General features: G+C 45.2%; 3 protein-coding genes and 1 pseudogene across 26 annotated transcripts; 1 reads left to right on the forward strand and 3 right to left on the reverse strand.

Moving 5' to 3' along the window:
- The first annotated feature begins 5586 nt into the window (after positions 1 to 5586).
- On the forward strand, positions 5587 to 216627 carry LOC142439393 (protocadherin gamma-A10). 24 transcript variants are annotated; one of them, XM_075541727.1, is made up of 4 exons: positions 5618 to 12099; positions 192186 to 192244; positions 204325 to 204413; positions 214610 to 216627. In XM_075541727.1, exons 1-4 carry the CDS (start codon positions 9685 to 9687, stop codon positions 214834 to 214836), a joined length of 2790 nt encoding a protein of 929 aa, XP_075397842.1. In that variant the 5' UTR covers positions 5618 to 9684; the 3' UTR covers positions 214837 to 216627. The 24 variants fall into 24 exon arrangements, with proteins under 24 accessions (XP_075397848.1, XP_075397842.1, XP_075397840.1 ...); XM_075541725.1 differs by lacking the exon at positions 5618 to 12099 and adding an exon at positions 16681 to 19428; XM_075541719.1 differs by lacking the exon at positions 5618 to 12099 and adding an exon at positions 24329 to 26948.
- LOC142438866 (large ribosomal subunit protein eL15-like) lies at positions 164408 to 166123 on the reverse strand (annotated as a pseudogene).
- A 2009-nt stretch (positions 216628 to 218636) lies between the features above and the next one.
- LOC142439398 (protein diaphanous homolog 1-like) lies at positions 218637 to 229766 on the reverse strand. The gene is made up of 4 exons (XM_075541736.1): positions 229584 to 229766; positions 229333 to 229468; positions 227405 to 227491; positions 218637 to 220539 (listed from the first exon to the last, which is right to left on the reverse strand). The coding sequence occupies exons 1-4, from the start codon at positions 229704 to 229706 to the stop codon at positions 220382 to 220384; spliced, it is 504 nt and encodes a 167-aa protein (XP_075397851.1). The 5' UTR covers positions 229707 to 229766; the 3' UTR covers positions 218637 to 220381.
- A 446-nt stretch (positions 229767 to 230212) lies between these two features.
- LOC142439397 (protein diaphanous homolog 1-like) lies at positions 230213 to 236943 on the reverse strand. Its single transcript, XM_075541735.1, has 6 exons — positions 236849 to 236943; positions 232240 to 232334; positions 231814 to 231915; positions 231363 to 231602; positions 231147 to 231276; positions 230213 to 230409 (listed from the first exon to the last, which is right to left on the reverse strand). Exons 2-6 carry the CDS (start codon positions 232309 to 232311, stop codon positions 230228 to 230230), a joined length of 726 nt encoding a protein of 241 aa, XP_075397850.1. The 5' UTR covers positions 232312 to 232334; positions 236849 to 236943; the 3' UTR covers positions 230213 to 230227.
- Positions 236944 to 288358: the final 51415 nt, after the last annotated feature.

Here is a 288358-nt window from a genome sequence, read left to right on the forward strand (position 1 = left end):
TCAATCATCATGAAGCTTGGGAAATGAAGCATGTATCAACAGTGAACATGTCCTCTTTCATGTAGACTGTGTTAATGTACCTTAGGAGGAAATTTAAGTGGCCTGGAACAAGATTAGTTTGTATTGTAATTCTGAAAATGAATTCACACCCTTCTGGATAGCTGTATTATTCTTCTCTGTTTCAGAAGTCTTGAAGATACCTCAGCTTTAATTTCCAGGATATCTCCTCTTTTTTCTGAAAGATTTTTTTCAATGTACTTGCCCTTCACTAACATGCTGACTTCTGCATAGTGCTTTATTTAACCATATGTTATGTCATAAATATACATAAAAATAATCCAAATATTATTTTGCATTTTAATTCACTATGATGCTCAAATATGCTTGGCACTGAAAATAGCGTTATATAAATTCTATCAAAGTCTGATTTTCCAAGATTATGAAGTATTTTGGTTAGTAAACCTGTCATTGGAAGAGTATGTGAGGTGATCAAAAGGATTACCCGAGTTTCCCTAAGGGCCATGCGTGGTCCCTTCGATCCCGAAGCACAGTGTTCTACTTTTGAGTGTAACTCACCCTTTAAATACTACACTTGGGTGTAAAATTATATTGACGTTAAAACTAAGGTCTCAGTCACAGCACCATCACCTTGATTCTCACGGATAAATCCTTTCTTTAATCCACTAGGCACACAGGAAACCACAGACTGAATTGATGAAAGAATTGCCCTCCTGTGGGTATTCTGTAAAATATCTGCCAGGATGCCAAAGACTTTGGAAGAGCAAGAAATTCACCAATGTGGTTTCAAATTCTCCAAAGCCTTCCTATGGAGCCTGTAAATAAAGACTCTTATGATAAAGGAGTGTGACAATCAGGCTACTGCTAATACTGTGTAAACTTTCCAGTCCCTTTGGAGGCAAAAATATAGGTGATGGGAAAAGTCCTACTTATATTTTAGTGGTAAAAAATTACAGAATGAGAAATAGCAAACATCACTTCTCCCTAATCTGAAAATGCAACTCAATTACTCTTTTTAAAAAATCATTTTATTGGAGGCTTATACAACTCATCACAATCCATACACCCATCCATTGTGTCAAGCACATTTGTAACTTGGTTGCTCTCATCATTCTCAAAACATTTGCTTTCTGCTTGAGCCCTTGGTATCAGCTCTTCATTTTTTCCCCTCCATCACAAATGCTTGATAATTTATTTTTAAATTTTTCATGTCTTACATTGTCAGATGCCTCCCTTCACCCACTTTTCTGTTGCTCATCCCCCAGGGAGGGGGGTATGTGTAGATACTTTATCCATTCCCCCCTTCTACCCCACCTTCCCCTTACCTTCCAGATATCATCACTCTGATTATTGGTCCTGAGAGGTTTATTTGTCCTGGATTCCCTGTGTTTCCAGCTCTTATCTGTACTAGTGTACATCCTCTGGTCTAGCCAGATTTGTAAGTTAGAATTGGGATCATGATAGTGGGGACGGAGGAAGCATTAAAGAACTAGAGGAGAGTTGTATGTTTCATCGGTGCTATACTGCACCCTGACTGGCTCATCATCTCCCTGAGACCCTTCTGTAAGGGGATGTCCAGTTGCCTACAGATGGGCTTTGGGTCTCCACTCCATGCTCCCCTCATTCACAATGATATGAATTTTTGTTCTGGTTCTTTGATTCCCGATACCTGATCCTACCCACACCTCATGATCGCACAGGCTGATGTGCTTCTTCCATGTGGTCTTTGTTGCTTCTCAGCTAGATAACTGCTTGTTTATCTTCAAGCCTTTAAGACCCCAGACACTATATCTTTTGATAGTCAGGCACCATCAGCTTTCTTTCTTCACCACATTTGCTTATGTACCCTCTTTGTCTTCAGCATCAATTACTCTTTTATCACCATATTTTTAAAAATCGGTTTACCTAAAAATGTGTACAACAGTTTTTTGTACCAAGTAGGAAGCTTCCCTTAGGAGTAATAAAATGAAATAAAAGAAACTACAGTCCCTCACTCACTGCCATCGAGTCGATTCCAACTCATAGTGACCCTATAGGACAAGGTGGAGCTGCCCCTGTGAGCTTGCAGGACTGGAACTCTTGTAGGAGCAGACAGCAGCCTCACCTTTCTCCCAGGGAGCAGCTGGTGGTTTGGGCTCTGACTTTTTGGTTAGCAGCTCAATGCATAACTTGAGGATTCAAATAAATGACAGCCACTATAATGTCTTGAAATTTAGAAGAATCTTTTATTCAGTTATAACCGGACTGCAAGAACCTAAAAACGACTCTTTGATTGCAATTCCGAGTGGACATTTCAGTGAGTCCATAAAGCCAAAAACTCACTTATCATGTATTATGGACTTTCCTATAGAGCAAGCAGGTATGACAAAAGCAGAAAGCAAAATTAATGTTATTATGCTTTAGAGTCAGTGAGCATTACAGGATACAACATTGATTATAATCTCCTGGTTAGCAAAATAAGAATAGTAATGTCCTGGTAACATCAAAAGGAACAATATTAGTAATTACAATGTTCTGATCTCAAGATCAGAACAAAATGTACAAGAACATAAGAGTACTTTCTAAAATCAATCACTAGTGGGACTTTCTGAAATGGGAGGGGTAAGGAGGCAGGTCATTCAGTGGTCAACAAGATGGTGTTACAGTGGCCAGTGCTTAGTCTGTCTCATAACCACTATAGCTCCAGCGCCATCAAGTTCGTTCTGACTCATATCCACCCAGATACAGCAGAAAGGAACGCGATCTTATCTTGTGTCATCCTCACAACTGTTACATGTAAGTCCATTGCTGCAGCCACTGTGTCAATTCAGGTCACTCAGGGTCTTCCTCTGTTTCACTGATCCTCTACCAAGGACTGTGATGTCCTTTTCCAGAAGCTGGTCCTGCCTGAGAGCATTTCCAAAGTACTGAAGATGAAGTGTCATTGTCCTCCATTCTAGGGAGCATTCAGGCCCTATTTCTTTCGAGATAAATTTGTTTCTTCTTTTAGCACTCAAAACCCAAACTCCACTCCCCTTGAGTTGATTCCGATCCACAGCGACGCTGCAGGACAGGGAAGAACTAACCGCCCCTGTGGGCTTTCGGAGACTGTAGCTCTGCTGTGACCACTGTGCGGCCAGGGCTTCTTCAGCAAAACAAAACAAAAAGCACCACCAACAAAAACTGCCTCAAACTCATTGTCTTCCAGTCTCTTCCAGCTCACAGTGACCCTGCAGAGTTTTACTCTGACTAGAACTGCCCGAGGGGGTTCCCCCAGTGTGACTTTACAGGAGTAGAAAGAAAGCGCAGTCTGTCTCCCTCGGAGCACTTGGTGGTTTCAAACTGCTGGACTTACGGATGGCAGCACAAGTAAGCACTACCACAACTCACGTGCAGGCGTTGTTCTCCTGCTGTCCTTATTCCCTGCCCAGCTTTCCTACGCATGTGACGTGATTGAAACCACCCTGGCTTGGCTCAGGCACACTTTAGCTCTCAAGGTGACACCTTTTGCTTTGTAATACTATGAAGGGATCTTTTGCAGGGATCTTTAATACTATAAAAGGATCCCAATGCAATACACCATTTGATTTCTTGACTGCTTCTTCCATAAGAGGTGATTCTGGATCCAAGTGAAATGAAATCCTTGATAATTTCAGTCTTTTCTCTGCCATGGTTTTGTTTAGTTGTCTATTTGTGAGGAGTTTTGCTTTCTTTCCATTGAGCTGTAATTCATACTAAACGCTGTAATTTGAATCTTCATCAGTGCTTCAAGAACTCTTTAAAACAGCATTTGTTCTCTTAAAAATGGAATATAATGGTCGATAGAATTATAATGTGAGCCACAGGTCCACACTACATATGATATTTTAATTTTTCCTACCACCACAATAAAGTGGTGTAAAGAAACAAGTGAAATTAATTTTAGTAATCTGTTTTATTTCATCCTATGTATGTATACCATCTACAATAACATTTGAGCATTTAGTCAATATAAATTTCTTAACAATACATTTCACATCCTCATTTTATACTAAGCCTTGAAAATCTCACATGGATTTTGCACTTTCCGCACGTCTCATTTTGAACTCGCTACATTTCTAGTCTGCACAGTTTGCTTTTCTTGACCCAATTTTGAAGAATCAACACTTATTTCCTTTTATCTATGGCTTCAGTACTGCCCTCATCTGCTTGTAAACTTCCAAAGGCTGGAGACTCTTGTAGTCACAAAGTGACTGCCAACAGTAGCTGGGAATTTCTTTCCTTGTCCATGGCAAGTTAAGAGAGTGACAGTCCCAGCCAAAGTCTTTCTTTCTAAAGGAGCCCTGGTGGTGCTGTGATTAAAATGCTCAGCTGCTAATCAAAAGCTCAGCAGTTCAAACCCATCTGTGTCTCCTTGAGAAACAAACATGGCAATCTCTAAGGATGCACAGCTTTGGAATCCCCATGGGTCAGTCTGAGGAGTTTTCTGTCTTATAGAGTTGCTAGAGCTGGAAAGATTCCACAGAAGTGGTTTTTTCAAAATCATTAACCATTCATGGCTCAATCATAGTCACCAGGGAATATGCTAAGTCTTTGATTCTCAAAGTGGAAAGGGATACATTTGATACTGTCATTTTTCTTAGTCACAACCTCTGGGGGCAAGTAGTAAGTAGAGAGACTTGAAATACAATCTACAATGTCCAAAATAGCCCCCCCACAATGAAGAATTATCTAGTTCAAAATGCCAGTAGTACCAAGTTGAGAAACTTTGCCCTAAGCTGGTTATATTACACCTGTACCCCTAAACCAAGCACTGCCAAATATTTATCAAGATCAAATGCAGCTATAAATAGATTCAACTTCCCCCTAGAGAAGTGGGGAGTGGGGTGTGGAAACCTAAACAACAACCAAAAGTGGGGGAGGGGAATGGAGTGGGCCACCAATCATTCAGGAACTGATTTTCTATTATAAAGCATTTATGTGCCAACTGTGGGTAGATATCCTTTTAATACAAAAACTCATTTTATCCGTCATTATATAATGTAACTACTGGTGATTTAAAATTGTTGTCAACATTCTCTACATTTTTAATATGAAGATTTCTTTTTCTTATATCATCAAATTCATTCGTTACAGAAGTATGTTTAAATGGAAAAGTTGTTGACTAGCATTTTTTTTTAAGCAAAGCAACTTCGGTAGCATAGTGACTTCTTCAAAAAGAAATGTCAGAAGGGAAATTTTGGTAACGATTCCTATTTTAAGCCAATGTGAATTTTAAAATAACAGGACAAAAATGTTTTGTTTCAATTTTCTGGAAAGACCGTTCTATTCACCTTTTGGTGAGGAAGTAACTATTGGCCCCCTTTATTCTAAACCAGTTAATATTCTAAAATAAGATCCGACAAACTCTCACTCGATCACGCACTGCCATCGAGTTCATTTCGATTCATAGCGACCCTGTGTCACGGAGCAGAACTGCCCCTGGGGGGTTCCGAGGGACTGTCGCTCTGTAGAAGACAGCCTCGCCTTTCTCCTGCCCAGGCACACAGGACTTTCAGAAATAGCTGGAATAGCAGGCGGTAGAGAACGAGGGGGACCTCTGGGTGCCGCTGTCGGTCGATCGGTAGCTGAAGCAAAGGGAAGCCTAGCTATCTGGTGCGGCGATCCGGCAAGAAAGGATCTCTGCAAGGTCTCTCCCCCGAATCTGTTCCAGATAGCTCGTTCAGGAACGTCCGGAGGTATCAGGAGTGTCCTGAGCCCCTTTGAAATGCGCGAGAAACCGTGGCGGCCATCTTCAATCTGAGCAGCCGCACCCTGGAGGCGGAGAGCAGGCGCCCGGGTCGTCGGGAAGCACTGCGTGCCTTCGGGCTGTCTTTGTTCTGCTCAGTGAACTCGCAGCCCGGACGCCAGGATATACTGAAGCCCTGCGGCTCAGAGGCGGGGGATCTCGCCTAAGATCTAGAACTCGGTGTCCAGAAACCTAAGGGTGAGTGCTGAGAAAACTTTCCTTACCCCAGGGAAGAGGGCAGGGACAAACGTGAGAACGACAGGCTAAATCCAGCTGCTTATGCAAGAGGAAGTCTCTAGGCCCTTTGCATCGGAAAGCTTCCCTGAAATCCTATCAATGTGTTTTTTATATGTAGATGTTTTCATTCTGAATATAAATTATACATTATGCTTTTTTAATAGGTATTTTGTTTTTGGAAATCCTGAAAAATGTCTTCATAGGTGCAACATTTTTGCTACAATCTGAGATAGGTTGGGACGCTGGCAGCAATTCTCACAAATTTATAAAATTCATTTACCCCTAAGTAAAGGAGATCAAGGCAGTAAGTCATTGAACTTTCTCCCGGAGAAACCATGGACTGAGCAGGAGACCTACCACCCTTAGAAGTGGTAGGGAGAAGTCCAAAGAGCTCAGGGGCTTGGATGGAAATGACAAGTTTGCAGTTGGAAACCACAAGGAGTAGAGCAGAGCCGGCCTGCAGAAGAACCACTCGTCCAACTCCTTTGCATTCTGGGATAGTCTCGCTGACTGAGATGAACTACTTTATGCAGAAGTCCCCTATCCTTTTCACACAATCTTGCAGGACCTATAGAACATATTCACGACCAACGCCCGCACAGTACTTGACTTTGGAGAGGGACAGTTACAGCATGGAGCACAAGAGAAAAGGGAATCTGTTTCGGTATCCTGGTTGAAATGGAGACTGGGAATTACAATGTAGTGGCAGCAACTTTCATCTAGGATGCTAGTCCTAACAGAAGCAAGACCAAGAACTGTGATTGTGATAACCACAGCAACAGGACCAAGAGACCTGCTTCAATAAAGAGGTCAAAATTACAATGGTAATGATCTCTGGAAAACAATTCATCTCCAGGAACTACTATATAATTCTTTGTAAATTATTGACAGATGGAATCCTACACTGGGAGCAAACCCTGAAATATAGTGTCATCATCAAGCTGTCTTTGTCATCGAGCACAAGCATCATCCCATATCAACAATAAGGCTCCCTTTTTCCAGCAGGCCTCTAATGTGTTCCTGGCTGTCAGAAACTCCTGCCTAGTGTCTTCCTGGACACCCCTTCATCTCCTACTTTCTCCGGCCCTTGAGCCAAATCATTCTACCTGTTGATAAGTATAGAATGAGTGATGTTTGTTCAACCTACCATTTGAGCTGACTTGACAAGTTCATGGCCACGGTTCTACAGGGCTCAGAGTCTTCAGGTCATGCCTATGATGATGGTGCTCTACAGTCACACAGCCTAGCAACTGAGTCCAACAGCATGGTCCTCTTAGACAAGACACCATCATGATTTCTGTAGCTTACTTGTCTGGTCGCCTCGATGGACACAACTGTGATCCAACGCATAGCTTCTAACATGCTGCCTCCGAGTTAACCTGGTCTTTCACTCAGGGGATTCTAGAGCACAGGCAAGCCACTGGTAGTTTGCAGTAGCACAACCAACCTCAAATAACCGGAATGGCAGTTTTCCTTGATTTTGACATGATCTTAGTGGTCTCTCCTCACTGTGACTCTGTCCCTCACCCTGCACCTATGACGTCCCTCCAGGTCCTCCAAGGACTGTTTTCTGCCCAGTATCTGTCTCAGGGCTGGGTGAGGAATTACCCTGACTATGTACATTTGAGGAAACTGCCCTATTCTTAATGTCTCCATGAACCTTCAGATATTTCCAACTATTAATTTCTGCAGGTTGGCTAAAGAGATGTCTTTCAACTGGATATTCTCTGTAGTGCCAACAGCGAAGCCTTAACTCTCATGTTGGATTCAAATATATCTCCCTGTGAATTTTAACTATTTTATTTCTGAAGTATCTTCCTTTTATAAATCAGCCTTGCTATTTTGTTGTTGCCATTAGGGTGGGAAGAGTTCTACAAATTAATTGCTACCTCCTTTTTTAAAAAAATTATGTGCTTTATTAGCCTGGACAATTTCTCTGTTGTGAACAGATAGTTTGTGCTTAATCATGTATGCTTCCTGTTAAAGAGCCCTCCCCTTGAAAATTGAGGCAGCATCTTTAAATTTCTATCCCTTGACTCTGTACATATGTCTTTGAGAAGTCAATATAGAAGAATGGAAATTCTCTTTCTGAAAAGGGTTGTGCTATTTCACTGTTTTCTTTGTTCCTATGTTCCTGCTCCTTCTCAGTCTTGGGGTCCCTGGGCTGACTGCCAGTATATGGCTTTGTTTGCTCCTGAAAAGACCAAACTCTGGAGTGCAGAGAGCATTTTTCCTTTACTTTTGAGTAAAGATAAATAAGACATTATATTCACTACATTTCATAATATTAAACTAGGTAAAAGAAGATGACAACATATCCAGCTTCCTAATTTATAAATACTGTTATTTAAGAAAGCAAACTTCTTTGTGGATGATATTAAATGTGATGATAGTACAATACATATTATTCCAATTTTAAAAACTCACTGCCGTCAAGTCAATGCCAACTCACAGTGACCCTGTAGCATAGGGTCTATATCCCTGTGAGTTTCCGAGACTGTAACTCTTTACTGTTGCCCTTGCAGTTAGCAGCCCAACACCTAACCACTACACCATCAAGAATCTGGCCTTTTTCTTTTCAGCTCTGAAAAGAAATGTCACTTCTTCAGTCTCTTAAATGTGAAGTCTAAATTATATGTTCTTATGATTTTTTTCCTGTACAAGTTCAGGGTCCAGTGTGACTTTCATAGCAGATCAGGCACGTTCAAGGTGGTATGGCCATAGGCATAGGCGCTCTGGTGGCATAATGAGTTACAAGTTATGAGTTGCCAGTTCAAACCTACCAACCTCTCCACAGGAGAAAAATTAGGCTTTATGATCCTGAAAAGATTTACAGCCACAGGAACTTACAGGGGCAGTTCTACTCTGCTCTATAAAGTCACTATGAGTCAGAATCAACTCATTGACAAGGAGGTTTTTTTTAATGCTACTTAATTTGAAATATCTTACCTTTGGATAAAATACGGCCTTCAATAGTCCAAGGTTTCAAAAAAAAAATAGTCCAAGGTTTCTGATAAGTACTCAGAACTCAATGAAAAGGATACGGGACGGCCCCATTTAGAGTCTAGCTTACTTTCTAAGACTTTCTTTTTACTTCTTCCTTGCCCCGCCCTTCTTCATCAAAGAGAAACTCTTCTGACTTACACAGCTTTGAAATCTGTCAAGTCGCCAAGCTATCCAAACAGAAGTGGTTGTCTTCTCTTTCTGGTAGTAGAGAGCCCTCTGCTGTTCCTTGAATATCAAAAGAGGAAAGCACATAGCTTCAGAATGCTAGAATTATACTATGCATTGCAATTCCGTGGCATTTAGACACATTTAAGTACATAGACACAGGAGTTTATCCTCCTTACACCTATATTATAGACCGAGTAACAAAGAGCTAATCGGTAGACCGGGTTACGAAGTTTTTCCCTAGGTGTGCAGTAACTGCTTAGGCCTCTGGGCGTCGCTGTTCACCAACCTGGGAGATACACGGAGGCTCACATAAAGAAAAAGAAATCCTGCATCTCTTAGAGCCTTATTTGTTGCCAGATCAGAATCGTTGGTCCTGATTCTGCCCCAGACTCTAGTTCTGGACGACTGGTGCTCTGAATTCTCCTGAAAATTCGGTTGATTTGGGCTCCGAACGGCTGGGAAACTGTGTTGTTGGTAGCGGACTAGCAGAAAATTACCAACCGCCTGCGATGGGAATTCATCTGCCAGGACGCAGCGAGCTGACCCTGCTGTGCCTTTTGTGGGGGCTGCAGTTGGGAGCCAGGGCCGAGAAAATTCGCTACTCGGTGCCTGAAGAGACAGACAAAGGTTCCTTCGTGGGCAACATCGCCAAGGACCTGGGCCTGGAACCCCAAGAGCTGGCGGAGCGCGGAGTCCGCATCGTCTCCAGAGGTAAGACGCCCTTTTTTGCTCTGAACTCGCGAAGGGGCAGCCTGGTCACAGCGGGTAGAATCGACCGCGAGGAGCTCTGCACTCAGAGCGCGCGGTGCCTGGTGAACTTCAACATCCTACTACAGGAAAACATGAAGCTTTTCCCTGTCGAAGTGGAAATCACTGATATTAATGACCATACTCCCCAATTCCAGTTAGCGGAACTGGACGTTAAAATGAATGAAATAACCACTGTAGGCACCAGGATCCCTCTGCCATTTGGGCAAGACCTCGATGTGGGAATGAACTCACTCCAGAGCTACCAGCTCAGCCCCAACCCTCATTTCTCCCTGGATGTGCAACAGGGAGCTGACGGGCCCCTACAGCCAGAGATGGTGCTACAGAGCCCCCTGGATAGGGAAAAAGAGGCTGTCCACCACCTCGTGCTCACTGCCTCCGATGGGGGTGACCCAGTCCGCTCTGGCACCCTTCGAATACGTGTTCAGGTGGTGGATGCCAACGACAATCCTCCAGCGTTTGCTCAGGCTCAATACCACGTAAGTGTCCCTGAGAACGTGCCACTGGGCACTCGGCTGCTCATAGTAAATGCCACAGACCCGGATGAGGGAGTCAACGGGGAGGTAACGTACTCATTTCACAATATAGACCACAAAATGGCCCAAATATTTCAGCTGGATTCTCACACTGGAGAAATAGTAAATACAGAACCATTGGACTTTGAAGAGTATGAAGTATATGCGATGGAAATTCAAGCTCAGGATGGTGCGGGGCTCATGGCCAGAGCCAAGGTGCTGGTCAGAGTTCTAGATGTGAATGATAATGCCCCTGAGATGACCATCACCTCTGTCACCACTGCAATTCCAGAAAACTTTCCTCCAGGGACCATAATTGCTCTTATTAATGTGCATGACCAGGACGGTGGAGACAATGGCCATGCCACGTGTTCCATTTCTGGAAACCCACCCTTCAAGTTAGAAAAGTTAGTGGATAATTACTACCGTCTAGTAACGGAACGAATGCTGGACAGAGAATTCATCTCTGGGTACAACATCACAGTGACAGCAGCGGATGAAGGAACTCCATCTCTTTCAACCAAAACTCGCATTCCACTGCTTGTCACAGATATCAACGACAACCCCCCAGCCTTCCTCCGGGAAGCCTACTTTGCCTACATTCATGAAAACAACCCCCGAGCTGCCTCCATCTTTTCCGTGACTGCCAACGACCCTGACAGCAATGAGAATGCACGAGTCACTTACTCCTTGGCAGAGGACACCATACAGGGGGTGCCTGTGTCCTCCTACTTCTCCATCAATTCTGACACCGGAGTCCTATATGCGCTGCGCTCCTTTGACTTTGAGCAGTTCCAAGAGCTGCAGTTGTGGATAACGGCAAGAGACCATGGGGAGCCATCACTTAGTAGCAACGTGTCACTGAGTCTGTTCGTGCTGGACCAGAATGACAACGCCCCTGAGATCCTGTACCCTGCCGCTCCCACTGATGGTTCCACCGGTGTAGAGCTGGCACCCCGTTCAGCAGAACTCGGCTACCTGGTGACCAAGGTGGTGGCAGTGGACAGAGACTCCGGGCAGAACGCCTGGCTGTCCTACCACTTACTAAAGGCCAGCGAGCCAGGGCTCTTCGCGGTGGGCGTGCACACGGGCGAGGTGCGCACGGCGAGGGCCCTGCAGGACAGGGATGCGCTCAAGCAGAGCCTCGTGGTGGCTGTCCAGGACCACGGCCAACCTCCTCTCTCCGCCACCGTCACGCTCACTGTGGCCGTGGCCGACAGCATCCCCGAAGTCCTGTCCGACCTGGACAGCATCAAGACCCCTGCAGACCCCGATGACTCAGGCATCACGCTGTACCTGGTGGTGACTGTAGCGGTGGTCTCCTGCATCTTCCTGGCCTTTGTCATTGTGCTGACAGCACTCAGGCTTCACCGCTGGCACAAGTCACGCTTGCCCCGGGATAGAAGTCGAGGAATGGCAGCTGTGTCCGCCTCTCACTTTGTGGATGTGGACGGGGTGCGGGCTTTCCTGCAGACCTATTCCCATGAGGTCTCGCTCACCGCAGACTCCCGGAGGAGCCACCTGATCTTCCCGCAGCCCAATTACGTGGACACGCTCATCAGCCAGGACACCTGTGAGGACAAGGATTTTCTGTCAGCACCTCAGTCTTTACTGGAAGACAAGAAGGAAACATTTCCTCAGGTAAACTCTTGATGGGAATTGATATGCCAACTCCGTAATATATATATATCCTAATTTTACTTACTGATTCTCCCTCTTTACTATGATAAAACAAAAAACAACCAAATTCACTGCTCTGGAGTCGATTCCAACTCGGAGCCACTCTGCAGGGCAATATAGAACTGCCCTGTGCGTTTCCAAGACTGTGAGTCCTTGTGAAAGTGGAAAGCCTCATCTTTCTTCCTCAGAGCAGCTGGTGGTCTTAGACCACTGATCTTGCTGCCCCAGGGCATTTCTCTATCTAGCTGTAGATTTCTATTACAAGCCCTGGAAAATCATTGTTCAACCTGGCTGCATGTTTATATTCACATACATTTATAATTGATTTTCCACTGAGAAGTTCCTTGTCGTCAGAATGTGGGTGGGTAGCGTGAAGAGGAGGAGGCATGAAGGTGCTCCCTCCACTGGAGTCAGAGCACTGCGTTAGCAGCAAAGAGAGCTAGCTCCTCAGACCTTCTTGCTTAGCCCTTGCCAAAGGATGCCTGGTGGCGTTGTGGCTTACATGTTGAAAGGTCGGCAGTTCAAACCACCGGTCACCATGAGGGGAAGCGATATAGCTTGCTGCTCTATGAAGATATATCACCTCACAAACCCATAATGACAGTTACATTCTGTCATATACAATCACTGTACATCAAGATGGCCTCATGGCATTGAATCTGATTACTTCTGGCCAAATAATCGTATTGCTCTGGTTTTAACATCCGATTATCTGCCAAGAGTAGGGTTTGACTAGGAAATGTCCTCAATCCTTGCTTGTTTTAAATGCTTATTGTAAATTTCATTACAATTTTTAATTTCCAAGTTATTTAATATGAGTCAAGTACATAATCCTTTGTCACCAAAATGTTACATATTTCCTAAGCTTTTTTTTTTCCTAAGCTTTTATGTGAAATAGAAAGTGGGTGGTGAGGTACATTTTTCTAAGTCCCTTCCTAGAAATTGTCAAAATTGTAGTGCTGATAATTTACATTGATCAACTTATGTCAGGGAGATGCTTATTATATAACTCTGCTCATGCTAAGTTTGTATAACAGTTTTCTAAAAAAGCAGTTGTTCCTTGAGGAAATGGATATATTCATTACGAAATTATAGACAGGGAGGAAAATGAGGATCTGATACCAAGGACTCAAGTAGAAAGCAAATGTTTTGAGAATGATGATATCAACAAATGTACAAATGTGCTTGACACAATGGATGGATGGATGGATGGATGGACGGACGGATGGATTGTGATAAGGGTTGTACGAGCCCCCAATAAAATGATCTTTTTAAAGAAATTATAGACATAGTGTTAAGTGTAATTCTACATACGGAATTTAAATGTATACATACATTTGAGAAGTCTAGATTCATTAAGGAAATATTCATAGGTGGACAAGTTAATTGGCTTTCTCAATTTTTATATCAGCAGTACAGTCAATGATGATTTTACAACATTTTACATTCTAAAGAAAGTGTAAAGAATTTATGTTATTCTGATTTATATTTGAGAATAAAAATACCCACAAAAATTTATGTTACTGAGATTATTGTCAAATTTTCTTGAGTTATTAGGGTCATTAAGTGTCAGAATTGGCCCCATGGCAGTGACTTGGTGTTTGGGGGCTTGACTTTAAGCTTCAATTTAATTTAGATATTATCTGTATGCTATGATCATGTATTTGGGCATATTAGAAGAGTCAAGATAGCCTAAATTAGTATTTTTAGTTGTGCCAATGTTACTGAAATTTATGTACACTGCAAGTTTAAATGGTTGTTGAATATATTAGCTCTTTGTTTAAGCTTACAAAACATTTATGCATGATAAAGCACATATCTAATGTTAAAGTTACTAATAAAGGAAGTAATAAAATGAACAGAAAATGTAATGTGCAACTTGAGAAGTCACTTTAAAACCTCAGATACATTTTACCTGTAACAGAGCCAACTAACAAAATCATGCGCATTTCATTTTAATGTATATGCTAACTCTTCACAAGAGGAGTAAGTTCATGCTTTGACTTGCTCATCTCTGAGATATTATAATGATAGATGAAATACAAAACAAGGAAATCAAAAGAGGACTCCAGCACAAAGTCTAGCACAGACCCAACCATGGGGCCTGAGGTCTGATTCTGCTCTGACTCTCCAAGATGTCTGGACAAGGCAGAAGTGAATCAAGAAACTACCCAGTGGATCCGGGAGGAGCATCATCGATTCACTATATTGTGTAATATCAGAACAAGGGCTCAGCAGACACGTGTATCTGGCACCAGCGCGTGTTATCTGGGAGTCCCATTTATTTGTGTACCATTGCAGAGGCCAGCCCGATCAGTGCAGGACACCAATGGAATAAGCTTCCAGTTGGCTCTGTGAGGAGTAACTGAGTGTAACCCACCCCCTACAAAGTGGAGACAGGATTATTACAACTCATTTGCTTAAAAAATAAATTAAATCTCAGTGACTCTTTTTAATCTTTGGACTGTGAGAAGAACGAGTGGATGAATGTTATTCTCAAAGCAAGTATTTAATATTTTAACAGACTCCCACCAGCTGGCTGACAGTGCTGCCTTTCCTGAAACAGGATTGTATTTTGATAAAACCCTATGGGCACCTAAAAGCCTACCATTTTAGTTTCATCCTATAAAGGAAGCTGATGACCATTAGGCAAACAACAGAAATTGGAGAGACTACCAAATAAGACTTTGCCAAAAGGACATATTTTTTCATCTTTTTTTTTGTGAGATAGTGAGTGAGTGAGAGTGAGTTAGTGAGTGAGTCAGTGAGTGAGTGAGTGAGTGAGTGAGTTAGTGAGAGAGTAAGTGAGAGAGTGAGTGAGTAAGAGAGTGAGTGAGAGAGTGAGTTAGTGAGTGAGTGAAAGAGTGAGTGAGTGAGTGAGAGAGTGAGTGAGTAAGAGTGAGTGCGTTAGTGTGAGTTAGTGAGAAAGTCAGAGAGTGAGAGAGTGAGTGAGATAGAGAGAGTGAGTTAGTGAGTCAGTGAGTGAGTGAGTCAGTGAAAGAATGAGTTAGTGAGAGAGTGAATGAGAGAGTGAGTGATAGAGTGAGAGTGAGTGAGAGAGTGAGTCAGTGAAAGAGTGAGTGAGAGTGAGTAAGTGAGTGTGTGAGTGAGAGTCAGTGAGAGAGTGAGTTAGTGAGTGAGTGAGAATGAGTGCATGAGTGAGAGTCCAAATGGACATTATTTGTGTGCCTCTTTTTAGCCAGTTTGTAATCATGGTACTCTTTTCTGTTTTGTTTTGCTTTTGTAAAATAAAGTTTGCCTTCCATTAAACCATTAAAAAGGGAGGGTGAAAAGAGGTGAACAGATAGAATATATATATATATATGCAAATGTAAAACAACAATAAAAATAATGAACAGAGTAGGTAAAACTTCCCTGGCATATATCAACTTTCTTAAAATTATGGTAATCACACAAAAATAATGAAATAGGTGACATCGATATATAGTTCAAAGGAGCAGGAGAAAAGTGTGAACTTAATTCAGTAACATAGTAACATTTGGGGTAGTAAGGGTAAAGAGTATATGGGAATCACTAACTTTTCAGTAAGTCTGAGCTTATTTCAAATGATAAAAACTGACCTTAATTAGGTAAGCGAAGAAATTAATGTTTGATAACTCTGTATATACATAGCTTTTAGTTGTAGCATATTCTCAACTGTACATGTAGAATCTTTTCAGTTAAATTAAAAATATATTAATGATGCATATCTACATAAAAGTGGGAAAGGAGTAAAATGAATCCCACTATAGTATTTTCATACCCTTAGAAAACAATAAGTGTTTAAAAAATGACTTGGCAACTTCAAACAACTTTGAGTGATTGGCTTTCCATGTGGTGAAAAGGCTCTTCCAGCTTTAGTGTTACCAATAGAACCCCTTTGGGTTTTCTTAATGTTCCTTGATACATCTCTAACCTAAGCATTTGAACTGAAGTTCAAGACTACGCCAACCTCTCTATTGATCCAATGTGACCCTTTGTGATTCAGCTTCAGCCATGTCCTGAGAAAATACATTCTGGTCCCTAAATGTAGGCAGATATATATTTCCCAATCCATATCCCTACCACTGCTTCCCACTTTCACAGCAGTTACAAAGCTCTGCGATATGACTCTGTTGACGTTTCTATGTTCCTCGCTACACTGTAAGCCTCCTGAGGACAGGATTGTGTCCACCACTTTGTATATCCAGCACCAGGCAAAGTGGCAACAAATGTTAGCAATTCAACTAAGCATTTGATCATTCATAAGTAAAACATAGTTTTTGATGCTACGTGTCAACCACCAAGTATACTAATTCAAGACATAAAACCTTATGAAATACTGTCCCTAGTGATTTGGAATTGCTCTTATTCTCTCCAAGGGTAAAATTAGAAGTAGAAGGTGTTTGCAGCTAGGGCTCAGCATTCTTGAGTGTGCAGTACTACTTTCAAAGCAACAAATAACAAAAAGACACTTGTTTACAATGTTTTATTATACCTAGGAAGAGGATCTCTGCCTTGACCAAGAATTTTATACTATCTGAGATCATTGCAATGCTGAGAAATTACTGAAAATCCCAAGCTAGATTAGGCAGGTAACTTGGGTTTGCCTGAGCTGCTGCAGAAATGAGTTAGGCCTCTGAGCGTCGCTGTTGACCATCTATCTAAGGAGTAATAGGCAGCAAAGCGGTCCCGAATTTCCGCCCTCCCAACACAAAGGGCTGCTACTTTGGCCACACAGTCCTTCGGGGCGCAAAGACTCTCCGCTCAGCGGCCTCACTGGGTGTCTGCAGAGGGTGCTCACCGGCCAATGCTGGCCACTTCGGACTCTGGGGAGTGAACGTGGGAATCCTGGCACTTGACCCGGAGAAGAGACTGCAGCACAGGGAAATGGCGGCTCCGCCAAAGTCCCCCCACTGCAGAAGGCTGGTCCTGCTGTGCTTCCTTTGGGCGATCCGGTGCGGGACCGCGGCTGGGCAGATTCGCTATTCTGTGCCAGAAGAGACCGACCAAGGTGCTTTCGTGGGCAACATCGCCAAGGACTTGGGTTTGGAGCCCGTGGCACTGGCGGAGCGGGGAGTCCGCATCGTCTCCAGAGGTAGGGCGCAGCTTTTCGCTCTGAACCCGCGAAAGGGCAGCCTGGTCACTGCGGACAGGATCGACCGCGAGGAGCTCTGCGCCCAGAGCGCGCCCTGTCTCCTGAACTTTAACATCCTTCTAGAGGATAAACTAAATATTTACTCGGTGGAGGTGGAAATAACAGACATCAATGACAACACTCCTCATTTTGGAGTAGATGAATTAGAAATAAAAATCAGTGAAACCACCACACCAGGATTCCGAATTCCTCTTAAGAGTGCTCATGATGCGGACATTGGCAGGAACGGCCTGCAGAAATACGAACTCAGCCCAAATGACCACTTCTCTCTGGAAGTGCGAAGCGCAGCAGACGCGAATAAGCGCCCAGGGCTGGTGCTGCAGCGTGCTCTGGACCGAGAACAAGAGGCAGTCCACCATCTCCTCCTCTTCGCTTATGACGGGGGTGACCCTGTCCGATCCGGCACCTTAAGCATCCGAGTGACAGTCCTGGATGTGAACGACAATGCGCCTGTGTTTACTCAGCCTGAGTACCATGTCAGTGTCCCAGAGAACATGCCTGTCGGCACACGAATACTCACAGTCACCGCCACGGACGCAGATGAGGGGCACAACGCTGAAGTGGCATATTTCCGAGAAAAAAAGCCTGGAGAAGCGTCAGGGATATTTGAGCTGAAGTCGACATCCGGAGATATTATGATCACTAAGAATCTAGATTATGAAGATGCCAAATACCATGAAATTGATATAGAAGCTCAGGATGGTCCAGGCCTTCTGACCAGATCCAAGGTCATGGTCACTGTTCTGGACGTGAATGACAATGCCCCAGAATTTTACATGACTTCTGTTACCAGCTCAGTTCCCGAAGATGCTCCCCCAGGAACTGTCACTGCACTTTTCAACGTGCACGACAAGGACTCTGGGCAGAACGCATTGATCCAATGTTCACTTCCAGAGGACCTGCCTTTCAAGTTAGAGAGGTCGGTGGACAACTACTATCGACTAGTTACAACCAAGCCCCTGGACAGGGAGCAGATTTCCCTTTACAACATCAGCGTGACAGCTAAAGATGAAGGGAACCCGCCTCTGTCCTCCAATGCTCAAGTGTTGCTGCAGGTGACAGACATCAACGACAACCCGCCTGCCTTCCTTCAGACTTCCTATTCTGCCTACATTCCCGAAAACAATCTCAGAGGTGCCTCCGTCTTTTCTGTGATTGCCCATGACCCTGACAGCGGTGACAACGCGCATGTAACCTACTCCTTGGTGGAGCAAACCATCGAGGGGACGCCCCTGTCCTCCTATGTCTCCATCAACGCAGACACAGGAGTCTTATACGCCTTGAGCTCCTTTGACTATGAGCAGTTTCGAGCCCTGCACTTTTGGGTGGCTGCCAGGGACAGCGGGGACCCATCCCTCAGCAGCAATGTGTCGCTAAACCTGTTGGTACTGGACCAGAATGACAATGCTCCTGAGATCCTGTACCCCACGCTCCCCACTGATGGCTCTACTGGTGTGGAACTAGCGCCACGCTCTGCAGAGCCAGGTTACCTGGTGACCAAGGTGGTGGCAGTGGACAGAGACTCCAGGCAGAACGCCTGGCTGTCCTACCGCCTGCTCAAGGCCAGCGAGCCAGGGCTCTTCGCGGTGGGCGTGCACACTGGCGAGGTGCGCACAGCGCGGGCCCTGCAGGACAGGGATGCGCTCAAGCAGAGCCTCGTGGTGGCTGTCCAGGACCACGGCCAACCTCCTCTCTCCGCCACCGTCACGCTCACTGTGGCCGTGGCCGACAGCATCCCCGAAGTCCTGTCCGACCTGGACAGCATCAAGACCCCTGCAGACCCCGATGACTCAGGCATCACGCTGTACCTGGTGGTGGCTGTAGCGGTGGTCTCCTGCATCTTCCTGGCCTTTGTCATTGTGCTGACAGCACTCAGGCTTCACCGCTGGCACAAGTCACGCTTGCCCCGGGATAGAAGTCGAGGAATGGCAGCTGTGTCCGCCTCTCACTTTGTGGATGTGGACGGGGTGCGGGCTTTCCTGCAGACCTATTCCCATGAGGTCTCGCTCACCGCAGACTCCCGGAGGAGCCACCTGATCTTCCCGCAGCCCAATTACGCGGACACGCTCATCAGCCAGGACACCTGTGAGGACAAGGATTTTCTGTCAGCACCTCAGTCTTTACTGGAAGACAAGAAGGAAGCATTTCCTCAGGTAAACTCTTGATGGGAATTGATATGCCAACTCCGTAAAAAATAACGCCTGATTTTACTTACTTGTTTTCATCCTTTACTACATTGTTTTCTATATCCCATACATACCTGTGGATTTCTGTTACAGTCCTAGAAAATCACTGCTCAATCTAGCTGCATGTTTATATTCAGGTATATCTATAAGGGTTCTTACCCTGGAAAGTAGCTTTAACACAAAAGGATGGTGCATACAGGTGCTGAATCCACTGGGGTAAGACCAGGGAATCAGCAGCAAGGAAATCTACCGCTGAGGACTTTCCTGTTCAAAGTTGGCCAGCAGAGTCCTAGGTACAGAATGGCTTCTGAATTGGGCTATTTCCTCAAGGTCAGTAGGGAACCATGCATGAGATCAGGTTCTGTTCCCACAAAAGTTTATAGCCTGGGAAATTGAAAGGGACAATTGTATTCTGCTCTCCAGGTCATTGTAAGTCAGAATTGACCCAAGGGCAATCGATTCAGTGACCTATGGCCAAATCATTTTACTCCTCTTGTTTTACCATCCTATTATCTGCAAAGGATAGGCTTTCACTAGAAAATATCCCAAATTCTTACTTGTTATATATTTTATTTTATACCTTTCATTCCCTCTTTGTCAATTTCATGTTCTTTATTCTCAATGAGTCAATTAGATCAAACTTTGTCACCCTAATGTACATTTTTCCTGAGTTCTTGTGTCAAACAGAAAGTGAGTTATGAATTATGTTTTTATATATCCTTTCCTAGTAAACTTCAAAAATATAGTATTAACAATTCATATTGATCTAATTACTTTATGAAGATGCTTACAGTATAGTATTCATGTTAAGTTTGTATACCAGTCTTCTAAAGGAGTAGTTATTCCTTTAGGAAATACATACATTCAATAAGGAGTTATAGGTAACAGTGCTAAAGAACCCTCTATATAAGGAATTATATATTCATTAAGAAAATATTGATATGTGGACTAGGTGGCAAGCTTCTCTGAATCTTACATCCGCATTATAATCAATGAGGAGTTTATAATTCTTTACATTCTCAGAAAAGGCAAAGAATTTTCCATTGTTTTGATGTATTTAAGGATAAAAAGACCTACCAATATTGATATCCACTAATATTATTTTCAAGTTTCCTAAAGTTATCAATGCCTGATATTTTGCTCTCTAATTTCATGTAATTATCATCTGTTAGTTTTTTGTGATAATCTTTTGGGGATATTTGAACCATAGAAATAGTCTAAAGTAGTCACTTTAGTTGTGCTAATATTATAGATGTCTATGTTCACTGCAAGCCTATATCATTGTTGAATGCATTCGCTTTTTGTTTCATCTTTTAAATATTTTATGCATGATTAAGTTTGTAGCTAATGTTTAATTGATAAAATGAAGTAATAAAATATAACTTGCAACTCGAGACGTGGTTTTATAAGCTATTGGTTGATATACCAATAATAGACCCAGTTAACAAAAATTATGTATATTCCATCATAATTGGCATGTTCATTCTTCCCAAGAAAGAATTATTCCCAGGGCAGTAAGTCCAGGTAAACACGTGAGTCTGGTACCAGCATGTGTTACACAGAAATCTCTTTGATTAGGCAACCATTGCAGATATCAGTCCAACCAGTACTGCTCACCAATGGAATAATCTTACAAGTGGCTGTGGGAGGAGTACTTGAATGTAACCCACCTCTTACAAAATACAGGATTATTACCAACTCCGTTGCTTAAACATGAATGAAATCTCTTTGACTCCTTTTAATCATGTGGAAATGTGAAGGAACCTATTGAATTAATGTTATTCTCAATACACACATTTAATATTTTAGTGGATCCCTCAGTGTTGCCTAAGGGTGTCCTCTTTTCCTGACTGCAGTGTGTATTTGGTAACAAGCGCACGACATGCCTACCTGTGTACTTCAACCCAAAAAGGAAAGTGGTTAGTGTTGGGCAATTAACAGGCATAGGAGAGACTCCCAATCGAGGCCATGCCAAAGGAACACATAACTGGGTACCTTCCCCCTTCTACCAGTTTATAATCATGGTGCTATTTTCTGGATGCTTTAAATAAAGCTTGCCTTTCCAAAAGACAGAGTGTGATGGGAATGAATAAATACATATAAAATTTTTGTAGGAATATTCCATTATCTTTTAGTTCCATTTTCCTATAAACTTCTTGAAGCACTGATGTGTGTGTGTGTGTGTGTGTGTGTGTGTGCTTGCAAGCACAGTTGGAAGGAGGGGCATTAGGACATGTACCAGAGATGGAACAGAAAGTCGTAAGTTAGCATAAGGTCATAGGAGTTTAATCTTAAGATTAAAAGCTTGACATTGCAGATCAAGTGATTGATTCGAATGGTGTAATAGGAAAGAAAAAGTGTCTTAAATCCAAAATACCCAGTAATACCTTTTGGTTAGTAAAAAAGAGGGATGACTGACAAAAATGTTGCATGCCAATTCCTGTGGTTAAGTAGCAAAAGCATTGCCTGTTGCAGACCATGGGAGGGCAATGGACATGCTGAATATCACTGCTGAAGATCGTTGAGATAGCCGGTGCTTTTTTATCTCATATTTATCACAAAATGAAAAAGACAGAAAGAAAGAAATGAGATTAGAGAAAACGGAATACATGCTTAGTAAACTGGAAGATTGTAAAATAAATTCACCCAGAACACAGCATTAAAGCAAAACCACGCTCAATGCCATCCAGTCCATTCAGATTCACAGTGAGCCCATAGGACAGGCTTGGCGAACTGCCCCTGTGGGTTCCTGAGCCTGGAACCATTCCTGGAGTAGAAAGCCTTCTTTCTCCATCAGAGTGTCTGCTGTTTTCTAACTGCTCACCTTCCTGTTAGGAGTCCAATGCAGAACCATTACGCCAGCAGGGCTCCAGATGCAACGTTAGCAAATAGTAAATGCAACAAGTGTAGGACAGGTTAAAAATACTTATTAAAAATTTACCAAAAATATCACAGACAATGGTGAAAATCTAGTATCATGTCTATTAAAAGCAAGGCAAGACAGATGTGATGAAATTGGAACACCTCTTCAATGTTATACTGAAATGCAAATCGCTAAGAAAAGAAAGTAAGAAGTACAAAAATCCAAGGTGTTCGTTGCAGATAATTTTAATTTCTAATGTAGAAATAACCAAAGTATTTTACAGACAATAGTATTAGAATAAGAGCTTCATAACATTGCTTAATGTGAGATCACTGTACTAAAATCAGCAGCTTTTCTATTCACCACTAACACATATAGGAAATAAACAAGAAAAAGTATATCATTTCCAACAACAAGCTATAAAGTAACCTCACAAAAAACCATATTTTAAAATATTTTGGAGAAAAAAATTTAACAATATAAAGTAAATAAGACCTACATATTATAAATATGATGAAACTATGTCAATTCCTTAAAAGTTAATCTATAACTTCAACACAATTCCAACTACAATATTAGTATTTTTCATTAACCCTGGTTCTACTATATACATGGAAAATCAAAAGCATAAGGGCAGTAAACATCATTTTGAAGAAAAATAATTAAGTAGGCAAAATTAACCCTGTAATAATGTGAAGACTTTTCTTCAAGTTATGCTACTTAAACAGTGTATGGCAACTAATAGCAGCAATGGATTATGGTGCCCACAAAGAGTAATTATTATATATGTGTGTGTGTATATATATTTACTATGCATTTCAAAGGAGAGAGGAGAGAAATGGATTGAAATGATGAAAATACATACAGTAAAATGTTAGCATTTGGTAGAGAGTATAGTGGAACAATAGCCTATGGGAATTCTTTGTACTATTTTTGTGACTTTTCTGTAAGTCAGAAATTTATTTCAGAATAGATAAAACCTGATCTCTTCTATGGCAAGGTGTTGAAATTTAATAACACTATGTATGTACACACAGATTTCAGTTACAGTATTTTCTCCTGTGAATATTTGAAATACTTCAAACTCAATTTTGTTGAAAACACATGTATGACACCTATATACACAGAAATAAGCTAGAAAACACTAAACATCATAAAAATAAAAGTTGGAAACTTCAAACACCGTGGGAGTGATTGACTTTCCAGGTGATGGAAAACCTTTCCCTGCTCTGCCTGTAGCCTTTGCCATGCTGCGTCTGATCTCTAAGCACTTGTGTTGACTTTCTAGAATGATACTCCAGCCTCTTTACTGCCCCGGTTCTACTCTTTTGGATTCAGTTTCAGTCCTGTCCTGAGAAAGTTTGTCCAGCCCCCCCGCCCCCCACATCTAAGTGGATGTATTCCCTATCAATCATTGCTCCCAACCCTCAAACCATTAAAATTCTCTGTCATACCATTGGTTGGCTTCCCTATGTTCTTCACCCCCTTTTAAGCCTCCTGAGAGCAGAGACTGTATACCTCGGTTGAATCTCCAACATCATGCAATGTGTCACCCAATAAAGTACTTCCTGTGAAATTTTAAATACAGTTTCAAAGTTAAATGCCAGCCACCAAGCAAAGAAATTCAAGACATATAACCTTGTAAAAGACTCTGGCTGGTGACTTGCTGGTGCTCTAACTGTCTCAAAGGATAAAAGAAAAAGTAGGTGTTCCGAACAAGGGCAACAGTAGTCTTGAGCGTGAGGTAATAATTCCGAAGCAATTACCATCAACGTCACATTCAATCACATCATTTTTCTTAATGCTGAGGAAAGATTCCTGTGTCTAAAAAGATCCCTGCTACTTTTACAACATCTTAGATCCCCGAGATTCTTTAACTGAAAAATCACCAAGCAAAAATAAGCAATACCTTGGGTTTGCCAGAGCTGCTGCAGAAATGAGTTAGGCCTCTGAGCGTCGCTGTTGACCATCTATCTAAGGAGTAATAGGCAGCAAAGCAGTCCCAAATTTCCGCCCTCCCAACACAAAGGGCTGCTACTTTGGCCACACAGTCCTCCGGAGCGCCAAGACTCTGCGCTCTGCGGCCTCACTGGGTGTCTGCAGAGGGTGCTCACCGGCCAATGCTGGCCACTTCGGACACTGGGGAGTGAACGTGGGAATCCTGGCACTTGACCCGGAGAAGAGACTGCAGCACAGGGAAATGGCGGCTCCGCCAAAGTCCCCCCACTGCAGAAGGCTGGTCCTGCTGTGCTTCCTTTGGGCGATCCGGTGCGGGACCGCGGCTGGGCAGATTCGCTATTCTGTGCCAGAAGAGACCGACCAAGGTGCTTTCGTGGGCAACATCGCCAAGGACTTGGGTTTGGAGCTCGTGGCACTGGCGGAGCGGGGAGTCCGCATCGTCTCCAGAGGTAGGGCGCAGCTTTTCGCTCTGAACCCGCGAAAGGGCAGCCTGGTCACTGCGGACAGGATCGACCGCGAGGAGCTCTGTGCCCAGAGCGCGCCCTGTCTCCTGAACTTTAACATCCTTCTAGAGGATAAACTAAACATTTACTCGGTGGAGGTGGAAATAACAGACATCAATGACAACACTCCTCGCTTTGGAGTAGATGAATTGGAAATAAAAATCAGTGAAACCACCACACCAGGATTCCGAATTCCTCTTAAGAGTGCTCATGATGACGACGTTGGCAGGAACAACCTGCAGAAATACGAACTCAGCCCAAATGACCACTTCTCTCTGGAAGTGCGAAGCACAGCAGACGCGAATAAGCACCCAGAGCTGCTGCTGCAGCGTGCTCTGGACCGAGAACAAGAGGCAGTCCACCATCTCCTCCTCTTCGCTTCCGATGGCGGTGACCCTGTTCGAACGGGCACCTTAAGCATCCGAGTGACAGTCCTGGACGCGAACGACAATGCGCCTGTGTTTACTCAGCCTGAGTACCATGTCAGTGTCCCAGAGAACATGCCTGTCGGCACACGAATACTCACGGTCACCGCCACCGACGCAGATGAGGGGCACAACGCTGAAGTGGCATATTTCCGAGAAAAAAAGCCTGGAGAAACGTCAGAGGTATTTGAGCTGAAGTCGACATCTGGAGATATTGTGATCACTAAGAATCTAGATTATGAAGATGTCAAATACCATGATATATACATAGAAGCTCAGGATGGTCCAGGCCTTCTGACCAGAACCAAGGTCATGGTCACTGTTCTAGATGTGAATGACAATGGCCCAGAATTTTACATGACTTCTGTTACCAGCTCAGTTCCCGAAGATGCTCCCCCAGGAACTGTCATTGCACTTTTCAACGTGCACGACAAGGACTCTGGGCAGAACTCATTGATCCAATGTTCACTCCCAGTGGACCTGCCTTTCAAGTTAGAGAGGTCGGTGGACAACTACTATCGACTAGTTACAACCAAGCCCCTGGACAGAGAGCAGATTTCCCTTTACAACATCAGCGTGACAGCTAAAGATGAAGGGAACCCGCCTCTGTCCTCCAATGCTCAAGTGTTGCTGCAGGTGACAGACATCAACGACAACCCGCCTGCCTTCCTTCAGACTTCCTATTCTGCCTACATTCCCGAAAACAATCTCAGAGGTGCCTCCGTCTTTTCTGTGATTGCCCATGACCCTGACAGCGGTGACAACGCGCATGTAACCTACTCCTTGGTGGAGCAAACCATCGAGGGGACGCCCCTGTCCTCCTATGTCTCCATCAACGCAGACACAGGAGTCTTATATGCCTTGAGCTCCTTTGACTATGAGCAGTTTCGAGCCCTGCACTTTTGGGTAGCTGCCAGGGACAGCGGGGACCCATCCCTCAGCAGCAATGTGTCGCTAAACCTGTTGGTACTGGACCAGAATGACAATGCTCCTGAGATCCTGTACCCCACGCTCCCCACTGATGGCTCTACTGGTGTGGAACTAGCGCCGCGCTCTGCAGAGCCAGGTTACCTGGTGACCAAGGTGGTGGCAGTGGACAGAGACTCCGGGCAGAACGCCTGGCTGTCCTACCGCCTGCTCAAGGCCAGCGAGCCAGGGCTCTTCGCGGTGGGCGTGCACACGGGCGAAGTGCGCACGGTGCGGGCCCTGCAGGACAGGGATGTACTCAAGCAGAGCCTAGTGGTGGTGGTCCAGGACCATGGCCAACCTCCTCTGTCGTCCACCGTCACGCTCACTGTGGCCGTAGCCGACAGCATCCCCGAAGTCCTGTCCGACCTGGACAGCATCAAGACCCCTGCAGACCCCGATGACTCAGGCATCACGCTGTACCTGGTGGTGGCTGTAGCGGTGGTCTCCTGCATCTTCCTGGCCTTTGTCATTGTGCTGATGGCACTCCGGGTGTGTCACTGGCACAAGTCTCATTCGATGCCGGCAGCCATTGGTGGTGTGGCGGCTGTGCCTGCTGCACCTTTTGAGGCTGTGGACGGGGTGCGGGCTTTTCTACAGACGTATTCCCATGAGGTCTCCCTCACCGCGGACTCTCGGAATAGTCACCTGATCTTCCCTCAGCCCAACTACGGGGACACGCTGGTCAGCCAGCAGACCTGTGAGAAAAGCGATTTTCTCTCCGCATCTCAATCTCTACTTGAAGGGAACGGAGTAGAAACACTGCCACAGGTAAACTAGCACTTCATGGTATACTGAGACGCTATTTTGCTTAAACAATTAAATCACCCGTTTATGGTACTTAACTAATGCCATTATTTACATCATTCTCTTTTCTTTCTTAGGGTTCTTTGATAATGTAATTTTTTGGAAATGGCCCTGGTTGAATTATTTCTGAATAAGTTGACTCTGAAGGAGAAGGGGTGATCTATATTTCATTGTAGAATAAAAATTACTACAAAGTAGTGAAAGTAATGGTTAGCTTGTCAGAAGAACACTTGCACTACCTCTGGATTCTACCCCTGAGAAATTAATAGTATTCTTTGATCAACAACTTTTTTTTCTTAAAAGCATAAAGGTTGGAATTTATGATTTCTTGTATCTCTTTGTCCTTAAAATTTTAGGACTTCATGTTTTATATTTCAATCTGTTTTATAAATCATCAAATAACTTAGATTGTTAGTACCTTCTTGCTTTAGGGGTTTCCCTTCCATTTATAAATGATGTGTTTTCCTTTCATTTAATTTGCAACCCTTCCTTGTTTTGAAAATGATGGCAATTTAAAAGTATACAATCTTTGCAGGAAAGTTTGTTTCAGGAAGGTTTGCAATGGTTTCTCTTCTTAGTTACAAACCATATGATCTCTAAGTAGGTATGCCTTTCTTGAAAAAGTGGCTGAATTATAATTATTCTCTAATATAGCCTGCTGGCTTCTCTTTGTTACATTTGATTTTTTGCATATCTGGAAATCATATTGCCTTTTTCCTTTAAAATAATGTATCTTTAATAAAACTACACCTAGAGTAGCACGATGGAAGGGATTTGGAGATCCATCAGAAAAGTGCTCATCAAAATCCCCTTCAATCCTCTGCTCAAAGCTTGTCACTCACAAGAGCTGCTAAAAATATTCCTGAACCCTCAGCCAGCTCCTCCACACACACACACAAATTCATTGCCACCGAGTCAATTCCAACTCGTAGCAACCACATAGGACTGAGTAGAAGAACTGCTTCTCTGTGTTTCCAAGATCTCAGCTCTTTACCAGAGTAGAAAGGCTCACTTGCTCTTAAAATCACATCGTTTTTCTTCCCGTATTTATCTTTCTATGTTGTCTTTTAATATGTTGTTTGGTTCCACATTTAAGAACAGAGAGCACACTAATTGACTATGCAGAGACGTATTTCATTTAGATTTGATGTTGATGATGTACTATGTGATCCATCCTAATGTACTATATTGTGTCATTATCAGGGGGTGCTATAATTCTACATTATAGTTAGGAACATTTGATAAGATAACATTTTGAAAGTACTGTATTCCACTGCATGTATCCCAACCAGAAGCCCACTGCCCTTGAGTAGTTGATTCATATTCATAAAAAAGCATATGCCTTCTTTCCAAATCATAGTGACCCCATAGGACAGCATAGAACCACTCCTTGGCTTTCCAAAGATGTAAATCTTGACAGGAGCAGACAGTTTCATATTTCTTTCTCTGAATGGCTGGTGGGTTTGAACCAATGACCTGGAGGTTAGCAGTCCAATGCTTACAGATATAGCCCATTATTATTATTATTATTATATAATTTCTATGAAGCAATAGTTGAACTTATTGTGGAACAACATGTCCTAGGATCTTTGTTTATTAGTAAGATAAATAAAGAAGCTCACACTAGGGAACATTAAAGAGAGTACCTCTTTCATTGTGTAGTAGTAACTCCATCATAAAACAAACAAAACCAAAAAACCCCTATGCACAGGTATGTAATGCACTGTGATGAAAATGACAAATACATTCTACATCAAGTTCTGTGCTTGCAAAGGAAAATAGATCCAGAGAAATGAACTCTGAAACGTAGAATGAAAAAATTGTCTAAACTTGTTTAAAAAAACAATAACAACTCCTTCACACTGAGATACAGTCAATATAAAGCTCTTTCAGTATGTGGAAGGTCCATGACGACTTTCTCTCACATGTAGGGATGGATGATCATCGCTGTATTGCCATTCTTGCTCATCTCCCAGCCTTGTCCTCTTCGAAGGTGCCCTGGGAACGCCTTTTTTAACCTCCAAGGCAGCTTCCCTAGAGTCGTTATTTCACTGCACTATAACTCCTTTCCTACTTTGTACCCTCATAAACTCTGAAGGAAATGTTTGTGGCCATCATAAGCCTTAAATCCCCATGAATTAATTTGACCTCGGTGGCCCTTAATTGTGTGTTTATTTAGTGACTATGTTAAATGACCAATATAGAAGATCACCTGTCACACTCTCAAGGACAACTTCAAAAGAGTAACATGTAAATAAGGTTGATTGTGCGTGGTTCTTACACATGGAACACTTCAAAAGAGTAACTCATTTGAAGTCACGCTCTTTAACATATTAGTTCCTTTATGTGAAATAAACACCAATCCATTATCTCTAACAAAAGGATTTTGAGTAAAAATAAATCTTTAAAAATAACCCCCCAAAAAGAGAAAAGGAAAATAGAAAAAATTAAAAAAATTAAAAATAACCCCCCAAAAAAGTAATTGGGTTTCTCTGAGAGAGTGCAGTAAACGATTGGACCTCTCAGCGTCGCTGTTGACCACGCAAGGAGGAAAATGGAGCTAGAGAGCTGGTCGACCATTTTCTGGCTCCTCAATGCAAAGAAGTAGCAAGTCAGACTCGGAAGATCTGAGACTGCTGCTAAAGTCACTCCAGCTGTATGACCTCTTAAATGGACCTATAAAGCACTTGGTTTCCCAAGGAAATAATATTGGAGTCCGCTGTGGGAAACGGGAACTGAATTCAGAAAAGAAACAAAATGAATCCCCGGAGATGCAGCAAGCGGAGAGGACTGGCCCTGCTGTGCGTACTGCTGGGGACACTGTGTGAAGCCCGAGCCGGGCAGATCCGCTACTCCATTCCAGAGGAGCTGGACAAAGGCTCCTTCGTGGGAAACATCGCCAAGGACCTGGGGCTGGAGCCTGAAGAGCTGACGGAGCGCGGTGTCCGAGTCGTCTCCAGAGGTAAGACGCCCCTTTTCGCTCTGAGTCCGCGGAGCGGCAGCCTGATCACCGCGGGGAGGGTAGACCGGGAGGAGCTCTGCACTCAGAGCTCGCAGTGTCTGGTGAAATTTAACGTCCTGATTGAAGACAAACTGAAAATTTTTGAAGTGGAAATAGAAATTAAAGACGTTAATGATAACGCTCCCGATTTTCTAACAGAGGAATTGGAAATAAAAATTAGTGAACTCACAAGTCCTGGAACCCGGTTTCCACTGAAGACTGCCTTTGACCCAGATGTGGGCCTGAACTCACTGCAGAAGTACCAGCTCAGCCCCAATGACTATTTCTCCCTGGCTGTGAAGAGCGTCTCTGGTGGGGCCAAGTACCCGGAGCTGATCCTGGAGAGAGCCCTGGACCGGGAGGAAGAGAACGTTCACCACCTGGTTCTCTCTGCCTTTGATGGTGGTGACCCTGTGCGCTCTGGCGACATGCGCATTCAAGTGGTCGTTCTGGATGCAAATGACAACCCACCAGAGTTTCCTCAGCCTGAGTACCACGTAAGTGTTCTGGAGAACGTGCCAGTGGGCACAAGGCTGCTCAGGGTGAATGCCACGGACCCTGATGAGGGATTCAATGCTCAAGTGTCCTATACCCTAGATAAAATGCCGGGAAACGCTGCTCAGATTTTCCATCTCGACTCAGTCACTGGGGACCTATCACTATTAAGAAGTCTAGATTATGAAGATGCAATGTTCTATGAAATTAAAATTGAAGCTAAAGATGGACCAGGTCTCCTTTCAAGAGCCAAGGTTCTGGTTACAGTTCTAGATGTGAATGACAACGCCCCAGAAGTCACGGTCACTTCTCTGACAGGCTCAGTCCCAGAAGATGCTGACCCTGGGAGGGAAGTTGCCCTTATCAACGTGCATGACCGAGATTCTGGGCAGAATGGGCAGGTGATGGTTTTTGCCCTTGGAAATCTGCCGTTTGAGTTAGAAAAATCCATAGATCACTACTACCGCTTAGTGACAGCCAGATCCCTGGACCGTGAGCAGGTGTCCGAATATAACCTCACTCTGAGAGCCACTGATGGAGGAGCACCCTCACTGTCCACGGAAGCCCACATTCACCTGCACGTGACGGATGTCAACGACAACCCGCCCACCTTTGCTCATGCTTCCTACGCTGCCTACATTCCTGAAAACAACCCCAGAGGTACCTCCATCTTTTCCTTGACCGCCCAAGACCCTGACAGCGACAACAATGGCCTCATCACTTATACACTGACCGAAGACACCCTACAAGGGGCACCTCTGTCATCCTATGTCTCTATCAACTCGGACTCGGGCATCCTATATGCACTGCGCTCCTTTGACTATGAGCAGTTCCGAGAGCTGCAGTTATGGGTGACAGCCAGCGACAGTGGGGACCCATCCCTCAGCAGCAACGTGTCCCTAAGCTTGTTCGTGCTGGATCAGAACGACAATGTACCTGAGATCCTGTACCCGGCTCTTCCAACCGATGGCTCAACCGGAGTAGAACTAGCACCTCGCTCTGCCGAGCCAGGCTACCTGGTGACCAAGGTGGTGGCGGTGGACCGAGACTCTGGGCAGAACGCCTGGCTGTCCTACCGCCTGCTCAAGGCCAGCGAGCCAGGGCTCTTCACGGTGGGCGTGCACACGGGCGAGGTGCGCACGGCACGGGCCCTGCAGGACAGGGATGCGCTCAAGCAGAGCCTCGTGGTGGCTGTCCAGGACCACGGCCAACCTCCTCTCTCGGCCACCGTCACGCTCACAGTGGCCGTGGCCGACAGCATCCCCGATGTTCTGGCCGACCTAGGCAGTCTGGAGCCCTCCCCCCACTCAGATACCTCCGATCTCACACTCTACCTAGTGGTGGCCGTGGCAGCAGTCTCCTGTGTCTTCCTTGCCTTTGTCATTGTGCTCCTGGCGCTCCGGGTGCGCCGCTGGTACCAGTCTCGCCTGCCGCAAGCCTCTCGTGGTGGGACGGCCAGAGGGCCCACCACGCACTTTGTGGGTGTGGACGGAGTGCAGGCTTTTCTGCAGACGTATTCCCACGAGGTCTCCCTCACCGCGGACTCTCGGAAGAGTCACTTGATCTTCCCGCAGCCCAACTACGCGGACACACTCCTTAGTCAGGAGAGCTGTGAGAAAAGCGAACCCCTCCTGATATCTCAAGAGTTACTTGAAACAAAAGGAGACTCCAGGCTACTGCAGGTGAGTTTATGTTTTTCTTGGGATTATATATAAAGAACAACTATGCCAAATGTTAATGCATATTTACTTGAGAAATAAAGTACCACTAAAGCCGAGGGGTGGTGTAGTGGTTACGCATTGAGCTGCTAACCACAAGGTCAGTGGTTCGATATCACTGGCCACTCAGCAAGAGAAAGAAGGGGCTCCCTGCTCCTGTAGAGTTACTGTCTCCCCACAGGGGCAGTTCTGACCTGTCCTATGGGGTCACTATGAGTTTTCTTTATAGGCAATAGTCCTGTGACCTAAGTAGATTTTTATTTCTCTCTATGGGTTTATAGTAGGATTGCACTTCCTCTTCTATCTGTGACTGATGGGGTTATGTAACAAATTCTGGCCGATACATTGTGAATGGAAGTCAGTGTCACTTCCTGGGGGGTGAGAGTTCTAATTGTCATTGTGAGAAATTTCAGATTTCTAAGTTACTCTTTGAAAGTATGACTGCTGCTTCCATGTGGGCTCTTGAGTAACTCTGATGAGAGAAAACCCTCATAGTGACCAACATTGATCTGCAAAATTGTGACAACTTGGCCCTTTGCATTTGAAATGGCTCTGACGTGAGCTTTGTAACCTCGGTCTGAGCTGCCTGTTCTGACACAAGCTAGTAAAGCACGAAGAGGTTTTAGTCTCCCACAAAGCTATGCTTGACTCTTTCCAAGTTATACCACTTTGTCATCGCAATGACGCAGAGCGTTAGATGAAGAATGGAGAGGTTTGTTCAAATGGATTTACTTGACCTTTATTCTCTATTATATGCAGCTAAACTTCTGTATGTATTGGTTTCGACTTTTGCCTGAAAGTGGACATTTTATTTGCTCAAACTGCTGATATTCCTTCGCATTTGAGAGGGATTAAACAATTGTAGGAAGACGTGTCTCTTGGCCTCTGTAGGAGAGTCCCAAGCCATCCACATCAATAGTGGAATCAGAGTCTTGACTGTGTTCTACAACTTGTTAAAGCCAGAAATTGCTAGCCTATTCTGAACTTCATGAATTTATTTTCACACATGCAGTTACATCCTACCACCATCCAAACTCTGACCAGAATGAATTCCATTCGTTATCAATGAAACAAATTTATCCCTCAATATTAGAAAGTGGTCGTTTGAGAATGTGAGACAATGGGGCCTAAACAAAATCAGAGGTAGGTGTATTCTCCCTCAAGCCTGCCAATATTCCATGGGGTGGGGAGGAGGGCGGGGAATACATGATTTTTGACATGTATTTTTAGGGACAGTATTTATTGTATCAGTTTCTGTACCAGGGGATATTAAATGATTAGTGCAAAAAGAACTTTGATGCACAAAGACTATAAGAAGCCCATAAAAACATAACCTGCAAATGTATCATGAAAATGCACTAATAATGCAAAGTCAGTACAATTTCCATATGCTTATATAGAAAATGGAAGGTCTCAGACATACATTTTAATTTTTAAGTGGTTTTTTTTCCCTGAAGAATGGACCAGAATGTATTTCTGTAGGAAGGGGGGAAACATTTGAAATAAAAAGGAGTAGAAAGCAAATATAAAGGCACAAAATAAAGAAAACATGGTGTGGAATGTCTTGGGAAAAAATAAGTGTGATTTGAGTGGAATATAAGAACAAGTATACATGAAATTGTCAAATAGTAAGATAAATTGAGAAAATTTTGGATTGCATTTGAAGTAAAAGCATCGATTGTTCGGATTACTACAGACCAGTCAAGAATTACAGGTAAGTTCCAAAATGAAGCATTCCAACATTCAATCAAGTCAAACTCATTTTACTCACTAATGGAATAAATTGACTGGAACTGAGAATTGGTATTATAGAGATTATATATGCACCCACATACCACAAAATCGTTTATTTAATAAAAGTGAATATGGCTTGCACAAGATTGCACGTAATAAAAGCATGTGCTGAAATACTAAATCAGTCTAACAAAATGTCAGGGTCTTCTTTACTTAGCTGGGAAGATGGTTTATTTTTATAGAGAAGATCAATACATAAAGTCTAGGGCTTTCACTTATTCTTTTATTGTTATGTGTGTCCTTTAAAAGTATTGCTAAATTGGAAAAAAAAAGTATTGCTAAATTGATAAGATATAGGAGGAGAGGTTCAAAACACTAAATAAATGAGGTTACCCCAATGAATTAGCACAAATGTAAATATGTGAGCCCACTTAAAATGTGGATGAAAAGCTACTAACTTATTTTAATACACCCATACTTCTCATGCCAGTGTTTATAAATTCTGTGAAATCACTGAAAACATTTTTGCCCACAAACTTGGGGGAGAAAGAGGGATGGCTCTGTTTCTTTTGAATTTTTAATGAAATGAGAAAGAATATAAGGTGACGGGAATGTGTATGATATGGTGACAAGCAAGAAGCTATCCAATTTAATGTGAAAATGGTAATACGTGGCTCTTTGTGACAAATAGCTTTTGGGTGGAGGATAAGTACTAGGCAAAAATGCAGTTCTCCAACACCACCTCTGGGCGCCGCTGTTGACCAAAAGAAAGAGAAAGGTTCTCATTCCGGCTGGAATTTCTGAAGGAGTGCTTTTTCCGGTGCTCGGCATTTGAAAGCAGGCCAGTCTTCTAAGCGTCCTCACGCACCCAAAAGCAAGCCCTTAAATCACACACGTCCAAGGTGCTGTGATTCTTTTTATTTGTTTGTATGTTTTAATATCCCTGAGAAACCTTGCAAAGAAGCTTCCTGGAGAGTTCCAGCCATGCGGAGAAACGGCAGAGGAGCTGAACGGAGGAAAAGGCAGGTACTGCTTCCCTTCTTCCTGCTGTCTTTGTTCTGCGGGGCCTTCTCCCAGCAGATCCGCTACACGATTCCGGAGGAGCTGGCCACCGGCTCGCTGGTGGGGCCTCTCGCCACCGATCTGGGGCTCAGCGCCCAGGAGTTGCCGGCCCGAAAACTCCGGGTTAGTGCAGAGGAAGAGTATTTCAACATCAGCGCGGAGAGCGGGGATTTGGTAGTGAGCAGTCGGATAGATCGAGAGGAGATTTGCGGGAAGAAATCGGAATGTGCTCTTGAATTTGAAGCGGTCGCTGACAACCCAATGAACATTTTCCACGTAGTTGTGGCCATCCAGGATATTAACGACAATGCACCACGTTTCACTGCAAAATATATTGATTTGGAGATTTGTGAATCCGCCTTACCTGGGGTAAAATTCTCTCTGGACTCTGCACAAGATGCGGATGTAGAAAGTAATTCGCTGAAGATATATACCATCAACTCCAATCAGTATTTCTCAGTATCGACAAAAGAGAGTCCCGATGGAAGTAAATACCCAGAACTGCTGCTGGAAAAACCTCTGGACAGGGAACTACAGAACTCCCATCAATTGATCCTGACCGCCAAGGACGGCGGGACCCCGTCTCTCACAGGTACCACCCAGGTCAGAATCCAGGTCACTGACGCCAATGATCATGCTCCGGTGTTTAGCCAGGAGGTGTACCGAGTCAGCCTCCAAGAAAATGTGTCCCCGGGCCACCCTGTGCTGCAGGTGACAGCCACCGACCGGGACGAGGGCATTAACGCTGAGATCACATATGCCTTCCACAATGTGCCCACAAGTACCAGCCTTCTCTTCAGACTCAATCCACGAACTGGTGACATCACAACCAACAGCGCTTTGGATTTTGAAAAAACAAGGAGCTACGCACTGGGTGTAGAAGCCAAGGATGGAGGGGTACACACAGCTCGCTGTAATGTTCAGATTGAAATTATTGATGAGAACGACAATGCCCCAGAAGTGACATTCATCTCCTTCTCTAACCAGATCGCCGAGGAAGCAGACCTTGGAACGGTAATAGCCCTCATTAAAGTGCGGGACCAGGATTCTGGACACAATGGCTTAGTGACATGCTATATTCAGAAAGAAGTTCCCTTTAAACTAGAGCCCACCGCCAAGAATTATTATAAGCTGGTGATTGATAGGGCTCTGGACCGGGAGCAGACAGCAGAGTATAATATCACCATCATAGCCACTGACAAAGGACAGCCGCCACTCTCCTCCAACACAAGCGTCACACTGCACATCACTGATGTCAATGACAACGCTCCAGTTTTCCAAGAAGCCTCCTACATAGTCCATGTGGCCGAGAATAACCCGCCCGGCGCCTCTATTGCACAGGTATGCGCGTCTGATTCTGACCTGGGACCCAACGGCCAAGTCTCCTACTCCATAGTGGCCAGCGACCTGGACCCACGGGCGCTGTCTTCCTACGTGTCCGTGGGCGCGCACAGCGGGGTGGTGTTCGCGCAGCGCGCCTTCGACCACGAGCAGCTGCGCGCCTTCCAGCTGACGCTGCAGGCGCGTGACCAGGGCTCGCCCGCGCTCAGCGCCAACGTCAGCCTGCGCGTGCTGGTGGGCGACCGCAATGACAATGCGCCCAGGGTACTGTACCCTGCTCTGGAACCTGATGGCTCCGCACTCTTCGACACCGTCCCGCGCGCCGCGCAGCCTGGCTACCTGGTCACCAAGGTGGTAGCAGTGGATGCAGACTCAGGGCACAATGCCTGGCTGTCCTATCACGTGCTGCAGGCCAGCGAGCCCGGGCTCTTCAGCGTGGGGTTTCGCACGGGAGAGGTGCGCACAACGCGAGCATTAGGTGACAGGGATGCGACCCGCCAGCGGCTGCTGGTCGCTGTGCGAGATGGAGGACAGCCACCTCTGTCGGCCACAGCCACGCTGCTCCTGGTCTTCGCTGACAGCCTGCAGGAGGCGCTGCCGGACCTCAGCGATCGCCCTGAGCCCTCTGACCCCCATGCAGAACTGCAGTTCTATCTGGTCTTGGCTTTGACCTTGGTCTCGGTGCTCTTTCTCCTCGCTGTGACTCTGGCAGTCGCTCTGCGCCTGAGACGCTCTTCCAGTTCCTCCACGGGGGGTTGCTTTCCATCCGGTCTCTGCTCCAAATCTGGACCTGGGGTTCTCCCAAACTACAGCGAAGGAACGCTGCCCTATTCATACAATCTATATGTTGCCAGCCAATCAGCTAAAGCAGAATTCAATTTTCTCAACGTGACCCGGGAAATGGCTCCCCCGCAGGATCTCCTATGTGATGATCCTTCTGCGATTGAGTGTGCCAGCAATGGAGATGCCAAAACCACGTATGACCCTTCTTTTCCCTCTCACGTGAGTTTCTGCAAGCCTACTTAAATTCTCTGTGCTGTATTCCTTCTCGCTGGTGGGTAACAGCTCTGGAAGGGTAATGTTCCTTGTTCTGTGACGGCAGCTAGTAAGGAGTGTGCATTAGACTGGTTCCTTGATTGCTCTGTAGTCCTAGTAGTTACCTACCTACTGCTGCTTCTTTTTCTCTGTCAGCATTTCTGTACCTTCCTGGTAAATCTTGGTAGAGAGAACTTGCTCCTGTTGGCACCACTTTTAATAATAACAGTGCCCTTTCTTAAATAAATAATTAAAAGCCTGGGATGCAGTGCTTAAGTGCCTGGGTGCTAATAAAAAACTGCCTCTATAAAGATTTATAACTTTGGAGACCCTGTGAGACAGATCTACTCTGTTCTAGTCACTATGAGTCAGAATCAACTCAATGGTAAAGGGTTTGTGTGTGTGTGTGTGTGTGTGTGTGTTTGCTTAACTGATGTCTAATACTAGTTTTTACAACTAATGCTATACTTTACTCTTCATAAACACATTGAGTTTGGGGGAGTGTGTGTTTTGTTTTGCTCCAACTTTGGTTGCAAAAGTATTTATTGTTTAACTGTAACTCATATATGTAACATGATAATTAGGTCTCTCAGTACCTCTTTGCCTTAAGATGCATGCCATAGACAAGCAAATTGTAGATTAGAACGATTAACTTTGGGCCAATTTTATCTCCACTTCAGAATCTCAGTCAGAGATGTTCCATCATTTCTCCATTCTCTAATCACCAATTTTTAAATTCTTTCTATTTTTTCCTATTATAATGGGTGTGATGAGCATTTTATATGGTCCTTTCCATATTATTGTTTCTTTATTAAAATGTCTGCAAAATGAGTCAAACCTACAAACATTTTGAGATTTTAAAAATATGTAGAAGCAAATTTATTTTGGAAACACCTAATTTTACCTCCCATTCTACAGGAAAGTGTGGGTCCTTGAAGATTGTGTCAGGCGTATTTGCACTTTCAAAGTCTGGAGATTTTTTTTAATGTACATAGATTTTTTGCATGTGTTTGGTTAAATTTGTGGGCTATTTCTTGATGCTAATAATGATGGATAATGTAAGGACCAGAGAGCCCTGGCGGTATAACAGTTACGCATTGGGCCACTAAGTTCAAGATCAGCAGTTGGAAACCACCAGCCACCCCTCAGGAGAAAGATGAAGCTCTTTACTCCTATTAAGATTTACAATCTTGGAAACCCACTGGGGCAATTCTACTCTGTTCAATCAGGTCGCCATGAATTAGAATCGTCTCAGTGGCAATGGGAATCTAAAGACTTGGCTAGTGTTCTATCTCAAGAGTTCTCAGATGAATAACTTACTCTTGGTACACATATGCTGCAATAAGAAAGCTATGAAACATGAAACCTGCGATGAGAGTTTATGGAGGCTGTTGTTTGTGGCCATCTACTGTGACTCATGGCAACCTAATCTAAAACAGAATGAAACATTGCCAGGTCCTGTGTCATCCTGTCATCTCTATGGTCATTCTTCATAATTAAATCCACTGTAGTGGTCACTGTGTATTCTGAGTTCTTCCAACATGGGGAGCTCATCTTCCACCACTGTACCAAGTAATAGTGTTACAATCCATAGGCTAATTTTTTAAGTAGATCGACAAATATTTCTAGTCCGTCTTAGTTTGGAAGCTCCACTTGCTCTAGGAACTTTCCCATAATGGGTGACCTGTCTGGTATTTGAAATACTGATGGCATAGGTCCACCGTCCTGCAACTTCTCATAGCCTGACAAACTAACAGATGGGTGGTGAGAGGATTCATATGTGGTTACCAAATTATTTCCTTCTAGTGCTATTTCTAAAATCAAACTCAAATAAACTTAGAAATTGTGGTCAAATGATTCCTATTAGATGAAATGGACCTCTGAAATCACTGCTTTTTACTCTACTTCAATCTTTTTGTCTTCTCATCTATAGTGTGTGTGTGTTTATGATCAGTTGCATTTACCCATTTTAGGTACTGTACCTGCCTTTGTACTCATTCAATAAACATCAAAATGCTTGAATGCCTAGTCTATGAAGTGTACTGTTCTAGTAATTAAGCACACAGCTGTGAACTTCTGGGCAGATATAGTTTATGGACAATTCTGCTGTAAACAAAATAAGTGAGCAATATTCTCTCCCAGACATATTATCATACTTGCGGAGCCCATTTGTACCGGGCTAAGACTAGCTCTTGGTCAGTAGAGTTTTTCAAGGGAATTGAAATGTTTCCGTAAGGTACAAAGAGTCAGTGTATGTGAGGAAATTTGTTTCGGTCTAGTTTAGGACTAGACCCACAGCTGCAAGCTCTCTGGCAAGTATTGTCTGTTCACTTAACACTTTTCTCCACTCTCCAAGTCCATCCTTGTTCCTAGGAAGAATGAACATTCATCCCTCTGTATACTACCCAGAGTACACAATACCCGGGTGCTGAAAATGTGGCAAAAATAATGCAAAACACTGGAAAGAAAATGTGGCTTAGCTTTAAAAATCATCATATCGCTTCAAGAGAATAAATAACTTGATAGTACAGAACTTACTGTACAGATAGTCTTGAATCATTCTTATATTTTCCTAGCAAATCAAGCACCAGGAGCTTGACTGGTATTCTTCCAGGAGAAACTGGTTTATGTATGGAAATGGGTATGAAACTAATACTTGAATTTACCAAGAATGGGTTGCAGTAGCAGGTTAGGACTCTGAGTGTCGCTGTTCACCAATCAGGAAGAAGTAAGACCATCAGAAATTTATTTCAAAGCACAAGATTTCGCAACATAAAGCACCGGTTCTGTGGCTTTACGGAAGCTTCCACCTGGACTCCTGCAAGTTCCAACATCCAAAAGCTAAAGCGCTTTATCTTGCATCCCGAAGCTCCGCAGCCCTTCCAGACTCCATAGAGGAGAGGAGGCCCAAGCGCTGCCTGTTCCGCGGCGGGGCCGGCAATGGCGGCTCCACATCGGCCGGGCTGCAGCGGGCTGGCCTGGGTCTGCTTTCTCCTGGCGGCCCTGTGGGAGACCCGGGGCGAGCCGATCCGCTACTCCGTTCCCGAGGAGCTGGACAAAGGCTCTTTTGTGGGCAACATCGCCAAGGACCTGGAGCTGGAGCCCCGGGAGCTGGCGGAGCGCGGGGTCCGCATCGTCTCCAGAGGTAGGACCCAGCTCTTTGCCCTGAACCCGCAAAGCGGCAGCTTGATCACCGCAGGCAGGATCGACCGCGAGGAGCTCTGTGACAGGGCTGCCAAGTGCTTAGCAAGCCTGGAGATCCTCCTGGAGGAGAAAGCGAAGATTTTAGGAATAGAAGTGGAAATCATCGATGTTAATGATAATGCGCCCAGCTTTGAGGCAGAAGAGAGGGAAATAAAAGTTGCTGAAAGTGAAAGTCCTGGGACTAGATTCCCCCTTCCTGAAGCTTTTGATCCGGATGTCGGGGTAAATTCTCTGCAGGGCTACCAGCTAAGTCCGAATGGCCCCTTCTCTCTGGACGTGCAAAGCGGGGCCGATGGGATTAAGTACCCAGAGCTGGTGCTGGAGCATCCTCTGGACCGCGAGGAAGAGCCGGTGCACCACCTGGTGCTCACCGCTTCCGATGGGGGCAACCCGGTTCGCTCTGGCACTGCCAGGATTCACGTGAAAGTCATGGATACCAACGACAATGCCCCTGTATTCACCCAACCAGAGTATCACGTGAGTGTCCGCGAGAATGTACCAGTGGGCACCCGACTGCTCACTGTAAAAGCCACTGATCCAGATGAAGGAGCCAATGGAGAAGTGACATATTCTTTCCGCAAAGTGAGAGGCAAAATATCCCAGCTCTTCCAGTTGAATTCTCTGACTGGGGACATAGCAATAGTGGGATATTTGGATTACGAAGACTCCGGATTCTATAACATAGATGTAGAAGCCCATGATGGACCTGGTCTCCGAGCCAGAAGTAAAGTACTGGTGACAGTGCTGGACATAAATGACAACGCTCCTGAAGTCACCGTGACATCACTCACCAGCTCAATCCAAGAAGCAGCTCTCCCGGGCACAGTGATTGCACTTTTTAATGTGCATGATGGCGACTCGGGAGAGAATGGCCTGGTAACATGTTCAATCCCAGATCACCTGCCATTCACACTTGAAAAGACCTATGGAAATTATTATCGGCTGCTGACACACAGGACTCTAGACAGGGAAGATGTCTCAGAATATAACATCACGGTAATTGCCACTGACCAGGGAACCCCGCCGCTGTCCTCGGAAACTCGCCTCGCGCTGCAAGTGGCAGACATCAATGACAATCCACCCACCTTTGCCCATGCCTCCTACACAGCCTACATTCCCGAAAACAACGCTCGAGGCTCCTCCTTCTTCTCTGTGACTGCCCAGGACCCTGACAGTGGCGAGAATGCTCAAGTCACATATTCCTTGGAGGAGGGCACCCTCCAGGGGACGCCCCTGTCATCCTACATCTCCATCAACTCTGAGACCGGGGTTCTTTATGCCCTGCGTTCCTTCGACTATGAACAGTTTCGGGATTTACAGCTACAGGTGACTGCCAGCGACCATGGGGACCCGCCACTCAGCAGCAACGTGTCATTGAGCCTATTTGTGCTGGACCAGAATGACAATGTGCCTGAGATACTGTACCCAGCTCTTCCCACAGATGGATCCACAGGAGTGGAGCTGGCTCCCCGCTCTGCAGAGCCTGGCTACTTGGTGACCAAGGTGGTGGCAGTGGACAGAGACTCTGGGCAGAATGCCTGGCTGTCCTACCGCCTGGTCAAGGCCAGCGAGCCAGGGCTCTTCGCGGTGGGCGTGCACACTGGCGAGGTGCGCACAGCGCGGGCCCTGCAGGACAGAGACGCGCTCAAGCAGAGCCTGGTGGTGGCGGTCCAGGACCACGGTCAGCCTCCTCTCTCGGCCACCGTCACGCTCACAGTCGCTGTGGCTGACAACATCCCAGAGGTCCTAGCTGACCTGGGCAGCATCAAGACCCCTGTGAACCCAGACGACTCTGGCCTAACTCTGTACCTAGTAATAGCCGTGGCCGCGGTCTCCTGCATCTTCCTCGCCTTCGTCATCGTGCTGCTGGCGCTCAGGCTGCGGCGCTGGCACACCTCACGTGTGCTCCAGGCCTCAGGCGAGCTGGCGGGTGTGTCTGCCTCTCACTTTGTGGGCGTGGACGGGGTGCGAGCTTTCCTACAGACCTACTCGCATGAGGTCTCCCTCACCGCGGATTCTCGGAAGAGTCACTTGATCTTTCCTCAGCCCAACTACGCGGACACGCTCTTAAGTGCAGAGAGCTGTGAGAAAAGCGAACCTCTTGTGATGCCTCAGGACCTCCTTGAAACAAAAGGAGACTCCAGTCAGGTGAGTTGATGTTATCATCCATCTTACTGACACTGAAACAGTCGCAGAGCTGTGATAGACATGCCTTCTGTGGATAAGATACTCATATCAAATGAAGTCGCCTATGTTCAGGGAAGGGACAGGAAACCCTTTAATAATAACAACTTTTATGACACAAAGAAGTTATTTGCTTAGTACTTGTTCTTTATCATCATTATTCCGTGTTAATGTCCACAGCAGTGTCATAATTGTATTCCTCTAAAGCACCTCAGTCTTTAAAAAATATTCTCCTTCAGTCATACACAAACTGTTAAGTTAGAACTGTTGGAAGGCAGTTGTGTAAATATATATTTACAGCATCCTTTCTTATGAAGTTATTCTTGAATCTGGACTGAGTATTTTAATACGCAAGTAATCCATTGTAGTTGAAACTCACATTTCTTTCCTTTAAAGTGTGTTTTCTTTTATGATCACAAAGTGGTAATTTAGGAGTGGTGCAGAAATGTTCAACGTTTAGGTACAGTTGAAACAAGTGTGGTTTCTCCATTAGACGGGAATATTTAAACTACTTTGCTGGTGCTATTTGTAAAATGAAGCATCAATGTGTGATTCCTTTTGTGCTTTTCTGTGATTGCCAAAACATCTTGCTTTGTTTCACTCATATTTATGCAGGTTACAGGAGTGATTTTAATATCAAAACTACATAGTCACTATTGAGACTATTCTTGATGTTTAAGGAAAATAACTTTTTAAAATCTTTCATTTCCTCTTCCCCCTCATAATAACCACTTTAAAATATTAGAAACTTGGATTCTTAAATGACTTATGCCTGTCACTGAAAACTGCTCTTTCAGATAGCTGTCATTGTGTTGTGGGGGAACATATTTTAATTGCAAGAAATATCCGGTACTTTGGTTCCTTGTGCCTCCATTCTGTCCTGTGAATCGCAATAGAATCTATCAATGTCTAGGGACATGCAAGTTAGTGACTTTTGAATACCTAGAAGTTACAGCTATAGATTGTGAAAGAGGCCTCAATTTAATTTAGCAAGGGAGTTTTTCCTTTCTACATTTTTTTCTTCCTGGGATTGTGTGATAAAATAGCCATTGCAATCCATTCCATTCCAGCTATGAGAAACCGCATAGAACAGAGAACAGCCCCCAGAGGAATACCAAGCCTGCACGCTGTCAGGTTTTCTCTCTCAGACAGCTGCCAACTTTTGGGTGAGCAGCCACGTGCTGCTTCACTGCCACACCATCACCACAGCTTCGAGGTTCACTATGTGGAGTAAGTAAGACTGTGTCAAGATATAAAACTGCCTGGCATAGGGAGAGGAACATAGAGGGAAAAGAACACAAATGAATACCGACATATTCCACCTGGAGAGAGATTGTTGGAAACAAAAGGCTCTAAAATATATTTGAGAAATGGTTCAATTTCCTGAAATATTATAAAACATGCACTAATTCTGATATTAGGAATAGTATTCCAGAATCAGAGAGGGGTGTGTTTTTAATGCCTAGAAGAACAATAAATGATTCATGATCTAAAACAACATGAAAATATATTTTGTTTGCATAAGAAATTGGTTTTCTTTAGGAAATAATGTTCCTGGTTAAATAAGTAACTGTATATTATATAATGGACCTTGCTAATGTCAGCCAGATCTTGGATAAAAGCAGAAAATAATAGAAAAATATTCACCCATGTTTTATTGACCAAATAAAGGCATCTCTACTGTGTGAACAATCACAAATTGTGGATAACATTGGGAAGAATAGGAATTCCAATACAGATAAATGCGCTTATACAGAACTTGTACATAGACCAACAAGCAGTTAGTAATTCAAACAGGACAAGGTGCTACTACATGGTTAAAACAGGAAAGATGTGTGTCAAGGCTGTATCCTTTCACCAAACTTATTCAATCTGCATACTGAACAAATAATCCAAGACACTGGTATCAGGATTGGACGAAGGCTCATTAACAAGCTGCCACATACAGATGACACAACATTGCTCGTCATTGATAATGAACAGGACAGGAAGAGCTTACTGATGAAGACTGAAGACTGCAGCTTTCAGTGTAGATTACACCTCAACATATAATAAAAATCCTCACAACTGTGCCACAAGACATCATGATAAATGGAGAAAAGATTGGATGCTGTCAAGGATTTCGTCTTACATGGATCCACAATCAATGTCCATGGAAACAGCAGTCAAGAAATCTAATATTTGCATTGGGTTAATCTGCTGCAAAAGACTGCTTTAAAGTACTAAAAAGGCAAACATGTCATTTTGAAGACTACAGTGAACCTGTCCCAAGTCATACAAATTTCAATTGCCTCGTGGAAGCTGGACAATAAGAAAGACCAGAGAAGGGTTGGTTCATCTGCTCTCCACTGTTGGCAGAATAGGAAAAATACTATGGACTGTGAGAAGATCAAACAAGTCTATCTTGGAAGAAGTACATCCAGAATGCCCCTAACAGTGCTGACGAGACTTCTCGTATACAATGAGCACACAGAACACAGAAGGAACCAGTCCTTGGAGAAGAAAGTAGAGGGTCAGTAAAACAGAGAAAGGTCCTCAACTGGGTATATGGACACAGTGGCCGCCAGGGCTCAGTCATAGGAATGATGGTGAGGATGCCACAGGACCAGGTTGCAGGTGCAGCCACTCTGTGTCAGAACTACCTCAGGAGCATCTAACAACAACGTGACTAGAACACATGAGAACCCTCCTCTGTACTGATAGGAAGTGGTATTCAGATATAGTGGGCTGTGTTGCTGTTGTTTCTTTAGAATGATCTAGTTCCACTTGTGCAAAAAAATTCAGAGGAAGATTCATAACACTTTATTGCACTGTCTTTCTAGAAGGATACCAGAGAAAAGTAACAATGGTTTATCCTGAGAGGTGTGTCATGGAAGGATTAATGAGGAGATCTCATATAATGACTCTTTTGTGCTTTATTGCAATTGGAAAGAAATGAATATGCGGTTGCCTATTTTAACACAAATAAATACTCTTCATGAATCCAATAAGTAAAAAGAGTAGAGGAAATAGTTCTTTGCAAACCAATGGTGTAGTTTCCCGGGGAACCTCTGGGCGTCGCTGTAGGTCAATGGAAGAGAGGAGAAACTGCGACGCATTGCAAACCTCAGCAAGGGTAATTTCCTGTTCAAAGGCACCACACTAAGAAGGCCGGTTCAGATACAGACACAAGAAAACAAAAGCAGGAGAAGTGACCCTACGCTGGATTCGGCCACCCACAGAAGGTTTGTTTATTCCCTCTCCTGACCGAGAGCGGCTCCGCGGAGAAGGAGGGAGAGGATGAGAGAGATCCCGCAGCGGAGCTGGCCGCCGGGCCGGTCGCAGGTACTGATACCTTTCCTACTGTCTTTGTTCGGCGGGGCTCTCCCGGACCAGACCCGCTATTCAATTCCGGAGGAGCTATCCAAGAACTCAGTGGTGGGGAATCTCGCCAAGGATCTGGGGTTCCATGTCCGCGACTTGCCGTCCCGGAAGCTGCGGATTAGCGGGGAGAAGGAGTATTTTAAGGTGAACCCAGAGAGCGGGGACTTACTTGTGAGTGACAGGATAGACCGAGAGGAGATTTGCGGGAAGAAGCCTCTGTGTGTTCTGGATTTTGATGCCGTGGCTGAAAACCCACTAAATATTTTTCATGTAGCAGTAGTTGTGCAGGATATAAATGACAATACTCCACTATTCAAACAGAGTCATACTGATGTCAATATTGGAGAATCTACTCAGCCGGGTACAACATTTCCTCTGGATCCCGCTCTGGATTTTGATGCTGGTCCTAATTCACTGCAAAGATACCACCTTAATGATAATGAGTACTTTGATCTCGCACAAAAACAGACTCCAGATGGTCGCAAGTACCCTGAATTGGTTCTGAAACGTTCTCTGGACAGAGAAGAACAGAATTTCCATCAGTTGGTCCTCACAGCTGTGGACGGGGGAGATCCACCCCAAAGTGGCACCACCCAGGTCCGAATCCAAGTCATTGACGCCAACGACAACCCCCCAGTGTTCAACCAGAATGAGTATAGGGTCAGCCTGCGAGAGGACATGCCCCCAGGCACCTCTGTACTAAGAGTGACAGCCACCGACCTGGACGAGGGCATCAATGGGGAAGTCACCTACTCCTTTCATAAGGTCGACGAACACGTGATGCACTTTTTCAACCTAAATCAGAGAACAGGAGACATCACGACAAAAGATTATTTGGATTTTGAAGTTGCTAATACCTACACTCTGCGTATAGAGGCGAAAGATCCCGGCAATCTAGTGGCCCACTGCAGTATCCAAGTAGACATTCTCGATGAGAATGACTGCGCACCTGAAGTGATCGTGACTTCAGTGTTTACCCCCCTCCCAGAAGACTCACCTCAAGGAACAGTGGTCGCCTTAATGAAAACGAGAGACAGAGACTCTGGAGACAATGGAGACGTTTTCTGCCATGTCCTTGGAAATGACGAGTTTATATTGAAATCTTCCTCGAAGAACTATTACAAATTAATAACGGATGGCGCTCTGGATCGGGAGCAGATCCCAGAGTACAACATCACCATCATAGCCACCGACAGGGGGAAGCCTCCCCTCACCTCCAGTACGTGTATCACCCTGCACATCGCTGACGTCAACGACAACGCCCCAGTGTTCCCCCAGACTTCCTACGTGGTCCACGTGGCTGAGAATAACCCGCCCGGCGCCTCCATTGCACAGGTCAGCGCGTCCGATCCAGACTTGGGGCCCAACGGCCGTGTCTCCTACTCCATCGTGGCCAGCGACCTGGACCCGCGGGCGCTGTCGTCCTACGTGTCCGTGGGCGCGCACAGCGGGGTGGTGTTCGCGCAGCGCGCCTTCGACCACGAGCAGCTGCGCGCCTTCCAGCTGACGCTGCAGGCGCGTGACCAGGGCTCGCCCGCGCTCAGCGCCAACGTCAGCCTGCGCGTGCTGGTGGGCGACCTCAATGACAATGCGCCCAGGGTACTGTACCCCTCACTGGAACCTGATGGCTCCGCACTCTTCGACACCGTCCCGCGCGCCGCGCAGCCTGGCTACCTGGTCACCAAGGTGGTGGCTGTGGACGCAGACTCAGGGCACAATGCCTGGCTGTCCTATCACGTGCTGCAGGCCAGCGAGCCCGGGCTCTTCAGCCTGGGGTTTCGCACGGGGGAGGTGCGCACAGCTCGCGCCTTGGGCGACAGGGATGCGACCCGCCAGCGGCTCTTGGTCGCAGTTCGAGATGGAGGGCAGCCACACCTGTCGGCCACAGCCACGCTGCTCCTGGTCTTCGCTGACACTCTGCAGGAGGCGCTACCGGACCTCAGTGACAGTCCTGCGCCCTCTGACCCCCAGGAGGAGCTGCAGTTTTACTTGGTCATTGCTTTGACTTTGGTCTCGGTGCTCTTCCTTATCGCAGTGACTCTGGCAGTAGCGCTGCGCCTGTGTCGGCGTTCCTCCAGCCCCGCCTCCTGGGGCTGTTTTCAACCAGTGTTCAGCTGCAAGTCTGACCCTGGGGTTCTCCCTAACTATGGGGAGGGCACTCTGCCCCAGTCCTACAATCTGTGTATTGCCTCTCAATCGGCCAAGACAGAATTTAACTTTCTCAGCGTCGCTCCAGAATGGGCTCCCACTCAGGATCTCCTCTGCGAGGATGCCTCCTGGGGATGTAGAACAAGTCATGGCGACCCTGGGGCACCATCTAGCTCAGATGGGATTTCAGAGGTAAGCTTTACTTGTTTCCAGTCTTTTCGCTTGGCGTGCTAATGTTTCTGAATCACTTAACAGGAGTGGGAGATCTCGCCTCACTTTTGTTATCTCGTGGGTCCGATTGGGTCCGTTTTCTAAAATTATCTTTCCTTGTCTAATCAAATCTGAGATGTTGTTTATCATTCTGGGGTGTCAGGTCGGATTTCCAGAATCACAGGTGTTTACTCTATGAGGTCATCCTTTACTTTCTCATCTTCACATTGAGTCTTTCCCTCAGAAGATTTCTCTCTGCTGGGCTCGTCGCTACTCAAATTTTAACGTTTCTTTCTCTTAGACTCATGAGAGCCCTCAGATCACAAGTGTGGGAAAACTGGGAGCCAATGAAAAGAAGAGTTCTGCCTGGTGCCAGATTTGCCACCCATAGGCCAGGAGTAGAACTTGTTCCCACTGCTTTGTAGGCCAGTACTCTTCCTGCCTTCACAATCTGTGTCTCAACAATCTCAGTGTCCGGGTACAATGCAAGTGTACAAGATCTAAGGGAAGTCTGAGGTCTGAAGTATCTGCTAAGGTCACAGTCAATGTGTGAAATAATTTATCGTGCATATTAATGAATTGCTCTTGAAAAATCTTGTATGATTGAGAACATTTTGGCAAGTTCTACAGGCATTGTTTCATAGCAAACCTATAGGACAAAGTAGAACGGACTGGTTTCGTGAATTTCTGAGACCATCGATCTATACAGGGGTAGAAAGCCTCGTTTTTCTCTCTGAAAGTGGCTGATGAGTTAGAACTGTTGACTTGGCAGTGAGCAGTCCAACTGGTAATACACTGTGCCATCAGGGCTTGATGGCACTGAGTTGTTTAAATGTTGTCATGTTGTATACAATCATTACTTAAAATTTTGTTGCCTCTAAAAGTCTCCAGTTATAGATATGGAATATCTTCCTTTTCTCATTTTCCTATGAAAATAGCATTAAGTAAACCATTATTCTCTCATTTTATAACCTTTCAGAAATGTCCATTTTTTTATCATTGGATTTTCCTTTTTCCACCATCATATTGAGACCCAAAGATTAAACACATGTCTCAACATCAAAAGGTCATCCACTGCCTACTTGCTCGTATCAGGGCATGATTTCCTGCATCTGCAATGAAGAAATGCCCTTTTCGTCACAGTCCGTATACTGATGTCTCCTAAGAGTCTATTATTATGAACATCTAACTGAAAGTTCTTGAACAGGGAACTAGGAAGATCTCAATTATGCACGAGGAACCCAACTCAAGCTTTCTTTCTGATGTAGTGCAAGTCCTATCTTTAGGGTAAAAACCTGAAAATATAGCTCAAACACCTTTCAAGTAACAAAATTGCCTCTTTATTCTTTCTACATACTAAAATCAATAGAATATTTACCACACAAAAGCATAGGTCTTTTGCAAATATGCATTGAGGGATGGGTGTATTTCTTTGCCTGTTCTGTGTACAAATGGGCACATTTGCTTAAACGTATTCTAATAAAAGGTAAAATATTTAGGTCTAAAAAGAGAGGAGTGTAACGTCCTATATTAATAATAAAATAATCTCTTTGACAGACTCAATATGGGTGAAAGTCATGTGACCTCAAACTTCTTTATGAAAGTAAAGGAACAAACTGATACTTAAGAATTCCAGGGGATTGTGGAATTCTTTTACTCTCTCAGAATTAGATATCAGCTATCTTTAACAAGGTATTTCATTAAGGATACAACGAATGTTATTGGAAATAAAAATGCAAGTAAAATTTATGGGAAATAACAATTGGTGCAGTAACTGATTCGGACTCTGGGTGTCGCTGTTCACCAAAAGGGGGAAAAGGCTGCCGCAGTCGCAGACGGATTCTCTGCTCCTTCCGCACCGAGCACCCACCGATCAAAAGAGCTACCGAGAAAGCCGTTTACCTGCACCCTACTGGGATAGATCTCCGTCAGAGACTGCATTTCCCCCTTGCTTTCAGAAAATTAAAGAAACAGCGGACAGGAACCAAGAATAAGAGAAAATCGGGCTTTGCTAAGCAATGGTGGATCCACTGCTGCGCTGGGGCTGCAGGGAGGCGCTCCTGCTCTTCCTTCTCCCGGGGTCTCTGTGGGGAGCCGGCACCGGGCAGATCCGCTACTCCATTCCGGAGGAACTGGACAAAGGCTCCTTCGTGGGAAACATCTCCAAGGACCTGGAGCTGGAGCCCCCGGAGCTGGCGGAGCGCGGAGTCCGCATCGTGTCCAGAGGTAAGTCGCAGCTTTTCGCTCTGAGTCCGCGGAGCGGCGCCCTGGTCACGGCGGGGAGGGTAGACCGCGAGGAGCTCTGCGCCCAGAGCGCGCGGTGCCTGGTGAACTTTAACATCCTGGTTGAGAATAAAATGAAAATTTACGGAGTAGAAGTAGAAATTATCGACATTAATGATAATTCCCCGCGCTTCCGTGATGAGGAATTAAAAGTAAAGATCAATGAAAATGCCGCTGTGGGGACGCGGTTCGTGCTTCCCTTCGCACGGGATCCGGACAGGGGTGTGAACGCTCTCCTGAGCTACCGGCTCAACTCAAACAAGCACTTCTCTCTGGACCTGAAAAGCGGAACCGATCAGCAGAAGTACCCGGAGCTGGTGCTGGATAGGCCCCTGGATCGCGAGAAAGAGGCTCTTCACGATCTCCTCCTCACGGCTGTAGATGGCGGAGACCCTGTGCTCTCCGGCACCACGCACATCCGCGTGATGGTCCTCGACGCCAACGATAATGCGCCCCTGTTCACTAGGCCGGAGTACACGGTGAGTGTCCCCGAGGACATTCCTGTGGGCACTCGGCTGCTCACGCTAACCGCCACCGACGCAGACGAGGGAGTGAATGGAAAATTGACCTACTCTTTTCGCAATGAAGACGACACAATTTCAGAAACCTTCCAGCTTGATTCCAGCCGGGGGGAAATCTCAACGCTGAAATCATTGGACTACGAAGTGTCCAGCTTTTACCTTATAGAAGTGGAAGCCCAAGACGGCGGCGCGCTTCTGGCCAGTGCTAAGGTGCTGGTCACAGTACAGGACTTGAATGACAACGCCCCGGAGGTGATCCTCACCTCTCTCTCCACCTCTGTCTCTGAAGACTGTGCCCTCGGAACCGTAATTGCGCTCTTTAGCGTACATGATAGTGATTCTGGAGAGAATGGTGAGGTTGCCTGTTCTATCCCCAGAAACCTACCCTTTACATTGGAAAAGTCCGTTAATAATTACTATCACTTATTGACAACAAACGCCCTGGACAGGGAAGAGACCTCGGATTATAATATCACCATCACAGTTGTTGACCGTGGAACCCCACACTTGTCAACTGAAACTCATATCTCCATTAAAGTGGTAGATATCAACGACAACCCACCCACCTTTCCTCAGGCCTCTTACTCTACTTACATCTTGGAAAACAACTCAAGAGGCGTCTCCATCTTCTCTGTAACCACCCACGACCCGGACAGCGGAGAGAATGCCCGAGTGTCTTACTCCTTGAGCGAGGACACGCTCCAGGGCATGCCTCTGTCCTCCTATGTCTCCATCAATTCGGACACTGGTGTGCTATATGCCCTGTGTTCCTTCGACTATGAGCAGTTTCAAAGCCTGCATCTGTGGGTGACAGCCAGCGACAGTGGGAACCCGCCACTCAGCAGCAACGTTTCCCTGAGTCTGTTCGTGCTGGACCAGAATGATAATGTGCCGGAGATCTTGTATCCCACCCTGCCCACCGATGGCTCTACAGGAGTGGAGCTGGCTCCTCGCACTGCGGAGCCAGGCTACCTGGTGACCAAGGTGGTGGCGGTGGACAGAGACTCAGGACAGAATGCTTGGCTGTCCTACCGCCTGCTCAAGGCCAGTGAGCCCGGGCTCTTCGCGGTGGGCGTGCACACGGGCGAGGTGCGCACCGCACGGGCCATGCTGGACAGAGACGCGCTGAAGCAGAACCTTGTAGTGGTTGTCCAGGACCATGGCCAGCCCCCTCTCTCGGCCACCGTGATGCTCACCGTGGCTGTGGCGGACAGCATTCCGGAAGTCCTAGCTGATTTGGAAAGCATCAAGATGCCCTCCGACCCTGAAGACCCGAGCCTCACACTGTACTTGGTGGTTTCCCTGGCCGCAGTGTCCTGTGTCTTCCTGGCCTTTGTCATTGTGCTGTTGGCACTCAGGCTGAGGCGCTGGCACAAGTCGCGTCTATTGCAAGCTTCAGGCAGCGGGTTGACCGGCATGCCCGCCTCACACTTCGTGGGTGTAGACGGGGTGCGCGCTTTTTTGCAAACTTATTCCCATGAGATCTCTCTCACTGCGGACTCCGGAAAGAGCCACATTATCTTCCCTCAGCCCAACTACGCGGATACTCTCCTTAGTGCAGAGAGTTGTGGGAAAAGCGAGCCGCTTCTTATATCCGATCAGATCAACGGAAACAAAGAAGAACTCGGAGATTGTCAGGTTAGTCTTCTTTTTCATTAGGGATTACTGGAGCATTGTTCTCTCAACAATTCTTCTGTTGCTTTCACGTTCGTTCCGTTAGTTACTGCATACAGTACATTATATCTTTATTAAAACGTTAATTTGAAAGGTGATGTTTTCTCCATTAGCTTTCAAACTATTTGGCGGTATAGTCTTCCGTTTCCAGGATGTCAATGCTTTAGTAATCTAAACCAACACACATATAACCAGTAGCTGTTTTTTGGCTAGATAACATCAGGTTGGTTTCAACTCAGTGGTACAGCCCTGTGCCATCGTCACCCTTGTCACTGTGAAGGACCGCATTATTGAAAGCACTGTGTTAGTGTCTTCTTTTTCACTCACCCCATATGCAGCATGCCGTCCTTCTCCAGAGGCTGGTCCCTGTGGGAACATGTCCAAAGTGCATGGACTAGCTGGACTCCTTCCCAACCAAATGGTTCCTCCTTCTGGCAGTGTGTGGCATGGTAACTATTCTTCACGAGTACCACAATTCAAAGGCATACATTCTTCCTTATTCATTGTCCAGCATTTGCTTGCACTATAAAGGAATGGAAAACATGAATGGATTCTCAAGGTGGCAGCTTTGCTCTTTTAACACTCTAGATTTTCCCAATGCGATGGATCATTTGATTTCCTGACTGTTGTTCCCCTGGGTGTGGGTTGTGGATCTCAGTAAAATGAAATCCTTGTCAACTTCACTCTTCAATTTACCGGGATGTTGTTTGTTGGTTCGGTTGTGAGGACTTTTGTTGTCTTTATGTCCAGGTGTAATCTGTACTTACTGCTAAAGGCTTCTATCTTCACCCATAAGTGCTTCGTGTCCTCTTCACTGACAGCAGGCAAGTTTGTGGCACCTGCACATTGCAGGTTTTCCGTAAGCCTTCCTCCCATCCTGATATCATGCTTTTCTCCATGTACTCTGGGATCTCAGGTTATTTGCTCAGCATATAGATGAAATATGCATGTTGAAAAGATGCGACCCTGACACACACCTTTCCTGATTTTGTCATTGTTAACCTTGGAATGATGACTGCCTTTTGGTCTGTGCATAGTTTTTGCATGTGTACAATTAAATGATCTAGAACTGCCATTCTTTGCAATTTTTTCCATAATGTGTTATGATCCACACAGTTGAATGTCTTTGCAAGGTCAACAAAACACAAGTAAACATCTTTCGAGTTGTTTCTACTTTCAGCTAAGATCCATCTGACATCAGCAACATGATATATATCCCTCATTCTCATCCTTTTCTGAATTCAGGTTGAATTTCTGGCAGTCCCTTGTGGATATACTAATGTAGCCATTTTCAAATTATCTTCATTTACTTGCATATAATATTAATATTATAATTATATTATAATAATATATTGATATTATATATTAATGATGTTTACTTCGTTTACTTGCATTAATGATGTTTACTTCATTTACTTGCATATAATATTAATGATGTTTTTCTATAATCCATCTTATCATTTTAAATTGGGCATTTATAAGGCTCTCTTCCAGCCAGCTGTCCAGTTAACTGTGTACCAAATTTCTAGCTTCAAGAATGCACTGCTTCTAGTGTTGCATCCCTTTAGTGAAGCATCTCAATTGGTATTCCATCAATTATTGGAGCCTTGTTTTTATCAGTGATTTCAGTGCAGTTTTGACTTCTTCCTTCGATTCTTTTAGTTCTTGATTATTTGCTGCCTCTGTAAATCAGTGAATGTCCACCAATTCTTCTTTGATTCAGTGATACTATGTCCTTCCACCTTCTTTTGATACCTCCTGCATCATTCAAATTTTGTGCCTAGAATCCTTCAGTATTTCAAATCAGGCTTTGAATATTCTAATGCAATTCTTTCAGCTTAAGATATGCTGCTTTCCAACTCCAGGCCTCTAGACATTTCGTTGTACTTTATCTGAAATCTCCTGTTGAGCTCTTTTTTCTTCATCATTTCCTTTTCACTTTAGCCACTCTGTGTTCGAGTAACCTCAAGTCTCCTCAGACATTCATTTTTTGTTTTTCTGTCTTTTAATAACCATTTTCTTTGTTATAATGTTCCTGAACCTGCATAGAAGGGGATAACTACCATTGAATCATTAATGTCTCAACACTTGTGCAAGAAAATAATTTACAATGCTTTGCGTAATTCAGGGGGAAAGGACAGAAAATTTCCGTATGATAAACATCAAGAAGATAGATTGAATATATACTGAGAATAATCTTGGTCCCATCATTAAATTTGGAAAGTTTGAGATCAGTCTTATAATTATGGAGCACAAAAAATATTGTTGAGAGAAATCAGTGGGGAGGAGCCTTATAATTGCATCTTATACTATGATGTACTTTATAACTCTGAAAGGTTAGCTACTTCTACATTCATTAAATGTGTAAATATGCAACACCCTTGGAGTTTCTGGTTACCAGGTCACCCTTTCACTTCAGGCTCAATGTCTACTGAAATGTTAGCATTTCTGGAATTGTAGGTAGAGTTCTACCTTGTTACAAAAGTATAAGATTTTATTGGAAAATCATTTACTTTAAAAACAACTTGAAACTTTAAAATTATTTCTGAAGATTATGTCTTACTTAAATGATAGCTTATTTTACTCTAGTTCTGACCTATTGTTCTTAAATGTTACGAGCATGTGTGTGTAATGGAAGTACACTTCATTTTCTACAGCTGCTTTTCTGAAGATGGTCCTTCTTAAACTATATCTCCACCTTTCAAACTTTGTACAACCCGAACACCAGCTGCAAAGCATGAGTAACTAGAGGGTGATTGTAATAGAGCATTTTTAATGAAATATATCTTTATTACTTGACTACATGAAGGTTTTATTGGCATACTTGCATTATCAGACCATTTGATGTATTTTACTCATCTAAGGGGATTTAACTACACTTGCATATACAGATGAACAATCCTGACCAAAACATAAAATGATCAACTTACTGAGTAGCAAATGCATCTAAGAGGTAACAAGAGGAGCTGTATAGCAGATGCTGATATTGTTCATATCATTCACATTCCGTTATTTTAAAATGAAAAGTTACGAATTTGAGGATGTATTCTCAGAGTTACCCTTTTTTTGTAATGAAAAGAATATCTCTTAAACCTCTATAAAATGAGTAAATTTTACATCTGTGTCTGACCAACACAGTCTGAGTGCTACATACTATTTAAATATTTGAGTCTTTGGTTTCACGTGTACTGAATTTAACTTTCCAGTGCTATTTGGAAGGTTCATGCAATTGAACATGTTAGGCATGTTCTGGGATTAAGTCTTGAGTCAGTAGTGTTCTTTATGTTCGATTATGAAAAATACCAATGATTGGCTAGAATCTTGATACAAGGAACACCTTAAGATGCTCTAAAACTATTCTTCTTTAAGGTGAGTTCAACATCATGCACACCTGCTATGTCTTAGAAATAGACTATGTGTAGGTAAACCAGTGTCATATGGACAATTTTTAGCTTGAAAAAAAATTTAACATCAAATCATCTGCCAGAAACATAACAATTTGTATATTTATTGACAAAGGAAGTGTGCCAGTCAGTAAAGGTGGTGGTCCTGAAGCTCCTTGGGGACCACAGAAAAATTAACAATATAAATTAGTTTTCTTGGAATATAGATGAACAGAAAATAAAGATAAGAACTCATACTTCACCACTCAAACCCCAGTCACTCTCCATTATTCAAACCCTTAGGAAGAAACAATACAGTCCAAAGCAATAATAACACAGTGCAGGGGAAAGTATTTTGCTTGTGGGGTAGTTTGTTGATCAGACTCATTCTATTAAAATTAGGCACTTTAAGAAGATGGTTTGAACTTAAGAAAGGAAAACGGTTTCTTGCTTCTTACAACACTTCTATCTATAGCAACATTCCGTCTGCTTAGTTATGATTTTAAAAGGATGCTGAGAAAGATAAGGTGGAGGAAAGTGAGACAGAGGGGAAATGTAAAGCTTTGAGTTTTGTCATTTTGATCATTAAAAAAATAAATGTAGTGGAATATCTGGATACACTTCGAAGTGATATTTCAATAATTTTCTACATCTGCCACCACCAACACTACTTTCATTTGTGTGTTTTCTACTCATTATTCAATTTGTCCATCAATGCTACTAAAGTAGCAGCGGAAATGTTTTGACCACGTAATAAAAATGGAAACTAAAGTCACCCGGATGCCAACATACATCATGAGCAGGGTGGGTGACCGCTCCACTTGGACAACTAAAAACCACTTTGGTTTGAATGGATAAAGCTCAAGTGTAAACAAAGGTCAACCAGACTGAAACTATATAAACGACCACAACGTAATAAATCCTGGTCTAAAGAGGAAACTAAGGAAGTGCCCGCCAGCACACATTCCAATTTGCTCCTGGAGCTGATTTAGAAAAGCGCCGCTTGCAGTTCTGCTGCCTAGGCGCGGAGTGCCGCTGTTGGCTAGCGCTCCGCGAAGTGTCTGCTCCTCCCTCTCTGAGGCCACAGCACCAGCCTAGGGATTTTCCCGGTTCTCAGCGGCCGAATCTCCTCGGAAAACACGTCCGCCAAGACAAAGCAAGTAATCGCGCCTTCTCAGAGAACGGTTGGGACCTTTTAGCCGGCTCCGCTCCGCTTCTGGAAAGCAGAAAGGCAAAGGGGCAGGGAACGGGATGGGAAGCCGATGGGAATCGCGGAGAGGACAGAGAGGTCAGAGTGGGCGGCCACAAACGCCCTTTCTCTTCCTGCTCCCTTTTTTCTGGCCTGCGCTCTCTGCACAGGTCCGCTATGCGGTCCCGGAGGAGCTGGCCCCGGGCTCGCTGGTGGGCAACCTCGCCAAAGACCTGGGCCTAGGCTTGCGGGATTTGCCTACTCGAAACCTGCGAGTTAGTACAGAGAAGAAATTCTTTACCGTGAGCACCGAGAACGGGGACTTACTTGTGAGCCACCGCATAGACAGAGAGCAGATTTGCGGAAAGAAGCCCACGTGTGTCCTGGAGTTTGAAATGATCGCTGAAAAGCCTTTAAACTTTTTTCACATAACGGTGGAGATCCAGGATGTCAATGACAACCCTCCGATCTTTAGCCAAAACACCACTGAGCTGGAAATCAGCGAACTGGCGCTCCCTGGAACCACCTTTGCCCTGGAATCTGCGCAGGACTCGGACGTAGGTGTCAATTCCCTGCAGCAGTACTCTCTCAGCCCTGACCCGCACTTCTCTTTGACTCAGAAGGAGAACCCAGACGGCACTCGGTACCCAGAGCTGGTAGTGAAGGTGCCCCTGGATAGGGAGGAGCAGTGCCGCCATCGGCTGACTCTCACAGCTGTGGACGGGGGTGAGCCATCCAGGAGCAGTACTACCCAGATCAGTGTGGTTGTTGCAGACGCAAATGATAACCCTCCAGTGTTCCTCCAGGACGTGTACAGGGTCAGCGTTCCGGAGAACCTGCCTGCTGGCTCCTCACTGCTGACAGTGACAGCCACTGACCTGGATGAGGGCATCTATGCCCAGGTCACCTACTCCTTCATCAACATTGATAAGGCAGTGAGGCAAGTGTTCAATCTGGACAGTAAGACAGGGGAACTCACCCTTGGTGGAGGGCTGGACTTTGAAGAGAGAGAGAGCTACACACTTGGAGTGGAAGCAAAGGATGGGGGACATCACGCTACTCGCTGTAAAATACAAATAGACGTTTGGGATGAAAACGACAATGCCCCGGAGATAACCCTTGCTTCGGAATCCAAACATATACAAGAAGATGCCAAGCTGGGGACTGTTGTGGCCCTGATCAGAACACATGATCTAGACTCAGGAGTTAATGGGGAGATCCTGTGCCAACTAAAAGGGAATTTCCCATTTAAACTAGTTCAGGATACAAAAAATACGTACAAGCTAGTGACAGATGGAATCCTGGACCGGGAGCAGACAGCAGAGTACAATGTCACCATAGTGGCTACTGACAAGGGCAATCCATCTCTCTCCACCATCATGAGCGTCACCCTGCACATCGCGGATGTCAATGACAACGCTCCAGATTTCCACCAGGCCTCCTACGTGGTCCACGTGGCTGAGAATAACCCTCCTGGAACCTCCATCGCGCAAGTCAGAGCCTCCGATCCTGATCTGGGACCCAATGGCCAAGTCTCCTACGCAATCGTGGCCAGCGACCTGGACCCGCGGGCGCTGTCGTCCTACGTGTCCGTGGGCGCGCACAGCGGGATGGTGTTCGCGCAGCGCGCCTTGGACCACGAGCAGCTGCGCGCCTTCCAGCTGACGCTGCAGGCGCGTGACCAGGGCTCGCCCGCGCTCAGCGCCAACGTCAGCCTGCGCGTGCTGGTGGGCGACCGCAATGACAATGCGCCCAGGGTACTGTACCCCGCTCTGGAACCTGATGGCTCCGCGCTCTTCGACACCGTCCCGCGCGCCGCGCAGCCTGGCTACCTGGTCACCAAGGTGGTGGCCGTGGACGCAGACTCAGGGCACAATGCCTGGCTGTCCTATCACGTGCTGCAGGCCAGCGAGCCCGGGCTCTTCAGCGTGGGGTTTCGCACAGGCGAGGTGCGCACCGCGCGTGCCTTGGGCGACAGGGATGCGACCCGCCAGCGGCTGCTGGTCGCTGTGCGAGATGGAGGACAACCACCTCTGTCGGCCACAGCCACGCTGCACCTGGTCTTCGCAGACAGCCTGCAGGAGGCGCTGCCGGACCTCAGCGATCGCCCTGAGCCCTCTGACCCCCAGGCTGAGCTGCAGTTTTACCTGGTGTTGGCTTTGACCTTGGTTTCAGTGCTTTTCCTCCTTGCTGTGACCCTGGCCATTGCCCTGCACCTGCGTCGCTCCTCCAGCCCCGCAGCGTGGGGCTGTTTTCAGCCAGGTCTCAGCTCCAAATCCGGACCTGGTATTGCGCACAACTACAGCGACGGGACGTTGCCTTATTCCTATAATCTCTGTGCTGCCTCACATTCCTTGAAGACGGAGTTTAAATTCCTCAATATAAATCCGGAAAGTATTCCACCGCAAGACCTTCTATGTGATGAAGCCTCTTGGGTTGAAAACAGCCGCAATGACAATCCCCAAATGACTTCCAATGCAGTCAATGTGCAACAGGTGAGTGTCTTTCAAACCCCTGTGTTTTATAAATAGAGAGGTTTCCATTTATTATACCAGATCAAGAAAAGTATACAGGCAAAATACCAGTATGTTCCGATCTAGGTGTGTTTGTTGATTTCTCTGAGTTTGGGGTGGGGGAGGTTATATAGTTTAGGCTTATCTCTACTGCCATTGTTCTTTCATAAAAAGTAGCCAACATATGATGCTTCTGAATTGCTTGTCAGTTATGAAATTCAATCTGGAAGATTTTAATGCATTAGTACTCTCCTGGTCAGTATCTAGAATTTAAGGTAAAGTTAGACAATTAAGTCATTTACTTAGTTTTAACTGAGAAAAAATGTATTTCATACTTCAGCCCTGAAATATGTATTTCAATGTAGCCTGAAAATCCACTTTATTCCATATTTTTTAAAGTTATACAGATATGACCTAAGTTAGGACAGTACTTTATGTAGATGTCAATAAGCCTAAACCCTCTGCCATTGAGTTGATTCTGATTTACAGCAACCTTCTATACTATAGGATTGTCAAGGTTGTACATCTCTGCGGGAGCAGATGGCCTCATCTTCTCAGGTGGAGATTTGGGTTGGTTTGAAACCCTAACCTTGCGGTTAGCCAGGGCTCTGGATGTCTATTGAAACAGATAATAACACATCAAATGTATGACTCTTGTTGTAACTGACACTGTAGTGGATTATATGCTATATGTAGTGAATTAGGAATATGTATTATAAAATAGGGCAAATGTACATGATAGTGGAGTGTAATGATTCAAGATTTGAGAAAACTATAATAAGAATTGTATTCCAAGACTCTAAGAGACATGGTTACAAAAATGGTTAATAATTTCTAGGGAATATTTTACAGTATTCAAAATGAAATATTTTGTACTTCCAAATGTTTCACACTATTCGGGAGAAAACTATTATGGATGTCATCTATACAGCTTTAGCAGAAACAAAATTCTCAACGAGTTTCACCAACAGTACAGTTTAAAGGGAAAAAAAGTGGTGATGAAGATGTGTAGAAATTGAAGGCCTTGTAAATTGCGAGTGTAATGTAGAATGGTGCAATCTTTGTAGGAAAAAGTTTGGTGGCTTCTCAAAAACAAGTTGAGCAGAATTATAATGTGTCCAGAAATCCCACTACTTGGAATATACCCAAAAGAAGAATTTAAAGCAAAAATTCAAACATATATGTGCATCAATGTTAATTTCAGCATTATTTACAAAAACCAAAGTATAGAAACAACCCAAATAATTAGCATACAAACTGATAAACATGTGATGCAGGATATGCAATGGAATATTATTCAGCCATAAAGAAAAAGACATGCGACAATGTGGATGAATCTTGGAAACTTTATATTGAGTGAAATAAATCAGACACAAAAGAAAAAAGATTGTAAACCCCCCCCCCCCTTAAATGAAATACAAAGAATAGGAGATTGCAAGATCAAAGCGGTTACCAGGGTCTGGAGAGAGAGAGAGAGAGAGAGAGAGAGAGAGAGAGAGAGAGAGAGAAAGCTCTGAAGGGGCACGGAGTGGCTGCGGTAATGGGAAAAGAAGTGTGAAATAGACAGTTGTGAAGGTTGCACGGTATTAATGCAATTCCTGTGACTAAATCGGACGCTTCGGGTGATGGAAATGGCGAATTTTATGTGTGTATGTTTTTAAAGAAAATTTCTAAAACTAGTGCAGTGTGAAGTCAGGACTCTAAGTGTCGCTGTTCACCAACCTGGGAGAGAAAAGCAGTGGGACTTGAGGTCTAACCTGCAAACACAAGCAGATCTGACACAAACGCTCTCCAGCTGCGCAGAAGTTCCAAATGCGAACGCTTCCCTTCTGGACTCTGCTGGTTTCTGGGCCTCTAATCGACCTCTAATGCTGAGAATCCTAAGTGAAGCGCACCTGTCTCCGTTGCATCATCCCAACGAAGTCCCGGAGGAGCCGGTCATGGCGGCTCCGCAGAGGCGCCGCCTGCGCAGCAGCGGGCTGGTCCTCCTCTTTGTGCTCCTGGAGTTGCTGTGGGGAGCCAGGGCCGGGCAGATGCGCTACGCCATTCCGGAGGAGCTGGACAAAGGCTCCTTCGTGGGAAACGTCGCCAAGGACCTGGGGCTGGAACCCCAAGAGCTGGCGGAGCGCGGAGTCCGCCTCATCTCCAGAGGTAAGACGCAGCTTTTTGCTCTGAACCCGCGGAGCGGCGGCCTGGTCACGGCGGGCAGGATCGACCGCGAGGAGCTCTGCGCTCAGCGCGCGCGGTGCCTGGTGAACTTTAACATCCTGGTTGAGGATAAAATGAATCTTTATCCTATAGAAGTGGAAATAATGGATATTAATGACAATACACCTCAATTCTTAAAGGGCGAATTAGAAGTGAAAGTTCTGGAAAACGCACCTCCATCCTCCCGTTTTCCGTTAATGGAAGTCTATGACCTGGATGTGGGAAATAACTCGCTCCAGAGCTTTAAGCTCAGCTCCAATAGTCACTTCTCAGTGGACGTGCAAAGCGATGCTGATGGGCCAAAGTACCCAGAGCTGGTGCTGGAGGAAGCCCTGGACCGGGAGGGAGCAGCCGTTCACCACCTGGTCCTAACTGCTATGGATGGCGGCGATCCTGTGCGCTCAGGTGTGGTGCGAATTCAGGTAACTGTTCTAGATGTGAATGATAATGCCCCGGTGTTTACCAAGCCTGTATACCGGGTCAGTGTTCCTGAAAATCTGCCAGTAGGGACGCCAGTGTTGTCTGTAAATGCCACTGATCAGGATGAAGGCATCCACGCGGAAGTAACGTACTCCTTTGTGAAGATAACTCAAAAGATCTCACAGATTTTCTGCTTGAATGCCTTGACTGGACAAATATCAACTTGTGGTGGTCTAGACTATGAGGACTCGAGCTCGTACGAACTGGATGTTGAAGCACAGGATAGGCCAGGCCTTCGAGACAGGGCGAAAGTCGTCATAACGACCTTGGATGTAAATGACAATGTGCCAGAAGTGGTTGTGACATCGGGAAGCAGGACAGTTGCTGAGAATGCACCCCCGGGAACAGTCATTGCTCTTTTTCAAGTACATGACCGAGATTCTGGACTAAATGGGGTGGTGACATGTTCCATCTCGAGAAGTGTGCCATTCGAGTTGGAAAAATCCATAGACAACTACTATCGCTTAGTAACCAACGCAGTCCTGGACCGAGAGCAGGTGTCCTTATACAACATCACTGTGACAGCCACTGACAGGGGAACGCCGCCCCTCTCCATGGAAACTTCCATCTCCCTAAGTGTGGCAGACACCAATGACAACCCACCCACCTTCTCCCACACGTCCTACTCAGTCTACATCCCTGAGAACAACCCTAGAGGAGCCGCCATCTTCTCAGTGACTGCCCTCGATCCCGACAGCAGTGAGAACGCCCAGGTTACTTACTCGTTAGCTGAGGACACCATACATGAGGCACCGGTGTCCTCCTATGTCTCCATTAACTCTGACACGGGTGTCTTGTATGCACTGCGATCCTTTGACTATGAGCAGTTTCAAAACCTGCAACTTAGAGTGACAGCACGTGACAGTGGCGATCCACCACTCAACAGCAATGCATCCCTGAATCTGTTCATTCTAGACCAGAATGACAATGTGCCCGAAATCCTATATCCCTCCATTCCCACGGATGGATCCACGGGTGTGGAGCTGGCTCCTCGATCTGCAGAGCCTGGCTACCTAGTGACCAAGGTGGTGGCAGTGGACAGAGACTCAGGGCAGAATGCCTGGCTGTCCTACCGCCTGCTTAAGGCCAGCGAGCCAGGGCTCTTTGCGGTGGGCGTGCACACGGGCGAGGTGCGCACAGCACGGGCCATGCTGGATAGAGATGTGCTCAAGCAGAGCCTTGTAGTGGCCGTTCAGGACCATGGCCAGCCCCCTCTTTCAGCCACCGTCACCCTCACTGTGGCTGTGGCTGACAGCATCCCTGACGACTTGGCTGACCTGAGCAGTCGAGAGTCTCCCACCAACGTGGATGAGTCTGGCCTCACGCTGTACCTGGTGGTGGCTGTGGCTGCTGTCTCCTGTGTCTTCCTGGCCTTTGTTATCATGCTGCTGGTGCTCAGGCTACGGCGCTGGCACACAAAGCATCTGCTCCGGGCTTCAGGTGGTGGTTTGTCCAGCCTTCAAGCCTCACACTCTGTGGGCGTGGATGGGGTGCGCGCTTTCCTGCAGACCTATTCCCATGAGGTCTCCCTCACCGCAGACTCCGGAAAGAGCCACATTATCTTCCCTCAGCCCAACTATGCTGACACACTCATTAGTGCAGAGAGTTGTGGGAAAAGCGAGCCTCTTTCGATCCAGGAAGATTCAGCTTTTTGCAAAGAGGAGGATACTTTTATTCAGGTGAGGTCTTTTCATTTTATTTGGTTCATTGAGCATTAAAATATTTAATTATCTTTGATTGATGCTTAGTTTTGTTTGTAGGGAACCCTAGAATTCATTTAACAATCATGCTATTCTGAGGTTTCTCTTTTTAACAACAGAGCTCTCTTAAAGTTTCGTTTCCTTGCATTCCATGGAAAAGAATACTTAATTCATGCCCTACTTTTTCATTACCTTTTACCTGTTGGCAAACGCATTGCACCTTGGATTATTTACATCTTCTTTCTTAGTTTTCTGCCTCTGTGGTGAGATATTTGTGAAATTCTTCCCTTTTCTAATGTGGAACGCATTAATTGGAAATTCTGTAACAGAAGATACAGAGAGCAAGTGTTTTCTGCCATGACAGAGTTCCATGAGAGGCACTTCCAGTGACATGGTTGTAATTATTAGACAGTTGATAAATAAGCATAAGCATCTGATGTGATTTGCTCCCTGCAGTGTCTTCTACAGACCGTGTGCTTGATGGATTTTTAAAGAGAGATTAATTTTTAAATATGCTCAAAATTGTCTACCTACAAGAAATCTATCTAAATTTACAGTGCCAACTGGTATGTGGGGTAAGAAGGAACAATAATATTCAGATAAGAATTCCAATAATTCAGCATTTTAACCCAGATAAAATAATGTTTCCGTCATATATTGTTACATGTCAGTGTGTCTTGCCCCATTCACAACAGAATAAGACATAGACCAGTCCCTTAGATGTCCCCTGATCAGTTGGACATCAAAGTGTTCTGCTACATGGGGTCCCTCCCTGCCCCCACTGGCTGGTTTTGGAAAATAGAGTTCAGACCTGTCTTTCTTTCTTTTTTAAAAACCAAAATGTTAGTGTTTTCATTGTGCATTTTACATTTAAAAAATCAATTTATTGGGGCCTCTTACAGCTCTTGTCACAATCCATTCAACCACCAATTGTGTCAAGCACTTTAATACATATGCTGCCATCATCATTTTCAAAATACTTTCTTTCTACTTGAGCCCTTGGTATCAGCTCCTCGTTTTTCCCCTCCATCCAGCCCCAGACCTTTCTTTCTATTCTACCTTAGTCTGGAAGCTCCACGGAGACTGGTGGCATCAGATCAGCTCATAAGCATCCACTGACAAAGGGGTGGTGGCAGCACACAAGGTGCATTGGTTGGACATCAACCTTGGTCTCCTGCATGGAATGTGAGAATTCTACCATGGAACCACCAGTGCCCCTCCATCACATAGCAATTCATTATTCAAATATTTGAAGGAAAAATGTCATCTAGAACTGTTACTCATTGCATCCCAAAGATGCGAACCTAACTATGGCTTTAGAAATTTTTAAAAATGACCCGGTGCTATCGAGTCAACTCACACTGATAGGGCTTCTGAGGCTGTAGATCTTTACAAGAGCAGATAGTGTCCTCCTCCTCCTCTTCCTCCTCCTTCTCCTTCTCCTCCTGAGAGCAGCTGGTACATGGGAGCCAATGGATTCATGGAGAGCCACCCAATTCTTAAATGATAATGCCACCAGGAGTCCACAACTCACTTGCTGAGGCAAAAAGGACAAATATTTGAATTGCCAATATTGTTTTCACAAGAAATAGTTGCATTATTGGAATTCTACAAAAAAGGTTGATGACTTTGATATTAAGGAAGCCTGGACAATTCTATATTGAATCAATTGTTTACTTTAGAGATTAGATTGCCTCCAACTCTGAGCTGTAGGACGCTATGATCTGATCATATAGTGGGTTGGCCACTTATGCATCTGAATTTGAAATGTATATGTAAGAGAACATATTTCTGATTTCTTGAAAAAACGAGTAAGATTCTTCCTTATAAAATCCAATTTTCATAAAGATAACAGAGTTAATACTCTTAAATAAGCTGCTAATGAATGGTATTATATATTTACTTTTTGGCAATTATTTACATCAATATATACATATATATATACCACCATGTATACATATGTACCACCAGCCATGTTTATGTGACAGTCTTCATTTGCTTCCCATGTCCTTTTGAGTGGTATATATCTCAGCAAACCTTTAGACACAATTATGACCTCGTTCTAGTGGTCTCCCTCATCCAGGTGGTTTGTCTCTGTAGTATTACCCTGTCTTTGTCCCATTTAAGACTTAATAAATATTCTCTTCATTAAAAACATTTCTTCATAAAAAATATTCCATATATGCATATATATGCGCTTCTGTGTGTGTTCAAAAGCTTTCAAAAATTTTGAACTAAAAGATAATTTTGAACATTCCACAAACTTTTAAAAGTCCTCTCATATGTGGTTAATGAATAAATTCCAATAACATATATTTTTTAATCAAATGCTTCAGAACATCAAAAAGAAAATTAACAAATTGTTGGATGATTTTATCATTTGGAAAACTCCTTTCTGATCAAACTTCTAGTTGAAGTGCCATATCAAAGTGGGTATATATGAATCTTGGAAAGAATTATTGGAAAATACCTATATCTTTACTGGGAAGGAAAACTTCTAACAAATAGTTCTTCTATAGAAACATTCACAATGGATAAAAAGAATACTTAACTCAATTCCTTGGAAGGTAAATAGATTTAGTATAAAAATTGTAATGCAAATAAGTAATTAAAAATAGACTTCCCATAAAAATACAATGCAAATAAGTAATTAAAGCTTGGATTCTCAAATAAACACAATTAAAACAAAACAACATAGTCCCTCTAAAACTGTGTATTTCTATTTACATAGTAAACATATGGAATATTTCATTAAACATGCCTTGTGGTCAAGCAGAAATCCTTACTTATGTTTACACTGTGAAACTCTATGGTAGGAACTTTGATTGTTGCCATCAGCGACTGCATTTTATTTCATCAACAGTAGTGGGAAGTGAGTACCTCTGAGGATCTCAAGGAGTTCCTTGTACTGTAATCCACAAGCCACACCCATAGAAGGAGCAAGGAAGAAATCACATGAGCATCGCCTTGGAGAAATCTGTGGCAACAAACCCCTTTTAAATGTTTAAAAGCCAAGATGTCACTTGAGGACCAAGTTGTACCTTACCCAAGCCATGACATTTTCAATCATTTCATATGTATGTGAAAGGTGGCTAATAAATAAGGGAAACTAGGAAAAATTGATGTATTTAAATTATGGTGCTGGCAAAGCATATCAAAAGTACTACGAACTACCAAAGAATGAATAGATTTGTCTTGGAAGAAATACAGTCAGAATACTCCTTAGCAGCAAGCATGGTGAGGCTTCAGCTCACATTATTTGGGCATGTTATCTTCAGGGATCAGTTCCTGTGGAGCAAATTGTGCTTGGTAACATAGTCAGTAAAAAAAAAGAGGAAAAGAAAAAAAGAGGAAGACCTTCAATGAGGTGGATTGATACAGTGGCTTCGACAATGGGCGCACATTGTTGTAAAGATGGTGCAGGATCAGACAGGGTTTGTTCTTTTGTATATTGGGCCACTATGAGTCAGAATCGACTCAACAGCGTCTAACACTATTCTTGGGATCAACTCAATGACACAGGACACAAGGTTCCTCTCAGGACATAATTGCATACATACTCAAAGAATGCCTTAAAATTATTCTAGAGTATGGTAGGATGAAGATTTGCACTATTTAATCAAAAGCAGCAGTTGAGTCAACACCATTTTCACCGAGTCCACAGGCAGTAGGTCCTCTTTGCTAGTCTCTGCCTCCGTACAAAGTTACAAAGTGAGATGCTACTATTGTGGATGAGCTTCTAGCTTCATTCTAATGGCACTTCTTGAGTGCAAACTTTAAGTCACGGCCGACAATGAATCCCTTTTCTGTTCTCATAATACTGTGAAAGAGGATATGTGAATGACAACTTTGATTCTACTGTTATCTACTCTTGGACTATTAATATGATCAGAGATAACACAATTCTTTCTCATTTTCTCACCTTTAAAGTGTTGGACCAAACCAACTCTGAATTTCTACCCAACTGAAATGCGCATCTTAAACAAATGTGCTCTCTGAGTCGTTCATAGTGGTGTCTCCACGTGGTATGTGTTCAATAGTACTATGAACTGATTGAACTGTGCTATACCGCAAGGTGAATGATTTCTGTTGTCATGTGCGTACTTTCTACGGACTTTGCCCTTTTAATGGCAATGTCTGGTTTTCCTGCTTTTGCAGTAAAGTGGGAGGCAGTTTCCAAGAATCATTTCAAACCGCCACTGAAAGTAAAGGTTAAAAAATAATAATCTGGAATTATAAAACACTCATCCATACACACGATTGTATTAATTCACAGTTTCAAAACGGAATGTAAAAGCACCTATCAGAGAGATCTGGAGTGAAGAAATTTTACTAATAAGGGAAATTTTGAAGGACGAAACCGGTTTTTTTGAAAAATCTATATATTTTGCTTCAGTGTGTAGTTACTTAGTAAGGACTCTGAGCGCCGCTGTTCACCAACCTGGAAAAATGGTGCGAGGGATCAGCCCAAACCGAGGCGCTTTTAGACAAATCCTCTGCAGCAGCATAAGGGCCCCGTGTCCTGCAGGGCTCTGGGCTCGCCTTCCGGAAACCGAGGTGTGTATGCGGACCCCCGGCCTCCGGGAGCACTTTCAGACACCGCTCAGGAAGAGCAGCAGACAGCTATGGCGGCTCGGCCGAGGGCCAGAGACTCCAGAGGATTCCTCCGAATCGCCATTCTTCTGGGAACCTTATGGGAAGTCCGGGCAGTACAAATACGCTACTCCGTGTCCGAGGAGACAGACAAAGGCTCCTTTGTGGGGAACATCTCCAAGGACCTGGGGCTGGAGCCCCGAGAGCTGGCGGAGCGCGGAGTCCGCATCGTGTCCAGAGGTAAGTCGCAGCTTTTCGCTCTGAGTCCGCGGAGCGGCGCCCTGGTCACGGCGGGGAGGATCGACCGCGAGGAGCTCTGCGCCCAGAGCGTGCGGTGCCTGGTGAACTTCAACATTCTGATGGGAGATAAAATGAATCTCTACCCGATTGAAGTGGAAATAATGGATGTTAATGACAACGCTCCGAGATTCCTGACAGAAGAGATGAACGTAAAAATCATGGAGAACACTGCTCCTGGGGTGCGCTTTCCGTTAAAAGAGGCCAGAGATCCTGATGTTGGCTCAAACTCCCTGCAGAGCTACCAGCTCAGCCCCAATCATCACTTCTCCCTGGATGTGCAAACGGGGGATGATGGAACCAAGTACCCGGAATTGGTGCTGGAGAGGGCGCTGGACCGGGAGGAAGAGGCGGTTCACCATCTCCTTCTCACGGCCTCTGATGGAGGCAACCCACTCAGATCTGGCACCTCCCGCATCCAAGTGACAGTGGTGGACGTCAATGACCACGCGCCAGTCTTCTCTCTGCCCCAGTACCAAGTGACTGTGCCTGAGAATGTACCTGTGGGCACAACACTGCTCAAGGTAAAAGCTATAGACCTGGATGACGGGATCTATGGGGAAGTGACATATTCTTTTTGGAAAATAACTAAAAAAAATCTACAAGTATTCCAACTGAACTCCCTTACGGGAGAATTGACAACTTTACATGGCCTCGATTATGAGGAATCTGAGTTCTATGAAATGGAAGTTCAGGCTCAGGATGGCCCGGGTAGACTGACAAGGACCAAAGTTCTGATCACACTTTTAGATGTGAATGACAACGTTCCGGAAGTGATGGTAACATCGGTAAGCAGTTCCGTCCCTGAAGACACGCTTCCTGGGACAGTCATCGCTCTTTTCTACCTACAAGACCGAGATTCCGGGAAAAATGGTCAGGTGACCTGCACCATTTCAGAAAATCTGCCTTTTAAATTAGAAAGGTCAATCGATAACTATTATAGATTGGTGACAGCGAAACACCTGGACCGGGAAAGACTCTCTGCATATAACATCACGGTGAAAGCCACAGATGGTGGAGCGCCTCCCCTGTCCACCGAAACTCACATCTCTATACTTGTGACAGACACCAACGACAACCCACCCACCTTCTCCCACACGTCCTATTCAGTCTTCATCTCGGAAAACAACCCTAGGGGAGCCTCTGTCTTCTCAGTGACCGCCCACGATCCCGACAGCGACAAGAACGCCCAAGTTACTTACTCCTTGGCTGAGGATACCCTACAGGGAGCGCCTGTGACCTCCTATGTCTCTATCAACTCTGACACTGGCATCCTGTATGCCCTGCAATCCTTCGACTATGAGCAGTTGCAAAACTTGGAACTTAGAGTGACAGCGCGTGACAGTGGGGACCCACCACTCAGCAGCAACGTATCGATACACCTGTTCATTCTGGACAAGAACGACAACGCGCCTGAGATCCTGTACCCCGCCATCCCCACTGACGATTCCACAGGCATGGAGCTGGCTCCTCGCTCAGCAGAACCCGGATACCTGGTGACCAAGGTGGTGGCGGTGGATCGCGACTCAGGACAGAACGCTTGGTTGTCCTACCGCCTGCTCAAGGCCAGTGAGCCAGGGCTCTTCGCGGTGGGTGTGCACACTGGCGAGGTGCGCACTGCACGGGCCATGCTGGACAGAGACTCGCTCAAGCAGAGCCTGGTAGTCATCGTCCAAGACCATGGCGAGCCCACTCTCTCAGCCACTGTCACCCTCACTGTGGCGGTAGCTGACAGCATTCCTGATGTCCTGGCCGACCTGAGTAATTTAGCATCTCCCATGGACCCAGAAGATTCTGGCCTCACGCTGTACCTGGTGGTGGCTGTGGCTGCTGTGTCCTGTGTGTTCCTCGCCTTTGTCATTGTGCTGCTGGCACTGAGGCTGAGGAGGTGGCACTCAAAGCGTCTGCTCCAAGCTTCAGATGGCCGACTGGCGGGTGTGTCCGCCTCGCACTTTGTGGGCATGGATGGAGTTCAGGCCTTCCTGCAGACCTATTCCCATGAGGTCTCACTAACCGCAGACTCACGGAGGAGCCACCTGATCTTCCCGCAGCCCAACTACGCGGACACGCTCATCAGCCAAGAGAGCTGTGAGAAAAACGATCCCTTGTTAACAGCCATAGATTTTCAGGAATGTAAGGATGAAGCCGCAAATACTCAGGTGAGTTCAGACTTCATTTACTTTTCAAGTCCAAGATAGCGTTATCAGGGGGCTTCCAAAAGTCCATGGAAAAAGAAATAAAAGATGTTGGAATTTTTTCATGAACTTCATGGAGCCTCCTCCTGTTTTGTGCAATTTTCTTATTGTTTTGTAGAACAAGTATCTTCAAGATGAGGGTTATTAAATAGGTAAAACAAGTTAAGTGGTTTGTTTTAGTGGTGAGACTTAAAAATGGAACATAGACTTTAGTCTCATTTGTTTCTCAAAAGCCTATGGACAAGTTTGTCAATGTCATTTGTCAATCTTCACCTTTTTTCTACTTGGTTTTCCAAACGCATGTATTTCACAAATGAGACCGGATGATGAGTTGTTGAGCCTCTTCTTGCACCAGGTCAAGCAAGAGTCTACCACACCTCAGCTTTGTTCTCAGGATTCTCTTTAGATTCCAAATCTGATGCATTTCCCCCCTGTGTGTTGCTTCTACTTTTACCTATCACCCTTTGGTGGCCCTGGAAAACTTGGTTGGTTTCTGACTTGTTTAAAGCACAATAATCTGTTAAAATTGGGGTCCTAAAGGGAAAGTTAGATTGGCCCCTAAAAGATGAAATGCATGTGTCAAACTTGACCAAAAAAGTAAAATATGACATCACATAAAACGTAGCATTAAAATACCATCATTCCAAGTGTTGTAAGTGGTATTCATGAAACTGAGGGTTATATATCCTAACACAGAATTCCAATTTGAAGTGTGTATGTGGGCATGTCAAGAGGGAGATCAGGAATACTGACTTTATGAAACAATCATTTCACACATTCAAATCCTAACTGCAGGATTCATACTTTGTGAGGAAAGTTGTTCTGGTCATTGAAAACAAACTCAAATTTTCAGGTCGACATCTATGAAATGCTTAAAAATGAGTTTAGAAAAAAAGAGAAGTCGTTACTAAACTCAGGGCGATATTGCAAATAAACTGTCCATGGACTAGTTTTCTCCCATGTACCAATGCCTCTGGTAATAGACTATGCAAAAAGTTGACTTTATGTGGCATGGCTAACCATTATACACTAAAAATTTTGAAAGTTGAAGTATTGCTATTGTACACAGGTAGGAAAGAGACCTCATAGGTTAACCAATCTTTGAACTACATCGTTTCCTTTACTTTTAACCCAGGAAAATCGGGTAGTATTATTTCAAATAGATAATTCAAATTATTCTTCAATAAAATATTTTATACTTTAGTATAAAACTGTACATTTTGTTTACAGCGTTACTGGTACTCTGAAAAATTGCAGTAAATCAGCACTAAAGTGCTTAGAAAAATGAGCAACAATTTAAAGAAAAAGAAAACATGGTAAAATATGAATCAAACACCTGGATAATAAAAGTATTCAACATTACTAGACCCAGGTCACTTGTGACAAAATCTGTGCTAAACGAATTAGCTTTATATCCCTAGCGTGTGTTTGAGCAACAGAATGCTTCTATCAACATATAGTAGTTGGTGAAAATGACATGGAAGTTGACATAGAGAACTATGTAAGAAAGAGTCTGGTTTAAATGGTAACTATAAAGACATATAAACCATGTGTGTTCAGCTTCTGGTTAAACTCCAGCAGCAGATGCTGCAGTTCCCGAGCGCGAACTCTGGGCGCCGCTGTTGGCCAAAGTGGAGAGGTCCCAGTCCCCCTTCTTCTTGCGCAGCCGCAGCGCCCTTTCCAGGACAACCCCAGCTCCGACTCGCTAGCGCGGGCATTTCTCCACTTCCTCCTCTGGAAAAGGAGGGTTCCGGACGCTGAGTCTTGGGACTAAAGGCCCATCGGAGCAGCAGACACCTGCCATAGGGACGGAGGTCTCCGGGCTGGTGAGCAAACTGAGCGAGCGGAGGGATGGGCAGAGGCGGCGCCGGGGAGCGGGGCCGGGCTGCGCGGCGGCGAGCGCTCTTTCCCTTGCTGCTGTCTTTGTGGCGCCTGGCGCTCTCCGAGCCCATCCGCTACGCGATTCCTGAGGAAATGCCCCAGGGCTCGGTGGTGGGGAACCTGGCCAAGGACCTGCGGCTCGGCGTCCACGAGTTACCCACCCGAAAACTGCGGGTCAGCTCGGAGAAGCCTTACTTCACTGTGAGCGCGCAGAGCGGAGAGCTGCTTGTGAGCGGCAGGCTGGACAGGGAGCGGATCTGCGGGAAGAAGCCCGCCTGCGCCCTGGAATTTGAGGCTGTTGCTGAACACCCGTTGAACTTTTATCACGTGAGCGTGGAGATCGAGGATATCAATGACCACACGCCAACATTCACGCAAAATGCCTTTGAGCTGCAGATAAGCGAATCCACAAAGCCTGGAGCACGATTTTTCTTAGGATCTGCCCATGATGCAGATATTGGTACCAACTCTCTACAGAATTATCAGCTCAGCCCCAACGACCATTTCTCACTCCTGAATAAAGAGAAAATGGACGGAAGTAAATATCCCGAGCTGATCCTGAAGACACCATTAGATCGGGAAGAGCAGAAATCCTACCACCTGACCTTGACTGCCTTGGATGGAGGGGACCCAGTCCTAAGCAGCACTGCACAGATCCAGGTCCTGGTGACTGACGCCAACGATAACCCCCCAGTGTTCAGCCAAGACGTATATAGGGTGGGCCTTCGTGAAGACGTGTCCCCAGGCACTGCCGTGCTTCAGGTGATGGCCACCGATGAGGATGAGGGCGGCAATGCAGAGATAACGTTCTCCTTCCGGGAAGCAGATCGCATCACTCAGTTTGAGGTGGATTCAAGTACTGGGGTAATTACGACTCGAAATACGTTAGACTTTGAAGAAGTCAAAGACTATTCCATAGTGTTGGAAGCAAGGGATGGAGGAGGATTGATTTCGCAATGTACTGTGGAGATTCAAGTCCTAGATGAAAACGACAACATCCCAGAAGTGATATTCCAGTCTCGACCGGACTTAATTATGGAGAACACCGAGCTGGGAACTGATATCGCTTTGCTCAAAGTTCATGACAAGGATTCTGGAGACAACGGAGAGGTGATTTGTAAATTAGAAGGTGATGTTCCTTTTAAACTACTTACTTCCTCAAGACACACCTACAAATTGGTGACAGATGGAGTTTTAGATCGAGAGCAGACTCCGGAGTACAATGTCACTGTAACAGCTACTGATGGGGGCAATCCACCGCTCTCCACCAGCATAAGCGTCCCTTTGCATATAGGCGACGTCAATGACAACGCTCCTGTGTTCCATCAGGCTTCATACACTGTGCACGTGACTGAGAATAACCCGCCCGGCACCTCCATTGCACAGGTCAGCGCGTCCGATCCCGATCTGGGACCCAATGGCCAAGTCTCCTACTCCATAGTGGCCAGCGACCTAGACCCGCGGGCGCTGTCGTCCTACGTGTCCGTGGGCGCGCACAGCGGGGTGGTGTTCGCGCAGCGCGCCTTCGACCATGAGCAGCTGCGCACCTTTGAACTGACGCTGCAGGCGCGTGACCAGGGCTCTCCCGCACTCAGCGCCAACGTCACCCTGCGCGTGCTGGTGGGTGACCGCAATGACAATGCGCCCAGGGTACTGTACCCCGCGCTGGAACCTGATGGCTCTGCTCTCTTCGACATGGTGCCGCGCTCAGCGCAGCCTGGCTACCTGGTCACCAAGGTGGTGGCGGTGGACGCAGACTCTGGACACAATGCCTGGCTGTCCTATCACGTGCTGCAAGCCAGTGAGCCAGGGCTCTTCAGCGTGGGGTTTCGCACGGGCGAGGTGCGCACAGCTAGAGCCTTGGGCGACAGGGATGCAACCCGGCAGCGACTCTTGGTCGCTGTGCGTGATGGAGGACAGCCACCTCTGTCGGCCACAGCCACGCTGCTCCTGGTCTTCGCTGACAGCCTGCAGGAGGCGTTGCCGGACCTCAGCAATCGCCCTGAGCCCTCTGACTCCCAGGCGGAGCTGCAGTTCTACCTGGTGTTGGCTTTGGCCTTGATCTCTGTCCTCTTCCTCCTTTCGGTCATTCTGGCCATTGCCTTGCGCTTGCGTCGCTCCTCCAGTCCCACTACCTGGGGCTGTTTTCAGCCTGGTTTCTGTTCGAAGTCTGAGCCTGGGGTTCTTCCAAACTACAGCGAGGGAACTTTACCCTATTCCTACAATCTGTGTGTTGCTCAGACGGGAAAGACCGAATTTAATTTCTTTAAAAGCAGCGAGCAGTTGAATTCAGGACAAGACGTACTCTGTGCTGATTCATCTGGAGCTTTATTTCCACTATATAATCCTAATGAGCCGACTTCCCAACCGGTGAGTTTCCTTAAAGCATAAGCTACTTTTCATTGTCCCTATTCACTGGGAGGTATGACGTTTTAAATTTAATGTCTTAAGAAGTTACAATCACTCATTTCACTCTTCAAGTGGTGAGAGGGGAAGTAGGAACAATGAAGTGATGAAAAGGGAATTTTTACCTAATGTGATTTCCTTATCCATTAATATTTAATGAATAGTTTCTCATTCTTTGACATACATAAATAAAATAGTAGGCAATTGTTTAAGTAGACTTCAAAACAGAAGAATTTAGATGAGCTATTTCTCTTCACAGGTTTAACTGTTGTCGTTTCCATTACCATTTTGGTTGTCTGCTTCTTTCATTTTAGTTCCTTATACTTCCTTTTTTGTTAAAAAAATACTCTTAAGATAAGAACTCTTACACTGGGCTGTTGTGTCCATTGACCCCTTCCAAAAAGAATATCCAATGTGCTGTACAAGTGTGTATGTGGGCACTTAGCAGGAGATCTTGGGTAAGCTCATTAAAAGTTCAGAACCATGTTCTATTTGGTTGCAACAGATTTTATTTTCAGGATTGAGATGTAGGAAATGGGCTCCTCCCTCAAAGAAAAGATCATGCTTTTGCCTCTGTTGCTCTCCCCATCCATGCTCCTAATGTGTAATTGTGAAACTGTTTAATTTGAAGACCTACAAATGTAGTTAGAGATCTTCTATTACACAACTATCTCTACTATTTCTGGAGGAGAAATAGAGCTGAAACTCTTCAAGAATTTAGGCAAGCCTACCTTGTGTGTGTGAATGTGAAGGTGACTTGCATTGTTTCAACCTGTTGTTAGCTTTTGCTTAGGAGCTGAGTCAGTTAATAACTTTCCAAACTAAGGAAACACTTTGTGGTGGCCCTTACTCTTTCACTTTTTAGTGATAATTATGTGTTCCTTATGTTTTTGTGATTCTTTGATCAAAGTACTAGGTGAGGTATAATTAACTTTAGACTATTTGCCTACTTTGAGAAGTTCATTAAAGTTCCTTAAAATTTAATCATTTATCATCGATGGTAGAAGAATGGGATGAATATTTGCTTTACAATGCATATTAATTTGTTCTTTTTAGATGTTTTTTTCATTTTCATTTAGAAACATAGTTTATATAAAATAGCGGGACAATGTAATCTCCAGAGACACTTAAGGTTTGAAAGCCTTTTGCTGTGTTGCATTATCACAAAAATAATTTTAAATGTTAATTATTGAGTAATGAAAATAGAAAACAATGACTCTTCACCAAACCTCCTCAAATAATGAATTAATTGAAACCAACTAAAAAATTGAGTCAACCATCTCTGATAAATCTATTTAAGTCTTGTTACATATCCATTTCCAGTGACAACAGCAATTATAATTTGACAAATTTGTAGATATTGAAAAAATACATAACAAGATTTAAACCATATAATAAAGAACATATCATAATTTATAAACTTGAAAGGGACAGCTGTATTTCAAGAACATGAATAATTTAATATCCTGCTAAGCTGTAAATCAACCGTCTAATAATATGTAATACTTTCCTCTCACTTCATCTTATACTCCTTTGCAATTACTTCTGAAATATTACTTCAGGGGGAAATTAAATAAATACAAAACAAAGCATGTAATAAAAAGCAAGTAGCAGTTTCTCAGTAACCGCATAAAGTATTACATAGCTAAATGGGTGTAGTAACAGATTCGGACTCTAAGCGCCGCTGTTCACCTACTTGGAGAGAAATGCTATCAGAGCATCCTCCGGATGTATTGGGGCTCCCAGTTCACAAAGACGCGCAAATCCCACAGAGCAACTCTTGGAATACAGCGAAATTCAGTCCCGAGCTTTGGAGCACTCTGGCTTTTCGTTTCACAGCGAGAGTAAAAAAGGTAAGCAAGACATTGAATGCCTAGTGAAGATTCTGAGAGAATTCCGTAGCGAAAGAAAGAAAAATGGCCGCCCGGAGTAATTGGGGAGAACGCAGCAAGCTGATCCTGCTGTGCGTTTTCCTGGGGACGCTGTGGGAAACCGGGGCCGGGCAGATCCGCTACTCCGTGCCCGAAGAGACAGACAAAGGCTATGTCGTGGGCAACATCTCCAAGGACTTAGGACTCAATTCCCCAGAGCTGGCGGAGCGCGGGGTCCGCATCGTCTCCAGAGGTAGGACCCAGCTCTTTGCTCTGAGCCCGCTAGGCGGCAGCTTGGTCACAGCCGGCAGGATCGACCGCGAGGAGCTCTGCGCTCAGAGCGCGCGCTGCCTGGTCAATATTAACATCCTGGTTGAGGATAGAGGAAAACTTTTTGGAATAGAAATAGAAATAACTGATATCAACGACAATGCCCCGAAATTCCAGGCTGAAAATCTGGAGGTAAAAATTAACGAAATCGCTGCGCCTGGAACACGTTACCCACTCCCAGAAGCTGTGGATCTGGATGTGGGCGCCAACTCCCTCCAGAGCTACCAGCTCAGCCCCAATCGCCACTTCTCCCTGGACTTGCAAACTGGAGACGATGGAGCGATAAGCCCAGAGCTGGTGCTGGAGCGCGCTCTGGACCGTGAGAAAGAGGCAGCTCACCATCTGGTCCTCACCGCCTCTGATGGCGGCGACCCGCGTCGCTCCAGCACTGTGCGCATCCACGTGACGGTGTTGGATACAAATGACAATGCCCCAGTTTTTGCTCAACCGGTTTATCGAGTGAAAGTCCCAGAGGACGTTCCCAGAGGCACCCGGCTACTAACTGTAAGAGCTACCGACCCAGATGAGGGAGATAATGGGAAAATAAAATATAAGTTCCGAAAAATCAATGAAAAACAATCTCTGTTATTCCACCTTAACAAGAATACTGGGGAACTAACAACCGCAAAAAGTCTGGACTATGAAGAATGCGCTTTTTATGAAATGGAAATTCAAGCTGAAGATGTGGGGGCCCTTTTGGGGAGGACCAAAGTGCTAGTTTCTGTGGAGGATGTGAATGACAACAAGCCAGAAGTGACGGTCACATCTCTGTTTAGCCCTGTCTTGGAAAGTTCTCCTCCTGGAGCAGTGATTGCCTTCTTGAATGTGCATGACCGGGACTCAGGAAAGAATGGTCAAGTGATCTGCCATGCACCAGACAGTCTGCCTTTTAAGTTAGAAAAATCCATAGATAATTATTACAGATTGGTGACATGGACATATTTGGATCGAGAAAAAGTCTCCATGTACAACATTTCGGTGATGGCCTCAGACCTTGGCACCCCGGCTCTGTCTACTGAACTTTCCATCACCTTGCACGTGGCAGACACCAACGACAACCCACCTATGTTCCCTCATCCTTCTTACTCCGCCTACATCCCAGAAAACAACCCCAGGGGCGCCTCCGTCTTCTCAGTAACTGCACAGGACCCCGACAGCGAAGAGAACGCCCGGGTCACTTACTCACTGACTGAAGACACCATCCAGGGGGCGCCCATCTCCTCCTACGTCTCCATCAACGCCGACACGGGCGTCATTTACGCGCTCCAATCCTTGGACTATGAGCAGATACGACACCTGCAGCTACTGGTGACTGCCAGCGACAGCGGGGACCCGCCGCTCTGCAGCAATGTTTCACTGAGCCTGTTCGTGCTGGACCAGAACGACAATGCCCCCAAGATCCTGTATCCCGCTTTTCCCACCGATGGCTCTACTGGTGTAGAACTAGCACCTCGCTCCGCAGAACCAGGCTACCTGGTGACCAAGGTGGTGGCGGTGGACAGAGACTCGGGGCAGAACGCCTGGCTGTCCTACCGCCTGCTCAAGGCCAGCGAGCCAGGGCTCTTCGCGGTGGGCGTGCACACGGGCGAGGTGCGCACGGCGCGGACCCTGCAGGACAGAGACGCGCTGAAGCAGAGCCTCTTGGTGGCTGTCCAGGACCACGGTCAGCCTCCTCTCACGGCCACCGTCACGCTCACCATAGCCGTGGCCGACAGCATCCCTGCCGTCTTGGCCGATTTGAGCACTCTTGAATCTCCTGCCAACCTAGAGGACTCTGGCCTCACGCTGTACCTAGTGGTGGCCGTGGCCGCGGTCTCCTGCGTCTTCCTCGCCTTCGTCATCGTGCTGCTGGCGCTCAGGCTGTGGCGCTGGCACAAGGCGCGGCTGTTTCGGGCTACAGGAAGCGAGTTAGCAGGTGTACCCACATCACACTTTGTGGGACTTGATGGGGTACAGGCTTTTCTGCACACCTATTCCCACGAGGTCTCCCTCACGGCAGACTCTGGGAAGAGCCACGTTATCTTCCCTCAGCCCAATTATGCGGACACCCTCATCAGCCAAGAGAGTTGTGAGAAAAACGATCCCTTGTTAACGTCCATAGATTTTCGTGAATGTAAGAACGAAGGAGCTTGTGTTCAGGTGAGTTAGTTCTTTGTTTATTTGTAGAAGAATTGTAGACGGTAGGACATTATGTGATTTCAAAAAAGTAATGTGAAGCTCGAGCTGAGGAGGGGCGGCCGCTCTTATGGCAATCGAAGCTTTGGGTTGATATGTGTTTCAAGCCATCAGACAGATGAAAGAATCTGCTCTGTAAAGAGTGACCATCCAGGAAGCCCACAGGCAGTTCCCCTTGGCCCTGCCCTCAGTCCGTACTGAGTATGGGAAAGTTGAACTCTGACCCCAGTTACTTGATTTCTTTTTATAAACCTTAGACAAGATATTTTTAATCTTTTTATTAGGGGCTCATACAACTCTTATCACAATCCATACATACATCAATTGTTTAAAGCACATTTGTACATTCATTGCCCTCATCATTCTTAAAACATCTGCTCTCCACCCAAGCGCCTGGCATCAGCTCCTCATTTTTTTCTCCCTCCCCGCTTTCCCCTCCCTCATGAACCCTTAATAACTTACAAATTATTATTTTGTTATAACTTGCACTGTCCGATGTCTCCCTTCTCCCACTTTTCTGTTGTCTGTCCCCCAGGAAGGAGGCTATATGTAGATCCTTGTAATGGGTTCCCCCCTTTCCAACCCACCCGCCCAATATCACCACTCACACCACTGGTGCTGAAGGGATTATCTGTCCTGGATTCCCTGTGTTTCCAGTTCCTATCTGTACCACTGTACATCCTCTGGTTTAGCCAGATTTGTAAGGTAGAATTGGGATCATGATAGTGGGGGGGGCGGGGAGGAAGCATTTAGGAACTAGAGGAAAGTTGTATGTTCCATTGTTGCTTCATTGCACCCTGAGTGGCCCATTTCCTCCCAGAGACCCTTCTGTAAGGGGATGTCCAGTGGTCTACAAATGGGCTTTGGGTCTCCACTCCGCACTCCCCACCTCATTCACAGTGATAAGATTTTTTGCTCTGATGATACCTGATCCCTTCGACACCTCATGATCACACAGGCTGATGTGCTTCTTCCATGTTGCCTTTGTTGCTTCTGAGCTAGATGGCCATTTGTTTACCTTCAAGCCTTTAAAACCCCAGATGCTATATCTTTTGATAGCTGGGCACTATCAGCTTTCTTCACCACATTTACTTATGCACCTACTTTGTCTTCAGCAATCATGTCGGGAAGGTGAGAATCATAGAATGCCAATTTAATAGAACAAAGTATTCTTGCACTAAGGGAGTACTTGAATGGAGGCCCAATGTCCATCTGCTGCCTTAATACTAAACCTATAAATATATGCACATAGATCTATTTCCCCGTCCTCATATATGAATATATTTACATATGTACATGCCTTTATTTAGACCTCTATAAATGCCCTTTGCCTCCTAGCTCTTTCCTCTATTTCCTTTGACTTTCCTCTTAGACAAGATATTTTTATTGTGAACACTCAATTCTTTAATACTTTCTCCTTTTTTATTCTTATTATCATTCATTCACTTAAGAAATAGTTACACACCAGGGGAAGCTTGCTCTTATATTCTCCTTTTCATATAAATATTGCCCATATGTTTCCTAAAGGAGGGTTCAGGAAGAATTACTGAGACATCTAACCCTTTGTATTAGCTTCATAGAGTATGCTGCAATTAAAAAAATTATAACTAGCTCACACATGACAACACAACAACACTGCCATCATTTCCAAATCAGAGAAGTAAACCAGAAGTGGCTGGTGGGTTGGAACCACTGACCTTTCCTTAGCAGCCAATGCAAACCCCACTGTTCCACCAGGGTGCCTGGACCTATCATGACACTCTCAAATGGGCCTTCAGTTTTACCCTCTTTACTCAGTCCTTCAAAACTTTACTCATCTTGCCGTGATTTGCAATGTAAATACATTTCAATAGATGGATCCTAGTTAAAAGGAATTGCAACTGGCCCCTAGATGCCCTGTCTGTTTGTCTGTCCCCACTGAGGTCTTGTGTCATGCATGAAGTCAAAAGCTTCACATGGTCATTAGTCTCCCCACAAAAGCAAGACACAAGCAAGTCAGGTCTGAAGTAAAATGTCACTTCAAACTCTTGAAAGTGCCTCTTGCAGACTAGAGACCAGGCTTCCATAGTTCCATTTCAGTGAGCTGCTCTGCCTGTGCAGTCATGCATAGTGTCTCCAGGCTCCTGAAGAGAGTTGTGGAATGCTGGTTTTGAGACCAAAACTTTCATCTGCACAAACTCTAAATAAGCTTATCAATTTTAAATGATTCTATCTGGGTGTCACATCTTCTGCATTCCTTTCTGCATGACTTGAATAAAGATAATCCCCTGGTTGTCCTCAAGTGGAAGTGGAAGACATTACAAATTATTAATGAAAAGGGAATTTCCCAAGGATTGCTCAGAGTTTTGTTCTATCTGGCTTATGTAGTGCTAGTTTTATACTTTCTATAGTGTTTGATGACACAACTATATTACAAACACTTTGCAAGTTCAAAACATGTCAAATTGCCCTAATATAAAGCTCATAGCTTTTCTAAAAAATATTCATGCATTTTAGCGAATGGAGTTACAGAAATTAGGCCAAATCTAATTTTGTTTAGTGGGTTTATGCAAATTAAAGTGTCCTGTGCTCAGTTTCTCCAATTTCAAAGGCATTGCCTAAGTAATTATGATACTGGAGACAGATGAGGCTTTCTACTCCTCGAAAGACGTACCATCTCAGAAACTCACAGGGGAAATGCTATTCTGTCCTATAGGGTCTCCGTAAGTCAGATTCTCCTCGACGGCAGGCAGTGAGCGTCAGTGAATATATTATACAAAACATTTATGACCTAGAAATGTTGTAGGAATAAAATTAATGAAAGGATAAAAATTATTAAAGCATATCATAGCTAATAAAGAGAAATTAATTGGTGAAATAAGGAGATCCTGAAGCTTCTGAGAGCTCATATTGTGTCTTCTTCATTGCTGTATATCCACATATTGCAGTCCTAAAATCCAGGTAAGAGTTCTAAATGGTTGTAGAATAGTGAAATAAATGAACCAGTATTGTGAGATAAAACACAACATAATCATAACTATTTCATAACTTGAGACTATGTGCCTTAAAAGAGTGCTTATAATTTAAGCTGTTTATTATATGCACATAAAACATGTCTTGGTTCAGTAGCCAATGGTTCTATCAAGTTAAACTCCAGCAGCAGATGCTGCAGTTCCCGAGCGCGAACTCTGGGCGCCGCTGTTGGCCAAAGTGGAGAGATCCCAGTCCCCCTTCTTCTTGCGCAGCCGCAGCGCCCTTTCCAGGACAACCCCAGCTCCGACTCGCTAGCGCGGGCATTTCTCCACTTCCTCCTCTGGAAAAGGAGGGTTCCGGACGCTGAGTCTTGGGACTAAAGGCCCATCGGAGCAGCAGACACCTGCCATAGGGACGGAGGTCTCCGGGCTGGTGAGCAAACTGAGCGAGCGGAGGGATGGGCAGAGGCGGCGCCGGGGAGCGGGGCCGGGCTGCGCGGCGGCGAGCGCTCTTTCCCTTGCTGCTGTCTTTGTGGCGCCTGGCGCTCTCCGAGCCCATCCGCTACGCGATTCCTGAGGAAATGCCCCAGGGCTCGGTGGTGGGGAACCTGGCCAAGGACCTGCGGCTCGGCGTCCACGAGTTACCCACCCGAAAACTGCGGGTCAGCTCGGAGAAGCCTTACTTCACTGTGAGCGCGCAGAGCGGAGAGCTGCTTGTGAGCGGCAGGCTGGACAGGGAGCGGATCTGCGGGAAGAAGCCCGCCTGCGCCCTGGAATTTGAGGCTGTTGCTGAACACCCGTTGAACTTTTATCACGTGAGCGTGGAGATCGAGGATATCAATGACCACACGCCAACATTCACGCAAAATGCCTTTGAGCTGCAGATAAGCGAATCTGCTCAGCCAGGTGCGCGATTTATATTAGACGGAGCAGAAGATGAGGACATTGGCTTGAACGCTCTACAGAACTACCAACTCTCTCCCAGCGCTACTTTTTCACTGATGAACAAGGAGAAACAAGATGGCAGTAAAAGTCCTGAATTAGTTTTGGAGAGATCTTTAGACCGGGAACAGCAGAGTTACTATCGTTTAGTCCTGACTGCCTTGGACGGCGGGGATCCCACCCTTAGTGGTACCACTGAGCTCCGGATCCAGGTTAAGGATGCCAACGATAACCCGCCCCTGTTCAGTCAGGACGTATACAGGGTCACCCTTCCGGAAAACGTGCCCCCGGGCACCCTGGTGGTGCAGGTGTCAGCCACCGACCAGGATGAGGGAGTCAACTCGGAAATCACCTATTCCTTCCATAGAGTTGGGCAAGTCTTTGATCTGGATTCAAATAGCGGGGAAATTACCACTCTGCGCACACTAGATTTCGAAAATATCAAAGCCTACTCTATAGTGGTGGAAGGCAGGGATGGCGGCGGACTGGTTGCACAATGTACAGTTGAAATTGACATTCAAGATGAAAATGACAACAGCCCAGAAGTGACAGTTCATTCTTTACTTGAGATGATACTGGAAAATGCGGTGCCAGGAACACTGATTGCTTTGATCAAAACACACGATCAAGATTCCGGAGAAAATGGGGAGGTTAATTGTCGATTGGAGGGTGTAGTCCCTTTTAAGATGATTTCTTCGTCCAAAAATTCGTACAAGTTGGTGACAGACGGTGCCTTGGACCGAGAGCAGACACCAGATTACAACATCACCATCACAGCCACTGACAGAGGCCACCCGTCCCTCTCCTCCAGTACAAGCATCACCCTGCACATCGCGGATGTTAATGACAACGCTCCCGTTTTCCACCAGGCCTCTTACGTGGTTCATGTGGCCGAAAACAACCCTCCTGGCGCTTCCATCTCTCAAGTTAGCGCCTCCGATCCCGATCTGGGACCCAATGGCCAAGTCTCCTATTCCATAGTGGCCAGCAACCTGGACCCGCGGGCGCTGTCGTCCTACGTGTCCGTGGGTGCGCACAGCGGGGTGGTGTTCGCGCAGCGCGCCTTGGACCACGAGCAGCTGCGCACCTTTGAGCTGAAGCTGCAGGCTCGTGACCAGGGCTCGCCCCCGCTCAGCGCCAACGTCACCCTGCACGTGCTGGTGGGCGACCTCAATGACAATGCGCCTAGGGTACTGTACCCCGCGCTGGAACCTGATGGCTCAGTGCTTTTTGACACCATCCCGCGCTCAGCGCAGCCTGGCTACCTGGTCACCAAGGTGGTGGCGGTGGACGCAGACTCAGGGCATAATGCCTGGCTGTCCTATCACGTGCTGCAGGCCAGCGAGCCCGGGCTCTTCAGCGTGGGGTTTCGCACGGGGGAAGTGCGCACAGCTCGCGCCTTGGGCGACAGGGATGCGACCCGCCAGCGACTCTTGGTCGCTGTTCGAGATGGAGGACAGCCACACCTGTCAGCCACAACCACCCTGCACCTGGTCTTCGCTGACAGCCTGCAGGAGGCGCTGCCGGACCTCAGCGATCCACCTGAGCCCTCTGACCCCCAGGCTGAGCTGCAGTTTTACTTGGTGTTGGCTTTGACCTTAGTTTCAGTGCTTTTCCTCCTTGTGGTGACCCTTGCCGTTGCCCTGCGCCTGCGTCGCTCCTCCAGCCCAACAGCCTGGGGCTGTTTTCAGCCTGGATTCTGCTCCAAGTCTGGACCCGTGGTTCCTCCCAACTACAGCGAGGGGACTTTGCCTTATTCCTACAATCTCTATGTTGCGCAGACAGGAAAGGCAGAATTTAATTTCCTGAAATGCAGTGAGCAATTGAATTCAGGACAAGACATCCTTTGCGATGATCCTTCAGGGGCCTTATTTCCGCACTGTAGTTCAAGGGAGTCAACTTCTCATCCTGAGTCTCTAGAGCCGGTGAGTCCCATTTAAGTGTCATCTTATTTTAACCATCCATCCAGGTTTCCATACTTACATGAAAATATATTACATTACTAGATTGAGTCAGGTTTCTTGGGAAAGTTATAGCCAGTCAAAAAGCTGGCATGTCCTTTTTCAAGGGGAACTGAATTGGGAAAATCACTGCTGTGGGTGGGGAAGGCACTTGGTACTAACTGAAAAGTGAGCAGTTGGAACCCACTCCGTGGCCCTGAGCCAGATAGGTCTGGTGGTCTTCTTTTGTTAAGATTTAAAAAAAAAAACAAAACAACCACCTCACTGCCACCAAGTAGTTTCTGACTCATTGTCACCCTATAGGACAAGTTAGTTTCTGAGTTGATAACTCTTCAGAGAGTAGAAAGTCTTGTCTCTCTCCTGCTAAACAGACTGGTTGTTTTGAACTGCTGACTTTTCATTTAGCAGCCCAACAAGTAACCACTACATCACCCCCCAAAAAATCTCTAAACAGTTCCTCCCTGTGACATATATCTAAACCCACTGCTATCCAATCAGTTCTGACTCACAACTATATTAAGGTTGAATATCTTTACTGGAGCACATAGTCTCATTTTTCTCCAGAGAAGCGGGTTTGAACTGAGCAGCTGATAGGTTTGTGGCTCCTAGTTCAAAGCTTACCTAACAGCATCACCAAGCTCCTTTTGTCACACACAGTGTAGACATAAATCGAAATCAACTTGTGGGCAACAGGTGTTTGTGTCCATGTGGCTTAGAAAATAAAAGTATTTTACCATCCTTGGATTACAAAACAGTAAAGATGATGGATGATCTCTTAGCTTCACAGGAAAAAGAATAGACAACTCTTTGTCCTCCCACCCAACCTAATGAAAGTTGGGTTGTCCCAATTGTTGTTCAGCATATATTTAAATTCAATGATATGTAAATGAAAATACCTCTAAATTAGGCAGTAATTTAATTATGCTTCAAAGACTAACAAACTAGTTACTACCATGTATCATTCTTCACTGATTTCACTGTTACAATTTGTATCTCCTTGCGTTTATCCCTTCTGTCTAGTCCTTTATGCATTTCTAAATGATTCCTGGTCTTTTGATGCTCCTGGAACTGTAGCAAGCATGCTGTGTGATAGAGTTCAATGGATTTGTCAAAAGATCCACACTCTTGCATTTGTTTCTTTCAATTTTGGATCTACAGATTAATCTCTATTTAAGTTCTTCATGTTTCCCTGGAAGTAAAGTCATCTTCTTCTTCTATATAATTACCAGAAGAAACTTGATAAGAGAAAAGGAACTAAAAAATAAAAGAAAGGAACTATTCTTCCTTTAAAAATCATTTTATTGAGGTTCATACAACTCTTAGCACAATCCATACATCCATCAACTGTGTGAAGCACATTTGTACATTCCTTGTCCTCATCGTTCTCAAAACATTTGCTCTCCTCTTAAGCCCTTGGCATCAGCTCCTCATTTTCCCCCTGCCTCTCGCTTCCCCTTCCCTCATGAACCCTTGATAATTTATAAACTATCATATTGTCTTATACTGCAAGATGTTTCCCTTCACCCACTTTTCTTTTTGTCCACCCCCCAGGGAGGAGGTTATATGTAGATCTCTGTAATCTACATATTAGATTTCCATCTCACCCTCTCTCTACCCTCCCAATATCACCACTCTCACCATTGGTCCTGAAGGGATCATCATCCTGGATTCCGAAAGGCACTATTCTTACCACTATTTCTTTTGCTTTAAATTCTGACAAATAATCATTCAAAGGAGAAGAGGGAAGAAGCCCTGGATTCCTTTGTCATTCAATCATAATAGTGGTTTCTAATTATTCTGCTGCTTTCAGGAGGGAATGAGAATCCTGTGTTCTTCCACTTTTAAGACAAGAATTGCTAGTTTGGTGTGCGTGCAAAGTTGCCATTCTATAGTATCCGTCTTGTCCTTAGTTTCTCCCAGCAACTACTTCAGTGGCTTCTTTACAAACATTCAAGGAAATTTCTTACAGTAGCTTAAAAAATTAGTGATAATCACCTCCTGTGTTTTCTTCTTTTCCCTAAATTACTCCATAAGTTAAAACTGCACAAGAAAAGAATCTTCCACATCCGGTAGCCAAACTCTGAAGGCAAACAGGGAAAAAAAGTAGCAGGAAAGTGTAATGATTACAAAAATTATCATTTAAAAGCATTGATCCTGTTAAAATTTAGCATTATTACATGTCAATACACATGCATCACTTACCTTACTATTTTCTTAAAGGAAATTTTTCTACACGATTTTACTATAAGGTGTTTCATTGCATAACAAAGACTCAAAAGGAAATACATATCCAGATACACTTGCTTAATAAAGTACATATATGTGGGTGTGTGTATGTTTCAGAAGTACACCTGGAATTCTCCTTAGGATGGTAAGACTTAGCTTCATATAATTTGGCCATGTTATCAGGAAGAATCAGTCCCTGAAGAAATATATCATGCTTGGTAAAACAGAGGGCCAACAGAAAAGAAGACCTTCAAGGAGGATTGACACAGTGGCTGTAAAACGGCCTGAAATAATGACTGTGAAGTTGGCACAGGACCAGGCAATGTCTCATTCTATTGTCTATGGGATTGCTATGAGCCGGAACTGACTCAATGACACTTAACAGCAATATGTAACCTATATAAAATGTACAACCACAAATTTCCCAGAGGATTGGGTACTTAACTACTTCTGAAAGTTGTAAAAATGAATGGAGCTATTGAAGCATCACCAAAAAAATAGAATAATTTTAGAGAGTAGCTAGCAAAATTCTATCGAGAGTTAGAACCAGTTAATGTGATAGTAAGCAAAAGTCTCGTGGTTTAATCATGCATGTACAGAAATTTCCCTAGTTCAACTTCCCCTCGGAGAGCTACAAATGGTCATTGTTTTTGAAATCCGAATGCAATACAGTAACCAATAAGAGAAGCATAAAATCATAATTCAAAAGAGTATTTTCATCGACATCTATAATCAAGTATTGGGTATTCTCGCTGGGTGTAGTAACGGCTAAGGACTCTGAGCGCCGCTGTTCACCTACTCTGAGAATTATCTCAACCGAGGCTTTATCCGGATTTCGGAGCTACAATGACACAACGCCCCGCTGATCCCCAAAACCGGCTCCTCCACGGTTCTAGCAAGCCTCATCTTCTAACTTGGGAACTCGCGCTATTTGTTTTTTCTGCCTGAAGAATAAGATCCCTATACTAGCAAAAGGAGGAAAGGGAAAAAAGGAGTCACGGAGCACAGAAGAATTCTGAGAAAATCCGCAGCAAAGCAACAATGGCCGCTCCCACAGATCGCCCCCACCGCAGAAGTCTGGTCCTGCTGTGCTTTTTCCTGGGGACGCTGTGGGAGTCCAGGGCCAGTCCGATCCGCTACTCAATGCCTGAAGAGACAGACAAAGGCTATGTTGTGGGCAACATCTCCAAGGACCTGGGGCTGGGACTCCGGGAGCTGGCGGAGCGCGGAGTCCGCATCGTCTCCAGAGGTAGGACCCAGCCTTTTGCTCTGAATCCGGGAAGCGGCAGCCTGATCACCGCGGGCAGGATAGACCGCGAGGAGCTCTGCGCTCAGAGCGTGCCATGTTTGGTTAACTTTAAAGTTCTCGTTGAAGACAGAATACAACTTTATGGAATTGAAATAGAAATAACTGATATCAACGATAATGCCCCAAAATTCCAGGCTGAAAATCTGGAGATAAAGATTAGTGAAATCGCTGCTCCTGGAACACGTTACCCACTCCCAGAAGCTGTGGATCTGGATGTGGGCGCCAACTCCCTCCAGAGCTACCAGCTCAGCACCAATAGCCACTTCTCCCTGGACGTGCAAACTGGAGATGATGGTACAATAAAACCAAAGCTGGTGCTGGAGCGCGCTCTGGACCGTGAGAAAGAGGCTGCTCACCACCTGGTCCTCACCGCCTCTGATGGCGGCGACCCGCGTCGTTCCAGCGCTGTGCGCATCCACGTGATGGTGCTGGATACAAATGACAACGCCCCAGTTTTTGCTCAACCAGTTTACCAAGTGAAAGTCCCAGAGGATGTGTCCCGAGACACCCAGCTGCTAAGTGTAAGAGCTACGGACCCGGATGAGGGAACCAATGGACAAGTGACTTATAAATTTTGGAAAATTAATGAAAAGCAATCTCCGTTATTCCACCTTAATGAGAATACTGGGGAAATAGCAACAGCAAGACGTCTGGACTATGAAGAATGTGCTTCCTATGAAATGGAAATCCAAGCTGAAGATGGTGGGGGATTAAAAGGTTGGACCAAAGTGCTCATTTCTGTGGAGGATGTCAATGACAATAAGCCAGAAGTGACCATTACATCTCTGTTTAGCCCTGTGAGGGAAGACACTCCTCCCGGAACCGTGATGGCTCTTTTCAATGCTCATGACAGAGACTCCGGGAAGAATGGCCAAATTGTCTGTTCCATAGAGGAGAATCTGCCATTTAGATTAGAACGTTCAATGGATGATTATTACCGATTATTGACAGCTCAAATTCTTGACCGAGAAAAAGTCTCTGAGTATAACATCACAGTGACAGCGACAGACAGAGGCGCCCCGCCCCTGTCCACAGAAACACGCATCAGCTTGCAAGTCGCTGACGTCAATGACAATCCACCCACCTTCTCTCATGCCTCCTACTCAGTCTATCTTCCGGAGAACAACCCCAGAGGCACTTCCATCTTCGCTGTGACTGCTCATGACCCCGATACGGACAACAATGCCAAGGTTATTTACTCCCTGGCCGAGGACACTATCCAGGGGGCTCCCCTCTCCTCCTACATGTCCATCAACTCTGACACAGGCGTCTTGTATGCACTTCGATCTTTCGACTATGAGCAGTTCCGAGACATGCAGATGTGGGTCACAGCAAGTGACAGTGGGAGCCCTCCACTTAGCAACAATGTATCCCTGCATCTATTTGTACTGGACCAGAATGACAATGTACCTGAGGTCCTGTACCCCGCTTTCCCTACAGATGGATCCACCGGCGTGGAATTAGCACCGCGCTCTGCAGAGCCTGGCTATTTGGTGACCAAGGTGGTGGCAGTAGATAGAGACTCCGGTCAGAACGCGTGGTTGTCCTATCGCCTGCTCAAAGCTACTGAGCCAGGACTCTTCGCGGTGGGCGTGCACACGGGTGAGGTGCGCACGGCGCGGACCATACAGGACAGAGATGCGCTCAAGCAGAACTTGATAGTAGCCGTCCAGGACCATGGCCAGCCACCTCTCTCAGCTACCGTCACGCTCACAGTGGCTGTGGCGGACAGCATCCCCGATGTCTTGGCGGACCTGAGCAGTGGAGAGGTTCCCGCGAACGCAGAGACATCCGGGCTCACACTCTACCTGGTGGTGGCTGTGGCTGTGGTCTCTTGTGTCTTCCTTGCCTTTGTCATCGTGATCCTGGCGCTCAGGCTGAGGCGCTGGCACACGTCGCACCTACTTCAGGCTTCCAGCAGCATGGTGCCAAACTTGCCGGCCTCACACTTTTTGGGCGTGGACGGGGTACAGGCTTTCCTGCAAACCTATTCCCACGAGGTCTCCCTTACCGCGGACTCACGGAAGAGTCACCTGATCTTCCCGCAGCCCAACTACGCGGACACGCTCCTCAGCCAGGAGAGCTGTGAGAAAAGCGAGCCCGTGTGTGTTTCAGATGAGTCCAAGTTCCCTATAGAAGACACCCCTTTGGTTCCAGTAAGTTCTCTTTTGTCCTTTTTCTTCTATGCAAATTGCATTCATTCACTTCAGGTTGGGTAATTTGATTTAAATGTTATTTCTTGTCTTCATTTAAGTTTCCATGAGGCCTAACTTCTGTTCCAGCCCCTACGAGGCATTTATTTATTAGTAATATCACTAATATCGTTTTCCTTTCTCTTTATAAGTGACCGAACCTCAATGGAAGCTCGTTCTCCTGAGCTGTTTGCATTATCTTCCTGGCTGCAGTGATTTGTCACTGCTGTGGGTGCTGTCATCAGTTGCTATGGGCTAAGTTGCAGTGATTGTGTCCAGTGGTTCACTATTACGTCCTAGGATTGACTTTCCGTTCTTAAAGTTCATTATCATCTTCGATGGCCAGTTTGTAAAAATCTTATCTATACACCATTTATACAGCTGATGCACTATTTATAAGCAAATCTGTTTGGTCAAGGTAAATTGTGAACAAAGCAAATGTGTTCTTCTTAGAGAAACAATGATTGAAAACCCCAATTCCCTGCCTTTTCTATGACTGAACAACACCCCTTTGAGGTGTAGACGCTGTCTTCTTTTAAAGACCACTCTTGGATCTGAAGAAGATTCTGACTTCAGGTATCATCCATTTCCAAACCATGGTGAAGCATATTTTTATCATCTTAATGGAGAAAATTGTGACATCCTTCTTTTCATACTCCCCAAAGGCGTTAGGCTCCTCCTGTTCTATTGTGGCGTCCGATTATGTTCCCGGATACTTTGGATCTGACAAATTCCTAATGTCAGATTGTGTGAGAGAGTGTTTGACTCTTCCCCCCAATTATTTATGCTTGCTGAAGAGGGGTTTCTGAAGCCGTGGATGGATAAACCTAAGGCAAAAGAAATTCTGCTTCAAGTATTTTCTCTTTGGGGTTCAATTCTCCAGCCTTGGAGGCTGGAAATAAATTGAATATAGAAAATTACCTAGCAAGGGACTCTCGGGAATGACTTTGGATGTTTTAACGGTGTTTTACTGGCTTTTGGTAAGATAAGAAAAATATATTGTTGATTTTCTTTTAAGCATAAATGGCATCACGAGGCAAGTCAAAGATGGCAATGGGGATGATGGTTTGAAAATATCTTTGAAGTTTTCACAAATCCTATTCTAAAAACGTGATCCACAGTTACATGGACATCGCCTCACATTTCAAATCTGATATTGTCACCAAAGGAAGATTAACATGCCTGAAATCCATAATGATGAGAGAAGTATTTCTGTATTTCTTTGCTAGTAGGAAAAAAGTAAAATAGTCTTTAGGGTCACAGGTTTAACTATGCAATAGAAAAATTGTCATATTAAATTTTTGTTTTAAGAATTAACCTCTAGGACTTGGTATTCATAAATATGAAAATATATTTTAATTTGGGAAAATGTAATAACATATATTGGTGAAGACCTACCTGTTATGTTGGGTAGCTACTATTCTCTGCCTCAGCAATGCCCCTTGTATATAGAAACACAACATACAGTTTATTTGGATGAATGATTTAGTAGGGTGTATAAAGTGCTGAATTCTATGTGTCTTCAACTAGGTGGACTTTATTGTGTATTGGTAACACAAGACATAGTAGGATTAAAGATAACATTACTGCTCTTATTCATGACTCATCTTGTTTAAGATAACTTTAAATTGCAGTGATATGTCTTCAACTTAATGGGGGAGTTCAGTTTATATTAAACACAGATTGACACTGTGTTGGTAATTGTTAAAGCTAGGTAATGGATACATGAGTTGATATCCTGTAGTTTTGTATAAGTTTCAATTTGTCAGCAACATATCTGTTTAAAATGAAAAATATAAATATTATAACACTATGCTGAAACTAAAACTGTGGGTAATTATATAATACATCATCAAAGATCAATATATACATTCTGGAGGTAAGGTGGGTTCTTAACTGAAGACCGAAGCTGTAGTCCCACATTTAGCCTCTGGGCGCCGCTGTCGGCCAGTGCAGAACCAGCGCCTAGCCACGGATCCCTCAGCCTTCGGTCTGGGATTCCCAGCGCAGCCACAGGGAGACGGAAACTAGCTAATATTCCACTGAAGCCAGGCGCTGGGATGCGCAGACCCTGCCCAGCGCACTCGGATCGCCAGCCCCGAGACGGAGTTTCTGCCTGTCCCCGGGCCGAGGGCTCTTCCCGGGACACTGGGGACTGGGATTTCATCGTCATTCCGCAAACGCGGCGGCGAGGAGAGCTGGCAGAGAGCGGAGCGCGGATGGGAGGGAGCCGCGCGCAGAGGCGGCCGGCCGGCCTGAGGCAGGTACTGTTCGCCTTCCTGTTGCCTTTGTTCGGGCCCGCGCTCAGCGAACCGATCCGCTACGCGATTCCCGAGGAGCTGGCCAGGGGCGCGGTGGTGGGGAGCCTGGCCAGAGACCTGGGGCTGAGCGCGCCGGAAGTGGCTTCCCGCAAGCTGCGAGTTAGCTCGGAGAAGCCGCATTTCCAAGTGGACTTGGAGAGCGGGAACTTGCTGGTGAAGGACCGAATCGACCGCGAGCAGATATGCAAAGAGAGAAGACTATGTGAGTTGCAGCTGGAAGCTGTGGTGGAAAATCCTTTAAATATTTTCCATGTCGTTGTGGTGGTTGAGGATATTAATGACCATGCCCCTCAATTCGACCAAAAGGATATACAGTTAGAAATTGTTGAATCTGTATCGGCTGGTGCGCGGATATCCCTTGACCCCGCCACGGACCCGGATATAAACACAAACTCAATTAAAGATTACCACCTAAACCCTAACCCGTTTTTCTCCTTACTGGTTAGAGTTAATTCGGATGGCGGTAAATACCCCGAGTTATCTCTGGAGAAGCCTCTAGACCGAGAAGAGCAGAGGTCTCACCTCTTGATACTGACCGCAGTGGACGGCGGAGATCCGCCCCGCAGTGCCACAGCAAACATAGAAATCTTTGTCAGGGACACAAATGATAATCCCCCGGTGTTCAGTAAAAGCGAATATAGGATCAACCTTAGTGAAAATCTGCCTCCAGGAAGCTCGGTGTTTCAGGTGACAGCCAGCGACCCTGACGAGGGGACCTACGCTGAGATAAAGTACTACTTCCGGAGCACCAGTCAGAGCACAAGGTACATGTTCTCCTTGGATGAGAACACAGGCATGATCACGAATAACCAGTCTTTGGATTTTGAGGATGTAGAAAAATACACCATGGAAGTGGAAGCCAAGGATGGAGGTGGGCTCGCCACTCAGTGTAAAGTAATCATAGACATCCTAGATGAAAACGACAACAGCCCAGAAATCCTCATCACCTCTCTGTCTGATCACATTTTGGAGGATTCGCTTTCCGGGATGGTTGTTGCTCTCTTCAAAACCCGGGACCGAGATTCTGGGGGAAATGGAGAAGTCTCCTGCAGCATAGGTAGAGATGTTCCTTTCAAGATTCATTCTTCCTCTAAAAATTACTACAAGCTGGTGACAGATGGAACCCTGGACCGCGAGCAGACTCCAGAGTATAACATCACGATTACCGCCACTGACAGGGGCCAGCCGCCCCTCTCTTCCAGTACAAGCATCACCCTGTACATCGCAGACGTCAATGACAACGCTCCCGTTTTCCACCAGGCCTCCTACGTGGTCCACGTGGCCGAAAACAACCCTCCTGGCGCTTCCATCACGCAAGTCAGCGCCTCTGATCCCGATCTGGGACCCAACGGCCATGTCTCCTACTCCATAGTGGCCAGCGACCTGGACCCGCGGGCGCTGTCGTCCTACGTGTCCGTGGGCGCGCACAGCGGGGTGGTGTTCGCGCAGCGCGCATTCGACCACGAGCAGCTGCGCGCCTTCCAGCTGACGCTGCAGGCGCGTGACCAGGGCTCGCCTGCGCTCAGCGCCAACGTCAGCCTGCGCGTGCTGGTGGGCGACCGCAATGACAACGCACCCAGGGTACTGTACCCCACTCTGGAACCTGATGGCTCCGCGCTCTTCGACACCGTCCCGCGCGCCGCGCAGCCTGGCTACCTGGTCACCAAGGTGGTGGCGGTGGACGCAGACTCAGGACACAATGCCTGGCTGTCCTATCACGTGCTGCAGGCCAGCGAGCCCGGGCTCTTCAGCGTGGGGTTTCGCACGGGCGAGGTGCGCACGGCTAGAGCCTTGGGTGACAGGGATGCATCCCGACAGCGCCTACTGGTCGCAGTGCGAGATGGAGGACAACCACCCCTGTCGGCCACCGCTACTCTGCTCCTGGTCTTCGCTGACAGCCTGCAGGAGGCGCTGCCGGACCTCAGCGATCCACCTGAGCCCTCTGACCCCCAGGCTGAGCTGCAGTTTTACCTGGTCTTGGCCTTGGCCTTGATCTCTGTGCTCTTCCTCTTTGCGGTGATTCTGGCTGTCGCCCTGCATCTGCGACGCTCCTCCAGCCCTGCCACTAGAGGCTGCTTCCCGGGGGGCTTCTGCTCCAAGTCTGGATCCGTAGTTCCCCCCAACTTCAGCGAGGGGACTTTACCTTATTCCTACAATCTCTATGTTACGCAGGCTGGAAAGACAGAGTTTAATTTCCTAAAATGTAATGAACCCTTGCATCCCACACAAGACATAGTTTGCGGCGATTCTTCTGGGGACTTAATTCCACTTCATGGGGATGATTTGACTTCACATCCTGAGACTCTGGCACAGGTGAGTTTCCTTTTTGTGACAAATCTGCTAATTTCAAATACTCAAAGGGAACATTTCATTTTCATATCTAGAATTCTATTTGTAAAATATATAGCCTGTCATCATCTTGCCTTCTTAACACTTTTTGATGATAATATTTTTAAAGGTTTATTTGTAAAAGGTTTCAACTGCATTGAAGAGATTGGGTCAAATTCTGATTAGCAAAGTAAAGGTACTGGCCCTAGTTTCTGAATTAATAAATCCTGCCTGTTTGACTCCGTCGGTACTTAACATAAATTTTCCATCTCCTATTTAGGATATGGTTTTCTTTTTCATTAAAAGTTCATACAAGGATTAAATATTAGGGAGGCCTTCAAAAACTTCATAGGAAAACTAAATTAAAAGACAATAGAAATCTTCCATGGAACTTTTTGAAGATCCTTCTTCTCAATGCAAATTCTCTTTCAAAGTTTTTTTAGGGGGGCGGTTTGCAAAGAATTTGTAAGGAGTCATTAACCCATTGTCATCAAGTCAATTTAGCATCTTTACATAGGATTTCCAAAGCTTTCAATCTTCACCGGTGTGGATTGTTCAACTTTTTACCAAAGAGTAACTAGTGGGTTTGAAGCATCAACCTTGTGGCTAGCAGTCCAACACTTACCTGGTATTTTCATTTATTTTAATATTTATTCCACATTGTAAACATACAAGGATGGTTTGGTCAGCAGCTCCCAGAACCCTCTGCACCGTATGCAAACTTATCAGTGTAGTCATTTCTCTTGGAAGAAGGATCGAGCTGTGGTTCCTATTGCCAAGATTTCCATGGTCCCCCAAAGAGAACGCTCACTTCTTGAGAGAAAGTTATCTTTTTCAGCTGTAGCAGTTTCTACCTTAGCTTACCATATCCTGCAACTCAAGGTTCTTCATTTCTTGGAGCTCAGATTGCCCTTATTCCCAATCTCTTTTTCTCTATATTGGAAGATTTTCTTCAAGTTTCCAAGGAGGCAAATGAATCACCATTACCTTTTGTTTCAGTCTCTGATTCTTTGCTTTAAAGTCTTTAAGGAAAACAGTTAAAATTTTTGAAGTGTTCATATTTGGAGGCATGATGACAAAGACCTTTCTGGGAAATGCAAATGAGAGATACACAGTCCAAACCCTCATCTCTCTGTGGAAAGAACTGCTGCTGAGTTGACTGACACACATAACCAGAGTCTTGTGGACCACTGTGCTTTGGGCTTGGCTTCGGTACGCACTGCCTAAGAGAAGTTCTTTAGGCTGCCATCAGTACTATGATTACAGCAGATATGACCTAAAACGTTAACTAAAGGAAAACACTTCTACCTCACTTTCATTCCAGTTTTAGAATTCCTTCTCATTGCAATGTAATTGTTCTTATACTCAACTATAAGATTCCTTTTAGTTTATGATTATGCTGTTCAATTCATCTTAATAGCTTAAATTGTATGCCTATACGAAGTGTATTTTAATTCATTAAAACTCCAAAATAATTTTACAAAATGATATTTCAAAGTAGTTTGCCACAATCTTAATGTTAAACAAAATTAGGGAAATTAATTTTAAACTTAAAAAGCTTTAAAATGAATTCTCTTATAAAGGATATATGAATGCTTACCAGATATAACTGGACCACTAAAGTCACAATTAAGTAAAATTATAAAACTTTTCTGAATATAGCTAGCAGCACAAATAAAATATGCATTATTTCCCTTTGAAAAGGGCATGTTTCTATTATATCCTATCAACGTCACTACATATTTAATAGTACTTTCATTCCACCTTATCCTCCAAGAATCCTGAAAATAGTCGTCGATTCACCTATATAAGCACAAGAATCTAATAAATAAGATAAAATAAACTATCCAACAAAAATAGAATAGTGTTTGCTTTCTGTGGCATACGCTCCTATAAAGGGTGCAGTAACTTCTTAGGACTCTGAGCGCCGCTGTTCACCTACTTGGAGAGCGGTTACACGCAGGCTCTGCGTCCGTATTCTGGGAACTCCCACTACACAAAGCCTCACAGTCCCTACAAACCGACTCTGGGGCTACAGGGCAAACTCACTCCAGACTTCACGGCGTGCAGGTTACAGAGACTCCCTACAACCACCGAAAGGAACGGACTGAAACACCCAAGGTGCCCACTGAGCGTATTGAGAGAATTCCGCTGCCAGACAACAATGGCCGCTCAAAGGAGTCGGCGGGAGCGCAGTGAGCTGATGCTGCTTTGTCTTTTCCTTGGCTTGCTGTGGGGAGCCAGGGCCAGGCCGATCCGCTACTCCGTGCCTGAGGAGCTGGACAAAGGCTCCTTTGTGGGGAACATCTCCAAGGACCTGGGGCTGGAGCCCCGAGAGCTGGCGGAGCGCGGAGTCCGCATCGTCTCCAGAGGTAAGTCGCAGCTTTTCGCTCTGAGTCCGCGGAGCGGCAGCCTGGTCACGGCGGGGAGGATCGACCGCGAGGAGCTCTGCGCCCAGAGCGCGCGGTGCCTGGTCACTTTCAACGTCCTAATTGAAGATAGGGTGAAGCTTTTCGGGATAGAAATAGAAGTAACTGACATTAACGATAATGCCCCCAAATTCCAAGCAGAAAATCTCGATGTAAAAATTAATGAAAACGTCCCTCCTGGCATGCGTTTTCCGCTCCCGGAAGCTGTGGATCCGGATGTGGGCGTAAACTCCCTCCAGAGCTACCAGCTCAGCGCGAATAAGCACTTCTCGCTCCAAGTTCAGAGCGGAGCTAACGGCATCAAGCATCCCGAGCTGGTGCTGGAGCGCGCTCTGGATCGGGAGGAAGAGGCGGTGCACCACCTGGTCCTCACGGCCTCTGATGGCGGTGACCCGCGCCGATCTGGCACTGCGCTGATCAGCGTGACTGTCTTCGACGCAAATGACAACGCACCGGTCTTCACTTTGCCTGAATACCGAGTGAGTGTTCCTGAGAACCTGCCAGTGGGCACACGGCTGCTGGCCGTCACCGCCACGGATAAAGACGAAGGAGCCAATGGGGAAGTGACATACTCCTTCCGAAAATTACCTGACGCAGATTTACTGAAATTCCAGCTAAATAAAGTTACTGGGGAAATAAAACTCTCAGAAGATCTAGACTACGAAGAAACCGACATCTATGAAATCGAAATACAAGCGGAAGACGGGGGAGCCTATCTTGCCACAACAAAAGTTCTGATAACAGTCGAAGATGTAAATGACAACAATCCAGAAGTGACCGTCACATCTCTGTTTAGTCCAGTGATGGAGGATTCCCCTTTGGGAACTGTGATAGCCCTTTTGAATGTGCACGATCTAGACTCTGGGCAGAACGGACGGGTCACCTGCTCCATCTCTGGGAATCTACCGTTTAAATTAGAAAAATCCATTGACAACTATTATAGATTGGTGACTAACAGAGCCCTGGACAGGGAACAGGTATCAGCTTACAATATCACTGTAACAGCCACAGATGGGGGAAGTCCAGCGCTATCAACGGAAATTTGCCTCACTCTGCACATAGCAGACATCAATGACAATGCACCTATGTTCTCTTCTGGCTCCTACTCCACCTACATCCCAGAAAACAATCCCAGAGGGGCCTCCATCTTCTCTGTAACTGCACAGGACCCCGACAGCGAGAAGAACGCCCAAATCACTTACTCACTGACTGAAGACACCATCCAGGGGGAGGCCCTGTCCTCCTACATCTCCATCAATTCTGACACTGGTATCCTATATGCACTGCGCTCCTTTGACTATGAGCAGTTTCGAGAGTTGCAGATGCAAGTGACAGCGTGTGACAGTGGGGACCCACCACTCAGCAGCAACGTGTCATTTAGCCTGTTTGTGCTTGACCAGAATGATAACACACCCGAGATCTTATACCCCGCCCTCCCCACTGATGGCTCTACTGGGGTAGAGCTGGCTCCCCGCTCTGCAGAGCCGGGCTACTTGGTGACCAAGGTGGTGGCGGTGGACAGAGACTCGGGGCAGAATGCCTGGCTGTCCTACCGCCTGCTCAAGGCCAGTGAGCCAGGGCTCTTCGCGGTGGGCGTGCACACGGGCGAGGTGCGCACGGCGCGGGCCCTGCAGGACAGAGACGCGCTGAAGCAGAACTTGGTGGTGGCTGTTCAGGACCATGGTCAGCCCCCTCTCTCAGCTACCGTCACGCTCACCTTGGCTGTGGCTGACAGCATCCCTGATGTCCTTGCTGATCTGGGCAAGCTGGAACCCCCTGCAGACCCTGACGCCCCAGGCCTCACGCTGTACCTTGTAGTGGCAGTGGCCACTGTCTCGTGTGTTTTCCTGGCCTTTGTCATTGTGTTGCTGGCTCTGAGGCTGAGGCGCTGGCACAGGAAACGTCTGCTCCAGGCTCCTGGCAATGTGTTGCCTAGTATCCAAGCCTCACACTTTGTGGGTGTGGATGGAGTGCGAGCCTTCTTGCAGACCTATTCTCATGAGGTCTCCCTCACAGCGGATTCTGGGAAGAGCCACATTATCTTCCCTCAGCCCAACTATGCGGACACACTCATCAGCCAAGACAGCTGTGACAAAAGGGATCCTCTGGCTTTGTTAGATGATTCCAGGTTTCCCATAGAAGATACCCCTTTGGTTCCAGTGAGTTCTGCTTTTATTCATGTTTGAATTTATCATTTGTTTTACTTGTAGTTTTGAAGCATGATGGAAAGATTCCATTTTTGAGTTTTCTTCACTTCCCTCAGATTCAAAGGCAAAAATGTCTAAGAGTGCAATGGTGGGTTGTTAAGACTCAAAAACATCTAAGAGGTCAATTACTGGTTAGTAAGGCTAATTTCTTTTACTTTCTGGTAAATAGTCACCCAGTCCCAGTGAAGACCTCATCTTAAGGCTGCTATGATTAGTTTTGCAACACCTTATGTTTTATAATTTTGTTGATTACAAGAGGTGACTTCTAATACAGTCTCAGAAACTCTAAATTAAGTTGCTATGGCAGTGGGTCTGGATATGTACAGGAGTGTCAATCTGTGTCCTTCCTGTGTGGACACCTGCTGAAACTCTAGCTTATATGTTAGGCCTCTTCTGGGCATGCTCTGGTTTTGAAGGCAGAACTGGGTGGAATGGGCAACTAACAAAATTCAACACATTAGCTTTACTGGAGACACAACCGAAGGCCACGGGTCGCTGGCTGCTCTTCCCAAGGAGGACACTACATCTTTGAGGTTACATTTTTCACTGAGTTTGGTATACTTCCCAGGGAGATTTAAACTTTTCATCAGTGTTCTGTTAATAATTCGTAGCAATGTACACTTATCTGTTCAAAACATATCATACTGGTAACACTGCAGGATCTTGTTGTCTGTGAACCTCTAACTTCATGCGGCAGATAGAGCATTTTGAGACAGGTCTGTGGAAAGAAAGCATACTTTCATAACTATTTGCCATTAAGTTGTTTAAATTTCTCTCCATCAGAGCCAAAAGTATACCTCTAACTAAAATAATCCTTTTATTTTGAAAATACTAAGTAAAACTACTTGCCATTGTGGACATTGTAAACAAATGCATTTGATTTATGCAGTACAAGGAAATCTAGATTCTTTAAAAATAATTTTATTGGGGGATCTTACAACTCTTACCACAATCCATCCATTGTGTCAAGCACATTTGTACATGTGTTATCATCATCATTCTCAAAACATTTGCTTTCTACTTGAGCCCTTGGTATCAGCTCCTCATTTCCCCCCTTCCTCCCTGCTTCCCCCTCCCTCATGAACCCTTGATAATTTACAAATTATTATTATTTTGTCATATCTTACACTATCCAATGTCTCCCTTCACCCACTTTTTGTTGTCCATCCCCCAGGAAGGAGGTTATATGTAGATCCGTGTAATCGGTTCCCTCTTTCCACCTCAACCTCCTTCCACCCTCTAGGTATCACCACTCTCACCTCTGGTCCTGAAGGGATCATCTGTACTGTATTCCCCTGTGTTTCCAAAATCTAGATCCGTATAGTGAATACCGGAATGGTTGCCTTATAGCTCCTAAATATATATGGAAAAATTATCACTTTCTAGAAGAAGGTGGGCTTGGGTTGAAGATATTTTTTTTGCTTAAGCACTATCAGCTTCATGGAAAATTAAGCTTGACAGTAACAACAGTGATCCACCCTGGAGGGAAGAACTGGGTAGCAATGGGCACTGGGGCAGCAGTTCAAGTTTGGACTGGTTTTCACTTACTTATCTTAAAAGAAATAATTTTACACATTTAAAATAAATTCTCATTTTAATGGATAAAATATATGACAGTCATGACCATATCTATAAGACGCAAATAATGTAGCACTTGGCAACTTCTATGTAAAGAAAAGGATTTCCTGGACTAGAGATGGAGAGAAAAGACATGCTACAGTCCCATATTCCGCCTCTGGGCGTCGCTGTCGGCCAGTGCAGAGCCAGCGCCTACGCCAAGGATCCCGGTCTGGGATTTTCAGCGGAGCCAGAAACACAGAAGAAAATCAGCTAATGATACACCAAAGCCAAGGGCTCAGCCACGCAGACCCTGCCCAGCGCACTCGGATCGCCAGCCCCGAGACGGAGTTTCTGCCTGTCCCCGGGCCGAAGGCTCTTCCCGGGACACTGGGGACTGGGATTGCATCGTCATTCCGCAAACGCGGCGGCGAGGAGAGCTGGCAGAGAGCGGAGCGCGGATGGGAGGGAGCCGCGCGCAGACGCGGCCGGCCGGCCTGAGGCAGGTACTGTTCGCCTTCCTGTTGCCTTTGTTCGGGCCGGCGCTCAGCGAACCGATCCGCTATGCGATTCCCGAGGAGCTGGCCAGGGGCGCGGTGGTGGGGAGCCTGGCCAGAGACCTGGGGCTGAGCGCGCCGGAAGTGGCTTCCCGCAAGCTGCGAGTTAGCTCGGAGAAGCCGCATTTCCAAGTGGACTTGGAGAGCGGGAACTTGCTGGTGAAGGACCGAATCGACCGCGAGCAGATATGCAAAGAGAGAAGACTATGTGAGTTGCAGCTGGAAGCTGTGGTGGAAAATCCTTTAAATATTTTCCATGTCGTTGTGGTGGTTGAGGATATTAATGACCATGCCCCTCAATTCCGTAAGGACAAAATAGACTTAGAAATCAGTGAATCTACTGGTCTAGGGACGGGAACAATTCTCGAGTCTGCAAAAGATCCCGATATTAATATCAATTCATTGAACAAATACCAGTTAAGTGCGAATGAGTATTTTTCCTTGGTGGTGAAAGACAATCCCGATGGGAGTAAATACCCGGAATTACTCTTGCAGAAGGCCCTGGACCGAGAAAAGCAGAGCGCACACCAGTTGGTCCTGAAGGCCTTGGATGGCGGGGACCCTCCTCGAAGTGGCATCGTGCAGATACAGATCCATGTGGTTGATGCCAATGATAACCCCCCAGTGTTCAGCCAGGCCGTGTACAGGGTCAGCCTTAGCGAAGACGTGCCCCCGGGCACCTCTGTGCTGAGGGTGAAGGCCACTGACCAGGATGAGGGCATCAACGCAGAAGTCACCTACTCCTTACTGGACGTGGCTGACAAAGCCCAACACGTGTTCATTCTGGACTCCACTACGGGAGATCTTATAACCAACCAGTCCTTGGATTTTGAAGAAGTAGAAACCTACACAATGAACGTGGAAGCAAAGGACCGGGGATCTCTTTCCACACAGTGTAAAATAATTATAGAAGTTCTGGACAAAAACGACAACCACCCCGAAATATTTATCACTTCTCTCAGGGACCAAATTTTGGAAAATTCCCCGCCCGGAATGGCAGTAGCCTTCTTCAAAACACGGGACCGGGATTCTGGGGAAAATGGAGAAGTCTTGTGTGATATAGGTAGAGACATTCCCTTCAAAATCCAGTCCTCTTCTAAGAATTACTACAAGATAGTAACTGATGGTGCTCTGGACCGGGAGCAGACCCCAGCGTATAACGTCACCATCACAGCCACTGACAGGGGCATGCCGCCCCAGTTTACCAGCAAAAGCTTCACCCTGCACATCGCAGATGTCAATGACAATGCACCGGCTTTCCCACAGACCGCCTACGTGGTCTATGTGCCAGAAAACAACCCGCCCGGCGCCTCCATAGCACAAGTCGGAGCCTCCGACGCTGACCTGGGACCCAACGGTCTTGTCTCCTACTCGATCTTGGCCAGCGACCTAGACCCGCGGGCGCTGTCGTCCTACGTGTCCGTGGGCGCGCACAGCGGGGTGGTGTTCGCGCAGCGCGCCTTCGACCACGAGCAGCTGCGCGCCTTCCAGCTGACGCTGCAGGCGCGTGACCAGGGCTCGCCCCCGCTCAGCGCCAACGTCAGCCTGCGCGTGCTGGTGGGCGACCTCAATGACAATGCGCCCAGGGTACTGTACCCCGCGCTGGAACCTGATGGCTCTGCTCTCTTTGACATGGTGCCTCGCGCCGCGCAGCCTGGCTACCTGGTCACCAAGGTGGTGGCAGTGGACGCAGACTCAGGACACAATGCCTGGCTGTCCTATCACGTGTTGCAGGCCAGCGAGCCAGGGCTCTTTAGCCTGGGGCTACGCACCGGCGAGGTCCGCATGGCTCGCGCCTTGGGCGACAGGGATGCGACCCGCCAGCGCCTGCTGGTCGCTGTGCGAGATGGAGGACAGCCACCTCTGTCGGCCACAGCCACGCTGCTCCTGGTCTTCGCTGACAGCCTGCAGGAGGCGCTGCCGGACCTCAGCGATCCACCTGAGCCCTCTGACCCCCAGGCTGAGCTGCAGTTTTATCTGGTCGTGGCCTTGGCCGTGATCTCTGTGCTCTTTCTCCTTACTGTGATTCTGGCCATAGCTCTGCGCCTGAGAAGCTCCTCCAGCCCCGCCGCCAGAGGCTGCTTTGGGTCTGCTCTCTGTGCCAAATCTAATTCAGGGGTTCTTCCCAACTACAACGAGGGAACATTGCCCTATGCCTACAATTTATGTGTGCCTGGGGATCAAGCCAACCCAGAGTTTAATTTTCTCACATCTGTTGATCATTGTCCAGCCACTCAAGACAGTCTGAATAAAAATAGCTCCTCGGTGCTTTTGGCTAGCCTTTTAGCACCTAGCCTTGAAGCAAGTAAGACTTTTACACAGGTAAGTAGGTTTCTTTTTTAATTTAATGCTTTTATATTCCTGTATTTTATGGCACTGTTATTTTAAAATTCTAAATACTCTCTTCATAAAGTTCATAAAGTAAATTTCAGCTAAACTAATGAATATTACCATCAAGACTACGGTTTACAATGCTTGAATCTGCTTTTCAAGGGATTTTAAAATAAAATCATTAGTAAAACCTAGACAACATTTTCATGAAATCAAATGACTTTTAATTTTGTGAGGACCGTGCTGTTTCCACATTCATAAATACCATTCCGTTCCGTCGGTACCAAACAGGGAAAATCAATAGGAACCAAATCTAGTCTTCAAATATTCAGTTGCAGTAGTATTTTGAAAACTTTAAAAGGTTGTTTTATAAGTACTCCTCTCATAAGAGCTCTTGATGAACTTTAAAAATCATGTACAAGTCTTCGTTGCTTTCTGTTGTAAGCTTTACAAATACGTGTGATTCTCAGAGGTGAGTAATAATTTCTACACCTTAGTTGGGTTTTTGGAAAACGTTGTAAAAACCAGGTTGGACTCTAGGCGCCGCTGTTCACCAGTCAGGGAATGAATGGGAAATTGGGAGCGGTCGAGTCCCTCCCTCCCCCACCACTGCAGCACAAAGCGGAATGACATGGATACTTACAGATTCTGAAGCTGGAATCTGAACATACTTTCCTGCCTTTTCTAATACAATCTGGGTGCGATCGGCCCGGTGCTTCGTAGCTACACAGACTCAGAAAGAAACCGACGCAAGAAACGGCCTGATATTGGATGTCACCGCCATGGCTGATTGTCTCCAGCGCCTGGACCCCTGCGGGCTGGTCCTGCTGTGCTTTTTCCTGGGGACGCTGAGGGGGTCCGGGGCCGGGCAGATCCGATACTCTGTGGCGGAGGAGACAGACAAAGGCTCCTTCGTGGGAAACATCTCCAAGGACCTAGGGCTGGAGCCCCGGGAGCTGGCGGAGCGCGGCGTTCGCATCGTCTCCAGAGGTAAAACGCAGCTTTTCGCTTTGAATCCTGGAAGCGGCAGCCTAGTGACGGCGGGCAGGATAGACCGCGAGGAGCTCTGTGAGATGGTTTTCGCTTGTCTTTTAAATATAGAGATCCTTGTGGAAGACACCTTGAAGATTTACGGAGTGGAGGTGGAAATCATGGACATCAATGATAACGCGCCCAGCTTCCGGGAAGAGGAAGTAGAGATAAAAGTCAGTGAGCACGCAACTCCAGGATTGCGACTTCCCCTTCCTAATGCTAAGGATCCAGATGTGGGAGTGAACTCCCTCCAGAGTTATCAGCTCAGCCCTAATAGTTACTTTTCCTTGCATGTGCGAGGGGGAAGCGATGGGGCCAAGAATCCAGAGCTAGTGCTGGAGGGGGCTCTGGACCGGGAGAAAGAGGCTGCCCACTTGCTCCGCCTCACTGCCCTAGATGGAGGAGATCCCGTCCGAAAGGGCGCTGTTCCGATTCGGGTGGTGGTGCTGGACGTCAATGACCACTTCCCAAAGTTTACACAGTCCGTGTATCGTGTGAGTGTTCCTGAGAACCTCAGATCCGGAACGCGGGTGCTCGTGGTGAACGCAACTGATCCAGACGAAGGAGTCAATGGGGAAGTGACTTATTCATTCCAGAATATGGAAAGCAAAGCTTCCAAAATCTTCAAGTTAGATTCTCAAACTGGAGAAGTTCTAATACAGGGCTCCCTGGATTATGAGAAATATAAATTCTATGAGATAGAAATTCAAGGCCAAGATGGAGGAGGTCTGCTGACCACCGCCAAGTTGTTGATCAGGGTTTCGGATGTGAATGACAATGCTCCAGAAATAACCGTCACCTCTGCTACTAATTCATTGCTGGAGAACTCTCCGCCAGGTACAGTCGTTGCACTTCTTAATGTGCAAGATCAAGACTCTGAAGAAAATGGTCAGGTTTCCTGTTCCATTCCTGATAATCTGCCTTTCAAATTAGAAAAGACTTATGGAAATTATTTCAAGTTGGTAACCAACAGACCACTGGACAGGGAGCAGGTCCAGAGCTACAATATCACATTGACAGCCACGGACCTGGGAAGGCCACCTTTGTCTACCAAAACTCAGATCTTCCTCCATGTGGCCGATGACAATGATAATCCACCGGTTTTCCTTCACTCCGCTTACTCTGCCTACATTCCTGAAAATAATCCCAGAGGTGCTTCCATCTTCTCCGTGACAGCCCACGACCCAGACAGCAAAGAGAACGCCCAAGTCCTTTACTCTCTGGCAGAGGACACTATCGAGGGGACGCCCCTGTCCTCATACATCTCCATCAATTCCGACACTGGAGTCCTGTACGCTCTGCAATCCTTCGATTATGAGCAATTCCGAGACCTGCGGCTGTGTGTGACAGCACGTGACAACGGGGACCCGCAGCTCAGTAGCAACGTGTCACTGAGCCTGTTTGTGCTGGACCAGAATGACAATGCACCCGAAATCCTGTACCCTGCCCTTCCCACAGATGGCTCCACTGGGGTGGAGCTGGCTCCTCGCTCTGCAGAACCTGGCTACCTGGTGACCAAGGTGGTGGCAGTGGACAGAGACTCTGGGCAGAATGCCTGGCTGTCCTACCGCCTGCTCAAGGCTAGCGAGCCGGGGCTTTTCTCCGTGGGCGTGCACACGGGCGAGGTGCGCACAGCCAGAACCCTGCAGGACAGAGATGCGCTCAAGCAGAGCCTTGTGGTGTTGGTTCAGGACCATGGCCAGCCCCCTCTCTCCGCCACCGTGACACTCACTGTGGCCGTCGCCGACAACATCCCAGATGTCCTGGCTGATCTGAACAGCCTAGAGTCTCCCACCAACCCTGAGGACTCGGGACTCACGCTGTACCTCGTGGTGGCTGTGGCCGCTGTTTCCTGCGTCTTCCTCGCGTTTGTGATCGTGCTGCTGGCGCTCAGGCTGCGACGCTGGCACAGGTCGCGCCTGCTTCGGGCTTCCGGAAGCTGCTTGACAGGCGTGCCAGGCACGCACTTTTTGGGTGTGGATGGTGTGCGGGCCTTCCTGCAGACCTATTCCCATGAGATCTCCCTCACTGCAGACTCGCGGACGAGCCACCTGATCTTCCCGCAGCCCAACTACTCGCACACGCTCATCAGCCAGGAGAGCTATGGGAAAAGCGAACCTCTTTTAATAGCCGATGACTCAGCTACTGGTTTAGGCAAAAGCGATCCCACGAATAATCAGGTGAGATTATTTCCCATTTCCTCAAGTGCTGATATTTTGGCATGCTTTTTTTTTGTTTTCCCTTTTCTTTTCTAATCCTGTTATGAAAACTTTGGCGAGGGAAATATACTCACTTAATACTAATTTAGAGCAATACATGTGAGCTTATGTACTTTTAAATTGATCATATTAATACTTTTCCAGAAAGGATCTGGGAGCCATTTTTAATAGTTTTATTGGCACTTAGTCCATATATCACATGATAGAGTCATTTAAAAATGGATTTTAAAATGGACTCCAAAGGACTAGCTTAGCTATAGTGACATGCTCCATATTGGATTTTAGTATTATTTTTCTACCATCAGTGTGTGCGGCTATTGTAAAACTGATTTTAAATCACCTTTTAATTCCTGTTTCTTGAACTTCACATTGCTTACACTGTGTTTTGAGTTATACAATTAAAACTTAGGTCTATTCTACAAATATCTGCTATTCTAATGTTCCAGTTTGACCCTACTGAATTAAAAACATATTCTTTTTATAAATATAAACCCCATTCATGCATGCACAAAGGCTTATAAAAGAAAATGGAGTTAAAAGATCATGGAACTTTTTACCCTTGAAGATTTATAGTCTGACCTGGAATCAACTTAGTTACAATTAATTTGGGCTTTGTGTGTGTGTGTGTGTGTGTGTGTGTGTGTGTGTGTGTGTGTGTGTACACTAGAGTTTATCTCTATACATAAACATTCTATTTTGATTTTTTTTCTATTTTGATTCTTAATGGCTGATAATATTTTTAGATCTAGTGAACATTTCAGTTTTGTCTGTTTCGTCTTATCAAAAATGGCACATAGACTGATTTTTAATGTAATAACCTCTTTTAGAAAAGGAAATATGTTGTTAGCTGCCACTGAGTCACTTTCAACGTATAGTGACCCTATGAACAGCAGAGCGCAACATGGCCTGGTTCCTCACAATGGTTGCTATGCCTGAGCCCATTGTTGTAACCATTCTGTCCATCCACCTTGTCCAGGGTCTTCCTCTTTTTTGCTGTCCCTCTACTTTACCATGCATGATGTCCTTTTCCAAGGACTGGTCTCTCCTGACAACATGTCCAAAGGACATGAAGCAAAAATCTCACCATCCTTGGCTCTCAGGAGCATTCTGGCTGTACTTCTTCCAAGACAGATTTCCTTGTTCTTTAAGCAGTCCATGGTATTTTCAATATTCTTTAGCACCATGATTCAAACACATCAATACTTATTAGGTCTTCCTTAATCAACATTCAAATTTCACATGCATATGAGGCAATTAAAAATACTTTGACTTGGGTCTGCCTTAGTCCCCAGAAAAAAACCTCCTAGTTTTTCAACACCCTGAAGAGGAAATAGAGAACTCACTAATTTTCTTAAGTCACAGATATCTTTGTAATTACCATTGTGAAATCATTAGGTTGTTCTCCAGAAATAATTGAATTGCTGATCTATGTTATTACCATTCATTTGTGTGCTGTTTGTATGTGTATGTGTTGAGTTTTTTTAATATAGTCAATTCACATCACATATAGAAATAGCTTCTTTGATCCAATGTTTCTCAGAAGTTATTTCCATATGTCAAAGATACTTATATTTTCCAGATTTATTCAAATGGAAAAGTTTGTGAAGATAAGAGGGGATGGGGTTTTGACCTTAAACAGATGGATTTTGCTGGTGTTCTTCTAGCTATTTTTTCTCCCAATATGCCTGGCAGTTGTTAATTTTCCCAGTCTTCATACGCTCATTTTGTATCATATGTTAAGTATAATCAAGTCCTATATTCAGGACCAACCTGTTCCTGAAGCATGATGGTTACCTATTCGTGTTATCTGAGTCCTTTCTAAGGAAGTGAGGGCAGAAGACTTCTCTCAGTTGTTCATTCACAGGAATCATCCTCAAATCAACACAGGACCCTCCCATTCTTCCTAGATATTTGGCCCAACTACTTACATATTCATATTATTTCTCAAGTCTACATTTTTCATTTCAGTAAGTAACTCTGATTGAACTGTCACTTGAGTCTCTAGTGCTTGGGCAAAAGAATGTTAACTATAGGGGAGAAGAGTATTCTAAAACATCTAATTTTGTCTTGAAGCTATGTAGAAAGCGTATTTTGAGCATCTAAGAGAAATAAGTATGTTTATGAAATTTCAAAATGAGAAAATATACTTAAGATATTGTGTGTGAACTGGAATTCAATAGATAAAAAGAATATAAGGTACTTGGCTGGAAGAGAGAGATTCGATTTTATTTTTTTTACATAGCATGTACTAGCTAGGAGCTAGCAACCAAGATCTTGGGGAGAAAAAAAGAAGGGTTGTCTTTGAAACTTGATATTAAGGTTATTTTGGCTTATAGGTCAATATAAACTTCTATTAAGGTATAACACATGAGGTTAAAAATAAAGCACCTTCATATTTCAGGGCATTAAATCCCTATAGTAATCTACTAAGGTATGCCTTATATATATTTTTTAATGATGAAAGTTTAAGGGGCTTATCAGTTGTTGTCCTAACTATCTTGTATAAGTCACTAGGAAGACAATTCTATGACACCAGCCATCCTTACCCTGATCTGCCATATCTAGCTTCTATCTCCTCCAGTTTCCTCTGATAAGAAGAGAGGAAAATTACCCACACATGAGGTTGAGCATAAGACTGGATGACATTTCATGACTGTCAAAATTTCTCCATACCACTTGGTGGGGCTATTTTCCTTTGTGGTATCTGTTCAAAGTCTGGAGAAAGACCTTGCCTGGTTTTTCTAAATTGTACCTTGTCATTGATCAGAAGAAGACAAAGCTGTTTTTGTTAATCATTTTGTTAGGGGCTCGTACAACTCTTATCACAATCCATACATGTATGAATGGTGTAAAGCACATTTGTACATTCATTGCCCTCATCATTCTCAAAATATTTACTCTCCACTTAAGCCCCTGGCATCAGCTCCTCATTTTCCCCGTCCTTCCCTGCTCTCCCCTCTCTCATGAAGTCTTGATAATTTATAAATTAGTATTTTGTCATATCTTGCACTGTCCGAAGTCTCCCTTCACCCACTTTTCTGTTGTCCGTCCCCCAGGGAGGAGGTTATATGTAGATCTTTGTTATCGGTTCCCCATTTCCACCCAACCCTCCCTCCACTCTCCCGGTATCTCCACTCTCACCACTGGTCCTGAAAGGATCATCTGCCCTGGATTCCCTGCGTTTCCAGTTCCAATCTGTACCAAGGTACATCCTCTGGTCTAGCCAGATTTGTAAGGTAGAATTGGGATCATGATAGTGGGAGGGGTGGGCAGGAAGCATTTAGGAACTAGAGGAAAGTTGTATGTTTCTTCATTGCTACACTGCACCCTGCCTGGCTCGTCTTCCCCCTGTGACCCTTCCGTAAGGGGATGTAAGACAAAGTTTTAAGCTGCCGTTACTGATTTTTTTCTCGTTGTTGCCATTGCTGAATTAACGGGCCTTCTATAAGATCTCATCTTTGTGGAGCCTTCTTGGGCAATAAACGTTTGGAAAACGGTGCATTAAAAATTAATAGCCTGCCTAGTTCTCTATACCTTGGTCCAATGTTCTACGAAAACCGAATCTCGTCGAATTTGCAATCGCTCCTGGCTGCAATTTTCTAAATAGACTCTGAGCGCCGCTATTGGCCAACACGCTGTCACAGGTGGAGCCAGATCTACCCGGAAGGTTTTCTGCGCAGTCGCAGAAGCAAGTCGAAAACTAGGGAGCGGATTCTTGCGCTCTCCTCAGCAGATCTGATTCCGGAATGCGTGCTGGGGTGTTCGCAAGTGAGCAGCCTTGATTTGACGGGGTGGTGGAAAGAATCTGAGGCAGCAGAAACCGCGAGGAGAATGGCGGCAAGTCGGGACCAGAGGAACAGGATCCGGCGGCGGCAAGTACTCTTTCTCTTCCTGCTGCCTTTGTTCCGCAGGGCGCTCTCGGAGCAGATCCACTACGCTATTTCCGAAGAAATGGCCAGAGGCTCGGTAGTGGGGAACCTCTCTGAGGATCTGGGGCTGCCAGTACAGGATTTAATGGCCCGAAACCTCAGAGTCAGTGCGGAGAAACAATACTTTACCGTGGACACAGAGCATGGACACATCCTGGTCAGTGGTAGAATAGATCGGGAATCGCTCTGTCCCCAGGAACCTCTGTGTGTCCTGCCCTTAGAAATTGTAGCGGATAATCCCCTAAATGTTTTTCACATAAACGTGGTAATAGAAGATATAAATGACAATCAACCACACTTTCCTCGAGATAGCACTGTTTTACAAATCAATGAATTAGCAACCCCGGGCTCACGGTTTGGCCTGGAATCTGCTATGGATGCAGATGTAGGACACAACTCTCTACAGAGTTACCAGCTCACTGCAAATGAGTATTTCTCTTTGGTGGTGAAAGACAAGACTAACGGCAAAAACACCCCAGAACTGGTGTTGGAGAAGCCCCTGGACCGGGAACAGCAGAGTTCCCATCTCCTGATCCTAACAGCCTTGGATGGGGGCCACCCAGTCCGAACGGGCACCACCCAAATCCGGATTGAGGTCACAGACGCCAACGATAACCCCCCAGTGTTCAGTCAGGACGAATATAGAGCCAGCGTTCCTGAGGGCGTGCCCCCAGGCACCTCCGTGCTCAAAGTGACCGCCACCGACAGGGACAAGGGCATCAACGCTGAGATTACCTACTCTTTTAAAACGCTGCGAGAAGATATCGGAAATATGTTTATCCTAGACCCTCAAAGTGGAGAAATCAAATCCAAAGATCTCCTAGACTTCGAGATCAGAAGTAGCTATACCATGAGCATAGAAGCCAAGGACGGTGGAGGCATGACTACCGAATGTAAAGTTACGGTAGACATTCTAGATGGGAACGACAACGCGCCGCACGTGGTGTTCACTTCTGTAGCCAGTTCCATTCCAGAGGATGCAGAACCTGGGACGGTGATAGCTCTGTTCAAAACGCATGACAAAGATTCTGGGGAAAATGGGGAAATCGTTTGCCTCCTGAAAGAAGACGTTCCTTTTAGAATCGAATCTTCTGCCAGTAATTATTACAAGCTTGTAACAGACGGGGTCCTGGACCGCGAGCAGACTCCGAAGTACAGCATCATCATCACAGCCACCGACAGAGGTCAGCCGCCCCTCTCCTGCAGCACAAGCGTCACCCTGCACGTCTCGGACGTCAACGACAACACCCCAGTGTTCCCCCAGACTTCCTACGTGGTCCATGTGGCTGAGAATAACCCGCCCGGCGCCTCCATAGCACAGGTCAGCGCGTCCGATCCAGACTTGGGGCCCAACGGCCAAGTCTCCTACTCCATCGTGGCCAGCGACCTGGACCCGCGGGCGCTGTCGTCCTACGTGTCCGTGGGCGCGCACAGCGGGGTGGTGTTCGCGCAGCGCGCCTTCGACCACGAGCAGCTGCGCGCCTTCCAGCTGACGCTGCAGGCGCGTGACCAGGGCTCGCCCCCGCTCAGCGCCAACGTCAGCCTGCGCGTGCTGGTGGGCGACCGCAATGACAACACGCCCAGGGTACTGTACCCCGCGCTGGAAGCTGATGTCTCTGCTCTCTTTGACATGGTGCCTCGCGCCGCGCAGCCTGGCTACCTGGTCACCAAGGTGGTGGCAGTGGACGCAGACTCAGGGCACAATGCCTGGCTGTCCTACCACGTGCTGCAGGCCAGCGAGCCCGGGCTCTTCAGCGTGGGGTTTCGCACGGGCGAAGTGCGCACCGCGCGTGCCTTGGGTGACAGGGATGCGACCCGCCAGCGCCTGCTAGTCGCTGTTCGAGATGGAGGACAACCACCTCTGTCGGCCACAGTCACGCTGCTCCTGGTCTTCGCTGACAGCCTGCAGGAGGCGCTGCCAGTCCTCAGCGATCCACCTGAGCCCTCTGACCCCCAGGCTGAGCTGCAGTTTTGCCTGGGTGTCGCCTTGGCCGTGATCTCTGTGCTCTTCCTCTTTGCGGTGATTCTGGCTGTCGCCCTGCATCTGCGACGCTCCTCCAGCACCACCTGGGGCTGTTCTCAGTTTGGTTTCTGTTCTAAGACCGAACTCGGGGTTCCTCCCAATGACAGCGAGGGAACTTTGTCTTATTCCTACAATCTATACCTGGCCTCTGATTCCGGACAAACGAAGTTTAATCTTCACACCATAACACCGGAAATGGTACCTACAGAAGACCTCTGTGATGAAGCTTCTTTGATAGTAAGTGTTACTAAGTAAATTAACAACACGAAGTCTTACTCTATTGGGTCTACTCTTCTAAGTTTCAATAGACGGTCTACTCTTGTAAGTTTCAATAGACGTCTTTCATCTCCAAGGTTTGGGTTTTAAAACTAATCTTATCAATGGCCTTCAAGTGTTTTGATAATTTTAAGATATTTTTATCCACCGGAAACAATCTTCTTTAGTGTGAGAAATGAATATTGCAGGACTGCAGATTTGCACATATTTTTAATTGAAGCAAAAATGTTTTCTCTCCGTGGGCATATCTTCATTGGTATATTATGATCTTGAATTTAGGAATATATGTCTCTAAAAACCACCTAGTGTATGTAGAGGAAAATGCATGAGAAAAGATGACTATTAAGGACATAGCAACTGTTTGATAATAATGTACAGATACACTTGCTAAGTGTTCTTAGAATCCCACTGAGCAGATCAGTTTTAGGCTAGCTCTTTCTGCTAGCTACTTGTAGATTCTCTCCCAACTCTACAGATATCACTTTATGCCTACCATCATCAGACTATAAGTATAGATGCTTACATTCATGACAGCAAAATAACCTGGTGTCCCTTAAGATGATTTTTCCCTCAGTATTTTGCTAGGCTTCCAATTGTCAGCCATTGGAATACGTTTGTTACCCAGGAAGAAATAAGTTTATACTGTTTATTTGTTTGCTGGTTTTCTTTTGCTAAATCATCCTCAACTTCAAAACAAAACAAAACAAAACAAAACATGTATTAGTAGAGTGTTGCAACACTGCTCCTACTTCCAGGCAGCGAAGTTTGAAAAGCTTCCACTTTGCTTTGAAGCTGTTCATGGGTCTTCTTCGCATGACTTCCTGACAGGAGTGGTTCCAGTGACGTGGGATCACACGTTTATCATGTTTAGATTTCCATATTATTGTGAAACTAAAAAATTAAGTGTAAAATGTCAAGAATCAGACTAAATAGTTCCCTCATTAAGGCAAATTTAAGGAAATCTATTTTTAAATTTTGCTTGAAATCATAATTGAGTGAGAAAGTTTAAAGTATTCTATGATGTCGGTTATCAAAGTGGGAAATATGTAGAGGAATGTCCTATAAAAGCTATGTTGGAGTTGGTCTCGAATCAAGAGGGTAAAATTATAAAATTTAACTATAACATCTTCAAATTTGTTTATAAGCTCTTTGGTTAAAAAAAGAAATGAAAATAAAATCAGAATACACCTGAAGCTACAGAATTAATCTCGGGATATTTATCTGTGTGAAAAATGTCTGGGAAATAAAAAGAGGCTCCTCGAAGTTTCAACCAGAACAAATATGGTTCTTTGTTGACTTCACTTCCATTCCTATTTGAAGAACAGTAGGTGGAGCTATTTAAGGAACAAAAAGCAAAACTCTTCCCCATTCAAGATCGTGTAGTAATTGGTTCGGACTCTGAGCGCCGCTGTTCACCAATGAGGGAGAGAAAAGGAGAGCGATCTTGTTCACCGTGCACGCGCCTACGAGGCACACAGAAACTGATCAATCATCTCTGTGACTGAAGCATCTGAGTGGAGGAGAGCTGGTCCTCAGTAGTCCGATTCCAGAACCGAGGTGCTGATCTGGACTTCGGTGACCAAAGGCTGATTTGGAAACAGTCTTTTCGAGGAAAGCGACAATGATTCCTGCGCATCTGCACCAGGGCTGCAAAGGGCTGGTCCTACTGAGAGTCGTCCTGGGGATGCTGTGGGAAACGGAATGCACCCAGATCCGCTATTCGGTTCCGGAGGAGCTGGAGAAAGGCTCCAGCGTGGGTAATATCGTCCAAGACCTGGGCCTGGAGCCCTGGCAGCTGGCGGAACGCGGAGTCCGCATTGTCTCCGGAGGTAGGACGCAACTTTTCGCTTTGAATTCCCGAACCGGCAGATTGGTCACAGCGGGCAGGATAGACCGGGAGGAGCTCTGCATGGGAGTCACCAAGTGTCAATTAAATCTAGAGATACTCCTGGAGGATAAGGTGCAAATATACGGAGTGGAGATAGAAGTGCAGGACGTTAACGACAACGCCCCCTCCTTCCGGGAAGGCGAACTAGAAATAAAGGTGAGTGAAAATGCAGCCACTGGGATGCGATTCCCGCTTCCTCACGCCTGGGATCCGGATATCGGGAAGAATTCTCTCCAGCGCTACGAGCTCAGTCCAAATAATCACTTTTCTCTGGACGTGCAAAGCGGAGCGGATGGGAACAAGTACCCGGAGCTGGTCCTGGAGCGCGCCCTGGACCGCGAGGAGAAGGCGGCTCACCACCTGGTCCTCACGGCTTCCGACGGGGGCGAGCCGGCCCGCAGCGGCACCGCGCGCATCCGAGTTACGGTCCTGGACGCGAACGACAACGCACCAGCGTTTGCTCAGGCCGAATACCGCGTGAGCGTTCCCGAGAATGTGGCTGTGGGCACTCGGCTGCTCCTGGTAAATGCCACCGACCCAGATGAGGGGGTCAATTCGGAAGTGAAGTATTCCTTCCGGTATGTAGATGACAAAGCGGCCCGGGTGTTCAAACTCGATCCTAATTTAGGAACAATTTCCACAAAGGGAGAGCTCAACCACGAGGAATCCGAATTGTACGAGATGGAGGTGCAAGCGATGGATAATGCGGGGTATTCAGCTCGAGCCAAAGTCTTCATCACGGTTCTGGACGTGAATGACAATGCTCCTGAAATACTGGTCACCTCTCTCCTTAGCTCTGTTTTGGAAGACTCTCCCAGAGGGGCACTAATTGCCCTTTTAAATATCAACGACCAAGACTCTGGGGACAACGGCCAGGTGAGGTGTTCCATCCAAGGGAATCTGCCCTTTAAGTTAGAAAAGTCTTACGGAAATTACTACAGTTTAGTGACTGACGCAGTCTTAGATCGGGAACAGGTTCCTAGCTACAACATCACGGTGACCGCCACTGACCGGGGAAGTCCACCTCTGTCCACAGAGACTCACATCTTGCTGACCGTGGCAGACACCAACGACAACCCACCTACCTTCCTTCATTCCTCCTACTCTGCCTATATCCCAGAGAACAACCCCAGAGGCACGTCCATCTTTTCAGTGAGCGCCCAGGACCCCGACTCGGACCAAAACGCCCAGGTCACTTACTCTCTGACTGAGAACATCTTGCAGGGGTCACCACTGTCCTCCTATGTGTCCATCAATTCAGACACCGGAGTCCTGTACGCCCTGCAGTCCTTCGACTACGAGCAGTTCCGAGAGCTACAACTGTGGGTCACAGCACGAGATAGCGGCGACCCTCCTCTCAGCAGAAATGTATCCTTGAACATCTTCATCACAGACCAGAACGACAATGCCCCTGAGATCTTGTACCCCGCCTTCCCCACCGACGGCTCTACCGGAGTAGAACTAGCTCCTCGCTCTGCGGAGCCCGGCTACCTGGTCACCAAGGTGGTGGCGGTGGACAGAGACTCAGGGCAGAACGCCTGGCTGTCCTACCGCCTGCTCAAGGCCAGCGAGCCAGGGCTCTTCGCGGTGGGCGTGCACACGGGCGAGGTGCGCACGGCGCGGGCCCTGCAGGATAGGGATGCGCTCAAGCAGAGCCTCGTGGTGGCTGTCCAGGACCACGGCCAACCTCCTCTCTCAGCCACCATCACTCTCACAGTGGCCGTGGCCGACAGCATCCCCGACGTTCTGGCAGACCTGGGAAGTCTGGAGTCTCCCCCCAATCCAGAGGACTCTGGCCTCACGCTGTACCTGGTGGTGGCTGTGGCTGCTGTCTCCTGCGTCTTCCTGGCCTTTGTCATTGTGCTGATGGCGCTCAGGCTGAGGCGTTGGCATACCTCACGCATGCTGCAGGCTTCTGCAGGAGGATTGACAGGAGTGCCTGGGTCCCACTTTGTAGGCGTCGATGGGGTTCAGGCCTTTCTACAGACTTATTCCCACGAGGTCTGTCTCACAGCCGACTCTCGGAAGAGTCACTTGATCTTTCCGCAGCCAAACTATGCAGACACGCTCATCAGCCAAGAGAGCTGCGAGAAGAGCGAGCCTCTTTTGCCGTCAGGTGATTCAGTGTTTTCTAAAGACAACGCGTTAGTTCAGGTGAGTTTGTGTCAAATATTCTTGCTTGAACTTCCAATGAAATACGAGGTGATTTGTGTATTGTAGACTTCACAAAGTAACATAAATTTCGGTATCAATACGCAATATGTGTACATTTTCTAAAATGTGCACTGGCTAGTATCATGGGGAGAAAAATACCATTTTTTCCCATTTCCTTTATAGATTTTGGGAGTAGAATATCTGTTTTTCCAAGTTAGACATTGTCTTATTTTTTCCTACTTGCCTGCACCAATAAGCTTCATGCGGACTTTGTGGAATACTGAGAATTAAAAATTTGTATTGAGTACATTTGCTTCTGTGGTGGATTTGCCATAATCCCCTCTATGTCAGTTTCCCACAACTTTTATTCCACACATGGAAATTTTTCTGGAAAGTGCGCAGATTGTAAGTGTTAACTGATCATCTTACACTTATTGTAGAATGTTTAACAAAAATCGATTGCTGAAATGTCTTTGGGAAAGAATTGTTGGAACTTGTGAGAAGCCTCAGTTGTTTTGGTCAATTTTGTAAAAGTGTAGGGAGCCATACTAGTCCAAACTGCTCTTTCTTCTCCATTTGTTGCTTATCTACTTAATACCAGGACTTGTCAAAGGAATTGGGAACCATTTAAAGAAGGAAGGATCCTCAAATGGCCCTTAAATGGGGCAGTTACGCCACTTTTATGACGTCTTACTTCTCTGACAGAGAAGACAAAGAAAGAAAATAGAGATTGTGGTTCTATGTGTCTGATAGGAAGTATTTCAGCTTGTTAAAAACTCATAAAGACTTTTTATTGACATTAATTTTCAAGTGGGATTTAGTATGTTGAGTTCTCCATGTGTAGTATGGAGGGGAAGAGGACATGGGTTTTGCAGGCACCATTACACTGTTGATAACACGTGTGCATTTTTCATATGGTGGTCAACTCAAAAATTTAAATGTGCATAGAAATAGAAATTTTCTTGGAAGCTAAGCTAACATGCTCCCGTTATGCTGATTTCTTTACCTCACTTGATTTAAGGACAAATCATTGAGAGGTACGGAAATAAATAGACATGATCCTTAGGACGTATCTCACATATCGGTGATCTCAAAAATACTTTGAGTTGAATAGGTCTCATAATGTCTATTAACAATACGTTCTGAATGAGTGAACAATGTATGTGATCTCAGGATTGCCTGGTAGTCTAAGTTCTCATGTGGATGTTGTATGATAGAATGTCAGGTTTGTAATTAGGTAACTTCTTATATGATCTTTTTTTTAAAAATCATTTTCTTGGGGGCTCATACAACTCTTATCACAATCAATACTTCCATCCATTGTGTCAAGCACATTTGTACATTTGTTGCCTTCATCATTCTCAAAACATTTGCTTTCTACTTGAGCCCTTGATATCAGCTCCTCATTTTCCCCCTCCCTCCCGGCTCCCCCCTCCCTCATGAACCCTTGATAATTTATAAATTATTATTATCTTGTCATATCATACACTGTTTGACATCTCCCTTCACCCACTTTTCTGTTGTCCATCCCCCAAGGAGGAGGTTATATGTAGATCCATCCTTGTAATCGGTTCCCCCTTTCTACTCCACCTTCCCTCCACCCTCCTGGTGTCACCACTGGTCCTGAAGGTATCATCTGTCCTGGATTGCCATGAGTTTCCAGTTCCTATCTGTACCAGTGTACGGTATACCTCTGGTCTAGGCAGATTTGTAAGGTAGAATTGGGGTCATGATAGTGGGTGGGGAGGAAGCATTTAAGAACTACAAGAAAGTTGTATGTTTCATCATTGCTACCCTGCACTCTGACTGGCTCGTCTCCTCCCCTCGACCCTTCTGTAAGGGGGTGTCCAGCTGCTTACAGATGGGCTTTGGGTCTCCACTCTGTACGCACCTTCATTTCCAGTGATATGATATTTTTGTTTTTGATTCTTGTGTGATCTTTGACAAGTTATTTAATTTCTTTGAATTTTGTAAAAACATGGATACAAAGTTCTAATTTGAGCTGTGGTGAGGAGTGGGGGTGACATGTTGAGTCGGTGCTTCATTCTCAGTTAACAGCGGTCATTATTCTCCCTGACAGAAAAAGGAGTCATACTTCCAGCCCCAGCACTTTTGACAATTTCTTGGCAAAAGTAACCTTCTTTGTGTGTTTTTACACGTGGTACAGTGGGGGTGGAAACAAGACTGTGTTTTAAATTTTTTACAAAGGAGAGTTTTAAAATTCTAAGATTCCGGACATATTATTCCTTGACTGAGAAGTCACAGTTTCAGAGCATAAAAGATGACCCAAAGACTGATTTTGGATTAGACAGTTTTATTCATGTTGATTTTTCTGTGGCTGAACCATAAAGTAATCTAAACAAGGATCCTATCAAACTTATTTTTAAGGAGCAGTTTACTCCAAATATGAATGCCAAGATGACTTAACTGGAAAATAGTCCACCGAAACCTGACAGTTGGAGTTACTTGGCTTTAGCCACATGGAAGTTTAAGCTAGCGGCTGTGCAAAACACCAATCTTAGATTTCGAATATCTGTTATGTCAAGCATTTTATTTTTTCCTGAAAGTAACTGGCAAGAGGTTTGGACATTTACATATCTTCTCGTTCCAGTAGGGAAGTTATGCCATCGGCATCTAGGACTTTGCTTGTCTTCCTATGGGCCAAGGATGTATTCACTTCATCTAATCAATTAATAAAACTGCTCAGCAATAGCTTTACAAAGAGAAGGTACAGCCATCCGTTTTTTTTACATCACCAAGAGCTGTAATTCAATCTGTCAAAAGACACTCTCCTCCCACTGTGATTCTAGGAAAGGTATCATGGTCCTTGAAGCAACTGTAATTAGGGATCTTGATGAAATTCTGTAGCTTGATTCATAGACCATTTTTAAATGAATTAAAAGGATAGCGATAGATGAGTTAACTGTTTTCATAGTGATATGTAACAAGGTAAAATTATGATCAGAAATTGAATAATACTGATGAAAAACTATTTCCCTCAAGTTATCATATCAACCATAATTGTGAAGGGATGTTGATTCAACTAATGACTCTATATCTTTGGTAAGATACAGATTTACTTTCTAATGTTACACTTCAAGTATTTTAGGAAATCGTACCTAATAAAAAGTTACTATTTAAGATTCATTCTTAAAATTCTGATGACAAAATATAGCCTATGGGAAATATAACTGAAAAATATAATTTATAGAGGGTGACGTTTCTGGGAAGAAACCTTATGGGAAGAGCTTTGGTTCATGAAAATGTGAAGATGTTGTCACAGGAATCAGAGTCAAAAAATAACTCACCTGCATGCACAAAAGTTGGTACCTCCACAATTTCTCTAAGAGAACTCATACAAAGATCTACTGTGTAGAATATCGTTGAACCCAGTCATCCAGTGATCCTGACTCACAGTGATCATAGAGGACAGAGGACAGCTGCTCCTTTGGATTTCGGAGACTATAAATCTCTTTTTAAAATCATTTTATTGGGAGTTCTTACAGCTCTTATGACAATCCATACATCCATTGTGTCAAGCCCATTTGTAGTTATATTGCCATCATTCTTTTCAAAACATTTTCTTCTACTTGAACCATTGGTATCAGCTCCTCTTTTTTTTCTCGCCCTTCCTCACCCTCCCTCCCTAATGAACTCTTGATAGGTAAAAAATTATTATTATTTGCATATCGTACACTGGCCAATGTCTCCCTTCACCTGTGTTTCTGTTGTTTGTCCCCCTGGGGTGGGGCAGTTGAGACTATAAATCTTATCTGAGCTGTTGACAGCCTCGTCTTTCTCCCTGAAGCAAGGGTCTGGTGGGTTTGCCAACCTTTCAGGTAGAGCCAATTGCTTAACCCAGGATACCACCCGGGACCCTTAATGTCATCTTTCAGGTTCTGAAGCATTTCACACACCTGGAAGATTTTCACACCTTCTAATTTCTCAATAAAACAGTTTAATTGCAGGATTAGAAAGTGGTTTCAGAAAAAAATAAATATAATGAAAAATCAATTTTCTTACTTGTGTTTTCTCTCTACATCAAACCCCTAATAAAAGCCAACCCTTACATACACAAAGCTGAGGTTGGTAAGAGACCCTCAATAAAATGATTAAATAAATAAGTATACACAGCTAAGGAACTGGACATAGTTAAAATTTGAAAATACGTACCTCAGTCCATAATATTCCCACATTGATTATGAGACTTCTTAGAAGCTTCTTCTATATTAGCAGCTGAATATTCAGCCTGAGACACTGTTAGATGAAAAAAAAGTAAAACTCTCCCATTCGTAAAGAAAAAATAACCAATTTTTAGCTTAAAACTACTATTAAGATTCCAGATAAGAAGAGATGATCATTTTAACTTCAAATGCTGGCAACACGAGGGTCTAGATCCCTGGGAAAACTGTGTAATAAGATTGTACTGTTTGGGTTAGGAGTCAGTTCCTATCCATGTATGCGCACAGCACAAAGGACTGCTGGTTCCTGCAGTAGTCTCACAATTGCTGCCATGTTTGAGCCCACGGGTGTGGCCGCTGTGCCAGTCCTCCTCCTTGAGCTTCTTCCTCGTCTGCGCTGATGCTCGCCTTTACTAGACACAGTGTTTTCCTCCAGGGACTGGTTCCTGCTGACCACATGTTCCAAGTGTGTGCGATGAAATTCACTGTGCTTCTAAAGAGCAGGATAGTTGTGCTTCCTCCAAGCCTGCTCTGTTCATTCTTTTGGCATTCCTCAGTATCTTCAATAGACTTGGCCAATCCCGTATTTGGAATGCACCCGTTGTTCTTTGGGGCTCCTGATCCATCACCCAGTTTCTCATCCAAGGGAGATGATTGGAAACACCATGATTTGGGCCAGGCATATCTTTGTCTTTAAAGCATTATCTTTGCTTTTTAACCCTTAAACGAGATCTTATTTTAAAAAGAAAAATCATTTTATTGGGGGCTCTTCTAGCTCTTACATCCCATCCATCAATTGTATCAAGCATATTTGTACGCATGTTGCCATCCTCATTTCCAAAACAGTTAAGAGATATTTTTAAGCACTGTAGTAGTCATTTGACTTCCTGACTGGGGCTGCCATTGGGCATTGATTGTGGATTCAAGTAAAGTGAAACACTTGACTCCTTTAATTCTTTCTTTGTTTATGGAGATCCTGCTGATTGGTGCGGTTGTGAGGATTGTTGTTGTCTTTATGTGGCAGTGTAATCCACAGCGAAGGCTGTAATCTCTGGTCTTCACCCATAAGTGCTACCAGTCCTCTTCAAGTTCAGCAAGCCAGGTTGTGTTATTTGCATATCACATGTTGTTATGAAGTGTTCACCAACCCTGATGCTGTGTTCATCTTCATGTAGTTAAGGTTCTTGCACTGTTTGCTCAGCATACAGATTGAGTGAGTATAGTTAAAAGATACAGCCCTGACACACACCCTTCTTGAGCTGAAACCACTCAGCATTCCTTTGTTTACAAGGCGCTGTAGTGGCCCAGTGGTTATGAATTGGGCTGCTAGCCCCCAAATCAGCAGTGTGAATCCACTAGCCACTCTGGGAGAAAGATAGCTCATAAAGAGGTACAGCTTACCGGGTTGCTCTTAATAGGAATTGACTCAAGGACAGTACGATAGTTTTGGTTGTTCCTTTGCTCTCTTTGAATAATTGCCTCTTGGTCTGTATTCAGATTCCACACGTGTGCAATGAAGTGTTCTGAGATTCCCATTAATTGCAGTGCTAGCCATCGTTTGTGATGAGCCACACTACTGTCGTTCAGCTTTTAGTTCCTCACAACTCTCCAAAACCTCTGCAGTGCTCTGGTTTCTTTAGGTCGCAGTTCTGCCACAGGGGCTCAGTGCACCACTGTCTGGCAAAGCAAAACCACAGATAAGTGAGGAAATCCATCAAGGCTCCTGCTTATTAGCACTCCTCATTAGAGAGAGTGCAGCGCCTAAAGCAGACCCAGAACAATCCTATTTCGACTCTGGATTCTACAATTCTCTACCTGGAAGGGCCATTAGCTCTGCTGCTTCTTGGCTAGAGACTCTGTAGTCTAAGGATAGTCTGAAAAGGGCTGGATAAGATTGCTGTGTTGGGACAGGGAAAGAGATACAAAACAACACTGGACATTTGGGGCTACATGGAACTGAAACTAGTAATTCTGTTTTGTTTTTTCCTTGTGGGTCAGTGGCCAACCAAGTCTGCTCTTCACTTTCCAAGGAGCTGGGGAAAGGCTTCCTGGTAGGAAACCACAGCAATGGTATGATGGGGCCCATGTCAGCAAGCACCCACTTGGAAGTTCCAGGTTAATGTTGAAAAGGGGAACTTCAATCTGAATGAGAAAAGTGGGAATTTGCTTGTGACAGAATGGACTGGAAGCAGATGTGTCCCCAAAACATAGTTTGGACCATTAATTTTAAAATGGTAGTTCAGAATCTTCTAAATCATTTTCACAGGAGCATAGAGTCAGGATGTGAATGATAATATCCATTTCTCATCAATAGAAATTTTATTACGTATTTCTGAGCTGACCCAGCCTGGGGCAAAATTTGCAATAGAACCTGCCCAGGATCCACATGTTGAAACCAGCTCCTTACAAAATTACATTAGCACCAACTCTGTATTTGCCTTCAAAAGAAGAGAGATCAATCAGGGAAAGAAAGATGTTGAACATTTGATAAATCGAGGTAAGCAGATCTCTCATTGCTTAGGCCACTCAGAATCAGCACAGTTGAGACCCTGATCCTGTTACTTGACTCCAGCAACAACTCTCTATTGTTTAACCAATCACTCTGGTGTTCAACTAGGACATATTCAAGATTGGTCCTGGGAAAACATGCCCCTGGGCACCTTCTTAGTGTAGAGGTGTGTGTGTATGTGTGTGTGTGTGTGTGTGTGTGTGTGTGTGTCCCTGATCCAAAAGAAGGCATCACCATGGAGGTTATGCATGTCTTCAAATCCTGTTGTGATGGGCCAAGAGTTGGTTCCCACTCATGCACTAGGATGAAATCCTGTCCAGCCCTGAACCATCTCACAATTGTTATGTTGAGTCCATTGTTGCAGCCACTGCACCAATCCAGGTCATTGAGTGTCTTCTTTGCTGACCCTCTGTTTTAGCAAGCATGATGTCCTTTTCTAGGGACAGGTCTCTCCTGCCAACATGTCCAAAGAACAAGAGATGAAGTCTCCCCTTTCATGATTCTAAGATGCATTATGGCCATACTTCTTCCATGGCAGCTGTTTGTTCTTCAGGCAATCCATGGCACTTTCAATATTTTTGCCAACACCATAATTCAAATGCATCAATTCTTCTTTGTTCTTCCTTATTCCTTGTCTAACTTTCACACAGATATGAGGCAATTGAAAATACTGTGGCTTGAGTCAGGTGCACCTTAGTCTTCAAACTAAACTCAACATTTTTAATGAAGTCTTGTGCAGCACATTTGTCTGATGCAATACTCTGTTTTATTTCTTGACTGCTGCTTCCGTGAGCTTTGTGACTGTAAGTAAGATGAAATCCTTGACAACTTCAGTCCTTTCTCAACTTACCATGATATTATCTATCCAGCTGTGAGGATTTTGGTTTTCATTATATTGGCTTGTAATCCATACTGAAGACCATAGTGTTTGACTACTTATCATCAAGTGCTTCAAGTCTTCTTGACTTTCAGCAGGCAAGGTTCTGTCTTCTACATACAGCAGGTTGTCTATCCATCTTCCTCCAGTCCTGATAATCCATTCATTTTCATACAATGCAGCATCTTGGATTATTTGCTCAGCATACAAATTGAATAAGTATGGTGAAAGGATACAACCTTGATGCACACCTTTCCTGATTTAAAACATTGCAGTGCTCTCTTGTTCTAGTGAAGTGACTGTGTCTTGGCCTATGCACAGATACCATATGAAGACAATGAAGTGTTTTAGATTTCCTACTAATCTCAGCGTTATCCATAGATTGTTATGATCCACACAGTCAAATGCCTTTGCATACTTAATGAAACAGGTATAGGGTGCTCTATTTTCACATTATATTTTTCTCTGCTTCATACTCTTAAGACTAAGTCAACTCGGAGTTGGGTTGCTTATACTTCCACTCTCTGTATTATAGAAATATAGATTGGGAGAGCTCACCCCAAACAAAATAAATAGTGCCCCAAGTCTAGCATGAGTGACTTGTCCTAAGCAATATTATTAACTCCTTAATAGTATTATTAGTAAATATTACTAATGCTATACAAGGCACTGTTCTAGGCACCAAAGATGTTCCAGTGAACGAAGCAGATACATTTCTACCTTAATGGATAACTACACTGAGATATGATTTTTAAAATAAGTCTAACAAATGCTATGAAGAATAAATAAAAGTGTGCTAGGAAAACTTGTATTAGAGAGAACCAACTTAGTTTGAACCTAGTTTAGAGTGAAAGAAAGATCTGGACTCCAAAAGATAACTACCAAGACGTATCAGAGTCAAACTTTCCAAAGACAAGGGAAGAAGCATGAACACAGCTTGGGAAAAATGAAGTTACCTACAAAGACTAAACTCTGATTTTTCTGTAGAAACCATGCAGTCAAGAAGGCAACAGGATGACATACATATAACTCTGAAAGAAAGGGGGGAAATGCTAAACAAGAATTATATACCCAGGAAAATTGTCCCTCAGATACAGTGGCAAAATTCGGACATTTCCAAATCAATAGGAACTAAGAGTTTGTGAAAATAATACTAACTTTATAAGAGATACTAGCAGAAGTTCTTCAGGCACACAGCCGACAATGGAAGACAACAGCCTGAGAACACACACTACATAACCTGGAAACCAACTCAAATATAGATGTTTCTGAAGTAAAATAAAGCCACAAGACTGAAAATAAGGGACCAAAGATAATCAATTTGTAAACTAAGACAATTGCAAAATAAAAAGAGGAAATAAGTAGTGAAGTTACAAAACCTCCAAATGGAGAAGAAATCAAGACAATTTTAAGATAGAACAGACTGTTTAAACTTGGGAAGGAAATACTACATTACAGGGCAACCTCAAAGAAAATGAATAAACTTGGTTATCAAAGAAAAAGAGGAAACTCATAAAAATTTAGTGAGTACTAAAATAATAAAAGGAAGGAAATGCTAAGAAAACCCACAAACAAAATGAACTCAGCATTGAGAATTATGTGGACCAAAGAAACCAGAACCAGCACAAATGAGCACACAGCAAAATGACAGGAATAAGGTCATACCTGATTGAAATTTTTAGCAGCTCTGTTGGTATAGTAGATTGAGTGTTAGACTACTTACTGAAAGATTTATAGATCAAATCTACCAGTCATTCCACGGGAAAAATATAAGGACATCTGTTCCCATAAATATTTACAGTCTCAAAAACAAAAATAATTTTCCTGTTGACTATTAAGATAAGCACGTACAGCTTGAGTGTATAAGCTCACGTTTACAGTCCCACATGGAGGCACAGTGTGTTAAATTAAATGTGAACTTGCTTTCATGGTTTTCATAAGTGGTGTCCACTCAAGTTTTTAATCTGTGCAAATCACTCATCCATATTTTCAGTCTAAAAGGCTGTCCTTACACGTATACTTTTCTTTTCTCGGCAGTATTTGAAATTCTATACCATTAATGATATGATCAGTAGACCACCACTTGCCTGCTAAAAGGACAAGCCAATCTGGCTTGAAAGAAGTACAACCAGAGTGTTCCTTATAGGCTAAAATAATAAGATTTCATCTTACATACTTTGAGCCTACTGTGAGGAGAGACCAATCCTTGGTGAAGGACATCATGGTCAGTAAAGTGGAGAGACAGCAAAAGATGGGTTGGCATAGTGGTTGCAGCAATGGGCTCAGACATAGGAACGGCGGTGAGAATGGAGCGGGCCTTGGCATAGGCTTGCTGTGGGTTGGAACTGACTCAATGGCACCTAACAACAGCACCATTAGAATTCCACTCGTCTGTCACTTTGTCGCACTTTGATGGCTTTTGTTGCCGCGATCCCGGAAGTTATGTCACTGGCGTTTCAAATGCCAGTAGGGTCATCCAAAATGAACAGGCTTCAGCAATTTCCAGACTGAGGACAGACTATGAAGAAGGAATAGACTGTCCACTTCAGAGGAATAGCAACTAAAAACCTTATGGATAGCATTGAAACATTGTCAGCTACTGAAATACATCACGAATAGAAACTGAACCTTGTCGGAGACAGTGCCAGCAGATGAGCCCCGCAGGTGAGAAGACACTCAAAATATGACTGAGGAAAAGTTGCCTTCTCCGAATAGAGTTGACGATAATGACATGGAGGGAGTAAATATTGTGGGAGGGAAGCCTTCAGGACCTTCACACCTGATGGGACGTGGCTCCAAATGAGAAGAAACAGTTGCAGAAGTCAATTAATAATCAGAACCTGGAATGTACCAAGTATGAATCTAGGAAAATTGGAAGTGGTTAAGCCTGAAATTGAATGAACACACAAAGATTGATATTCTAGCTGCTAGTGAGCTGAAATGGACTGGTGTTGGTCACTCAAATCAGAGGAGCATATAAGTTTACTGTACTTGGAACGACTGATTCAAGAAGAATGGAATTGCATTCGTATGCATCAATAGTCTAGGTATTCGTGAACTGAAATGGCCTGGATTGGCAATTTTGAATTAGAAAATCATATGGTTTACTACTGACTACATCTGTGGGAAGAGATGATAGAAAAATGTAACATAAGCAGCTAAAACCAAGTCAGGAGCTGACTGGGGAACATAGCATCAATTGCTCATATGTAAATTCAAGTTGAAGCTGAATAAAATAAAAACAAGTCCATAAAAGCCAAGATACAACCTTGACTATATCCCACCTGAATTTCAAGAACAGCTCAAGAACGGATCTGAAGCATTGAACACTAATGACAGAGACCTGATGAGCTATGGAAGGACATCAAGAACATCATTCGCAAAGAAAGTAAAGTGTCATTAAAAAGACAGGAAAGAAAGAAAAGTTCAAAGTGAATGTCAGAAGAGACTCTGAAACTTTCTCTTTATCACAGAGTAGCTAAGGCAAACAGAAAACATGATGGAATCAAAGAGCTGAATCGAAAATGTAGAAGGGCAGCTCGCGAAGTCAGAGTAAAATATTTTAAAGAAATGTGCAAAGACCTAGAGTTTGAAAACCAAAATGGAAGATTATACGAAACATATCTTAAATTGAATGAACTGAAGAAAAATCTCAAGCGTTGAGTTGCAACATTAAAAGATTCTATGGACAAAATATTGAATGATGCAGGAAACATCAAAAGAAGAAAATACATAGTCACTGTACCAAAAAGAACTACTCGACATTCAACCATTCCAAGAAATGACACACGAATAGGACTCAATGGCACTGAAGGAAGAAGGTCGAGCTGCACAGAAAGCATTAACCAAAGCAAGTTTCCAGGAATTGATGGAACGCCAATGGAAATGTGTCAGCAAACAGATGAAGCACTGGAAGCACTTACTTGTGTATGCCAGGAAATTTGGAAGACAGCTATTTGGTCAGTTGACTGCAAGAGATCCGTATTTGTGTGCATTTCAAAGAAAGGTAACCCAATAGAATGTTCAACTTAGAGAACAATTATCATTGACATCATATACAAGTAAAATGTTGCTGAAGACCATCCAACAATGGTTGTAGCAGTGCACTGACAGAGGGCTGCAGGAGATTCAGGCTGGGTTTAGAAGAGGAGGTAGAACACAGGATATAATTGCTGATGTCAGATAGATCTTGGCTGAAAGCAGAGATACCAGAAAGATGTTTACTTATGTTTGATTGACTATGCCAAGGCATTTGACTGTGTGGATCATAACAAACTATGGATAGCCTTGAGAAGAATGGGAATTCCAGAATTTGAGCAAGGATCAAGAGGCAATTGTGTGACCAGAACAGGTGAAAACTGCATGGTGTTAAATCAGGAAAGGTGTGTGTCAGGTTTGTATCCTCTCACCATACTTATTAAATCTGTATTCCGAGTAAATAATCAAAGGAGATTGATTATAGAAAGAATGTGGCATAGAGATTGAAGGAAGGCTTATTAACAACCTGCAATATGCAGATGACACAACTCTGCTTGCTGAAATGAGGACTTGAAACACTTTTTGAGAGAGATCAAGGATTGCAGCCTTCAGTGTGGATTACAACTCAATGTAAAGACCCAAATCCTCACAACTAGACCAATAGGTAACATTATGATACATGGAGAAAAAACTGAAGTTGTGAAGGATTTTGTCTTGCTTGGATCCAAAATCAATGCTCATGGACTCAGTGGCTGAGATGACAGGATGCATTGCACTGGGTATCTGCTACACAAAACCTTTTTTAAGTGTTGAAAAGCAGGGGGGTTACTTTGAGAACTAGGGCATGCCTGACCCAAGCCAGGATATATTCAGTTGCCTCATATGCATGTGAAAGTTGGATATTCAATTGGGAAGAAGAATCAGTGTGTTTGAATTATGGTGTTGGCAAAGAATATTTCAGTACCATGGACTGCCAAGAGAAGAAACAAATCTGTCTTGGAAGAAATACAGTCAGAGTGCTCCTTTGAGGTAAGGATGGCAACACCTTGTCTCATGTACTTTGGACATGTTGTCAGGAGAAACCAGTCCCTGGAGAAGGACATCATGTTGGGTACAGTGGAGGGACAATGAAAAGAGGAAGGCCCTCGACAAGACGGAGTGACACAGCGGCTGCAACAATGAGCTCGAACATAGGAACAGTTGCGAGGCTGGCGCAGGCCTGGGCAGTGTTCCGTTCTGCTGTGCATGGGGTCTCGATGAGTGGGAACTGGCCCGGTGGCATCTAGCTACAAGAGCATCAATAGAACCAGGGTACTCCCTAAGGAGATGATTTTACCATGTTCCCCAATGGAATAATAACGATGTCTCTAAAGTGGACCAGGGACACATATAAACTGCAGAGATATTAATGGATTTTGAGCTTGCTTATAATCCCAGTCCTGACCAAAGAACAACGAGTTCTTGTGATGTGACCCTACTTGGTACTCGCCCTCATGAAGAGATTGCTGAAGATAAGGGTGTTATGGCCAAGTATGGTAAAGAAATCAGATGATGTCTGGCTATCAGAGAGAGAGAGTGTCTGGGGCCTTAAAAGCTTGCCTTAAAACAAGCAGTTAACAAAGTGAGGTGGCAGATAAGTCCACACAGAAGAACACCAACCTGCTTGATCCAAGGATTGTAAATAGTAAAATCCAAGACTGGAGGAGGGGATGGGATTAGAATTTAAATTCTGAACAACTGGTTTGCAGAAGGCTATAGCTGACAGCGAAAACCCAAAATCCACTTGCAGGGCTCCCACTTGAATTACCTCTCTGACCATGAACCCTCTGACCATTGGCCAGGGGCGTGAGCGCCCTTGCTATCAGACAGAGGCACTGGGCAGTGGACAAATGCAGGTGTCGTTAGTTTAACTTTAACACTTTCTCATTTGTTCACCCCTTTGGCTCATTTACAATTTGTTCTGGTTTTCATTTTTAGCTTTCTTTTCAATTGAGGATTTTCTCTTATTTTATTTTTGTTTCTGGTATTTCTATGAAATCCAGCCTACTGAACCTACAGACTGTAACTGGTGTAATGGCTTCTGGGGATTACGGCAGGGGAGGTCGGGGAGAGTTTGAGAACTCACAATAATGTGCACAAGAATGAAAACATTTCTAAGTGTGGTGATATTTGCACGACTTTAAAAAATACATTTAAACCATTCAATTATAAGATATATGAATTACATGTCAAGAAAACCGACAAGTCTTTTAAAAGGAAAAAGGGGGAAAAAGTGACGAGTTGCTAACAGAAAGATCAGAGATTGAACCCACCACCTGTCCCCAGGGCGGAAAAGGAGACTGTCTGCTTCCATAAGATTAGTCACAGCAGCCCCCAGAGCAGCTCCACGTGGTGCTCGAGGCTTGCTGTGCAGATGCTGCCTGATGGCGACGAGCTATCCCTTCCTGGGCTTGCCACCATTGGGGAATAAGAAGGGCAAGCTGCATCAATCCTTAAGCATTTTACTTTAAGACAACAACAACTTTTTAATCAACTTTACTGAAGTATAATTTGCATACTTTAGTGTACCTTTAAAATGCACCTTAGAAAAAAATAGTTTAATTGTCCTGCATACTGTTTACACTTATGTAAGTATTACAATCAAGATATGGAATATTTTTATAACCTTCAACAATTCCCTCGTGTCTTTTAATAATCCACTCATATTTCTTGCTCTGGGCAACCACTTGTCTTGCTTTCTGTCATGATAGATTAGTTTGCTTCTTCCAGAAAGTTACCTTAAATGGAATTCTATAACATGTACTCTTTTGTAAGAGTCCCTAATAAAAGGATTTTTTTTAAAAACACGTACACTTCTGAGTTTTCCCTCTTCTGCTCAGCATTTTTTAAAGCCCATCTGTGTTTTCCCAGGCATCCCAGTTTCTCCATTTTCATTGCTAAGCTGTATCGCTGCATCTACTCTACTGATGAACACTTGGGTTGTTTCCATTTTAGTGCTGCTCTTAATTAAGTTGCTGTGAACATGCACTTACAAATATTTTTAAAATGGATATGTAAGTATATATATAATTTCTCTTGTATAAGTACGTGAAAACAGAATTGCTGAATTATTATATGCTATGGAAAATATATATTAAACTTTATAAGAAATTGCACAACTATTTTCCAAAGTCCTATTATAACTTTACATTCCAACTATCAATGTATAAATTCATTTGTGCCATGTTTTTACCAGTGCCTCCTATTTTCTGACTTCTTATTTTCAGCCATGCTAGTGAGTGCTTCATAGTATCTCTGACTAATGATATTGAGCATCTCTTCAAATGCTCACTTGCTATTTGTATATACTCTTCTGGAAGTGTCTGTTAAAGTCTTTTGTTGATTTTTTATTGAGATGTTTATTTTCCTAAAATTGAATTATGATAAATTGTTTTGAAAAGTATTCAGAGTACAAGTTCTTTGTACCATATATGTTTAGTGTGTATTTTATCTATTATTTATCATTTTCCTTTTTTAAATCGTATTTTTTGAAAAGCAGAATTTACATTTTATAAATCTGAATATATCAATTTTATTGTTTTATGGTTTATCTTTGTCAAGGTGTACTTGCTTGCATTTGCAAAGCTATGATGATTTCCTTCTGTATTTTTCTAAAATTTTCATACATTTAAACTTTGCTTTGTAACTCACTGGTTTTGAGTTGAGCTTCGTGTGCGGTATGAGATAGGGGGTCCTCTCTACAACCGCAGTAGCCAGTTGTTCCTTTTGTGGGGAGATCATCTTTTCCCTCATTGACTAATCTACACTCTTTTGTCAAAAATCGCTTGGCTAGATATGTGTGAGTCTTTTCTGGATTTCTTGTTCTATTCCATTAAGTTATATGTTTGTGAAGGCTTCAATAAGCTCCTGAAAATGAATGAATAGATCATTAAATTTCTACATGAACTCTTTGAAGTCCTTTCATATATAGCTATTGCATTTATTTGACTACTGTTGGATTATACTAAAGCCTTAACATTAGGTAGTGTATATTCTCCACTTTTGTTCTCCTTTTAAATTACTTTAATTTCCATACAAATTTTAGTATCCTCCTGCCCTTTCTTAAATTAAAAAAAAAGCCTTTTGGATATTGATTAGGATTGTATTGAAGTTCAAATTGGGAATAACTAAGGTTGTTGAATTTTTCAATCCATATTTATGATATATATCTTCACTTATTTAGGTATTTTAAAATTTCTCTAAGTAATGATTTGTGTTTTTAAATGTCAATATCTCTTCATGTTTTAGTATATTTATTTCTTAGTGCTTAATTTTTAAAAATACTTTTATTGGGGGCTCCTACATCTCTTATCACAATTCATACATTCCTCCAGTGTGTCAAGCACATATGCTGCCATCATCATTTTCAAAGCATTCTCTTCCCACTTGAGCCCCTGATATCTGCTCCTCATTTCTTCCCCTTCTCTCCCACACCCGCCCTCCCTCACAAACCCCTTGATAAGTTATAGATTATTTTTTCCATATATTACATCATCCTCCATCGCCCCTCACCCACTTTTCCGTTATTCAGCTTAGTGCTTAATTTTTATACTATTCAAAATGACATCTTTTTAAAAAAAATCATTTTATTAGGGGCTCCATTTGATCTTAGCCAAAAGGCCGAGAAGCGATGTTATTAGGGGCTCATACAATGCTTATCACAATCCATCCATCCATCCACTGGGTCAAGTACATTTGTACATTTGTTGGCATCATCATTCTCAAAATATGTTCTTTCTACTTGAGCCCTTGGTAGCAGCTTCTCATTTTCCCTCCTCCCTCCCACCCTCTCCCTCCCTTATGAATCCTTGATAATGTATGAATTATTATTTCTTCATGTCTTACACTGACCAACGTCTCCCTTCACCCACTTTTCTGTTGCAAAATGACATCTTTAAAATGTTCATTTTATAACTGATAACTGCTGGCATATAACTGCATAGCCAACATGGGTACAGAAGCAAGGGTGGTGAGACTGTCGCATATTATTAGGAGGGACCAGCCCCTGGAGAAGAGCACCATTGTGCTAAGGCAGAGGGTCAGTGAATAAGAGGAGGACTCGCGACAAAATGGATTGACGCCGCAGCTAGAACAATGGGCTCAAACTTGGCAGCAATTTTAAGCTGGCACAGGACTGGGCAGTGTTTAGTTCTGTTGTGCACAGAGTGCTGTGAGTGAGAGCTGACTCAGCAGCATCTAAGAATGACAGACTCCTGGTTGTGTTTGTATATTGACCTTGCATCTTGGGCTTGTGATAAATTGACTTATTAGTTCTACCAGTTGTTCTTATTTTATAGATTCTTAGAGCTTTTTCCATATGCATATGTTTCCTGAAAATAAACAGTTTAATTTCTTCCTTTTCGTCTGTCTTTCTTTTACATGCTATATTGCACAGAGTAGGTAGCAAAGACAATGTTGAATAGAAATAGTGTGAGTGAATATCGTTATATTTTCTGTTCTTTACTGGAGAAAATACTTAGGTTTTCACCATTACGTTTTCATACATACTTCCCAGAGATTGAGGAAATTACTTTTATTTCTACTTTGAGATAATTTTGTCCTGAATGGGTGGCAAATTTGTCAAATGTTTTGATACATCTATTGAGGTATGTTGTTGTTGTTGTTTTTATAGCTATCAAAGTTTATGAGTGGTTACTAGGGTCAGTACACAGAACATGGGGGTGGGGTGGAGGGTAGGCGTGATGGAGAAACTACATGCATCCTGGAATGTTAGCTTGCAAACATCCTTGTAATTGCTGTCAGTAAGGCTTAAGCCTGTAAATAACAACAGGCAAAAGTTGTATGCTAGATATACAGGGGGGCCTCAAAAGTTTGTGGGAAGCTCCCATTATTTTCTAATTTACTTGCCATCACCACTGGGGCTATTTCTTGCTGCGGGTTTCTTTGCTGGCCTGCTCTTCCACCTGCATGACCATGACCAGGGCCTTCTTGAAAGCTTGCATGACTGAGAGATAAATGGGATGCATGGCTACGGTGGGTTCTTCTTTGTTCTCAATTTTCTTCAGGTCGTAGTCTGGCTTCTTGGCCATCTCGGGAGAGCTTAAGTCAGGTTGACCCTTGCTTTGAGCTGAAGACGGTCAAAGAGTCTCGGGGAGGGGGCACCACTGAGCATGCACAAGGGAAGGAGCCTTGAGTTGGGGTGCTGCAGCACAGGGGGCAGAGCCTGAAATCCCTGTCTGATGATGAAGCAGGTTGTGAAGGGTCTTCCCGCTGTGGCTTTTGATTCTACAAGGCTCAGGCCTCTTCTTCGAGTTGGGTGGTTGAGAGGCATTCAGGTGGAAGCCAGGAGAGACGTGATCAGGTGTAGCAGATGGCATCAGATTGAGGTATGTTTTTTTTTTTTTTTTTGCTTTTAGTCTCGTAATAGTGTAAATGGCCTCGATTGATTCTTGAATAGTTAACCACTCTCCCATTTTGATTCTATACCCAACTTTGTCATATTATTTTCATATTGCTAGAGTCCATGTTCTGATATTATGTAAGGGATTTTTGTTTGGAATTATGTCGGGCTTCTTTTGCTTTTTAAAGTAATTGTCTGGCTTTGTTATGCTAGCCTCATAAAATGAATAGGAGTCTGTTTCCTCCTCCTATAGATTCTGACAAACAGAGTCCTGGCGGGGTGGTGGGTTACTCACTGGGCTAACTTACTGGGAAAGTTTAGTGGTTTGAACCCACCAGCAGTTCCATGGGAGCAAGATGAAGTTTCTGCTCCTATACATACTTATATCCCTGAAAGCCCTAGGAAGCAGTGCTACTCTGCCCTATGGGACCACTATGAGTCATAATCAACTTGATGGCAGGCATTTTATAGCTGAAACAATTTGTGTAGGGTTGGCATTAATTCTTAGGTGTTTCATAGAGTTAACCAGTGATGCCTATGTTGGGAAGGTTTACATTATACATTTAATGTCTTTAGCAGCTACAGAACTAGTCGGAGTTTCTGTTTCTCATTACCAGGAATATCACATTTTGCCTGGTAATTTGTGTCTCTCAAGAACTTTATTTCTTTCTTTTGATTTATTGGTATAAAGTTGGTTGTAACTTCTCCTTATTGTTTTAATATCTGTAGGATGTGTGGTGTTGTACTCTATTTCCTCTATGAAGTTGGTAGCTTGTGTGAACTCATAATTTTTAAATGTAGCTATATTATTTTGGTGATTTTTAAAAAGAGCTTTTGTTTTAATTTTCTCCATTGTTTCTCCATTTTGCATTTAATTAACATCCACTCCCATCTTTATTATTTAGGTTTATTTTACTCTTTTCCTAGCTTCTTAAGGTTGCAACTTAGCTAATTGATATTGGATTTCTTTTTATCCCCTAGTAAAATAATTTAAATAGATAATTATTTTGCCCCAAGAACTGCTTATCTGCATTCAACTACCTTTGGTAGTTATATATCCAATATAATTAATCAAAAAAAAAAAAAAGATTTAGTATACACTGAAACAACACTAATGAGGAAAATCCGTAAATAAAATTAACTAAGAATATAAAATTATGTGGGACAACAAAATTAGCAGGACCACACACAAAAATCAACAACAGAGATTAGCATAATGGTTAAGAAAAAAGGAACAATCAGGGTGTCTACAGGAGACACACCTTAGACAAAAAGACAAACTAGACTTTAAAAAAAGGATAGGGATCAGTTATCAGGCATCAAAGAATAACATATCATATCATTGACTGAACACCTCCATGATAGGATCGCTGAGGACAAACGAGTGCATAAGCAAATGTGGTGAAGAAAGCTGATGGTACCCAGCTATCAAAAGAGATAGCGTCTGGGGTCTTAAAGGCTTGAAGGTAAACAAGTGGCCATCTAGCTCAGAAGCAATAAAGTCCACATGGAAGAAGCACACTAGCCTGTGCGATCACGCGGTGTCGAAGGGATCAGGTATAAGGCATCATCAGAACAAAAAACCAATCTTACCATAGTGAATGAATGGGGAAGTGCAGAGCAGAGACCCAAAGCCCATTTGTAGGCCACTGGAGATCCCCTTGCAGAGGGGCCTAGGGGAGAAGATGAGTTGGTCAGGGGGCGATATAGCACTGATGAAGAATACAGCTTTCCTCCAGTTCCTAAATGCTTCCTTGCCCCCAATTATCATGATCCAAATTCTACCTTGCAAGTCTGGATAGAGCAGAGGATGTACACTGGTGCAGATAGGAGCTGGAGGCACAGGGAATCCAGGGCAGATGATCCCTTCAGGACCAGAGGTATGAGTGGTGATACTGGGAGGGTATAAGGAGAAGGGGTTGGAAAGAGGGAACCGATTACAAGGATCTACATGTGACCTCCTCCCTGTGGGAGGGACAACAGAAAAGGGGTAAAGGGAGACATCAGACAGGGCAAGAGATGGCAAAATAATAATCTATAAAATTATCAAGGCTTCATGAGGGAGGGGAGAGCAGGGAGAGAGAGGAAAAAAAGAGGACCTGATGCAAAAGGCTTAAGTGGAGAGCAAATGCTTTGAAAATGATGAGGGCAAAGAATGTACAGATGTGCTTTACACAATTGATGTATGTATGGGTTGTGATAAGAGTTGTTTGAGCCCCTAATAAAATGGTTTTTTAAAGGATAGGAAAAATATATTAAGCTAATGGCAATCATAGAAAAAATAGGAGTGGTAATAGTATTTTCTGATTAAATAGACTTTCAGGCAAAATCCAGCATAAGAAACATACACAAATACAAAGAGCATTATATAATGATGGAAGGACCAATTATAACTATTTTAACTATAGTTAAAATATCTACTCATCCACTGAAAGAAACTCAAAATAGATGAATCAAACTTTACAAAACTAAAGAGAGAAATAGATGACTTCATAAAACTAGTAGGAGATTTTTATTACACCACTTTCCAAAAAGGACAGAACTAGGAAGAAACTCAGCAAAGACACCAAAGAACCAAGCAACCCAGTCAACCAACCTGACCTCAAAGACAGTACATAAGGCCATCCGACAACAACACTATGTATCGTAAAGGCAGTATTCAGAGAGCAATTTGTAGCAATAACTGAACACATCAACCAGGAAGAAAGAACCAAAGTCAATAGCTGAACTCGACATCTCCAACAATTACAAAAAGAACAGCAAAATACTCTTATGCCTACTGGCACCAAAAGAAAAAGAAAGACTAAAGTAGACATAAACGAAAGAGAAAAGCAATGGAACCAACAGGACAAGAAGTTGGTTCTTTGAAAGGATTAACAAAAGACTAGAAGAAGGTGCAAATATGAATATGAAATGGGCAATGCCACAGTAGAACCAACTGAAATAAATAGGATAATAATACAATACCATGAGGATTGTATTCCAACCAATTTGACAACCTAGGAGAAATGGATAAATTTCTTGAAACACATTACCTATTTAACCTGACAGACTAGAGAAGCAATCCTGAATAGATGAATAACAAAAGAAGAGAATATTGCATTACAGTCTCCTACAATTATTGTGGAGTTGTTTATTTCTTCTCTCAGTTCTGTAAGATTTTGATAATGTATTTTGAATCCCTCATGAATTTTATCAAACATTCAGAGAAAAGTTGACACCAATTCTACTCGAACAATTCTAGAGTATAGGAAAGGATGAACCCTCTGAAATTAATTTGATAAAATGAGCATGCCCTTAATACCAAAATCAGGCAGGGACATTACTTTAAATATATATATATATTTACATTATACATTTAAATATATATTTACATTATACATACATATATATATATAAATCCTTCCTGAACAAAAGTGAAAAATTCTCAACAAAATCCTCGCCAATAGATTCCAACACTATATCATGAACAAGTGGAATTCATACCAGGAATGCAATTAGAAATACACTCAATGACATCCATCACATCAATAAAGTAGGAGAATCCCACTCTCATATCAGTTGGTTCAGAAAGGGCATTTGAAAAAATTCAAACCCCATTCCTGATAAAGCACTCAACAAAAGGTGACTTGGAAGGAAATTCTTCAACATAATAAAGGGCATGTAAACAAAACCAATGGTCAACAATACCAGACAAGTATGCCCTTTATCATCACTGCTGTTCAATATTGTGCTGGAAGCCTTAGCTGGAACTATCAGGGAAGAAAGGGATATTAAAGGCACCCAGATTAGCAAAAAGAAGTAAAATTCTTATTTGCAGGTTTTATTATTCTACACATAGAAAATCCCAAAGTTTGGCAAGAAAATTATTGGAACTGAGAGATTTAGCAAAGTGGCACAGTGGCAAGATCAACATGTAAAAATCAGTTGGATCCCTTTATACTAACAAAGAGACCTCTGGAAAGGAGATCATGAAAATGATAACACTTACGATAGCTGCTGGGGGCGGGGGGGGGAGGAATGAAATATTTAGGAGTAAATCTAATCAGAGAAACAGAAGACCTGTACAGAAACTTCCAAAAACGACTACAAGAAACCAAGAGACCTACAAAAGAATGTTTAACATTATGAACATATCAATACTACTCAAAACAATTCCCAGATACAATGCATTCCCAACCTGTATCCCACCATTGTTCATTAAACTGATGGAAAAACAAATCAACAACGAATCAATATTATGTGGAAAGGAAAGAAAGCTGAACAAGTGAAGCCCTAAGAAAGTGTCGGAACAGAGCAGGAGGCTTCTACCTTCCTGATCTCAATGCCCACTGTACAGTCACAGTAGTCAAGACATCCTAGTACTGGTCCAAGGATATGTACTTACACCAATTGAGAACCCAGAGGTAAACCCATCCACCCACAGGCGGCCGATCTTTGACATCAAATGGAGATGAGATAATCTTTATAGCAAATAATACGGGAAAATGGATATCCATGTGTAGAAGAATGAAACAGGACCCATATATCACACCATATGCACAAAAAAAAACAAAACTCAAGATGGTTCAAAGACCTAAATGTAAAAGGTAGGAACTATAAAGATCATCAAAGAAAAAATAGGGATAAACTTTGGACCATAACATAAATATAATCACACATAAAGAAAACTACACAAATAGCAGAAGACAAAATAAATCATTAGAGCCTCTAAACATTTCGCATTTATGTATGTTTAAATATTTCATCCAAAGAATAAAAAGGACCCACAAACTGGGGGGAATTTTTGACACTGCCACATCAAGCATGCAATTAATTTATAAAACTTGTAGAAAACATCAACACCTCAAAAAGAAAAAGACAAATAATCCAATTTTTAAATGGACAGAAGACATGAGCAGACAATGATACTCAGGCAGCCAAAAAATATACCCCATCAATCACTAGAGAGATGCAAATCAAAATGACAATGAGCTATCACCTCTCCCAAACATTAATGACAAAGTTAATAAAGGAAAGAATAAGTGCCGTTGAAGGCCAGGAGAGACTAGAACCCTCAAACACTGCCTTGTGCAACCATTGTGGAAAATGGTATAGAGCTTCCTCAGGTAGTTGGGACTAGAGATACCATGTGACCCAGCAATTCCTGCACTTGGTATGTATCCTAGAGAACTAAGAGCCCTGACATGAATAGATACTTGCAGAGCCATGTTTATCAGAGCAGTATTCCCAATAACAAAAATATGGCAACACCTAAATGACCATCAGTAGAATGGATAAGTCAACTGTGATACATACACACAGTGGAATACTACACAATGTTGAAGAATAACAATGACTGTGAAATATCTCATAACATGGATCACCTTGGAGGACATTAAGCTAAACGAAATTAGTCACCCACAGAAGGACAAATATTATATGAGCCTATGATTGTAAAAAGTCAAGAAAAATTCACATTAAAAGAAACATTATTTTTATGGTTGCCAAGTGTGAGAAGAAAAGGAAGGAAAGAAGTGTGAACTTGGGTGAATGGGAAGGTAAAGTGCAATAAGAAAGAGTACGGCAAAGAAAAAAGTGATAGAGTCGGGAGAAAACACTGGGAGGTTTGCAAGAATTAAAGGCAACAGAAGTTGTTGTAATACTGCAATAATAGTGATCTACAAGTGGATACATGGACAGGCACACAGGATGAGAAGTGTGGAAGGGAGTGGCCTCTCCCAATCCCCCCCCCAAGGAAAACCCCCAAACTCACTGCCACAGAGTCATGGCAACCCCCCCCCCATGGGTTTCCAAGACTATTTATAGGTATAGAAAGCCCAGTCTTTCTCCTGAGGTGGTTTCGAACTGCCCACCACGAGGACCACAGCCCAACTCGTAACCACTATACCACCAGGGCTCCTTTCCCCATCCAAAGGAAAGAAAAATGAGGACAATTTCAAGACATATGATCTCAGATGGCTGATTATTCTAAGGTGGGTGTACCTCACTAGTGTTCTTCTTCTCCTTATAGGCCTGTTTATGTTTAGCTGAAAATTGAGCAATGGAAATGAGTTCATTTCCATATCTGAAGGAGGACTAAAGGTCATCGAGTCTCGGGGGTTCCGTCTGTCTCTAGCTGATCATAAGCCTGGTCCAACTCTAATTTTAAAAACATGATGTGAGCTTTGCTCCACATTTTTCTCCCATTCTGTCACAAACTCAGTGCCATTGAGTTGATGCCAACTCAGAGCGACTCTGTAGGACAGGGCAGAACTGCCCCTATGAGTGTGCCAGATTCTCTTTATGGGCGTAGAAAGCCCTGTCTTCTCTCTCGGAATTACTAGAGGTTTTGAACTTCTGACCTTGTAATTAGCAGCCCAACTCGTAACTACTATGCCACCAGGGCTCCTCCAGTCTGTCTAAAATGACTCCTGTCAGCACACTTGTTCTGTTTGGTCTCAGGTTGGAGGTAGATAATCTCCTGGTGCATTAATCCCCTGGGCTGATTGTTCCCATGCATCTCTGATTTTTATCAGTCTTCTTTCCTTCAGATACAGAGTTGCATAGTAGATGGTCACCCAGGAGCTTAAAAAGAGACAACAACTTTTTACTGTGAATTAGGTGGAGAATTACATTTCAGATGATCATTTTTGTATTCAATCAAATATCCCAATAGCTTGCCCTGTCCTTTGCCCCCCCCCCACTTTGTTTCCCTCTTCTCCCTCTTGTGGAATATTATCATCCCCTCACCAAGTTAACACATGTCCACTCGCTAACCTATTGTTTCCCCTTCCCTTCTTTGCCCTCCCACACCTGTAGCCATCAAAGTCTGTTTCTTTGCATATAAAATGTTTTATCTTGATTTTTCCCTTTATGTTCATGCAATGTTTGTCCGTTTTTGATTGACTGTTTACTCAGCACGATGTCCTCCAAATCCACTCACATCGTGGAGTGTCTCACAGTGTCGCCATGACTCTTTAGCAATGCTCAGTGTCCCACTGTGTGCGTGCAGTGTGGTTAGTGCCGTGCCCCTTTCCACAGTGCTTGTAGGGCTTCAGACCCATCAGGAAGCGTTGTACAGTTCCACTAGCCTAAGCTTTTAAGACTCTAGTCACAAGATGTACAACATTGTCCTTGTGGACACAAAGAATCTGTTTGAGCGCCCAGGCTCAGTGACTCATTCCTTCAAGGTGCTTGGTTATATCTAAGCAGTGTCATAACTTTGCTCAATGGGTGCTCCACCATATTCATAGATGTATTTATAGAAAAAGTAAATGCCCATATGCAATTATACTCAATCAAGCCTATATATATTTGTTGGCATCTTCCCAGTCTCTCTCCCACACCCATGAATCTTGTATTTTTATGCATACTTTCATCCATTATTGCAGGATTTTCAAATACCATTTATTATAAATATCGTCTTGAGACTTAGATTGTGCTTTCCTGTTAGGGTCTTAATGGCTATCGGCTCCCAACAATTTCCATAGGCAGACACCCAGGTTAGTTCAGTACATTGCCTGGTTCATAGTGGTTGGTTAGTTAACAGTTGTTGGATAAAATAAGTAATATATATCTCCGACAATGGACTTGTAATGCAAGGTATCTGAGGGTAAGTAAAATAAAGTACTGCTACAAAATAATAGAAACCTCTATTAAACAGTAATCCCTAAATGTGAAGCTATCGTTTCTCAGCATCTCTTCCATCTAGGCCTATTCACTCTGAAAGCAGTGTTTACATCTCTAACCCTTCCCGGGAGAATTCTGTGTGCTCTTTGGTCTGCAGTGTGTAAAATTTTGGCTTGGGCACCCTTTGCAGACTCAAATCACATTCATTAAAAATATTCTTTGGGTTTGGGGAACAAAACGCAGTCTACAGCTCAGGGCTGTAGGATGGATGGAGTACGGAAGCTCAGACCATCATCTTAGGGCAGCCTTGCTGCTCTCAAAGGGGGAGCAGGTGCATTGTTGTGAGGAAAATAAAATGCCTTGTGACGAAAATCTTTCCTGGCCCTTTCTCACCAAGGCAGTTTTTGTTTTCATAAAATGTCTTCCTAATAAGCCCCAGTGACATCTTTCAAGAAAATATAACAAAATTACCCTTTCAAAATGAAAACAAGCAAACAAAAACAGTTGCCATACTTTCTGAGCCAACCTCTTTGCCTTGAATTGAACTGGCCCGCAGATCCCCTCCGAAGCCGCTATTTTTATTTGACCTTTTTTAAGGGTACCCTATGGAGAGAAGCGTATTGCTGGGAGAACTTGTCTGTAGTCACCCACGGATTGCAGAGACGTGGTTCGTTTGGAACAAACCCACTCGTGTATGAACTGGAGCCTTAGTAACAATACTTTACTCACTCTAGTAGCTAAAAACCTTCTACAATTCAATAATTAGGAAATGAACAATTCCATGTTTAACACATAGAAAAGGAGTTTGCAGTTTACTAAAAGGTAACACATGGCCAATAACCACATGGGAAAATGCTCAGTGTAATTAGCCATCAAGAAAATTCGATTAAAACCATAGTAAGCTATTCTTACACCCATTCAGAATGGCTTCGTGTGGATGCAAAAATGGGGCCTTGAATAATGAAGACTCAAGAAGAATTGATGCCTTTGAATTGGGTTGCTGGAGAACATTGAAGGTATCATGGACGCTAAACGGACAAACAAACCGGTCTTGGAAGAAGCATGGCCAGAGTGCTCCTCAGAGGCAAGGATGGCAAGATTTCGTCTGACATACTTTGGACATGCTGTCAGGAGAGACCAGTCCCTGGAGAAGGACAGCGTGCTTAGTAACATCCGAGGAGCAGCAAAAGAGAGGAAGCCCCCAAGGCGATGGACTGACAGTGGCTGCGACGGTGGACCCAAGCGTAGCAATGATGGGGCTGGTGCAGGACCGGGTAAAGGGTCTCCATGGGCCCTGAGTGCAAGCATCCATCCTGAAAACAACTTACACAAGAATGTTCACATCAGTGTTATTCAGAATCACCCAAACATCCAAATATTTAGTAACAGCAGAATAGATAACCAAAGGAATATATACATATAATGAAATGCTATTCAACAAGAAAAAACAATAAGCTATTGGTACATGTAACAAGACAGCTAAGTCTCAAAAGCATTTTGCTGAGTGAAAGAAGTGTTGCTCAAAACAGGACATATGAAATGATTCTGTTTATATGAATTCCTACAGGGGAAAATTAATGTACCATGAAAAATATAAGAATAACTTGCTTGTTTGCTTAGGAGTTTAAGGCAGGAATGAACTGAGGAGGGATAAAAGGAATTTCTGAGGTGATAGGATGTTTTGTATCTTAACAAGGATTTGGGCTATAAAATTGTATGCCTTTGTCAATGACATCATACGAATGCCGATGTCTGCAACTTACTTTCAAGTGCTTCTAAAACTAGGACAGATTGATAGACGGGATTGATAGAGGTGAAGATATTATGATAAAGCAAGTATGGCAAAAATATTAGAAATATTAGTAGGATGGGTGTATAAATATACATTTAATCATTTCATTGGGGGCTCGTACAGCTCTTAGCACAATCCATCCATCCATCCATTGTGTCAAGCACATTTGTACATTTGTTGCCTTCATCATTCTTAAAACATTTGCTTTCCACTTAAGCCCTTGGTATCAGCTCCTCGTTTGTCCCCTCCCTCCCCCACCCTTCCTCCCTCATGAACCCTTGATAATTTATAAATTATTATTATTATTTTTTATTTTTTTAAATTATTATTATTTTTTCATGTCTTGCATTGTCTGATGTTTCCCTTCACCCACTTTTCTGTTGTCTGTCCCCCTGGGAGGGGGTTATATGTAGATCATTGTGATCGGTTCCCCTCTTCTCCCCCACCTTCCCATTACTCTCCTGGTATTGCTACTGTCAATAATGGTCCTGAGGGGTTTATCTGTCCTGGATTCCCTGTGTTTCCAGCTCTTATCTGTACCAGTGTCCATGCTTTGGTCTAGCCGGATTTGTAAGGTCGAACTGAGGTCATGATAGTGCAAGGGGTGGGGGAGGGGCACTAAAGAACTAGAGGAAATTTGTATGTTTCATCGGTCCTATACTGCACCCTGACTGGCTCATCTCTTCCTTGTGAACCTTCTGTGAGGGGATGTCCAATTATCTATAGATGGACTTTGGGTCTCCACTCAGCTCTCCCCCTCATTCACATTGATATGATTTTTTATTCTGGGTCTTTGATGCCTGATACCTGATCCCATCGACACCTTGTGATCACACAGGCTGGTGTGCTTCTTCCATGTGGGCTTTGTTGCGTCCCAGCTAGTTGGCCACCTGTTTATCTTCAAGCCTTTAAGACCCCAGTTGCTATATCTATTGATAGCTGGACACCATCAGCTTTCTTCACCACACTTGCTTTTGCACCTGCTTTGTCTTCGGCGATCGTGTCAGAAAGGTGAGCATCGCGGAATGGCTATAATGGTAGGGTGGGTATATTGCTGTCCACTGTGCAACAATTTCATTTTCCTCAGTTTGAATTTTTGCATAATAAAATTTGGGGTAGAAAAAATTAATCTTTGTCCCTATGATTTGAAACATCATCTTTACCTTCTAAATTTTCATGCTTCCAGGAGGCTTTGTTTATTTATTTTTCACTTGTATTTTATTTACCATGTGAAGATATTCAACTGTGTACATCAGAATAAGGTATGAGCCAAGAGGTAGCCATTCTGAGCATAACAAGGGAACACTGAGTGGTTTAAAGTCAGGAGAGATGTGTGTCAGATTTTGTATTTTTTCACAACACTTATTCATTCTGTATACTGAACATATAATTCCAGACACTACACTCTATGAAGAAGAACAGTGCATTAGGATTAGAGGAAGACTTATTAACAACCTGACAAAAGCACAAAATACAACCTTACTTGCCGAAAGCAAGGAGGACTTAAAAAAATTGATGATGAAGAACAAACACTGCATCCTTCCTGTAGCCTGCAACCCCGCACGGTGGCCGGGACCAGAATCCGAGGAGGCTCTAAGAATGAAGACAACCACACTCCCTTCTGACTCAAAGTTGTGTGCATGTAGCTATCTGTACACGTATAGACACTTCATTGAAGAAAAATAAATAACTCCATTCTCAAAAGCTACTCTTTTGATGAGAATTGATCATAGCAATACCAACAATATGCAGGGGCAAGATTGAATACATTCTACTCTTTAAATGTAATTTAGGTTCTTGGGGGTGTTTTTTTCTCTCTTTTTTTATATTCGCTGCACTGCATTTATTCATGATTCCCATCTTCTGGGATACATGCACTTGGGGGTGTTTTCATATGGAAAATTTTAGTAAGACTTTTTCAAGTAGTTTCCCAATACATTTAAGCCTGTGGAATAATACGCAATAAGAGAGTACTAATGTGAATAGACTAACCGTGAACAGTAGCTAAGTGGGAGAAAGGGAAATGTCGTTATTTTTTAAATCACTGTCTATAGTTCTAAGATATTTGAGGGGATTTCTTATATTCTAATGATAGATAGAATGGAGATCTTAGAAAACTTATTCTTTTTTCTCAGTTAGATATTTTTGTTTCATAAAGGGTTTATATGATTTTTTAATGTATATGTTTTCTTTTTTAAACATTTTATTAGGGGCTCAAACAACTCTTATCACAATCCATACATACATCAATTGTGTAAAGCACAGCTGTACATTCTTTGCCCTCATCATTTTCAAAGCATTTGCTCTCCACTTAAGCCCTTTGCATCAGGTCCTCTTTTTTTCCCCCTCCCTCCCCACTACCCCACTCCCTCATGAGCCCTTGATAATTTATAAATTATTATGTTGTCATATCTTTCCCTGTCCGACGTCTCCCTTCACCCACTTTTCTTTTGTCCCTCCCACAGGGAGGAGGTCACATGTAGATCCTTGTAATTGGTTCCCTCTTTCCAACCCCTTCTCCTTATACCCTCCCAGTATCACCCCTCACACCCCTGGTCCTGAAAGTATCATCCGCCCTGGATTCCCTGTGCCTCCAGCTCCTATCTGCACCAGCGTACATCCTCTGCTCTATCCAGACTTGCCAGGTAGAATTTGGATCATGGTAGTTGGGGTGGGGGAGGGGAGGAAGCATTTAGGAACTGGAGGAAAGCTGTATTCTTCATCGGAGCTACATCGCACCCTGACCGACTCATCTCCTCCCCTAGACCCCGCTGCAAGGGGATCTCCAGTGGCCAACAAATGGGCTTTGGGTCTCCAATATGCACTTCCCCCTTCATTCACTATGGTAAGATATTTTTTTTTTCTGATGATGCCTTATACCTGATCCCTTCGACACCTCGTGATTGCACAGGCTGGTGTGCTTCTTCCATGTGAGCTTTGTTGCTTCTGGGCTAGATGGCTGCTTGTCTACCTTCAAGCCTCTAAGACCCCAGACACTGTCTCTTTTGATAGCCGGGCACCATCAGCTTTCTTCACCACATTTGCTTCTTCACCCGCTTTGTCTTCTGCAGTTGTGTCGGGAGGGTGAGCATCACAGAATGCCAGTTTAATAGAAGAAAGTATTCTTGCATTGAGGGAGTACTTGAGTAGAGGCCCAATGTCCTTCCGCCACCTTAATACTAAACCTATAAATATAGGCACATTGATCTATTTCTCCATCCTCATATATATATATTTGCATATGTACATGTCTTTGTCTAGACCTCTATAAATGCCCTTTGCCTCCCAGCTCTTTCCTCTATTTCCCTTGACTTTCCTCCTGTCCCACTATCATGCTCCGTCCCCACCTAGGTTTCAGCTATACCTCTTGGTTACATTATCCTTGATCATGCCCTCCCAGGCCTGCCATGCCCTTTTAAAACTCAAGTATGCAAAATATACAATTAACCATCAGGTAAAAAGTCTCCTACCTCAGCCAACTAACCCAAGAACAAGAGAACAGGAAGAGATCTAAAATCGATTGCAAGGGGAGCGCAGAACGCTCGGTGGGGTTTGATCAAGTGCAATGTAGCCGAGAGAATGTACTGAAAGCTGAATGGAAGTGGAACATAATAGTGGGACAGGAGGAAAGTTTAAATGAAATAGAAGAAAGTACTAGAAAGCAGAAGACATTTAGAGAGGTATAAATATAGGCATGCACATACGTAAATACATTAATATATAATGTTAGGGATATAGGTCTATATATATATATTTAAATGTTAACTGTTAAGGTAGCAGATGGGCACTGGGTTTCTACTCAGGTATGCCCTCAATGCAAGAACACTTTATCCTAAGAACCTGGCATCCTGTGATGCTCACCTTCCCTGACACAGTTGCTGAAGACAAAATGGGTGCATGAGCAAATATGGTGAAGAAAGCTAATGGTGCCTGGGTTTGAAAAGCTGTAGCATCTGGGGTCTTAAAGGCTTAAAGTTAAACAAGCGGCCATCTAGCTGGGAAGCAACAAAGCCCCCATAGAAGAAGCACACCAGCCTGTGTGATCACGAGGTATCGACGGGATCAGGTATCAGGCATCAGAAGACCCCAAACAAATAAATGTATCAATGCAAATGATGGGGGTCGGAGTGGAGACCCAAAGCCCATCTGTAGACAGTTGGACATTCCCTCACAGAAGAGTTGCAAGGAAGGGACTAATGAGCCAGCCAGGGCGCAGCCTAGCACCCACGGAACACACAGCATTCCTCTACTCCTTTAATGTTTCCTCCTCCATATCCTGAACATAGTTGTACAGTCCGACCTTACAAATCCGGCTAGACCGGAACATGTACACTGATAAAGATAAGAACTCTCCACACACGGAATCCAGGACAGATAAACCTCTCAGGAACAGTAATGGGAGTAGGGTAGGGGGAAGGTGGGGGGAGAACAGGAAGAAACAGGTTACCGACAACAATGATCGATGTAGTGGGCGAAGAGAGACATCAGACAGTGTAAGATATGAAAATAATAATTTATCATTTATCAGGGATGCTCAAGGGGGATGGAGGGATAAAAGAGGAGCTAATACCAAGGGATCAAGCAGAAAGAAAATGTTTTGAAAATGATAATGGCAACTGATGTATGGATTGTTATAAGAACTGTAAGAGTCCCCAATAAAATGATTTATTGATCAGAAAAATCCTCCTAAATTGGAATATATGTTTGATATCTTGGTTGTTGTTTTTTAATATAATTTCCCCTTAAATGTTACTCTTGAGCAGGATTTCTCTGATATTACTGACCCTCTTGAAATATTAGCTAGTATTTATTGAGAGCTTCCTCTACACCAGATTCATGGGCAAGTGGCCTGTGCAGGTCCCCAGGCTTGTTAATGTAATGCTGTTCTGTCATCATCTTTTTTTTTTTTTTTGTAGTTCGTTCAAGGATCGTTTACTGGCCCTTAGGAGCGTTTTCCAGTCCAGTCTGTTGGGGCACCACGCCCTGGCTCCAAAGTCCACTTTCAGCATTCCCTGGGACCTTGCCACTCCATTCCCTTGCTGTTCCACTGCACTCCCCCAGTGATTTGCCTCGGTGTGGTGGGATCAGGTCAGGTGCAATTCCCACACTGTGTCTCCGGTGCTGTCCCCTGTATCGCCCTTAGTCACTGATTGGCATCATTTCTCATAGTGGGGCCAGCCATGTTGTTCTCTCTGTGGACTGGCTGCTCTACTCAGGAACATCATCCTCACGGCCTGGTGGGCCAGGCTGTGTTCCACTCTCTCCTCCTCCCCCTTCATCTGCTCCCATGTGCTCTGATCAGATATGTCCATCTTCCGGAGCTGCAGAGTCAATGTCGTCCTTTGAAACAAATTCTTTTCGGGGGAGGGGCAGGAATCCACTTAATTTATGGTGCTGGGGCCAGCCTCCCAGATCTGTCATCATCTTGAAAGTATTTTAGAAATATACAATTCTTCTGAGATGACTGAGTATTGAGGTATGTGATATGTGGACTTGTTAACAAGGAGCCCTTCCTTTCCATCTTGCACTGGCCTCATAAATTATGTGACTGGTCCCGGTGCCAACAACTGTGTTTGGCAAGGAAGGGCGCACCTGTATAATCTGATTTATATTTTTGAAAGATTTTCCAGGCTCCTGAGTGTGAAGTGGATTTTAGAGAAAGTAAGAAGACTAGGGAGGAAAATTAACTCGGGTGCTGTTCATGGAGATGAAAGGAAGTTCTGGACTTCAGTTGTATTGGAGGGTAATGCGCACCGGGTTGGTAGTGAGTTGGACGTAGCCATGCAAAAGAAGGCATTGAGGTTGACTCAACTGCGCCTCACATCAACAGCAACAACATCTCTGTCTGATTAAGAGTGGAATAGCTAGAAAACATAAGGAACTTCCACAGGGCAGGAACAAAACAGACATTTCATTAAAGATGCAAATGGTGAATGAGTACATGAAAAGATGCTCAGTGTCATTGTTGTTGGTTAGTACTTTCTGCGGATTGCCGCTTTTTAAATGACCCTCTGCTTGACCAAACGTGATGTTCTTGTCCAGGGACTAGTCTCTCCTGATAAGGAAGCCCTAGTGGTACTGCAGTAGGCTGCTATGTATAAGGTCAGCAGTTTAAACCCACCAGCTGCGTCAGAGAGAAAGATGAGACTTTCTGTTTTCGTGAAGATTACAACCTCAGATAACGCATCGTGGTAGCATTACGCGGTTGCTCGGGATTGAAATCATGGTAGTGGCTTGTTTTTCTGTTCTCTCCTGATAACATGTGAAAAGTGGGTGAGACTAAGACTTGTTGTTGTCCATTTTAAGGAACATTTGACTGTACTTCTTCCGAGACAGGTTTGTTTGTTCTTCTGGTAGCAGACAGTGGTTTCTACATTCTTTGACACCATAATTCAAATACATGAATTCTTCTATAGTCGTCCTTATCCACTGTCCAGCTTTCACATGTATATGAGGTGATTGAAATATCATGGCTTGGGTCAGGCTGTACCTTATTCAAAAAAAAAATGATAGCATTGCTCCCTAACACTTTAAAGAGGTCTCGTGCAGCAGATTTCCCCAATACTATGTGCGTCACCTGGTTTCTTGACTGCTGCTTTCATGAATGTTGGTTGCAGATGCAAGGAAAAGGAAACCCTAGACAAATTCAGTCTTTTCTTTGTTTATCATGATGTTGTCTGTTGGTCCAGTTGTGAGGATTTTTGTTTTCTTTGCACTGAGTTGTAATCCATCAAGAGCGTAGTCACTAATCTTCATCAGCAAGTCCTTCAGAAACTCTTAGCTTTCAGCACGCATGATTGTGTCAGGTGCACCTCGCGGCTTCTTAACGAGGCTTCCTCCAACCCAATGCCATGCTCCCTTTAAATCATCCAACTTCTTGTATTATTTGCTCAGCATACAGACTGAATAATTATAGTGAAGAGATTCAACCCGAATGCACACCTTTCCTGAATTTTAAACTATGCACTCTCCCTTTGTTCTGTTCCAACTGCCTCTTGGCCTCTATACGGATTCTGCCTGAATACAATGAAGTGTGCTCTGGAATCCCCATTCTTTGAAGTGTTATCTATAGTTTATGATTCACACAGTCAAATGTCTTTACAGAGTCGATAAAACACAAGTAAACATCCTTCTGGTGTTCTCTGCTTTCAGCCAAGACCCACCTGGCATCAGCAATGGTATCTCTCATTCCATATCCTCTTCTAAACCTAGCTTGGATTTCTGGCAGCATCCTGTTGATGGCTTATTGATGCAACATTTTAAAAATTATCTTCAACAAAATTTTACTTGCATGGGCTACTAATACTATTTAATAATTTCCTTGTTCTGTCAAGTCACCTTTCTTTAGAATGGGTATAAATAGGGATCTTTTATAGTCCACAGGCAAGGTAGCTGTCTTCCAAATTTCCTAGCAGAGATGAGTGAATTCATTTAGAACTGCATCGGTTTTTTAAAAAAAAGATTTCAGTTGGCATTCCATAAATTCCTGGAAACGTTTCCGTGCAGATTGAATTTCCTTCAACACCATCAGATCTTGATCATATGATATCTCTTGAAGTGGATGAATGTTAACTAATTCTCATTAGTACAGTGATTCTGTGCATTGCTCTTAATACTTAACATATAGATGTATGTGCATCGACCTATATCCCTATCATTATAAATGAATATTTACACACATACATGCCTCTACCTGTACCTGTAAATCTCGAAGTGTTCTTTTTGATGCAACTTTGACACAATTCCTCTTGAATTTGTCATTCTCAGCATAGTAAACCACAAGACTGTACAATTTGAAATGACCAATGCCAGTTTATTTCAGCTCGCTAATGCTTAGGTTATTGATCTTTAAGCATTCCATATAATCTTTGATAACTTTAAATTTTCCTAGATTCACACTGTACATTTCCTGTCTCGTTATTAACAGATGTTTAGTGGATTGTTGTTGTGGTTTTTATGGGCATTTCCCTGGCGATGTTAGGCATTCCTCCTCATATGTCCGTTTGTCCTTTGAGGGGGTTCGTATGTTGCTGTGATGCTGTAGTTCATATAACAGCGGGATCATCCAAGGGGAACAGGTTTCAGTGGAGCATCCACATTAAGAACAAACAAGGAGGAAGGTAACGGTGGTCTCCTTCTGAATAACATGCTACATCCAACTCACTACCAACCCGGTGCGTATTAGCCTCCAATACAACTGAAGTCCAGAACTTCCTTTCATCTCCATGACCAGCCCCCGAGTTAAATTTCCTCCCTAGTCATTTTTTTAAATCATTTTGTTAGGGGCTCATACAACTCTTATCACAATCCATACATACACCAATTGTATAAAGCACATCTGTACATTCATTGCCCTCATCATTCTCAAAACATTTGCTCTATACCTAAGCCCCTGGCATCAGGCCCTAATTTTTTTCCCTCCCTCCCCACTTCCCCCTCCCTCATGAGCCCTTGATAATTTATAAATTATTATTTTGTCGTATCTTGCACTGTCTGACATCTCCCTTCACCCACTTTTCTGTTGTCATTCCCCAGGGAGGGGGTTATATGTAGATCCTTGTAATCAGTTCCCCCTTTCTATCCCACCTTCCCTTCACCCTCCCAGTATTTCCACTCTCAGCAGTGGTCCTGAAGGGTTCATCTGGCCTGGATTCCCTGTGTTTCCAGTTCCTATCTGTACCAGTGTGCATCCTCTGGTCTAGCCAGATTTGCAAGGTAGAAGTTCTCCTTAGTCTTCTTACTGTCTCTAAAATCCATTTCACACTTAGGAGCCTGAAAAATCTTTCAGAAATATAAATCAGAACATGCATGTGTGCCTTTTCTTGCCAAACACAGTTGTTGTTGGCAGCAGGATGTTTGCAGTTATTTCCTCTCATTTCGAGCGGTGCCCTATCAGCAGATGGAAGCATGGGAGGCTTTGCTGTACCCCATCATTAAAGATGACTCTAATTTGAGGAGGCAGTTCTTCCACAATTGCCTGCCAAGCAGAGGGGCTCATCTTCCTGCATTGTATCAAACGGTAAGCCCCATTAGGATATGACACCGGGGGTGGGGTATAATAAGTGTCGGTGAGGAGGTAGAGACATTGGAACCCCCATCTATTGCTGGTACAACCATTGGGGAAAACGCTATCTTGTTTCCTTCCAAAGTTCCATATAAAACTACAATGTGACCCAGCTCTTCTACTGCTAGGTACATACCCAAGAGAATTGAAAACAGGGACTGAAATAGCTATTTGTACACCAGTGTTTACTACAAGTGAAGTTCTGACATATGCTATGGGTTGTGAGAACTGGGCGAACATGCGGAGTGAACTCAGTCCCACAAATATCTGGAGTCGGCAAATAGAGAGGCCAAGGTTTTATCAGTGGTCACTGACGGTGGGATGGGGTGGGAGAAAAGGAATTGCTTTATGGACACCGAGTTTCTGTGAAAATGATGAAAACAATGGTAACCGATAGTGGTGATGTTTGCATCACATGAGGAACATAAATAATGTAAATTGTACACATCAAAGTGGTTCAGATAGCAAAGGCTTTGTTATATATACTTTGCCACAATAAAAAATTGTTCTTAATTAACCATAAAAGAAATTTTAAAAAGAAATTTTTTTATTAGGCCCACTTGGATTTTTTTTTCAGTACCTACCAGTGTTTCATTTATTTAGTGTTATTGTGCTTGCTGTTGGGTGCCATCAAGTCGGCTCGAATCCGCAGCGATGCTGTCTACAACAGCCGGAAACACCATCCAGCCTTGCGCCATGCTCACAATTGATCCTGTGCTTGAGCCCATTGTTTCGGTCACTGTGCCAAACCATCTCCTTGAAAGCCTTTCTCTTAAAGTCAAAGGAAATAGAGGAAAGAACTAGGAGGCAAGGGACATGTATAGAGGTCTAAATACAGGCATGTACATATGTAAATATATTTATATATGACAATAGGGAAATAGATCTATGTGTGTATAGATCTTAATGTTAGGTATTAAGGCAGCAGACAGACATAAAAAGATATAGCATCTGGGGTCTTAAAGGCTTGAAGATAAACAAGCAGTCATCTAGCTGGGAAGCAACAAAGTCCACATGGAAGAAGCACACCAGCCTGTGTAAGCATGAGGTATCGATGGGAGCAGGTATCAGGCATCAAGACCCTGAACAAAAAAATCATATCAATGTGATTGAGGGGAGTGAAGAGTGGATACCCAAAGCCCATCTGTAGGCAATTGGACATCCCCTTACAGAAGGGCCACAAGGAAGAGACGAGCCAGTCAGGGTGCAGTATAGCACCGATGAAACATACAAATTTCCTCTAGTTCTTTAGTGCCCCTCCCCCACCCCTTGCACTACCATGACCTCAGTTCGACCTTACAAATCCGGCTAGACCAAAGCATGGACACTGGTACAGATAAGAGCTGGAAACACAGGGAATCCAAGACATATAAACCCCTCAGGACCAGTAATGAGAGTAGCAAAACCAGGAGGGTAGGGGGAAGGTGGGAAGAGTAAGGGGGAACCGATCACAATGATCGACTTATAACCCCGCCCCCGCCCCAGGGGATGAACAACAGAAAAGTGGGTGAAGGGAGACAGTGGATGATGTAAGATATGAAAATAATAATAATTTGTAATTTATGAAGGGTTCATGAGGGAGGGGAAGAATAGCAAGCTGATACCAAGGGTTCAAGTAGAAAGCAAATGTTTTGAAAATGATGGCAACATATGTACCAATGTGCTTGACACAATGGATGGATGTATAGATTGAAATAAGACTGTAAGAGCTCCAATAAAATGAGAGCCCCCAATAAAATGATTTTTAAAATTTTGACATTTAAACATTTGTTTTGTGTTTTTAATTATTTTATTGGGGACTCGTACAACTCTTATGGCAATCCATACATCAATTGAATAAGGCATGTTTGTCCATATGTTGCCCTATTCTTTTTTTGTTTTTTTCTGTTTAGAAGTTATTTTTAAAAATAATTTTATTGGGGGCTCATACAACTCTTATCACAATCCATACATCCATCCATTGTGTCAAGCACATTGGTACATTTGTTGCCATCATTCTCAAAACATTTGTTTTCTACTTGACCCTTGGTATCAGCTCCTCATTTTCCCCTCCCTCCCCCACCTTTCTTCACTCATGGATCCTTGATAATTTATAAATTATTATTTTGTCATATCTTGCACTGTCCAACATCTCCCTTCACCCACTTTTCTGTTGTCCATCCCCCACAGAAGAGGTTATATGCAAATCCTTGTCATTTGTTCCCTCCTATTCACCCCACCCTCCTGGTATCACCACTCTCACCACTGGTCCTGAAGGGATCATCTGTACTGGATTCCCTGTGTTTCCAGTTCCTATCTGTACCAGTGTACATCCTCTGGTCTAGCCAGATTTGTAAGGTAGAATTGGGATCATGACAGTGGGAGGGAGGAAGCATTTAGGAACTAGAGGAAAGTTGTATTTTTCATCATTGCTACACTGCACCCTGACTGGCTCATCGCCTCCCCACGACCCTTCTGTAAGGAGATGTCCAGTTGCCTACAGATGGGTCTTGGGGACATTTAAACATTTTTACAATGCAGAATACAGTAATATTAATTACAGTCATTATGTTGTAGAAACATTTCAAGTATCCATTTCCTAACTTTTTTTTAAATCCTTAACGAAGGGTTAGCGCTCCATAAACAATAGCTCTGTCTTTCTTCCTCCTTGACACTTCACATAACCATCAATAAACTTGGTCTATTAAAAAAGAAAGAAAAGAAAGCCTTCATCTTTTTCACTGGTCTTCCACTTTAGCAAGCATAATGTCCCTCTCAAGGGACTGGTGTCTCCTAACAATATGTCCAAAGTTTGTAAGATAAAGGTTTGCCATCCTTGCCTCTAAGGAGCACTCTGGCCTTATTTCTTCTGAGACAGATTTGTCTGTCCTTTCCGCAGTCTTTGGTATTTTCAATATTCTTCACAATTCAAGTACATGGACCCTTCTTTGAATTTCCTTATCCACAGTCCAGTTTGCACTTGCATGTGAGGCATTTGAAAATACCATGGCTTGCCTTAGGTGCACCTTAGTGCCCAAAGTAGCATCCTTGCTTTTCTTTTTTTCTTTTTTTTTTAAATATTAAGTGGATTACTTTTTAATTAATCATCTTATCAGGGGGCTCTTACAAATCTTATAACAATACATCATTCAATAGTCTTAAGCCCACTTAAGACTAAATATGTTGCCATCAACATTTCCAAAACGATTTCTTTCTTTTTTTTTAAATCTTTTTATTGGGGCTCATAAGGCTCTTATCACAATCTGTGCATACATCAAATGAGCAAAGCACCCTTATACATTCGTTGCACTCGTCACTCTCATAATTCACCTTCCACTTGGGTTCCTGGAATCAGCTTGGTTTCCCTTTTTTTTCCCCCATCCCCCTCCCTCCCCGATCCTACCCCTGGTCCCTTGATAGTTTATAAATAATTATTATATCTTATCTTACACTCCCCGGCGTCTCCCCTCACCCGCCTCCCCCTTGACAATCTCCCAGAAAGGAGATTACACATAGATCTCCGAGATCGGTTCTCCCTTTCTACATGCCCTTCCCTCCTGGTGTCGCCTCTCCCACCGCTGGTGTTGAAGGGTTCGTCTGTCCTAGATTCCCTGTGCCTCCAGATCCCCACTGCACCGCTGTACATCCTCTGGTACAACCAGGTCCGCAAGGCAAGGTAGGATTGGGGTCATGATGATTGGGAGGGGAGGAAGCGTTCAGGAACTAGAGGAAGGTTTTGAGTTTCATTGTTGTTACACTGAACCCTGTGTGGCCCATCTCCTCCTCACTACCCCTCTGGAAGGGGTGTTCAGCTCTCTACAGGTGGGCATTGGGTCCCCATCATGCACTCCCCCTCTTTCACGGTGATGTGATTCTCACCACCACCCCACCTTTGATGTTGGAGACCTGGTCTCCTCTGTCCTTCATGGTCACCTATGTTGGTGTGCTGCTTCCGTGTGGGCTCGGTTGCTTCTGGGCTAGATGGCCGCTTGTTTGCTTTCAAGCCTTTAAGTCCCCAGACGCTATATCTCTCAGTAGCCGGGCACCATCCGCCTTCTTCACCACACTTGCTTATGCACACTTTCGTCTTCAGCCATTATGTGAGGAAGGTGATCACACAATGATTGTTTTTGTTCCTTTGTATCTGCTACATGGTCCATTCAACACCTTGTGTTCGCTTAGGCCGTGTGCTTCTTCTCTGTGGGCTTTGTTGCTTCTGAGCTAGATGGCCGCTTATTTGCCTTCAAGCCTTTAAGACCCCAGACGCTATATCTTTTTTTGATAGCCGGGCACCATCAGCTTTCTTCACCACATTTGCTTACACACACGGCTGTCTTCAGTGATCATGTCGGGAAGATGGGTATCCTGCAATGGCTGCTTAGCAGGGCGAGGTGCTATTGTATTGGGGGATTATGCATGAGGAGGCCCAATGTCCATCTGCTACCCTACTACTGAACCTATAAATATATGCATATAAATCTATTGCCCCCATAAACATAAATATATTTACATATGTACATGTCTGTATTTAGGCTTCTCTGTATGCACTTTGCCTCCTACTCCTTTCCTCTATTTCCTTTCGCTTTCCTCCCATCCCATTACCATGTTTGGCCTTCATTCTGGATTCAGTAGTTCCTCTCAGTTACCTTGCTCTTGGTCACTCCCTTCCAGTCCTCCCCTCCCCTCCCTCCTCTGGTTTAGAACCATTCGCTGTTTCCTTGTTTCTGTGTTGGGCGACACCTCCTCCCTTGCATCCTTGCTTTTCAATACTCGAGTCTAAAGAGATCTTGTGCAGCAGATTTACCTCATGCAACACGTCTTTTGGTCTCTTCACTGTTGCTTCCATGAGCATTGATTCTAAATCTAAGCAAGAGTAAATCCTTGACAGTCTCAAGAATTTCCTCATTTATCATGATGTTTCTTATTGGTCCAATTGTGAGGATTTTGATCTTCTTTACCAACAGATGCTTCAAGTCTTCTTCACTTTCAGTAAGTCTTCTTCACTTCACTTCTTCACTTATTATTAATAAGCCTTCCTCCAATCCTGATGCCACCTTTTTCTTCTTATAATCCAGTTTCTCTGTTTATCTGCTTAGCATACAGATTAAGTACGGTGAGAGGATACAACCCTAACACACACCAAGACTGACTTTAAACCACATAGTATTCCCTTGTTCTGTTCACACAACTGCCTCTTGATCCATGTATAAATTCTGAATGTGCAAAATAAATTGTTCTAGAATTTCCATTCTTCTCGAGGTTATCCATCGTTTGATCCACACAGTTAAATGCCTTGGTATAATCAATAAAACACAAGTAAACATCTTTCTGTCCCTCTCTGCTTTGAGCCAAGATCTGTCTGGCACCAGCAATGATAGCTCTTGTTCCACATCCTCTTCTGAGTCCAGCCTGGACTCCTGGCAGCTCCTTCTTGATATATTACTGCTATCATTGTTAGAGGATCTGCAGCAAAATTTTATTTGTATGTGATATCAGCGATCTTGTTCTATAGTTTGAGCATTCTGTTGGATCCCCTTTATTTTACTTACTTGACTGTATTTACTAGGGCCCCTGCCCCATATCTCATTTAGTCCAAAATCCAGTCCACTTTTTAATTTCTCCTTTTTATTGTGAATTGGGTAATGATTTACAGAATAGAACTGTTTTTCTTTAAATACTTTTATTGGAAAAATACTTTTATTGGGGGCTCTTACATCTCTTATCACACTCCATACATTCCTTCAGTGTGTCAAGTGCATTTGCACATTTGCTGCCATCATTTTCAAAGCATTCTCTTCCCACTGGAGCCCCTGATATCCATTCCCCATTTCTTCCCCCTCCCTCCCCCACCCACCTTCCTTCACGAACCCTTGATAAGTTATAGATTATTTTTCCATAGGTTACATTGTCCTCCGTCACCTCTCACCCACTTCTCCGTTATTCATCCCCCTGGGAGGGGGTTCTAGATTTATCCTGTGATCAGTTCCCCTTTTCTCCCCCCACCCTCCCCTAATCCTCCTGGTATTTACTCTCCTTGTTGGCCCTGAGGGGTTTATCTATCCTGGATTTCCTGTGTTGCTGGTTCTTATCTGTAGCAGTGTGCATGTTCTGGTCTAACTCGAATTGTAAGGTAGAATTGAGGTCAATTTGTAAGGTAGATCATAGGGTGAAGGAAGCACCAAAGAACTAGAGGAAAGTTGCGTGTTTCATTGGTGCTATACTGCACCCCAACTGGCCCCTTTCCCCCCGTGACCCCTCTGTGAGGGGATGTCCAATTGTCTACAGATGGGCATTGGGTCTCCACTCCATGCTCTCCCCATTCACCTTGGGCATAGTTTTATTCTGGGCCTTAGATGCCTGATACCTGATCTCATTGACACCTCATGATCACACAGGCTGGTGCGTTTCTTCCATATGGGCTTTGTTGCTTCTTGTTTATCTTCAAGCCCTTGAGACCCCCAGACACTATATCTTTTGATAGCTGGACATCATCAGCTTTCTTCACCACAATTGCTTATGTGCCATTTTGATCGTGTCGGGAAGGTGAGCATCATGACTTCCCGATTGTTAGAACAGTGTTCTTGTGTTGAGGGAGTACTTGAGTCAAGGCCCAATGTCCAACTGCAACCTTAATTCTTAACATATAGATATGAGTACATAGCTCTATTCCCCTCTTGTTATGTATAAATTTACATACGTGCATGACATACGTAAATGTCCTTTTCCCCCTGGTTCTTTCCTCTTACTTCCCTCTTGTCCCACCATCATGTAGAACAGCTTTTCAAGCAACAATTCATATACATTTGTTTCATCTCATTGATTGAAGTCCCTACAATGAAACAGACTGAAATACTTCTCTGCATTTTGTTTCCGTTCCTCATTTTTTCACCCCTTCTGAACTTTGTCCTTGGGTAAATGCTGCCCTCTTGGTCCCAAATGGTTGATTATCTCAAATTGTGCATATGTGATTGTTTCTCCTATAGACCTATTGTTTGGCTAAAAATTGAACCTGTCTATTGTTTGGCTAAAAATGGAGGGTGACTAAGGGTCATCTTTTCAGGGTCCCACCAGTCTAGCTAAGCAGTAAGCTGGTCTTTTTGATGATTTGAGTTCCGTTCCACATTGTTCTTCCACTCTCTTTCAGACCTTCTAGCGAGGCCCCTGTCAGATCACTTGGTAAAGATAGTGGGCATCCTCTCCTTCTTAGGATCTCAGGGTCCTGCAGGCTGCTGTTTGGGTGGCCCATTGGGCTAATGGTTGCCACGTGTCTTTGATCTTCCTCATCCTCCTCTATGCCTGGCAGGAGAGACCATTAGTGGCACCTCAGATGGCCATTCATATTCTTTTAAGACCCCAGTCACTACTCACCAGTACAGAACGTAGAACATTGTATTGCTAGGGCAGCTGACCTTGGTGTCCCCTGAGACTATGGTCCTGAGCTCCTAGGCTCAGGGATTCATCTCCTCAAAGTTTACAGTGTTTACAGCTAAGATTTTTCCTTACCTTTTCCTCCTGTGTGTTCCACATTCACAGATGTATTTAGAACAAAGGTAAATACTCAGGTACAAATCCCCTCCGTCAAACGTTTTCACAGGGATATTCCTGCTCTCCTTTCCACTCCCATTCAACCTGTGTTTATTCATGCATCTACTCCACTATTACAGGGCTGTACATGTGACATTACTTTCCTGTTTCCTCTAGCTCTTGCCCTCTCCCAAGGTCTTCCCCTGCTTCCATCACCTTCTGCCAATTACACTCTTACTGTATATTACCGTCTCTGTCAACCAAGCCAACACTTGTCTACTTTCCAGTCAGTATCTTCCCTTCCCTTGCTCCTCCACCCCTAGTAGCTACCAAAGAATGTTTCTTTTAGTGTGAACTTTTTTTTAGTGTTTATAATAGTGACCTCATGCACTATTTAATTTTTGAATTGGAGTCCATTGTATATATGTACCATCATTTGTATATCCACTTGTCCGCTGATGGGCATTTGGGCTGTTCCTTCTTTTACCTTTTGTCATGAGTACTGCAATGAACATGGGCCTGCGATAACCATTAGTATTGTTGTTGCTGCTAGGTGTCATCGAGTTGGTTCCAACTAATAGTGACCCAGTGCACACCAGAGGGAAGCCCCGCTTGGTCCTATGCCCTCCTTGCAATTGCTCTTTTGCTTGACCCCATTGTTGCAACACTGCGTCCACCCATCCCAGTGAGGGCCTTCTCTTCTGCTGCTCCTCTACTTTGTCAAGCATGACGGCCTTCTTCAGGGGCTGGTCTCTCCTGACAGCACGTCCAAAGTATGTGAGATGAACTCTCCCCATCCTTGCCTCTAAGCCATCCTTCTTCCAAGACAGATTTGCCGGTCCTCTAGCAGTCCGTGGCACTTTTCAGCTGTGTGTGTGTCGCATTTCTTATTTCTCTAGTAGAGGATTTGGGGTCATATGTTATTTTTATCCCCAACATTTTGAGGACGTGTCATCCCATTGTCCCCCGTGGGTGCACCGTTTTCATCTCACCAGCAGGGGATAAAGGTTGCAGTCTCCCCACAGCCTCACTAGCATTTGTCATTTTGTGGGGTGTTTTTTTGAGCTATGCTATTAATGTTGGGGTGAGGCCCCACTGGTAGCCTGAAAGAGTCAATTATCTTCCGGAAATGCTTGCCACCAGAAAGACTGGAGATATACAAATGAATATATGCAGTCCTTAATAATGTATTTTATGATACCTGTTTCACTAGCATGAATAAAACTCGCTGCCATCAAGTCATTACTGACTTATAGAGAGCTCCCCCCAGCCCCGTGGGGTTCCAAGGCTGTAACTGTTTGCAGACATAGAAAGCCCAGTCTTTCTCCCAAGTTAGCATGAATATTAAAAATTAAGTGATTATGTGCTAGGCACTATGCATATTTTTCCTTTTAAAGGATTTATTTACACCAATTGTTACACTACTAGTATTTTTAACAAATTAAACAACAGTTTTAAGTAGACATGACTGTCCTTCACGGTTTATTGGGCATGAGGTTTACAAACAGGACTTATATTGGCAGTAACGGGGAATAGGAGAGTGTTGCGCCTTCTCCAAGCGGCGTGGTAGGAACCACCGTCTCGTAGTGGAACGTGTGGCCTCTCCAAGGCCAAGGCTCTTGCGGGCCGCAAATGTCACAACCCCCGCCTCTCTCTGTGCTGTGGACTGGCTTAGGGATCCACTGGGTGTCAGGCTGTCTTCTGATAGCTGTATGGAATGGATCAATGAGGATAACTTCCAAAAAATTGTATGTGGAATCTTCACCGACCCATTAAGGGTTCACAACCCTCAGGGCTCCACGGTGGCGTCCAGCTCGCTCCCTTGGAGACAGGTTGAAGGCTGTGAGTAAACATCAGCTGGTTAACACCCTGATGGATAGGTTCGCCCTAGGTTGCACCCTTGGGCCCCAGACATTTGCGGCCACCATGACGGACTCGAATCCAATAGATCTAGTAGCTGACATAGCTTTGCTTAGTCTTGTAGCATGCCTTGTCAGGCTGCATGGGGTGGGGTGTCGGGTGCAGTGTCCAGAGCTGGCACTGCTGCCAACAGGGGAACCGCAGGAGAAAGGCATCACATCTGAGTGCTTCATCCTCCACAGCTCCTGGAAGTACTTGTAGGCACCCACCCATCTTGACTTACTTCTGGCTGCCACTGGAAGGAACAGCCACTATGAATATTGAACACCCACATAAACCCTGCTGCTTTCCAATCGATCCTGACTCCTGGCAACCTCACAGGACACAGTAGAACCACGTTTCCAAGGCTGTACTTTTTTGCCGAAGCAGACTGCCATGCCTCTCTCTTGTGGTGCTGCTGGTGTTTAGAACCAGCCACCTTCTGAATTAGCAGTGAAGCACTTGTGACACAGCACTGTCACTGTGATTATAGGGGCCATCAAAACAGGCATGCTGCTTGCCCTCTTGGAGATTTTATTTTTAGTGGGAGAAACAGTATTACACTTTTAACCAAAAATCATTATAATCACGTGATGAGTTCAGTGACGGAAAATGTAAGTTGTTTTGTGACAGCGTAACAAAATATCCAGGTTTCCACAGCAAAATGGAGACTCTTATTAAGAATAGCATTTAAATTGAGGCCAATTAATTAGTAGGACTTGGCAAAGTAAAGTAGAACTTCCCATAGATCTAGAATCTGTGTGGAAGAAGATGCTCAGCCTTTTCTCTCTGAGAGTGATGGGTGGGTTTAGTGAGCAACTAAGCATTACCAGGGCTCATCTTAAAGCCAAGGGCCCAAATCAAACCAAACCCACTGCGATTGAGTTTTCTGCAACTCATTGCGACTGTGTAGGAGAAAGGAAGAGAGCTCCCTAAGGGTTCCTAGGCTGAAATCTTTACAGGACCAGACAGCTTCAACTTTCACCTTGAAAGGAAAGGGAAGGAGAGGAGAAGTTTTCCAGCCTTGAGTGGCAATGGTGAAAGATCCAGTGGGCAAAATATTGAGTGATGCAGGAAACATCAAAGAAGATGGAAAGACTACACAGAGTTATCATGCCAAAAAGAACTAGTCAGCATTCCACCATTGCAGGAGGTAGTGTATAATCAAGAACCAATGGTGCTGAAGAGAGAAGTTCAGCTTGTACTGAAAGCATTAGCTAAGAACAAGGCTCCAGGAATTGATGGGATACCAATGGAAATGTTTCAACAGCTGATGACGCCCTGGAAGTACTTACTCATCTATGCCAGGAAATTGGGAAGATAGCTGCTTGGCCAACTGACTGGAAGAGACTGTATTTATACCCACTTCAAAGAATGGTGAGCCAACAGAATATTCAGATTATAATACAATGTCATTAATTTCACATGCAAGTAAAAATTTGCTGAAGATCACCCAACAATGGTTGCGGCAGTACATTGACAGAGAGCTGCTAGAGGTTTAACTCAGATTCAGAAGAGAACGTGGAACAGGGGTTAGCATTGCTGATGTCAGATGGATCTTGACTCAAAGCAGAGAAACAGAAGGATATTTACTTGTGTTATATTGACTCTACCAAGGTATTTGACTGTGTGGATCATAACAAGGGGTAGCTTTCAGAAGAATGGAAATTCCAGAACACTTCATTGTGCTCATGTGGAACTTGTACATGGATCAAGAGGCAGTTGTGTTAACAGAACAGGGGATAGAATCCAGAAAGATGTGCATAGATTTGCTGAGCAAATCATCAGAGAAGCTGGATTAGATGAAGAAACATCAGGATTGGAGGAAGGCTAATTACCAACTTATGATATGCAGATGAAACAGAAGACACAACCTTGCTCGCTGAAAGTGAGGAGGACTTGAAGCATTTACTGATGAAGATCAAAGATTGCAGCCCTCAGTATGGATTACAACTCAATATAAAAAGGACCCAAATCCTCACAACTGGTCCAATCGGTAACATAATGATAAATGGAATAAGGTTGGAGTCGCCAAAGATTTAATCTTGCTTCGGTCCACAATCAATGCTCATGGAAGCAGCAGCCAAGAAATCAAACAATGCATTGCATTGGATAAATCTAATGCACAAGACGTCTTTAGAGTGTTGAAAAGCAGCGAGGTTACTTTGAGGACTAAGGTGCACCTGACTCAAGTCACGATATTTTCCATCACCTCATGAATGTTGGAAATTCAATAAGGAAGACTGAAGATGAACTGCGGTGCTGGAGAAGAATATGAAATACACCATGAGCTGCCAAACAATGAACAAATCTGTCTGGAAGAGGTATGGCCTGAATGCTTCTCAGAGGCAAGGATGGTGAGACTTCATCTCACATACTTTGGACGTGTTGTCAAGAGACCCCAGTCCCTGACACTTGGAGGGACAGTGAAAAAGAGGAAGACCCGCAGTGAGATGGTTTGACACCGTGGCTGCAACAGTGGGCTCAAGCTCAGGGACAATTGTGAGGATGGCGCAGACGGGCAGTGTTTCGTGTTGTTGCCCATGGGGTCGTTAATGCGTACGAACTGACTTGACACCTAACAACAGAAATCTCTATGAGACAGAGTTAACCAAACTCACTACCATCGAGTCCATGCTGACTCACAGCCACCCCCTGTGGGTTTCTGAGACTGTGACTCTATGTGAGTAAGCAAATCACAGCCCATTGCATAGCCAGGATCCCAGCAGCCCTGATGGTGCAGTGGCTGTGTGTTGGGCTGCAATCTGCATGGTTGGCTGTTCAAAACCACCAGCAGCTCTATGGTAGAGACATTGGGTTTCTCCTTCTATAAACAGTTACAATCTTGGAAAACCGCAAGGGGCTCACCCTGAGTCAGTGTTGAATGTCAGTGAACCTGTGCCTGGACAACATCAAGCACGTTTTTCATAAACGTAAATGCAAAACAAAGTGAACAAAATTCTAGTCAATAGGATATAATACCATATAAAAAAATAATACATCATGACCAAGTGGGGTTCATACCAGGTATGCAAGAAAGGTTAACCATTTTTAATCAACACATGTACCATATAAGGATAACTATATGTGAGGGAATAATGAATAGTGACAGTATAACCAATTGTGCAATTCCTTTACCTGTGTGTTCAGAAAAGGGTGCCATGATATGAGTTCGTTAGCTGAATTCAGCCTGTCGAGGGAATTGTATCACCTTGAAATTAGCCACCAATATAGCTGAACTCCGTACCGGAACTGGGGTATCAGAACAGAGTGCTTCCGCTTGGGCATCATTCCCTCACCTCCTTCGTTTTAAGCTTTTATTTTCTCCACATCTTAAGCAGGTTACTTTTACTTGTCATTCTTTAAAGCAAGAACTAGGGTACAGGAATCTTCACTGGTAAAATTCAGAGGGACCAGGGATGTAAATCCAGAGATAAGCTTCAGCTGCAGGCACTGCAAACCTTGAAGAGAGCCTATGGCAGGAACAGGAGACGAGTGGGCTGGGGACATCAGTGGTGAGCAGTGTTACTTACGAGTCAGATGAGGATGCACAAGAACTGAGGACACCATTCCCAGTGGTCTCAATTCCAAATTATTCCTGTGTCCCAGTCCCAAGACTTCTGAGTTTCCTTATTAAACAGTCACACACACACACACACACACACACACACACAACCCCAGCACTCACTGCCATCAAGACGATTCGGACCTACAGCGATCCTGTGGACAGAATGGAGCAGCACCCATGGGCTTCCCATGGGCGACCAGTCGTTATAGGAGCAGGACAACCTTTCTCCCATGGAGCAGGCCTGCTAGGTTTGACCGGCAGAGCTTGCAGTTAGCAGTCGAGGCCCCGCATCACTCAAGCACTTCTGAGAGCTTGTAGCGGAGGGCAGCGCTCCGGACAAAGCCAGACTAGGGTTCCAGTGGTGGGGCTTTCCTCAAATCATTCCCTAGAGGATTCCTGCATTCTCTTTACATGGCATTCGTTTCACTTTAAAAATGGCTGCTTGTGCAATTCTGTCCTTTTTGTATTCTAGATCATGATCCTTTGGGACCACTTTAATTTTGGATAGCATTGTGTGACATTGACACACTGTTGTTAGAGGGTTGCAGACCAAGTAGAATGATGAATTGATAAAACAAATATATTTGAAAGCTAATTTGTGCAAGACAAATGTACCAGATGAGTAAAACAAAGTAAAAAAAACACACACACATGATCATATCGATTGATACGGAAAAGGCATTTAACAAATACAACTTACTTTCCAGATAAAACTCAAAGCAGCACAGGAGAGTAGAAGGGGAACTGCTCAACATAAACCAGGGCAGACCCACGACTGACATTCTTTCCCATGGAGGACGCTGGCGAGCATTCCCCTTTAGAACAGAGACAAGACCAGCATGCGCCTTGTCGCCGCTCTTATTTAACATTGCCCTGGAAATCCTAGCAGCTGCATTGGTCATGAAAAGTGAAATCGTCCCTATTTGCAGATGATATGCTCCTACACAGGGAAAATCCCAAAGATTTGATAAGAAGGACCTAACAGAAGGATTCAGTCACGTGGTAAGGTAAAATCAGTCAGATTCCTCTACACTAACAAAGAGAACTCTGAAAAGGAAATTAGAGGGGGATACCATTTATAAAGGCCATTAAAAAAAGATCAGATACCTAGGAATAAAATTAATGATGGATATAAAATATTTATACTAAGAAAATTACAAAACACTATTAAAAGAAACCTATAGAAATGGAAAAACAAACCATGCTTATGGTTAGGAAGACCTTACAATTTGAAAATGCTACTCAAAATTTCTATAGAAAGAATACATTCCTGATCCAGATTCCATCAATATTTTTTAAAGAGATGGGAAAACAAAACACAACTTAATATGGAAAGTAAAGAGAACCCAGATATGCAGAACACTTCTGAAGAACCAAGCAAGAGCCCCACACGTGTGGTCTCAGAGTCGTGGTTATCAAACCAGCCTGCTCAGAAACAGGGAAAGACACAGAGACCAGGGGACAGGACTGAGAACCCCTGAGGAAATGCTGCCGACAGCTGATCTTTGATAAAGGATTCAAAACCCATTAAATGGGTCGATTAAAGGCCATCTCTTCTACAAATGCTACAGGGAAAACTGGGTGAAAACAAGATAAGATCATAACTCACACCGCAGACAAAATGAATTCAAAATGGACCAAAGGCCTAAATGTAAAACCTGAAATTATAAACATCGTGGAAGAAAAAATAGGAGCAAATTTTGGGGTTCTTAATTTGTGATGTAAATAACCTGTCGACTATAAACTAAAAATTCACAAGCAGCAGGAGACGTACTGAGACTGGGACCTCGTAAAAATGGAGCGCTTCAGCACATCCAAAGCTTCTCCCAAAGAGAACCTACAGAAGCGGGGCAAACTTGGGGCAACAATATATTTGGCAAGGGACCGGTCTCTAAAATGTATAGAACACTTAAACACCTCCACAACAAATAGACAATCCAGTTTTTAAATGGGCAAAGGACATAAACAGACACTTCACCCAGGCAGCCATGCAGATGGTCCAACATGAAGAGATGCTGGCCATCTTGAATTATTTTATATACCCATTGCCCTTGAGTTGGTTTTAACTAATAGCAATCCTAAACAGGGTTCAAGGCTGTAAATCTTTATAGGAACAGATAGCCCCCTCTTTCTTGGACTGGTGACCTGTTCAATTTGACAAGCCCACTAGTGCTCTTTGAGAGATGTAAACCAAATCAGAGTAGGACTAAGAGCAAGTTTCAGAGTCTCATCTGGCAACCACTTAGATTTTTCGTTTTTTCCCTGTTTTTCTAATGACCTTTTGCTTTCTGTGTGTATGACCTTCTCGGTGACCTTCCGCAGCCCCGCAGGTCTTGTCGTGGGTGTTCAGTGCTTCTTCTTGAGATGTTCTTGACCTTCAGGTGGGAGAGGGTCAAGGTCATAGTTTGGCTCTCGTGGACCTGTTTTCATTTTCTTCAGCTGGAACATGAACTTACATGGAAACAATTTATAGGCAGTTTCACAGCCAGCCTTGTGGCCTGGGTTTAGTCGCTGATATTGAGCTCCTCCATCCTTTCTTCTCAGCGATGTAGTCAATTTGATTTCTGTGTATTCCATGTGGAGAAGTCCATGTGTGGAGTCATCTTTTATGTTGTTGAAAGAAGGTATTTTCTCTGAATAAGTTGCGGGTCCAGCAAGTCTTTCATGTATTCTCCAGCTTCATTTCTATCACCAAGACTAAATTTGCCAACTACCGTTTCAAACAAACAAACTGTTTGAAACAGTTTGTACTGTTTCATACAAACAAACAAAAACAAAAAGGAAGGAACTTTGTTCCCTAACTGCTGTTCCTTCCTTTTTGTTTTGTTTGTTTGTTTTGCATTCCAATTGCCAATAATTTGGGGGGGGGTATTAATTCAATCCCTTTAAAAATTTTTAATAAATCATTCTATTGGGTACTCTTACAGTCAATTGCTATTGATTACCATTGCATCTTGATTGCATGTTTGATCAATTTTTGACTGAAGTCATTGGTAGAATTCTTCAATTTCTTCATCATTAGCTTTAGTAATGGTGCATAAATTTGAATAGTATTTGTATTGATTGGATTTCCTTGAAGGCAGATAAATGTAATCCTATCCAGACAGCATTGTACTTCAAAATTGAAAGGACCATGGACTGCTTAAAAGAAAAATAAATCTGTCTTTTTGTTTTAAATAAATCTTTCTTGGAAGAAGACAGACATGGCCAGATGCTCCTTAGAGGCCAGAATGACAAGAGTTTGTCTAACAGTGGACATGGTGTCAGGAGAGACCAGTCCTTGGGGAAGGACATCATGCTTGGTAACGTGGAGGGACAGCGAAACAGAGGCAGACCCTCCAGGAGATAAATCGGCACCGTGGCTGCAACAATGGTCACGAGCATGGGGACAATTGTGAGGATGGAGCAGGACCTGGCAGTGCTTCGTTCTGTTGTGCAGACGGTCACTATGGGTCAGAACTCACTCGGTGGCCCCTAACAACAGCAAATCAAAACAGTGAGCTATCATCTCACCATGGCAGTAATGGCAATGATTTAAAAGTTAAAAATCAACAAATATTAGTAAGAAAGAAGAGATTTGGTACCCTCATACACTACTAGTGGGATTGTAAAACGTACCATCACTGTGGAAAATGATATTACACTTTCTTTGAAAGTTTAAAATAGCGATACTTTATGACCCAGCAATGCCATTACCTGGCATACATCCTAGACAGTGAAAGAAGAGCTCTAATATGAATAGATATACACCCACGCATGTGTGCAGTGAGTGATGTGGCTGCAGCGTTCTTCACAATAGCAAGGCAGTGGAAACCACCCAAGTGTCCACCAGTGGGTGCCAGGATAAACTGTGGTGCCTATATATATTGAAATACTATGTAATGTTTAAAAATGATTTAAATAATATAATAAATCATAGTTAATCTGGGAGCCATCTCACAACATGCATGAATCTGGAAGATACTATGCTGAGTGAAATTTGTTGTTAGGTGCCATCGACTCAATTCCAACCCGTAGCGACTTTTATTATGCACAGCAGAACTAAACGCTGCCCAGTCCTGCGCCATCCTCACAATTGTACCTATATTTGAGCCCATTGTTGCAGCCGCAATGGCAATTAGTCAATCACAAAAGACAAATACTGTATCCTACCACCACTAGCAGTCAAAAGTTTACACGCAGAGAGAAATGTTGTTGGATGATTACCAGGGGTGAGAGAGTTAAGACAGGGAAACCACTAACTAGGTACTCACTGCCATTGAGTCTGTGCTGACGGAGATGACCCTACCGATGGCTTCAGGAGCCAAGAGGAGACACAGCTTAACAACCATTGCCACTGCTCTGGTCAGGATCACAACAGAATGTCCTGGACAGGGTGGCAACAACTCACATCATAAAAATGACCCGATTTACTAGTCTGGTACGCACTGCAGAAGCCCCAAAGATTATGGCCCTTAGAAACACTTCAAGCATGGACCTGACTCACTCTTGGAAATCACCCTTGAGCCAAACAAGAGAGGCGCATCAAGGGAACAATAACACTGTTGAGAAAAGTGCTTCTCAGAGCAATCAACCACCAGAGACCAAAAGAAACGAGATTCCGAAAGCAGGGAGGTGCAAGGAAGATGGGCAGATGGAAAGGAGGGGCCCACGGAAGAGGGGGGGAGTGCTGTCACCCTGATGTGATTGCAACTGATGTTAGAAAAGAAAAAGCTCTTGCATGGAAAACTGTCTGCTCTCCTAACTTTTGCCCAAATAGCAATACAACGTCCAAGTAAGCAAACACTGTGTCGGATAAACCCCAAAATCCACAGGTCAAACCCACAAGCTGCTTTGTGGGAGAGAGAGGAAGCTGTCTGCTTCTGTATTGATTTACAGTCTTAGAAACCACATATAAGATCACTGTGAATCAGAATCTACTCAGTGGCGGTGGGCTTGGGTTTATTAATAAGGAAATGACTGAAAAATTCACAGTCACTTTTCCAAAGCAATTTTGTAAACTAAGTGACAACGAATGGGAGGGAAAAAGATCACCAGGTATTTTGTTAAAATGCAGATTTTGGTCACCAGGTACAGAGTAGGACATTTCTACATTTAAAAAAAGTTCCCCCACCCATGATGCCTATGCCTGTGTTCCTTGCTTACACTTTGAATATTTCTGCATAGAAATATACATATTCTAGAATATATTAAATGTGTTCTTTATGCTATGTCAGCTTTCCTAGTGGTCTGACCCATTGTCAAATGTGAGTGTTTTTAACTGACGATTTTCAGAGATTAAATTAGTGAGCGTTTGGTGGCTTTAGTAAGTGTCCTAAAATCTCGTATCCCTCTCTACCTAGCTAACTGGCCTGTCTATTAACCTACCTGTGTTCCAGGTGTTCAAGTTCTACTTTCACAAAGATTATATCTAATCAAAAGTATGTCCAAGAAAGTATGTAGAAAAAGTATGAGACTCCAAAGCCACATCGAGTGTGTAATAGGATAATTTGCCTCATTAATTGAGGCTGACTCTCTGCGAGGTGCTTTTCCTCATTCACCTAATAGGCTAAGGGGCCTCAGTCCCTGAAAAAGGTGGTTTCTTAGTCAGGGTCATCTAACTTAGCTCTGTTTTATCTGATAGCTAATTTGATGACTTATTATGATAATCAAGGCGATTTGATGACTGTGATCTTCAATACAGAAAGATTGGAGCTTTTATTCTGTGGCTAACGGCGTTCTCGCCTCTAAAGATTTCATGGAGTTTTGCTACCATTATTCTCCTCGTTTTAGAAAAGTCCCAAGTGGTAAATAGCCTGAATTTTCTGGGTACCTTCATGCAACTTCTCCCTGACGTGTCAATGCAGGATCTTGGGGAAAGGATTAATCAAGAAAGGAAAACACTTGCAATGATTCTCTTTGACAAAGAGTAGGAAATGTTCACCTGGCTCATAAAAAAATGAGGGATAAACAACATGCAGTTTTAAAATAAATAAAATCGGAAATATGTATATTTTATTCTAAAGAGTTCAATTAAATCGGACAGTAGTTCCTGGGGAAGAGAGAGAAAAATCCGTAGCCTCGAGTTGTAAAAGCCAAAATTAAAAACGTCCCCACAGCCCTGCTAACTACCTCCTCCAACGTAGAGGCTGGCGGGACCGATTTTACCCAGTTTTTCCAACAACTCAACTGTGTCCACAGTTGTTTGCTACCAGACAACACTGTGTCGTTTTCCAGTCGGTTGGATCCGCTTTCTTGCGATGAAAGCGTTAAAGGGCTTGACGTGGCTTGGAGGGAGACGTGCGGAGCGGCCAGCTCCTCGGCGGGCGCGCAGTTGACTCGCAGGCAAAGGTAACATTCCAATGCACTGCCAAGGCGCTTGGCGGAAAGCTGGAAGGCCGCCAGGGGAAAGTGAAGTTCCTGGCGCTCGCGCGAGTCCCGCTCTCGGAGCCGGCGCTAGCGCATTCTTCGTGCAATTATTGGCTGGGACTGTGTGTGCCGCTGTCGTCCAATGAAGACGCTGGAGATCCGGCCCGGGGCCCGTCCCCTTTCGGAGCCCCGCGAGGAAGCAGAGACGGAACCGCCGGCGAGCAAATCAAAGGCATCCGGCAAGCCATGCCCGACACGGCGCCCGGCGCCCGAGCGCAAACCCGCTGAAAGTTTCTCCGCGAAGCAGCCGGGACGGTCGGGCCCCGCTGCGCGAACTGCCTTCGAGTGAGATGGTCCCGGCGGCCCGGAGCAGCGGACTGGTGAGCCCCGGGAGCGTGCTGGGAGTCTGGGCGCTGCTCGCTGTCTTGCCCCAGGCGTCCGCCGACATTCGCTATGAGATCGCGGAGGAAAGAGCGAGGGGCTTCGCAGTGGGCAACGTGGTCGCGGACCTGGGCCTGGATCCGGGCAGCCTGTCGGTCGGCACGCTCCGGGTGGTGTCCCGGGCCAGCAGGAAATTCTTTGAGGTGAACTGGGAGACGGGGGAGATGTTCGTGAACGACCGTGTGGACCGCGAGGAGCTGTGCGGCACCCTGCCCTCCTGCACTGTGACTCTGGAGTTGATCCTGGAGAGGCCGCTGCAATTGTTCCGAGCGGAAGTGGTGATCCAGGACATCAACGACAACAATCCCTCTTTCCCTACCCGGGAAATGGAATTGGAGATTAGCGAGGCTGTGGCGCTGGGGACGCGCTTCCCTCTCGAGAGCGCGCACGATCCCGATGTGGGAAGCAACTCTTTACAAACCTATGAGCTGAGCCCCAACCAGTACTTCGCGCTGCGCGTGCAGACGCGGGAGGACGGCACCAAGTACGCGGAGCTGGTGCTGGAGCGCGCCCTGGACAGGGAGCGGGAGCCAAAGATCCAGTTGGTGCTGACGGCTTTGGATGGAGGAACCCCGCCCCGCTCCTCCAGTCTTCCCATTCGAATCACTGTTTTGGACGCGAATGACAATGCCCCGGCCTTCAATCAGTCCTTGTACCGGGCGCGGGTCCGGGAAGATGCCACCGCAGGCACGCGCGTGGTGCAAGTCCGAGCGACGGACCTGGATGAAGGGCCCAACGGTGAGATTGTTTACTCGTTCGGCAGCCACAATCGTGCTGGCGTGCAGGAACTATTCGCCTTAGATCCCGTCACTGGGATACTGACCATCAAGGGCCAATTGGACTTTGAAGACACGAAACTCCACGAGCTTTACATCCAGGCCAAAGACAAAGGCGCCAATCCCGAAGGAGCACATTGCAAAGTTTTGGTAGAGGTTATGGACGTGAATGACAATGCCCCGGAGATTACAGTCACCTCCGTGTACAGTCCTGTCCCTGAGGATGCCCCCCTAGGGACTGTCATTGCTTTGCTCAGGGTGACGGATCTGGATGCTGGGGAGAACGGGCTGGTGACTTGCGAGGTTCCCCCAGGTCTCCCCTTCAGCCTCACTTCTTCCCTCCAGAATTACTTCACTTTAAAAACCAGCGCAGCCCTGGATCGGGAGGCCGTCCCAGAATACAACCTCAGCCTCACGGCTAGAGACTCGGGGACCCCTTCCCTCTCAGCCCTTACAACAGTGCACGTCCAAGTGTCCGACGTCAACGACAACCCTCCGCGATCTTCCCAATCTTCCTACGACGTTTACGTTGAGGAAAATAACTCCCCTGGCATTCCCATACTAAACTTAAGTGTCTGGGACCCCGACGGCCCACAGAATGCTCGCCTGTCCTTTTCTCTCTTGGAGCCAGGAGGGGAGGCTGGTTTGGTGGGTCGTTATTTCGCGATCAATCATGACAGTGGCATCGTGTCATCCTTAGTAGCCCTGGACTACGAGGATCAACGAGAATTCGAACTAACAGCACATATCAGCGATGGCGGCACCCCAATCCTGACCACCAACATTAGCTTGAACATATTCGTCACTGACCAAAATGACAATGCTCCCCAAGTCCTATACCCCCGGCCAGACAGGAGCTCCGTGGAGACGCTGCCTCGAGGTACCTTGGCGGGCCACTTGATCACGCGGGTGGTAGGCTGCGACGCGGATGCAGGGCACAATGCCTGGCTTTCCTACAATCTCTTGGGAGCCCCCAATCAGAGTCTTTTTACTGTCGGACTTCGCTCGGGTCAGGTCAGCACTGCCCGCCCAGTCCAGGACACAGATTCACCCAGGCAAATTCTCACGGTCTTGATCACAGATAATGGGGAGCCGTCGCTGTCCACCACTGCTACCCTGACTGTGTCAGTAATTGAGGAATCGCCAGAGGCTCGGGCTGAGTTCCCCTCTGGCTCTGACCCTGGGGACCAGAATAAAAATCTCACCTTCTATCTACTTCTCTCCCTAATCCTCGTCTCTGTGGTGTTCGCAACCACAGTCTTGGGATTCATCATATTCAAAGTTTACAAGTGGAAGCAATCCAGGGACTTGTACCGAGGTCCCGCGAGCTCCCTGTACCGAACACCAGGGCCCTCGCTGCACGCGGATGCTGTGCGGGGCGGTCTGTTACCTGTTACGCCACACCTCTACCATCAGGTGTACCTCACCACGGATTCCCGACGCAGTGACCCACTGCTGATGAAACCCAATGCCGCCAGCCCACTAGCCAGCCACCAAAACACGCTGCGAAGCTGTGACCCCGTGTTCTATAGGCAGGTGTTGGGTGCAGAGAGCGCCCCTTCTGGACAGGTAAGGGGTGGCAATTCAGCCCAGAATGGCAATACTTTTTAATAATTGTACCTTGTGCCAGAAGGTTAAGGGCCGTTTTTTGAATGTTTTCCTGAGGATGCTGACACACTTCCACCTGGTCTTCTCCTTAGATCAGATTTCTCCTTTTGGAGGAGGGGATGGGCATGCTAGCGAGGGCCTTGCTCTCATTTCAGGTTGGAGTTAATTGACTCCTCTGTGGACCGAATTCCCACCTTCAGCACTCATCATCAAGACTCAGAGACCCATAAAGTGTATTTCAGCGCTCAGCGATTAACCAGGTGTCATTTGCATTGGCACCAAAATACGAGATACCTCTAGCGAAGGGCAGCTGCTAGGAATATATAAAGGACCACATTCGTCCATCTTTCTTAATTAAAAAATAACAGTTCGCTTATACTTTTCCTTAGCCTGCACAATCCTGTACCTCATTCTTGGGGAATTTTCTATGAAAGAAAATTCTAGGCATCTCTTAAATTTTACTTCAAGCACGCTACATGAAATGGTGTGCACTTTTTAAACCCAGAAAGCATATTTACATAAGAGTAATTCTATAGTGTACATTGTCAAAATTTGGGAAATACAGAAAACTATGAAGAAAAAACATCAATTAGCTGTACTCTCCAAGCCAAAAGACAGCCACTGCTGATTATAAATATTTGTTCTGGAAAATAAATCCAGACAATCCACAATAACATAAAGTACAAAACCGATAGCCCTTTTGTGCCCTAGTGCCATCCTCTGTCCTCCCAACATTATTTCTCTAGGCAGACATATAAATTCATAGCCTTTGAAAAGTAAAACTTTTATTCCTTCAGGATGATGTGCTGATTATTGCAAGGCCTTTGTCTAGAAGGTAAATGTATGTGCACTTCCAGCTGTGAAAGAATTACTCTTATTTTGTTACTGAGGAGAAATACTATCTCATTCAACCCTGGGATTCTGCAGTTCACCACTTACTCTTTCTAAACATGTGTCCCATTCAAAAAGGGAATATGTGTGCAATAACTATTACTATTAAGATTTTTATTAGTGATTCATTGGAAATTAGCAAAATTAGGTTTAGTCAAAGATGATCAGGCATGAAAGCCAGAGAAAAGCAGTTGTTCTGGTGAGCCTGGAAAACAACTGTCTTTTTCCTAAGAACAATGTTTACAAACGTGGTTGTTCACTAGTCATCTAGGGATCTTCTAACAATTCTGATGCCTAGGCCACAACCCAGGCCGATTAAGTGTGATCGCTGTGTATGGGACACACACATGAATAACCTCTGGAGATTCCCAGAGGATTCCAGTGTGAGATAAGTGTGAAAATGATCGTCCCAGAACCTTCTAACCTAGCCATTATCCTGTTTCTGAAACAAAGTGTTGCCCTGGTACTCAGTTTTATTGAACAAGGAAGGCCCAGTTTAAAGAACATTATAATGCCATTTGCCAACCTTAGAGCATTCTATAGAATTGCACTAGAAGAGTATTTTAGAGAAGATATAGGATGGCATTTCAATTATCCAAAAGAAAAAAAAACTTCCTTTCAAAACTTCCAGCACTCGGGCAACAGGGTAATGGACATGGAGTTTCATGTTGGAGTGAAAAGCATATTCTATAATTAGACTTTAGTGGTGGTTTCACAGTTCTGAATATACTAAAAAGAACTTTAATTATACACTGTAAATGAGTGGAGTCTATGGCATATCAATTATATCGCAATAAGACTTTTGAAAATCTAGAGATGGGAGAATCATACTGTTGGCATAAAAGTGTCAAGTCTGGGATATGCGAGAGGCCTTTATTATCTTTCAATTCCATTTCCCTCACAATTTTTAAAGCCCCCTCATGTAGGAGTAAGAGTTTATCGTGGTTTGAGTCTAGCAAACAGCCTGTTTATTCTGGTATGAAGTTGCCAATATAAGGAATTGAGGCCTGTAAGAGGTCCAGTGCCTGAATATTAAAGAACATCGGTAGAGAGAGGGTCAACGTATGGTTACAGGAGTGACAAACTGATAGGAAAATTCATTTAAGAGATTGTAGAAAAGGGCTTTACTTGTTGCCTGACTAGGAACGAGGGACGAAGACTGCACATATTAGTTGTACAGTTCTAGACGAGTCGTTTAATCTCTCCAGACTCGTTTCCTCATTTATCAAACAAAGGTAGTACTGACTTTGTGAAGTTGTTGAAAGAGTGAAAGAGTAAAGGCCTATAAATAAGTGCCTTTACATGGCAAGTATGGGATACATGTTTGTGGAACCAATAAATTATAATATCAACAATTTGCCATTTATTGAGCATCCTTGTGTATCAGATACTATGCTGGACACTTATAAAAGATAAAATGACACCTGTTCATGGCATCATGATACACAGTGTGCCAGAGGAGGGAAACAAACATGCACAAAATAAATTGTAATCGAGGTCTGCATATACAGGCAGCAATGGAAACAATGAGCAGGAAACACCAAACTGGGGCAATCAGGGAAGACTTTACAGAAGTGGTGATGCTTGAACTCAATAATTAAGGATAAGTAGCAATTTGTCAAATAGCAAAGGAGAAAGTGGGACAAGAGGAAAGTAAAAGGAAATAGAGGAAAGAACTAGGAGGCATTTCTAGAGGTCTAAATACAGGCATGTACATATGTAAATATATTAATATATGAGGATGGTGAACTAGATCTATGTGCATAGGTTTAGTATTAAGGTAGCAGATGGACATTGGGCCTCCACTCAAGTACTCCTTCAATGCAAGAATACTTTGTTCTATTAAACTGGCATTCCATGATGCTCACCTTCCCAACACTATTGCTAAAGACAAAGTGGTCACTGAAGACAAAGTGGGTGTATAAGCAAATGTGGTGAAGAAAGCTGATGGTGGCTGGCTTTCAAAAGATATAGCCCTGGGGTCTTAAAGACTTGAAGGTAAACAAGCGGCCATCTAGCTCAGAAGCAACAAAGACCACATGGAAGAAGCGCACCAGCCTGTGTGATCACAAGGTGTGGAAGGGATCAGGTATCAGGCATCAAAGGACAGAAAAATCATATCATTGTGAATTAGGGGGATTGTAGATTGGGAACCCAAAGCCCATCAGTAGGCAACTGGACATCCCCTTACAGAAGGGTCGTGAGGAGGAGATGAGCCAGTCAGGGTGCAGTGTAGCAATGATGAAACATACAACTTTCCTCTAGTTCCTAAATGCTTCCTCCCCCGCCGCACTATCATGATCCCACTTCTATCTTACAAATCCGGCTAGACCAGAGGATGTACAATGGTACGGATAGGAACTGGAAACACAGGAAATCCAAGGCAGATGAACCCCTCAGGACCAGTAGTGAGAGTGGCAATACTGGGAGGTGGTGGGAAGAGAGGGTAGAAAGGAGGAATGGTTTACAAGGATCTACATATAACCCCCTCCCTAGGGGTCGGACAACAAAGAAGTGAGTGAAGGGAGATGTTGGACAGTGTAAGACATGACAAAATAATCATTTATAAATGATCAAGGGTTCATGAGGGAAGAGACACGGGGAGGGAGGGGAAAATGATGAGTTGATACCAAGGGCTCAAGAAGAAACTAAATGTTTTTAGAATGATGAGGTCAACAAATGTACAAATGTGCTTAACACAATGGATGGGTGTACGGATTGTGATAAGTTATACAAACCCAAATACAATGGTTTTTTTTTTAAAGAAAGAAGGCGGGGAGGGCAGGAAAAAAGGCATTACACAAAATTTCATTCAAAGGAATCATGTTATTTCATTGCTGGTGAACCCTAAAATGAGTGTGCTATCTATGTAGGAGATGAGGTGGAACAAACAGGCAGAATAGCCGTTAAGCCATGTTAAGAATTTATTTTATTCTGTATAGATGATTGTCACTGCACAATTTTTAACTGATACAATATGATGTCATCAGTTTGTGTGTGTGTGTGTGTGCGCGCGCGCGCGCACGTGTTAGAGAGTTCTCTGACAGCCATGATTGAACTAGACTGGAAATTGGGGGCGGGGAACAAAGATAACAGGAGGCTACTGCAATATTTGAGGAGATTCAGCCAACCCAGGGAGGTGTCTACGGGAGGGTGCCGACTGCAGTAAAACCATCAGAGCTTGCTGATTGACACAGGTAGAGATTGAAAGAGAGGCATGAATGAGTCAAAGGTTTCTCCAAAATTTTGACTCAGGTAATTGGATGGTGACTAAACTGCTGTCAGTTGGCTGATTTATACCTCCATCATTTCCATGGAGGGAGGTGTAGGGATTTTGTGAAAAGAACACAGAAAAGCAGACCTACCCCCTCTGAGACCAGTTGGCTGGTTGTGGCCTTGCGCTCGCTAAAGGATATTCCTGAGGACATGCAATGGTGGGGGATTCTGGGGAAGATAAGAGCCCTCGGTTTTTCTGCTGCTTTCACAGACTGGTTTAACATAGGTGAGGATGTGGATGCGTTCAGAATCCTCATGTCCAGATTGCTCTTGTCCTGTGTTCTGGTGTGTTCAGATGGCAGCTTGCAAGTGCCTACCGTGTGAAATGAGCTGTTTTCTGGGTTTGTGCCAGTCTCCTGGAAGGCTCTGATAGGGAGTGGGGGTGGGGTGAGTTCAAGACTCCAGTTCCAAAAAGCCCCATGGGGCTAAGTGAAAAGCTTACACTTTTAAAAAGGTCTCTGTTGGTAATTAACAACATATCAAGCTGCTGTGGTGTCAAAGAAAGGGGGGTTGTAGGCACAATCCTGTTGGTAGCAGATCCCAATCAAGGAAGTTGTTAAATCTGTGAACATTAGCATTCTGCCAGGTAATGAGATCCAACCCTTAACGCCTTCCAGACACCCTGATTCTTTACTGATTTGGACCATCTCCCTCTCCTGACTTCCTCTACCTCACTTCATCTGCTTCTGTATGGTCTTGGAAATCAATGAATGGCGTTGTAATATATTACTAGCAAGTGTTTGACTAAGAGAGGCTTGGTATCCACTGTGCCGCCTGTTACGATTAAAACGTGTCCTGCATCAGTTGTATGGTCTGCGTTACTGGGTAAACCGTGTTTGCAAAGAGATGGATGCGCTTCTGAATATGCTGCGGAGAGCCAGAGATTTGAGTATATGGCAGGGCTTCTAAGTAGCTGCTGCTCTAGTACAGGTAGATTGAGAGTGAAGCTCCCCGCTCAGAATATTGGTTGCTGACAACGCCGCCTTGAATAGTGTCCAGTCTCAAATGGCTACTGGCTCTCTGGGCTGCTGGTTGCTAAGGCTCATCTGTAGTGCTTGCCTAACCAAAAGGGGGCGGGGCATTTGGTCTGTTGGGGGGGGGCAAAAACAAAAACCTGTATGTTGACTACATCTCCACAAAGGTGATAACCCGTGAAAAGAAACGCCGTTAGGCGGGAGGAAGGAGAAAATACAGGATTTTCTTTTCTTTTTCTTTCCTCCCCCCCCCCCCCACTCCCCCAATGCTGCGACGCATTAACCCTGCCGCTATTGGGACGTTCTCTGCTCAGCCTATTGGCTGAGCCTAGGAACCGCTGTCTGCCAATCGGATGGTGAAAGGCAGACAAATCTACCCCGCCACCAGCAAAAAACGGCGCGTAACCCTTGCGGCGCCGGCCGAGCCGCGCCAGAGCTGGCGCGGGCAAAGGAGATAGGTGTCTCGGGCTGCTGTGGCCGCTTGGGGCGGGTCGGCGTCTTCGGGCTCGCCAGCTCTAGGTAGACAGCTGGCGGGAGGCAGCAATGCTCCGCAAGGTGAGAAGCTGGGCAGAAACCTGGCGGGGAGCTACCCTTTTGTTCCTCTTTTGCCACCTGGGCTATGTTTGTGGGCAGATCCGCTACCCAGTCCCAGAGGAGTCACAGGAAGGGACTTTTGTAGGGAATGTCGCCCAAGATTTCCTGCTGGATCCAGAGAGTCTGTCTGCTCGGAGGCTGCAGGTCGCTGGAGAGGTGAACCAAAGGCACTTCCGTGTGGATTTGGACAGTGGGGCCCTGCTCATCAAGAGTCCACTGGATCGAGAGGCACTGTGTGGGCTGAGTGCCAGCTGCATCGTGCCTCTGGAGCTTGTAACGGAAGGGCCTTTGGAGATGTACCGAGCGGAGGTAGAAATCGTCGATGTGAATGATCACGCCCCCCGATTTCCTCGGCAGCAACTGGACTTGGAAATTGGGGAGGCAGCTCCTCCAGGACAGCGTTTCCCCTTGGAAAAGGCTCAGGATGCAGATGTGGGCAGTAACTCCATCAGCAGCTATAGGCTGAGCTCCAACGAACACTTCGCCCTGGATGTCAAGAAGCGCAGCGACGGCAGCCTGGTCCCAGAGCTGCTCCTGGAGAAGCCCTTGGATAGGGAGAAGCAATCGGACTACCGCCTGGTGCTGACTGCTGTGGATGGCGGGAATCCCCCGAGGTCGGGCACAGCGGAGCTGCGGGTCTCGGTGCTGGACGTGAACGACAACGCCCCGGCCTTCCAGCAATCGAGCTACAGGATCAGCGTTTTGGAGAGCGCTCCGGCCGGCATGGTGCTCATGCAGCTCAATGCCTCTGACCCGGACCTGGGTCCCAGCGGTAACGTCACCTTTTCTTTCAGTGGTCACACCCCTGATCGGGTGAGAAACCTCTTTAGCTTGCACCCCACCACTGGCAAGCTTACCCTTCAGGGGCCCCTAGATTTTGAGAGCGAGAATTACTACGAATTTGATGTGCGGGCTCGAGATGGAGGTTCTCCAGCCATGGAACAACACTGCAGCCTTCGGGTGGATCTCCTGGATGTAAACGACAACGCCCCCCACATCACAGTGACCTCCGAACTTGGGACCCTCCCAGAGAACGCAGAACCCGGCACTGTGGTAGCACTTATCAGCGTGCAGGACCCTGACTCGGGGTCAAATGGCGATGTCAGCCTCCGAATTCCCGACCACTTGCCATTCGCCCTCAAGTCTGCTTTCAGAAACCAGTTTTCTCTGGTGACTGCTGGAACTTTGGACCGAGAGGCTAAATCCAGCTATGACATCATGGTCACTGCTTCTGATGCTGGGAACCCTCCTTTGAGTACCCACAGGACGATTTTCCTCAACATTTCAGATGTGAACGATAACCCGCCCTCTTTCTTCCAAAGGTCTCATGAGGTGTTTGTCCCCGAGAACAATCGCCCAGGGGACCTGCTTTGCTCCCTTGCGGCCTCTGACCCAGACTCTGGCTTGAATGCGCTCATCTCCTACTCTCTCCTGGAGCCTAGAAACCGAGATGTGTCGGCGTCTTCTTTCATCTCTCTGAACCCCCAGACCGGAGCTGTACATGCTACTCGCTCCTTTGACTATGAGCAAACTCAGACACTACAGTTTGAGGTACAGGCCCGAGACCGGGGTAACCCACCCCTTAGCAGCACCGTCACGGTTCGCCTCTTTGTGCTGGACCTCAACGACAATGCTCCAGCTGTGCTCCGCCCTAGGGCCCGGCCTGGCTCCTTATGTCCCCAGGCACTGCCTCCATCAGTGGGTGCTGGACACCTCGTCACAAAGGTGACGGCTGTGGACTTGGATTCGGGTTACAATGCTTGGGTTTCCTATCAGCTCCTGGAGGCCCCAGATCCCAGCCTGTTTGCAGTCTCTCGCTATGCTGGAGAGGTGCGGACAGCTGTTCCCATCCCAGCTGATCTCCCACCACAGAAGCTGGTCATTGTGGTGAAGGACAGTGGTAACCCACCACTCTCTACCTCTGTTACGCTCCTAGTGTCCCTGGAGGAAGATACTCATCCTGTTGTCCCTGATCTCCGAGAATCTTCAGCTCCAAGGGAAGGAGAATCCCGCCTGACCCTCTACTTGGCTGTGTCTCTTGTGGCAATTTGCTTTGTCTCCTTTGGCTTCTTCGTGGCACTACTCTCCAAGTGTCTGCGTGGGGCTGCATGCGGAGTGACCTGCTTTCCTGCTGGCACTTGTGCCTGTCTCACCCGATCTCGAAGGAGGGAGGGGCTTCCTCCTTCCAATGGGATCCTCCGAATTCAGCTAGGGTCCGATGATCCTATCAAGTTTGTTGATGTGGGCGGTCACTCCCATGGCTGTACACCCCTGGCTTCTGCACCCACTCGGAGCGATAGCTTCATGATGGTGAAGTCACCCAGTGCACCTATGGCAGGGGAGCCTGTTCGCCCAAGCTGCCCACCCTCTGATCTTCTCTATGGGCTAGAGGTGAGACCTTCGCAGGCGCGGCCAACACCTGAGGGCTGTTCCAATGCAGGCACATGGCTGGGCTGTGCCCCGGAGAGTATTGGCTTCTCTGTAAGAGCCCACAGTGATGTCACCATTTTTGTGGGTGGTAACTATGTGGTAGATGCCGTGCTCTAGAAGCGTTTTGGTGAATTAGCCAGGGAGTTGTCACAGATTAGTACTTGGGGTGGGTTGTGGTCATATCCAAGAGTAAGAAGAGAAAGTCACGGGAGACTAAATGTCAGGCTGTTGTGGAAGCATGCTGCTGGCACCCGGGCACATGGAAAGCAATCATGCTCAAGGCTTTGCTGCACCAGGCAATCTCCTAAACCAAGATGGCTGCTTCCTTTGCTTTTCCTATGAATGAAGGGGGCAGGTTCTGGAGTATCTTGACTTCAGGTTGCCATTTCCCAATGGATTGGGGGAGGTAAGAGTATTCACACCTATAAGAGCTAACATTCCCAAATGTACTGTGAAGGGAACTCTCTGCTTGAAACACAGCCGAGAAGACAAAAAAGAAAAAGCGAGAGCGAGACTCGGGCGTGGAAAGGCACTGACTTTGCCTGAGTGTCGCAGAGGCAGTTTGGTCCAAGTCTTCAGGGCTCCAAGTCCAGGATGCAGCAGATTTGAGGTGGGTAGGAATGACCTCTTTGGAGACAAACTGTGAGTGAGGCCACTGAATGTCAGAAAACTGATCGAGGTTGGGGAATTCGTAGAGACAGTCACTCTTGGAGTTTAAGTCTGATTCTTGGAGTTTAAGTCTGATTCTCTTGAATTAGCCTCTGATCACTCTCTTGGGTGACCTGGATCATTTCCAGAAATGTTTCCCTTACCTGAAAAATGGTGATGCTCATTCCACAGTACATAGTACACAGTTTCCAGGATCTTGGGAACGCTGAGTTTCCATCAGCTGATACTGAGATTTTCCAAAAAGCATTGCCGGAGTCATACAGAGCCAAACACCTCGGGGTCCTAACAATGTTTTCTTTCCCCCCAGCGGTGTTGGACAGAATGCGGGAGGGAAAGAGAACACATGGGTTTGGCCTTTCCCAGAGGGATATATTTTGTTGTTGCTTCAAGGACAGTAGTGGAACCTTCTAAAAGTTGTGCAGGAAGTTGCTGGGGCAGAACACTGAAGAGTTTTGTACCACTTTGTCTCCCCTGCTGAGCACCATCTGAACTGTCAAACTTTGCTGCCAAGGGGGCTGATCCACCTGCGGCACAAAGGGAGTGGGGAGGCTCCTGTGACACAGACTTGCTGTGTCTGTTCCTAAGCTTTCCAGGGCTAAGGAGACTTCATAATTGGTTGCGAGCAGACAGACTTTTTGGCCAATCAGATGCAGAGCTGAGGTGGGGGATCTGCTCTTCTTGCCCGCCTCTCCTCCCCCAGCTCCAATTCAACTCCCCTCCCTCCCTACCCACCCCCGCCATTTGGTGACTAAGAAGAACTGCTGCAGGCAGGCAGGCAGACAGACCTCGGAGCAGTTTTTAAGAGACTGGAAGGAGGCATAAGCGATTTGAGCTGCTGCATTACAAGCCCTGGGTCTACCTTGGAGACAGGACAGCCTAGAGTCACTATCCAGGAAGGGACTTCTGGGTCATGGGGCCAAAGACACCCCCACAGCTCCCTGGGAAATGGCAAGTGCTGTGCATGTTGTCCTTGTGCTGCTGGGGCTGGGCGTCTGGGCAGCTGCGTTATTCAGTGGTGGAGGAGTCTGAGCCGGGGACGCTGGTGGGGAATGTTGCTCAAGATCTAGGCTTAAAGGTGACAGATCTGTCCAGCCGCCGACTGCGGTTGGGCTCTGAGGAGAATGGGCGCTATTTTTCCCTGAGCTTGGTGAGTGGTGCTTTGGCAGTGAATCAAAAGATTGACCGCGAGAGTCTGTGTGGAGCCAGCACCAACTGCCTGCTGCCAGTGCAGGTGGTGACTGAACACCCTCTGGAACTAAACCGCATAGACGTAGAGATCCTGGATCTCAATGACAACTCTCCCAGCTTTGCCACCCCTAAGCGAGAGGTGCGCATCTCAGAGTCAGCAGCCCCCGGGGCCCGATTCCCTCTGGATAGTGCCCAGGATCCAGATGTGGGCACCAATACCGTGAGCTTCTACACTCTAAGCCCCAACAGCCACTTCTCTCTGCATGTGAAGACCCTAAAAGATGGGAAGTTGTTCCCCGAACTAGTACTCGAGCAGCAGCTGGACCGTGAAACCCAGGCAAGACATGAGCTGGTGCTCACTGCTGTGGATGGGGGCACCCCAGCCCGCTCAGGGACCACCCTTATCTCTGTCATAGTGCTGGATGTCAACGATAATGCGCCAACCTTCCAGCCCTCAGTTCTGCGTGTGGGACTCCCAGAGAATGCACCAATAGGTACACTACTGCTCTGCCTCAACGCCACCGATCCAGATGAGGGTACCAATGGCCAACTAGGCTACTCGTTTGGGGATCACACGTCGGAGGCAGTGCGGAATCTCTTTGACCTGGACCCTAACAGTGGAGCAATCCACGTGTCAGGGCCCATAGACTTTGAGGACTCAAGTTTCTATGAAATTCATGTAAGAGCTCGTGACCAGGGACAGCCAGCCATGGAAGGCCACTGTGTGATTCAAGTCGATGTGGTGGATGCCAATGACAATGCCCCAGAGGTGCTCTTGGCCTCCTTGGTCAACCCTGTCCTGGAGAGCACATCAGTGGGCACAGTTGTGGGGTTGTTTAATGTGAGGGACCGAGACTCGGGTAGAAATGGCGAAGTGAGCCTTGATATTTCTCCGGACCTGCCATTTCAGATTAAGCCTTCTGAGAACCACTACTCACTGCTAACCAGCCAACCCTTGGACCGGGAGGCTACTTCACACTACGTCATCGAGCTGCGGGCCAGTGATGCTGGCTCACCTCCCCTGCATGCACACCTTACCCTCAGACTCAACATTTCAGACATGAACGACAATGCACCGCGCTTCACCCAGCAGCTCTACACCGCCTACATCCCAGAAAACCGGCCCCCAGGCTCCCTCCTTTGCACCGTGGCTGCCTTGGACCCAGATGCAGGGGATAATGCCCGCCTCACCTACTTCATCGTAGGGAGTCAGGTTCAGGGACCCCCTGCCTCCTCCTTTGTGTATGTCAACCCTGAGGATGGGCGGGTCTTTGCTCAGCATACCTTTGACTATGAACTGCTGCAGATGCTGCAGATTGTGGTGGGTGTGCGGGACGCTGGCTCTCCCCCACTGCAGGCCAATGCGTCCCTGCATGTGTTTGTTCTGGACCAGAATGATAACGCCCCAGCTGTGCTGCACCCCCGTCCTGGTTGGGAGCTCTCAGTCCCCCAGCGGCTTCCTCGCTCTGCCCCTCCTGGCTCCTTGGTCACCAAGGTGACCGCTGTGGATGCTGATGCGGGCCACAATGCGTGGCTTTCCTATTCCCTGTTGCCACAGTCCACAGCCCCAGGACTGTTCTTCGTGTCTGCGCACACAGGGGAGGTGCGCACGGCCCGGGCCTTACTGGAGGATGACTCTGACACCCAGCAAGTGGTGGTCCTCGTGAGGGACAATGGTGACCCTTCACTCTCCTCGACAGCCACCGTGCTGCTGGCGTTGGAGGATGAGGCCCCCGAAGAAATGCCCCAATCCAGCGACTTCCTCACTAACCCGCCCGAGCGTTCCGATCTTACCCTTTACCTCATTGTGGCCCTAGCGACCATCAGTCTCTTGTCCTTAGTTACCTTCACCTTTCTGTCTGCCAAGTGCCTCCGCGGGCACGCCGATGGGGACGGGGATGCGGGGCAGTGCTGCGGGCGCCACGACTCGCCCTCCCGGGACTTTTACAAGCAGTCCAGCCCCAACCTGCAGGTGAGCTCAGACGGCACGCTCAAGTACATGGAGGTGACCCTGCGGCCCACAGACTCGCAGAGCCATTGCTACAGGACGTGCTTTTCGCCCGCCTCGGACGGCAGTGACTTCACCTTTCTCAGGCCCCTCAGCGTCCAGCAGCCCTCCACTCTGGCGCTGGAGCCTGCCGCCTTCCGGTCCCGCTCTAACACGCTGCTGGAGCGGAGCCAGGTGAGGGGCTGGGGCGGCGTCGGAGGAGCGGCCGCCGGCCCGCGGCAGGGACTTGAACTTGACCCACTACTCTCAGCGGGCGGCCGAGGGGGCTGGGTCGGGTCTGGGCTCCAGTGCTCGGAGGGGCGGGGCCACTGGGGGAGGGAGCGCCCCTCACCCCCGGTCCCACGCCCCCCGCCCGCGGCGACTCCTGAAGTGGGGTCCCGGGCTGGCGGCGCGCGCTGAGGGGCTCCGTTTCGGCGCCGATGTTCCTCCCCCAGGGCTCCCCGGGGAGCGGTGACTTCTCTGTCCTCTAGCCGGATCGGCTGCACAAGACCCCGCAGCCCGCGCCCGCGGACGCCGGGCTCCCCCTCCGGCTTCCAGCTCCCCACGCCCCGGCCCGCCCGTCGTCCCGTTCCAGGCCCCCTCGCCCGCTCTCAGGGCTGGTGGGCGCAGGGCTGTGGCGCCGGAGCGCGGGAAGAACTGTGACCCGAGACCCCGCCGACCCCGCGGGACCCGGGGCTCCAGCCCGGGAGCCTGAGTCGAGCTGCCCTGCGGCCGGCGGGGCACCGGGGCCGCGCCTGGGGCGAGTGGGCAAGCCTCTATGGGCACTGGGCACCCTGGAGGCACCAGCGGCTCCCGTCTTTCCGCGAGAAGTGGGGCCGGGGCCGTCCAGGCTGTGGACCCACCCATAGGCTGTTGGCTCCGTCGTGACCACCAAGTACCCTGCGGTGGTCTCAGGTCTTTTGGGCAGTGAGCAAAGAGAGACCCCACAGGGCCTTCTTCTGGCGGATGGCGAGTCACAGTCTCTGCATGGTGGCAGGCAGGGCCCACGACCGTGGGGTGTGCGTTTCCAGGACCCCGAGAGCGTTTGGGTAACTGCACTCCCTGAGTGAAGCAGCAATGACATTCTGGTGACTCAGTTAGCTGGGTGAGAGACACCTCAGGACACATCTTGGAGAACCACCGCACCTCGTGGGTTCTTCCCAGGCATGTGGTTGAACAGGGATTCATATCCCCATAACTCCTTTCACAGAGCTCAAGTTGAAAGAGTGACTGAGAAAGAGTCTTAACTCGAGAATAACTTTGCACTTGGAAGTTGTAAAACTGAAAGACAGAAGGGACAGACTCCTGTCTATGAGGATGAGGCCAAGGTGGGCCCCTTCTGAGACTCCTCAGAGCAGCCCTCACGGAATAAATGTGGACCCGCCATCCTTAGGGAGCTCTTCTGGGCTCTCTCATGATCCTTGCATCTCTACGTCACTTCTGCTGTGTCTAAGAATGCGATGTGGCTGAGGGCTGGTCATCCGCAATAGCCCTTGAGTGGTGGTCTCTGGGCTCTGCCCCCATCACCGTCACCTGCAAGCCTTAGGGTGATTCATTTGGCCGCCCTGGGCCTGTCTTCTCCCTGGTGTCATTGGGGAGGCTCACATTTCCCTCCTCTGCTCCTTGGGAGTTAAGGGTGAGAATTAATTACCAACACATCCCAGAACTAGTGAGGGGCTCCTCCTGGACTCCAGGAGTGCTCCTCCTGGAGAGTGTGTGGTGGAAGAACACACCCTCTGGAAAGACAGCAGCACTGAGGGGGCGGGGGTGGAAGTGGCTGGCCACAGAGCCCCATGCCTTTAGCCAGGTGGAACATGGCTTAAGATCAGCTCCTTGGGAGCCCTGGAAACTGCGTTGGCTCTGCTTAGAGGCTGTGGGAGCTTGATCTCCACTGGGCTTCAGCCCAACAGTTTTCTCTGTCCCAGACAGAGCAGCCTTGTTCTCTGGTCCTTAGTCAAAGGCCATTGTCTGGCACTGAGTTCTGTGGGTGAGAGGTGTCCTGGGGCTTGGATGCCCTGCAAAGACCAAGTCTGGCAGGACTCCTAAATTAATGTTTTTAGCTGTGGGAAGGGATCCTTAAGGGTCAAGGGCCTGGAAGGGATGGCCCTCTGATTGTGTTACTGCACAACCTGGCACCAAAAGGGTTACCCAGAGCAGCAGCCATCTTGCTGCACAGGATGCTTTGTTCCCAGCTGAGGGGCTGAATAAATTCATTCTAGGGTTGGAGTTCTCCCCTAAAAGATTCTTCTGTCATTTTGGGTTGGGGGGGATTCTCGGCAACCCCCCTCCCACACACACACACTTGACTCTCTGCTCAAATGTTCTAGTTGGGGAATGGCGGGGGAAAGGGGCCGTTAATCAGGGCTTGCTCACTGTGGTCAGATGAAATGCCATTATATCCCCTTGTCTTCAGTACCTCAGGCTCCTGAGACCTGGGGTGTATTTTATCTTTAGAAATGTGTCTGCTCCCCCACACCCACTCATGTCCTCCTCCTGCAGCTTCTCAGTGCCCCACTCTCTCCATCCCTCCAGTCCATCTCCAGGGACTCTGGTGGGTGACATTCTGAATCCTCATGGGTACTTAGCTCTTTTCCCTCTGTTTTCTCCACAGCAAGCTCCTCCCAACACGGACTGGCGTTTCTCGCAGGCCCAGAGACCTGGCACCAGCGGGTAGGTGACTGACTCTCCAGCCCACCCTCTTCTCTGCAGCATTTGCTCAGTGATGACGTGGGAGGAAATGGGGTGGGGGAGGGCTCTGCATTTGCTAGAAATGGCTGCCTCTTTCAGCTCAAGATATCAGGGAGGGCTTGGTGTTTTGGGGGCTGGGATACAGACCTCTGAAGGAAGAAGAACCCACCCTATTTCGGAAACTCCAATGACACATTTATCCCCCTCTTCCTACACACACATTTTCATATCTCCTGGGGGCTTGGTGGAATCCAGGTGTGATTTTAAGCTGGCCTCGAGTGGAGAAGAGACTCTTTTAATCTCGTCACTTGCCCAGGCCGGTCTCCTCAGAGCTCCATCCTGACTCGGGCCGGCAGAGGAGCTGGAGGGGCTGCCAGAGGCTGGAAGGAAGAGGGGAGGCAGAAGGGAGGGGGATGGGGCAGCTGTGGGGAACTTTGAGGCAGCAAAACTGGAGGCAGAGCTGAGAAGGGATCTCTCTCTCTCTCTCTCTCTCTCTCTCTCTCTCTCTCTCTCATTGTCCTTTGGACCCCAAGAGCCCTGCCCTCCCTGTCTGCAGGCCTTTTGTCTACCTGTCCTTGCATTCTTCCAGGGTCTCTATCTCACTGGGCATCATTGCCTCTCCCTCTCTTGGTCTCTATCTCAGTGTCTGTGCTTATGGCTCCATCTCCATTCCTACAGCTTGTGTCTGCCTGCACTGAGCTGGCCATTCACAGCACCGGGTGGCTCAGGTGCTCAGTAAATGTGGACTGGATGAATGGATGTGAGTCTTCCTTCGCCTCAGTCTCTGCTGCGCCTCTTCTCTCTCAGCCTCTCTGTCTTTGTCTTGGACCTGTTCTCTTTTTCTTGCATCTGTCTTCCATAGCCTGTGTTTGCCCACCTCCAGTCTCTCACTGCATCTCGCTACTGCTGCTTTTCTCTCCGTTCTCAGCGTTCATCTCTCAGTCTCTCTCTCTCTCTCTCTCTCTCTCTCTCTCTCTCTCTCTCTCTCTCTCTCCCTGCCTGAATCTCCTGTTCCTCTGTCTCTGTCTTCCTGTCTTTTACTCTCTGTCCCCATCTCTGCCTCTCATTTCTTTGTGTTTGTGGGACAGTCAGCATACACAAGTGCCAGCACGCTCTCTCCCTCCTCTGGCCCCTCACACTGAGCCTTTGATCACTGCCTCCCAGCCTCCCAGCCGCCCTTCCAGGCTGCCCCAGCTGCTCATTTCAATCCAGTATGAGTTCCCGCGGAGACAGGAAACCCCTGTGGGAAGCTTTAGCTGGAAAGACCTTCGCTTGGTTTGAGGGACTGGGGTGGGCTCTGGCCAGGCCTCCCAGTGAGCAGTCCGGAGCCTGGGGGACCCCCAGGAGTCCCAGGAAAGAGAGGCAGGCCAGGGGTTTGGACTACCTTCTCCTCCCTCCTCCTTGGCTGGTTGGTCCACATTTCCTCAGATGCTGTAGATGCTGAACGTCTCAAACAACCAGCCCTTAATGCCCCAAGACTGTGGGAGTCCGTGGTACACATGGAGACTCTAGCTCTTGGGCATGCGCAGTCCTGTTGTTCAGATCAGGATCACAAAACACTTCCTAGAAAGCCTCTAGAAGGCATGAAACAAGAGGGCTTGACTGTCTTTGCGCACGCGCCTTTCAGCTTCCCCCTCTTCCCCTGCTCACCTTCCCAGACATCTAAATATTATCTATAAAGCCTGTACTCATTCATTCAACAACTATTTATGAAGCATCTACAATGAGCCAGGTTCTATGCTAGACACTGGGTTTTAAGATACATCTCAATCCCCGACATCATGGACTTCCCTGAGCCAACTAAGCGTATTTTTTAAATGCCCAGGAGCCCTCTCTGGTGCCATAGTGGTTGTGCGTTGGCCTGCTAACCACAAGGTCAGTAGTTAGAGACCACGTGCCAGCTCCTGTAAAGAGCTGCAGTCTTGGAAACTCACAGGAGCCATTCTACTGAGTCCTATGAGTCAACCTTGGCCCTTTGGAAGTGGGTTTGGTGGGTTTTGTTTGTTTGTTTTTTGAGTTACAAATCACAATAAACACTAAGAAAAGAAGAGGGTAGTGTGAATTTAATTCATTAAAGTAGAGAAGAGGAGGTCCGGGGAAGGCTTCTTGGTGGAGGTGAAATTTATCTGACCTGAAAGACAATAAGAAAAGTGGAGGAACTTGTCTTCCCTTTACCCAGCCCCAGCCCAGGCCAGACACTGGCTGTAAAGCAAAAATCACTGGTAAATCTGAAGCCTCTCATGTACCCTCTGGCTCAAGTGCCTTTTTTTCTACCTTAAGTCCTTTTTTTTTTATCCAATGAGAGGCTTAATAAGCTGGCATACATGTGGTCATACTTGGAGCAATGGAGAAAAAGGCTCAGGGGCTATCGCTCAGTTACCTCAAAGGTAGATAGGCTAGACAATCTAGTTTAGTCTCAGAGTGTCCAAGAACAAGTAACATGTCAGGGGCCCAGTGTAGCAACTTCCCTCCCTATCACTGTAACAGATAGCTATCAGATGTACAGAATACATAACAAAAATGTCCCGTACTCTTAAGTGGTTTTCGGTGCGTTGAAGAACCCAAATATTAATCAGATAATCACAAAAGTGCTTCAAAGAATGATACCCAATGTTGAGAACATGCAATAGGTATTTGAACTAGTTAGGGAACAGTCAGGCTAACCAGGAGGGAAGGGAATGTACTGAGAGCTGGAGGGTGAGTCAGGATGAACCAGGCGAGCCACAGAGGGAAGAGCATTCCAGGCGCTGGAATGCTCACCAGATCTTGGGATCAACAGAATGACAGGGAGTTTTTCCCTTTACTGTCAGTGTGATGAGTAAATAGACATAAGGGGATAAATGTACCCCTGCCTTTCCATCCTGCTCTCCTCCTCATCTACCCAGTACTGCTCAGCCAGTCTGGTTAGGCACATCAGAGCAGGGCTAGCGTTGCGTTCTTCAGTAAACCTGGTTCAAGTTCAAGCAAGCACTGAGTCACACTGCCTAGACAACCATCGGGGCAAATTCTGAAGCATCCACACGTCTCTCCCTGCCAGGTGTTTTTCCTCTTCCCACCATTCCTTTACAGGTTATTCTTTTGGCTTCTGATCCCAACAGCTGTTGCCCTAGGCTCTGAGTCCAGGCGAGCCAGTTCCCCCCACCCAGGCCTCACCCTGCAGCTGTTCTCGGCCTCTGAAAAGACTAGGGGTCTCCATTTGGCTTCCCAAGACACCACTTCACCCCTATTTCACGGCACTACAACCCTTCCCCAGCTCCAGGTCCCCTTCCATGCTCCCTCCTTGGAGACACTCTCCGCTCTCTCTCCATGTAGGCAGCCATTCAAGGAACACATGAACAGCCACATAATCTTTCTCTTGCTGATAAAATGACATATCACCATTGTAGAAATTTAAGAAGTAGAGGGAATTTTTGTAAAAGAAAAGTCACTCTGAATTTCCAACTCTAGGAGGACACCACTAACATTTTCTTTGAGATGGAAAATTTCAAATATATGCAAAAGTAGAGAAAAGGATATGATGGACCTCAGCGATCCCATTATTCAGTTACAAGTAATGCACTAATTCAGCTTTCCACCTTCCTCCCTCTTGGGTTACTTTGAAGCAAATCTGAAACATGATATATTATCACCTGAATCTTCACTTCTTTAAAAGAGGATTCTCTTTTTTAGATACATAAGCACTGAACTATTAATAAACAAATATTGCCTCATTTCAAATTTCTAGTTTGTGCTCTTATTTGGCCAGGGAATTCTCTCTCTTATCCCCACAATCACAAACTTGTACAGTTAATGTATTTGCATGTGTATCCAAATTATGGTCTGTGTTTTATATTTGGGGGGGGTGATGTCTGTCATGCAGTTTTAATGTAAAAATTTCCCTTCATCTTCCATTTGTTTGTACCAAATTCACTGAACCATTGACATTTCATGTGTATCTTTCTAAACATTTTTCTTTTTTGGTGTAGTCCAACAACAAGCACTGATTCCTTCGTCTTTTCAAAAATCTGATTCACCTAAATAAATTGTTCAGGAACTTGCTTGTCACACTTAAAATACCAAGAATTCTTATTCCCAGTCAATTAGGATATTTCTTATCAGTTTAAAATAAATAAAAATACATAATTGAGGTCATCCTGTTAAATATTGTAACCTACTTTTTGTCTATTTGTAACATAGTATGAGAATTTCCCTGTCACTAACCATTTTTTAATGTGTAGTAGTTGCATAATTGCCCGCAAATGAACATGTAATACATGTTAACATTCTGATCTCAAAACCAAACTCGATGCCATCGAGTGATGCCAGCTCATTCATAGTGACCTTATAGGACAAGGTGGAACTGCCCTGCTAATGGGATTGTAGCTGTTATGGGAACGGAAAGGCCCATCTCTCTCTGGAGTGCCTGGTGCCCAAACTGGACCTTGCAGATAGCACCCCAAGTGTAACCAGGGCTTCTTAAAGGCAGAACGACTTTACATATTTACACAACCGTATCCAGACTTTCAGATTTTTCACTTCTTTAGGGTTGTATCATAGCCCAGTCTATGGGATGCTCCCTCACATGCATGTACACATCTGGTCAAACAGATACACACTTATTCTTTAAAAAATCATTTTATGACTCATCACAATCCATAATACATCAACTGTGTGAAGCACATTTGTACATTCATTGCCCTCATCATTCTCAAAACATTTGCTCTCCACCTAAGCCCCTGGCATCAGCTTTTCATTTCCCCCCTCTCTCCCCACTCTCCCCTCCCTCATGAACCATGGATAAATTATAAATTATTATTTTGTGATATCTTGCACTATCCAAAGTCTCCCTTCACCCACTTTTCTGTTGTCCATCCCCCAGGGAGGAGATTATATGTAGATCCATCCTTGTAATCGGTTCCCCCTTTGCAATCCACCCTCCCTCCACCCAGTATCGCCACTATCACCACTGGTCCTAAAGGGATCATCCATCCTGGATTCCCTGTGTTTCCAGTTTCTATCTGTACCAGTGTACATCCTCTGGTCTAGCCAGATTTGTAAGGTAGAATTGGGATCATGATAGTGGGTTGGGAGGAAGCATTTAGGAACTAGAGGAAGGTTGCATGTTTCATCGTTGCTACACTGCACCCTGACTGGCTCGTCTCCTCCCCATGACCCTTCTATAAGGGGATGCCCAGTGGCCTACAAATGGGCTTTGGGTCTCCACTCTGCACTCCCCCCTCCTTCACAATGATATGATTTTTGTTCTGATAATGTTTGATACCTGATCCCTTTGACACCTCCTAATCACACAAGCTGATGTGCTTCTTCCACGTGGGCTTTGTTGCTTCTGAGCTAGATGGCTGCTTGTTTACCTGCAAGTCTATAAGACCCCAGACACTATATATCTTTTGATAGCTGGGCCCCATCAGCTTTCTTCACCACATTTGCTTATTCACCTGCTTTGTCTTCAGCTGTTGTGTCAGGAAGGGCAGCATCATAGAATGGCAATTTAATAGAAGAAAATATTCTTGCATTGGGGGAGTTCTTGAGTGGAGGCCCAATGTCCTTCTGCTACCTTAATACTAAACTTATAAATATATGAACATAGTTCTATTTCCCCATCCTCATATATAAATATATTTACATATGTACATGCCTTTATTTAGGCTTCTAGAGATGCCCTTTGCCTCCTAGCTCTTTCCTCTATTTCCTTTGACTTTCCTCTTGTCCCACTATCATGCTCAGTCTTCATTTGAGTTTCAGTAATTCCTCTTGGTTACATTACCCTTGATCACACCCTACCAGGCATCCTATACCCTCCTCACCACCGATTTGGATCACCTGTTGCTCCCTTGTCCCTGGGTTTGTTAACACCACTAGCTTTCCCCCCATATTCCCCTCTCCCATGTCCCCCAAGAACTGTCAGTCCTGTTGTTTTCTCCTCCAGGTTGTTCAGCCAGCCTATCTTATTTAGGCAAACCTGCGGAGATAATAACACTAACACACACCAAAAAAAGACAGAACAAAACCAAGCAACAATAGAAAGCAAAACAACAACAAACCAATGACAAAACAAAACACAACAATAAAGAAAAACTTATAGTTAGTTCAAGGACTGTTTGTTGCTAAATACACACCTCTTAAGGCAAAAACAATGTCTATCATCTCTTACATCTTGGAAAATGGTCGATTAAATATAGTCTAGCTCCTTCTCTTCTACCGTTCACTGTGCCCCAACTATTCACCAATCCTCGAAGAGCCCCTGTACCTGCTGCTCAGGCTCTAGGGTCTCCTTACTGGTGTCTGAGATAGTAGCATGGACCTTGAATCAAATTAGGTCCACTTTCAAGCTGTAGACAGGCCAGTTACTAGATCTGCGACTTTGGGAAAGTCTCAACCTCTCTGAGCCCCTGCTGGAGAAAAGACATATTCACTGAATTTCCTGCAGGGTTGTTATAAGGCTGAAATAATAGATAATGTTTATGATCCAGTTACCCCAGTGCCCAGAGACTAGAAACCTCTCAGTACGTGGTTAAAAAGGAAGTCTCTTCTTCTGCAATCATCTCTTGTCTGGTGTCAGAGTGCTGGCAACCTGCCCGCTTGCTTCCCACCATTCTGAGAATCTTCCTAATAGGCCAGCCTACCATTGCTGCAGGCTCACCCTTCTTCCTGCAATGCCACCAGTCATTCACATGACCCCAGCCCCGTCTCATGGGCTCTTACCCTGTTGCCCGCCCTGTAGCCTGAAGCTGTCCTGGCTGCCTGCTGCCCTCAGACACACAGGCCCAGAGAAAGCTCAGGCAGTCTGGACAGAAGGAAGGACCCCCCAGAATTCCAAAAACATCTCAGAGATGGCTGAGGATCCTGTCCTTCAAAGGTACTCCAAGACTCCATCCTTTCTTCATCCAGGAGCTAGAATCTCTAAACAGTTAAGCAAATCATAATCTTTCCTTCAGAAATAAATTAATTTTTAAAATTAATTACTTTTTATTGTTGGGACTGTACACTCAGCAAACAAAAATACCAAACAAACAAAAATACCAAAATCACTGCAATAGAGTTGAGGTCGACTTACAGTGATCCTGCCGGGCAGAGGAGAACTGTCTTGTGAGTTTCCGAGACTGTAACTCTTTATGGGAATAGAAAGTCTGTCTGTCTCCTGAGGACACTCTCTCAACACAGAATATACACATACTGATTCTACATTTTCTGCATGTACAATTCAGTGGATGAAGCCAACGTCTTTCGTGGCCTCTGCAGCCCTAGTCACTGATCCCCCTTCCTCCTGTTCCAGCCACATTGGTTTTGTCACCCTTGGAAGTCACAGTCTCCCTCCCAGTTCAGTGGGTTGGGCATGTTATTCCCTCTGTCTGGAAAACTCTCTCCAACACCAACACCTGCCCCTGGGTGGCTTACTTTTTTTTTTTTTTTTTTTAACAATTTATTGGGGCTGATACAATTCTTTTCACAGATCATACATATACATACATCAATTGTATAAAGCACATCTGTACAGTCTTTGCCCTAATCATTTTTTTCTCCTCTTTTCTTCTTTTACATTTTATTAGGGACTCCAACAACTCTTACCACAATCCATACATATACATACATCAATTGTATAAAGCACACCCATACATTCCCTGTCCCAATCATTCTCAAGGCATTTGCTCTTCACTTAAGCCCCTTGCATCAGGTCCTCTTTTTTTTCCCCCCCTCCCTCCCTTTTCCCCCCTCTCATATGCCCTTGGTAGTTTATACCTCGTTATTTTGTCATATCTTGCCCTATTCGGGGTCTCCCTTCCCCCCTTCTCTGCTGTCCCTCTCCCAGGGAAGAGGTCACATGTGGCTCCTTGTAATCAGTTCCCCCTTTCCAACCCACTCACCCTCCACTCTCCCAGCATCGTCCCTCACGCCCTTGGTCCTGGAGGTATCATCCACCCTGGATTCCCTGTATCTCCAACCCTCATATGTACCAGTGCACAGCCTCTGTCCTATCCAGCCCTGCAAGGTAGAATTCGGATCATGGTAGTTGGGGGGAGGAAGCATCCAGGATCTGGGGGAAAGCTGTGTTCTTCATCGATACTACCTCACACTCTAATTAACCCATCTCCTCTCCTAAGCCCCTCTATGAGGGGATCTCCATTGGCCGACACTTGGGCCTTGGGTCTCCACTCTGCACTTCCCCCTTCATTTAATATAATATATATATACACATACATATATACATATACACATAAATACACATACATACACACACTTATATCTTTTTTTTTTTTTGCATGATGCCTTATATCTGGTCCCTTGGGCACCTCGTGATCGCACTGGCCGGTGTGCTTCTTCCATGTGGGCTTATTTGTTTCTGAGCGAGATGGCCGCTTGTTCACCTTCAAGCCTTTAAGACCCCAGACACTATCTCTTTTGATAGCCGGGCACCATCAGCTTTCTTCACCACATTTGCTTGTGCACCCATTTGTCTTCAGCGATCCTATCATGGAGGTGTGCAGTCAATGATATGATTTTTTGTTCTTTGATGCCTGGTAACTGATCCCTTTGGGACCACTCGATCACACAGGCTGGTGTGTTCTTCCATGTGGACTTTGTTGCTTCTGAGCTAGATGGCCGCTTATTTATCTTCAAGCCTTTAAGACCCCAGTCACTATCTCTTTTGATAGCCGGGCACCATCAGCTTTCTTCACCACATTTACTTGTTCACCCATTTTGGCTCCACCTGTTGTGTCGGGAGAGTGAGCATCATAGAGTTCCAATTTAATAAAAGAAGGTATTCATGCATAGAGGGAGTGTTTGAGTAGAGGCCCAAGGTCCTTCCGTGGGTGGCTTACTTTGACCTCGACTTTTTACATGGAAATGTTTCAAACGCATCAGAAAGTTGAAAGAACAGTGTGATGAACACCCCAATACCCTCTTTAATTAGATTAGACTCCCCAGGTGTTACTATTCTGTGCAGTTGCTTTCCCTCTCCCTCCACATTCTCACACACAGTTCTTTCCTGAGCCATGGAAAGGAAGTTGCAGACACCATTGCCGTTTGCAAGATTGCAGCATTTGTCTCTGAAGGACAAAAGCATGCTCCTGTAAAGTAATGCTCACATCTGAAGGAGTCACCATTGATACAGAACCACATACAGCCCGTTGGCAGATTTCTCCAAACGTTTCCCAACTGTCCTTTAAAAAATTATTATTAATCATTTTATTATGAGCTCTTAAAGATGTCATAACATTCCAGCTGTCCTTTTGTAACTTTTTCTTTATTTAAATCCAAGAACCAATCAAGGAGAATAAATTCATTGGATTGTATTGGCTCTTCCATCTCCTGAAATCTACATCAGCCTTCCTATCTTTTTTATTCCCCTGACAGAAATTTTAAAAAATTTTAAAAATCTTTTAGCACGTCCCTGAGTCTGTACTTGCTGGGCACTTTCTGCTGGTTAGTGTCCAGTCACACAGTGTTGGCAGTGCCACTCCCAGTCACGCCGGCCTGTGCTCAGTGAGGAGAGTCTGTTGCCCAGGTTACAGAGGAGCTCTTTCCCAGATTCCACTATACGATGCTCTCCTGGGTGATACTTGGCCACTGCCAGCAGCATTTGCGCCACTTTAGGGATTTTTGTGCTCACTGCCCCTCCTTGCCTGACGCCATTTTTCACACCAGCATTCACAGAGTAGAGTTTTTCTGTCACACTTTCTACCAGTTTGTGTAACCGGCATTTTTCTGCATAGCACCTGGGTGATTTCTTCAGGTTTGGATGAGCCATCATTTCCTCAGGAAAGCCTAGACTTCCTGCCCCCTCTTGTCCTGAGAAGAACAGGATGCCCCTTACGTCCTCTGGACAGCCCTCGGCTCTTTGCCCTCCTGGCACTTGTCGCCATTGCAATGAGATAAATCAGCCTGTCAATGTATGGGAAAGGCCAGACAGAGACACGATTCCCGTCATGTGACATCTGTGCCCACAGGGCCCGGTGCATGGTGTAGTACACAGTAAATGCTCGGCAGATGTTTGTCCGCTAAATGCATGCAGAATCCCGACTCGTCCCACTTTGGAGGAGGAGAAGCCAGGTTCCTGCCTTTCCCTTCCAACCATCACTTGACCTTAGTTGCGGCTGTGGAGAGGAGGCAGCTGTGTGCTCTCTTCTGCGCCTTAGGCCAAGCTCGTCTATGGTGCACAGGGGACCCCAGACCGCAGATGCCATAAGCGGGGGCAGGCAGACCTGGGACAACTGTGACGCTCTTGGTTGTGTTCACCCATCAAGATACAGATTCTCTCTCCTCCTCTTCTTAAACACATACATGCGCGTGCACACACACAAGTAATTTGATACTTTAGACTTCTCCCCCAAATGGAAATAGTCACTATGGGAAGAATTCAGATTGGGTTGGAATTTCTTAGTTGTGGGTTTTCAGTGTTATCGTTGTTTTTTTTTGTTTTTCTTTTTACAATTCCATTGTTTTCTGAAGTATGAATCATCTCACATTTTTTTCAGTAGAGCTAAAAAAAAAGGGGGGGGCCTTGATTCATTCTAGGTGTTAGGCTTTGTGTAGCTGCCTCAGCAGGGGCCAGCAGACACAGGCCCTGCCTCACAGAGCCCCGTCTGATGGTGGCACAGGCAGGGACAACAGTAGTGAGCCTGTAACTGGTGCTACCACAGGGCAGGCACTGGAGTGGGAGCACGAAGAGGTACCTGATTCAGCCTGGGTGGGCTTAGGGTTTCCCTCTTTTAGCATGTATTCACATTACCAAAGGCAAAGACTGGGAGACTGGTATTCCAGGGGACAGCATATGCCCAGGATTTATGGCAAAAGGGAGTCTGTGGAGTTAGGGGATTATCTAATAAAAGATGTAAGCTTAGGTATTTGGTAGTGGCACTGGGGTGTTTGTGTAAATCAGAAGGGGTAGGATTGGCTACTGAGCTGGAAACCACTCAATGGCAGTGCGTGAGTGAGGTTTTTGGGGCCATAGGTTTGTAGAGAGAGGATTTAGGAAACAATTGAAGGGATCACATGTGAGATTTAGAAATCTCTCTCTTGCTGCTTCAGGACTTTTTGGGGCCTCTCACATCTCTCGCTAGGTCTTCTCTAGACCCCATGCTCTGAGAGTCCATAGACCCTCTACTCTGAGATAGTCTCTCACATACCCACCCTCACGGTCCTTGGCAGAAGGTCTGATCTTGCTCTCATGACTGGTCCCACAGAGGGTGTCTTAGCTACCTAGTTCTGCTAAAACAGAAATACCACAGGTAGATGGAGTTTAAAATAGCCATTCTCTTACACTTTAGGAAGCTAGAAGTCTGAATTCAGGGCATCGGGTCTAGGAAAAGACATTCTCTCTCTGTTAGCTCTGGGGGTAGATCTTGTCACCTCTCAACATCTGTGGATCCTGTGTTTCTTGGAGATGGCCATGTCTTGGCATTAAGCTTCCCCTGAGTCTTGGAGGTTCTCAGCTCACAGGCCCTGAGTCCAAAAGATGCATTCCCCCCAGAGTGGTCCTTTCTTGGTGGTGCCCAGACACCCTCTGATCTCTACTCGGCGGACTCTCGTTTCCTCCTTGGTAAGATGCAAGGCGATGCAGGCTACCGCTCCAGTAAGCTCTTGTTATGTTATATCAGAGCTGTGCCCACAAAAGCCGTTGCCTCTTCCCCTCTTGTCCTTCCAACTGATGGGCAGATTCCATTACTGCCCAAGTGCCAAAAGACATAATTTCAGAATGACCAGGCGACCGGGACTAATGGCACAGCAAGCTTGACACAGGTTTTATTGGGGGGTGGGGGTGGGGGGAGGGGACAGGACACAATTCAGTCCATGACAGAAGGCAAGCTGCCATTTCTGCCTGTTTGTTTCCTGCAAGAGACCATTATAAGTGCATCCAAACTAGTAGGGAACTGGTCTTGGGGCTTGTCTTCTGGTGATCTGGCTTCTGAAGGACTATTTAGGCTGCCTGCTACATAGCTGAAAGGGAGCAGGTCTTGGCAATAGGGTTGGGTTGAGGTTCTTGATCTGGGAGCCCTGGGAAGAGGAGCATGAACTGGGCTGATGTGGGACTGTCCTCACCACCCCTCTCTCTTTCTCCCCAGCTCCCAGAATGGCGATGAAACCGGCACCTGGCCCAACAACCAATTCGACACAGAGATGCTTCAAGCCATGATCCTGGCCTCTGCCAGCGGTGAGTTGTGCCAATGTGTGTGGTGGTGTGGGAGACCAAAAGACCTGGGGGCTCTGGGGTCCATCCTGTGGTCACCAGGCCTGAAGCTGGCCATCCACCAGTGTTGTGGCTCAGATCTTCCTGTTGGCCCAGCGGGTCCATGGCTCCAGGGGATAATGGCAGGTTAAGGAACAGCAGAGGCACTGAGGGTCCTGGGCAGGCTAGAATGGAGTGAGCGAGGCAAGAGTCATCGTGGAGAGGTGGGGAGTAGTGGCTAAGAGCCTCAGCCTCACTCCAGAGCAGAGGGGACAGCAGAGGTCAGGTCCCAGCTCTGCCATTAGGATCTTTTTCGATGCTGATTATGTTGGTTAATCTAAATCCGTTTCCTTAGGCAAGAAGTGACCGAAACCAAAACAGAACCAAAAAAACTCACTGCTGTCCTGTCCATTCTAGCCACAGAAACCCTCCACGAGATTTCCGAAGCTATTAATCTTTACAGGGTCAGCGAGTCTCGTCTTTCTCCCTGGGTGTGGCTGGTGGGTTCAAACAGCGGGACTTACAGTTAACGGCCTAGTGAGTAACCCACTACGCCACGCCACCAAGGCTTCTTAAGCAATGGGTGTCTCAAAAGGTTATGAGGATTGAATCGTACTGGCCCCGGCGTCGTCCCAAAGGACCCTAAGGATCCCCACTTATCTCACTTGAGAATGAGTTGAGACCGCTTCAGAGTTTCATTCAGGCAAAATGTAATTTTACTTCGTGAAGTGAAACCAGAAACCGTTTTAGCTCAATGACGTAAGCAGCTGCTTCTCCTAGGAGACATTTACAGAACATTTTAGGTTGGGGGGAAATCTCATGCTCACTCACTGTAAAAGGCGGGGTTGGTTGGGAAAGGCTTAGGCTATGCTAACAGAGGTGGGTGGGCAGCTGTCCCTCTGGCTGGAGTGACTGGTCAAGGGCTGCGTCAAAACTGCTCATGTGTGTTTCGAGAGCTCCTCCTGGGAGCCAGGTTCAAGGTCTATCTCAGGTCTGATTGGCCGTCATCGCCATCCCGGCAAGGTTCCATAGTGCTCAGATTCACTTTCACGGAGCATATCTGGCACTTGGAATTAGTGGTGAGCAACTGAAAATGAGGACATTGTGTCAGAAGCAAAGGAGCCAGACCGGAAGGCTAGAACCTGCAACCTCAAGCAGGATGCGCTCCTCTTCTTTTTTTTTTTTTAATATAGGAAAGAACTTTATGTACAAGAACAATTCAATATTGAGAAAACAACCCAGCCTAGTCCAGATCAAGTACTAAAATCTGATATTAGCCCATAGGCCCAATACCAATACCAATACCAATCTATAAATTCCTCTGCATCCATAAGCAAAGTCACATCAGGATAGGCCATCCATAAAGTCAGCAGCAATATGCGCCAGTTCACAGGCTTCAATATCTTCTCTTTTTTCTAGTCGGGTTCTGGTCTACTCAATGTGGGCTGCCTCACTTAGCCTCACCAGATGCTCATTGGCTGCCTCACCATTAGGCCATGGGCCCCATCACAAATTCTCAAAAATCCTAACCCTCCCGTGCTCTTCAGACCAGTCAACCCGCTCTCATCTCCTCTAGTCCTTGTGAACCAGATCCACGGGAGTCAGTGGTCAGACTCAGCCCATCTTTTTATTGCTGCATTTGTCCCACTTCCACTCAACAAGTGGATCCAGGTGGTCACCTAGCAAGCTTTTCAGCCTGCCCATAGAGTGACTCCCTTTAACATTCAGTCCTAGAGAGGCATTTTCTTCATGGTTCTAGATATTTTCCAGCTTCTGACAAAAAAGCACTAGTTCAAATTTCAAAAATCCATAGAGTTCCTCCCACCCCACCCCCTTTTCAATCTGTCAACAGCTGCCTAGGCAAGTATGTTCACCTTCAAACATCCTTCACATCCCAGACACTGGTGGGGTTTATCTTTTCAGAGCCTTGTTTGCAGGTGTGTCCTAAATCTTTTTTTTAAATTTTAACAATTTATTAGGGGCTCATACAATTCTTATCACAGTTCATACATATACATACATCAATTGTATAAAGCACATCTGTACAGTCCCTGCCCTAATCATTTTTTTCTCCTCTTTTTTTACATTTTATTAGGGACCCATACAACTCTTATCACCCTCCATACATATACATACATCAATTGTATAAAGCACATCCATACATTCCCTGCCCCAATCATTCTCAAAGCATTTGCTCTCCACTTAAGCCCCTTGCATCAGGTCCTCTTTTTTTTTCCCCCTCCCTCCCCTTTCCCCCCTCCCTCATGTGCCCTTGGTAATTTATACCTCGTTATTTTGTCATATCTTGCCCTATCCGGAGTCTCCCTTCCCCCCTTCTCTGCTGTCCCTCTCCCAGGGAAGAGGTCACATGTGGATCCTTGCAATCAGTTCCCCCCTTCCAACCCACTCACCCTCCACTCTCCCAGCATCGTCCCTCACACCCTTGGTCCTGAAGGTATCATCCACCCTGGATTCCCTGTACCTCCAGCCCTCATATGCCCCAGTGTACAGCCTCTGTCCTATCCAGGCCTGCAAGGTAGAATTCGGATCATGGTAGTTGGGGGGAGGAAGCATCCAGGATCTGGGGGAAAGCTGTGTTCCCCATCGGTACTACCTCACACCCTGACTGACCCATCTCCTCTCCTAAACGCCTCTATGAGGGGCTCTCCATTGGCCGACACTCTCTTCTTAACGAGTCTTTCTTCTCCAAATTCCTTAGACTTGGGGGCGGGTGTTGAGCTTCTTGGGTTGGACCCAGTTTTGAGCCCAGCCCCCCGTCTGTCTCAGTGCACTGTCTGGGGCCCAGCCATAGTCAGCGGGAGACGGCATCCTCGTGTCGTCCAGAACTCAGCATTTGAAAGTCCCTCGTCTCGCGTTTGCTGCCCAGAGTAGGATTTTGGTTTTCCCACAAGACTGACCTGGAACCGCACCCACACTAGACATCCAGCAAAGGGTAGTTGTCCCTGTGTGCTCCTGAGCATGCTGAGCACAACAACCGCGAGGAGCCGGAGCACAGGTGTGGGACCCTGACTCCATTTGTCCGGGAGCCTCAGTCTCACCGACTGTCCATGGAGGCAAGAGGAACGACCTCACCCGGGACGGGCAGAGAGGGCACAGACACGATGCCTGTAACCGAGTAACTGCTGCTGGTGGTTTCCAGATAAGAGGCAGAATCAGAATAACTCACTGCCATCAAGTTGATGTCGACGCAGAGTGACCCTATAGCACAGGGTACAACTGTCCCGTGAGCGTCCTGAGGCTGTAACTCTTTACTTTTAATGCTATATCATATATACATGTTTTATTGTTTTAAATCATTTTATTGGGGCTCACACAGCTCTTAGCACAATCTATACATGCATCCATTGTGTCAAGCACATTTATACATATGTCGCCATCATTTTCAAAACATTTTCTTTCTACGTGAGCCCTTGATATCAGCGCATTTCCCTCCTCCTCCACCCTCCATCTCTCATGAACCCTTGATAATTTATAAAAACAATCCCCCCTCCCATCTTTCACTGACCACTGTCTCCCTTCACCTACTTTTCTGCTGTCCATCCCCCTAGGAAGGGGTTATATGTAGATCATTGTGATCTGTTCTCCATTTCTCCCCCACCTTCCCCTTACCCCATCTCTCCTTATCTCTACTCTCATTATTGGCCCTGAAGGGTTTATCTGTCCTGAATTCCCTGTGTTGCGAGCTCTGATCTGTAGCAGTGTACATGCTCTGGTCTAGCCAGATTTGTTAGGTAGAATTGAAGTCACGATAGTGTGTGTGTAGGAAGTATTACAGGGCTAGAGGAAAGTTGTATGTTTCATTGATGCTGTACTGCACCCTGACTGACTTGTCTCTTCCTTGTGACCCTTCTATCAGGGGATGTTCAAATGTCTACAGATGGGCTTTGGGTCTCCCCTCATTCACATTGATATGATTTGATTCCTGATACCTGATCCCATCAACACCTCATAGTCACACAGGCTGGTGTGCTTTTTCCATGTGAGCTTTGTTGCTTCTGAGCTATATGGCCGCTTGTTTACCTTTAAGACCCCAGACACTATATCTCTTGATAGCCAGGCACCATCAGCTTTCTTCACCACATTTGCTTATGTACCCACTTTGTCTTCAGCAATCATGTCGGGAAGGTGAGTATCATGGAATGCCAGTTTAATAGAACAAAGTGTTCTTGCATTGAGGGAGTACTTGAGTGAAGGCCCAATGTCCATCTGCTACCTTAATACTAAACCTATTTCCCTATTGTTATATACAAATAAATTTACATGTGTACATGCCTGTATTTAGACCTCTATAAATGCCCTTTGCCTCTCAGTTCTTTCCTCTATTTCCTTTTACTTTCCTCTTGTCCCACTATCATGTTTGGCCTTCATTCAGGTTTTAGTAATTCTGCCCAGTTACATTGCCCTTGATTAAGCCCCACCAGGCATCCTACACCCCTCTTGCCATGGATTTTAGATCACTTGTTGTTCCCTTGTTCCTGGGTTGGTTGACACTCCCCTTTCTTCTTCCTTCTCCCTGTCTCCTGTGTCCCCCAGGAGCCATCAGTCCCATTATTTTCTCCTCCAGATTGTTTATCCCAGGCTTTAACTCTTTATGGGAACAGAAAGCCTATGTCTTTCTGGTGTGGAGTGGCTGGTGGCTTCAAACTGCTGACTTTGCAGTTGGCAGCCCAACTTTGTAACCACTATGCCGCCAGGGCTCCTTAGACTAATTAGGAAAATAGCTATTAATAAGGACTAGCTTCTGAAGCAGCAAATCCAAGACTCACATGGAGGCTGGCAAAGGATTGAGAAGCGTATGTGGGAATTGGGATTGACCTTATGTAGTGAACTGAGCGCTGTGCCCTCTAGTATATCTGGAGGGCTGATGGGTGGAGAACCAGGCAAAATCATACAAAGAATCACTACCATCACTACTGCATGTTGCCATCTGGGCATGGGCTAGACAAATTTATGAGCCTCTCATCAACTAATCTTCTCATAGTTCTGCAAGGCATATGTGATTATTTATATCTGGCAGATGAGAGAGCTGAGAATGCACATGCCCAGGGTCCCCAATGCAGGATTGACTGCAAAGCCACATTTTTAACTGGACTTGGTACCCAAGTCCAGACCCTTTCTACTGCAGCCACCCTGTCTGGCTTTAGATACAGCCATAGGTTCTTCTTTTACCGGAAAGGTCTAGAGCAGCGGTTCTCAGCCTTCCTAATGCCATGACCCTGTAATACAGTTCATGTGGTGGTGACCCCCCCAACCATAAAATTATTTTCATTGCTACTTCATCACTGTAATTTTGCTACTGTTATGAATCGGGTGACCCCTGTGAAAGGGTCGTTCGACCCCCAAAGGGGTCACGACCCACAGGTTGAGAGCCTCTAGAGGCTGCGCTTCTCTTAATGGTCTGAATTAGTGTTCCAGATTTGGTGAATACAAAATATAAGCTGTCCAGTGAAATTTAAATTTCAGAGAAACAACAAATAATATTTCCATAGAAACAGGTCTCAAATGTGGCATGGGTCATGCTATACTAGAAAGTATTTGTTGTTTAATCTGAAACTCTATAGCTTCATTTTCTAAATCCAGCAGAGTGGGGCCAGGCCTGTGGTTGGTGAAGGGGCAGGGGAAGAGGGAAGTGCAGGGGTGGCCAGGCTGGCAGGCTGTCATTTCAGAGATGCCAGAAGCAAGTGTGAGAGGTGGCTGGGTCTGGGGTGGTGCCAAGTCAGGCTCTGGAGAGAAGTAAACAGAGGCAGGTATATTTAGCCCCTGCGACCTTGAGCCCTAAGGCCAGGAAGCAGACTTTTAAACCTAAATTCTAGATTTTAAAAACAGAAATGGAATCCGTATTTATGGCCCAGAAACGTTCTCAGAAGGTCCCTCTGGGAGCTGGGGCGCACTGCAGGCTCAATCCACTGTCAAGGCCTCGGCCCCACCTGCCCCTCGGGGCGGCCCCACCTCCCCCTCGGGGCGGCTAAGCCTGGGGCCCTGGGGAAAGGCCCTGGGAGTGGAGGTGGAGGTCAGACTCCTACTCTCACTTTCACACCCCCTGCCTGGCCCTGAACCCAGAGCTTCCTGGACTGCAGCCCAGCCAGGCTGGCGGGCTTCTGAGGGGGAGTGAGTAAAAGCCTCAAGACACTTGAGAGGCTTCTTAAATAAACAGATGGGGGAGGGGTACACTCAGGCCGAGGTTTGTAACTCCAGCCTCTCCAGCCTGGCTGCCTCCGAGCCTGGCTCTCCTTGGAAAGGGAGGCCTGGGGTGGGAGGTGGGGGGGGGTGCGTTCCAGAGTCCAGAGCTGGGTTTTCCTGAGAAGAAACTGGCAAAAGGAGAGTTAAAAGAGGGCTCTTTCCCCCTGCTCTTGTTTCTCCCTGGTCTCGGGGCTGGGGGTAGAGAGGGGCCATAGGAAGTGGTTGTATAGAAGTCCAGAGCTCACTGCCCCCCTTCCCCTCCCAGATGGAGGCTGGGCCCACGTTGGCCTCGGCAAAGTGGGGGCGTGGGCGGAGCCAGCGCCTCCCTGACACCCTCTGGAGGTTCACGTCGGTCCCCCTCCAGGTCCTCCTCTGACCCCATAGGTCTTCGCCCAAGGCCACCCGGGCGCCTGCAGGGGTGGCCGTGGAGGTGGCTGTGGGCAGGGCCCTTTGCCATTTTGTCATTTTGATCCACTTAGGGCACTTCTCAGAGACCTGGGGCCAGTCCTTCCCTTTACACCTCCCTCCCGCCCCTCTTTCCTCCCTCTTCTTCCCATCCTTTCCCGCCTCCCTCCTGGCTCTCATCCCCTCCAGTGTGCGCTCCCGCAGCTCGCTCGGGCGCCTCGCTCGGGAATCCCGACTCCTAGACGAAGGAGCTGGGCCCCTGGCTCCCCCTCCCCCCGCTCCCGGGGGCTGGAAGAGGCTGAGGGATGGATGGAAGGCGGGGGCCGCCAGGACCGCCCTCCCTCCTGGAGCTAATTAGGGAAAACGGAGAAATGTCAGCCGACTGGAAGGGCTGGGGAGGGGGCCCGCCCGGGGAAGGGGGAGGGGGCCCGCCCGGGGAAGGGGGAGGGGACCGGCCCGGGGAAGGGGGAGGGGACCGTCCCGGGGAAGGGGGAGGGGACCCGCCCGGGGAAGGGGGAGGGGGCCCGCCCGGGGAAGGGGGAGGGGGCCCGCCCGGGGAAGGGGGAGGGGACCCGCCCGGGGAAGGGGGAGGGGACCGGCCCGGGGAAGGGGGAGGGGGCCCGCCTGGGGAAGGGGGAGGAACCCGGCAGCCGCCCTCTCCCACGTAAACCACTGGCCCTCCGACCCCGGGGTCGGGGCTGCAGACCGCCGCGTAGAAACCCGGGGCGGGGAGACCAGGCCGCTCCCCTCCCCCCTTTCTGGTACCCCGCCCCCTGCCTGCCGCTCTTAAACCAGAGCTGCCCGTGTTTCCCAATCCCTGGTTAGTGTCCCGCCGTTACTCAGCCTCTCCGGCCTTAGTCACCCTCTCTGCGGGCTCCCAGGGCGGGGGCGGGGGCGGGGGGGCTCTGCTGCCCGCCGGGCTGGAGGGGGCGGGGCTTGCCTGCGGCCTTAACCCTCTCACCTCCAGCCCTGGGAAAGGCGGCTAGGCTGAGCTTGAACCTAACCAGCCGGAGAATGGGGTTTCCCTTCTGATGGCCAGCGGGTCGCTGTGAGTAGGAGGGCTCCACTGCCCCCAACGACCAGCAGTGAATTCCCTGAGCCCGGCTGGAGGCACAACTGCCCCCCTGCCACACCCCTCAGGGAGTGTGTAGGGGAGATGGTGGTAACAGTCATAGTGATAGCAACAGCTAATGTTTATGGGCGCTTTGGGGTACCCGGGCCCCCGCCCCTTTCATCCCCACAAGGACCAGGAGGCTGTGGACCCCCAGTGCTGCTCCATCTTCTCCTCTGTGCAGCTCCCCCAGGTGCTTGCTGAAAGGCGGGTTCTGAGAGGCTGCGTTTCTAACCAGCTTCCAGTGGGTGCTGAGCTGAGCCCCGCATTTGTTCATCTCTGGACCCCGTTTCAATGAGAACTTGGGCCGGAGGCGCTCTCTGGTCACCTGGCTCGCACATTCCGAGCCTTGTCCTACCTTACGGTGTTTGGGGCCTAGAATCATCACCCTCAGGCTCCTGTGTCTCTCCCTGCCTCCTTCTGTACCCTGCGAGCCCCAGAAGGCCCGAGCTGCTGCTGCTGGTACTGCGTCTTCGGTGGGTTAGATGCACTCAGCACTCCGTCCTGCTTTAATACACTGCCCTGGGCAAGTCTTCACCTCATCCCAGCCTTGGCTTCCTCCTCTGTAATGAGGTGGTGATGTCACAAACCTGGTTGGGTTGTTGCTTGAGGTTAAAGGTGGTCCCACAGGTAACAACAACAACAAAAATCTAAGGGAGGCAGTCACTTGCTGTTAGAAAACGAATGTTTGAAAGAGTACCCACCCTTAGTTCATAATTCCTGGAGGCCGCCTCTGTGCTAGGCTCCTGCTGGAGCAGGGTGGGAGGGGTGTGTAAGCCAGTCTCTAGTCTGGGCGTGGAAGACAGGGAGGCTCTGGAGACGTGCCTTGAGAAGGGCTGGGGGAAGGATTTGACCTCCAGCACCTTAGCCCTGAGCAGGGAAAAGGTAGCTAGTATGTTTTGAGTGCTTGCCACAAACTAGGCTTCATTCTAGGTATTTAACATGATTGGCTTCATTTAACCCTCATCCCAACCAGAAGTAGATAGTAGCATGCCTATTTTATATAACAGAAGACTGAGAGGGCCTGGGAAGGCTAGGTAGGCTTTCCCAGCACGGCAGAGTTAATAAATAAAAGTACTAAGAATCAAACCTAGGCCCAACAAGCCCATGTGGAAGACAAGCTCACATGGAAGAAGCACACCAACTGGTCCGATCGTGAGCTGTCATTGGGTAGCGGGCATCAGAAGATTCGTAACAAATAAACAAAAACAAGTTGTTAAGAACGAGGGGGGTTGGAGACCCAAAGCCCATCTGTATTCAATGGAACATTCCCCCACAGAGGGGTCACAGGGAAGGGATCAGGGTGCAGTAGAGCACCAATGGATCCCTCAATATACCTCTGGTTCCTTGAGGTTTCCTTACTACCCCCCCCCCACCCTCATGGCCTCAGTGCTGCTTCCCACTCTGGACTGGACCGGAGCATGCACATAGGTATAGGCTACAGATAAAGCTCATGTCGCACAGAACCCAGGAACAGGAAAGGGAATAGCGATACCGAAAGGGCAGGGGAAGAAGGGGAGAGAAGTGGAGGAAGGAGAGACCGATGGCAATGAATGGCACATAACCACACACCCAACTCCTGGGGGAAGAACAGAAACCAAAGGGGAAGGGAGACAGCAGTTGGTGTGAGATGTAAAAAGAACAATTTATAATCAAGGGCTACGAAGGTTGCGGGTGGGGGGAGGGAGGGAAGAAAAGAGGAGCTGATCCCAAGGGTTCAATAGAAAGTAAATGTCTAGAAAAGAATGATGGCAACATATGTACACACATGCCTGATACAATTGATGTATGGATTGTAGCAAGAGTGGTAAGAGCCCCCAATGAAAAGATCTTTTAATAAAAAATAAAACAAATAAACAAAAGCAAAACAAAAAAGAGCTGGAAATACAGGGTATCCAGGGCAGATAACCCCCTCAGGACCAATAATCAGAGTAGTGATACCAGAAGGGAAAGGGGGGGCTGATCATAATGCTCTATATATAACCCTCTCCCAGGGGGACAAACCACAGAAAAGTGGATGAAGGGAGCCATCGGTCAGTGTAAGACATGAAAAAATAATAATCGTTTATAAGTTATAAAGGGTTCAGAAGGGAGGGAGGGTGGGAGAGGGAGGGGGGATATGAGCTGATACCAAGGGCTCAAGTAGAAAGAAAAAGTTGAAAATGAGGGCAACAAATGTACAAATGTGCTTGACACAATGGATGGATATATGGATTGTGATAAGAGTTGTATGAACCCCCAATAAAATGATTAAAAAATAAAATCAAACCTAGGCCATCAGCTCCAGAGGTCCTTGACCCGGAAGTGCTCTCATCACCCTGTGGATAGAGACCTCTGTGGTGACTCCTGCATCCCCAGTGCTCATGGAGAGCGTAGGCCCCCCTTGGCACTCAGGAACGACATGTCCTGCCATTGCTAACAGTGTGCACCTACCTTTAGCCCTGATCTTCCTCTGTCTCTGCAGAAGCTGCTGATGGGAGTTCCACCCTGGGAGGGGGTGCCGGCACCATGGGCTTGAGCGCCCGATACGGACCCCAGTTCACTCTCCAGCACGTGCCCGACTACCGCCAGAACGTCTACATCCCAGGCAGCAATGCCACCCTGACCAACGGAGCTGGCAAGCGGGATGGCAAGACCCCAGCAGGTGGCAACGGCAACAAGAAGAAGTCCGGCAAGAAGGAGAAGAAATGAGGTGGAGGCTAGACCTGGAGCCACAGGCAGCCTCTCTCCCCAGCCAGTCCAGCCTCTCCCTACCCGTACCCAAGTCTCAGAATTTCAGGGGTACCCCCATGATGCTGGTAGGGGCCAAGGCTATGCTCCCTTTGGGAAACAGAAATAAGTGCCCAGTCAACATCCCCCTCTCTGCCCCCAGGGGGTTAAATATGCAAAGGGAGTTCTGCTGAGAACCCCCATCCAATCAATTGATGTGCCCCATGGGGATGGTGGGGTTTATTGTAGAAACCAATAATCATTGATCACACCCCTCTAGTTCCACCTAAACTTCTCCATCTTCCAAATTCAATCAGGCCATCTATCCCCTACTTCCCTCCTCCCTAGCCCACTCCACCGACTTCTTCAACAATCCCTGTCTCTTGAGTAAGATGGATGGGGTGTTGAGGTACCAGGTGACCTGGAAAAGGCTCATGATACTGGAGAGGTGGGAGGACATCATGACCTCTTGGCTTCTCCTTCGACTCTCACCTTTCTCCCTAAGCATGCTTTGGGTCCAGTCTCTTCACCAACTTGCAGAGCCTGAGCTAAAGCTCAAGTTTGGGGGAACATGGTCACCGTCCCCATGGTACTGTGCTGGATTTAGGGAGGGCATTGCGCTACTAAGCCTCTTCCCAACACCCTGGGGACCAGTCTTTGGTTAGGTTTTTCATTGTTTGGTGTTCCCACTGCATGCTGTGACTTGCCCACCCCCACCCCGATCCAAACAAGAGGATCCATTGCATGTTCCAAGACAGTGTGGGGTGATGTGAAAAAGAAGGACAGGGTATGTATGTGGATGGGGTGGGACTGGGGGGAGGAATGGACAGAGCTTGACCCATCAGTTAAAAGGGTCCTACGAGAGACTCTGTACCCCCAGGATACTGACCAGGCCCCATAAGCCAAGCACCATGCTGGACCCACACTCCCACAAACGGCTCATCCCAGGCAGCAAAAGTTGGGCTGAGCTACAGGACCAATGGACTTCAACTGTCAGCCCACCAGGGAAGCCCTAAGCAAGTGTGGGACCAGGTCTCCTGGAGAGACCAGAGGGGCCTCTGTGGGTGCTGGGTACTCCAGAGGTGCCACTGGTGGAAGGGTCCAGTGGTGCCCCAGTAGGGAGTGGGGGTCGGGCCATTTTTGGTCCCCGGATTGGGGAAGCAAAGAGCAAGCGCAGGGACCAAGTGGGCAGAAAGCCTCAGGACTTCACACTGTCCCTGTGCTCCCCAAGGCCCTTCACCTGACCAGGTGCCATTTCTTCTCTGTGAAGGCCACAGTCCACCCTGCCCTCCCCCCAGTGGCCAGAGCCTGGTTAAAGTCCCCCAGTGCCTCCTTGTGCATAGACCTTCCTCTGCCCACCCCCCTTTTCTGCTCCCAGGTCCCGTCCATCCAGCGGGGCTGAGCGAGAACCCCACCCTAGCCCATAGAGTCGTGAGTGTAGCGCCCCCTTCCTTTTCAGGCTGGTGTAGAATTGCCAATAGTGTAGTAGTGTGCTTATTACGTGATGGCGAGTGGGCAGAAGGCGGCGGGCTCTGCGCAACCGCCTGTCCTTGACCCTGCCTGCGGCTCGCTCGTGCTGTTTTGTGCTGTGTCCACGCGCTGCTGCGGCGACCCTCCCCTGTACTGACTCCTTCTATAAACGCTTCTCTTCCATAGCCACGTAGCTTCCCACCCCACCCCCTTCCCCTTCCCGTGTCTCACGCAAGTTTTATACTCTAATATTTATATGGCTTTTTTCCTTTGAAAACAATAATAAAATGGTTTCTTCTGAAAGGCTGAGCATTTGTGTGAGCCATGGAGGCGTCTGGTGTGCGTGGAAGAAGTGAGGAGCTGAGAGATGAGCTGCGATGGCGGGGCGGGCAGTGGCGATTGTGTTGGCAACTTGGTTTTGTGCCCTTGCTGGTCTCGAGCTGTTGCTGAATTGTGTGCTGCTGTGGGCGCCTGTGCCTGAGTGTGGGACACGCCCAGTGCTTACTGACCATTGTGTGGAAGGGCTCCGGCTGCGTGTGGAGGTGGGGGTTTCGAGTGCGGCGTGTCACTGTGTAATTGAGTGTGCAGTGACATACTTGCGGGTGGTTCTACGGGGCCAGTATCCAGGCAGAAAAGGAGATGCTGGCGCGGGCGGGGGCGAGCTGGCACCGGCAAACAGCATTGGTGCAGGAGGAAGGACGTGCCCCTGGTTCCTGCCCCTCCCCCTCCCCGCCCCCCACCAAAATGACTTCCCTGGAGCCCCCAGCGGGCTTCTGGCTCCAGAAGAGGGAAAACGCTTTCTTCCCCCGCCCCTGCGTAATTTGGGGAACACGGAGGGATTCGCTGTGGCGGGGGCCTCAGTTGACCGCACCCCGTTCTTGCCCTGGTCCGGGAGCAGAGGGCAGGCTGGGAATCAGATTGCCCAGCCGCAGCGCCCCTCCCCCACCTCTCCAGGTGCGTTTCCACCCTCCCCACCTGCCGCCTGGAGGCACCGTGGGCTTCCGAGGTTACTGACGCTGGGGAGCACTGCGCCAACCGAGGGGGCGGGGGAAGATGGGGGCTGAAAAGGCGTGGGTCGTCAGGGGGGGTGGATGGGGGTGGGGGGAGGGGCGCCCAATCACTGGTCGGAGGCGGCTGTTTCTGGGCTTTCCCAGTGCGGAGGCTCAGGGCTTGGCCACCCGTTCTCCCCCCCACCCAGCTGTTGTCATGGAAACCAAGCCTTCCAACTCGACATTTGGGGGCGGGTTTCTGGCAAAGGGAGGAAGGGCGGCGCGGAAGGTTCCCGAGATCGACGCAGGGTTTTGTTGGAGTCTGGCAGCGGAGGGGCGGGGTGCCGGGTTCTATTCCCGGCACGCTGCAGACAGGCAGAACACGTGAGCAGCTGTTGTTGGCCCCTTAATTAATATGTGCGCCCCTAAGACTGAGTCAGAAACGCCTGGCCTGGAGGTGGGGGCAGGGTAGGGGGCCAGCCCACTCCCACAGCTCCGGCCACACTAGGGAGGCAGCTGCCCAGGTTCCAGGCAGGACTGTTTAAATTGCTTTTATATTTAGCCCCAGTGCCTTCCCAATTGGGTTTGTGGTCTTCTCGGGGCCCCTCCCTGTCTATCTTGGGCCTGCTTCATGCAGGTCACAGCGTGCTCAGGCACGTATGGCTCTGTGCAGCCAGTCAGCTGGAGTATGACCTCGGGGCGGGGGCTTTGACCTCTGCTGGGCAGGCGCGGTTTCCGGTGACCCAGCATAAGCCTGTCTAGCCTGGAATGTGGTCACTAAACAAGTGGTGGGGATGGAAGAATGGGAGGCAGATGCTACCCTGGGCCAAAGGGGCCAGAACTGCCCGGAAACTGTGACAGCCAGTGGGGAACTGAGGGCAAGAGAAGCCCCCCACGCCAGCCCCCCCAAGCCAGCAAGGGTGCTGACGGGGTTCTGCCTGGCCATTATGGAGGCCAACTGCCCTGCCTAAGGCGAGATCCAGGAGTCCTGTTGTAGTGGGTTACAGGGTCAGCAGTTCGACTCTAGCAGCCCACTCAGCGGGAGAAGATGAAGTCTCTGTTCTGGTAAGGATTTAGCCACGGCAGCCCACAGGCACAGTTCTATCTCGAATCACAGGCTACTGCAACCGAATCCACTTGATGGGATGGGTGGTGGGGAGGTGAGCTCACCTCTGTAACTGTGCCCAGTGAATGCCACAGGATGGATGATACCATGAAGGTTTTAGCAATGATTTCCAGGTGCATGTAGTGTGTGAGAAAGAATAGAGGAACCTGAGTTAGACTGAAAACAGCTTAGAGATTTACCAAAGCGGCCGTAAGGCGGTAGTTTCAATGCTTTATTAACAGTTGGAAACAAACCCAACAAATTGGAGGTGAGGACCATTCTAGAAGCCCAGGAGGCACGGGAAATAGGCTTGCATTTTGTCCCTTTTTCTTCCTTTTTTTTATTATTAAATGCTTCTTAGCAAAAGTTGATTAAAAAAGAAAGGGTCAAAGTCCCAGCTGTCGGCAAGATGGGAGGAGGAGGAGGCGATAGCGCCTGTACCACAGTATTGCATGGAGCTGCTGTAGCCCCTTCATACACAGGTTCCTGCGGGCTGAACTGGCCTAGCAATCACTTCTTCCTGGCCCCGGGGTCTCCCGGCAGCCCCCTTAAGTTTTCTAAGCTTCCCTCTAACAATTAAAATTCTGGGCCAGGCCCTAATAGTGCCATTCTCTCCGACCTAGGGGGTGGGCAGCTCAGAGAGCACACAGAGGGGCCAGGTGTCACCCTGAGCCAAAAAAAGCTGAGCTTCCTGTGGCAGAGGCCCCTGAACAGTGTGGCCTGCTCACTGGTACAATGTGTGGACGCACTCTCTCTGCCCACCTCCCCAGAATTTCCAGTTAGCATTAGCACATTTGGCTCGATAAATATATTAAATTTATAAAAGCTCTGTGGTCTTAGAGCTTGCACTAGGTCTCGGCCTGCCCAGCTCAACCCGAGAAGAGGCTCCCCTGCCCCAGCACTGATGCTGTGAGAGCACCCTGTGTGGCCGTAAGGGTCAGAAAGGCTGGAGAGCTAAGGTGCAGTGGACCAGAAGAGGCCTGTGTGAGAAACTCAGGAACTCAGAAACCTACCATCAAACCCTCTTACATTGTGGAACAGAGATGAGGGGGAGAGAGATATTTTTCTTTAAAAAAAAATTCTCATATAAAAATAGATCCATTTGCAAAACAATTTCTCAGCCAGGAGGCTCCACCTCCCATTTCCTTGGAGACATACAGGGTGAGATGTTGAGATGGTCACAATACAGCCCATACTCCAGACGAGGCACACCAAAGTGCTGGGGAGGGGTGAGGAGGGGTCTTGGCTCAGTTGCCCAGTGCAGAGGGTCCAGAGAGGCCTGGGCATGAAGCAGAAGCATAACAGCAGGCTGCAAGCTGGGACTGCACGGTGTCTGAGCACTGCCTCATGGACCCCAGGCTCTGGCCTTGGCCGAAACTGGGGCCTTACCCAGGAATGTGGGTATGGGTGGGATTTATCCACTCCTTCCTCGGATGCAGCTCCCAATGCCCCATCACTAGTAATAAATAAAAGCCAGGAGAGAGAGAAAAGAGCAGAGGTGACAGCAACAAAAGGAGGGATAGAGCCCAAAGGCTCATAAGCCCATGCTGTTTCTTAGGGTCAGAGAAACCACAAAGGAAAAGCACAAATCCAGCAAGATTGACCTAGGGAAAGTCCACTGGGAAGTCCCGGGTTGAGGAAGCGGGCGGGCCTTGTCTGAGGGAGGCCTCAGAGTAACAGAGACAGGGTTAAGGCAGCAGACATGGACCCTGCTTTGGTAAGACAACAGCTAGAGCTGGATGGGTTGGGCTCTAGCCTCTCCCCCAGTGCCCTTTCCTCCTGGCCTCTGGGCAGCTGCAGCTGTAGGTGAAGTACAGAGAACAGCAGGCCAAAAAGAAAGACAGGATCAGGGTGGTTAGAGGGACCACCCCAGAGCAATGTCCCCATGGCCCATTAGGCACATGCTGCATGGCACGGCAGCCTGGGCCTCTGCTGAGGAGCTGCTGTGGCCGCAGGATCCAGCTTAGCTTGCGCGGCCAACCAACTCCTTGGTCTCCTCCAGGATTGGGGAGACCCCCTCACTGCTTTTGGCCACCTTTGCAGGAACAGCAGTCATGGCGTCCTCCTTGGTCAGTTCCGAGGCCAGTAGAGAAGTGACTGCACACCCGGCTTTCCTGTTGGCTGCAAGAGAAGACACAAGAGATCTCATTGAGGGAAGGCCTCCCTTCTAATCCCTTCTGGCTCTCTACAGCAGACTGTTAGTCAGAGCCATGCAAACATGCCTGTCCAGTGCAAAGAGGCTCTGCTTTGGAGGGAGAGATTAAGCCTTGGCCTTGCTTTCTTGTGTGAGAATAAGAGAAACATCTGAATATAGCTAGACAGGCAGGGCTGGGGTAAGTGTTAGCTACATGACTGAGAGAGATGAAGTACTCAAAGCCCGTTTCCTTATCACAGGGTTTCGGGAATTAAATACACTTAAAGCTTAGAACATAGAATTATCTTCGCTTGCTTGGCAGCTTCTCAAAGTTCCTACACCAACCACTTCCAGTCAGTCCCAGGGAAGGTTGTCTGTAGCAGGGAAAGGCCTTCAGCGGCCTGCTGGGGACCCCTGCAAGGAGGAGCCATGCAGCACTCTGACATCACATGCACATCACACTCCACCCCTCCCCCACCCCACAGATGCCCATATGCCTACGCCTAGCTGTGACACAGATGCCCTACAGGAAATGGCATGCATGGGAGAGAATGAAAAGTATGCCCGGGAAGAGAGGCCCCCAGGAGGAGGCCTCTACATAGAAGCCCAGCCGCAAAGCTTAGGGCACTGCGAAGCTTTCCTTTTCACCCCCAAGGGAACCAGTGCGCCCGTGAGCGCTCGCTGTAACTTGGGAGCCGGCCTTAAGTCCTTCTTGCTGATTTATTTACAGAATCCAGACTTATGGCCCCAGTATTCTCACAAGAAGATGGCTCCTTGGGACTCTGCCCACCTCATGCCTAGAAGCAGGGCAGAGGGACCATCATGTACACGAAAAAAAGTGTCTGAGATTAAAAAAAAAAAAAAGCCAGAACCAAAGACCACACACGGTGACGATTCCATTTGCATGACATGCCCAGGACATGCAAATCCATAGAGATAGAGACTAGATTCCCAGTGTCAGGGGGCTGGTAAAAAGGTCCTGGAATTAGCTAGTGAAGGTAGTTACAAGAAAGACTTTGTGAACAGACTAAACAACACTTAATGGTACACTTCAAAAGGGTGAATTGTGGTCATGTGAATTATTGTGCATCTGAAAAACAAACAAGGAGCTGCCCGGGACAGGAGAGCTGGCGGCAGAGACCCAGCGGCCGCAGACTCCTGGTGCCCTAGGTGTGCAAAGGAGCACGGCTCCAAGTTGCGACCTTCAGGAAGCAGAAGACCAGCCTGCCTTTGAGGGCTGCTGGTGGGTCTAAGCCAGGGGGTTGAACTAGTTAAGTCGGCCAACGAAGGGGACCCAGAGGGTGCCGAGCACTGTGGGAGCCTGCTGCAGAGCCTGGGTTACCAGGGAAGTGCAGAAGGCCAGTCACAGCAGTACTGGACACTGCCAGGTCTGATCCAAGGACAGCTGTTTCTCACTTTGCGGGCAAGAGATTTGGTTGCTATGCAACCTGTATACTGCCCTGCAAGGAAGATGAACGTTTCTAGCAGGGCTGTGACCATGATTTCTACGTCAATACCATTTCTCTCTACAGCTCATCTGAATTTAAAAATCTCAGGCTTGTTCTGGGGTCACTTCCTTGCCCACGTCTGAACTGGGCCGAACTACTCCATAGCCCTGGTTCAGAGTGCCAACCCTTCCGCTAACAGAGTGTGTAATAACTTGTGCATCCTAAGTTGCCCTCAAAGAAATCTAAAACAAACAAACAAACTCAATCCTGTTGCCACTGAGTCAACTGTGACTCATAGTGGCCCCACAGGACTGAGTAGAATTGCCTTACAGGGTTTCCAAGGCGGTAAAATCTTATGGATGCAGACTTCTTCCTGAGAGCAGCTTGGAGAGCTGCCAGCCTCACACCTAACCATTTCGCCAGCACCCAGCTGGGGCCGGTGTGAGACATGAAGATGGAGGAAGAGGTCCAAAGAAGCCAATGAGCAAAGGGCTCAGAGTGCCTTTGGCTTCCTTGGACCAGCCAAAAGCATTAGGTAGAGCACAGCCAAATGGCACCCAAGAGCCAGGGTCTTCTTTCATGGGCTGCCAGTTCCCTGTCGGCGGGCCCCAGAGCCAGTGTGTTTTCACCCAGGCAGAGGCTACACACAGGCAGGCAGGGAGCACAAAGCATGTTCACAGGTTACCAATTTTTGGGTATCTTCCTCCTCCTCCTCCTCCTCCCAGGGGCACAAGGGATTGTCTAACAAGAGGAAAAGGAATGGTGAAGACCCTGAGGGACAGCTGTAGAAACTCACCTGCTTATGACGCTGAGGGCATGACCTACCTGCGTGCTGGGAATTTCAGAGAGACCACGCCATCGATTAGTCACAGAGCACAGAGTGGCAGAGTGACACCTGGAGAGCCAGCACTCACCGAGGCTGCCTTGCTTTTCTCAGCTCACACAGCTTCCCACCTGGGACGGTACAGGCTGACCACTCAGGGTCCTCCTTTAACTGGCCGCCACCAGGTTTTACTCAATCGTCTCAGGCCGAGAGGCAAAGAAAATGGAGCCCGTTTGGGCTGAGGTCTGCAGGTACGCGGGCAAGTCCACACAAAGACCTCCAGCAGCCTTCACCCCGCTCTGCACACTGCTGACGGCAGGGCTTGCCTCTCTCTAGTCCCTCCCCGAGGACCCTGTTCTCCCTGAGGTATACCACATCCAAACGGCAGTTTTAGCGTTTATGCTCAAGGGATTCAAAGCCTTTTGCACGCTCTTGGGGTTCAGAGAACCAAATGAAGTCTGAAGGGGTGAGAGCCGGGTGGCAGGCTGCCTGGGGTTCCTGGCTTTCCTGATGAACTTCTTGTACCAGTTCTTGCTACCCACCTGAGACTGAGCAGGTACACTGTTGTGACAGGGAAAAGGCATACTAGGGATGGATGTGATGTGGCCTAAGGCAGGAGACATAGTTCTTGTTGGAACTGACAACAGAATCAGCAATATCTAGGAATCCCCGCTACTATTCTGTCTCCCTGCCACAATTATGTTCAGAAGCTTGAATAATAAATTAAAAATGACCTTTCTCCTCTTTTTCCTAACGTGGATACTTGTTAAAATGATAAGAATGGAGTAATAGCACCAGATAAGTATTTTGACTATATGGGATCATGGAAGATTATTACCATCTATACTCGTGTATAAGATGAAATTTCCAGCACATTTTAAACGTAGCTTTTGTGGTAAAATTAGGTGCCTCCGCTGATATTCAGGTCAGCTTATACTCGAGTATATACGGTACTCATAAAACTGTGGAGGAAAGGAAACACTCATGAGACAGTGCTCAGGGCTCACTGAGGGAAGATTCTCGGAAGTTAGGAGTGGCCTAGGATAAAAAGAGCAACAAAAATCAACCACAGAGTAGCAGTAGAGATGAACTAGAAAAAGGTCAATGATTTGGAAAAGGACTTTCCTAAAACACCAATAGGAATTACTACTAAAGAGGAAGTGCTCTTGTTAACAAGCTTCCTTAGGGAAGAGGAAACTAGGACAGATGGGGCAGTCATTACCATCCTAAAAACTCTTTATTGTCGGAAACTATCCTAATTAGAATTGTCCTATTTTTAGGAAAGGGGGCACAGAAACAAGTGGAGCACTGGGAACACCCTGACCAACCTTGTCTATGTAAGTGGCCATCAGAAAGACACCTGAGGCAAATATATCCTGCCTGAAAGTCTCCTCTCTGGAAGTTATTAACAAAAATATCTGGCCCACTCAGAAGGCCCCGACATTGCCGCCTCCTGTCTAGTTGTGTAAGTTTAGTGAGAACAGCCCTGGACTTGGTTTACAAAGTAGACGACACTTCTGCTCCGTCATTAACCACAGGTGCAGACCTAGATCAGTCAGTGATGCTATCAGGGTATCAGCTCCTTTTATCTGTGACGTTGCTAGGAGACCTTGTGGCACGGTGACTAAGTACTTGGCTGCCAGCCAAAGGTTGGTGTTTGAACCCACCAGCCACTCCACAAGGCGAAGATGTACCAGTCTGCTTCCTTAGAGACTACAGCCAAGGGAGTCCTGTAAGTCCGTTGTACTCTATCCGACAGGGTCACTATGAGACAGGGTTGACTTAATGGCAACAGGAGGAAGAGGCTAATGCTGACCGCTAGAGGATTTTCAAGTCTCCCAACTCAAAGTGGGATGAGTGCTATGGAGTTTATAGGGACACTCGGAAGTGGGAGGGAGAAGGAAAGGCAGAGAGAGATGCATTTCTCTCTTCCCTTGACTTTTACCCCAGGGAACAGATGGCCTTTATACAAGAGGCCACCAATCAGACATGGAGATAAAGTTGAGTCATTAAAACCACAAGCTGACTCAATCATCAGCCTGAAATAGTAGCTGTAATACAATCATATGAATTCTTCTCCCTGACACTCAACCCATTGTTCTCGCACACCCTGCAGATCATAGCAGTTTACGTGTTGCTTTTAATGAACCAGCCCGGAGAGTAACCCTCCTCTTCCAGCTCCTCAGTGGGGCTCTGTGTACTGGTCATTCCCTCAAGACTGCAGAGACTAGAAGGCTTTTTAAAAACAATATTCCTTTAAATTCTGAGGAAAAGGCTGGCGTCTTTGAATGAGGAGGTCTGTGAGGCAGATATGCTGTGAGTGCTCAATGCAGTCGCCACAGGGACAGTCAGAGACAGCCGGGCAAGTGGTGGAACAGCCAAGTCCAGCAGCCATTGGGGGAACCTACAGCCACCAGAGCCTTTCATCTTTTGGGAATGGGGCATTCTGTGCCCAGCTAATTTTGTTTGTTTTGCATCTTATTCATATTACCACCATACCCCCAAGAGGAATCCAAAAGCCCAAACCCATTAAAGCTGGAAGACCCTTGAGACCATTCTAGCCCAACACTCATCTTGTCCCGGAGGAGTGTGAAGGACAGGATCAGAGCTAACTGGTGGATGTGGGTCTTTTCAGCCCTACCTAATCCTATGCTCTTTGCACCTCCCTCTGATGCTTAATGGTGTCTCATCCCTTTACAAACGGTGAATGTTACCCCACCCCACCCCGCCCCACCCAAAACAAGTTTATCATAGTAACTCGAAATGTTACCCTGATGAAGTCTCCAGATAAGTTCATGTGTGTTTAGTGAACCCACAGTGCAGAAAGACAGTTACAGGCTGAGGTTAATTTAAAATACACATTTTCACAAATGTGCTTGACCCAATGGATTGTGATAAGAGTTGTAAGAGCCCCCAATAAAATGATCTAAATAAATAAACTGATAGATAGATGAATAAATAGGGGTGTGTGTGTGCCCCAAAACCATTTTCACCCTTTCACCTAATTATCTCCTAACAGAAGTCTCCTGCTCCCTCTTGTATTGGGAGACAGCCATCTGACTAATTTGGGGCCTCCACTAGGAGTCTGACTTCCACCCAAATCTGTTTCGAAGCCTTGGCTTTCCACTTCGGGAGGGACTGGAGAATGCCCCCTGGAGAGGGAAGCCATTGATGACTGGCTGTCTGTGTGCAGGAAGCATCTGGGATTCTTGTACACTTCCCCAGGAAGAAGCGTAAAAGGGAATTCCCCAACAAAGAGTCTGATCGACTGACAATGAGCTGAATGGGTTGTGGAAAGCAGTGAGATGCACCAGTACTTTCAGTTGGCTGGAAAGGCTTAATTTAAGGCCACACTGCCTTATATGGTTGGTAGGAAGCAATGACTCTGAAGACTAAACACAAAAGACCTGCTTCTAGGCCTCCTCTCTCCGGAAAATACTGCTCGGTAAGACCACTCTCTCCTTCCCAGAGAGCCGCCAGCCCGCCAGCCCTAGCTCCTCTCCCTCCAGAGAGTTCATGCTGAAGGAATGTCAGAAAATGGCGCAGACTTGTGATCAGAGAGTCTTCTGTTTGTTGAAGGGTCTGAAGTCATGCAGAAAGACCCTCAGCAGGAATTTCCCTCTAGTTGCCCTCGGAGTATGGAAAACGACGCATTGCAGATGAAACACAGGGCCTGTAAGTTCTGGGCCAGGATCTTGAGTTCATGATCTTAAGGGCCTCTTTCCAGTCCGACACTTACACACTGTGTGCTTACAGTGACCTCCCGGTAAAGATCTCATCCTGCAGCAGCCGGAGACTAGGGAGCACCGCTCTAGATAGATCATGGAACCCTGCGATTCCCACATTTTAACCGACGAGAGAAGTCTCATTTCTGGTCCCGAGTGGTCTTCAGCAGACACAACAATGCAGATGGAACCCATCTGAGGGTAGCTTTGACGGTCCTTTCTTTGAGACCAACCACTTGGCCACTGGACTTTTTCCTTAGAGAGAATTTATCCACTGATCCTGCTCTAGATTAATACCTGGATAATTTGTCCTCTTATCCTCATAATTCTTAAAACTCTAGTTCACTGTAATCCATTTAAATCTTCTGAAGATCAGGAGAGGTTGGGGGATGGGAGGGACTGGGACAGTGGAGGCCAACAGGTGGGTCTCAGACAGTGCACTCCTTTGAACTGCTCCTCTACATCCTGACATCTGGCACCAGGGTGCCTCACCTTCTGTATAGGATTTGATAGGTTCTATTACTAGTTCTCTTTATACACCTTTTCTGTTTATGACCTTCAAGACTGACTTCTATTTGCTTTGTACTTCCCTACATCAAACGCACCCACACCTATGTCCTGCAGCCAGGCTCCCCTCATCTGGGCTTCTGGACCAAGAGTGGGGAACCGCAAAATATTCAAATGCCACTGACTTGTAATCAGGCCCTCCAGCTCTGGGTTCTAGTCAGTGGAGTAGATAGAGCCTTTCTAACATGGGGAGAGGAAGGCTAGGTGCACTTTGTGGTGGGAGTTGTGGTGGTGGAAGCATCATTACCTGCTTCCAGCCCAAGACTAGCAGGCCCAGGTGATTACTTACCTTGACGGGGTCCTCTCTTCCGGCGGAATGCCGCCCCTGACTGCAGAGCTTCTAGAAGGCTGTCCATCACTCCTGTCTCATCGCCCTCTGTCATGAACAAAGATGGAGAGGTGCTCTTCAGCCTGAGCAGCCTGGCAAATATCAAGCTCCCCCCCCCCCCCGCCCCTTATACTAGTGGCGTCCCCTCACCCGTAGGGACTGGCAGCTAACACCAGCTAAAGAGGGCTCAACCTGAAATCTCAGCGGCCCACGTGGACTTGGGCTTATTTGGAAAAGTGATTGAAACAATGGAAGCCTCCTGTCTGTGCCTATCCTGAGATATTTCCCGCAGGGCCCAGTGACTCCCTCTCATACAGAACTGCCCAACTCCAAGACGAGGACAGGTACAGGGAATGGGACTTTGAAAGCCATAAGGAACTATTGCTCTTTCAGTCCAATATGCATAAGAAGCCTCTAATGGAGAGCCTTGCTGTCATTTGAGAGCAAGCCTGAGGACTGATGAGAGGCTGCTGGCAGTGAGAGCATTTTGCCAAGCGCTGCTTCCAGTGGCTGTATTTTCCTGAATTCAGATCTACGAGTATGAGGAGCATCCTGGTTGGAACACAAAGAGTTAATATAGAATCCCTGCTCCAACCAGGCTCGGTTTCCATGGCAACAGCTCAGGGTGGTGAAACCTAAAACTGAGAAAATCCTCAGAAGCCAGTTGGCTGCCAGCTTTCAGCCCAGGGCTCATTGCTCATGGCGCCACCTGCTGTCTGCACACCACCACTGCAACTGACCTACATTCCAATTCCAGCTTCTTTTACCTGCCCTGGGGGACCAGGGCCAGGGCAAGGTCCACCACGCCACCTGTTGACCGGGTGCTGCCCTCATCCCACTGGCTTTCACCTGTCCATACTGGATTCCTAGATAGAACCTGGGGGCCTTCCCTGGAGGCCTGGGGCATAAGGGAAGGTGAAGAATATTAGCAGCACAGCATGGTGAGAACAAAGCTTGCTTGCCGTTGGGATCAGGGCAGGTAATTGCTTCCTAAGAAGGCACACAGAAAAGAAAGCAGGCTGCTTCCCTCAGGCTCCAGTTCCAGGTCCACAGGAGCACAGCAGAACTGGAAGCTGAGGCATTAGAGCACCCCCCACCTTTTGTGCTCGGCAGAGTGCGCAAATGCCAACCCAAAGCCCGGTGACCTCTCAGGCTCAGGGAAGGGTGGCATCAGCTCAGAGCCCTGGGCAATGCATGCTGTATTTCTGCTGCCCACAGAGGGGGGCAGGGGGCAGAGAATCAGCAGCAGGAAAGAAGCAGACAGGAAACAGAGGGCCAGTAATTGAGGCCATATGTTTCAACAAAGACATGCTTCTGGTAGTGAAACAGATTCTGCTGGAGAAAGAACAGGGTGGCCAGCTCCCTTCCCCTCCCCTCCCAAAGCTCAACTCATTTACAAGCTGACTGGTGTGGGCAGTTGTGCTAAGGTACTGGAGACACAGTACTTTGTGAAGTAAGCTGAAAGGGAGGGAGGGCGAGACTCCATTAAAACATGGGAGAAGGCCAGGGAAACCTCTGGGGGAAAGGAACGAAAGATTTAGCAGAGGACACGAGACGGGCCAGAGCAACCTTTGGACAGGCAGAAGGAAAGAGCACGTGTCACAGCAGTACTGAAATTACTGCAGAGATGAGACATCATACCAGAACCAGCAAGAGAGAGAGAGAGAGAGAGAGAGAGAAGGATTTTAGCACGGAAAATGTGAGGACACATACCAGACTCTGAGTTAAAGTCCAGCACCAAGACACCGGAAGTAGAAGGCAGCTGCCAAAAAGGATTTTGCCAGGAGTTGAACCCGAACACGAGCTAGTCTCGGTGGCCTCTAAATTCCGGAAAGCGAAGCATTCCAAGAGTTCCTGTCCTAACCCATCTGCCTTGCTTCACCTCTCACCTGCGTTCATGTCAATGAGGTGCTCTCTCTTTTGCTGCTTTTCCAGCCGTTCCTTCTCGGCCTTCTCCTTGGCCAGTTTGGCTCGCCGCATCTTTTCCTCTGTCTCCCTCCGCTTCTGGTTCTCCTTGACTGCTTGCTGTGGGGTGGATGGGGGATCAGGTGAGAAAACGTGGGCATGCACACATCCACACACTCACCCAAGCAAGCCCAGTGGAGAATGAGAAAGATTCTCAAAAGGTACCCTTGCTCACCAAAAACATATTCCTAAAGTTGTGCAGGTCCATGAAGAATTCTTCCACAGACACCTTCTTAGGGTCAAAGAGGAAGTACTCGCTCAGTTCCTTATAGAGGGTCTCCATGTTCGAATGCATCATGCGCAGTTTGTTATACTGCTCCTGGGCATCCTTCACGAAGCTGTGCGGCCAAGGAGTGAAGGACCAAGACCAAGGAAAGGCTCAAACAGATGCATGCTGGTATGCACAAGGATGTCCCCCAGTGCGGCGTGTGCCAGTCAAATAGAAGACATCTGAATATCCAAAACAGAGAAACGGCACACCCTAAACCATGAGGCATCTGTGGGAAAGGAGGTAGCAACTGAGCAAGAGGCTGTTCTGCAGATGCTGCTCTGGCGAGGTCGCTAACAATATGTGCAAAAGCAATACAGTATAAGTCAATGAGGTGTACACCAGGAGAGGGGTGTGTGCGTCTGTGTGTACACAGGAGGGATGTGGCACGGGACAGGGGATCAAGGGAGACTCTCATCTCATCTGCATGGTTGGTCTACTTTTGCTCCAACAATGCAAGTGTGCCCACAACTGTGTATTTGATGGAAACACATTTTAAGAGGGAAAAAACGATAAGAGCATTAGCCCTCTCCGGCTTATCCTTCCTCCCCTCAACAAGTTTTCTTTCCCCTCGTAGGGTGCACTGCCCTCATTGCAAGAAAGGATATAGTCATTTTTTCAACAAACTTGTCTTTCTCATCGGTGGCAGCTGGGAAATTCTGAACATCACGTTCCACATCAGAAATCTGTTTCTTCATCTGATCGAGATTCTTTTGCAAGTTCTCAGCAGAAACTACAGAAAACACAAAAGTAGACAGCAAGAATTTACCCATCCCAGCCCGAAGACCCTTTAGGTCACAGCGGTGTCTATACACACACACTGGTACTTTTTATTTTAGCTTTCTTATGGGCTCTTCTAGCCATTTTCTACATTTAAATTTATATCTTTCCAGTGAGACTACTCGTTACTCCGTGGCTGAAGCCCCCGTCTTTACAAGGCACACAGTATCGAGAACAGAAGAAGGCTTCATTTACTCTAATGACAATCTATGAAGTCTTCTGGGGTCATGAGTCCCATGTGTTTTAGAGAACGGGACTTTGAAGGAAAGAGAAATACATAGAAATACAAGAGAGTTAAAAAAAAACTTCATGGAAAACTTCCATTAGTTTTTAATTCCATTTTCCACAAACTTTTTGAAAGGCAGGGTCAAAACTTGCTTCCGCTCGTTTGTGCGTTTGTTCCTAAGCCAATCAGTGCTTTCTGCAGGAGAGAAGCAGTGAGTGTTGACCTCGACCGGAAACACCTGCCATCCTCCCAGGCGGTTTTTGCTGAAATCAGTGCTTCCCATTTGGACCTATGACGACTTCTCTTCTGCCTTATCCTCCTATGGCTTAGACACCTTGTCTAAACCCTCTCCTAAAAAGACCACCAACTGAAAATGATCTACAGCCTGGACTGTATCTTGACTCCTTCCCCATGTGGAGGCTTTCAAGGCCCAGAACCATCTCCCTTCACCCGTCCTGCCCTACCGCGGCTGGCCTTCTCCACGTGCGCAAGTTCATCTGGAAACTTGAGCACATCAGGGTAGTCGTTCTCACACAACTCAGCCAAGAAGTGCAGCAACGTCATCTTCTGATCTGCAGACTTGGTGTCTCGAAGCTGGCCGTGAAGAGAGGAAACGGTCAGTCCTCCTTAGCCAACAGTGGTTTGCCACTCTGTTGTCCTGCTTGAAGCTGCTAGCTCACCTTACAGAGAAAGCTGATGTTGAACCCAAAGGCACCGGCATTCCTGGAGCCGGCATTCATATAGTTGCCAACAAGCAAGGTAATCTCCAGGAGGCTGGAGAAGCTCTCGCTTTTACGTAACTCCTCACACGCAGCAGTCACAGAAACAATCTCTGGCTTGATGTTCTCCACTTGCTCGCTGAACTGCAGCTTGAAGAGGATGGCATTCAGGCGCGGACGCAGCCGGGGCACAGTGCCCATCTGGCAGAGAAGACAAGTCATTCCATGACAGATGCTGACATGGAAGGAAGTGAGAACACACACAGGCTGGAGCCTCCCGGGGAGGAGGAGTGTCCCAGAGCAGGGGAGAGAGAACGATAGGTTCCAGTTAGACCGGAGGTGAGGGGCAAGCACCCAGCCTGCTCTGCATGGCAGGGCTGGAGAAGAGGCCAGGGCCGCAGAACTCACTCACCACCACGCCAAACTGCTCCGACTCAGCCAGGTCATCGTAGTCGCCCTTCAGTTCGGAAAGCATCTTTAGCTGTTCGGGCTCTGGCATCTGCTTAATGAGGTTCTGCAAGAGAGGAGGTGGCTTCACTCAGTTCGAGGGGGAGGAGCCGACAATTTGAGCATTCACCTGACTCTTACTTACCCTCCCATTAAGTTATTGCCTGTGTATGGACCATTAAGAAGAAAATATGTGTTGGGAGGGGTAGAGACAGCTAGTGAGATAGCATGACTTTTGAAAATATACCAGAAAATAGCAAACCATAGGCCATGATGGCAGCTTCTCTAAACCTATCCTCCTCCAAGTCAACAGTGCTAGAGGGCCCTCCGTAGTTAAGCAGAGGGGAAGAGGGTAATCTATAGATATGCAGAAGACAAGCTTGCTCCTTACCTGGATCATAGACTCCGTTAGAACAGCCTCATTCACCTCGAGGATGACAGTCTTAATCTCTTGATAGGGCATTCGGAAGGACCCCAGAAAGATTGCTGCCGGAACACGAGATACAAAGACACAGTCTTCTTAGACTCGTCCCTTCCATTCTACAAACCATGCTGGATGACCTTCCGAAGAGGGGTTGCTTAAAGTCATTCAGAAAAATTCGGGTAGTTCCCTTCTGCCTATATAATTAAAACCCAAGTGCTTTCTTAATTCCTATGTGTAAGGGTCCCATCCCTGCGCTTTCTCCCTCTTTACTCCATTTATGTCCCACCTCAGCAATACAGTCCATGGACCACACTCCAAAAACATCCTAATTCTGTGCCTTTGCGCACACAGGAAGTCTTTGATCCTCTGTGGCTACATACATCAAAGACTTTCAGCCCACTCCGTTTTCATTCCCCACTCCCACAACCCCATCCAGAAAGCCACTGCCTTGAATGGCTCTGAGTCTTAAATGGCCTTTTCCATTCCTTAAAAACACTTTTTATCTTTCATTTCACTCTTCAAGCTCACAAGAGTCTCTCAGTTTGCAGACTATTCTCTGGATGCGTCAGTTCTATTCTGCCTTCTCTGTGACTCCCAATTCCCTTGTTTTCTTCTCTTTCCAGTATCTGGTGAATCCAGCATCTCCTTTCTCTACCTGTACACCTGGGTGGACGAGCACTGCTACTGAGAACTCTGCATTTGGAGTCTCTGATTTGGAACTAGTGGTAGCAGTGAGACCTGGGACTTCAGCACTGCCTAGTACTCTTTCACGTATCGCTAGGCCACCCTCCATGTGCGCTCAGAAGTTCCTTCAAAAGATCTCCATTCTCACAACTCCACCATTTCCTCGTATATTCAGAGAAGACCAGGCTCCTTGTCAGTGAGAAAAAAAATGAAGCCATTGGTGAAAATGTGCCAGCTTTCCCTTATGCCAACTGGAACTTATCCGTGTTGGGGTGCTTCAGTAGAAACGAAGCTTAGAAAGGCTTAAGCAAGGACTGTTTTAGAATCGCCTTGAAGAAAACTGTCAAGATTCTAAATCAGGCATCCTCAAACTACGGCCCGCGGGCCACAGGCAGCCCACCGAGGACATTTATTCGGCCCGCTGGGTGTTTCTGCCCAGTTTTGTTTTTTACTTCAAAATAAGATATGTGCAGTGTGCATAGGAATTTGTTCAGTTTTTTTTTCATACTATAGTCCGGCCCTCCAATGGGTCTGAGGGACAGTGAACTGGCCCCTGTTTAAAAAGTTTGAGGACCCCTGCTAAATGTATCTAAAACTCTGCCCATGTACTCATCCTTTCTGCTTGTTTCAACAGAAGAGGCGCCCTTCATTATTAAACTGGTCTTCCATTATTCACAATCAAGTTTCTTCTTCTTAACAAGAAAAGTCCTTCCTGACCCCCTGCTCTTCTCTCCTTCACTTGGTAGCATTTATATATATATATTAATATATATTAATTAGTCTATTTTTGTGTGTGCTTCCATAGCCCTAATTTCTTCTTTAACCCTTGAAAATGTGGCTTCTTTTATTACAGCACCAATGAGTTTTCCAACAAACCACTACTCAAACCAAGTGTCACTGAGTCAACTTCAACTCATGTTAGTCAGAATTAGGACCAGAGTGTTTCAATGACCAAGACTGGAGGAGCAGATCACTAAACAGGCCTTTCTTCTGAGGGTGGAATTGAACCTCTAACCTTTCAGTTAGCAGTGAGCACATTATCCACTGTACCATCAACAAATAATGAGTAAAATATACTATCTTAAACACAATAAGCAATCTACATACATTAAGCTTATTCATATAATCCCTGCAAGCTGATATTATTAGCTCAACTAAAGCTTACAGAAGTTAAGCTACTCATCTATGGTCATATTGCTTAGTATGGAGTCCTAAAACTTAAATATGGAACTGATTCCACAGCCTTCCAAAGTGAATACACACCCCCACATTTATTACACATTTTAGTGTTAAAGAATGGGTAGCAAGTTACAAATAATAGTAATAAAATACACAATGCCCTATTGTAAGTTCCAGTCAGTTGAGTCTCACAGAATGTTTTCACTGATTTTTGGTGAGCGCATATCCAGCTAGGGTCGCAAGTGACAAATGTGTATGGTGCTGGCATTTGTGCTGTTGTTCATTTTTCCTACAATGTTGAGCAAGACAAAAACATATGCCAGGATACCACTTGTTCATCAATGACATGATGTCTTTACTGAATCAGATAATAGTTCTGAATATGGGAAGATATTGCCTCCGTTTTACATTACTCATAATATAACAAGTACAGACATTCCATGCTCCATCCTTTTCTTAAATCGAAACTTTCAGAGCCTGTGTTTTTACTTTCAGGTTATACTAAAATTATTCTTGCGTAGGCAGTTGACCTGTCAAGTGCCCAATCCAAAGGATACTTGTCCTGTCCTGGTTTTACTTAATCCTTGTCCTCATTTGACACTGTCGACCACTCCCTCTTCCTAGGACTAGGCGGTACTGTTTTCACTGGCTGCTGTTTTCCAATACCCTTTGAGCCTGTCATTCAAATGGCATCTTCTCAATCTGTTATCTCCAGCCCAGACATCCCTCCTGACTGCTACACCCACATGCCTAAAACCCATCCCATGGAGTCGTCCTATAGGCACCTAAGTTCTACCCTAAAATCAAAACAGGACAGAGAGACTTGGTCCATTTGGATTTTCCTAGTCTAGTAAATAGTACCACCCACTTTCCATAAACCAAAACCAAACCAAACCATGCCAATGAGTATTCCAACTCACAGTTACCTCGTCAGACAGAACAGACCTGCGCCCTAGGGTTGAGAGCACACAACCTTACATTTCTCCTCTGAGGGGGCTGGTGGGTTTGAACTGCTGAATTTGCAGTTGGCAGCCCAACATGTATGCCACCGCACCACTAGGATGCTGACATTTAGGTCCGCAGTGATCTAAATCCAAGAAACACCTTCTTCTTCCTCTCAGACAACTGCTATATTGAATTAATTCATTTTTCTTAATAGCTTTTGTCTTCCTTTTCACCCTTACTATGCTAGTTTCAGGCCCTGACCACTTGTTACTTATTTTAATTAGACTAACACAATGACGTCTCTAGTTACAGTACCTGTCTGCCCTAGCACACCAGCCTCAAAGTCACAAATAACCATTTGGAAATGACAAAGGGTTGTGATAGTCACTTCCCTGATTAAAATCCAGACTTCTCAAACTAAGTCTATGAAAATTATTTCATGATTCCGTTCTTAGACACAAGCATGCTTCATTTTCCTGCACTTCACAGGCACTTGTACAAAAGGAACGTTGTGGCAGCCCTTCTTTGAACAAGTCTGTCTGCACCAAGTTTTCAACAGCTTGTACTTACTTTGTTATCACTGTGCCTCACATTTTGCTAACTCTCAGAATATTTCAAAATTTCTCTTAATGTTACTGTATATTCAGACTACAGTATAGTATAAATAAAACTTTTAGAAGCACTGGGAAACCAAAACAATGGTGTGACTTGCTTTATTGTGCTAGTCACGTCACTGCAGTGGTCTGGGACAGAAGCCTGCAGCATCTCTGAGCTGTGCCTGCTCTTCTTCCAGGCTTCTTTTCCACCACTCTTCCACGCGCACGGGGCCTTCAGTTAGCTGTACCTGAAAGTCCTCTAGGATTTTGCCCTGCGGTACCATCTGGCCCTCTGATCCAGAGCCTTCCTTTCCTAGCACCACCGCTCTGACACAGCGCTTGTCCTCTGGGCTGTCATTCTTGGCTGCCTGTCTCCTCAGACACGGGGTCCCTGACCACAGAGACTGTACTCTTACTCAGCGTTGTGTCTCAAACACAATGCACCACATACAGATGGTGGAATCACTAAGCCCCCTCTCTCCTAGACCATTCTACTCTAAACTAGTTTCTTTACTTGAATTCTGTTTTTCATAACTACATCACTTAATTGGATATAATAATAATTAAACTTGCGTATTATTTTTGAAATAATAGCATAATATAGGTAGCTCAACAGTTGGCGTGAACAACAGTAACAAATAACTTATTTATGGTTATTGTCAAATAAGCACACGCAGACTCGGGCACTGCTGCTATGACGTGGAAATACTGATCCTGCCGCACAAAGCATACGGTTTACAGAGCTGATCCTGAACTACAAACTTGTTTTAGCTTTAGTAACGTCAAGTCAGTGCCTGCAGTTAAGTAAGTATTTATCAGAAACTACGAAAAAGTTGACAGTGGTTGGACCATTTATAGTAGATATTCTGTGGATACAATGGAAATAATAAGGGCCCTGAAATAAGAAAATCTAGGAGTCAAATGCCAGTTGTCTCTTACAAACTACACAACTAAGGAACTCACCGAAAGTCTTAGCCTGTTTGCCTGCCAGGAACCGCTACTAAGTTTGCAGTCCAACAAACAAGAAATCAGAAGTTCACTCCACAATGCCTGGCATACAGCAGCAACTCAGCAAATCCGAGTCCCATATTGAGGGGCCCTGGAGCCTCCAGAATGAAGCTCTTAGAGAAATGCTTCGCAAGGCAAACTGCTGGGGTGACAGAGTTACTCACAGAGGTTCTGGGCTGTCTTTGAATCCAACACCTTCAACTCCTTTACTTTTTTCTTTTGCACAGATTTCTTTTCTTCTCCACCTTCTTGATCCTTCTTGGCTAGCATGAAAAAAGATAAGAAAAACATGGTTAAGGACAACCATTTCTGGGCCTTACTACGTTATTGTCTCAGCCGGGAGCATCATAGTGGGTCCCTTTCTCCCATCAACAATAGATGGTCTCCCTACTGCCTCCCTTCAAGGTTATTAAGCTTTCACCATCACTGCTTCTGTTTCTGACCCCATCATTTATAACAAACAACTGACTTCCATTTATTTAAGGGTCACCAATAGTACTTTCTCAGCTATATCTTACACTTGGGAGATTTGGCAAACTTTCTGCAAAAGCTAATTAGCTTATAAACAACCTGTGATTTGTAGCTGACAAAACCTTCCTTGCTGAAAGTGAGGAGGACTTGGAGCACTTGCTGAAGATCAAAGACAGCAGCCTTCAGTATGGATTGCAACTCAATGGAAAGAAGTCCCCACAAATGGACCAACAGATAACATTATGATAAACATAGAAAAGATCACAGTTGTCAAGGATTTCATTTTGCTTGAATTCACAATCAATGCTCATAAAGATAGCAGTCAAGAAATCAAATGATGTATTCCACTGGACAAATCTGCTGCCCAAGACCTCTTTAAAATGTTGAAGAACAAGGGTAAGTATCACTTTGAGGACTAAGGTGAACCTGACCCAAGCCATGGTATTTTCAATTTCCTCATATGTATGTGAAAGTTGGATTGTGAATGAGGAAGACCAAAGAAGAATCGTTGCATTGAAGTATGGTGCTGGCAAAGAATATTTAAAGTACTATGGACTTCCAGAAGAACATACAAATCTTGTCTTAGAAGAAGTACAGCTAGAATGATCCTTTGGAAGCAAAGACACTGAACTGAGATTTCATATACTTTGGATGTTATCAGGAGAGACTAGTCCCTGAAAGAGGACATCGTGCTTGGCAAAATAGAATGGGAGCGAAAAAGAGAACTACCCTTGGTGAGATGGACGGACACAGTGGCTGCAACAGGGCTCAAACACAGCCACAATTGTGAGGCTGGCACAGGACCAGGCAGTGTTCCATTCTGTTGTGCATGGGGTCAGTATGAGTTGGAACCAGCTCAACGGTGCCTGACAACAACATCTAAAACACTATTCCCCTCTAAAAATGCTCTTCGTTTTCCTGACAGCCAAAGATGGTTCTCTGAATCACTATAACATTTCCTCTCACTGACTTTGTTATAAACATCTTTGTTATAAACAATCTTTCCTCCACAAGACGTGAGCTTTATTATTTATCTTTGCAAGTCTCATGGCATAAAAATATGTTCCCAGTAGGATCTCACTGCTTGACCGTCGCCCCGGTGCTCTCCTAGAATAGCCAGTGTCATTGTGCCCCTCCCTTTCCCTGATGAAATTATTCCTTCTCCTCTACCTAATTTTTACACTTTGACATTTTATATGCTTCATCTTGATCTTCTTTTAAAACGTTTTTTATAGATATTTGTTCCAACCTATGTAGATCCTGCCTCTTACACAGACAGCCCCCGGGTTACAAATCTCTAACTTATGTACAGCCCATAGGTAGGAATAACTCTCAGGAACCCCATTACATCACATGGTTGCGGTGTATACAATGGTTCATAATAACAAACACATGACAACTTTCCTATTATTGAGGGACTTCTGGCAAGATGGTGAACTAGGCATATAAGTAACAACACTTAAGTAAAAAAAGACCCTCTACAACAAAGGCAATGGAAAACAGAGAAAATAGATAGCGATGCTAACTCTAGGACCCTGTGCTTCAGAAGAGATTGGCTGAATAAAAGTGGCCAGAGAAGAGAAAGATGGGTGAATTGGTGGCTTGCTTGAAACCAAGTGGCCACAATCCATTCCACTTGCTCAGAACTAGCACACAGGTCCATACCAGTGGCTGACAACAGGAAAGATAAGCTCCTCGCTTATCCCCCACACCCTACTGGTGACGAGTCTTCATTCTCACCCACCTAGAAGTCAGTTACTCATCCTCTGCTCTGCCGCAGTCACAACTGTGTCCTTATGAATCAGTTCCTGGTGCACAGCCACCTTGTCTGGACGTCTGTGAGCTCCATCTCATCAGGACAGTGGAGAGCACAGTGGCAGACAACTGGTCTAGGGCCTGCCACCCTAGTAAGGCAAGAACTCCTTCCATAAACTACCGCCTTGCCCCAGCTGCCTTCTGAGCCCAGACGAGTTCCTCTCTGGGAATTAAGCACCATGACCTCAGCCACCACCGAGCCTGTATGAAATACTTCTGGTTCAGGATTCTGAGTTCAGCTAGGCTGGCAGGAAAAATGGTGAGATTCTTAGACTTCCCTCACCCCCACCCCACCCCATGAGCTTCTTGGCTGGCAGAGGGCGCCAGAGTAGGCACACCTGCACTCTGGGTCCTACCAGTGCCCCGGCTTTCTCCTTTCCTTCCTTTTAGCCTTTCTTTCTCCTCCCCCGCCCCATACTTCTTTCTCCTTTACAAATATTTTCTTTACTATTATCTTTTTCATTTTGCTCTTTTGTTTCCCCTGCCTTAGTTTTCATTTTTCCCATTTTGTTTTTACCGAGGAGCCTGGTGGTGCAGTGGTTACAAGTTGTGTTGTGATCTGCGAAGATGACAGTTCAAAACCACCAGGCATTCCTCGGGAGAAAGACAGGGCTTTCTACGCCTGCAATCAGTTACAGTCTCGGAAACACCCAGGGGCAGTCCTATATTGTCCTACAGAATCCCTATGAGTCAGCATCAACTCTATGGCAGTGAGTTTGGTTTTTTGGTTGTTTTCCTTACCCACCTCCCCATATTGAATTCTTTTTCTTGCTGTTGTTTATCTGCTTTCCCCTGCTTATGCTTTTAATTTCCTTTTTTGTATTTGTTTTCTTCCCTTGGGCTTTCCCATCCCCTTATCCCACTTGGCTCACACCTATTGGTAGGTGCAAACTACCCACTCCTGTTCTCCCTGACCGTCAATGAACAGCCCAAACACCAGTCACACCTGCCCTCTACTGTGCTACACGAGCAGCGACCAGAGCTGCTGCTCACCTGCTCATATTTCTAGTAAGCCCACCAGGAGGCAGGTGGTGAGTGTTACGGTTCCACAATCATCAGGGGATACTAAGACAACACCACAATGTCTCAGGGATAACAATTTTAGTTCTCATGAAGAAACAAGAAGTAATCGCTGTACAGAGCTAAAAGACCTTCCTCAGTTGAAAAAGGCACAGAAATACCTGATAAGGAAATCAAGGGAATGGTATTTTAGACTCCTGTAATGAACTGAGAAAAAGACAAAGGAAAACAGACACCCACAAACCTTTACAAGAATCCAGAGAAACAAGAACTAAGAAAGTTAATGAAAAGTTAGAAGCTATACAAAAATAGCAAGTAGAAGTCCAAAAGACTAATACTAAGATTTCAGATAATACATTGAAAGAGAGAAAAAAGTAAAGCTTTATTAATGGAAGGCTGAATTAATGGGCTTGAAGACAATCTCAGTACTAACCTGCTAGAGCAGCGGTTCTCAATCTGTCGGTCATGACCCCTTTTGGGGTCAAATAACCCTTTCACAGGGGTCACCCAATTCACAACAGTAGCAGAATTATAATTATGAAGCAGCAACGACAATAATGTTATGGTTGGGGGTCACCACAACATGAGGGACTGCATTAAAGGGTCGCGGCATGAGGAAGGCCGAGGACCACCGTGCTAGAGGAACATTAAACCAAAACAATCAAATCCAAGGAAGGCCTAAGAATCATGTGAGACGGCACCGAGCGAAATAACTTATGTGTGACTGCAATTCCCAAACTAGAAGAACAAAATTAAAAGAACAGAGAGAATTTCAGAATTGTTGGAAGAAAACACGAAAGGTGAAAAGACAAGCATTCAGGAAGCTGAACGAACCCCCTAGAAAGACAGCACAAGAAAAAAATCACCAGGATAGATCATAAATCAAACTTCTAAAACCAAAGACAAGGAAAGAATCCTGACGGTAGTTTGTATAAAAATCAAATGTATGTTAAAATAAAAAATCTTAAGTAGAACTAAGAAAACTTTGCTTTAATTTTTCAGCAGAAACCAGGTGTGCAAGAGGTAATGAATATACATATGTGAAACTCAAAGGAAAAAAATAAAAATGCCCATCAAGAAACAATCCTATAGCACTTGCTTTGCAGTGCATATACTAAAAATAGTAAGAAAGAAATAAAGAACTCTATATTCAGCAAAATTTCCCCTCAAATACAATGGGGAAACTGGGATATTTCCAGATAGTCAGAAATGGAAAGATTTGTAAGAAAACCAACAACAGTAGAAATAACTGCAGATTAACATACATAACACCACCACATAGTCTTAAAAACAAATATAAAAAAGTATCCAAGGGAAAACAAACCTATAAGACTGAAACCGAGAACAAGAGATATCAATTATACTTTTGTAAGACGATTACAAAAGAGAGAATAGTACAGCTTCAGAAGTTCCCAACGTTGAAGAAGTCAAGCAGATTTCAAGCTAGAATACACGGTCTGTACCCTGGTACAGACTACAGGATAGCCTAAAAGAAAAGGAATAAACAGTTTCAAATTTCAAAACAAAATAAAATTAAACAGCAGCAACAATGATGAAAAGGAACAATAAAATTCACAAACAAAATAAGCTGAGCAGATAAAATTATATGAAAGAAATCACAGCACCACAAAAAGTCCAAAGCATATTGACAGCAGCAAATTCATACCGTCCAATAATTGCAATTAAAGTAAATGAATTTAATGTACCAATCATGAGATAGAAAGTAGAATGGATAAGAAAACAATCCATCGATATTTGTCTTTAATATCTTAGACACAAGACAAAAAGACTAAAAATCAAAGGATGGAAAACATCTATCAAGCTAATGGTAATCAAAAAAGCAGGAGTGGTAATATTTATTTGTGATAAAACAGTGTAGTGGTTACATAATTTCATGTCAACTTGAAGATATATACCTAAGTGTAGGGGTGGGATTTGACTTGTCAATCAGGTCACATAACCTGTGATCTTCCTGCATTCTGTGTCATTGCATGTGGCGTGTGAATCTGAAGAGGGATTTACAGATTGGTATTGGACTAATACAGATGAGAGTTGGGCTAGGCTGGGATGTGTTCGTGATCTATAATCACTTCTTGATATAAAGCTCCCTCATACATATATGAGTGTCGCTGGACTTGTTTCTCTAGTCAATCTGGCCTAACAGAGTTTGGGCAAAATCCAGCACAAGAGACAAAGAAAGGTATTATATAATGATCAAAGGGTCAATTAAACTAGAGGCTATGGGGGTGGTGGCAACACTGGAGAGGGGGAGGCAGGGGAAAGAAAGTGGGTGTTAACAAACCCAGTGATCTAAGATCGATGGTGAGGAGGGTGTAGGAGGCCTGGTAAAGCTTGATCAAGGTCAATGTAACAGAGAGGAATTACTGAAACCCAAATGAAGGCTGAGCGTGATAGTGGGACAAGAGGAAAGTAAAAGGAAATAAAGGAAAGAGCTAGGAGGCAAAGGGCATTTATAGAGGTCTAAATACAGGCATGTACATATGTAACTATATTTATATATGACGATGGGGAGATAGATCTATGTACATATATTTATAGATTTAGTATTAAGCTAGCAGATGGACATTGGGCCTCCACTCAAGTACTCCCTCAATGCAAGAACACTTTGTTCTAAAAACCTGTCATTCCATGATGCTCACCTTCCTGACACAATGGGTGAAGACAAAGTGGGTGCATAAACAAATGTGATGAAGAAAGCTGATGCTGCTTGGCTATCAAAAGATATAGCTTTTGGGGTCTTAAAGGCTTGAAGATGAACAAGTAGCCAGCTAGCTGAGAAGTAACAAAGTCTACATGGAAGAAGCACACCAGCCTGTGTGATCATGAGGTATCGATAGGATCAGGTATCAGGCATTAAAGACCCAGCATAAAACTGTACCCAAGGTGAATGGGGAGAGAACTAGAAAGAAACTCAAGACAGACTCAGAAGAACCAAATAACAGAATCAAGCAACCTGACCTCACAGACATATAAAACACCACCAAAGGACAAAGTTATCCTTTATCACCACACCTATTCACCGTTGTGCTGGAAGTCTTAGCTAGCACTATTACGCATGTTACAAATAAAAATAATCAGCATTCAAATTGGCAAAGACAATGTAAAATTCTCTCTGATTTCAGATGATAGGATCTTATGCACAGATAATTCCACAGATTGGCAAGAAAATTCCTGTAAGTATTTGAAACTTGCTTTTATCTTAGAGGAACTAGACCAAATGGAACTTAATGAAGTAAAAGTTCTGAACCAAAAACTCCAAAGGGCAGCTCCAGAAGAAAAATATCATAATGGAATGTGCGAAGACTGAGAAAATACTAGAAAATCCACAAGGAAGAACACAATCAGAATATCTTAAACTGAAAGAACTCAAGAAAAAACTCAAGCCTCGGGTTGCAATCTTGAAGATTTTATGGGCAGGAAGTATCAAAAGAAACTGGAAAGAATAGAGAATCACTGTGCCAGATTGAATCATTTCAAGAGGTAGAGCATATGGTCAAGAACTAAGGTGCTGAAAGAAGATGCTCAAGGTGTACTGGAAACATTAGCCAACAACAACACAAAAGCTCCAGAAATTGATGGAATGCCAATAGAAATCTTTCAGCCCTAATTCATCTATGCCAGGAAATTTGGAAGATAACTACTTGCCCAACTGACTGAAAGAGAGCCACACTATACTCATTCCAAAAAAAGGAGACCCAACAGAAAACTCAAATTATACAACAGTATCATTAATATTACATTCATATAAAAATTTACTTGGCTATGCACAGACATTCAACTGTGTGGATCATAATAAGTGGTACGTAGCCTTGAAGAGAATGGGAATTCCAGAACACTAAATGGTACTCCGAAGGAAACTACATGGATCAAGAGGCAGATGCCAATAAAACTGGACATGATATTCTCTTTCTTTCTTTTTTTACATTTTATTAGGGGCTCATACAACTCTTATCACAATCCATACATATGCATACATCAATTGTATAAAGCACATCTGTACATTCTTTGCCCTAATCATTTTCAAAGCACCTGCTCTGCACTTAAGCCCCTTGCATCAGGTCCTCTTTTTTTTCCCGCCTCCCTCCCCGCTCTCCCCTCCCTCATGAGCCCTTGATAATTTATACATTGTTATTTTGTCATATCTTGCCCTATCCGGAGTCTCCCTTCCCCCCTTCTCTGCCGTCCCTCTCCCAGGGAGGAGGTCACATGTGGAGCCCTGTAATCAATTCCCCCTTTCCAACCCACTCACCCTCCACTCTCCCAGCATCGTCCCTCACACCCCTGGTCCTGAAGGTATCATCCACCCTGGATTCCCTGTGCCTCCAGCTCCCATATGCACCAGTGTACAACCTCTGCCCCATCCAGTCCTGCAAGGTAGAATTCGGATCATGGTAGTTGGGGGGGGGGGTGTAGGGGGAAGCATCCAGGATCTGGGGGAAAGCTGTGTTCTTCATCGGTACTACATCGCACCCTGACTGACCCATCTCCTCTCCTAAACCCCTCTATGAGGGGATCTCCAGTGGCCGACAAATGGGCCTTGGGTCTCCACTCTGAACTTCCCCCTTCATTCACTATGGCATACACACACACACACACACACATATACACATATTCTTTTTTTTTTTTGCATGATGCCTTATACCTGGTCCCTTTGGCACCTCGTGATCGCACAGGCTGGTGTGCTTCTTCCCTGTGGACTTTATTGCTTCTGAGCTAGATGGCCGCTTGTTCACCTTCAAGCCTTTAAGACCCCAGACACTATCTCTTTCGATAGCCGGGCACCATCAGCTTTCTTCACCACATTTGCTTATGCACCCGTTTGTCTTCAATGACCTCATATGTATGTGAAAGTTGGACATTGAATAAGGAAGACTGAAGAATTGTTGCACTTGAATTATGAAGAATATTGAAAGAACCATGGACTGCCGAAAGAACCAACAAATTTGTCCTAGAAGAAGAATAGGCAGAATGTTTCTTAGAGGCGAGGATGACACTTTGGATATGTTGTTCAGAGAGACTAGTCCCTTGAAAAGGGCATCATGCTTGGTAAAGTAGAAGGGGAGCAAAGAGGAGGTAGGCTCTCAACAAGATGGAGTGACACAGTGGCTGCAACAATAGGCTCAAACATAAGAACAATTGTGAGATGGTGCAGGAACTGGCAGTATTTTGTTCTGTTGTGCACCGACTTAGCGGCGTACCCAACAAAACAAGTTGAAAGAATTAGCAAAGTGACAGGGAACAAGATCAACATACAGAAATCAGCTGGATTTCTTTATGCTAACAAAGAGAGTTCTGAAAATGAAACCAAAGAAACCATACCATTTATAGTAGCCATCCAAAGGATGGTACTTAGGAAGATATTAATCACTGTTTCCCTGGGGTGTTGGAATGATTTGGGGGGTTGCAAAAGAAGAGACCTATACTTTATTCTGGATTATAGGCCATACCATAAAGTTTTTGATTGCCAGAGGGTGAGGAGGGGCATGCTTTTTTTTCCCTGCAAAGGGGAAGTAGAACACATGTTTGGGAACCTATGGAATAAATCTAACAAAATAAACAAAAGACCTGTACAAAGAAAACTACAAAACACTACTGCAAGACATCAAAAGAGACCTACATAAATGGAAGACTACAGAGCATTCATGGATAGGAAAACCAAACATTGTGAAAACGTCAATCCTACCAAAAGAAATCTACAGATATAACGCAGTTCTGATACAGACTGCAATGATCATTAAAAAAATCATTTTATTGGGGCTCGTATAATTCTTATCACAACCCATACATACATCGTGTCAAGCACATTTGTTGCCATCATCATTCTAAAAACGAGTATCATTCTTTAAAGAGATGGAAAAACTAATTATCAACTTTATATGGAAAAGAAAGAGATCATGGATAAGCAAAAACGAATCAAACCAAACGCACTGCCATTAGAAGTCAACTCTGACTCATTGTGACCATATGAGGGGTGCCCCCATAGAACTGGACAAAGCTCCACTGGTGGAACTTTCACAGCAGGAATTTTCTCACAAGGCAAGCATCGATTAACTCGCTCCTAGTGCATCCAGTGATTTTGCCTAGGAAGGTTCTCTCTGGTCACAGAGAATTTTTTCATAAAAGCAATTTCACTCAAACCTCATTTTTTTGTGACGACTGATTTAAGAGAACAATGTGCAACTGAAATTTTGTTGTCTGCTCGAGAAAAGGCCCCAGAAACTGTTGTGATGTTGTGATATAGTGCTCACAAGGACAGCACTATAGGAAAAACTCAACTGTATATGTGGTTTTCTCATTTCAAAAGGGATGAAATGTTGACTGATGACAAACCTTGTTCTGGATGTACATCAGCTTCTCAAACGGAGGAAAATGTTGACAAAATTCGTGCACTTGAGCTTGAAGACCGACAATGGACCATTTTAGAGATGGGAAGCTATCTGGACTATCTTGAAGCTCAGTTCAGTGAATTTTAATGGAAGATTTGGGAATGCAAACATGTGCCTTGGGTCCTGCCTTACCAGGAAATAGAGCGTTGAGAGGAAACATGCCAGTGCTTTGAAAGAACAGCCTCAGAGTGACCCAGACCTTTTTTTCCAAGGTCATTACTGGTGACCCCCAAACATCAATCAAGCCAGTAGAAGATGCCATCATCACCTCTCCCCCAAAAGCTTGCCAAGTGAAATTAAAAAATCAAGAAAGAATGATGCTCCTTTGTTTTTGTTGATGTGAGGGGGATAGTACATTTGAAGTTCATTCCATCAGGTTAGACTGTTAATCAAATTTTCTATTCAGAAATTCTGAAAAGATTGTGTAATGGTGTGCAACCGAAAAGGGCTGGTTTGTGGCAGACAGGGGACTGGTTGTGCCATCACGATAATACACTTGCTCATGCAGCCATCTCAGTGTGCCAGTTTTTGGCAAAAAACAGCATGCTTCTTTTGCCCCACGGACCTCACTCACCTGACTTTTCTCCGTGTGACTTCTTTTTGTTTCTGCGAATGAAGAGGGTCATTAAAGGACAGCAATTTGTAGATGTAGAGGAAGTAAAGGAAAAAACACACCCCAAAACGAGGGAGGTGCTGACGGCCATCCAAACAGATGAGTTTGAAAAATGCTTCCAAGAATGGGATCAGAGATTTGGCAAATGTATTAAGTGTAATGGAGAGTACTTTGAAGGAGATAAGGTTGTTTTATAAGAAAATGTAAATATATGGCTTTGGGGGGGAATTCCAGTTTTTTTGGGGGGGTACCCCCTCATATGACACAGTAAAACTGCCCCTTTCGGTTTCTAAGACTGTAACCCTTGATGGGAGTAGAACGTCTGATCTTGGGAAGGAGCTGTTGGTTTCAAACTGCTGCCCCTGTGGCTAGCAGCTCTATGTGTAACCCATGATGCTACCAAGGCTCCTTAAAGGACTACTAAAACAGAGCAAAGCAGAAGTTCTCTCATTTGTGAGAGTAACATTTACTACACCGCCAAAGTTGTCAAAACAGTCTGGTACTTGCCAGGGGCTTAGGTGGAGAGCAAGTGCTTTGAGAATGATGAGGGCAGTGAATGTACAAATGTGCTTGACACAATTGATGTGTGTATGTGGTAAAAGCTGTGTGAGCCCCTGCTGGTCCATAACATGAACCAATGCAGTGACACTCACGGTACTAGTAGTCAAGGTGCCTTTTCTTCCCATCATGCATCAGAAGCTTACAACTAGCTGAGGCAAGGGAAACTTTAAAAGGAAAAAAAAACCCTAAAAAACAGTCTGGTACTGGTAGAATACAGAAGTAAATCCATTGAACTACAGATAGCTGATCTTTGACCAAGGGCCACAAAGCACATTAAACAAGGGAAGAGATAGCCTCAAACAAACGGTACTGGTAAAACTGGGAAATCATTTGCAGAAGAATGAAGCAGGAGCCATAACTTATATTGTTGGTACTGTTAGGTGCTACTAAGTCGATTCTGACCCATAGTGACCCTATGCATAACAGAACAAAACGCTGTCCTTCATCATCCTCACAATTGTTCAATTGTTCCTATGCTTGAGCCCATTGTTGCAGCCCTCTGTCAACCCCAATTGTGAGGGCCTTCTTCTTTTACTCTGTCCCACTACTTTACCAAGCAGGATGCTCTTCTCCTTGTCTTATATCATATACAAAATGAACTGAAGATGGATCAATGACCTAAATATGAAACCTACAACTCTAAAGATTATCAGTGAAAAAATAGGGACAAATTTAGGGGCCCTATCAAATATGCACTATCAAATATAATGAAAAGCATTCAAACAGCAAAAGACAAAATAAATGACTAGGGGCTTCTAAAAAGCAGATAATCTACAATAAGTGTGGGAAAATGATTCAGGCAGGGAAAGACATTGGGAGGTTTTCAAGCGTTAAAGGCAACAGAGGTAATAAATATTGCTATATACACACACTCCTGCAGTAGTGTCAATATATAGGCAGATGCTTGAATAAACACTCAAGCTGAAGCAGTATGGAAGGGAAAGTGGAAATATACCCATGAATATATAGGTTTGACAGAGGATATTTGTACATGTGTATTTCCTTTTGCTGGAAATATATCTGTGAATGTAGTGAACTGTACAGTGGCAAAGTTATGAAAACTTCTTAGACACAACCAAACACCTTAGGGGACTGAGCCACTGGGCCGGGGGCTCAGAACCAAAGTCTCAGAGGGCATTAAGGTCAATTGGCATCATAGTTCACAAAGTCAGTGATCTACCTTCTACTCTGGTGAGTAGTAACTGGGATCTTAGAAGGTAGTGAGTTTCCTCCCACCTGGAGAAAAAAAATAATGAAAATGGAAAAACTGGTCATCAGACAAGTTCATATCAATTGAATCTGCATCAGCTCAATGATAGAGAGGTTTTTGAATTTATGAAAGTGTAGGGGTGGAGTCCAACCGGTCAATCAGGTCACACAACCGGAAGCTTCCTTTCAAGTGGGAAAACTGGGAACTTCCCTCTCTCTGTGGCCCTCTGCCTTTCTGCCTGTTGAACTCTGCCTGCTTCTATGGACGGCCCCTGTGGGCTACCTGACCCCGAGAGCCTACTACATTTCCACCACCTGGGATCTATGTGACTGACTCACTGTGCTATGATTTTCCTATTTCCTGTTCACCTTTCTGCATCACTTCTTGGCAGCTACTCTAGTCTGAAGAACTTGGGGACTAGCATTGGATTTAGGGACTCAAGTTGGACTGGGCTGTGATGTCTTTTTGATATATTACTTCTGGATATAAAGCTCTTTCCCAAACACAGATGAGTGTCACTAGATTTGTTTCCCTAGACAACCCAGCCTAACACAAAGATATGGAAACAATCAGGCCAATGGACTATCCGACCACACAGACATCAGTTTCCACAAACCTGAGACCAAAAGAACTAGATGGTACCCAAGTACCACTACCAACTACTCTGAAAAGTATCACCTTAGAAGGTCCCAGGAAGAGCCTTGATGGTGAAGTGGTTATGCATTTGGGTGCTAACCATATGTTCAGATGCTCAAAACTACCAGCCACTCCTCAGGAGAAACAACAATCTCTGAAACCCACAGGGGCAGTTCTACCTTGTCCTACATTGGGTCGCTGTGAGTAGGAATTAGCTCAATGGCAGCAAGAGAGAGTGAGCCAGAGTGTAGAGAGGGAGGAAACCGTGGAACAGATGTCAAAATTAGAGACCAGACTTACTGGTTAGATTGAGATTGGTAAAACTCCTAAGATTATGGCCCTTAATCACTCTTTAGGTTTGGAACTAAATTCCCTCTGATAGAATAATCAACTATTAAAGATAAAAAGGGGCCGTATTTGCCCAAGACAAAGTTCAGAAGGTTAGGAAAGGAGCGCTGAAAACAGGAGCCACAGGGAGAAAGTAGGATAGGCGGTCGTCCATTGCAGCAATGGCAATGACTGCGCTGAAACAAAACGTGTGTAACTGTTGAACGTAAAACTGATGATGTGCTCTGGAAATTTTCACTGAAACACAGTATAAGGTGAAAAAGAAATAAAAGGTATTTCATTTTCAAAACCCCATTGTTATTACTGTATTCATATGTTAAAGATGTTTTGGTATATCTGGAAGTGTTTGTATGCATGATATGCGAGTACTGTCTGCTGAGACAAACATTTAACTGATGTAGATACAAACCATAACTAACTTCTAACTTATATACAAATTCAACTAAAAGTCAGAATTTGGAAAGAAACTTATTCATACTCTAGGGTACTGCTTGCAACTAAAACACCTGTGCACAATAATTCCACAAGCCTTGTAAGACTCCTTATTACTGCCACTTATATGAGTCCTGGTGGCTTAGTGGGTTACAAATTGGGCTGCTTAAGACACTTGAATAGTGATGTTTCAAAATGATACCGAGTCAACCTTGCTATGCCTGCCCTGAGCAGCAATTCTCTGAGTGTCCAGCACCCTTGTGAGACGTGCTACACACTGAGGGAAAAAGGGAAGAGAAATAGTGGTCAGGTTTGGGTAGGGACTGCTACTCCTCATGCTATTCCACGGCAAACAGATTAACTCAAATAACACAACTACTACAACACTCTGAAGTAACTCTTTCCAGTTTATCTCATTTGCCACAAATCCACCTAATGCCACCAGCAAGGAAAATGGAGGTCCCCTGCAGAGTACAGCCAGGCTTCTCATGGTCTTACTTGCCCTTCTACATTTCTATTATCAAGAGGCTCAGACCAAGAAAGACCTCTACTTCCTCATCTTCTAAACGCAACCCAAACAGTAGCAAGAAGTCTAGTGTGGCAAGGAAAAATCAACTTTCATTGAATCCACTGTTTTCACACCTATTTTATTGGCACAAAATTTTGAGAATCTCATATTTCACTAATTGGAAGAATGAGTGAAGGATTTGACTAGATGATGAATATCAATATGATGTGTTTGGAATTTCATACACAAGATGAAGAGTGAAAACATCCAACAATTTAAGAGATTATTTCCTTAAACGTGGATTAAGAAACATGGGCACTTAACACCTTAAAAAATTGCTCTTATCTTTTCTAGAGATTAAAAAAAGGGGTATAAAACAGGTTTGCCTTTTGTTTATTAAATCTATAAGGCCATATATTGGTGAGGTAATAATATTAAAAGTTTCCATCATTCTATTTACATGTACATTAGAAGAAGCCTCCGGATGTTCCTATAAATCCTCCAAGCATTGTTTCAACAGTACTAATGTAATGCTGATATACTCAAGATGAAAGGCTTACATTATTAAACTATCACTATCCTTTTGGGATCTGAACTCTCACTTTGAGCCTCTGGACTTCGCATTGCACTTGGGCTTTTCATGTAGTTGACCTGGGGCAGGGGGTAACTGGTTGGGATGTATCCCAAGTTTAAGCATAATGAGTACATTTTGTTTATACACTTATAAAGTCCAATGGTAGGCATTTTTGATCATGTTCCTATCCACCAGGAGAAGTCAAGGTTTTCTACTCCTGTAAATAGTTTTAGTTGATACCAGAGGGGCTCCGCAGAAATCAGCCTAGGAGAATTACTAAGAGGGAAATTAAACACTGCTGGGTGGCAGGAGGAGCATCATAAAGATAAGTAGGCACAGATCCACAAGGTTTTGAGGGACTGGGGGCTTTTGAGTTACCACAGTGGAGGCCTGCTAGGGTTTGACCTTAACCCTGCCACTATCTCGACTGGAGCTGGGACCATTTGGAGCCGGTGTAGGGGCTTAAAACCCTGTAGTCCACAGGCAGGGATCGAGGCTCAGCTGTATTGTTACTTTTGTTTCCCTCTCTTCTCTCTATCCCCCCCCCCAAGTTTTTCCCCCCTCTTTGTCTCTTTCCTGTTCTTTCACACTCCACCGCTGACCTCCAGACCACTCCTCTTAGCCTAGATCATTTACACCTGCCCCCCACCCAGTTAGCAGAACTCCGCCCTGTGCCACATAGCCTGAGGCTGGGGATAGCCTGGCTGACCTCCACTAGGGGATACTCGGCCCAGCTTCTTACAGGGGGAATTCCTGCCTGTGTGGCTAGGGGAGCTCCTATTTTTCCTCTGTTGTCCCACATATCTGAGGGAACTTCCTTCTGCCTACCTTAGTGCCTCATATGGCCTAAGGCAGCTCAGCCAACACTTGCCAACGTTCCAAGCTGCAGCAGGAACCTCTGCCCAACCTCCACAGTGATCACCTGGCCAGGGCAATTCCGCCCACCATTTGCAGTGCTCTACACCAATGCAGGCAACCCACCAGCCTTCTAGGGCAGGTCCCTGAGAGGAAATCCACAGGAAGATAAAGTGGTAGGTTAATTCCATAGTAAAATTAGCTGTACACAGTTTGAAGAAGCATTCCTACAAGTCTCCCAGAGAGAGCCAGTGGTCTTCAACTCCCTGGAAAATGGCACCTGGCTCCTCTAAAACAATGCAATGCAAACAGCCATCAGCCCCAATGACCTCAACATAAAAACAGGAGAAACAAAAGGCAATGGCAGAAGGTGACCTGAACCTAACTACATACGTAGAAGAAGCAGACATTGATCTGCCACAGAAAGAAAATTTCAGAATACTGCTTGGAATCATATAGGATATGAGGGTAACAATACAGAAAAAGGATGAAATGATAGAGGAGATAAAGTGCATACACCAAAAGGAAATACAAGAGCTTAGGGAGGAGATAACAAAAACCAGTAGCAGACTCGTGGACCTCAAAAGACAGGAGGAAGCAGTGAACCGCATCAGTGACTTCGAGGACAGCCAAGAAGACTTTAACAATACGAACAAAAATCTACTAAGATCATTAGAGAAGCTGAAGAAAACCTAAGAGCTATGTCTGATGCTATGAAGAGGAACAACATCAGAATACTTGGATTACCAGAGGAAGACACAACAAAGAAGTCATCTGCAACAACAGTGAGAGAATTCTTGGATGAAAACTTCCCCAGTTTAATGAATGAAAACCAGGCAACCATTCAGGAGGATGAAAGAACACCAGTGAGATTGAATCCCAAGAAGAAGACACCAAGGCACATAATAGTTAAACTATCCAACTTGAGGGAAAAGGAGAAAAATCATGAGAGCAGCTAGGGAAAAACAAACAATCACAAATAAAGGTTCCGAAATAAGAATATGCTCAGACCTAACAGCAGAAACTATGAAGAAGAGGATAGAGTGGAGTAACATATTCCAAAAATTGAAGGAAAACAATGCAAACCCAAGAATACTCTACCGAGCCAAATTATTGATCAAGACAGATGGAGAAGTAAGAGTCTTCCGAGACAAGGAAAAATTCAAAGAATACATTAGAAGAAACCCAGCCCTACAAAAGATCCTTGCCGACCCAGTATGTGCAGAAGAACAACACTCACCAAGCATAAATAAGAGACCATCACATAGAACAACCTCACCCAGATGGCAACAAAGAGAAAACAGACCCAAAGATAACATTGGCTTAAGTATGGAAAGATGTCAAAAATCACACACACACACACACACACACACACCACTAATAAGAAAGGAAGATAGGAAAACACCCAACACAAAAGGTATAAGATGACAACACAGTCCACAATTGAAGACAATAACCCTGAATATCAATGGCCTGAACTCAGGCATTAAAAAACTGAGGATAGCAGACTGGTTTAGAAAATACAATCCATCAATCTGCTGCTTACAGGAGACACATCTCAAGGCTACAGACAAAATAGGCTAAGAATCAAAGGCTGCAGAAAGGCATACCAAGCAAACAGCAATTCAAAAAAAGCAGGGGTTGCAATCCTAATCTCGGATAAAATTGACCTCAACAGCCAGTCCACAGAGAGAACAACATGGCTGGCCCCACTATGAGACATGATGCACCTCAGTGACTAAGGCCGATACAGGGGACAGCACCGGAGACACAGTGTGGGAATTGCACCTGACCTGATCCCACCACACTGAGGCAAATCACTGGGGAAGTGCAACGGAACAGCAAGGGAATGGAGCGGCAAGGTCCCCAGGGAATGCTGAAAGTGGACTTTTGGGGCCAGGGCGTGGTGCCCCAATAGACTGGACTGGAAAACACTCCTAAGGGCCAACAAACAATCCTTGAACTAACTACAAGCTTTTCTTTCGTGAAGTGTTTTGTTTTGTTCTTTGTCAGTGGGTTTTTTTGTTGTTGTTGTTTTTTGCCTGGTTGTATACTGTTGCTTTATTTTCCTCTGTCTTGCTTTCGTGCATGTTAGTGTCTCCACAAGTCTGTCTGAATAGGACAGGCTGGATGAACTATCTGGAGGAAAAACAATGGGACCGACAGTTCCGGAGGGACTTGGGGTGGGGGGAGGTAGGGGGGTAAGGAAGTGATGTTAACAAACACAGGGACAAGGGAACAACATGGGACCCAAAATGGTAGGGAGTGGGGAGTGGCAGGCCTGGTGGGGAATGATCAAGGGTAAATTTGCATAGAGAAGAGGTATAGCTGTAGCCCAGGTGGGACGGAGCATGGTAGTGGGGCATAAGAAAAGTCAAGGGAGATGGAGGAAAGAGCTAGGAGTCAAGGGGAATTTATGGAGGTCTAGACAAAGACATGTACATGCAAATATATATATGAGGATGGGGAAATAGATCTATGTGTCTATATTTATAGGTTTAGTATTGAGGTGGCGGAAGGACCTTGGGCCTCTACTCAAGCACTCCCTCAATGCATGAATACTTTCTTTTATTAAATTGGCACTCTACGATGCTCACCCTCCCGACATACTGCTGAAGCCAAAGCGGGTGAACAAGTAAATGTGGTGAAAAAAGCTGATGGTGCCCGGTTATCGAAAGAGATAGTGTCTGGGGTCTTAAAGGCTTGAAGGTGAACAAGCGGCCATCTAGCTCAGAAGCAATAAAGCTCACATGGAAGAAGCACACCAGCCTGTGCGATCACGAGGTACCAAAGGGACCAGGTATAAGGCATCATGTAAAAAAAAGAGAATATATATATATATATATATATATATATATATATATATATATATATATATATATATACCATAGTGAATGAAGGGGGAAGTGCAGAGTGGAAACCCAAGGCCCATTTGTCGGCCACTGGAGAGCCCCTCACAGAGAGAGGTTTAGGAGAGGAGATGGGTCAGTCAGGGTGCGATGTAGTACCGATGAAGAACACAGCTTTCCCCCAGATCCTGGATGCTTCCCCCTACACCCCCCCCCCCCCAACTACCATGATCCGAATTCTACCTTGCAGGACTGGATGGGGCAGAGGTTGGACACTGGTGCATATGGGAGCTGGAGGCACAGGGAATCCAGGGTGGATGATACCTTCAGGACCAGGGGTGTGAGGGGCGATGCTGGGAGAGTGGAGGGTGAGTGGCTTAGAAAGGGGAACTGATTACAAGGATCCACATGTGATCTCCTCCCTGGGAGATGGACGGCAGAGAAGGGGGGGAAGGGAGACTCCGGATAGGGCAAGATATGACAAAATAACAATGTATAAATTATCAAGGGCTCATGAGGGAGGGGAGAGCGGGGAGGGAGGGGATCTGATGCAAAGGGCTTAAGTGGAGAGCAAATGCTTTGAGAATGATTCGGGCAGGGAATGTGCGGATGTGCTTTATACAATTGATGTATGTATATGTATGGATTGTGATAAGCGTTGTATGAGCCCCTAATAAAATGTAAAAAAAGAAAATGATTAGGGCAAAGAATGTACAGATGGCCCGCCTCTGGCCCCCTTCCCCGTTAAGATAGGGTAATAATAAAGTGCGTTGCAAAAAAAAAAAAAGAATGTACAGATGTGCTTTATACAATTGATGTATGTATATGTATGGATTGTGATAAGAGTTGTATGAGCCCCTAATAAAATGTAAAAAAAAATTGACCTCAAAGTGCAAACCATAAAAAGAGATATGGAGGGACAATATATAATGCTCAAGGGAACAGTAGACAAAGAACCACTAACCACTGTAAACATGTATCGCCTAAATGAGAGACCAGGTGAATACATCAACCAAACATTCCAAAAGATGAAAAAGAAATCACCGCCTCAACAATTATAGTGGGTGACTTCAATACACTGCTCTCTGAGAAAGAAACTCAACAAAGAGGCTAGAGATCTAAATACTCAATTAGATAATTTGACCTGATAGATATTTACAGAACTTTGCATCCAAATACAAAAATATTCACATTCTTTTCACACTCCCATGGCACATTTTTGAAGCTAGACCTCATGCTGGGGCATAAGGCAAATCTATACAAATTTAAACACATTGAAATAATACAGACCTCTCTCTCTGACCACTGTGACATAAGGCTGGAAATCAACAAAAGAAAGACGAAGAAAACAAGAGCAAGCAATTAGAGGATGAATAACTCTCTATTGCAAAAGGAGTGCGTACTGGCACAGATCAGAGATGAAATTAGGAAATTTCTAGAAACCAACAATGAGAACACAAGGTACCAAAAGTTATGGGACACAGCAAAGGCAGTTATCAGCATAAGTTTCATAGCAATACATGCACACATGATAAAGAGAGACTTATGATTGATATGCTGGCACAAAATTTACAACAACTAGAGCAGAGTCAGCAGGACAATCTCACTAACAGCAAAAGAAAATAAATAATAAAAATGAGGGCTGAGATTCAGGAGAGGGAAAATAAGAAAACAATGGAAAAAATTAATGCTGCTAAAAGTTGGTTCTTTGAAAGGATAAACAGAATCGACAGACTGCTAGCAAACCTAACCAAAGAAAGGAGAGAACAAATTTCAATAGCAAGAATGAGGGATCAAAGAGGGGACATTACAACAGACCTTAATGAAATCAAAAGGATAATTACACAGTACTACAAAGGATTGTACTCCAATGAATTCAACAACTTGGAAGACGTGGACAAATTCTTGGAAAAACAATTCCTCCCTAGACTATCCCCAAAGGATGTCAAGAATCTCAACAGACCCACAGCAATAGAAAAAATAGACAAGGTTCTCAAGGGATTACCAAAAAATAATCCCCTGAACCAGAGGATTCACTGGAGAATTCTACCAAGCATTTAGGGAAGAACCAACACCAATCCTACACAAACTTTCCAGAACATAGAAAAAAACCCGGCAAACTCCCAAACTCCTTCTATTTAGCTCGTATAACTCTGATACCAAAGCTGGGCAAGGATCCCAAAAGAATTGAGAACTATAGACCAATATCCTCAATGAACATCAATGCAAAAATACTTAACAAAATACTGGCCAATAGAATACAAAAGTATATAAAACAAATAATTCACAGTGACCTAGTGGGATTCATACCAGGGATGCAGGGATGGTTCACCATATGAAAAACCATTAGTATCATTCGCCACATTGACATGAAAAACTGTAAGAACCACAATATTATCAATAGATGCAGAAAAAGACATTTGACAACATCCAACACCAATTCCTGTGTAAGACACTTGAGAAGATAAGAATGGAAGGAAAATTCCTCAAGACAATACAAGTTATATATGAAAAACCAACAGCCAACGTGGTAGCCAATGGAGAAAAGACTAACACAATCCCACTGAAAAAGGGGATAAAAAAAGGATGCCCCTTGTTCCCACTCTTATTTAACATAGTACTGGAGATTTTAGCTAACAGCACAAGGCAAAGAAGACATCAAAGGTATTCATCTGGGGAAGAGGTGAAACTCGTTATTTGCCGATGATATGATTTTATTTATATGAAAATCCCAGTACTCCACAAGAGGAGTACTGGAAGCAATAGAAGAGTTTGGCGAGTGGCAGGATAAAGATCAACAAACAGAAGTCCATCAGACTCCTATACACATCAGATAAGACCACAGAAGAGATAAAAAAGGTGGTACCCTTCACAATAGCCAAGCACAAATTGAAATATCTAGGGATATACCTGGCTAAAAGAACAAAAGATCTATATGAGGAAAGCTACAGAACACTATTACAAGAAACCAAGAGCGACCTCAACAAATGGAAGAATATCCCATGCTCATGGATTGGAAAACTCAATACAGTCAACATATCAGTTCTGCCAAAGGCATTATATAAGTTTAATACAATCCTGATATGATTACCCTTATCTTTCTTCAAAGAAATGGAAAAACTGATTACCAACTTCATATGGAGAAGGAAGAAGTCCAGAATTAGAAGGACACAGTGGGAGGGCTTGCTTTACCTGACTTTAGCATATATTATACAGCCACAGTTGTCAAAATTGCATGGTATTGGTATACAATGATAGACACTCAGACCAATGGAAAAGAACTGAAAACCCAGAAATAAAATCATCAGCATACAGACAACTGATGTTTGATAAGCGCCAAAAAAAAAAAAATACCCAATGGGAAGCAGATGCCCTCTTTAACAAGTGGTGCTGGAAAAAATAGATATCTACCTGCAGAAAAATGAAGCAAGACCCTTATCTCACTCCATGCACAAGAATAAACTCAAGGTGGATGACAGACCTTGAAGTTAAACCCCAAATTATTAGGGTCATCAATGAGGGAATTGGGACCAACTTGAGAACTTTGGCACAGGGAATACATAGACTACCAGAAATAGGGAAGGGCACAAAACACAGAGGAGGCACAAATTGACAAATGGGATATACTGAAGATAAAACAACTGTGTACATTGAAAGAATTCACCAAGAGAGTAATAAGAGAGTCCATGGACTGGGAAAACATCTTTAGCAATGACACATCAGACAAAGGCCTTATTACTAAAATCTACAATACTCTGCTAGCTTCCAAAAAGAAAAAAAACTAATTGCCCACTGAGGAGGTGGGCAAAGGACCTGAACAGAAGTTTCACAGGGGCAGAAATCTGAACGACCAATAAACATATGAGGAAATGTTCCCGATCTTTAGCCATAAGAGAAATGCAAATTAAAACTATGAGATACCACCTAACACCCTCAAAGATAGCCCAATTCAAAAAGTCAGAAAGCAACAAGTGTTGGAGGGGCTGTGGTGAGATAGAAATTCTCATCCACTGCTGGTGGAGCTGTAGGTACGTATAGCCACTATGGAATAGATTTGACGATTTCTAAAACATGGAAATTGAGCTAACATACGACCCAGCAATCCTCCTACTGGGCATATACCCAGAAGAGGCAAGAAACAAACCACGACCAGGCATGTGCTACAATATTCATTGTGGCACAACTCACAATTGCAAGGAGTTGGAAACAACCCAAATTTCCATCAACAGATGAATGGATTAAAAAACTGTGGTACATACATACAATGGAGTACTATGCATCACTAAAAAACAGTGATGAACGCATGAAGCACATCACTGCATGGGAAGAACTGGAAGAAATTATGCTAAGTGAAGTAAGCCAAGCACAAAGGGACAAGTATAAAATGAGTCAGCTGAGGTAAGTTTATTAAAAAATAGAAAAGAAAAATACAAAAGGGGCATAGGCAAAAAGCTACTGTATACAAACACTCCAGGGGTGAGGTCCAGGTAGGATGGCAGGGGTCAGACCAAATCCCAGGTTATATATGGTAGCCAACTAAAAAGGGGGGGGGCAGGGAGGAAAGGGGAAAAAAAAGAGATGTGTAGTGGGGGAATAGGGCACTGACTCACCCAAGGGGAAGGTATCCAGTGTTCCGGATGCAAATGCAGCGAAGCGTCTCCCGGGACCCAGTGGAGGGACCTGAGGGCTCAGCCCCCATACCAGCTACAAGGACAACAACCCCTCACCCCAGAAGAATTTACTTTAGAGGACGGTACTGAAGCTGCAGCTGATCAGAGCACACGGGAGCAAATGAATGGGGAGGAAGAGGGAGTGGAGCACATCCTGGCCCACCAGGCCTGGAGGACGATATCCCTGCTGTGGACCATATGGCTGATCCCACTATGAGACACGACATCCCTCACTGGCCCAGGGCCCTAAGGGGGACAACACTGGAGACTCAGTGTCAGGATTGATCTGGACCGACCCTGTAACACCTAGGCAAAACACTAAAGGAGTACGGCAGAGCAACCAGGGAGCAGAGCAGGGAGCTCCCGAGGGAGTGCAAAGAACAGACTTGAGAGCCAGAGTATGGCACCCCATTGGACTTGACTGGAGGACATGCCGACAGGTCAAAAACCAGACCTTGACCTATTTATAGGTTTTTCTTTCTTTTTAAAATTTTTTCTTTTTAAAAATTAATTTATTCTTTTATGGGTCATTATTTTTCATTTTTGCTGTCATCATTGTGTCCTCTTTTGTCACTTTGTCTTGCTATGCCTTGTTTTGGGGTGCATATTATGGATGAACAGTCTGGAGGAGAAAACAACTGCCCGATGATTCTGGAGGAATCTGGGAAAGGGGGAGGCGGGGGTAAGGAGGTGGTGTTGACCAACCCAGGGACAAGGGAGCAACAAATGATCCAAAATTAGTGGCAAGGAGGTTGTGAGAGGCCTGGTAAGGGCAATGTAACCGAGAGAAATTACTGAAACCCAAATGAAGGCTGAGCATGAGAGGGACAAGATGGAAGTAAAAGGAAATAGAGGGAAAAAATAGGAGACAAAAGGTACATTTATAGAGTTATAAATACAGGCTTGTAAATATGTAAATATATTTATATAGGATGGTGGGGGAAATAGATCTATGTGTATTTATTTATAGGTTTAGTATTAAGGCATCAGGTGGACATTGAACCTCCACTCAAGTACTTATTCCGTTTAAGAACACTTTGTTCTATTAAATTGGCATTCCATGATTCACAGCTTCACGACACAATCACTAAAGACAAATATGTGCATAAGCAAATGTGGCGAAGAAAGTTGATGGTGACCAGATATCAAAAGATAAAATATCTGGGGGACTTAGAGGCTTGCAGGTAAACAAGCGGCCATCTAGCTCAGAAGCAACAAACCCACATGGAAGAAGCACACCAGCTTTTGTGACCACGAGGTGTCGAAGGGATCAGGTATCAGGCATCAAAGAAAAATCATATCACTGTAAATGAGGTTGAGTGCAGAGTGGAAACCCAAAGCAGTAGGCAACTGGACACCCCCTTACTGAAGGCTCGCGGGGAGGAGACGAGCCAGTCAGGGTACAGGGTTGCAATGATGAAACATACAACTTTCCTCTAGTTCTTAAATGCTTCCTCCCCCCACTATCACGATCCCAATTCTACTTTACAAATCTGGCTAGACCAGAGGATGTACATTGGTACAGACAGAACTGGAAACATGGGGAATCCAGGACAGATGACCCCTTCAGGACCAGTGGTGAGAGTGGCAATACCTTGAGGGTGGAGGAAAGGTAGGGTAGAAAGGGGAAACCAATTACAAGGATCTACATATAACCTCCTCACTGGGGTAGAGACAACAGAAAAGTAGGTGAAGGGAGATGTTGGGCAGTGTAAGATATGACAAAATAATAATAATTTATAAATTATTAGGGATTCATGAGGGAGATGGGAGTGGGGAGGGTGGGGGGAAAAGAGGAGCTGATATCAAGGGCTCAAGTAGAAAGCAAATGTTTTGAGAATGATGATGGCAACAAATGTACAAAGGTGCTTGACACAATGATGGAAGTATGGATTGTGATAAGAATTGAACCAGCTCCTGATAAAATGATTTTTTTTAAAAAGAGAGAGCATTTTAGTTTTGGAAACCCACAGGGGGTTCACTATGAGTTGGCATGGATTCAAAAACAGCAAGTTTCATTTTTGGTATTCCCATCCAACAAGTACACCAGGTTCATTTAGCTAAAATTGATACCAAAGAGCAGGAAGTGCATTAACCATAACTAATTTCAAAATGCTGCCTTTTAGTTCTGTGTTGGTTAAATACTCTTTACAACACAAAAAATTCATCTGTTCTGAAGGTAAAGCAAAAAACATCTAGAAATAAAAACTACAAAAGAAACAGAGGGCATCCAGGACAGATAACCAACCTCAGGACCAATAATGACAGTAGCAATAGAAGGAGGGGAAGGGGAAGAAGGTAGGGAAGAAAGGAGGAACCAATTACAGCGATCTACATATATCCCCCTCCCAGGGGGATGAACAACAGAAAAGTGGGTAAAGGGAGACAGTGTTAAGACATGAAAAAAAATTATCAAGGGTTTGGGAGGGTATTGTTTATATCTCCACAGAGAAAGAGGAACCAGACTTCAACCTGGTGCTTCAAGATGTGAATGCAACATACTGGCATCGAGTATGGAACCAGTGGAGAGGTCTGAGGGGCTGGCCCCAATCCCAACTACATGGACACCTGTCCCTCCCCCCAGAAGAATTTATTTCAGAGGATGGCACTGAAGCTGCAGCTCAAGGAGACGGACATGTCTGATCAGAGCACATGGGAGCAAATGAAGGAGGAGGAGAGAGTGAAGCACATCCTGGCCCACCAGGCTGAGAGGACAATAATCCCTCTCAGAGCAGCCAATACACAGAGAAGACCACATGGCCGGCCTCACTATGAGACACGACATCCCTCACTGACCCATGGCCCTACAAGGGACAATACTGGAGACAGTATGGGACTTGCACCTGATCTGACCCTACCATCCCGAGGCAAACATTAAAAGAGTGTGCAACAGAACAGCAAGGAGAACAGAGCAATGAAGTCCCAGGGAATACCAAAAATAGACTCTAGGGCCTAGGCATGGCACGCCATCAGACTCCACTGGAAAACACTCCTAAAGGCCAAGAAACAGTCCTTGAACTAAGTACAGCCTTTTCTTTGTTGTTGTTGTTTGTTTTTTGTTGTTGTTGCTTGGTTTTGCTCTGTCCTGTTTTTCTGCATGTTATTATCTCCACAGGTCTGTCTAAATAGGGTAGGCTGGATGAACAATGTGGAGGAGAAAACAATAGGATGGATGGTTCCGGGGGGACATGGGAGATGGGGAGGTGGGGGAAAGGAAGTGGGGATAACAAACCCAGGGACAAGGGAACAACAAGCGATTCAAATTGGTGGTGAGGGGGTGCAGGAGGCCTGGTAGGGCGTGAACAAGGGTAATGTAACTGAGAGGCATTACTGAAACCAAATAAAGACTAAGCATGATAGTGGGACAAGAGGAAAGTAAAATGAAATAGATGGAAGAACTAGGACGCAAAGGGCATTCATGAGGTCTAAAATAAAGCCATGGACATATGTAAAAATATTTTATATGAGGATAGGGAAACAGATCTATGAGCATATATTTATAGGTTTAGTATTAAGGTAGCAGATGGACATTGGGACTCCACTCAAGTACTCCCTCAATGCAAGAATACTTTGTTCTATTAAACTGACATTTCACGATGCTCACCTTCCTCACAAGATCGCTAAAATCAAAGTGGGTGTGTAAGTAAATGTGGTGAAGAAAGCTGATGCTTCCTGGTTATCAAAAGATATAGCGTTGGGGTCTTAAAGGCTTGAAGGTAAACAAGCAGCCATCTAGTACAGCGGCAACAAAGCCCACAAGGAAGAAGCACACCAGCCTGTGTGATCACGAGATGTCAAAGGGATCAGGTATCAGGCAACAAAGAACAAAAAAATCAAATCATTATGAATGAGGGTGAGTGCAGATTGGGGACTCATCGGTAGGCAACTGGACATCCCCTTACAAAAGCGTCTCTGGGAGGAGACGAGCCAGCCAGGGTGCAGTGTAGCATCGTTGAAACATGAAACTTTCCTCTAGTTCTTTAATGCTTCCTCCCCCCACTATCATGATCCCAATTCTACCTTACAAATCCGGTTAGACCAGAGCATGTACACTGGTAGAGATAGGAACTGGAAACACAGGGAATCCAGGACAGATGTTCCCTTCAGGACCAGTGCTGAGAGTGGTCATACTGGGAGTAGAGGGAGGGCAGAGTGGAAAGGGGGAACTGATTACAAGGATCTACATATAACATCCTCCCTGGGGGATAGACAACAGAAAAGTGGGTGAAGGGAGACATCAGACAGTGTAATACATGACAAAATAATAATAATTTATAAATTATCAAGGATTCATGAGGGAGAGGGGAGTGAGAATGGAGGAGAATAAATGAGGAGCTGACACCAAGGGCTCAAGTAGAAAGAAAATGTTTTGAGAATGCTGATGGCAACAAATGTACAAATGTGCTTGACACAATGGATGGATGGATGGATTGTGAGAAGCATTGTACGAGCCCCCAACAAAATGAATAAATAAATTTTTAAAAATTATCAAGGGTTCATGAGGAAGGGGAAAAATGAGGAGCTGATACCAAAGGCTCAAGCAGAAAGAAAATGTTATGAAAATTATGGTGGCAACATATTTACAAATGTGCTTGACACAATGGATGGATGTATGGATTGTGATAAGAGCTGTAAGAGCCCCCAATAAAATGATTTAAAAAAAACAAAACTACGAAGGAGCCAAAAATAATGTTCATCAAGAATTTCCGAAGTGAAGACTGGAAGTTAACCTGCATTAAATTCACAAAAACTTTTACACTTTTTCTATAAAAAAAATTGACCAAAAAACACTTTATAAATCAGAATAGTCACATTTGAAACACTTCCTATACCCATTATTAGTTTTATTTAGAATCTGGTCCTAAGGCTTAAGTAGGCTTGATTCTGCAAGGTAAATCTTTAACAACTGTCTCAATGCACAGAAATCTTTTTAATAAACATTCTATAGTCTCTGGTTTGCCTGGTCACACACTAATGCTTGCATGTTCCAGTATCTAATATGAACACAATAGTTTTGATATTCAAAGTCATTTCCCCCCACCTTTGAACTCCACACAAGAACAACCAGATCTAACAGAGCTCAAGCTGCTGCGTGTGTGAGTGAACAGTCCCTTGCTCTTCATATTTGAATGTTGTACATCTGCTCTGCACTGTATAGTGTTTGTGTATTCATACTTTGATTCATAGTCATCTTTCATGTTATGGAATTCATTTGCATTGAACACAAACTGTGAATAAAAATAAATGCCTGGAAAAGCATACACACACACATACAATGCATATGAAAGAAGACATAGGCAGAAGTATAGTCAATAATTCAGTTTTAAAACACAGTAAAAATTGACTAAGCTAAAAGAAGCATAGTCAGAATGCTCTTTAGAATTGAGGATGGCGAGACTGTGTCATGCATTTTGGACATGCTCTCATGAGAGACCAGCCCTGGGAAAGGGTCTGGTAAAGTAGAGGGGCAGTGAAAGGAGATGAACTGACACAGTGGCTGCAACAATGACTCAAACATGAAAACAACTGTGAGGTGGGCGAAGGACTGGGCAGTGCTTTGTTCTGTCGTACACAGCATCACTATGAGTGAGAACTGACTACCCCAGCAACAACAACAAACTAGAAGAAGAAAAGGAACAATGTACAACAATAATGGAGGAAAAGACAGCCTTTGCACAAAACTGAACAAAATATGCAGACAAAAACTTGGAAAGCATACAGAAAATCTGAACACATGTGACCAACTTGAATGATTCCGGTATTGGAACCATGCAACCAACAATGACAGGTTATATCTTTTTCATACATGCACAGTTCGTCTACCAGCCTTCACAATACACTGGGTAAAGGCACTGAAATCTCTCAAAGCCGATCCTCTGACTGTGGTAGTGCTAACCTGAAAGTGCTAACAAAGATAACTAGAAAATTCCAACTATTTGGATGCTGGACAAATATCCAAACAATTCTGGAGTCAGATAAGAAATCACATAGAACATTTGGAACATGTAAAAAACACAAAATAAGACGACAAATTATACTAAATGTACACAGACGAAATGCTTCAGTTAAGATGAATATTTTCAACTGCATAGATAAAAAAACAAAAATCAAGGCAAAACCCAAGTATATGCTGTTTACAAGAGAAACATCTAAAACGTAGGTAGTTTCCCAAGCTCATTTGGTCTATTGCACCTTTTCAGTTAGAGTGCCCTCAGACAATGCAAACCGATTAGCCGTAAGCCAGGACTGTGCGAGGACCTGCTTTTGCAGTGCCCTGCGCCACTCTTCAGTGTCAGGGGGGTAAGGAGGGAGGGTGGGTGGCGAAAGAAAAAAAAGAATAGAAAGAACCATATTTGGTACATGGGGATTGTAGGGGTATAGTTATGAACAACTGTCACTGTGGATGTCATGGGCTGTTCAACTATATATATTATTCTTTTCTCTGTATATATTATAGTCCACAAATAAAAGAGGAAAATATTTTAAAGGGGGCAGGAGGGGGAGTCACAACCTACTAAAAATCCTACAAGATCTAAATACTGGTCTAAGCGGTTATAACAAAATTGAATGGACTTCATGTCAAACAAACAAACAAGGACATTACTAGAACAATTAGCCAAATTGGAGGAAGGTCTTTAAAATATTGCATTAATGTTTAATTTCCTAATGTTGGTCATTATTCTATGGTTATAGTGTTATGAGAAAATGGACAGCGAAGAACATGTTAGGATAAAAGGGTAACATATCCGCAATTTATCCTCAGCAAAAATGACTAACACGCCTACACACACAGAGAAAAAGTGAAGGGCAGATGGAGATGGTAAACACAGGAGGAAGTGGGCAGAACAGCTCCCTATACTTCTGGCAGTCCATTGTGCCTGCGATATCCTTCACCAACACTGTAATTCAAATGCATCCATTCTTCTGTGACTTCCCCTGTTCAGTGTCCAACGTTCACATGCATATGAAGTGACCATGTCTTGGGTCAGGTGCGCCTTAGTCCTCAAAAATGAGTCCCTGCGCCTTAACACTTTAAAGGGCTCTTGGGCAACCAATTTGCTCAATGCAATATGCAGCTTTGAGCACTCACTGAAGAGCCAAGGCAACTGAAATCCTTGACAATGTTAAATTTCCTCTGCTCATAGTGTTGCCTATCGGTCAAGTTGTGAGGAATTCGATCTTCTTCCCACTGAGCTGTAACCCACACTGAAGGCTTCCAGACTCTGGCCTTCACCAGCAGGTGCTCTAAGTCCTCCTCAAGTTCAGCAATTAAGGTGTGTCATCCGCATATCACGCAATCCTGGTGACACATTTTTCTTCATATAGGCCAGCTTCTCGGTATATCTGCTTAGCACGTAGACTGTACACATATGGTAAAAGTATACAACCTTGTTGCACACCTTTCTTGAGTTTAAACTATACAACAGTCCCTTGTCACTTTCAAAAGATTTCTTGGTTCAGATGCCAAATAAACACAGTGAAGAGTTCTGGAATTTCTATTCTTTTCTGTGTTATTGATAGTTTGTTATGATCCACACCTTGGAATGTTTTTATATAGTTAATAAAACATAAGTAAATATATTTCTGCTAGGATATAAAGTGCATTTATGCCTAATATTATTTTTTAAATCGCCAGGCTTTTTCCTGACGTGACTGTAATTATCGAAACTGCCATCACCAACGTGGATTCCCTCCGTTCTCGTTAAGATTTAGTATTGACAGCCTTTCTAATGTTGGCCATCTGGAGGGTGAGCTAACTGTGTTTCTGACAGCAACACATTATGCCAGAAGACAATGAAATAGCACATTTAAGGAAATGTAAGCCAAGGAATTTTTATGCAGCCAAACGTCTCACTATAAAACTCTCAGACAAACTGTCACCAACAAGAAGGAATTCAGGGATGACTGTTCTCATAAACCATTCTGAGGAATCTATTAGAGAGTAAGCTACCAAATGGCTGGAGGGACCCTGGCAGAATAAGTGGTGATGAGCGTTAAATAAACATTAGCATGTAGGACTAAAACTAAATGAGGAAATAGAGAGAATGAAGGCTGTATGCACTGATCATGCAAAAAGCCTATCTGTGGGAAAAGGGGTGGTGGTGGTGCGGAAAGTGTAAAAGGGATGGTGGGGGGAACATATGCAAAAATGCTTTAATTATTTTAAATAGCTTTTTAAAATTAGGTAGTCATATTGGTATAATTATTATTCTAAGACTGTTTTACTGTAACAAGATGAGGCAAATGAATAATTATGTGGCATTTTAATTACTCTGGAAGCTTGAAACATCTTATGGAACTAGATAAGGCAGAGCTATCAAATACTACTAGGATTGAATAAAAGGACTTAGAGACAACTTGAAGAGACCCCACTGGTCAAAGATGATACAATTGGAGCCTCCAAGAATAATAATGACTATAGATCTAAGTATACCAAATATTTAAGTCTATTCATTATGACACATACATTTAAAAAGCCCCACCAAACTTATAATCTTTGAAAATAATCAGCTCTAACTTGAAAACTGATAAGGGTAAAAAATTAAATATTTAGTCTGTCTTTCCTACATAAACAATACCAATGGATAACCAGAGTAGACATGACCAAGCTTCTTGCTTAGAAATGCAGCAGCAGGGAAGTAAAGAAGGAGCGACATCTTGCCGCCCTAACAGACTACTAACAGATCTCAGCACCGAGAACCAATGGCTGCTAACGAACACCGCAGAAAGGGACAACCACACATTATGTGCTTCGTGAAAGGGGAACCAAATATCTATCATGAAGAAATCTGGGTAACAAACAAACAGAGCCTGACCCGATTTAAATCTCTAGTTCTAATTACCAATTTACAGTAAATAAAAGGGACCGGAGCACATAAAACACTATGGGAATACAATTCCAAAATCATGTGTATGTAAAACATTATAGAAATTATTTGATTACATCAACAAATGTAACAACGAGGAAAATAAAGAAAAGGGAAGAGCTTAGAGATTAAAGGAGACAAAATATTTGCAAACACAGCAAATGAAACTATAGTGTTCAAAAATACAGTCACGGTAAGAATACTTTAAAGAAAAATGTGGATGTGGTTGCTATTCCAATCAGGACAGTGGTTTCTCTTGCAGGAGCAGGGGGCCTGTGACTGGGAAGAGGCACAATGAACAGGGCAAGATATGACAAAATAATAATTTATAAATTATCAAGGGCTCATGAGGGAGTGGGGAGCGGGGAGGGATGGGGAAAGAGGACCTGATGTTTTGAGAATGATGAGGGCAATGAATGTACAGATGTGCATTACACAATTGATGTATATATGGACTGTGATAAGAGTTGTATGAGCCCCTAATAAAAAGTTAAAAAGAAAAGAAAATAAGAAGAGGCACAGTAAGCACTCTCTGGAACCATCTGATAAAATTCTATCTCTTGGCTTGTGGTGTTTACTAAGTTACTCACCTTATAATAATTCATTAAACTTGGTTTATGCAGCTTTCTGTATTTTTGTTACACTTCACAGTAAAATGTCTAAACAGTAAATGAAGAACTAAATTTTTACATAATAATTTGGAGCACAGTCAAGAGAAAAGTAGTGATATTAAAAAAATAATAAATCATTTTCATAGCAGGGAGGCAATAGATAAAACCTTCCATTTGTAAATTAGGAAAAAGGCAAAAGCATATCAATTAAAATATTAATATACAATACAGAATGAATGCCAGTAAGATGTATTGAAAACATAGAAGGGTGTAATACTCCAAATGAGAGATGAAGACCAAGTCTAAGGTTATCGTAGGGCTATAGATAAAAGGAAACAGACGGATATGTTAAAAGAATCAAGCAGGCCTGCTGGAAACGAACACTGACCTCGAGCTAGATTGTTTTGTCAGAGTGGTGTATTCTGAAGGTAGTTAATGAGCATAAGGGAATAGGCAATGCTGTTAGTAAACACACTGAGGTGAAGGGCACCTCACAAAAGGAGTGTACCGTGTCAGAAGGAAGGAGAGCACTTACCCTAATTTGGAGATGGGGGTGCAGGAGGAACTGGAAATACAAGCAGTAGCATGAGGGGCTTTAAGGTCTTGGTAATATTTTGTTTCTTGGGTCTGGGTGTTGATTATCTAATATAAACTTCATTTTGTGGAAGCTCATTGACCTGAAGTATATGACTTATATACGTCAACATGAAATAAAAATTAAGAGATATGTACACACACTAAATTCTGACTCTATGCGCAATGTTAGGAAACACTGCCTGGTCAATGCCATCCTCACAATTGCTATGTTTGAGTGGACTACTGTAGGCGTTGTGTCAATTTCTATATGTATTTACATAAAGATACATTAAAAGTGTTCCTCTTGGTGGGAGGGTGGGAAAGGGAGGGGGGAAAAGAAGCGCTGATACCACGGGCTCAAGAAGAAAGTAAATGCTTTGGAAATGATGTCAACATATGCACAAATGTGATTGAAACAATGGATGTATGGATTGTTCTAAGAGCTGTAAGAGTCCCCAATAAAATGATTTTATAAGCAAAGTATCCCTCTTTTCTGTTGACACTCCACTTTACCAAGCGCGATGGCCCATTTACAGGGACTGGTATCTCTTGATACCAAGTCCAAAGAATGTGAGACAAAGTCTCTCCTTGCTTGCCGCTAAGAATGTTCTGGTTATAGTTTCTCCGCGACATATTTGGTTGTTATTCTTGCATTCATGGCACTTTCTATATTCTTCGCCAACAGAATAACTCAAAGAAACCAGTTCCTCTTTGGACTTCCTTATTCACTAATTTTCACATGCATCTGATGCAAGTGACAATAGCAAGGCTTGGGTCGGGTAGAGCTTAGTTTTCAACCTGACGTTCTTCATGTGGGGCTTGTGCTTTAGTGGGGTCTTGTACCGCACATGTGCCCAATGTCCTATGTCATTTGATTTCTCGACTGCTGCTTCATGAGCATGATTGTAGATCTAAGTGAAATGAAATCCTTGACAACTTTGATCTTTTCTGTTATGTTGTCTACTGGCCCAGTTGTGAGGTTTTTTATTTATTTACTTTACCCTGAATTATAATTGTACTTAAGCCTGTAACCCCTATCAGTAAGTGCTTCAAGTCCTCTTGGCTTTCAGAAAGGGAGATGTGTCATCTGCATATCAAAAGGTTGTTTATAAGCCTTCCTCCGATCTTGATGCTGCGTACTTCTTCATATAGTGCAGGCCCTCAGGATTTTTGCTCAGCATACAGACCAAATAAACATGGACATGATACAACTCTGATGCATGCAAACTGTTCCTGAAGTCACCCCAGGCAGTATTCCCTTGTTCTGGTCAAACCACTATCTTTTGGTCTATATACAGGTTCTACATGTTCTGGCAGTCTTATTCTTCAAATGTTATTCACAGTTGGTTATGATCCATAAAGTAGAATTCCTTTGCAGAGTCAGTGAAATACAAGCATACAGCTTTTTGGTATTTTCTACTTTCAACCAGGATCCATCTGATCTCAGCAACAATATTACTTGTTCCATGCGCTCTTTTGAGTCTGGCTTGAAATTCTGGATGCTCCTGAATTATCTTTAGCAAAATTTCACTTGTATATGATATTACTGATATGGTTAGATAATTTCCACATTCTGTTGGGTCACTGGGCAAAAATATGAGTGTTTTCAAACAGTTAGCCTGGTAGCTGTCTTCCAATTTTCTTGTCATTGATAAATGAGTGCTTCCAGTGCTGGTCAATCTGTTGAAATATTTCAGTTGGTATTCTGTCAATTCTTGGAACCTTGTTTTTCACTAATGCAGTCAGTACAGACTGGGCTTCTTTCTTCAGTACCATCAGTTCTTGCTCATATGATCACTCCTGAAATGTCTGACTGTCAGCCGGCTCTCTCTGGTACAGTGGCTTTGTGCATTCCTCCATCTTCTTTTCATGATTCCTGTGCCATTCACGGTTTTGTCCATAGGGTCACTCCATAACTTGTCTGTCCATGTGTAGTGCTGTGGTAGCTTTCATGTTGCTGTGATGCTAGAAGTTATGCCACCCACTATTTCAGATTCTAGCCAGACCACGATCAGCCATGGTGAACTGACTTCAGTGGAGCTTTAAGAGCAAGAACAGACTAGGAATAAGGAAGTAGTGATCCACTTTTGAAAAATTAGCCACCGGAAACCTTACAAATAACAGAAGACCATTGTCTGAACAGTGCCAGAAAATGAGCCCCTTAGGTTGAAAGACACCCCAACTACTGCTAAGATAGAGTTGCTTCCTCAAAAAATAACTACATAGACGGAGCAAAGCCTTTCAGCTCTTCCTGTGCTGATGAGACATGACTCAAAATGAGAAGAAATAGTTGTAAGCATTCATTAACTATGAGTACGTAGAATGTACAAAGTATGAATATAGGAAAATTGGAATTCAATGAAAATGAAATGAAACATATAAAGACAACATCCTAGGCAATAGTGAACTGAAACAGGCTGGTTTGGGGTCAGAAAATCATACGGCTTAGTGTGCCGGGGATGACAAATCCAAGAATGGTGTTGCATTCATCATCAAAACAAGTATTTCAAGATCTATCCGAAAGTGAAATGCTGTCTGTGATAGGATAATATTTATATGCCTATAAGGAAGTCTAATTAAGAGATCTGTTTATGCAAACACTACAGCCAATGGTGAAGAAATTGAAGAATTCTATTGCTCAGGTATGCAATCAAGAAACAGATAATGATTGGTGAATAGAATAAAAATTTATAACAAAGAGGAAGGCTCAATGGTTGGAGAATATGATCTTGGTGACAGGAATGAAGTTGGAGCTCACATGATAGAATTTTGCAAGACGAATGATTTTTTCATTCCCTTTTCCAATAACATAAACAGTGACATACCAATGGCATGCTTGCTGTCATGAGTTAATTCTGACTCACAGCAACCCTATGGGAGCAGTAGCCTCCTCTTTCTCCTAAGGAGTAGCTGATGGGTGGGGACCACCAACCTCGCTTATGTGACAACAGGGCTCCTTTATGTAACACACAGGAATCAGACTGACTATGTAGGTGGGAAGAAATGATGTAGAAGCTCCGTACGTATCATCAATCAAGTTCATGTTGAAGCCAAAAATTTAAAACAAGCCCATGAAGGCCAAAATACAACCATGAGTATATCCCACCTAAATTTGGAGACCATATCAAGAACAAATTTGAAGCACCGAGCCTTAATGGATGAAGACTAGACAAATTATAGGATGACATCAAGAATATCATACATGATGAACCAGTCAGGGTGTAGCATAGCAATGATGAAACATACAACTTTCCTCTAGTTCTTAAATACTTCCTTCCCACCCACTATCATAATCTTAATTCTACCTTACAAATTAGGCTAGACCAGAGGATGTACACTGGTACAGTTAGGAACTGGAAACACAGGGAATCCAGGACAGATTAACCCCTCAGGACCAGTGGCAAGAGTGGCGATACCAGGAGGGTGGAGCGAAGGTTGGGTAGAAAGGGGGAACCAATTACAAGGATCTACATATAATCTCCTCCCTGGGGGATGGACAACAGAAAAAATGAGTGAAGGGACATGCTGGGCAGTGTAAGATATAACAAAATAATAATTTATAAATTATCAAGGGTTCGTGAGGGGGGGAGAGCAAGGAGGGAGGGAGGAAATGAGCTGATATCAAGGGCTCAAGTAGAAAGCAAATGTTTTGAGAATGGGGATGGCAACAAATGTGTAAATATGCTAGACACGATGGATAGATGGATGGATGGTGAGGAGTTGTACGAGGCCCCACTAAAATGATTTTAAAAAGGAGAGAATATTTTTAAAAAGAGAATATCCTACATGAAGAAAGCAGAAGGTCATTAAAGGGCAGGAACGAAAGAAAAGACCAAAGTGAATGTCAGATAGCTGAGGTACATGGAAGAAATGGTGAAATAAAATAACTGAACAGAAAATTTCAAAAGGCACCTTGTGAAAATAAAATGCATTATAATGAAATGTAGAAAGATCTGGAGGTATAAAACCAAAAGGGAGGAACATGCTCATCATGTCTAAAGGTGAAAACAATGAGGAAAAAAATTTAAACCTCAAGCTACAATATTGAAGCATTCTAGGGACACACACACACACACACACACACACACACACACAAAACCACCCTTCCCCCTCCACCCCAAACAAAAACACCCTCTGACTTCAACCATGTAAATGTTATATGTAATATATACAGCACAGGCAAAGACTATAAGGGAATCTATAAAAATACCTTGAATTGTTAATGCAATGGGATAATGTAGCCGTATGCCAAACTTTGAAACGGTAAGAAAGGCCAGACAGAAGAGGCTCTGAGCGCCATGTAGTTCAGCTTTGACAGTGGGTTGGGCAGAAACTCCACTCTGACCACCAGCGGTACAAGAAAACTGAAGTACCAGTAGGGTACTCCCATTGGCAGCCTTCTCGGTCCTGTTACAGAGGAACGGTACATTAGTTCAGCACTGCAGATAACTGCGTGTCGGTCCTGCGAAGCGCTGGTGAGTCCACTCTGACTCAGAATGCATCTTGCCTGGTCCTGCACCATCCTTACATTGTTGCAGCCACTGTATCCATCCACCCTGTTAGGGTCTTCCTCTTCTATTGCCCATGCTCCACTTTATCGAGCATGGTGTTCGTCCCCAGGGATTGGTCCTCCTGAGACTCGAGACAGCTTATTTCTGAGAGGCATTCGGCTGTCTTTCTCCAAACACAGACTTTTTACCCTTCTGTCAGTGCATTCAACACTCTTTGTGAACACCATCATTTAAAGGCAGCAATTCTTCTGTGGTCTTTCTTATTCCTAGTCCGGCTTTTGCATGCATAAGAGGAGACTGAAATTACCAAGGCTTGAATTAGAAGAACCTTAGACCTGCAAGTGACACCTTTTCTTTTTAACACTTTTCAAGGAGTTTTTTTGGGGGGCAATAGGCTTGCCCGATCATTTAGTTTCTTGACTGATGTGCCCATGGACATTGAGTGTCAAACAATAAAGTACAATAAAGTCCCTGACAACTTCAATCTTCTGTTTATCATGGCGGTGACTGGTCCAGTTGTGAGGACTTTTGTTTTACAGTGAAATGGAATTCATATCGAGGAGGTAGTCATCAATATTCCTCAGTGAGCACTTCAAGGCCTTTTTACTTTCAAAAAGTAAGGCTGTGTCATCTGCATACTGAAAATTCTTCATAAATTTTCCTCCAATCCTGATGCCATGTTTTTATATAGTCCAGCTTCATTGATTATTTGCTCAGCATACAGAGTGAATACAACCCTGATGCACACCGTTCTTGATCTTAAACCAGGTAGTAACCATAGGTTGCTATGAGTCGGCTTCAGCTCGATGGCAATGAAGTTTTTTGGGTTTTTGTGAAGTGAGTATTCCCCTGTTCTGTTTCAACAACTGGCTCTTGGTCTGCATACACATTTATGAACTTAACATACAACCTTGGAAATGCTTGGGTTCCAGTGGGGTTTTTTTCCCCCCAAAGCAAGAATGGAAGGCTAACACCAAAAATTGAAAGATGGAAAATGTAGAATAAAAGCCTCTTGCCATGCCTCACTGAAAATGACATCTAAGACCAAGTAATTTCAATTTATAGAACTAAGTAAAATTTGTAAGGACAAAGCCAGAAATGGGCACACATCAATCCATTGCACAGAGGGAAGGAAGTGAACCTTATCTCGGAAGGGCTGTGACAGACAACAGGAGAAAAGAGAGACTCTCGCGGACTCACCTAGCTGACTCTGTGGTGACATGCGCAGCAGTGCCAGGGCCCGGGGCTTCTAGCAGCTGCAAGCCTGACCTCTTTAGAAGATTCTAGGCCCTTTGCTAATGGGAACTACAGCTTTCAAACTAGGCATGTGGCCAACCCAGTCTCCAAGGACCAGACTTTATGAATGCCTTGCCAGCCTTGCCAAGTAGGCAGACCTTACAACTTCCCTTTTAGAACCTATGTCTCCCCTAGAGCTGGGGAACGGACTGCCTGCGGTGGTTGCTCAAAGTCAAAGTTGCTGACCCGCCTTAGAAAGGGAGAAAGAGCTTTCGCCTCATCATCTGCAGCGAAGTCCATCCCAGGGAACAGTTCCAGAAAGGTCATGAGCAGTGAAGACTGTATGATCCTGAAGCCAGGAAAGAATTTTCAGTTTGCCCCACCCGCAAAAACTAGTATGATATTGTTTCCTTTCTGTAAATAGTCCCATGGTGTGCTGCTCAGTCTGATGGGGGCGAGAAGCTGCCACTGATGTAAACAGAACGATTGGGGAGACCGAGCTGAGGCTCTGGAGTTGTCCAGGACGCAGCACTGCACAGCTAGCAAAGGCCATGTCTCAACCCTTTAAAGCGCTCGCTTAACTCTTAGGGAAGGGCATGTCTGCTGCCATACAGGAGGCTCTAAAAGGTCATGGAAAAGGCCACTAACTTTTCATTCCAATCTCCCCAGGAAATCTGAAAGCTTCCACAAATGCTCATGTTCTCAATTGAGAACAGTCTGTAAGCTTCTCTCAAGAATTTGGGTAACAGGTTATCATGTCAGGAGAAACAAACTGCTCCCAGGTAGGTTCTAGCCCTGCTTCTCCACTTCCTCCCCAGTCAGCTCTGGAGGAACTCCTAAAGATGAGGGCTCTGTCCCATGAAGAGGGGGCAGATGGCTCAGTATCCTCTCAGCCCCAACCTGCGAGCTCCTCCCTCTTTCTCGAAGATAACCAGTCTATAAACAAATGGCAAGGTTAACAACCACAAAAAGATGCAGTTAGCGAGAGAACCTCCCGATGAGAAACTATGTAAGAGGCATCAACCAATCACAATGAACGGACTGTATCTGGCTTGATGCAAGCAAACAGGCTTTAAAAAGCACCACAACAAAACCCACTGTAAGACATTTGGTAAAATCAACAGTGACCCAATGACATTAAAGGATACTTTATGTCTTATCTTTTTGGTTAAGCCATATGGTGAGCTTTTACACTAGGTGATGGGCACATGGGTGCTCCTGGTATTATATTCTTTACGTGTGCATGTGAATTGCATATATGTGTGTGTGCTTTTTCTTAAAAAAAAATTTTTTTTTAAGTCAGAATGCCCCCCACCCCGAGTCAGATCTGATTCTTGCCCTGCTTTCTTCTGAGCTGGCCCTAACATTTAGACTAGCACTTTCCATCTTTCTGTAACAAAGCTGACCTAAATCCAGGCGAAGTGTCTCTAGAGGAAGCAGAGGGAATGTTTCATCGGCTCTTTCAAAAGCCAGCAGCCCCTGACTGTTTGGAGGTGTCCAATGCCCCCAAATCATTCTCTCTGCTGGGCTGGCAGGGGCTTGCTGCGTCTATTGTTCAGCATGCAGGCAGCCTGCAGCAAGGTAAGTCCCTGATGAGCAACTGCTGAGTAGTGGCGTCCGTAGCCCCGCCTCAGCCCTCTCCCTCCCTCCCTCCCTCCCTCCAACCCGAATCCTCCCTTGCCTAACTCTTTTTTTCCCTGCGTCACAAGCACAAAATGGAGTTAGCTAGGGAGCAAAAACAATCTGTCTAAAATGGCTGAATGCGTAGGGAGTGCCAGGCAGTAAAGTGAAGGGAACGGGCACCCCCTGCTGCCCAACACAGGGACCTTGTTTTTTCTTTCTTCACCATTTTTGCATAAAAAAGGACCAATCCTAGAGGGTCCAAGCTAATTTTGTCATGACTCTTGATAGCTATGGTAAACTCTCAAATTCAGAGTGGAAATTGAGGCACAAGGGAGGGAGATAATTTCCAGTCTTTAAGACAGAGCCACTAGGTCTGCAGTCCCGAGTCTTGGATGGGAGCAACCATTTCTAAGAGCCCACAGACTGGAAGGGAGGCCCTTCTATAGCACAGTATTTCTAACTTCACTTAATGAGCTAATGGTCTCCAGAGTCCAACAGCTATAGCCATCACTTCCCCAGGAATTCCTGTCCAGGCTTCTTTCAATGAAATCCACAAACAGGAAAGAGAGGAGTGGGGAGCTGCCTGACATCCTGGAAACCAAGTTCTTAAGAACTGCAGGTGGGAGTGGGTAGGGGGGAAAGGGCTTTGGGCAAATACTGTTGAGAACACAGACTGGCTCCGAAGCCAGTTACTCATGCAGGGCTGAGACATTCTGAGCTATGCACACTCCAACCTAAACTTAAGTCTCAGTTACTCACGACACAACAACACTACTGTCCAAGCCGATGCCTGTGGCATTTGTCCCTATTCTACAGGAGACGCCCTCTCTAAGCCTGTGCTGCACCTCCCTTGACTCAGCCAGATACCTGATGACTAAAGGGATGGGAGAGGTGGAAAAGGCAGAAACAACTTGAAAAGTTCTGAGTCTAAAATAAAATAAAAGTGTTCCTATTTCCATGATCTAAATGAGGCAGCAAACACGGGAGTGTATGCAATGTCTCTAAAATGAGGAATAGTGGTAGAAATATCGATAGCACATATACACATGCACGGAATCACAAAAAGAAGTTTCTGTTTTTGCTTTTTAAAATGGCCTCTGGCTTCGCTGCAGTTCTCACCGAAGAAGGAAAGTGCTGGTGGCTGAGTCCTAGATCTCCCAAGCATGGCTGAAGGGTTAAGGCTCTTAGTGTGCTGTTGTATTAGCCACGGCAGTTTCCACTGCCGGCTAAGAGGCCATTCAGCAGGTTAAAATGCACAGTGTGATCTCACTTCTGTGGGTGCGGAAAAAGAAGAAACTGAAGGGGGCGTAAATGACTTTGAGCACATCGGAGACCAGTTTTCACCAGTGAAAGCAAGGAAGGTGCAGGCGTAATATTCATATAGTACCGTACTGTGTTAAGTAGAGATGAATGCACTGACCTGTATTTTTTGTGCTGGTGTTGTGGCAAAGCTCCCTAAATTATGGATGTCTGGCGTTCGGACAGAGGAGCACCTTCAGAGCTGGCTATAGGTGCTATTTTCCATAACTGTTTATCAGATTCTACAAGAACGCAGACTCTGCGAAAGGAGAGCAGGATGCTGTCGGTTCTGCCCACATGGAGATGTCTAGCTTAGAGCCCTCAGAGGTAGAGTGCACACGAGGGAAGCGTTTAGGGATACACCACAAGATGGAAGACACACACCACACCCCGTGAACAGCAGTGATTCTGGCCCAGCGGTAACCAGATTCTCATCCCTAACCGTTTGTGCAAAACAACACATTGGCTCACTCCCACAGAACCCGAATGGCATGGGTGGAAGATGCGAGCTGTAAGCAAGGACAGAAGCAAAGTGGCAAAAATGGATAAATCCAAAAGACAAGAATAATGCCAAAGAAGCCCAAAGTGTGGGAACCCAGTAAGAGAGAGTTAATAAGTGGGGAGATGGAAGTTCGGAAAGGGTGTCAGAAAGCAGTATTAGAAATGTAGGCACTTCACCAAGCATTTGACCATTCAGGCAGTACAGTCAGCGACTTTCCCAGCACACCCAGGCCAGTGACTCAGTGCGGGAGTGCCAAGAAGAGATCTGCTTCAGAGATGTGGCCAGGTAGGGACTGGAAGGGCAGGTACTGCCCCAAGCATGGATGTTCCAGCAGCTGGGTGGGGCAGGTTTATACCAGGGAACAGTGAAGCTAGAGGGCAGGGGAAAGGCATTAGAAGGTACAAAGACTAAGTAAGGCCTTCCTCCCTGTAAAAAAAATGTTGAGAAAAATATGCGCAAGCATTTTGAACTCTCCCGTGTCCCACAAGCAGCTGCAACCATAAAGTGATCAATTGTTTTCACTTCTACCTCCAGCCAAAGCAACCACGCTGCCATGGGGTTGATTCTACCTCGTAGCAACTCTACAGGCCAGCGGAGAGCTTCCTCGGGAGGGTCTCTGAGACTGTCACTCTTTACAGGAGTAGAGAGCCCCTCTCTCTCCTGAGGAGTGGCTAGTGGTTATGCACGGCTCACCTTGAGGTTGGCAGCCCAATATGGAGCCTACTGCATTACCAGCTTTCTTTCACTTCTGCCCTACGTGCTCCTAAATTCCAGGCATCACATATCATATAACAGTAATACCATAAAATCTTGTTTCAATATATATCACTGAAAGATAATGTCTAAGAAAAATAAAGCCACAATATCATTCACTACCATACCAATTTCCACTTGTTTCAAAAATCAATTGTTTTATAAAATCTGTTTGATTCTCAGTAAGGCCCATACAGCACAATTGGTTGACATATTTTGTTTTTATTTTTTCTTTTATTGTTGAGAGTTGACACATTTCTTAGTTCCCTTTTTGCTTATTCTCTTGAAATATATTTGTTGAAGACATCAAGTCACCGATCCCTGGGAAAATATGTTAGAACTTGAAGTCTGAGCACTAGATTTGAGGGAGGTTATGGTTTACAGTGGGAGCCCGAAATCCATTTTGAGTCTCCACATAGGTCTGGCCTCCATTGAGCTCTCTCTGACCAGCAGTTCCCTTTAGCAGACTGTGTTTGCTGCTAGGCCCAAGACTGGTCAGGGACGGGGACCAAGTTTGCCCCTGATGGGAAGTGGGGGTACTGTGGTTCCACGGTTATGAAACATGCCCCAACCAGGAAGGTTCCAGAACCAATCCAGTAAACCTTTCTCTCTGCGATAGTGCAGGTATCTCAGCCATGGCCCCTTTTAATCCTCCATTGCTCTGAATCTGTCTTCCTGCTCTGAATCTGTCTGCTGTCAATCATGACTTTGCGGTGTTTTCCCTCTGCCTTATCATTCACATGGCAGTGTGGCACTGTATCCTTGGACAGTTTGATAGCCGCCTGCTGATGGTCCCTCATCCAAAGGACTTGTCTTTGTCCTCTTTTTGTCCTGTATCAGGCTTAATAAAGGGATCCCCTAAATATCTGGATGTGAGGTCTCTTTTTCCCTTAAAACAAAAGGGTACTGGCACAATGTCTGACGCGGTCCTTACAAGCAAGCACCTCGGGTTCTCTTCTTGCCACTCCCTTCCAGGGGGTGCTGCATTTTCAATTCAGCAGATCTGGGCTCCAATGCCAGCTCTGATATGCACTTGCTAAGAAATCTTAGGAAAAGACATCTTAATAATGTTCTTCAGATTTCTTGGTTATAAAGTGAAGATCATTTCTACTAGGCAGCACTGTTTTAATATTTAGAAACACTGTGATAAGCTTCTACCACCTGCCATTAAGGAGTTATCTGTGGATATGATGAAATCAAAGGGAAAATATCTGCATTTTTTTCTAGATGCTAGGAGCAGCTTTAATCTCTGCTGTCTCACCCATGCACCCAAATACTGGGTTGGCTGCACATTTCTATACCTTCTTGGTAACTAAGAATCCTAGCGGTAACCTCCATTTAGGGCCTGGGAGGGTGAATGCGTGACAGAGAACAGATGGAGAAAACACCCCGCCCCCAGCATGATTCTGCAGAAGCAGCTGGTTTTTTCCCTTCTTTGTTCCTGAGGTGGCAGTCAGGAAAGGGTGGAGAAGGAGGGGTGGGGGGAAGGGGAAGGGGTGGGGATGAGGACAGGATGAGCATCACAGTTACTGAAAGTCACCTGATATTCTCCTCCAATCTCTGGTCTCTGACCTCACAGTCTGAAACCTGAGCCAAAACAGCTCAACTGCGCTCACTCCGTGGATGAAAAGAAAACTGCAAGCAGAATTGAGAAAGGAGGAACATTCTTCTCAGAAAGATTTGAGTAGTTTCTCTTGCCAAGGAAAATTTAAACACACACACACACACACACACACACACACACACACACACACAAACACACACACACACCCCTGAGTATCCTCTCTTCTGATCTATTATTTCCAAAAGAAGACATCACTGACAGGCAACAGAGCTGAGAGTGCAGCACGTCAGGAGAAGGGCTCTCCGTCCTGCAGAAATGGGGTTGCCCACGCCTATAACTGGGGCACCTGTGCCCAAGAGGGCTTGGAGAAGAACAAAGAGCTTTTTATACTGGAATCTAATTTCTTCAAAGAGAGAAATTAACTTTCAAAGCAGGCTCAGATCAGTTTGGAGAGTGGAAACAGGGATGCCATTACCTGCTTGGGTAGAAATGGACATTAGGACTCTGCCTTATAGGAATTAGTATATAAGGTCCAGGTACTTCTAGAAACCCTTCTCTGAGCATCCTGGACACTAGAAAACTTCCCTTTTAACCTACTGGCCTTACTGGTATAATACAAATATACCCAATAACCACGTTATTAAAAAAGCTGATGGGAAAAAAGGTTGCATCCTAACACAATTTCTCCTGTAGTATTGTGGTGTGTTCCACCAAGTCTTTTACTTCTGCCTTTAAAAAAAAAGATTGTAATGAGGACGCACATAATCAGCCTCCTGCCTTTCCCGTGTCACCTTGAATTGCGAGCACTACGCCCCACTGCTCCATAGGTGACAGATGGTTCAAAGGTCCAAAATGGGACAGCCACAGTGTACACATTCTAGAAGCTGTTACTCTCCACAACAAAAAAGGAGGTAGAAGGACGAACAAAATGAGCCAGGTCGCCAATTTCCTTTGAAGAACCACACTTCATGACGGGTTAATGTCCTGTGCTAGCGATACTCAGTGCTGCTCCTGCCCAGTACAGTGCTCCAGGGAGAGAAACGGTGGCTGGAAGACCCTTTCACAGAACCTTGCCAGCGGTCATCCCTAAACCATAGTGGCTGAAAGTCTGCAGTATGCGTGGCTACACATTTAGAGAGCTGATGCAGGCAACCATCTCTTCAGTCCATCATTACATGTGAAAGTTTGTAGGGAGAACACGCTAAGATGCAATCACATCATATAAGTTTACTGTTTCAAAAAAGAAAAACGGGGTGGCAATTACTTCGCTAGACTATTTTAAATCTATTTCTGTTTTCATTATGTAAGCAATACAAGGATGCTGAAAAAAATTAGATTACTATTTAAAACTAAGAACACCCTCTAGGTGCCAGTTATTATGTCAGTATAGATAGCAAGCTGTCAATTGGAAAGTGGAAGAATGCTAAGAATCTGTATTAGTATTTGCTTGTAACTGCATTTTTTTTAACTCTGAAAAGAAAATAGTAGTCGTCACTTCCAGAGGGAGAGGAAGGAGAAAGATGAGAGGGATGAATACCAGAGTGGGGTCAAGACTTCGTATCATCTTGACTTCTGAACTACCTATGTCACTTTCTAAGAAGAAAATGGACAATAAAGAAACAGACAGACAAGCCCCAGAAGGAGCACTGTAGTGGAGAAATATACTCAGGCCTTTCTAACCCGACTACGACCTTAAATTGGGAGGGAGACTGGTCCAGCACTAGCAGAAGTCATTTCAGAGCCAACAATTACCAAAGAAGGGAAGATGTTAACAGGAATTCAAATCAGTGCCTCTTCTTTAAGGTAGCAGTTGGGGATCAGTGTGTAACTAAACATCCCTGAATCATTCTCCTGTCACCCCAAAGCTCAGTTCTGTGCCGGCTTCTGGCAACGCCACTTTTGATGTAGGTCCCGAGAGCCCTCCAATCCCTCTGCTCCCTAATCATCCTCCCCCAAGCAAGTCAGTCTCTAAGTGGTTCCCAGCTACTTGGTGATCTCAAAGAACTTCTTCAATTCACTTTAAAATATCTTTCTTCTAAGATATCTATCAAGAATTAGCTGGGAAGAGGGGAGTGTACAGAAAAATAAAAATTAAAAATTCAAGTTCCTAAAATTATTCTCCAAAATGTCAGCAGACAACAGAAAATGTTGACTTGTTCTACTCGATCTCATAGGGCCTCTACAAGAACAGGACAATACTAGTACAAACCTAGTCTGATGGAGAGAGACGTGGACATGTTGCCGAGAGAGAATAGCTTCTAGACTGCAGCACAGAGTGCGAGCAGAAGGTGAGACGAGAAATGGAAACTGAACCAAAATATCAAAGCCAGGCCAGGAACTCACAAAATTATGTAGGTGCTTGTCTGTTTGTCTGGAGGTGAAGCCCAGGACTTTACACCTTTAATAATCTCCTCATGTAAATCTTATGCACATGCAAACTGATAACTACTCATAGACATAGCCATGGAAATACAGAGACTATGGACAGCACACTAGACACCATCAAGCCTTCTATGAGGTGGTCTAAGCTTGGAGAATGATAGTTAAGAGGCATTTTGTTCGAGCTCGAATCGGGAATCGGCAGACAATTATGGACGGCAAGCTCAGATGACATATGTCTACAACCATCATGCGGACACGCTGAAATCCACAGAGGCTCTAAAATGGGGATGACTTTGGGATGATTAGGGGTCAACAAGTAGAAGTTACACAGAAAGGCTAATTGTAAAAATCTTTCTGCAGCAGCACATTTTATTCAAAGTAGGCCAGGAGAATTCCCTTAAGGAAACAGTTATCTCTGGCTAACTATAATTAGTGGCCAATTCTACCGTGTTCTGTAAGCAGCTCCTCAGCTGAAATGGAGATGAGGTGGAATTGTAAACGTATAACTTCTGGGGTTGTGAACACACACATAAAACGGGAGCTGGCAAGACAACTGTCCTAAAGCATAACCCTCTCCAAAAGTCCTCTGAGAGGGAAAAAGACAACAAAACATAGCTATGATTCCGGAAAGCAAACAGACTAAAAAACAAATACAACATTCTGCAGACTCTGGGCCCCCATTAGAACATGTTTTTACAAATAATCAACTTCTATATACTCCAATAAATAATTGCAACAGAAAAGATCCTTTTGCAGGAGGGCCGTTAAGCTACCTGCTTTTTTTCACTGGACTGCTGAGCAGTCCTCCAAATGCATTTTCCGACCAGTAGAGGGCAGCATACCAAGCACTTTGTGTGAAAACGGCAGAGGACACCTCTCTCTAACGTGACTGCATCACTCCTTACATCACCACCTAACGTAACAATGACACATCTAAAATCGAAGAGCTCCATGTGCCATCTGGTGGTGAAAATGAGAACATGCTGCTGCAGATACACTGTATCAAATTCCTCCAGTTTAGAAAGAATTAAAGTTTAATTATCTTTATCTGATGACACGCTTTCTTAAATCTCCACCACTCAGCCTATCCTGGAAACTACATCAGCAGGAATTATGCAACTACTGTAAAGCTCTGCTCTAACTTATTCTCTGCCCCCCAAAACTCTGGTTGTAAACAAGCAGCAACTCCTATTAGCTGACCCTCATGCATGGAATAAAAGAATAAAACTCAGCCCCAAACAAAGCAAAATAGCACAAGAACTTAGAAAAGCTATAAAAACCAAAAAGGAGCTTTAGATCACGAATGATAAAACCAAAGACATTTATGCCATGAAAAAGAAAAATGTATAGTAACAGGATCTGAACGGTAACTTCAGTTTATCTATCTCATTTTATCTATCTTACTGTCCATCCATCTCGGTTACAAATGAGGAAACAGTCAAGATATAAAAGAAAACTCAGCACAGCATTACAGGTTCTCAGAGTAAAACAAGGCCTTACTTTTCCTCCACTATTAAAACTGTATTATTGGTGGAAATATTCACAGTAACCTGGACCAGAAATTTAAAAGAATTTACTGTACAGAAAAACACGATTGCAAAGATAAATGTACAGATGTTTCCTGCAGCAGTGCTTGTAATATTTAAACTACTGTAAATTTAAAATCTGAGGGGTTGTAAAAGTTTGCATTTACTGACAGAAACCAATCATTAAAAGGTGCTAAGGAAAATGCAGAGCAATGTGTACCATATGGGATCACACAGACGGCATTTAAAAATATGCGTGTACAAGTTTATCTTTTAACCCTCCTGTAACTTAATTTTCCAGTAAAGTAAGATTCTATTTGCTAATGTCTCACCTGAACTCAGGTAAAAGAGAAGGTTGGCCTATTCTTTCACTGGGCTCTCACATGCACATAAAGGGTATAGAAGGGCATATTTAAGGTTGCTAACTTTGGTCACTCTGGGGGATAGGGTGGGAGATTTCTACTTTATAACTCTGTGTCTTCTGTCAATTGTTGAAATGAGCACAGTGCTGTGACGTAGTTTCAAGAACGGTTCTTAAAGCAGGGCCAGTGTAACACGAAGACTGAAAGTGGATGCATGTGAAGGTGGTAGTCTCTAGAAACTCTCTTAGTATTGCTTCAACTTTCTCAGTGAAGAAAAAACAGAAAACACAATACAAAACAGCCACCGTAACTGCAAATGAGGAGAAGGCGAGCAGGGAACTGAGTGCATAAAACATGACAGTCTGGGCACCATCAAGGAGAAAAGCATCACCACAAACTGAGCCAATGAGAGGCGGGAGGGAGCCGGGGGAGAGTTTGTTGTCCTGAACACGAGTGAAGAAAGTGCATCACAGAGAGTGGTTGGGCGGGTCTCTCCAGTCATGCCCCGTTGCTTAGCTGCAGGTACAGAGCAAACAGAATGGGACTAAAGGCAACATCATGGTAAATGGAGAAAGGATCGAAAGTGTCAAGCATCCACAACCAATGCTCAAATCAGCAGCAGTCAAGAGCTGAAAGGATTTGTTGCATTGGGCAAATTTACTGCACAAGACCTCTTTGAAGGGTTGAAAAATAAGGACGTTACTTTGAGGCTATAACTCAAGCCAAGGTATTTTCAATGGCCACATATGCATACGAGAGTTGGATATTGAATAAGGAAAAATGAAGAAGAATCAATGCATTTGAAGTGTGGTGCTAGAGAAGAACATTGAGTGCCATAGATTGGCAATAGAAACAACAGATCTGTCTTAGAAGTACAGGCAACGCGAGGATTAAGTAAGGGTAGAAACGAGGATGATGACACTTGGTCTTAGGCACTTTGGACATGTCTTCAGGAGAGATGTCCCTGGAGAAGGACATCAGGCTTGGTAAAGCGGAGGGTCAGTGAAACGAAGACCCTCCACAAGATACTGACCCAGTGGCTGCAACAACGGGCTCAAACCTAAGACCCATTGTGAGGACGGCACAAGCCTGGGCAGTGTTGTTCTGCTGGGCACAGGGTTGCTGCGAGTTGAAACTGATTTGATAGCACTTAAGTACAACAACATTGTGGTCTGCCCCTCAAGGATGCTGAAGAGAGAGATAAGGGAAGAATAAAGGGAACAGGATGATTATGATGATGATGGAGCAGACATTCTAGCTTGAGGACGAGCGTGAAGGCCAGCGAAAAGACAGGCTAAATGGTTCCGAAGTCTCGGTGCGGCTAGAGGTTTCTTGGGGTCAGGACCATTGAGAAAGTGAGCATAGAGAACAGGAAGTGGACAGCAGTGCGCTGAGATCAAGGAAGGGTTGTAGCTCTTGGTCATAATCATAGGAGGAAATGGATGAGGTAGAGGATACAACCTGTCATCAGAAGATTCCGAAGAACTTTAAGCCCAGAATATTGTTAGAATCATCTGTGTGTAAAGAAACTGCTAAGAATGCAGAAAGCAGTAGTACTGGGGAGAGTGGACACAAATTAAAATGGTTGAGAAATAGGGAGAAACGTGGGTTTTATGGGGAGCTCAGGTAGCACAGTGGTCAAGCATTGGGTTGCTGACAGGTTGGTAGTTGAAACTCACCAGCAACCTGGTGGAAGAAAGATGAGGCTGTCTGCTTCCATAAAAATTTACAGCCTTAAGAGAAATACGAGGGAGTCTAAATTGACTTGATGGTAGTAAGGTGGTTTTTTAAAGTACTTTTTGGGGGTTGGGATATTAATCATTATGAGCAGGCACCCAAAGAGAGGTCCTGGGAATATAATCTGATGTCATGAGATTGGAAAATGGTTTTCTCTTTTTTTAGGGAAAAGAGAGGTAGAATGATCTGAAATTGTCAGTGAAAAACTAAAAGCACGTCTGCCACGAGGCCCACTGAAACAAAACACACTAGTTGTCATCAAATGGATGCCTATGCCCGGTGCCTCGGGGCGGCCCAGATGTGCCTAGCAGAACTGTGTACTCCATCGTCTTGTTTTCAGGGCTGTGGACTTTCAGAAAAACTAACCATATAAGAGGGAAAACTAGTACTGCTGAGGAAAAGGCAGGTTTTTGATAGAGTAAAGCTGAAGACAGTAGAAAATAGATTTTTTGATAACTTCCCATGAATTCCATAGGTCAGTTTCAGAAACTTAGGAGAGATGAGAGAGGGGCATAGAATAGGAGATACTGAAAACCAGATGGGGATCTGACACCTGAGGCCTGAGGTTTCCTGTGGTGAATGACATACGCCCAAATAAATGGCATGGTATATGATCCAGTGGATTCAAAGCAGATAGAGATTAGGAGGTTGGGAGTGTGAAAGGGTAGTTTTCAGGGCTCTTTGGTTGTTGTTGTTTTTCCCACTGGTATTGAGATGATGGTGACCCAGAAGAGGTGTGGTACTAATTCTATGTGCAGGATTCCCTTATCACCCCAAATGATGGAGGTGGATTTATGGTTTTAAATCACAAGGGCGTATGACCTGATATTAAGGTCATATTTTCCAACTTGTGGTGTTAGTCTGACCCATTTTAAAACCCAAAAAGAACTAGGAAAGAATTCTAACAAATTGTGCACGTGAATACTACCTGTGTTCCTAATCCTACATTCTATCACTTCTTGGTCTTTGGGCTAAGATCAAGTACAGAATACTACATTCTATTGGAGTAAGGAGCTGACGGAACAGAGCGGGAAATCTCTTTTGGCCAACAGACTTACTGAACAAGGCAGACCCTGCAGAGCACTTACTCAGCCTTCTTTCTAAGAGTTACAGCTACAGAAACTGGAAGACACCATCAATGGGGGCCTTTCCTCAT

This window comes from Tenrec ecaudatus, chromosome 2, assembly GCF_050624435.1.
Source record: "Tenrec ecaudatus isolate mTenEca1 chromosome 2, mTenEca1.hap1, whole genome shotgun sequence".
Taxonomy (NCBI): Eukaryota; Metazoa; Chordata; class Mammalia; order Afrosoricida; family Tenrecidae; genus Tenrec; species Tenrec ecaudatus.

Excerpts from the sequence above, each read along its gene's own strand:
- LOC142439393 (XM_075541710.1), top strand. The coding sequence starts at position 93,820 with ATGCGCAGACCCTGCCCAGCGCACTCGGATCGCCAGCCCCGAGACGGA. Across the intron at positions 96,394-192,185 it reads ATCCTGAGACTCTGGCACAG|CAAGCTCCTCCCAACACGGA; the intron begins GTGAGTTTCCTT and ends TTTTCTCCACAG. Across the intron at positions 204,414-214,609 it reads GATCCTGGCCTCTGCCAGCG|AAGCTGCTGATGGGAGTTCC; the intron begins GTGAGTTGTGCC and ends CTGTCTCTGCAG.
- LOC142439397 (XM_075541735.1), bottom strand. The coding sequence starts at position 232,311 with ATGCCCTATCAAGAGATTAAGACTGTCATCCTCGAGGTGAATGAGGCT. Across the intron at positions 231,916-232,239 it reads TAACGGAGTCTATGATCCAG|AACCTCATTAAGCAGATGCC; the intron begins GTAAGGAGCAAG and ends CCTCTCTTGCAG. Across the intron at positions 231,277-231,362 it reads ACATCAGCTTTCTCTGTAAG|CTTCGAGACACCAAGTCTGC; the intron begins GTGAGCTAGCAG and ends CTTCACGGCCAG.
- LOC142439398 (XM_075541736.1), bottom strand. The coding sequence starts at position 229,706 with ATGATGCATTCGAACATGGAGACCCTCTATAAGGAACTGAGCGAGTAC. Across the intron at positions 229,469-229,583 it reads ACTTTAGGAATATGTTTTTG|CAAGCAGTCAAGGAGAACCA; the intron begins GTGAGCAAGGGT and ends TCCACCCCACAG. Across the intron at positions 227,492-229,332 it reads CCTCATTGACATGAACGCAG|AGGGCGATGAGACAGGAGTG; the intron begins GTGAGAGGTGAA and ends TGTTCATGACAG.